Source organism: Lepus europaeus, chromosome 1 (assembly GCF_033115175.1).
Source record: "Lepus europaeus isolate LE1 chromosome 1, mLepTim1.pri, whole genome shotgun sequence".
NCBI classification, from domain to species: Eukaryota; Metazoa; Chordata; class Mammalia; order Lagomorpha; family Leporidae; genus Lepus; species Lepus europaeus.
Genome location: NC_084827.1, coordinates 158812758 through 159101115, shown reverse-complemented (window position 1 = coordinate 159101115; position 288358 = coordinate 158812758). Strand labels below are relative to the sequence as shown.

Here is a 288358-nt window from a genome sequence, read left to right as displayed (position 1 = left end):
GATGTCAGTTTCACTCATATACATGACATTGTTGTGCTCTCTTTGTTAGTTACCACAAATCAGAGAAAATACATGGTATTTGTCTTTTTGGGATTGGCTTATTTCACTAAGCATAATGGTCTCCAATTGCATCCACTTTGTTGCAGATGTCAGTAATTCATTCATTTTTATGGCTTAGAAGTATTCCATCCAGGGGCTGGCGCTGTGGCGCAGTGAGTTAATACCCTGGCCTGAAGCGCCAGCATCCCATATGGATACCGGTTGGAGACCTGGTTGCTCCACTTCTGATCCAGCTCCCTGCTATGGCCTAGGAAAGCAGTAGAAGATGGCCCAAGTCCTTTGGCCCCTGCCCAAGTGGGAGACCCGGAAGAAGCTCCTGGCTCCTGGCCTCAGATTGGTGCAGCTTTGGCCATTGTGGCCAACTGGGGAGTGAACCATCAGATGGAAGACCTCTCTCTCTCTCTCTCTCTCTCTCTCTCTCCCTCTCTCTCTGCCTCTCCTTCTTTCTCTGAGTAACTGTGTAACTCAGACTTTCAAATAAATAAGTAAATCTTTAAAAAAATACAAGAAGTATTCCATCGTGTGTGTGTGTATGTATGTATCTGTGTGTGTGTGTGTGTATAATCCAGTCATCAGTTCAGAGATATCCACATTGATTTTATATTTTAGCTGTCATGAATTGAGCTGTAATAAACATGGGGGTACAAATAACTTTCATAAGCTGATTTCATTTTGTTTGAGTAATTTCCAGGAATGGGATGGCATTATAGATCTATTTTCAGATTTCTGAGGAATCTCCATATTGTGTTCCATAGTGGTTGTAGTAGTTTACATTGCTACCAACATCTTATTAGGGTACTATTTTCTCCACGTCCTTGCCAGCATTTTTTTTTGGGGGGGGATTTTTGGACACTAGCCATTCTATCTGGGGTAAGGTAAAACAGCACTATGATTTTTATGTGCATTTCCCTGATGATTGGTGATCATGAGCATCTTTTCATGTGTCTATTATCCATTTGTATTTCATCCTTCAAAAAATGCCTGTTAATCTAATTGGAGATTCTTTGAAGGTAATCCAACATAACTCTCTTGCACATTTTAGGATCTTTTCTTTTTGAAAGTTTAACTGTAATGTGTTGTGGCAAAAATCTTTTCTAATCATGTCTGTTAGGGCTTCCATATGCTTCCTGTGCTTGGATACCCATATTTTTCTACAAATGAGGGACATTTTCTATTATTTCTCTGAATAAATCTTCTAAGTCATTCTGTCTTTCCATGCCTTCAGAACTTCCTAAGACACATGTATTTGGTTGTTTGATGGTATACCATAAATCTTGAACACTTTTAAATTTTTTCAAATTTTTTATTCTTTTTGTCCAAGATATTTCCAATAGCTCAGATATGCCTTTGTAGGTGTGGAGGAAACATTTGCTAACACGGTTGTAGGCTAGATCTCTCTATAATTCAGAAGAAGAATTTACTGTCCCATGGTTTCACCCATATGATTGTGATGTATGTTAATGCAATAATATACAAAACATATTTTCCTCTAATTTAATTCTGCTTAATGAGATGCTGTCTTTTCTTACCGTCACTCTTTCTCGAATACTCTGTGGAAATTGGTTAAAAAACACTAGCAGCATGGCTTGCTAGTAAACTTTGTCCTTTCTCCACCTCCATGTGTAACTCCTTTTTTGTAAGAAAATACTGCACATCACATGTGCATTTTATTGTGACTATTTCTATGGCTTTCTCAGTTTTTTGTTCACCATCCCATGTGCTACTACCTTGTGTTGTAGAGCAGGACCTGCGTCAAAGCACAGTAACAACATGAGGGTGGGGCCAGGTTCCCAGTTTGGTGCTGCATCAATGTCACAGAACAGTAGTTTCATGCAGTTGAAGGGCAGTTGCCCAGTGCCCTGGTTGATAGCAACTTTCGAATGCTTGAACAGGGAGCAGACAGGGAGGGAAATCGACTCGCCTTCTTTTTTTTTTTTAACTTTTATTTAATAAATATAAATTTCCAAAGTACAGCTTTTGGATTACAGTGGCTTCCCACCTCCCCATAACTTCCCTCACACCTGCAACCCTCCCATCTCCCTCTCCCTCTCCCATTCCATTCACATCAAGATTTATTTTCAATTATCTTTATATACAAAAGATCAATTTAGTATATATTAAGTAAAGATTTCAACAGTTTGCACCCACACAGAAACACAAAGTGTAAAATACTGTTTGGGTACTAGTTATAGCATTAATTCACATAGTACAACACATTAAGGACAGAGATCCTACATGGGGAGTAAGTGCGCAGTGACTCCTGTTGTTGACTTAACAATTGACACTCTTGTTTATGGCATCAGTAATCACCCTAGGCTCTTTTATTTTTATTTTTTTATTGTTTTGCCAGGCAGAGTTAGACAGTGAGAGAGATACAGAGAGAAAGGTCTTCGAGAGAAAGGTCTTCCTTCCGTTGGTTCACTCCCCTAATGGCTGTTACGGCCAGCGCTGCGCCGATCCAAAGCCAGGAGCTGGGTACTTCCTCCTGGTCTCCCATGCGGGTGCAGGGACCCAAGGACTTGGTCCATCCTCTGCTGCCCTCCCAGGCCACAGCAGGGAGCTGGACTGGAAGAGGAGCAACCAGGACTAGTACCCGGCACCCCAACTGGATTAGAACCTGGGGTGTCAGCGCTGCAGGTGGAGGATTAGCCAAGTGAGCCATGGCACCGGCCATCCTAGGCTCTTGTCATGAGTTGCCAAGGCTATGGAAGCCTTTTGAGTTCACCAACTCAGATCTTATTTAGACAAGATCATAGTCAAAGTGGAAGTTCTCTCCTCCCTTCAGAGAAAGGTACCTCCTTCTTTGATGGCCCCGTTCTTTCCACTGGGATCTCACTTGCAGAGATCTTTCATGTAGTTTTTTTTTTTTTTTTTCCCAGAGTGTCTTGGCTATCCATGCCTAAAATACTCTCATGGGCTCTTCCGCCAGATCCAAATGCCTTAAGGGCTGACTCTGCAACTCACCTTCTTACTTTAACCCATCCTGACTGTGTGTCATGAAGCAAGCCCTCAAGCCAGCATCATGATCAGCATCTCACTCTGCTTGCTTTGGTGGTTGGCAGAGAGCACCCAGATTTTGGCACTGGACCAATCTTAAGTGTGTGGATTGTGAACACGGAATTTAAGTGGGAAAATCATGCTTCATATGTTGCTAGGTAGGTATCTTTGTCAACTGGAAGCCATGAGGGATAATTAGAAAAAAAGCTTTAACTCTAAACATTTTTTTTTTTTAAACTGGAAGTTTGTGTTTGCAGCTGATGTAGTCAATATGCCACAATAGCAGCTTTTGGCACTATCTAAATGCTAACATCAGAGCAACAGTCTCGGAGACACCCGATACAGATGGCATCCCACTTAATTCATGGCATTTGTATAAATATCCAAATAATTTCCATATGGTGTAGCTTTGATTAGGATGACAATGAGCCTTGTCAATTGCATTTGGGAGGGAGAGTCTCCCTTTAACTTGGCATCGGAGACAGACCAGAAGCCAGAAAGTGATGACATTGAAGAAAGATTCAGGCCCAGGAGATAGAAACTTAGGTCAAGTTCATTGAGCTTTCTTGAGGGAAGACAGGGGATCCATACGGAGATCAGGATCTTTTTGAGAACCTAAAAAATGACTGTATATCATTGTGTTTCTTCTTGTTAGGATCCTGTTTTTCTGCATACACAGAGATGGAGAAGAGCTAAGAGAGAATGTATATTCTTATTAGAATCCAGGCATCTGGTTTTATTTTCTGTTAATCATCATAAGCCCTGGAGCTTGTGTCTTTTTGCACTTGATGATATCATAAAACATACATAAATTTCTTATGGCATAAATATTTCTCAAATATTAGCATATGCACTAACTTATGGTACTGAGTTTAAAAAATTAAAATCAAGTGATCAAGAGAAACAAAAAAGTTGTCATTATTGCTTTATAATGAGGGTTTCAAACTAGTAATTCAATCATTAACTGGCTCACAATTGTAAAGAAATTGGAAAATATAAAGTGCTACGGAAAAGCTTTAGAAGAAAAACAATGGGGTCAGACAGTACCTTTGAAGTACATCATAAAGGAAGAAAAATGAATGATTATTGTTTGGAATTTTCCTTACAAAAAGGAAGGAATCTGGAAATTCTTTTATTGGGATTTATTTCTTTATTTGAAAGGCAGAGGGACAGGAGAAACGAAGTGGGAGAAACAGAGACAAATCTTCTAAACACTGGTTTGCTTCCCAAATAGCTGCAGCAGCTGGGGCTTGGCCAGGCTGAAGCCAGCAGCCAGGTCTCCCTTGTGGGTGGCAGGGACTCAAGTACTTCAGCCATCATTTGCTGGTTCTCTGGCACATGATGAGGAAGCTGGGTCAGAAGCAAAGCAGCCAGGACTCAAATCAGCAATCTGATATGGGATGCAGGTGTTCTAAGCTGCAATTTTACCTTCTGTACCACAGCACTCATTTATCACATCACTCACTCAAATTCTTATCATCTGAGTATTGCCCCTTCGGTGTAGATCTCTGTCTTCTCCCTTTCTCTGCCTCCAATTCCAGACTTGACTTTCCTGGAACCAATGAACAGTTGCGGATGTCAGCCAGCACCACCATAAAAGGTTCTCAGGTCCTCCCAGGTAGAAAGGCATCTACATGGTTCCATGTCCTAAGGATCAGGACACCTTTTGTACCACATGCTTCTAAGGTAAAAGCATCCAGCTTCCACTGCGTGTTCCTTTGGCCTCAAGGTGTTATTTGCAAATTCCACTTGCCAGGGATTTAGGATTCTTGGCAGATACTCCTGATTAGATTATGAGTTTCATGGGACTTGGTCAGCAGTCACTCAAATTTGACCTTTGGCTATCTGCCCACAATAATCGGGCAAAGGCATAAATTAATATTTCTAATCTGCACCCCAGACTGAATCAGCCCCTATGTAGTAAGTCCCAGGAGTTGTCGTTAAATGACTGCCCTGGTAATTTCTTTGGGAAGACTTTTTAAACTCCCAGAAGAGTAAAATATACATATAACTGCATACTATAACTAATGGACTCAATTTTAAAATATGGCTATTTATTTATTTGAAAGGCAAATTAAGAGATAGGCTGACTAACAGAGAGAAATCTCCCATTCACTAGCTCATTTGTCCAAATGCTCCCAACAGTTAGGGCTGGCCTAGTCTAAAGCCAGGAGCCTAGACTCAATCCAGATCTGCCACACTGGTGGCAGGGACCTAAGCACTTAAACCATCACCAGTGTCCCTCCCCTAACTGGGTGCATTTTAGGCCGAATCTGGAATGGAGGGTGGAGCCAGAACTTGGTCCCAGGCACTGTGATATGGGACACAGAGTCTGGATCCAAACCCAGCTGCTAAGGATCTCTGTACCATCTGTGCTCTTCAGCAAGAACTTCATTTTATAGAATTCAGCACAGCTGCAGATCTTTCTTACTGTGCCTGATGAAGCTTCCACTCTGCAGAATTGCAACTTCACCGTCCCAAGCCATGGGTAAGCCACTGTGCCAAACGTCCACTGCAATTGACCTAATTTTATCATTTTTGTTATGGATGTTTAATTTTTTATTATGAGAGAGAGAGAAAGACAAGAGGAGATAAGAGGAGTGGAGAGGGAAGGGGAGGAGCCGTGAGGGGAAGGGAGGGGAAAAGAGAGTACTTCCCTCTGCTGGTTCACTTCTCAAAAGCCCACAGTCAGTGGGGGCTGCATTCGGGTGAAGTCAAGAGGCAAGAACTCAGCCAGTGCTGTGGCTCACTAGGCTAATCCTCCGCCTGCAGCGCTGGCACCCTGGGTTCTAGCCCCGGTCGGGGCGCCGGATTCTGTCCCGCTTGCTCCTCTTCCAGTCCAGCTCTCTGCTGTGGCCCGGGAGTGCAGTGGAGGATGGCCCAAGTGCTTGGGTCCCTGCACCCACATGGGAGACCAGGAGGAAACACCTGGCTCCTGGCTTCAGATCGGTGCAGTGCTGGCCGTAGCGGCCATTTGGGGGGTGAACCAATGGAAAAGGAAGACCTTTTTTTCTCTCTCTCTCTCTCATTCTCACTCTCACTGTCTAACTCTGCCTGTCAAAGGAGAAAAAAAAAAGAGGCCAGAACTCAATCCAGGTTTCCTACGTGAATGGCAGGGACCCATCTATTTGCATCATCATCACCAGCTCCCAGGATCCACATTATTAGGAAACTGGAACTGGAAGTTGGAGTCAGGACTCTAACTCATGTACTCTGGTACAGGATGTGGGTATCTTAACCACTAAGCCAAATGTACATCCCTGGATTTTTTATAACAGATACTGCATTGCTGATAAAATTTTTGCCTTTAAAAGTTTTCTTGATATAGTTCTCCTTCTACCTCTTCTTAGCAGTAATCATGGTTAGGAATATGAGTATGGTGAGTATTTCCTTAACACATGTTTTATAGTGTATATTAGTGTTTTCATATGTGAATCCTTCCCAATATTTGGTAAGAAATGTATGCATTTTTTCAAATCCTAAATCTTGAGAAAAATACGTTGATATGTATAATTCTTTTGAAGAAATTAAAACTGAATGATTGGCTGGCGCCGTGGCTCACTAGGCTAATCCTCCGCCTGCAGCGCTGGCACCCTGGGTTCTAGTCCCAGTCGGGGCACCGGATTCTGTCCCAATTGCCACTCTTCCAGTCCAGCTCTCTGCTGTGGCCCAGGAGTGCAGTGGAGGATGGCCCAAGTGCTTGGGCCCTGCACCCGTATGGGAGACCAGGAGAAAGCACCTGGCTCCTGGTTTCAGATCGGTGCAGCGCCGGCCAAGGCAGCCATTTGTGGGGGTGAACCGACGGAAGGAAGACCTTTCTCTCTGTCTCTCTCTCTCTCACTGTCTAACTCTGCCTATCAACAAAACAAAATAAAACAAAACAAAAAACAGCCGGATGATCAACACAGATACAATATTGGTTAGAGGAGATCTGTTAATATCAAATGGAAAGCTGAACAGTGACAAGTAGACAGACATTTTGCTGTGACTGTGGATGTATTTTTGTGCTCCTGGTCCTGAGTTGATCTTGCAAATAAAAGAAATACTTAGGGGATACCATTGTATTACAATGGATTAAGCTGCCACTTGCAATGCCAACATCCCCTATGAGGGTGCTGATTCAAATCCTGGGTACTCTGTTTTTTGTCCATCTTCCTGCTAATGGGCATGGGAAGACAGCAGACGATGCCTCAACTAGTTGTTATCCTGCCCCAATGTGATCAGACCAGGAGGGAGTTTCTCACTCTTGGTTTCAGCCTGGCCTAGACTTGGCTGTTGTAAACCAGTGGATGGAAGATCCCTGTCTTTCTCTCCCTCTCCACTGCAGGTATCCTCCTCGCCCTCACCTCCTGTCACTCTGCCTTCTAAATAAATAAGTAAATAAATGATATTTTAAATAAATAAATAAATGAAATTTTTATACATTTATTGCATATCATACTCTAGACCAGTTTTTTTTTATGGCATGCTAAGAAACTGCAACTTTTGAAATAAAAAAAACTCTTGAAATTGGCAATTTTGGAGTAGTGATACAGAAGATTCCAAGATGGATGGATAGGGAAAAGATTTGCTGCATTTGAACAGGGGGAAATAGCAGAAGGAAAGCAGAGGGAGTGAGTCCCAAGGGAGAGTTGGAGAGACGCTTGCAGGGAAAATTTTTCAGAAGGAAGAAGGATGCCATGGACCAGCAAGGAAAGTGATGACACGCAGCAACGAGGAGACGTGGGAAGGAGACACCAGCTTTGGACAGAGAGGTGAGAATAGATTGAGACAGCCTGTGCCATTAGTGATATTGCCTGAGAGAGCTCTGCAGACCACACTGTCTTTGAGTCCCACCTGGAGTCCTAGTGGGGGGCAGAGTACCCATCTAATCCAGAGAAGAAAAGTACATGTGTTTCTTTCTCCTCAACCTCCAACAAGGGCCCCTGGCAACTGGTGGGGAGAAGGCTCCATGTTGACCCTGATAGAGGCCGCAGTGGCTCTTGTCCACACCTGTGACCAAGGGATTTTACCAGAGAGAAAAAGCCATGTTTTGCACTGACTTTGAGTCTGGCTGGGAGGATCGATGGGAGCTGGATACCCATGTAGGGCTGTGAGGTGCCCCCATCTTCTCAACATCTTACAGGCTCCTGGGCTCAAACTGCCAAGGCAAGGCACCCACAGGCAGCCGACTCTAGAAATGCCCCTGCTGTCTCTGTGGAAGGAGCAGGTACATGGGCCAAGTAGATCCTCTGTACCCTGTGATTGTGGGAGCCTTGCATGCTGTGACTATGGAAACTCTGTTAATGTGTGATAGGGATCAGGGTGTAGCTGGGTCTTTAGGTTATCACTGTATCTGGCATCAGAAACTCAGAGTCCTGGATGGCCTAGGGTGGGTCATTGTAGAGGGTTCCTTGCTCATACTGATGACCATACAGATCCTTTGTGCAGTTCATGAGCCAGTGTGGATACAGGTTGTAAACACCCTTTTATAAACACCTTTGCACTTTAACCAATGTCAATATAAAATGAAACTGATTTTTCTGCTTATGAAATATTTATACTCTTCTCAAAAAATTATTTTGTTAGTATTTTTGTGTTACTGTTGCACCTTTATTTTTAAAAAAGTTATTTATGTATTTGAAAACCAGAATTACAGAGAGATGGAGAACAAGAGACACACACAGAGAGAGAGAGAGAGAGAGAGAGAGAGAGGGAGAGAGAGAGAGATCTTTTATCCCCAGATGGCCATAATGGTGAGAGCTGAGCCAGGGCCAAGCCAGCAGCCTCCTCTGGGTATCCCACTTGGATAGCAGGGGCCCTCTGCTTCTTTCCCAGATCATTAGCAGGGAGCTGGATGGGAAGTGGAATATCCAGGAATCAAACTGTTGCCCATATGGGATGCCAGATCGCAGGTGGTGGCTTTACCTTCTATGCCACAACACTGGCCCCTTTAAAAGTTTTCTATTATCAAATATCTGCATCAGGTACACATCATTGCTATGTCATTGAAATGCATTTGTGTCACAATAAATAGGTTAATAAGTTAATAATAATAGTAAACCTTATATTTATTATTGCTGTTTACAAGATATCTCTGAAATTTTGCATAAGCTAATCACCTAAAATTATTCATAACTTACTCTTGTTGTTATTCACTCTTTTTCAAATGCATAAAAATTATGAAAAAACACAAAATAAATTATGATTTCTTAAGAATTTTGATTTCTTGGAATTCCTGAGAGTTTTAATTTCTTGTTCACAAATATTAACATTAATCAAAGTCTAGAATGTAGAAAGAATAGTTGACACTGGTATGATTCTGCTACTCAATTTTCTTACTCAACATTGTCTTCAGGTATAGGTGTAGGGTAGTGAGGGCAAACATTTTTAAAAATCTTATTGTGTGTCAAATTGTTCTAACTATGTGTATTGACTTATTTAATTCCCCCAATAATTCTACAGTGTGGTTTTCCATTATTATTTATTTTTGTGAAGAAATCAAGAGACAAAAGGATTAACTTATCCATTCTCACTCTTTTATACATACTGATCCCTATCGCTCTAGTTCAATTATTTTAACTGCTGTACAATATTTAATCACATGAATTAACCATGAGTATTCTATTCCCCTGTTAATAGATATTGTTTTCCAATTTTCGACTTGAAGAAATGATTCCACAGTGAGCAACTTCATGTAGGTCTCCTGTTAGACATGTAGGTCTACACAACTAGCATTGGTATTTCTGGCTATCTCAAGTCACACCGTTTCCATGATGTGGTCCTGAGTTTTACCAAAATGCTTTCCAAAGATTAAACCAACTGCCCTCTCGTAAACAGTGTTTGGATGTTCCTTCCTCCTGTTTTCTTAACAACAGTTGATATGCACAGGTTTTTTAAAATCTTGACTTGTCTGATGAAATGACACTCTGTTTGTATTATGTTATCCTCATTTAAAAATATAACACTAAGGCTAAAAGAAGTTCAGTTCTTTGTTCAAAATCATAGATCTACCAGAGATTCCTGGAGCAGAAAAGTGAAGTTGGATATTGAAATAAAGTTTTTCCCTTTTGATGATTCTCTTGAAGTTTGACTTTCCAGTTTTATTTGGCAAACTATGAAAAGAGAGTTGCCCCCGCTCCCCAATCTGACTTTCAGAAACTTCCAATCCCAAGTGGACTCTTAAGTTTGCAAAAATTGTATTATTAAAAAACAAAAATGGTGCCACCTCCAAAAAATGGGTTTTACCAACAGAAAATTGCAGCAGTGATAAAAAATAATCTGTCTGATACTTAAGTTTCTCATCAGTAAAAGAAATGAATTTGGACCAGAGACTTTTATCAAATGAAATTTATGTTTGTTTCTTTCCATCTTATAGACAGCTGAACACAGAAATTCTGTTGGAAAGGCGGGGAGGCCTGCTCATGCCACCTCTGTGGTAGCTTCTCAGGGCTCTAAGAGAAAAACCACCAGACAAAATGGTCTTTGAGACTGACTCCCTGTAATAACAGTCAGCAAAAAAAGTACACTTGGGTATCCTCAAAACTGACCCAATGTCGTCAAATAAAAATGTTCCTAACAGAGGCAGGCATTTGGCCTAGCAGTTAAGCCACTTGTTAGGATGCTGTGTGCCACCATGGAGGGCCAGGGTTTAATTCCTGGTTTTGGCTCTTGACTCCAGCTGCTAATATAGACATTGGGAGATAGCAGTGGTGGGCCAAATAACTGGGTTCCTGCCACTCGTGTGGGAGACCTGGATTGAGTTCCTGGCTTCCAGCTTCAGGCATTTGAGGAATGAACCAGTGAATAAGATTCTCTCTCTCTCTCTCAAGTAAATAAATAAGTAAATTTACTCGAAAACATGCTCCCTCAGCATATGATTGCTTTTATACATGACCATGATGTACCATGAGCCAGATTGCATCCTTTAAACACCCGACAGTGTTAAACAAAGCTGATAATGCTGGTATTTGTCCCCACTGCAAATTTTATATTTTTAACAGTAAAATCCTGGAACAAATGTTCTGGATCAACTGACCCATGAGGGATGCATTTTTTCTATATGAGAAATCATACCCAGTATTTTAAGTGTTGGTTACTATTTTTTTTGCTTAAATGTTTGTCACTAAAACAACTAACTCCAAAATGTAGTAGAATTGTAGAAGCATTTTTAGTGCCATATATGCTTTTTGGTTTCTGATTTTTTTTGTGCATACTGTTTTAAATGTCTTCTCTTCTAATGCTTAATTAAGAAGGAAAACTAAAATGGATTCAGTGACGCCAATTAGAATATATTTTCCTTTATTTTGCCAATTTTCTTTCAGCTTACCTCATCTTTTCTTGTGAGAATAAATCAGTTTACATTGCATAGAGAGAGATCTTTTGCATTTTTAATATTTAATTCCCAGGAAAATACTCTTCAATGCAGTAGAAAGCTTATAGTAATTAGTCCCTTGGATTTGATAAACATATTCATGCAATTAAACCCAGCCATCAACACACAGGCACACATTTTATTAACTGGTATCTGAAGTACTATGGAGCAGAAAAAAGTGTATGTGGAAATGATGGAAAAAAATTAATCAGGGATTTAACACTAAGCAACATGATGAATAATTTATTGCCTTTGGATAAAATTATTTATTTATTTATTCACTTATTTATTTTTGAATTCACAAAAGCGTGAAAAATTAAGCCACTTAACTATTCTCCTCTGCTGAGGAAAAGAAAACAACCAAAGCCATTAATAGCATATCACTTTACAAGAATTGGACCTCCACTGGAACTGGTTGCATTTCCTAAAGCAAAGCTTGACAATGTACTCCATGATGGTGGTAAACTCTCATACTAGGCAACTGCAAAAAAGACTGATGCTGTGCGAATCTTCTTGTGTTAATTTAAAAACAAAAGACAGTACAATTATGAGAAAGAATAAGTGAGTTTTTCTAGAAATTTATATATTCTCTAATTGACTATTGACTATTAGAGGTGACTCTAACACAAGATAAACTGCAAATAGGAAAAAAGGGGGAAAAAAAGTGAAGAGACCAATACATTGAATAGGGAGGAGATTTAAAGGATAAAATAAAATTTCACTTCATAAAAGAATAGGAGTAGAGAAAACATTAGCTAAGCTTGAAAACCATAGTTTGAAGAATAGTTTGGAATATGAAGTATCAGAAAACTGTTTGAAAAAATTTTCAACCTATTTTCTTGAATAATTGAAAAAGTTGAATCACTTTATTTCTGCTCTAGGAATTTCCTATGGCTATTAAAGATATTGTTTTATAAAAGAAAAATAACAGTGTAAACATCAAGCAATTGGAGATTAATACAAATATTTTATGACTCAACCATCTGCTAGAATGTACCCATTCAAGTTGTATCTAAGGAGATTCTAAAATTATTTTAAATGATATTTAATGGCATGGGAAATTCGCATCTATAATGCTAGGTAAAAAAGAAACAGGATGCAGCATGGTATAGAAACTATACTCTCAGCTTTAGAAGAAAATGTGTATTGTTATATTGTGTGTCTGGTAAAAGGACAGGAAGTATTAAACCATAATTCTTTTCTAATCAGGAAATATTAATATTATAAAAATGAATGAGTTGTTTTCCTGGATTATTATGTGTTTTTTTTTTTTTGACAGGCAGAGTGGACAGTAGAGGGAGACAGAGAGAAAGGTCTTCCTTTTTGCCGTTGGTTCACCCTCCAATGGCTGCCACGGTAGGCGCGCTGCGGCCAGCGCACCGCGCTGTTCCGAAGCCAGGAGCCAGGTGCTTCTCCTGGTCTCCAAACCGGGTGCAGGGCCCAAGAACTTGGGCCATCCTCCACTGCACTCCTGGGCCACAGCAGAGAGCTGGCCTGGAAGAGGGGCAACCGGGACAGAATCCGGTGCCCCAACCGGGACTAGAACCTGGTGTGCCGGCGCCACAAGGTGGAGGATTAGCCTACTGAGCCGCAGCGCCGGCTTATGTTTTTTCTTTAGTGATAGGATTCCTTACACAACTATTTCTTTCCCTTTTGTTTCTTTTCTTATTTCTTTATCTGGTGATTCAGTGCCTGATAGCTGTGGGATTCTTAGTGATTATTTACTGAACCTCACAGTCAATAGTCACAGTCAACTTCTTATTTAGATGATGGCTTTTTTTGTAGAGCTTCTTGTCCTCTATCATCCAGGAATTTCAAAATGTATTTTTTGTTCATTTTTATCAAGTACTTATGTATATTTTTCACATCCTTTGAGCACTGCAAAGGAGTGATTTTCCCAAGGCCTCTTACTGTGATTGGACCTTCTTTAGTGCTGGAATCCTGGGAAATCATCTCCTTGCACTTTTGAGTGGGTTCCACTATTTCTTGGATCTCATTTCTTTTTCTTGGATCTCAGTTTTTTGTTTGTTTGTTTTGCTAGAAGATAATTTTAAGTGCTGTTCTACAAAAAAGTTTGGGACGGAAAATTTCGAGTCTTCACATGTCTGAACATGTAATTATGTTGTCCATACATTTGCTCAATGGTGGGGTTGGCCATAAAGAAAAGTTCAAATATTTTTTTTCAGATATTTGAAGACATTCATTTATTCTCTTAGAATTCAGCATTGCTGATGTTAATGTTGACATTAATCTCATTCTTCTCATTTTGCTATCAGATATTCACCTTTCTCTAAAATCATTTAGAGCTTTCTTTTTCTCTTTAAAGTTCAGAATTTTTGCCAAGAAATGGCTAAGTGTGAAAACTTTGTCATTCATTGTTCAGTTTGAAAATGTGTGCATTTTAAGGGCCATTTTCTCTTTTCTTGCTTATCTCTTGCCTTTAATTTTCTCTAGATTCTCCTTATGGAATGCCAACAGACAGATGTTGTACCTTCTGGATCTAGCTTCTGTGCACTTTAATTTTCTCTGCTTTGTAATTTTGTCTTTTAGCTTTAAATTCAGAGTGATATATTTTTGTGTTATGGTTCAGATGTCTCACTTGGTCTTTAGCCATATCCATTCTAAGGTTTGATCTTTCCAGTGAATTTTATATTTTGGTAGTTAAATATATAATTTCCAGGAACACTTTCTTTTTCTCAGATGCCTTAAAAAAAGCAACCTGTGTTTATTTTATGGTTATAATATCCTCTCTGTAACTTTGAGGGCTAATTGCAAGTTAGTTAAAATTAGAATATAAAGTTATTTTCAATGGTACATTTTTGTTTTTCCCATCATTATTCTATTTCTCCAGTTTGATCATTCGGTTTCCTGCATGGAAATGTATGACAAGAACAGTAGGTTAATTTTTGCAGATCATTAGCATGTTTGCTCTGGTGTTCAATAAATTGTTTATTCAAAAGACCTCTCCTTTGAATGGGAAGGTGTATAGATTAAAAAATGGCTGCAAATCCTTTGGTACTTCTTCCCTGGAGGTAGGGGTTTGTGTCTCTGTCCCCTGGTTCTGGATGGGTTCTAGCTTCTTTAATAAAATACAAGAAAATGATACAGTCCAGGGTTCTGAGACCAGGCCTACGGAGGTGGGCATCTTGCACTTCCACTTTCCTCATCTCTTAAAACATCACTCCTTGGAATCGAGCTGCCATGCTGAGGGGGAGCCCAAGCGATCCTGTGGAGACACCTGTGTGCAGAGCAGCTAAGGCAACTGGCCCAGGAGCCCTGGCTAACCTCTCAGCCAGATGCCGACACTAACTGGATGGCTACGTGCGTGAACACTAGTCCCAATTGAACTGCGCCACTGATACGGAACTGTGAATATGAGTAAGCTCTCCCCATCTAGACCTACCCAAATGCCTTAATGTAGAGGGAGAATAAATGAAACATTATTTAGTGTAATGCTGCTTATTGCTGTTTTAAGCTGCTACATTTTGGGGTGGTTTGTTACATAACTATTGCAGAGACTGACCATAGCTTCTGTGAGAGTGGGTGAGTTATGTCAGAGGCTACCTTCTGAGGTCTAGGGAGGAGAGTAGCAAAGCAAGATGAAATTCAGGAAGTATTACACTGAGTAAATACAGCCAGACACACACACAAATACACTGTATCCTGCCACCTCTCTGTTTGCAACAGGCAAAAGGCATGTGTAGTGATAGAAATCAGATCAGTGTGGAGTTGCCTAGAGAGGGAGTAGAGGTACAGACTGGGAAAGTTATGTTTTTTATCTAGTTGAGGGTGATGGTTACATAATTATGTGCATATGTCAAAACTCCTCAAACTCTTTCCTTAAAGCAGGTGCATTTTATTGGACATAAATCAATGTAGATTTTAAAAACACACACTTGCTTTTCTCCTACACCAAATGCATTTCAGGTGTCCATGCCGTTCAGACACTTAAAATATATTCAAGTTCCTTCTCTGGGATTGCAGATTCTTTATGATCTAGGAAGCATACCCTCTGTGGCAAGCTCTGGCTCATTCCATGCTGATGCTCACCCATCCCATGCTGACCAGTCTCAGACATGAAGGCTCTTTCCCAGTCTCTCCTCATGGAGGGCTTTCCCACCACGGTTTATTCATTTTAAAATCCTGTCTTTCTTTTAAGGCTATGGTCCAGTAAAAACCCTTTCTGAATTCTACAGTCTAAACTGTCTTTGTGCTCTTGAGTTACCACAATACATTACTCACGCCTTTCTGACAGGATGTATGTAAATGTGCCAAACATTATAATTAAATGTGTCTGTTTTGTCTCCCTCACCAGACCTAAGCTCCTGGATAACAAGGATTTTTCTTGTTCCATGTATAACTCTATCGATTCTTTGCAAAAACTCCCTCCATAAATGTTTGTTGAATTGAATTATCTCAATAATTTCAATTTTAGGCTAGGTCTGTCTGCTGGTTAGATTCTATTCTTCTTTTCTGTAATAATTGCTTTTCCTGACATTACAAATTAGCTGCATTTCCCTCTGATCATGTGACTTCCTTGTCATAAACACACTCATCCATTCCTCTTAAAAGCTTCATATCACTGGCATTCACCTTTTATTCCAGGAACCTTCCTTTCTAAAACCATCTGTCTCTCTGCCATATACTGGGCTGGTTTTTCTCTGGCTGGGCTGGACCGTGGCCACTTTGGGACTTCCTTGCTTCCTGCCATCTGCCACACATGTTAACACAAGAACATTAGCTACCTCTGCCTTGTTCCATTAATTATTCCTTATTCATCTATATCTGTGTTCTAGAAATATGTGGAATTTCTCACCCACAGGCTACCTTGTTTCCTATTCTCTTTGCTGTTATCAGTTCATATTTTAAAACTTTTATTTAGACATATTTTAGTGGCTAAAGAGAGGGTTTAAACACAAGGCTTTGACCTATTATCTTTAGTAGAAAATTCCATTCTAATATTATAAATATTCCATTCTAATATTATAAGTGTTCCAATTTTGCAGAATTATACACATATAATATGTGCTATTATTTTCCTAATTTTTATTTTTATTTTTTTATTTGACAGAGTTATAGACAGTGAGAGAGAGACAGAGTGTAAGGTCTTCTTTCCTTTGGTTCACTCCCCAAATGGCCACCATGGCAGGCACTGCGCCGATCTGTAGCCAGGAGCCAGGTGCTTCCTCCTGGTCTCCCATGCGGGTACAGGGGCCCAAGCACTTGGGCAATCCTCCACTGCCTTCCCGGGCCATAGCAGAGAGCTGGACTGGAAGAGGAGCAACCGGGACTAGAACCCGGTGCCCATATGGGATGCTGGCGCCACAGATGGAGGATTAACCAAGTGAGCCACGGCGCCGGCCCCTATTTTCTTTTTTTTTTTTGTTTTTTTGACAGGCAGAGTGGACAGTGAGAGAGAGAGACAGAGAGAAAGGTCTTCATTTTCCATTGGTTCATCCCCCAATGGCCGCTGTGACCGGTGTGCTGCGGCCGGCGCACCACACTGATCCGAAGCCAGGAGTCAGGTGCTTCTCCTGGTCTCCAAACCGGGTGCAGGGCCCAAGGACTTGGGCCATCCTCCACTGCACTCCCTGGCCACAGCAGAGAGCTGGCCTGGAAGAGGGGCAACCGGGACAGAATCCGGCGCCCCAACCGGGACTAGAACCTGGGGTGCCAGCGCCGCAGGTGGAGGATTAGCCTATTGAGCCGCGGTGTCGGCCCCTATTTTTTTAAAAAGCCACTTCAATCCTTGGGATTCACTTTCTCATCTATTAAATGATTGGACTAGACAACATGAGCTTTAAAATATTTTTTTCAGATTTAAAATTTTTAGTGCATTAGAATTCAAGCAGATTAAGATTTATTTTTCCAATATTTAGTATTATTTATTTGTGCATACCTACAATAAGATGCAAATTACTGGGAAAAATAGGAGTGGATTGCATTGAGTTGACATGATCTAGCAGCAATCCCCATTGGCAGATTATGAATGACATGGTAGGTAGTATGTTTTTTCACAAAGAAACCTGTGACCATTTTGTGCAGAGACCTGATCTTCCTTCATGAAGCCAAAGCAGAGACTAAGAATGTAATAAATCTCTCATAAGCCCTAAACGACCCAACCTGTGTTTGTGACAGCTCTAACATCCATGAGTAGGTTTTAAGAATTATCTTTATCATATAAAAAATGAGGCAATCTTAAAGTTGGTCATTGAAATGCCTTATAAGTAAACAGAATAATGACACATAAGAATCTACCATCCTGAACGTTGTATGTGATGTTATTTATCAGTAACTACGGCAATTACTCATAATTTTCTCCAAATTTCCAAAGGCATGTACCATGGAAACAAGAGTAAGAGGTGCAAAGCTATAGAAATCATGATCATGGCAGAGTAGAACACGGTTTCTCTTCTGGTAGGTTATGTTGCTCTGGAAACTTTATTTGTGCATTTAGAAATGTTATTCATTTTCATTTGATTAATCTAATTAATGAACCATAAACTCCCATAATTCAAGGATTCCAGACTGTTAACATTGGGGATAGTATAATACATTGCAACATGAGGATGGGGAAGAAGATGGGCACTTCAAAAACTTGGTAAAAAATGAAATTAAATGTGAGTTTATTTTGCTGTGAAACATATTTGAAATTCATACACAGTTTTTCATGAAATATATTAATGAAAAAAGCTTTTTTTCTCACCAACAGTTGTTTTTAACACCAAAACAAACTGATACTTTTAATTTCATTTTCTATGAACATTTTAGAGTCAGCTATAGAGGGAAAATGGCCCCTAGTAGAGGGAGGAGGGTAGGAGGCAGGGAAATCTCTGTGTAAACATAGAACTAACTACAGTCAGGCAGCACATCAGGGAATGTGTCAGCTTTGGACTACATGTACAATGGTCGTTCCATAAGATTATAATGGAACTGGAAAATCCCTATTGCCTAGCCAAGATATTGTCATCATAGCATTATAGCACATGCACTCATGTGTTTTTGGTGATGCTGGAGTAAACAAAACTACTGTGTTGCCAGTCTTATAAAAATATAGAGCATATACTTATATACTGTACATAATAATTACATTGACAGTAAACTGATTTATGTGTCTATTACACCATACTTTTAATCACAGTTTTATTTATTCATTCATCTTACAGATTGGGAGGGAGAGAGAGAGAGCAATCCTGTCAGCTAGTTCACTTCTCAAAATCTCACAACAGCTGTTGGGTCTGGGCTTGGATCCAAGAACTCAATCCTAGTCTCTAACAGAGTGACAGGAGACTCATTATTTGAGCTATCACTTTTGCCTCCCAGGATCTGCATTAACAGGAAGCTGGAGTCAGGAACTGGGATCATGGATCAAACCCATGGCACTCTGTTATGGGATGTATATTTTAGCTGGCATCTTAATTGCTAGACTAAATACCTGCCCTGTCATCACTTTAGAGCGTACCCCTTCTACTTAATAAAAATTTTACCTTAAATAGTATGCCATTTCATACCCAGAAGCAGCTTCATACATCTTACATTTATTGCATCTTCTGATTGCATAATTTTCATTTATTTATTTATTTGAAAAAGTTACAGAGATCTCAGAGAATGAGGCAGAGAGACAGAGAGAGAGATCTTCCATTCACTGGTTTACTCCCCAGTCAGGGCTGGGCCAGGCCAAAGCCAGGAACCTAGAACTTCCTCCAGGTCCTTCACACATGTAGCAGGAACCCAAACACTTGGACCATCTTCCACTGCTTTTCCCAGGCCATTAACAAGGAGCTGGATCAGAAGTGGAGCAGCCAGGGGACTTGAATAGGTGTGCATATGGGATGCCAGCATTGTAAGCTGCAGCTTTGGCCACTACACCACAATGCAGGCCCCTGATTGTATCATTTTCTATTGTGCTTTACCATCACCAATGTAATTTTTAATATGTAAGAATGTACTATATAGCACAGGTGTGTGTGTAGTAGGCTACACCATCTAGATTTTTGTAAAAGCACTCTATTATGTTCATACAACAAAATCACATAACGACACAGCTGTAAGAACTTTCCTTTGTGGATAAGCAAGGCATGACAGTATTATTACAATGTAAGGATGAGTGTGAGCTCTTTCTCACCTGCAAAGAAAAGGAGAGATCTGCAAAAATGCTGACATCCCAGTACCTGCTTTTCAGACAATCAAACTGGGGTTTGTGAAGGCTGTGAGAACACTCTGGGAATAGTTGCTTGCTAAGGAAGTGCACTAACTGATGATTAATATTAATGTTCTGATTAGACAGAATCAAGATCACATTCCTCCACCTTTGAATCCCCCCAGGGTGTATTTCAGTTGGCTTTTCATTTACCATAGTGACTCATGTTATCAATTTAATATGAAAAGCAGTCTGCTATAACTCAGGACCCCTGCATAGAAGGAGTAAGAAGAAATGTTTGCCAGTTTCTCTTCTGGAAAGATAATGTTAGAAGACAATGTTTACTTTTCTTTATGAAAATAGCACAAAGAAAAAGCTTAAATATTAACAATGTCTAAAGGAAACCATCCAACACATGCATATATGTAACTTACTGAGTCTATAGAAGTGTTGTGAGACACAAGAATTCTGAAAACTCATTCTTGAATCCAAAGTTTCAGAGAGAATTAAAAATAGCATAGTGGGCATCTGAAGTTCATAACAGATGCTGTTTTGAACCTGGCAAGGTAAAACCAACTGTCATTCTCAATATCATTGCAACCAGAATCCCTTGTTTTTCTCATTATACACATAGCAAATTAACAGTGTATCCCTTAAATAAATCCAGTTCTTAATTTTCCTGTTTTCCGGGAGCTGTAATGGGAAACATGCAGAAAGGCTACTTGCTTGGTTTTTCAAAACCTATCACAGGAAAACATTGCTCAGTTTTCAGATTTTAAAACATACTTTCAAATGTTTCTTTTTAAAACCTTAGCAGTATTGTTCATTGTGTGTTTCCTGGGATACATGGACTTTCTTTGCAAACAAAGACTCACACTTTATGAAGCAGAGGTCTTTACTAGTTCTAACTGAAATAATTTATAAAAACCTGTTTTTTCATGATGATATTCTTGAAGCTGCTGCATTATGGTTTCCCAGGCATGCAATCACCTTCAGCTGCTTCTACATAAATCAAGAGAATTCAGGATCCATTCTCACACGGGTCAACTGAACGGAACTGTGGCAAGGATAACGTATCAGCAGAGGGCCAGTGAGAGCCTGCTCAAGGCTTAGAGATCAATTGCTTTTCAACACAAAATGAAGTGGTTATATATCTAAGCATCTTTTCAGCACTTTCATTCATCCTTTATTTCCACCTTGACTGCACATGGCCTGTTGGGTTTCAGAAGAAGTGATGGCATAATTTCCAAAAGTGGCTTACAAGTCAAGATGTAGGTGACTCAAGGTTTTATGAGAAATCTGGCTTTAAAAGGGATAGAATTATTATGTGGGCCTGCTTCATTTCCAAATTTATCACTGTTAGAGAGCTTACTGTATTAATTTTATGCATGATTGCCTTATTTGTTTCCTATGAGCTACAGCACTAGGCTACTGGAGCAAAATATCATTAGGTCTAGAAAAGGATTGGGTCACTAATGCTTTGTCATCAAGGATCATTGGATACAGATGCTGTGCAATCTTTCATATGTTTATTAGGTGATAAATATCAAATAAAGCATATTGGTGTACAAATGCAGAGGAGTTCATTTGAAATCTATTAGTGAAGTGACATTTCACTTCAAAGCAAGACACAAGTGTGGCAGTGTTTGTTACTAATACACTCCAGGGCACCTATGCTTGTTGGTCTTCCTCTTCTATTTTGATTCAGTGGCATTGGTGGGAAAGATAATATTGGCATGAGTTTGCTTCCTGGGATATTTTCCTATGGGTCTAGACCTAAATGCCTATTTCTTGCTTTGAAGAAAAGAATGGAACAAGATAAGAACTGAGGGGGAGTTGCAGGTGCTTCTGTACATTTTTACCTAACTACACAGTAATTTTAAGGATGGAAATTGTATTTACATGACGTTTTTTATATCTACACACACACACACACACATACACGGAGGGTGAGAAGGGAGGGGGCGGAAGGTGGGAGGAAAAGGATGGGAAGGAGAGGGAAGGGAAGGAGAGGGGTGGGGAGAGGGATCTTCCATCTTCTGGTTCACTCCTCAAATGCTTGCAACAACCAGGGCTGGGTCAGGCTGAAACCGGAAGCCAGGAACTCCATCCAGGTCTTCCATTTCATTGTACTTGGGCCATTATGTGCTGTTTCCAAGGTGCAAACAGCCCACAGAAATGATGTTTGAAGTGAGATGGAAGTAGATGTTAACTAGATAAAGTGAGGGGGTAGTAGAAACAAGTGCTTGAGGGGTGGTACTCCAATCACAATAGAAAGCAGGAAGCAGCAGAGCCTGTTTAGGGAAACTATAGCAGATGATAGACACAGCTGGGGTGTCAAGGCTAGAGGACATGCAAGCACAAAATGAGATGGGAGAAGGTTGAAAGGGAACAGATACTGCAGGGCAACATAAGCAGTGTTAGAGTTTGGATTTTTCTTAAGTTTAGCAGAAGTCACCAATGAGTTTTACACTGAGGAGTCATGGGACTGATCTATGTTCTGAAAAGGCCATTCTGACATCACTGTTTACATAATCCCATCTCTAACAGGGTCCTCCGAAAGTGAGATCATTCAGAATTGCTACTGTGGGATATTCAGTCTTTCCCCTTTCTCTCTAATAACAACTTGTAAAAAGAAGTCAGTTCTTATTGTTGTAATTGTTTTTTTCTGATGTCAACAAAAATCCTAGGTATAAATTCTGTCCTTTTAGTTAACTCTAGGTATATGAGTTATAATTTGCTTCCTTTAAATGTAAAGAATTATTATACTAGTAGTTATATTATTATGCTGTCATGCTACTACTAATGGTTTTAGTTTACTTTCTTCCTCTTGAAAGTCTAATTTGGGGGCTGGCACTATGGCGCAACAGGTTAAAGCCCTGGCCTAAGGCGCCAGCATCCCATATGGGTGCTGATTCTGGTCTTGGCTGCTCCTCTTCTGATCCAGTTCTCTGCTGTGACCTGGGATAGCAGTGGAAGATGACCCAAGTCCTTAGGCCCCTACCCCCACATGGGGGACCCGGAGGAGGCTCCTGGCTCCTGGCTTTGGACTGGCACAGCTCTAGCCATTGCGGCCATCTGGGGAGTGAGTCAGCCAATGGAAGATCGCTCTGTCTCTGCCTCTCTCTGTAACTCTGTCTTTCAAACAGATAAACTAAATTTTAAAAAAAGAAAGTATAATTTGTAGATGTTTTTAGTATTCTGTGCTCTATTCATATCTTAATTTCTACACTTTTTACACTTTGCTATCCTAATCTCTTCCATTGACTCAATTATAATTTTTATTCCCTTATCCAATAAATATTTTTCTTTTTAAAAGGATCTATTTATTTATTTGAAATGTTAAGTTACAGAGAGAGGGGGGAGGGGAGAGAGAGAAAGAGAAAGAGAAAGAGAGAGAGAGAGAGAGAGAGAGAGAGAGAGAGAGAGAAAGAAACTTCCTATTCAATGGTTAACTTCCCAAATGGCCTCAATGGCCAGGGTTGGGCCAGACTGAAGCCAGGAGCCAGGAACTCTATCCAGGTCTCCAACTTGGGTGGCAGGAGCCCAAGTATTTGGTCATCTTCTGCTGCCTTCCCAGGTGCATTAGCTGGATGGGAAGCTGAGCAGATGGAATTGGAACCAGCACTCCAATGTGAGGATGCTGGTACTGCAAGCAGTGTCTTAACATATTGTGCTACAACACTGGCCTCTATCCAACAAACATTTCTTAAATAATTACCCTTAGTAGGTGCCAGATAATGCACTGAGTTTTCTATGGCAAAGAAAACAGACACATATCCTATCTTCCTGTAGTCTGTGGGATGGACCTGGGGGTAAATTACAAAGATCCTGACTTGTTCAATCATTGGTCTTTTGGGCATACCTTGAAGATCAGTACTTGGACTTTATGCAGTGTTTTCCCAGAATGCTTTAGATAAGCATTCCAGATTGCAAATTTTAGGGCTTTCTTGGATGGTGCTCTGTCCACGGTGTGCCCTCTGTCCTATTTACTCCTGCTCAAATTCTTCTACTGGAGACATTTGACAGAAGCATCCTGTACCTCACACCCATCCTCTTCTTTCCATTTCCTGGGCTACCACCCTAGTTATAATTTGCTCCTTTGTTCTTGAACTACTGTCTTGATATCCTAACTGCTTTGGTGAAAATTAATCTGTAGTCATACCCTTCTCCCATCCTTGCTGCATCCTTGGTGGCTGATTCGCTTTCCTAAACTAGTTGGACTATTCTTTCTCTTCTCCAAAATACCTCATGCTGCCTTACTTTTGTGTCTTGTTAATGAGGTTTCCTCCATCTGGAATATTCTCCTGAAATATGTCATCTGTCAAATTTCATCTTTCAAAGCCATCCAAAACGCCACCTACTTCATTAAGCTGTTCTTGAGCTCCCCAAGGATTTGTCCTTACCTCTCTTTTTAGTTTATAAGGAGGCAAATACTGCGAAAAGATGGCTTTGAAACAGATATTCATTTGGTGGATTTTTATTGAACTATCAGGTTAAAAGAAAACACTCTGTCATGGATGGTTTTTTGTTTCTCATGTTTGATCTTGTCACTTAATATCTTATAATCCTATAAACTATAAGCATACCCTCACTTTAATTTTACAAAATGTGTAGAGTACTTGTTTTGTCTAGGTCCTTACCCTCTAATGGATAAAACTGGGAAGTCCTTGAGTCTAAAAATCAGGTGCATGTCAGAAGATATTGTCCTTATGCTGGTTTGGCAGAAGTGCTATTAGCTGGGACCTAGACCTGTGTGCTCTGCATAGCAATGCCATTGTTTTTAGGTACTAGATAAAGTGTGTCTGGGTACAGATGTGGTTGGGGATATAAAAGCAAGCAAGCCCACAATAAAAGCTGCCCTCCGGTGGTGGTTAGTTCACTATGTGCCTTAGCTGACCTTGTGGCAGATGACAGGCAACTGATATTTGTGTCCGTGTTTATGTCTCTGGCCCCTGTATTTACTTTTCTCTGTGTATTTGCTGCCTTAGGAGAAAATAAAAATAAAAACCCACTTTGAACTGTATCCAAATGATCCTTCTCATCCAGGATATATCTGATCAGCAACTTTATTTTTGAGCAATGAAGCTTCACAAAGGTAGCCAGAAGCCTTTGGAGGTCATATCACAGAAAGTATCTCAACTTTACTTCACATCTGTGGTTCTACCAGCCCTCACAGGGTCTTTCCCACATCACAAACTGAAACATCACATTGTTTAGATCAGCAGAGGGAAGGAAATCTAGTCCTATGTCCTCAGTTTGTTTCCTTTTGAGGAACCTTAAGAAATGCATGTATGAAAAATTTATGCATGGGCTTCATTTTTTTTGCACCAAAATAAATCTGTGTTTTAATTCCATGTTCCACGAATTTTTTGAATTACCCTCATAAAAATAGATAACCCCAAGGACTTCCCTGTTCTTTCATGGGAAAAATGATTGTCTTGACTGAGTTCCACCAGGTGAGATTTTTCCTTAACACTCCTGGATCTGCACACCAGCTCTGCCTCCTTCACACAGATGCAGAATGAGTGCATAGGTAGTGGTAGGTCCATCAGGAAAGTTAATTTATTAAAAGTCTGTGCAAAGTGGATTTTATACACTGTGAATAAAACATTAGGACCCTCTTTTGCATGGAGAATTTTTAAGACCCTGGCCTAGACTCTTCAGTTCAGAGTGTGTGAGATTAGTTCCTGCAATGAAATACTAAAAATGTCCAAACTCCTAACATTCCTATGTGAATTAATTCTGATAGAAAATTTTCCCAAATTCAATAGCAACCCTTTCTAAATTATCAATTAAAATATTTTCAACATGCTAGAAGAGAGACTGAGTTATTATTCCTCTCTCTATGGAAAACATCAGCAAATTTTAATCCTATGAAAAGACAGCATATTCTGAGAAAAAAAATGTAGAAACAGAGTGTCAAAGGGGTGTTCTAGTTGATTAATTGATAGAAGTATTATACTGTTTTGTGGTTTATTTTGTTAGTATTAAATTAAAAAAATTTGGTCTGATTTCTCTCATTCCAAAAAGGTATTTACTATTTTACAAATAAGTTTCTTATTTTTTAGCTTTAAAAATTAGCAATTTTGTCACATTCACTTCATATGTAGCCATTATACACTTACACATATATAATATATTTTTGGAAAGTTGAGATATTAATATCACAAAGTGAGGGATTCATGGTAATGATCAGTTATCTAATTTTCTGTTCTTTTTTCTTATATAAGCTCTTGAAATTGCATTGGCTTCAGCACTTCCGAGCCTGCCTTTTCCCTGGCCTTCTGCCCTTTCTATTCTGGACCAGTGAGTGGTGATGACTACTGTCTGCTTTTCTCTTAATGGGCAGTTCTGAGCACAACAATGCTGGTTCTCAAACTTCAACTTGCATCAGAATTATCTGGAGAGTGTGTTCACCTTCTGCCTCCCCCAGAATTTCTGATTAGGTGGGTCCTGGGTGAGACTTGATATGCATTTCTATCAAAGTCCCTGGTGATGCTGGGGCTGCCACTCACAGAACCACTCTTGAGAGCTGATGCTGTAACACAATGGTTATCAACTTTGGACAATAGTAATGCCTGAGGATCTTTAAAAGATACTGAACTTGTTGTTGAGTGTTTTGAGCTCTTTATAAATTCTGAATATTATTTTACATAGTTTGCAAATATACTATCCCATTATGTTGGTTGCCTCTTCACTTTGCTGAGTATTTCTTTTGTCGTATAGAAGCTTTTCAGTTTGATGTAATGCTGGGTCTTAGTCCACCCGTACAAGGATGGACTGGGTCCGAGGAAAGGTAAGTGCGCCGCTCACATGTTCCCCAGCCTCCCGATCCCAGAGACAATCAGACGCAGCGGGGAGCCAAGTCTAGCAAGGACTCATTTACTTCGTGCGAAACAGAACCTTTTATAGCACAAAACTGCAGAGTCATTGGGGCAGGGCTAAGGACCAACCAATCACTTAAACGGTCATTTTCTGGGCGGATTTCTATAGGACTAGCCATATGTCTATACACTTGTTACTAGTTTTGTTACCTCCCCTGATGTTGCACAACCAATTAGTTTTAGTGGTAAACAACTTTGGATTCCGCCCACCTTACTTCCTTTGGGCACCATCCTGTAACTAATTTCCCCACATATTCCCCCTTTTTTGTTTTAGCACGTGGTCCCTGTCTTAGGTTGCCCCCAGCCGTCCTTGCCCTTACCCGTCATTGGTAACCCAGGCAGCTTGGCCATGAGCCCTGTCTTAGGTTGGTACAGGACGCTGGGTGCTTTACCCGTCTTGGGGTGTCACGTGACTTGTAATTATGGGAGCGTGGTTACATGGAGGATGAGGGACACTAGCACGCAGGAATCATTGTTGTGCACCAATACAAGGTGTGAGCCTGTAGCCCTGCGTAACAAAAACATCCCTCCCTTCTGAGGTGCCACCCATTGGCCCAAAGCCTCATTAACAATTTGACATCCATTCCAGATTTTTTCCTGAGTACCTTTTGACTAATCCAATGACCCATCCCCGTAGTCTCACATGCCCATTGAGAGGGGGGTTGGTGCCCCCTTTTTCTTTTAAAGATTGTTCCTTTAGGCCAGCCTCTTGGCCAGGCCGCCGGTGCTAGGCTCCTCGATGTGGAGAAGGAGCCGTAGCACACGCAGATCACATTGTAGGGCATGCTGAAGTCCTGCGTGGGCAGGCTCACCAGCAGCAGTTCCGTGTACAGTCTCACAAAGTCCACTCAAACTGGATGGAGACCTTGGTGACGGAGCTGGCAGGCAACTGAATGAGCGTCTCCAGGAGGTGGGGCTGCAGGCAGTCCTGGCAGGTCGGTCTCCTTGCCCTGGGACGTGATGGGCACGTAGACCATGGCATAGTGTCCAGCAGCAGCATGGGGAAGGCGTGGTATGGGTAGGTGTACAGCAGGGTGCTCAACCCTCTCCCAGCCCGTGCAACAGGAGGGCCGGGAACAGGTATCCTCGGGGCGCGCCTGCTCGCCGCGCTCTGAACTGGTGCCTGCGCAGTCCTGCGATGTACCACCCTCCTCCTCTGGCCAGGTCCAGTGAGTCCTCGGGAGGCTGGGCCAGGCCCCAGCCTCAGGCGGCTGCGGAGCACCCCATACCCGGTGGGAGCGCAGCGGGGCTGCAAGGCGTGTGCTCTCTCGGCGCCCTCGGACCGGGGTCCGGGGCCGGCCCGCGTCCCCGCAGCCTCTCCGCAAGTCGCCCCAGCCTCTCCTCTTCCGGCCCCAGATCTCTCGCTTTGTTCCGCGGTGGAGAGAGGGGCCTGGAGCTGCAGTCCTCCCCTCCCCCCAACATCGGGGCTCCCGCCTGGGCCACCAGCGCCAACGCTTATCGCCTTCATCGTCCTCCCGGTCCGCGCTGCTGCTCGACTCGGTGGGCAGCAGCTGTCGGCCCCGTGCTGAGGCCACTGCTGGCCCGGGGCCGCCCCTGCTGCCGCCGCTCTGGCTCCACTGGTCCCCGCCAGGCTCCATGCGCTGCGTTGGGGGGTGCAGCGCAGTATGCGCACTGCTTCCTCCAGGTGTGAGGGGGCTGTGGTGCCACCCAGCTCCATGGCCAGGCGCGGCTCCTCGCACAGCTCCGATGGCGACCGCGAGGGGTCTGGGCCGGCCAGGTGTGCGGCCAGTGTGCAGCAGCCCTCGGCAAGGTGGGTGAGGCGGCACAACAGGTGCGCCCAGGGGCCTTGGAAGGCGGCAGCCACGTCCCAGGAAGGCAGTGGGGTGATCCTCCCGCAGGGTGTTGCATGGGGGCTCTGCCTGGCCCCAGCTGCCTGGCCCCAGGAGCAGCAGCACCAGCAGAGCGAGCAGCATGGCTGCCGCCATGCCAGCGGCTGCTCCCACATAGATCTCCTCATTTCTCCTCCCTCCTCCCCAGCAACCGCAAGGGTCCGCTTCAGATAGCTCCCTCCGCGGCTCTACATAGAGGGAGGCCGCCTCTGCCCCCAGGAGGTATGGGGGTGGTTTTGGCCCTTCTGGGGCGGATGGGCTAGGCGGGGTGACTTTTACTTTCATTTTTGCTTTTTGATTAAACTTAGCCCGTTCTCTTTCCCCGCCATCTTCCTCTGAGTCTCTGGGCTCTCCCAAGTCCTGTAAGGCCTTTAAGGCCCAGTCCATAATGGACGAAACTGCATTACCCATACTAGGGTTTCACTTACCCTGAGAGACTGCTTGGCCTCGGCCGAAAAGTAACTGCTCGGGCCCCACGTTGGGCGCCAGATGCTGGGTCTTAGTCCACCCGTACAAGGATGGACTGGGTCCGAGGAAAGGTAAGTGTGCCGCTCACATGTTCCCCAGCCTCCCGATCCCAGAGACAATCAGACGCAGCGGGGAGCCAAGTCTAGCAAGGACTCATTTACTTCGTGCGAAACAGAACCTTTTATAGCACAAAACTGCAGAGTCATTGGGGCAGGGCTAAGGACCAACCAATCACTTAAACGGTCATTTTCCGGGGGGATTTCTATAGGACTAGCCATATGTCTATACACTTGTTACTAGTTTTGTTACCTCCCCTGATGTTGCACAACCAATTAGTTTTAGTGGTAAACAACTTTGGATTCCACCCACCTTACTTCCTTTGGGCACCATCCTGTAACTAATTTCCCCACAATGTAATCCATTTGTCAATTTTGATTTTGACTGCCTATATTTCTGAGGTCTTTTCCAAGAGATCTTTTCCTATGCCAATGTCTTGTAGGGTTTCCTCAATGTTCTCTAGTAATTTGATGGTATTGAGTAAAAGATCAAGTCTTTGATCCATTTTGAGTAGATTTTTATGTAAGTTGTAAGGTAGGGTTTTTTTTCCCATATTTCTGCACGTGGAGATCCAGTTTTCCCAGCACCATTTATTGAACATACAGTCCTTGCTCCAGGGATTGATTTTAGCCCCATTGTCAGAGATAAGTTGGTTGTAGTTGTGTGGATTGATTTCTGGAGTTTCTATTCTGTTCCATGTGTCTACACATCTGTTTTTGTGCCAGTGCCAGGCTGTTTTGATTATAAATGCCCTGTACTATGTCATGAAATCGTATTGTGATGCCTCCAGCTTTATTTTTGTTGTTTAAGACTTCTTTAGCTATTTGGGTTCTCTTGTGTTTTCCTATGAATTTTAGCATCATTTTTCTAGGTCTGAGAAGAATGTCATTGTTATTTTGAATCACATTGAATTTGTAAGAAGTGGGCAAAGGAGACTAGAGCTAGGGTAAGATGGCGGAATAGGAAGGGAGCACACTGATAGTCCGGGAAGAGATAGTTTAATAAAAGTGGAGATACTGCAGGTTCAAGGAAGAGTAGGGGAAGAAACAGCAAAGGAAACTCTTCTGGAACTAGTGATTCACAGTGGACCTGCATGGAGAGTGTGGGAACCCAAGTTCGGGACACCAGCAGCAGACTCAACACATCAGCGCTGGAACGCGAGGTGAGCCAAACCTCAATAGCCTGAGACACCAGCAGGCAAGCGGAAAGAGGAGACTAGAGGGAACGAGGCTTGAAACTTCGTGGGGAAAAGTTCACCAGGCTAACTAGAAGAGAGAGAGAAGTGACCGATACGGACACGAGTTTCTCTCTCTCCGCTCACCCCTCAAAGGCGAGCAAGACAAAGAGCAGGCGCCATTTTGGACATACGTCATAAGCAGGGCGACCTCAGGTCTGCACCGGCCCTGAGCCTAGCAGAAAAACCTGACTCTGGGGTGGGTGAAATAACAGGAGATTAGGATCTAACTTGGCAACCCAGTGGGAGACTGCAGGAGAATTGGAGCCCACACCGAGGGCAGCACAGATTCCCTGTGTGGACCTTGGGAAAGAACTTCTGATCTCTGGCTCCTGTGGGTATATGATTCGCCTGCTAACTACCTCCAATTCCGTTCAGCTGTGTGGAATTACTTCCCTTTTGAATCACACACGCACAAAAAAAGATTGAAAGAAAGAGAGATTTACCACAAATAACCTGGGAGTGTCACCTTTGGCACATCCTCAACCCTGAGGAACCAAACAGAACTCTCAGGCCACACTCATCTCAAGCCTCTAAGGCTCCATTGAAAGCTTTAATATAGAGCCATAGTATAACAAGAAAAAACACCACAGTGAAGAAACCAAATATCTCCAACATACCAAACAACAAACGCAAACACTGAGGTAACAAGAACAAGGAAGACACTATGACGCCCCCAAATGAAAAAGACACCCCAATTCAAGATTATGAAGATGATGAGATAGAAGAAATGCAAGAAGCGGATCTCAAAAAATTGATAAGAACATTAAGAAGTTCTCAAAAACAAATTCTTGAACTACAGAAATCCTTAATGGAAAAGATAGAAAATCTCTCTCGTGAAAATGAAATACTAAGGAGGAATCAAAATGAAATGAAACAACTAGTAGAAGAAGAAACTGTGATAGTGACGAGAAATCATAATGAAATGAAGAATTCAATAGATCAAATGACAAACACATTGGAGAGCCTTTAAAACAGAATGGGTGAAGCAGAAGAGAGAATATAAGACTTAGAAGACAGAGAAGAGGAAAGGAAACAGGCAAACCAAAGAAAAGAAGAGGAAATTAGAAATCTAAAAAAAATATTGTCGGGAATCTACAGGATACTATTAAAAAACCTAACATTTGGGTTCTAGGAGTTCCTGAAGGCATGGAGAGGGAGAAAGGATTAGAAGGCCTTTTTAGTGAGATACTAGCAGAAAATTTCCCAGGTTTGGAGAAGGACAGAGACATCCTAGTACAGGAAGCTCATAGAACCCCTAATAATCATGACCTAAAGAGATCCTCACCACAACATGTTGTAATCAAACTCACCACAGTGAAACATAAAGAAAAGATCCTAAAATGTGCAAGAGAGAAACGCCAGATTACTCTCAGAGGATCTCCAATTAGACTCACAGCAGACTTCTCATCAGAAACCCTACAAGCTAGAAGGGAATGGCGAGACATAGCCCAGGTACTAAGAGACAAAAACTGCCAGCCCAGAATATTATATCCTGCAAAGCTCTCATTTGTGAATGAAGGTGAAATTAAGACTTTTTATAGCAAACAGAAATTGAAAGAATTTGTTGCCACTCATCCTGCCCTGCAAAAGATGCTTAAAGATGTGTTACACACAGAAACACAGAAACATGGTCATCAATATGAAAGAAAGTAAAGGAAGGAAACCTCACAGCAAAAGATCACAGGAAGCTCAATTTCTCTTTGACATAGAATTAAAATCTGATTCTGTTAAAGCAATGTGTTAAAGTAATCTATTATGTTCTCTTGATGTCTGTTCAATTCTAATTGTTCAAAAACAGCTGAATTTCTATTAAGAGCTATGGGTTATTTAAATATGTGCTTATTTTCAAAGATTTGAATAATCACCTTGTAACAATGATCAAATTTGGTCCATATTATGTCATGATTTTAAGGAATCTTATTTCAACCAGATATTTAGGATTTTGAGCCTTCTTGGCATTCTTGACAGGCATTCAAAAAAATCAAAGTTTCAAACAATCTGGACTCTAAAATTTCCAGTAAATCTTGGACTTTGGTTTTTCTAGTTTGGGCCCAACTGAAAAAAATTGAAGGACCTATGTCTCTCATCTTATAGAGACACCAACTAATCAGGCTATTTGGATTATATTAGAAGGACTGCCAAGATGTGATGTCGTACCAAACTTTAAGTTTTTATAATGGAAATGCTATTAATACAAATGTTTGAGAATTAAAAAGTCTAATGATCTTGTGTTACTAGACATGATAGTTATCTTAATGAGAAAGCCCCAGAGGCCTAAAGGGTTAAATACTTGTAAAATCCTACAGGTGCTTTCAAAAATACTGTGAAGTAAGCAAGTGCCTCTTGTTGGTTGATGAGTTTATAATTTTAAACATGGCGACTTAAAGTCTTTTGTCACCCACAGTTATATATGATTTCCTGCTCATAAAACTAAAGTGTTGTTGGTTCTGTGTTTAGCTGTCCTCCTATAGGTTCCTATGGACTTTTTCCAGCCACTTCTATTGTATTCAGTACTTTGGGATGGCTCTGTAAACAGATGAAGCTAATAATGTATTAACAGTACCAACTGAGAGAAAGTATGGTTAACTGAGGTTACTAAAAACAAAAAACAGTTCAAATGAATTGGCAATTTACAAAAAGAGTTAAAGATTTTAAAAGCTATTATTAAAATTGCTATATTGGTCTATTATGTTAGGTGATATGTGTGTACATATTGTATGTCCACATGGGAAAATTTTATTAAGAGTTTTATTTTAAATGGCTTATAGATAAGATTGTCCATAAATTTAAGCTGCTAAAATTAATGAAAGATACATTTTAATTTGTGTGACCTGAATCTCTGCATCATATGTTTTATACTTGTTGGTAGAAAGAAACTAAAAACATTTTATATGGTTGTGCTTAAGTTTACTGGTTAAACAAACTATAGCATATTAGATATTTAAGATTTGTTTTCAAATACATGATTCTTAAAATTTATAGAAGGCATTGGACCTTCTGGTAAATGTTTTCTTAAGTTGTTATCTAATGGTTGAAACGGTTTGCTAAGTATTCATGTGATATTGCTATTGTCAGCAAGCGATCTAGGACTTGCTCCCTCATTTCTCTATCCTAAGCTCAACTTGTTCTTTCATTTCTCTATTCTCCTCAAGGTAGGAAACTAATTCTATTATGAAGGAATCTGTAGGACACACAATTTAATCTTTAGACCTTATAAAAGAGATGGCTAACATTTTTCTGTAATAGCATAGCCAAAATAAGAGCTTAAATTATAATCTCATAGCTAGATTTACTTCGCCATCAGCGAAGTATACAGTAAGTAGAAAAAACCTCCCTTTGAGACCAAAGGGAAAAAAAGTTTTAAAGTGAGAATATAATTTTCCTCATGGGCATTGTCTACCTTAGAAAAACTACTACAGAACATGCCTGTGACTATAGACTTGTAGTTCAGGCCACTGAAGGTTAGAGATGAGACTTGGGCACTCCCATGTCTTGCATCCTCTGGTCTGCTTTAACATAAACCAGTAGGAAAAGAAAGCTAGGCATCAGAAGCAATGGGTGGCATGCCTATTAATGGCTGATCTGTACAGTGATCTGCCCTCAAGCAGACCCAACAGGCCAGACTACTGCAGTGGCTTTCAATGTGGTAAGCCTGAGCTTCAGCAGAAGTCAGCTTGTGAAGAGCCCTGGCAGCTCTACCAAGAGTTGGATCACTGGAAATGGACCTGCCCTGGAGTCGAAGGATGCCCAGGTCAGAGCCACAGATCTTCTTGGCTCTAAGCTGAAAAGCCCTTCACTCAGCCCAACTTCCAAAGTGACCACTGCAGCTGAGGCCAAGTAGGGTCAACGACATTGCAGGCAGAACTGTAAATTTCTTGTTAGAGATGCCACCTGCCTTTACCTGGCCAGCTCTCCTCCCAGGCCAGCTAAGTAGTGAAAGTCAACAGAGTGCCTTTCCCTAGGAGGTTCGCACCTCCCTTAGGATATACCCCATGTGAAGAGATAGATAGGTCTGGGCCTCTTAACTTACAAGGCCTAAAGCCCAACAGATTATTATCAAGCCCCTTCTATCAGGTTCTATTTGCCTCTCAATCAGAAAAATTACTTGTAGCTTAGACAGCACCTTTCTTAGCTCCTCTAATAATGACTCTGTCCTTTGTTCTAGACCCTGTCTAGCGCACTTGGCCTCGTTCCTTTGTAATCATAACCTCTACTCTACCTCCAATGTCTCTACTCCCAATCTATGTGTACTGATGGTCCTCTTCCCCACTTAATGCTGTATAATTGTTCAAACCTGGTAAATGCCACTCTTAGGATCATTGGTTACTATCCTCACCCTGTCTTTAATGACCTTGTCTAAATATGATCAGAGTCAGCAAACTTGGAAGGCTTCCATAGCCTTGGCAACTCATGATGAGAGCCCAGGGTGGTTACTGGCGCCATAAACTAGAGTGTCAATTTCTTGGGTCAACAATAGGAGTCGCTGTGCACTTGCTCCTCATGTGGGATCTCTGTCCTTAATGTGCTGTACATTGTGATTTAATGCTATAACTACTCAAACAGTATGTTTCACTTTGTGTTTCTGTGTGGGTGCAAACTGTTGAAATCTTTACTTAATATATACTAAATTGATCTTCTGTATGTAAAGAGAATTGAAAATGAATCTTGATGTGAATGGAAGGGGAGAGGGAGTGGGAGAGGGGAGGGTTGCGGGTGGGAGGGAAGTTATGGGAGGGGGAAGCCATTGTAATCCATAAGCTGTACATTGGAAATTTATATTCATTAAATAAAAGGTAAAAAGAATAAAAAAAAATAAGTGGGCAAATGAATTAAACAGGCATTTTTCAAAAGAAGAAATTCAAATGGGCAACAGACACATGAAAAAATACTCAGGATCACCAGCAATCAGGGAAATGAAATCAAAACCACAATGAGGTTTTTCCTCACCCCAGTTAGAATGGCTTTCATTCAGAAATCAACAAACAATAAATGCTGGTAAGGATCTGGGGGAAGTTACCCTAATCCACTGTTGGTTGGAAACTGGTGCCGCCCTTGTGGAAGACTGTATGGAGATACCTCAGAGGGCTGAAAATAGATCTACCATATGACCCAGCAATCCTACTCCTGGAGATTTACTGAAGGGAAATGAAATCAGCATGTGAGAGAGTTATCTGTGCCCCCATGTTCAGTTCACAATAGTTAAGATATGGAATCAACCCAGATGTCCATCAACTGATGACTGGATAAAGAAATTATGGCATGTATATATACTATGGAGTACTACTTAGTGGTTAAAAAATAAAAGAATGAAATCCTGTCTTTTGCAACAAAATGAATGTGGCTGGAAATCATTATACTTTGTGAAAGAAGCCAGTCTCAAAAATTCAAATACCATATATTTTCCTTGATCTGTAGTAACTAATAGAATACCTAAAATTCAGTGTGTAAGAGTGAAATTGACAGTTTGAGATTCAAGGATTGCTTATAGCCCTTATCTCTACTGTTGAGGAACAGTGGTTTTTTTCTCTCATACTATTTGTTGAACTCTTTACTGACTGTAGGGTTAATCTTATGAGTATAAAGGAAACTGAAAATAGACCTTTGTAAAAATTAAGAGTTAGAATAGGAGAGAGGAGGAAGAAGGGTAGGAGTGAGGGTAGAATGGGAAGAATCACTATGTTCCTAAATATGTGTGTATGAAATGCATGAAATTTGTCTATCTTAAATAAAATTTTTAAAAAGATACTGACTTTAGCTGGAATTTAGCCTGATGATTAAGACTTCTGATTCTTACATCAAAGCCCCTGGGTTCAATACCCAGCTCTGGCTCCTGCTTCTTTCTTCCTTCTAATGCAAACCCTAGGAAGCAGCAGCAATGGGCCAAGTAATTGGGTTTCTGTCCCTTGTATAGGAGACCTGGATTGAATTCCCAGCCCCTGGCTTCGGCCAGTTCTGACTCTGCAGGCATTTGAGTAATGAACCAGTGGTTGGGAGTTTCCTCTCTATTTGTCTCTCTGCCACTCAAAAAAACAAAATGATGCCTGGGGCAATGCCTTATTGTTTCTTCTTATTTTATTACCTGGGCAAGGGATATTTTACACATTCTCCAGCTGTGTCTAATGTGCAACTGAGACTGAGAACCAGTGGTCTAGACTGAGACAGAGAGCCCACTTAGGAAACAGATCCAAGCTATGTCTTTCAATACAACATTTTCAGTAACATGGGTTTCATTTTATATATTGCTAATTGTCTTGGTGTTCTAACAAATTCGGTTGTATTCCAAGGATGATAACATATGGAATTTGTTCATTAATTTGGTAGGTGAAACAATGTTCCATATCATTACACTACCTATGGCTCTTTATATTTTCAAAATAAATGCCAATATGTATTTGAAAAAATCACTCATTTATATTTTGAAGTGGCTTTTTGGATAAAATACAAATGATTAAATGGGAGATATTATGCAAGATCTCAGTGAATTCGCAACCTTAATCTCTGACTAGAATTTGGCTTGTATAGACTACAGATGAGTATGCATATCATATGCATAATTTACCCAATTTTGGAAATCTGAAAGGATTTACCATTTTTTAAATAATAGTTTTGAATGTTAATTTTGTCTTCTAAATTACTTTCATGCTATTTCCCTATTTGCTCAAGCTTAGTAGCTCTAAGAAAAAAGTATTCTAACACCTTTTTAAGGCTCAGTTTATTATTTTTTCTCACTGGAAATGAAATCTCTCACAGTGTTTTTTCTATGCCATAGCTGTTAGTATCATTCACTGAAAACTGAAAAGATTGTGGCATCTCTAGATTTCTCTTTAGCAGGGCCCTAAAACAGCTGACCACTGATCCTCTAGTGAGCAGTGACTTGAGAATCAAAGTAATTTCTTCCTTCAGGTATCTGGGTGCCTCAAGGAGAAGGGAAGTCTTTAACTACTTATTACATCTCTATACTTATTATCATTCCATTTAGAAAAACATGTCACATAGGGCCAAGAGATTCAGTTATGCTGTAGATTCTGCTTAAATGAATACCTGATGAAGCGATAAACCTGTTTTAAAACGAATTTGCTGCTCCCATCAATTCCTTGCAATTTCTGTGCGAGCCTGAAAATGTATCAAAAAATGAAACTTGATAATTTGACCCTGCTAAATGCTGCCAGCAATGTCCCAGGTTGTGCATTTGGTGAGCTCCATATTTACTTAATTCCTGATTTTAAAAGACCCCAAACCTTTCATGGAGGGATGTCTTTTCTATCTTCCAGATAATATATTGAAAAACTGCCTACATATGAAACTTAAATTGCATTGGGTTATTAGTACAAACAGAATTAACTTATATTAAATATGGTGTGACATTGTCTTTGTGATAGGGTATTACAGTGGTTGCAAAATATATCTGATTCCTGAGGCTGACTACCACTGGACAGATACTCCAAGGAGGCCAAGTTTTAAGCAGGGAAGTTCTCCTAATTGGCATTAGACGGGGTACACCTGGTGATACTATCTTCTCTTTCACAGACTTTTGCTCTCCATGAGGTAAGGGAACATATTTTGATCCAAAAGTCATTATCAGGTTTTGAAATTCATGCCTCCCAGAAGCACAACTTTTATCTGAGTGCCTCATTTTACCCTGGTGAGAGATTAATATGCCACACAAGGGCACTGAAACTAATTGTTACAACAAATTAATTAGTTACATGTACAGAAGGAATTATTGCCTTGCATGGGCTAGAAACAGCAGCACCTAGCATTTTTCTTAATGGTTTGTTATAATGGGATGATTATTGTAGCATCTTATTTCTACAGGTGTTCAAAAATTTAAAGCTTTGGTGTGATTCTATCAGTGGTTGGGAATGAGCTAAGCAACCTTTCAATGTCACTCTTGATTTGTTGCTTTCTGATACCCATAGAGCAACTTTCAAATGACAATTATAATTTATCATTATTATGTCTCCATATGAAACTGCAATGTTAGCCTAAAGGTAGTAGAAAATGTTTTTTTTTCTCCCAAGATTTATTTGTTTGTTTATTTGAGAGGTAGAGTTACAGAGAGGGAGAGAGAGAGAGAGAGAGAGAGGTCTTCCATCCACTGGTTCACTCCCCAGATGGCCACAATTGCCGGAGCTGGGCTGATCTGAAGCCAGGAGATAGGAGCTTCTTCCAGGTCTTCCATGTGGGTGCAGGGGCCCAATGACTTGGTCCATCTTCTACTGGTTTCCCAGTCCATAGCACAGAGCTGGATCAGAAGAGGAGCAGCCGGGACTTGAACTGGTGCTCATATGGGATGCCTGTGTTACAGTGCCAGCCCCAGGAAAGGAATCTTTACATGTGTTTTTGTCCAGCTATGATGATGGGTTTGTACTGCTTCTTCATGTTTTAATACTTTACCCACTTGGTGACTGGTAGTAAGGGATGGATGACAGCTTAAGCCTTTAGCAATAGATAACCATTGCTTTTGTTTTCGATTTTCTTTTTGACACCAGCACCTTGATTTTCCTTTGGGGAAGCAGCCTTTGTCTACCCGATTAGTCCAATGTCAGTCCATATGGTTCGGGTGAGGTTTGACCTCTCTCTTTTGCTCTGTGGTGGGGTCATAGATCATGCATAGTAGATGAGAATTGAGTATCCACTTAGAGTAACAGGGGTGGGGAATATCCAGCCTGTGGACCATATAAAGCCCACAAAATCAACTGGTCTGTTAGTATTAGCAGATACTTGTCTTGTTTGTGTGATCTCTTTGAGTCTTAGATATACTAAACTGATCTTCTGTATACAAAGAGAATTGAAAATGAATCTTTACATGAATGGAAGGGGAAAGGGAGCGGGAAAGGGGAGGGTAGCGGGCGGGAGGGAAGTTATGGGAGGGGGGAAGCCATTGTAACCCATAAGCTATACTTTGGAAATTTATATTCATTAAATAAAAGTTTAATTAAAAAAAAAAAAGAAAGAAAAAAAAAATCAACTGGTCTGGCTTTGCCAAGGCAACCTCAGGCAGGACTTGAAGTTCAATAAATCTATAGCATGCTAATTTTAAGTTGATAATTTTTTATGGCCTATGAATGTGTATAAATATCCAAGTGACCCTTGGCAGAAAAAAACATTTCCCACCCTTGCTAGATGAACTAGTTGGTTAAGAGAGGTACATGGGTCTTGGAGTGCTTACTGGAAACTTCAGAAATTTTTATATTTTTCTTCTGATGTTGCTAAACTAGCAGTATATAATTTGAGAGCCCTATTGGATGCTTTATCCTGAAGGAAGTAGACCTGAGAGAGAGAAGGGGTACAGATGCCTGCAGTTTGAGCATCTGGAGCCAGCTGTGCATGAAGTGGACTCTTGGGAGCCAAAAATCACTTATTTTGTTGGATTGAATTGAGGTTCTGTTATTTGTAGCCAAAAGAATCCGCTTTACATGTTTTACTTAGTCATCATTCCTATGACATTAAGAAGAAGGAAACAGCAAATGGAGTTTCCCCAAATTGTATCCATGTATCAGAATCCAGTACATTGTGTTGCTAGTTGATTTCTCTGCACAGTAATCCACATTAATCCTAAAGCCCAAAGTTGCTGAAGCAGGAAGGAGCTAAGTGTCTCTTATCGTAAGAAGGAAAAACTTAGAAATTTGGAACGCTTTCATGAGAAATTGGAAACATTTTCATTCCTTTCTGGGTCCAAGTGTGAAGGCTGCTGTCTCAATTTATAACCACGATTTGATCAAAACAAGAAGCAAGAGAGAGACATAAGCATTTCATTTGTGCAAAGCTTTATGGATTGCTTATTCTGTAGAATTCTCAGTATTTTATGGAGCAAAGAGCTGAAATGGCAGTAAAATATGGTAGATAATGATCATTGAGTTTTAACCTATTTGTCACTATTTTAATTGAAAGCGTATTTAATTAGGTGGAAAGAAATGGTCACATGAGAACAGTGCTTTTAACCTCAGGCTGTGGCATCTTCATGTCTTTTCTCTGAATTTGCCACTTTCTTTCCTTGGTTTGTATTTACTTTTTTGCTGTTCCATTCTGTTACGATTTTATGCACAGTGTTAACTACCTGATTATGGAGGTCTGCAATGACATGAAAGGCTCTGTTGGAATTGGCGTGACGGTGCCTCCAATTGCCTCTTTCCTGGTCTTAGGTTATACATCCTGAGACTCAGAGTAGAAGTCAGGACTTTTGCATAGGCAGTGCCTCTTTTAGATAGGCCTTAGCTGTTCTCTGAGTCAGCAGGCAATGGCCAAAGGCTGGCTCTGTGTAGGGATGAATGAAGCTAATTGGCCCTGATGGGAATCAAATTGTAGGATCTTGGCATTAATAGCATTATCCTCTATCCACCTGAGCAAACTGGATGTGGAGTGACAAATGAGAAGCTGGCAGGTCCTGTCATTATTTTGGCCACAGGCCTCACCAATACAGGTGTCATTTTGTATCTGAAAAGGCAGGACCTGAATTGAAGTTAGTAACCTCATTCTGCCATTCCTCAGACCTAGCCCCTAACTTCTGACCAATTAAATCAGAGTCAAGTTTAGTTGAGGGTGAGCTTAACTGGCTTAAAACCAACATTATTTTCTTCATATACTTTCCATACATATATTCTTTACATGATACATATTTCTTTATTTCATATATTTTAAGTATTGACTACATACTGTAGATTTTATGGATTGAATTGTGTCTCCCTAAATCCCACACTGAAGTCCTAAACCACCAGTACCTCTCAATGTGACCATATTTGGAGATGGGACTGTTTTACAGTTAAAATGAAGTAATTAGGGTGGGTCCCAGTCTAATATGTTGCTGCTGTACTTCTAAGAAGGGAGAGTTTGGACACAGAGATTAAGGTGATTTGATGAGACAGGTACCAGATCACCAGTCATGAGTCAGAGAGAAAGGTCTGGACCAGATCCTTTTTTCAAGCTCACAGAAGGATTTAACCCTGCAGGCACCTAGGTTTTGAAATTCTGCCTTCCATAACTGTGGGACAGTGAGTTCTATTGTTTATGCAACGCAGTGTGAGGTATCTTGTCATGGAAGTCTTAACAAACTAATATAGAAGACCAGTATTTTCTGACATGTGAGTTTGGGTGTTTCGTTTAATCGTCCTCTGTGAGACAGTTATTACATTCTCATTTAAAGCTTAGGAGACTTCTCCATGGACACACAGCTTTGAAACAGAAGAGCTTAGATTATAACCCATGTGTTTGACTCCAAATTTAATGGATTTTCCTTTCTTAAAAACAAATTCAGAAAGCTAAAGGAAATATATTACCTGGACAATATAAGTATTTTGAAGACATACAAACAAAAGTAACATAACCAACACCCATGTACCTGCACTCCAAATTTAACAAAATTATTGCATTTCATTCAGATGTCTTTCTAAGAGAAATGAATCATTATTTTATTTATTTTATGCTTCTGTCTATAGATCATTCCTTTTCCCTCATCTCTAAAGGCAACACCCATCATTAATGTGGTTTATATTCAGTCCATATTTTGGTATTTTTATCATGTATATTCATTTATCCATAATTAATATGATATTTTGTGTGCTCTAAAACAACAAAATGATATTATATTGCACATGTCATTCTGTAAGTTCTTTCCATCTTGCCTTGCTTTCAGACTTATCTGTGGATAGACAGATCCAGCTGTTATACTTTAATTGCTCAATATTATCCTGAGATTTTTATTCTCTATCAAAATGACTTTGTACAAGTTGTGATGTGATAGAAATTATTGAGGTTGTCCTTTGTGAATGAATGCAAAACTGTATTTTAGGCTTATATGATGGTACTTAAAACATTCATATATATATATATATGAATATATATATATGAGTATATATATGTATATATATATATACATATATATACACTATCTTTCAGTTCCATTTTCTATGCACTTTTTGAAGTCCCCTTTTATATCTAGAAATCAGGTTGTTGGGTCAAAGGGGGTACTTCTCTATTTTCACTAAATATTGCTAAATTGACCTTCAAATGAGTTGTGCCAAATTCTAATCCTACTTATTATATGCAACAGTAGGTATTCAATCTATATTGTTGGTGTTGTCTGTCCAAGTTTTTGGTAATCTGATATAACTTTAAAATGTTTATATATAATATGTATACATATACACACATACACATATACCCATGTGCTCATGTATACATGCATATTTTCATGAAGAACTTGTATTGTTTTCATGTTTTGAAATTATATGCTAAAGGTATTATACTTCATATACTCTACTCCAACTTACTTTTTTTACTCTACATATTCATGAGATTTATCTAAGCTGATATCTGGTTGAGTTTATTTTCAATATTATATAATATTCTATGTAAACGTATCCTAAATTGACTATCCATTCTTTTCTTGGTAGACATTCAGGATATTTATGATTCTCTGGTTATGACATTCAGTGTTGATGTACGTATGCTTACATATGTATCCTTGTATACACATTTGTTTAATATGCCATTCTTTGTTCTAAAGTGTTATCACTTTCATGAATCAAAAGCAGGAGTGGTATACAGGTGCTTCAGTTTGTTTCCTTGGCGTATTTTGTTATTTACGCATGAATGATACCTTGGAGTGACAAAGACACTTCCTGCTTTTCATCTTGTCTTTCCTCAAAAATCACTGGATATTCCTGACAGTGTGGTGTAGTGGGTAAGGAGAAAAATTGCAGAAGAATCTGGATTCTTCCATTACTATCTGTATGGTCCTGGGTAAGTTTTTTTTTTTTTTTTTTTTTTTTTTTTTGACAGGCAGAGTGGATAGTGAGAGAGAGACAGAGAGAAAGGTCTTCGTTTTGCCGTTGGTTCACCCTCCAATGGCCGCCGCGGTAGCGCGCTGCTGCCGGCGCACCACGCTGATCCGATGGCAGGAGCCAGGTGCTTCTCCTGGTCTCCCATGGGGTGCAGGGCCCAAGGACTTGGGCCATCCTCCACTGCACTCCCTGGCCACAGCAGAGAGCTGGCCTGGAAGAGGGGCAACCAGGACAGGATCGGTGCCCCGACCGGGACTAGAACCCGGTGTGCCAGCGCCGCAAGGCGGAGGATTAGCCTAGTGAGCCGTGGCGCATGCCCTGGGTAAGTTTTTAATCCCTCTGTTTCTCCATTTTCTCATATATAAAATAGAGGTAATAGTAGTACTTATGTTTTAACTATGGTTAAATAGAAGTATTTGAGAGTTGCATTCGAAATCCTTAGAAAAGTTCCTGACTGACAAAGTACTTTTAAATAACTGAGTTTATTCCATAAGTAAATTTAAATAAGGTATGGAGTTTCCTAAAATGTTTTACTAGAATTTTCATTGGAATTTCATTGACTCTGTAGGTTCATTTTGGGAGATAATTGACATCTCTATGATATTGAATTTTCCTTTGCAGGCAGTCATCCTATTTCTTCATGCATTTAAGCATTCTTTACTAGTAGAATTTTAAATTTTCCTTTATAATATTCATGTGGATCTTTTGTTATAGCTCATAGAAATTGTCTTTTTTAATTTGCCATTATAATAGTAGTGCCTTAAGATTTTCAACTTTTTTTCCAATATAAGGTTTAGAATTAGTTTACATTTCTAACATTTTGAGGGGATTTTGTTAAGAACTTTATTGATTTTATAGGTTGATTTTAGGGAGAACATTTCTCTTTAGAATATTTCCTTCATGGTATATTTGTTCATTCGTTTAGAAAATTTTAGTCTTTTATTGGTGTCATGCAGGACATGTAATATTATGCTTTGGTACCTTATATTTCCGGTTGTTATTATGAATGAAATCATTTATACTTCACTTCGTATTTGTGTGTGATTGTGAATAGGGATGCTATTAATTTTTGCTTCTTGATCCTCTTGCTGAACTCTATTATTTGTTCCTATAGTTTGATCTTCTCTTGGATATTCTAGGTAGACAATCATATCATCTGCAAATAATCACAATTGCCTCTTTCTTTGTATAGCTCACATGCAATTTCTTTTCATCATTCTGATTGGGAACGCAATGGCAATGTTGAACTGTGGGAATGGTAAAAGACACGTGCATAAATTTTTCTTGGATGGTACAACAAAAGTAACAACTAGTGGCAAAGTGAATTCTGAAGTCATATCAGCAAACTCTTTGTTCTCTGTTACACTGAGATCAATTTGTACATATTGCACTTTGAGTAGGTATTTTATATCCGCTAGATTTTATAATGCTATGTATTGTGACTTGAAAATTACTGGGTCACTGATTTATGCAGATTTGCAAAATGATGAATTTATTTGTAGAAATCCAAAAATCATATTCATTAACATACCCACAGTTCTTATTAGAAGTCTTTAAATATTGTAATGATATCAAGCTCATGCTAGTGAATATGTTTTCAAAATTCTGATTTTCTAATTTTCACTTGAATGCATGAATTTTATCATTGACAATAGATATTGTAGTCAGTTGTTTTCCTTGAAGTGACAGACTTACTACATTTATTTTTGAGAAAAATGTATGCCCAAACCCAAACATTGATAGCTATATTTTGTCTATCAGTCATTCTTTCATAAAGATGATGTTCCATGGAAAAAGTGATAGTTCATGTTATTAATTCAAACAACGGAACAATAGCTTTTCCTCAAGACATTTTGAGTACTTCTGTGGGCATTAGAATGTGCTGTATTTGCAGTTCCCATTTTGTCACACTGAATAATAGAAAGACATGTGTATTCCAGGGATGAGATTCAGCAAAATTAATAACAAAACTTTATCAAGATAATTCTTAAGCAAACTGCCTTTTGTGTGTGGGGTGGAGGTGGCGTGTCTTGTTCTACAAGTACGCAGAACTGTGTAACTCTGGGCGTGTGAGAACTCAGTTGAACTAAGCTCTAGCATGGTGTCTAAACATGTTAAGGCTGCATCCCTACGGTGACCCCTGTCACCCTTAAAGTGCTTGCTTGAGAAAGCCTCAAGCTGCCAGAAAAGTTTAATATTTGTTCTAGCCAACACACACCCAGAGGCATGTTCCTGACCTAGCTTTCTTGGAGCTAAAATGGGCTCATATTGTACAGAGGTAGCTCTTAAAACTCACAAGAGTCTATCTCAAGGGCCTGAGAGCCATTCCTTTGAAATGTAGTCATCAGAAAGGATGAAGCCTCTGTCTCCCAGTATGTGTGGGAGGAAAGGACCCTAATTTAGATAACTGGCAGTCAGCAGACACAACTGCCTAATCACCTTAATACAGACCAACCCTGCGTATTTTTTCACTGAACCTAGTGAAAGCCAGTACTCCTCCCTCCCCTTTCTCCCTTTAAAACACCTAAATTACCTCTGCCCAGATGCAAGTAGAGCACAACTGTTTCACCTGTAGGGTTGGTGCTGTAGCGCAACAGGTTAAGCCAAGGACTACAGTGCCTGGTATCATATATGGGTGCTAGTTCAAGTCCCGGCTGCTCTCTTCCCATCCAGCTCCCTGCTAATGTTCCTGAAGAAAGCAGCGGAAATTGACCCCCTGTACTTGGGCCCCTGCACCCACATGGGAGACCTGGAAGTAGCTCCTGACTCCTAGCTTTGACTGGCTCAGCCACAGCTGTTGCGGCCTTTTGGGGACTGATGTCCAGATATGTTTATCTTTAACAAATGGCAATATCAAAGACAGTCGATCTCAATACAGTCAGTGTAATTGCCTGTTTGCTTAAAAAGTTATTTATCACTTATTTGAGAAGGAGAGAGAGAGAAGGAAGAGAGAAAGAGAGAGAGAATACTCCTACCTGCTGCCTCACTCCCGAAATATCTACAAGGTGCTTATTCCAGAGCTGAGCACCAATAACTTGATCTGAGTCTCCCACAAGAATGGGATCCATCTACCTGAGCCATCACGCCTGTCTTCCAGAGTATGCATTCTCAAGAAGCCGAGACTGGGAATGAAGGAAGCTGGGACTCCAGGCACTCTAATATGGAATGTGGATGTCCCAAAACTACAGTTTAACCACTAGACACTAGGCCAAATGTCCACTCCAATTGTTACTTGTATAATATTAATGCAAATGTCAATTTAATGAAAATGAGAAATAACATCCTGATATTATTAAAACAACTTTGATTTCATATAACTTTTCTCGTTCTTTTGTCTTTTTTTTTTTTTTTTTTGGACAGGCAGAGTGGACAGTGAGAGAGAGAGAGAGAGAAAGGTCTTCCTTTCCGTTGGTTCACCCCTCAATGGCTGCTGCGGCCGGTGCACTGCAGCCGGTGCAGCTGATCTGAAGCTATGAGCTAGGTGCTTCCTCCTGGTATCCCATGCAGGTGCAGGGCCCAAGCACTTGGGCCATCCTCCACTGCACTCCTGGGCCACAGCAGGGAGCTGGACTGGAAGAGGAGCAACCAGGACAGAATCCGGTACTCCGACCGGTACTAGAACCCGGTGTGCCGGCGCTGCAGGCGGAGGATTAGCCTATTGAGCCGCAGCGCTGGCCTCGTTCTTTTATTTGTACTTTTAGTAATATTTTAAATGTTTATTTCATAAGTAATATTGAATTGAGAAATGTTTCATTTTATGGAATTTAATTAGATATGTCTGTTAGGATGTTATTGCAAAAATTAAGAGAAAAAAGAAAGGAGGGAGAGAGAGGGAGGAATAGAAGTATCACTAAGTCCTTAAAATTATATCTATGAAATATATGAAATCTGTTCTCTTTATATAAATAAAAAATTTATTTTGGGGCAGAAGGTAGTTTAATATCATTTTCACCATTATTATTATTATAACTCACCTTTTACTTTTATGTTTCATTTCTTTATTTCTCTGTGCTTCATTCTGGGTGAATACTTTCATATCTGCCTTCAAGTTAATTAATTCTTACCTTGGCTACATCCAGTGAATAATTTTTAGTATATATTGGAAGTTTTCTCTCAATAGCTAACTTTTAATTTTAATTTATTTTTTGCTCTTTCTACTCATTCTTGATTCATACATGACTGCTTCAGTTTTTTCATTTTTGTTTCTATTTTATGCATGTTACTCATTTCTTTGAGAATACAAAACAATAGTATTTCTATACTTTATACTCACTTTAAATGTTTTTTTTTTCTCTGAACTTTGTTGTTTTACATATAAGTGAAATTTCAGTTTGCAAGGCTATCTTGATTGACAATTCCTCATGTGGCTTTCTGTGCTCATTCTTCCCTGTTCACAGTCTTACAGATGTGCTTTCTCTCATGTAGAGTCAGCTTTCCTCATGAGGGCTCTGTGCTTTTTTCCAGTGGTGATACTAGAGAAGAGACAGACCAGCTAGGTTCCCACCTGAATGGCTCTCTCTCCTCCCTTACGCTCTCCCCTCCCCACAAGGATATTCCATCACACAAACCATAGTCCTGGGAATTTGTACTGGAACTGTATTTAATTACAAATTCTCCAAGGAGCAGTTTTAGAATCTAGTCGTCTGGTGGTTGTATCCTCCACTTGACTCTATTGGTTTCAATTATCTGTCTAGGCCTTGTGCATATTTATGTATATTTTTAGAAGTTCATACTTTTACATTTTTGAAAGATTCAAATTATCAGTACTATGTGTGTGTGTCATGGAGAATGTTGCAGTATTAATCCAAGGCAGCATCTTGAACTGAAGCCTTTAGGCTACTTCCTTAGGAAGTTCTATTAAATAAACACATTAGCCTAAATGACAATACAATAGAGACAAAGATACTGAATTAATTAGTAGAATGTTTAAAATAGAGACAATTATGCATAGTGAATTTTCTGCCGTACTTTCCACAATGTCTTGCATTCAATATCCATTAAACCCCTGGCATTTGCAGATTTAATATTTGTGGTTTTGAATTTTCACAAGTTATTTCCAGCAGGCCATAAAATTCTGCTGCTCCCAGCTTGTGCATTTCAATATGACTGTGACTTTTCTTCTTTATCAAGTGATCTTTATTGTATATCATGTGCTCACAACTGATTTTTTTTTTTTAGTATGTGTATAAAATTAAGTGAAGTAAGAATTTTGGTTTAACAAAAATTTTCAAAGTGGTAAACTTTGTGATTTGGTTATGGAGAGGAAGCAGGTGACTTATGGTTTTGAAGAAACTCAAGGTCTTTGATATATGTTCTCAAATATTGAATTTAAAGATATTTCAAGGGCTCAGGAAGTATTCCTCATAAATATCAAAAGTCCACTCTAAATATCTGTTGTCATGAAATAATTACAGTCGATCTTACAAGCAGCCTATGTGATATGATTTGAGTAACAGTAGACTCTAGTTTATCTATAGTGCCTGATATTTTATCATGATAGATCATTATTTTCTGCTAAGTATTGGCCTCTTCCTGAAATCATATCTTAACATTTATTTTCATCTGTTACTGTGAAGGAAGTAAGCACATAATCATCTACATTTTAGGCTAATGATTATCAGATTCATTCACCCAACAATTATTGAACATGTTTTAAAAAGTTTTTATGTATTTATTTTCTTTTTATTTGAGAGGCAGAGAGAGAGAGAGAGAGAGAGAGAGAGAGAATCTTCTATGTGGTTGGTTCACTCCCCAAAAGCCTGCAGCAAGAAGTTTGGCTAGGTCCAGCCACATGGGTGGTAGGGACCCAAACACTCAGGCCTCCCAGCCTGTGCATTGGCAGGAAGCTGGATCAGAGGCATAGGAACCAGGGTTTGAACCGTGCACTCTGATACGGAATGTGAGTGTCCTAAGCAGCAACCTCAACTCCTGAGCCAGATGTCTGCCCTGAACATCTTTCATGCGCCAGAGACTCTTCTAGTCATTATGGATGAAACAAGGAGAAAAAAATAAGTACTTTTCTTTTGGGGACTCATAGTCTGGAAAATGGATAGAATGAAACATGGAAGCAAATAATAACAAGCGCCATTAAAATGAATACATATGCTATCCTAATATGGTTTACAGAAGGGGATGGTGAAGGACTCTACGAGAAATAAAGACAATCTTCAGAAAGGAGTGTTACACTTAAGATTTGTGAAGGACTGGTAGCAACTTGCTGAAGTGAGAAGGACACCTCTTAGGCCACTGGGGCATTCTGAAAATGCAAAGTCCAGGTCTGGAAGGCGGAAAGATGAGAAGAGGAATCGGGCTCCAGGAAGAGGACAGGGATGTGAAAGACAAAGTTCATTTCATAAGAAGATTCCTTTCTTCCATGGCACTAGGCCTTAGTCTGAGTAATGCCTCAGTGAATTTTGGTTTGTTTTTTTGTCTTCTATAAGATGGCTGGGATACACTGAAGATAATGCCTTATCTAACTTGTAGAAGGTACTTCATTTCTAGACAAGTTCCACTTGTACACTTGTACAAATCATTTAACCTCTAAGAGCTTCAGTTTCCTCAATAAGATAATGTAATAAAAATAGCTATTCTGTCGCAACAGTGAGCTCTGAGACTACAAAATTAATTAGCACATATGAAAATACATTGAGATTGAAAAATATAATACAAATATAAAATTAAGTGTGAAGTATTATCCAGTAAGTTATTGGGTCAGACTAGTGAAGGGATCACCAGGGATTATATGTCCGTAACGAGTAGGTGCGAGGGACATGAGCTAGTAAAATGGTATAGAAGAATTCTTTCTCTAATGATATTTTCTGACGTGTGAGCTGCTTCCAGAATGAGCTCTTACCTACCATACACTTGTTCATCTCAACCATGGTCCTATTTCTAATCTGCCATTTTGCAGATGGGAGCATGACTGTAGGTGGAGTTACTCAAATCCATCTCTAACAATCTAACAATTAAATAATTTAAGGGGATGACACTTGGCCAAGGGGATCAGGGGCATCACCTTTGTACACAGATACATTACCTTAGCCATGAAGAAAAGTTATTTAAGCCATTACTTCTTTAGGAGGTGCTTGCTAACTCAGCAGAAAACTGGGATCCACATCTCCCAGTGTATTGCTGTCTTTTCTACTTCGGGTAAAACAGTATTTCCACTTTTGTTTCTTGTGCATGATACAAAATTAGCTAAAGACTAATAAACTAAATAAGTAACCTTGAATTTTGTGAAAGTTAAGGAAAATTTAAGGCCAAGAGTTATACATCTGTAGCTGAATTAATCCCAGTGTAGCCCTTCTGCTCTCAGATTCCAGGCATGCCAATAAAATACCAGAAGACATGCAACACAATGAAAATTGGTTCTTTGGGTATCATAGCATTTTGACTTAGAAGGGTTTTAACCTTGGCCTCATGCTTCCTGGGGGGCTTGTCGTTGGTGCTGTTTAAGTGCTGGAAATTTCAAGCAGCATACAGAATTTTTCATCAGAGAAAAATTAAAAATGAAACCTTCAAAGTCCTATTGAATCTAGATATCTTCTATATGCATTAAATTGAACGTAATGGACTGAGAAATGAGCATTTCAGCAAGTATAGGTAAGAATTATTCGTGGGAGAACAAATTTCTTAAGTGCACTTCAGCTGTATGTACACACATATACATAATGTACATATGTAACACTAAAATGTTCTGTTGAATTTTTCTATGATAGCTGTGCATCAGTTTTCATACAAGCCACTTAAATCTTGCTCATAATTAATCCATCATTAGCTCTTGGTTTTGCTTCTGTAAAACATAGGTGGACAAGATTCAATGAGTATTTTTGATTACAGAGAACACTGAGTAAGATTATAGCAATGCAGAGAACATAGACACCTGTATGGATATAATACTTATCGTCCTGTGATCATCCTCACAACTTGCCTTCATTTAGCTTGTTTCTATGTGTTCTTGATGTTCTCCCAGTTTTTCTGTGATCTTATATGCTTCACGGTTTAAGTTATCATCTGTGTTCTTTTTTTTTTTTTGACAGGCAGAGTTACAGACAGTGAAAGAGAGAGAGAGACAGAGAGAAAGGTCTTCTTTTCCATTGATTCACCCCCCCCCCCCAAATGGCCACTATGGCTGGCACTGCGCCGATCTGAAGCCAGGAGCCAGGTGCTTCCTCCTGGTCTCCCATGTGGGTGCAGGGCCCAAGGACCTGGGCCATCTTCCACTGCACTCCCGGGACACAGCAGAGAGCTGGACTGTAAGAGGAGCAACTGGGACAGAATCCGGCGCCCCAACCGGTACTAGAACCCGGGGTGCTGGCGCCACAGGTGGAGGATTAGCCAAGTGAGCTGTGGCGCTGGCAACATCTGTGTTCTTAATATACCTCCATCTGTATCCCTGTCTTGAAGTTGACCTTGAACTTCAAACTGATATCCAATGTACTGCTGTAGAGAGATACTTAATTATGTCATTGTGACCTGCAACTCGAAGTTCAATTTATCTTATTCTCATAAACCCAAATCTATTACTCTCCTGTACTTCAGATCTCATTTAAGCTACACAAATCCTCCTCCTCAACTTTTTTATCCCATAAGTCCCAAATTCCTCATAATATTATTATCTAATTTTAGCTCAGATGGATTCACTTTGTTTTATCCTCCATGAATAACGCTCTAGTATAAGATCTCAGTAACTCTTGTTTGGGGTTCCACTAACCATCTTATCTTATTCTTAATTTATCATCACTTTGTCTAGATGGATTTTCCTGGTATAGCTAGAATCAGAATCGTCTCCTAAGTACATGTTTGACTGAATTTCCCCTAAACACCCTCAGTGATTTCCTAATGACCACAGACTGAAGTTTAACTTTCAACAGTGCTCACTAGTTCCTTGTTGACTTGTCCTACACCTTTCCAGTGGCTCCACCTCTCAGTCTGAGTGCATCTTTGCCCCAGAAAGTCTTCTTTGAATTCCAATTTGAAATAAATGTTCTTTCATGCCCCATCAAAGCCTATGCAAACTTCTGTGTATCAAAATTTTATTGACAGTTTTGTTTCTCCTTCACTAGACTATGAGGTTTTTGAAGGAAAGACTAGTTTGTACTCATCTTTTATATCTTCAGCATCAAGTTCAACACCCTCCATGTAGCAGATGATTAAAGATGCTCATTAAATTGTTTTGGGGATCAATTAACACAATATTTACACATAAGATTTCCTTTCCTTTGGCTATGGTTTTGGATAATTGGATGAAATACTGAAAAAAACTTTGAAAGAATTGTTAACTGAGATATTTTCCGTATTGTCGATAGGCTGGACACATTTTAAGAGCAAATGTTGGCTGGCGCCGTGGCTTAACAGGCTAATCCTCCGCCTTGCGGCGCCAGCACACCGGGTTCTAGTCCCAGTTGGGGCGCCGGATTCTGTCCCGGTTGCCCCTCTTCCAGGCCAGCTCTCTGCTGTGGCCAGGGAGTGCAGTGGAGGATGGCCCAAGTGCTTGTGCCCTGCACCCCATGGGAGACCAGGAGAAGCACCTGGCTCCTGGCTTCGGATCAGCGAGATGCGCCGGCCGCAGCGGCCATTGGAGGGTGAACCAATGGCAAAAAGGAAGACCTTTGTCTCTTTCTCTCACTATCCACTCTGCCTGTCAAAGAAAAAAAAAAAGAAAAAAAAAAGAGCAAATGTTGGCCAGTGCCGTGGCTCAATAGGCTTATCTTCTGCCTTGCGGTGCCGGCACACCGGGTTGTAGTCCTGGTCAGGGTGCCAGATTCTGTCCCGGTTGCAGCTCTTCAAGGCCAGCTATCTGCTATGGCCCGGGAGTGCAGTGGAGGATGGCCCAAGTCCTCGGGCCCTGCACCCGCATGGGAGACCAGGAGAAGCACCTAGCTCCTGGCTTCGGATCAGCGCAATGCACCGGCCGCAGTGTGCCGGCCGTGTCGGGCATTGGAGGGTGAACTAACAGCAAAAAGAAGACCTTTCTCTCTCTCTCTTTCTCTCTCACTATCCACTCTGCCTGTCCAAAAAAAAAAAAAAAAAAAGAGCAAATGTTGGGGCCCGCGCTGTGGCATAGTGGAATGGGGCCGCCTCCTGTAGTGCCGGCATCCTATATGGCCACCAGTCGAGTCCCAGCTGCTCTGCTTCCAATCCAGCTCTCTGCTGTGGCCTGGGAAAGCAGTGGAAGATAGCCCAAGTCCTTGGACCCCCGCACCTGTGTGGGAGACCTGGAAGAAGCTCCTGGCTCCTGGTTTCGGATAGGCACAGCTCCATCCATTGCAGCCAATTGGGGAGTGAACCAGCAGATGGAAGATCTCTCTCTCTCTCTCTCTCTCTGCCTCTCTCTCTCTCTGCCTCTGCTTGTCTCTCTGTGTAATTCTGACTTTCAAATAAATAAATAAATCTTTTTTAAAAAAGCAAATGTTATATTTACAAAAAGAGTTCTAAAGGATAGACATCAAGGTTTCAGTTTCGTTTGTTAAGATACTGGCTACAAATGCTGTTAATTGATTGTTTTTTCAGAATTATGTTTGTTGCTATTATATTTAATAGTATATAAATGCAATTATGCATAGATTATTGCTAATAATTAACAACCTTCTGATTAAGTTATTCAATCTTTGAGACCTGTTCTAGTTTTGGAACCCTTCCACTTCCAAAGAAATCTCAGAATTAAAAATGTTTCAACTTTATTAGAGCTGCCAGATCGGACTGTCATTTGATCATGTTGGCCATTTGTAATTGCAGACACTGGAACAATAGGTGGCTATCTGCATCACTTGTGAGGGAAGCTCAAGTACTTTGCAGTAACATGCTCTGTTGGTCATTTTCGTCAGTTTGCTCACATTTTAGGAATCTTAAAAGAGTCCGAAGTCTAATCTCCTGAAGAAACAACAGTAGGTTTACAGAAAAACAAGCACAAATACACACAATGTCTTGACTATCTTTTCTCTCCGCCAAGTTCCTCATTCTACGTGGGTCCAGTGGGTGTGAAGAAAACATGCGCAAATCTTCGTAAAATGTTTTGACAGGCTCTGTTGATCCATTTGCCTGAGATAGGGTATCATGGTTCTTTCTAATCAAATGTGTTTGATTTATTGGTCTTGTATTCAGTTTGGACTTTCAGCACCAAAATGCTGAACAGCTGGACTTCTAATCTAAGAAAACTATACTGCACATATTACTAGAAACGAGAGGGAAATGCCATGTTTATTTTTATTTTTATTTTTTTACAGGCAGAGTGGATAGTGAGAGAGAGAGAGAGAGAGAGACGGAGAGAAAGGTCTTCCTTTTTGCCATTGGTTCACCCTCCAATGGCCGCCGCGGCCGACGCGCTGTGGCCGGCGCATCGCGCTGATCCAAAGCCAGGAGCCAGGTGCTTCTCCTGGTCTCCCATGCGGGTGCGGGTGCAGGGCCCATGCACTTGGGCCATCCTCCACTGCACTCCCTGGCCACAGCAGGGAGCTGGCCTGGAAGAGGGGCAACCGGGATAGAATCCGGCGCTGCAAGGTGGAGGATTAGCCTGTTGAGCCACGGCGCCATCCGGGAAATGCCATGTTTATAAACAAATAGACTTATTTGACACTTGAGATTTATTTTTTCTTTGTTTAGAGAAGCTTACATATTCTTTCTGAAATAAGAACACCAAGAAGAGGGAAATGCATCAAAATATCAGGAGATGAGATTTTGTATTTTTAAGATGACTGGAATATTTGTTTACTTATTTTATTTTTCCATTCACTCAAGAAATATTAGTTGAATATCTTCTGCGTGCCAGGCACACTACTAAGCATCTTATCAACTTCATAGGTAAAGAAGACAACCCTTTTATTTTGTAAGAACAATTACTGATGGAGTCATGAGTTTTCTAAAAACAGAAAACCAAAGGGTAATGGTGAAATACAAGGAGGTGGACTCAATTTGGGCGTGAGCCTGGCATTCCTTAAAAAAGGATCCAAGAAATAACGGGGCACAAAAAAGAGAGCCAGAGGAAGGAGTGGAGGGTAGGTGGGCCAGGGAGTTCCAGGCACAGAATACAGAGCAGCAGTTCCTGCCAGGATGGGCTGTTCTCCCAGGAGATGCTTTGGCACTTCCTTTGTTCTCCAGTGACCTCACCATGGATGTCAGGATTCTTTGTTTTTCTATTTCAGATCTGACCTTTCTGAGTTCACTTGTCAGGATGCCTTACTTCTCTCTAGATTGGTGAAAGACTTCAGTGAAGAGTGAAAGGATAAAGTGATAAATGACAAATTCAGCAGAAGTAATGAAATACCACAGTGAAGGACAAGCCCCGTTTTCAAAAATAGAAACCTAACTTCACCTCCACTTAACATTTACCATTTACCTCTGCTTATCAGCAGCTCACAATATAAGATTTTAGTAAATTTCCAAATTAATATTTATTATTAGATCCCTAGAAGAGAAAAAATTGAAAGTTTATAGATTTCCTATCATTTTTGTAATGGTTAATCATTGGCTGATATTTCCATTTTTTAAAAAAAATATTAATTACACTTCACCCAGGAAATAAAGGGAAGTAAGTTGGTCAATGAAATTTTCCATTAAGAAAAAGGAATTGGAAAAATCCCACAAAAAAGAGTTGAGTGAAAGATACATATTGTATGATTCTACTTATACAGAATTTTGAAATAGGCAAAAATAAGTTGAGCAGTTAAATCTTCAGCCACTGTTTATAGGGTTATCCTCAGTAGTGCAAATGGCACTGACTGGGAAAGGGCACATGAAGACTTTTGGTAGCCTATGATATACCCCATTATGTATCCTATGTGCAAATGTACTTACAATATGTGTACTTTCCTACAGATATAGTATAATTCAATAAAATGTGAAAAAGGTACACTCATTCCCATCTTCCTTGTGGTACTATTCACAATATCCAAGATGTGGAAACAACCTAAATGTCCATTGACAGATGGATGAAGGAAATACAGTATACAAATATAGTGGAATATTATTCAAGCCTTGTAAAAGAAGGAAATTCTGCAGTAAGTGATGACATAGATGAACCTGGAGGGCATTATTCTAGGTGAAATAAGCTAGTCATACAAAGATAAATGTGTTACTCTATTACATATAGTAGCTAAAATAGGAAAATTCATAAAGCCAAAGGTTGCCAGTGTCTTCAGGGAAATGGGGCATTAACTAAGCTACAGATACAGAGTTTCAGTCATACAAATGAATAATTTCTTAGGATTCTCTGTACAACATTTTACCTATAGTCTGTACTGTACACTTAAAAGTGTATTAAAAGGGTAGGTCTCATGTTAAATATTCTTACCACCATAAAGTTAAACAAGATCAAATAACACAAGACAAACAAATATTCACTTAGATTGAACCCTTTATATAAATGAGGAAAGTATTTGGCTTGCAATCCCCATTTTGGTGATAAGTATAGAGGCATTAAGAAATGGATCTTTGCAATGACCCAGTTTATTTGACCCAGTTCAACAGACATAAATCAAGCCTCAAAGCCAACTACTCGAGTAGGATTTTTCAGACCAACCTCAGGTCTGATGATGCTAAGTATGCAATTTCTCAAATTAACCAGTGTTAAAAATCTGTGTTTCTTTATATGGCTGATAAGAGAGTTGGAGAGCATGTCTCTAGTTGTATTTCAATGCAAACTTGGTGCATTTACAGTATATCTTTTTATTTTTCTGGAGGACAACTAAAGAAAATGGTATGGTACTATATACCTAACTTACACGCTGTAGATTTATAAATATTGGACTATAAATTGTATGGTAAGCAAAAAATGTTTTGTTGAGTTGATAGCAATAGGAATATGAGTTTGATGACTAGCTTTCCATTTTCTCAAGTGCAAATCAATGGGATGGAATATGGAATTATCCATGCATGTTCTAGTTTTACTTCTACATGTACAAAGCAAGGAAATGTATAAAATTTCATACTATACTGGTGTTGTGACATATCAGAATTCTGCACACCTGTCTCATTTTTAAAGTGAATTTATGCTTTTGCAGATACATCACTTTCCATCTTTGCTGCTTTAAGCCTTGCTTCCCTGGCCATTGGAGGACAGTTGATTTCAGGAATCATAAAAAAATGAAGACCCCCTGGTTGGCTCTGCTCTCTTTTTTGAGTGACGTTGGTGACTTTCACACTACCATGTATCTTTAGAGTATGCCCTGGAAAGTGCTCAATAACTCCTGAACTAGAAGGTGCAGGTGAGTATATAAAGAAAACATAGGCAATTAAATTTAATATTCCTGAGAGGAGGAAACTTGTTAGGTGAGAAAATGGCAATTGAGTGTTGAGAACCTCATGAAACTTTGTGGGGTTCCCCCGGGGAACTGCAAATTGTACCCAGACCAACCAACAGGACACAAGTACATGTTATATAAAGAAGCAAAATGGTCTGGAGACAATTCCCTTTGAGCTGCATATGAGTACCTTCTGCATATCTGAATACCCAAGGAAGCTGTTCTCAGTTCATCTCATGGGAGTGGTACCCTACAGGTCCATATCAGATAGTGAACAGAGCAAATAAATAGATCAAAAGCCTTTTCAAGCAGAAATGCTTGTCTAATTGCAAAAAGGGAAGTCCCAAACAAATGCAAAGAAAAAAACCCAAACAGATACATATGTTAATATTTTATACATTTAATAAGAAATATTTTTATCTTTTTGTACATGTATTTCATTGTCACTGCAGTGATATTAGGTCCTACAGCAACTTGATTTTTATTCCCCTCAGCAACTCTCCTTCACTCGGGTTCTGAAATTGATGGACTACATGAGCCACAAATGATTAGGGATGGGAAATTAAATCTATGAGCAAGCAGAACTTATGAAATGCTTCACAGCGAGGCAAAGGTGAGTTAAGAATTACCCTAGGCTAAATAAGCCCATAACTGATAGGTACAAGAGAAGAGTGTATTAGGTAGATGAAGGCAAAGTAAGTATTTGATCTTAATGACAGTTATCAGTCTACCATAATATTTATAGCTTATTACATTTCTATAGATATATAGACCTAGGCTATTTACATATCAATACAAATATACATGCATAAGCACCTTAGACATTTTTATGTTTGTAATTTACAAATCATATGTCTTATATTTATATATTCATTAACCTCAGAATCCATCTATAAGATGTCACCTAGCATCCTCTAAATATTTTTTCATAAAATCGTAACAAAGGAAACGTCTTGACAATGGATTTCAAGACTAGTCCTGTGAGTTTACAGTGTGTGCTCATCCTCATATTGTCATTTCCATAAATTTAGAAATGTCATCAAAGACACATATCTTGCAAGTTTACTTCCATTTTAACAGGGGCCCCAAGCTTCCACTACATAGTTTAGCTTGGTGCCAAGTAGTGGTTTATTAGCTGAGGCCAACAATGCAAATACCATTAATGAATGGCATTACCCAAATTCCTGCAGAGATGCAAGAAAAATTTTCTTAATGAAACGCAGTACACTAGGTTCTTGAAGTGGGGAGAGGAGAAGGAATTCCACTGATCAGTAAATAGACTAAAGAATAGAAGGAATTCTGCCATTAATACAAAAGATTCCTTCACAATATGGAGGTGACCTATCTTTGCTGTTTTTCATTTGCTCAAAGCCTCTGGTTTTGTGCCAGGTATGTATTATTTGTTGCTTTTATTATCTACAAAGTAGGGCAGTTCTGTGGTCTGACATGTATCAGCAGAAACTTCACACTGTAAACTGCAATCAGAGCATTGATCACTTTCCTCATTGTTTACCTGGTCTGTTTCTCCTTGAAATTCAGGTAAAAAATTCCATCTCCCAGAAAGCACTCAGAGGTCTGGGATGGTGCACTGCCTTTTGCTTATGTTCCTAGAGCACTTGTTCATCCCTAGACCACAACACTTCCCTCTCTGTTATTGCCAACTCACTATGTACTTTTCTCCATCAGACTCTTGGCTTCTTCAGAGAAAGGGAAAAGAATACAACATTCTGTTTAACCATAGTATTTAGATTCCTACTTGGAAAGTTACTTGTTTATTGAAGGATTCAATAAACCCTTGAATTAATATGACAGAACACTGGATGGCAAGGATCAGGTTGGCCACAACACAACATGGAAAAATCTCATGACACTTAAGCAATGATTTTATTAACATAATGCATTTTAAAAAGTTGAATCTATTTTTTTCTAACAAAAAAGTAATTTATGGTATTTTTCTCAGAGTTCCTGCTCCAGAACATTTGCATGATGAACTTGTAGCAGACGAATATTGGAAGAGCCATAGTGAACATTTGTGTGATAATTGAAGATTCTGTAGAGAATGGTGACTTCTTAAATGGATATGAAGTAGGTGGTTGAGGGGAACTATTGCCTGAAAGCAAAATAACCTGCATGTGTGGATACCTCTCCCTTGAGATGGTAGCTACTGGAAGCCAGAGACAGACTTTCAACAAGATTAAAGAGATGCTATTAATTGCTATCGATCACAGGTCAACAAATTAAATTGCATCTGCAACTGCGTCTCTGAAAGGTTTAAATGAGAAATGCAGTTAATGGGTCTGGCTGACCCAATGTTGTGATTAATTAAAGAGGGAATGCAACCGAAAAACAAATAAAGACAAAGAAAAATATAAGGGGAGGTGGATGGGCACCCTTGGAAATCTCAAATGGAAAGGCTTTTCCAGGCCCTAACTTGACATTGAACCCTAGATATTCTGCAGAAAGAAAAATAGAGAAGTCTACAGTGGACAGTGAAATAATCTTTCTGGATTTTCAGAATCCTGGTGGATAAATGATATCAAAAGGGAATTAACATTTTATATACTGACAGGACAAGTGTAGTGAGATATTGGAAATTTACTAGTTTGTTTCACAATATGCAAATTCTGTATCACTAAGGTGTGAAATTAATATTTTCCACAACCCAGTAAAAGAATTTTGCAACACTTGGTCTTCCAAACTTTGTTCCATTTCAAGAATACTAAGAAAAAAATGAACAGTGATAAGCTTTGGCTATTATTGAAACCAAAATGGAAATAATGTTGGCAAATAGAAACAGGATGGGTTGCCCTGGAGATAAGCATGTCTGTGGTTGATGCTGCATACCTGATATATTTACAGCATCTTCAGCATAATATCCTAAATTGAGAGTATGTGCCATCCCCAGATAGAGCGTAGGTTTCAAATTTTTGACCATTGTCACCAGCAGCTATGCCCTCTCATCACCAGAGTTAGAAATGTGGCTGGCTGATTTCACTGTCAAATCCCCATTTGATCCTCTATGAAGTGCTGTTGTCTCAGCTGTTCTGTGTGTCTCACCCACATCATCTCACAGTCTCATTATTTTTTTCAGGACTTTTCTGATTATCTCCCTATAGTGTCTCTGCCTCTCTCTCCCCAGACCCCAGTGTATCCTTTGTTCTACCAGAATTGTTTCCAAGATACAAATATGGCTGCTCCCCCCACCCTTTTACATGATGTTTATTAATCTGCCATATTCATAAAACCAGTTTTTCTTAGCATGATCTTCCATGTCTTAATAATCAGGTTTCCTTTCCAGACTCATCTCCAATCATATGTCTTACATTGAAATCACATCGGATTTCTTGTCATACTTCAAAATATAATTCATTTTTCCTGTTCTACAATATTATTCTTCTAAATATCTTTCCAACTTGTATCCAAGATCCAAACACAACATCATATTCCCCATATCTCTCTTCTGATACTACTAGTCCTAGTAATGATAGCTAATATGTAATTATAAGTATAGTATGTTCTTACATGTCAGCCTCATTATAAGCTATTTTGTGAGCATTGTTGTGCTTAATAATTATAAGCCTATGATATAAAAGCCAATTCTGCCTCTAACTAATCATGGGATCCTGAGAAAACCATAAAACTTTTCTGAACCTCAGTGTTCCAGTCTGCAAAATGGGATTGACAGTCAATAATTTCATAGTGCTTATGAGAATAGTTGAATCAATGAATACAAGTCTTCGTCTCATATAAAGTTGCCAGTAGAGTGTCTGATATACACAAGGGGCTCAGGAAATGGTAGCTGAGGTTTATATCGAAATCCAACCCCAACACTACCCACCCCATGTAGCTATTCATTTGTAAGACTTAAAATATCAATGTTAAATCTAGAAGTATAGGTTTTTGGAAGTACCCCTACTCAGATCCACTTTCTAACACAATATGGGGATTATTTAAACTGGAGTTTGGGATTCATGTATTAGAAATTCAAGATTTTCAAAAATTAAAAAGAAAATTATCATATGTTTACCACAACTTAAAATATTTGAAATATAAAACAAATTTTGAATTCTTAACATTGGATAAAAGAAATTAATTCAACTCAGTCCATTTAACTCTTTCATTATGAAAGGCACCATGACATTAGCTGTGAATTATTCATCTAAGGAACAATATGCCTTTTAGGTATCTGAGCATAAGGTTGAACAGGTTGAACCAAGTGTTCATGATGTACATTACACATGGAGGCTCATTGATACAGATGTCACCCTAATGTAATGTATAAATCAATTATGAATGTGGCAAGAAAGCGAGCATGAGGTTTTGATTCAAAGATCATTTTTTTTTAAATTTTTGACAGGCAGAGTGGACAGTGAGAGAGAGAGAGACAGAGAGAAAGGTCTTCCTTTGCCATTGGTTCACCCTCCAATGGCCGCCGCGGCCGGCGCGCTGCGGCCAGTGCACTGCACTGATCCGAAGGCAGGAGCCAGGTGCTTCTCCTGGTCTCCCATGGGGTGCAGGGCCCAAGCACCTGGGCCATCCTCCACTGCACTCCTGGGCCATAGCAGAGAGCTGGCCTGGAAGAGGGGCAACCGGGACAAGAATCCGGCACCCTGACCAGGACTAGAGCCTGGTGTGCTGGCGCCGCAAGGCAGAGGATTAGCCTGTTGAGCCACGGCGCCGGCCAAAGATCATATTTCATCTTTCAAAATTTGAGAATGTCTGTCTTTAAAAGAAGATATTCTCAGTGTAAAATTAAAAAAACAAACAAACAAACAAACAAACATAGGACCACATCTTACTCATAGCTTTCTCCTCTCTGCTCTGATATGCCTTCTCCCTGAAATTTGAATCTAAATTAAACTGTAAGAAATCCTTCACACTGAATGCATATAGGAAGAAGAGAATTGGTGAATGAGAAGTTGAAGCAAGAAAATTCTAATCTTGTGTTAAGAAAATGTTGGTAGACTAGGTAGAGGTGTGTATTCATCATGTGTGTGTGTGAGGAGGCCATGCTGTGTTTTTTTTTTTTTTTTTTCTTTTCTACTTGGTTTTCTTCTTTCTCCAACAATGCAGAAGATGATGGTAGGGTATAAAATACTGCTTAGTACTAAGCGATATGTTTATCTCAAGTAGAAAAGCCCTGAGCTCCAGCAATGGTTCTTGCTCTGGGGCTGTTTGCTGCCTTCTGGAGGTCATTTGGTAGAAAGTTTCATTCCCAATTGCATCTCTGCTCTGAGTCTAGGAGGGTGTTTAGCATGGAGCTTCAAAAGAATAGTGATCCCAATCTAAACCCGCAAGTAGCAAGAACAAACCCAGGAATTTCTGAGAGTTCACGGCTGTCAGTTGGAGGATTTGAATCCTTGCTTAGAACTCAGAGACTATCACAACCAAATTCAATGTTAATGACAGTTTGGATCATGAGAACACCCCTGTACCTCATCTTTACAAAAGCAAAGATGTTTGACTATGGATTGGATAATTGATGATACCAAGGAGTCACTAATTTTATTAGGTTTGATATGGTTTTGTAAGAAGTTTCACTTTTTAAAGAGATGATCACAATTTCAGTTCACAATTGATCACACTGATAGGTCTAAGAGTCAAAGGGATCACACAAACAAGACTAGTGTCTGCTAATACTAACTGATAAAATCAAAAAGGGAGAGAAGGATCCAACATGGGAAGTGGGAGACACAGCAGACTCATAGAATGGCAGATGTCCTAAAGAGCACTCTGGCCTCAGAATCAGCCCTTAAGGCATTCGGATCTGGCTGAAGAGCCTATGAGAGTATTTTAGGCATGGAAAGCCAAGACACTATGGAAAAAAAAAAAAAAGAAGAAGAAGACCTAAATGAAAGATCTCTGTGAGTGAGATCCCAGTGGAAAGAATGGGGCCATCAAAGTAGGAGGTACCTTTCTCTGAAGGGAGGAGAGAACTTCCACTTTGACTATGACCCTGTCAGAATCAGATTGAAGTTGGCTAACCCTAAAGGCTTCCATAGCCTCGACAATTCATGACTAGAGCCTAGGGAGATTACTGATGCCATGAACATGTTAAATCAACATCAAGAGTCACTGTGTACTTACGTCCCATGTGGGATCTGTCCTTAATGGGTTGTCCAATGTGAAGTAATGCTACAACTAGTACTGAAACAGTATTTTTACACTTTGTGTTTCTGTGTGGGTGCAAACTGATGAAATCTTTACTTAGTATATACTGAATCAATCTCCTGTATATAAAGATAATTGAAAATGAAAAAAAAAAAACACTTGGTGTTAAATTGGAAATTACATAGAAAATCAATTTTTTAAAAAAAAAATCATGTAGGATCGATCTCTGTCATTAATGTGCTGTACATTGTGATTTAATGCTATAACTAGTACTCCAACAGTATTTTTCACTTTGTGTTGCTATGTGAGGGCAAACTGTTGAAATCTTTATATATACTCAACTGATTTTCTGTATAAAAAGAGAATTGAAAATGAATCTTGATGTGAATGGAAGGGGAGAGAGAGCGGGAAAGGGAAGGGTTGCGGGTGGGAGGGGAGTTATAAAAAAAAAAGATAATCACTCTGGCTTGCTGGGGTGAAATAATGTGATTCTTAATATTTGCTTTAAAAGACTGAGGGAGAAAAGAATAAAATGAAATATTATGCGAAGTCTCTATTACTGATGAATCTGGATAATGGTTGAATGGAGGTCTCTTACTATTTTGATCAATTTTTGTGTATGTTTGAAAACTTTTACAATGAAAAATTCCTGCTACCCTGTAACACTGGGAAAAACATTTAACCTCTTTATTTTTTGTTTTCTCAGGGACAGAGCAGAGGCAGTACAATTTGCTCTTTCATAGATGTGTGTGATGGATTGAATAAGATATTATGGGTTCAGGGCCAAGCACAGAATAACCACTGAACAATTGTAGATTACCACCCATGTTGTAAATGGATTTGAGCTTAGGAAGATTTCTCCTATTTCTTACCCTGTCATCGCTAATTCATTTGAGCCTCCTATGCTCTGATCCCAGGGTTATCTGCCTTGTATTATGACAGAAAGTGTGGGTGCTGGGCTCAGTGGTTAAGATACTGCAGGGGATACCTGCTTCCCATTCCGGAGTGCCTGTTTGCAGTCCTGGCTCCTCCACTTCTGGTACAGCTTCCTGGTAATGCATACCCTACACTCAAGTAATGGAGTCTCTGCCACCCATGTGAGACATCTGGATTGAGTTCCTGATGCCTGGCTTTAGTGTTGCTCAAGCTTGGCTGTTGCAAGCATTTGAAGAGTAAATCAGCAGATGGAAATCTCTCTTTTCTCTGTGTTACTGACTCTGTTACTGCTTTGCAAATAAAACATTTTTAAAAATTTTTAAAAATAAAAGAAAATGCACAGAGGCTGATTCTAAAGCTAAGAATTCATTCTAATTGAACATACTCTAAAGACACATGTACTTTCTTGTGATAGACATCACGGAGAATTAGTCATTAAATAATCCAGGTAGGGAAAAAGAAGACATTGGGGAAGGAAAATATACCACAAACAATGTTTGCTGGTTAACACACTTTATATTTAACAAAATAATTTTTTAATAATATATTCTTTTACACATCAAATATTGTGGCTAGAATCCCCTTTATACAGTTTAGCGTTTAGTTTTTTTGTTTCTCACTAGTTTTCAGGCACACCATTTTTCAAAGATTTTAGAAACTGATTTTTTTTAAACAGGCATCAGCTGACAAACAGGATGTTGATCCCTTATTTAAACATGGCTGTGATTAAAGCCGAGAACCAAAGGCGGCAGAGAAGCAGTGGTACAGAGGTGACAGTGCGGCTGCACACAAAGCCTTCCAAAGAAAAGAAAAGAAGAAAAGACAGATGAAACCAGACCTCTGCTGTTCAGAGCTTGGAAAGGATTTCTCAGTGACCTGGCTAGAAGGAAGTTGTAAAATGCTTACGGATTTATGAGAAATTCTATCACAGTATAGGTTCATCTCTCCCTAAAGGGGGAAAAATGTCAGTGCTACAAAGTCTTAAAGGAAACAGCTTGTAGTGAAACTCTGAGAAAAACAAAATCCAGTAAAAATCCCTCTCTCTAGCTGGTAACAGAGACCACGGAGCAGCCCACTTTCTGTGCTCTCTCTGAAGAGAGCTTTTTGATGGATGTTGTACTCCATTCTAGTAACTTCTTGCTGTGACTATCACTGCGCCAAGACTTTGAAGCGAAATCCCCGTACCTTGGCTTCCCAGTTGCACTTTTCTTTCTGTTTTCTAAAAAGGACATAGTCACTCCTCAATAATAGATAAGGTACAATGCTACATGGCTCTATTAATGATGTTTTTTGAGTTTCAAACCTTATTCCTGTCATTTATTATTATTATTATTTCTTTCCAAGTGTGTGGATTTTTGAAGCTGGCAACAGGCGACCTCAGGGCAATGAAAGCTCTATAATATGTCTCTGTCTAGACACAGGCTGAGGTGTGGAATGCCTTTACTTTTGAGTGCAGGCATAAATCATGCAGAATTGTTCATGAATGATTCATGACTGTCTATATGATGTATCCATGGTGGCAACTGAAAGGCACCAACCTTGCGGCAAATTGGTGTTCTAAGGGAAGGCGGCTCGGTGTTCTTCCTTGGGATGGCGCCGGCGTGGCTATTTGTATCATAACACAAGCACAGTGTGCGTAAAAGTGTCAGGTCCAACTCATCAGCACATTAATTTTGGAAATGACAACTCTTTCTTGATGACAGGAGCGGCTTGGGGGAAGAGAGGCTGACAATTTTAAATGAAAAACCAGTTGACAAGATTAAAGAAATACAAATCCTGGGGTGTTCTTGTGACATTAGGAGAATCACTCTCCATGGAGGAGGCTAACCCCTCAGGGCATCTGTTTGTGCATGTCCCAAGGGGCTCACAGGCGCACCAAAGCCACAGGTGCAGCCACAGCTTGCCCAGAATGTCCCCCTGGAAGAAAACACTCTATACTGATGATTCCAGGTGACTGGTTCTCAATCAAGTGAAATTTTGCCCTCATTCCCACCCCTTGGGCATCCTTGGCAGTATCTGGAGACATTTGGTTGTCACACCTAGGGTACTGCTACTGGCACCTAGTGGATAGAGACCAACGATGCTTATAAACATCTTTAAATTGTTCAGGACAGCCCTCACTTAATTAGTATCTGTCCCTAAATGTCACTAACATTGAGACACCTGCTTTCGAAGATGCCACTCCACAGGAGTCACAGCGAGACCCAGGTTAGGGGTGGGACAGAAAAAGAAAGAACATGGATGATGAAGACAACCTTCAAGTTTCCTCAAGGACCCTATCAGATCTGCACTGGGATTTTTAGGACAGGGAGTGGAATAAGCGACTGACTATGCCATGTGGTTTCAGAATTGCTCATTTTGCACTTGAATCCAGGTGGCATCAGATACCCTGTGTGTTTTATTTGTTTCTGTTAACTATACTAGCAGCATTTCAGGGCAGCCTTGAGACACTTCAAAGGTTCATTTAATTGTTCAGTATCTAATATATACATTTAAAAAATGTTCAACAAATGGAACTGTATTGTGCAAGACTGTTTCTACCCTAATCTTTAATTTAAATCAGCACTTGAGGTGGAGAGAATGTCCTGAATCTGTATTTTAGACATAGGGCTGAGCGGTTGTTACCAGAACATGGCAAACACAGTCTGAATCATAGAAAGCTGCCAGTGTATACTACTGGCTTTCAGTCAAATATGAACTCAAAAGCTGTAAGTGTTCAGGAGCAGATTCACAGTAGGGCTACTCACCCTGGTTCTGGTTTTCATATTGCCCAGTGACAGAGTGGTTTTACCGTGTGTTCAGTTACAAATCAAACTCAAATTCATTGTCATGAAAAACTTTGGTGATTAATGCTCCAATCTGAAAAAAAACCAAATCATGTTTCTCTCTTTGGATTTTTTAGTCAAATTCATTGTGTTCTTTGCCTATTTGTTTTTGATTGGCAGTTTCAAGATTTTGTACATGAAATGTGTGGTTTGTAAGACTCATTACACGAGCCCCCACTTAATGGACAAGGTACCAGTTCCCCGCCTGCCCATCCTTCTGTTCTCAGCCTAGAAGGCATGATTCATTCCAGGGGAGCAATTGGTTGGATGATCTTGTGTCTTCCTGGTCAGGAGAGCCTTCCCCATGACATTCTTTTACCAAACCTTTTTAGACACAACTTGAAATTTTTCTGTGCATTCAAATCTAGCCTCTTAAACTCTAAAGGTGAGGAAAAAAAAGACCACAAGAGAAAAATGCCATGTGGGTTGTACAGAGGAGTGAAAATGGAGCAAATCAGGACACAGTGAGCTGGCAGGCCAGAGGCATCACCAGGGAAGGAGCCTGTGCAAGGCTATTTCTTTCTTTTTGTCCCAGAAATCCAGTCGTCAAGTCACCATCAAGCATTGGTTATTACAAAAGCTGTTTAGATAGCTATGTACTATATATATTTTGTATAGCAAGAGAAAAAGAGAGAAATTTCCTCTTAGTAAAATATTCACTTTTGTCAACCCTAAAAGGTTTTGCTGGTGACCCTGTTGTAGCTGGCAGGAGTTTGTTTTGTTTTGTGTTAAACATGTGCAGTGTAGAAGCCACAGCATCTTCTCCTAAGAATTCGCCATTGACTGGGAATTGTCCTACACAGTCTGCTTGCCTTGGCATTCACGTTTTGAACACTGAGCAGGCTTCCACCAGTCCCCGTTGTGACAGTGACAGATGTTACATTCGTCCACTTTGACTTCAATGCCAGCTGGAATTATTGTAGTTCCGGCAAAGCAGTTTGGACCTGGAACACACACATACATTGATTATTTGATTAAATCTGGAAGATCATTTTCTTCCTCCCTGTTCCCCCAAGAAATCCAACCACGAAGCCATAAAGGAGTTTGCTGAATTGTTCTAACAACTTATCAAGGAATTTTTTAGCACCCCCTGTATATTCAATCTTTCACCCTAGTATTTTTTGCATCAGCTCATTTTCCTCATATGTATCTCATTCATTCCCGACAAAGAAACAATACTCAAAAAGTCTTAGCGCCTGATTACTCAGTGTATATGGTTTTCTAATTAAGGTTCTATGGATTAAACTCTATTTGTTCTATCCTCTGGGATGTGGAGGCAGCCAAAGTGTCCCCTGATGTATGATCTAACTGTCTCTCTTCTCCTGGCAGGTATGAGACAATGAAGTTGCCCACTCTCCAGTTTCAGCACCTCCTGGAGCTCAGTTCCTGGAATTCCCAGCTTGTTTCTTGATAACAATGAATAATTCATGGCCAGATGATTTATTCATGTCCCAAACAAGCTTTGCTAGAGGTTCATTTGATTTTTATCAATGGAGTTCCTTTAATCTACTGGCTTTTTTTTTTTTTAAAGAATGGCCCAAATGGTTGGCTTTTGAGGGTCAGCAGGAATTTTATTTATTTTGCTTTTCCAGGTTCAAAAACCTTCACTGCAAATGTCACCTGCTCACTGTAGATACGTGTTTTTAAAATTCAGCAATCTCGATTTTTCACTTTTTCCCTATCTTCCCCCCTTTCTCTTACTTTCCTTTAATTAACTAATTAATTTTCTGGTATTCTTGTTTCTTTTAACTCTCTAAAGATGGGAGTATCAATATTCAGTGTTAGTTGATATTCCCAAATTCAAATGCAATAAAATTTCTTCCAAAGTTGTATTTGGTTATAGTGGAGTGGTACAACTTGCTATTTTTTTTTTTAAACAACTTGACGTAAGTCTCTGAAGCACATGTTTGGCTAAAGACAGGAAGGGCTGGTGCCGCGGCTCAATAGGCTAATCCTCTGCCTGCGGTTCTAGTCCCGGTCGGGGCGCCAGATTCTGTCCCGTTTGTTCCCCTTCCAGGCCAGCTCTCTGCTATGGCCCGGGAATGCAGTGGAGGATGGCCCAGGTACTTGGGCCCTGCACCTGCATGGGAGACCAGGAGAAGCACCTGGCTCCTGGCTTCCGATCAGCGCAATGTGCCGGCCGCAGTGCGCCAGCTGCGGCAGCCATTGGAGGGTGAACCAATGGCAAAAGGAAGACCTTTCTCTCTGTCTCTCTCTCTCTCACTGTCCACTCTGCCTGTCAAAAAAAAAAAAAAAAAAAAGAGAGAGAGAGAGAGAGAGAGAGGAAGGATTGAATTGTGTCTACTAGTGAATTATGACTCCAGCATTACTGGCCATTCATCATAGCCACTACAGAATAACAGTAATATTCATGAGTTCCTGGGCCCTACTTTCACTTTCTTACCACTGTATAAGCATATACAGGGCTGTTTTTACCATGAAATAAATGAAATCAGAGGTTATTTGTAGTTCTTCAAAATTGGAGGTTTGTTTCTATAAAAATCATAACTATTGAATTATAAATGTATATTTATCAACATAAAACTGTTTAATATACTCTAGCTTCAATTGCCCATTTGTTAATGGTCTCAAACCTCAATGGTGCATATATTTGCTAATGGTATTCGTGTTTCTATGCATTTCCTTCACTCTGTAACACAAAGATCTGGCAAACATGCCTGAGCATGGGAAATCATCAAGAGCAGCAGGGATATAACAGGTCAGCTCTAACAAGTAAACAGTTGGTGAAGTATCTGCCTTTATGCCGAGGGTGCTTCTTGTTTAGATGCCATGATTATAAGCCCCTGTCCATCAAAATGATTGATTAGGAACATAATATCGTTTTCATAAGTCTTGGAATTTAAGTCATTGGTAAATCTGACTTTGGGAATAGTCCTATATGGGAAAATTCAGTGCCAGACCATGAATCTGTTTTGAACCCAGAACTGCGGTATCTTCAGGTAATTTAGCAAGGAAGATTTTCCAGAATGTGGCTGGTTCTCCCATGGATGTTGTCAGATCTCTCTCAGCCCAGCCAGTTCTATGCCAGACAAGGTCTTGCCAGGGCCAACGTAGTTTCAGAAATTGAATTAGACATGATGACCACCTGTTCGCCTGGAAGTAGCCCAGGGAAGTAATGGTCTGTCTCTCCACCTCCCTGCTCTTAACCCAGTCTATTCACTCCAATTATGTACTTTGAATTTTTCCACATGGGGAAAGAAAAAAAGCATTTTTTTCTTAACAGTGGTTTCAAAAGAAACAAGTCCCTAAAGCAGGCACAATACTATCCAAAGAGTTTTGCCAGCTTCTTTAGAGGATTTGGAAATTGATAGAAGAATCTGGACTCTGTGTGTGTGTGCGTGTGCACACCTGTGCCTGCACCTGCGTGTGCCTGTGCATGTTGGCAGGGGTGGGATGTGATGGATGCTCCTGGTTCACGGGAAGTTGGTTCATCTCAATGGCATAATGAGAGGAAAAGGAAGGGAGGGATCTCTGAGATTTTGTCCAGGTCACTAGGTATGCCCTGAAGGGACATCTTACTTAAGCTTTGGTTTCCCTATCTGCTCCTTCCTGCATATGTCGATATTGCACTGTGATCAGTAGTATTTGATTAACCTCTCAATATAATTTCTTTTTTTTTTTTTTTCTTGACAGGCAGAGTTAGACAGTGAGAGAGACAGAGACAGAGAGAAAGGTCTTCCTTCCATTGGTTAAGCCCCCAAATGGCCGCTGCGGCCAGCGCACCATGCCGATCTGAAGCCAGGAGCCAGGTGCTTCCTCCTAGTCTCCTAAGCGGGTGCAGGGGCCCAAGCACTTGGGCCATCCTCCACTGCCCTGGGCTACAGCAGAGAGCTGGACTGGAAGAGGAGCAATCGGGACTAGAACCTGGTGCCACAGGCGGAAGATTAACCAAGTCAGCCATGGCGCAGGCCCCTCTATATCATTTCTTAAGAGCCACTTGGGATTTGCAGCACTCTCAGTTTAAGAAATATTTATTATATTTATTGACAGAATGCAAAGAAAGATTCTTGGCATGTGCTAAAACTGACTAGTGGCACTGTACATAGCATAGTAAGTAATAGTCTACCTGATGGCCAAAGATATTTTATATAATTAAAAATTCTTTTTGGGTCTCATTAACTTTAGTACTACAGTGATTTTATTGGGGCCCTCTGAGAATGTCAGGTGTAACTACAGCAAGCCTTGGTTTTCTGTTAGTAGTCTTATCTGCCTGAAAGTAATTTAGATAATTGTCAAGCAGAATGGTTGGCACTATTTAAAACATGTTCTGATGTTAGCTCTTTCTCTTTAATAGTGGCAACAAGAAATGCTAATTTGCTTTAAGCATGTGAGTGTCCTCCATGAGTTCCCTACATAGGAAATCTATCCTTACTTCTATCTACCATCTTCCTTTTATCTGAGGGATGCTTTCCTTTAGTCTTGGTGCATGTTAAGGAATGAGTTGCTCAGAGGAGTGAATTCAATGGTAAAGCAACATATTTTAATGCAGAGGAGTTGGAGAGGTTCCAGAAGGGAGCAATGAAAATGATTAAACTGAAGGCTGCAAATAGGACCTCTGAGAAAAGGTTAAAGGGATTGGAATTATTTAATCTACAAAGAGAAGATAGAGGAATAATTCAATAACTCTCTGAGAATGAAGGCTTATTGAGTGAAGAATGGTGAGCAACTGTTCTCTCTTTCTTCTGGGGCTGAGAGTAAGAGGAAATGGAGACACATTGATCTGCAATGAATTGAAAATACACACACACACACATCACACATTCCTCAGAGAACTGAGAGTTGAATGTGGCAGTTGCTAACAATGTGATGAGATTTTCTCTCTTAGAGAGCTTTAAGAATTAAAAAAAATACAAATTATAAAAATAAATAAAATTATAAAAATAATTAAATAGGGAATTTGGGAAATACAAAAAAAGAAAAAATGGTAAAATTTTGATCAAGGTGGAAATTGAATGATGGGAAAATAGCAGTTCTTTTTACTGTTATGCTTACCTTATAGATGCTCAATTTTTTTCCACAATAAAAAGCTTTTTTTAAAAAGAATATGGGGGGTATTACCTGTCAAATATTGTTTAAATCACCAGGTCCTTGAAGATAGGAGGTAATATTTGTAATTTCTTATGTCTAGAAAATATTAAGGACTCAGTATAGGGTTTTTAAAGATTTATTTGAAAGGCAGGCTCACACACACACACACACACACGGGATGGGGGGGGATCTTCTATCCACTGGTTCACTCCCCAAATGTCTGCTACTGGCTGAAGACAGGAGACTGGAACTCCATACAAGACTCCCACATAGATAGCAGGGGCCCGAGTATTGGGGTCATCTCCCACTGCTTTCTCAAGTGCATTTGCATGGAGTCATTTCTTGAGCACTTAGTTCATACCAGGGATTTGTCTCATTCAATTTTGCAATAAACCTCACAAGATGCACAGGCTTACTCATAGGACACAGAGCCTCATCAGCAGAAAATAATTTTCCAAAGTTCAAATACTCAGGTGGTGGAATCAATTGGATGCCCCCTACAAGATGCTTCTAATTGCCCAGGAAAGGAGGCATGTGTCTAGCTGCACCAAGATCTTGAGCTTCTGAACAGAATGTAGAAGTCCAGTGGCTTTGAGCATTGAGGATGCATAGTACAGTGAGAAATTTGATGGGGCTAGAAAGAACAGAGACAGCTTTTCCAGAGATCTCTGGAAAAATATGGACTATTCACCCAGTTTTATAGTTTTATATGTACTATTCACCTCATTTCCAAGAAACACAATTTATTTACAAATTAAAGGGAACTTCCCATGGAGAAGACGATAGGCGGCGATGCTTTCCTTTTGGCAGCTGGGAACTTCTCCCTGATACCAGCTGTAGACCAGTCAAGCAGCAGAATCAAAGTGGCCCATAACTCAGGAGACCTGCTTTACATTGCAGCTCTACGACTGACTCTCTGACTTTAGGCAAGCACTCTGTAACCCCAATAACAAAGGGGACCCGACTGGTCTGTTCTCAAGAGGAGTCATATTCTTGAAAACACAGTAAAATTGGAAATAAAATTCTTTATGGGCAGTTGGATCTAAGGGGGAAGAGCAAAGGGGAGAATGATGTTTCATACACTGTTCCCTGTGTGCTTGATTTTGAATGATTCCTACTTCGGGAAAAAAGTTTGAATGCCAGTTTTTATTTTATACATGTGGAAAATAAGTGTGCAGAGAGCCTTAGGAAAACATATATGTTTCATGGAAAAATGTTGCCATGTACAAGGATACTTCAAAATATTTGTGGAAAATTGAATCAAAAGATAGGTCGGCCGGCATTGTGGTGTAGCAGATAAAGTCGCCGCCTGCAGTGCAGGCATCCCAGTATGGGTACCCATTCAAGACCCGGCCACTCCACTTCCAATCCAGTTCTCTCCTATGGCCTGGGAAAGCAGTGGAAGATGGCCCAAGTTCTTGGGACCTTGCACCCACGTGGGAGACCTGGCTCCTGGCTTCAAATTGGTGCAGCTCTGGCTGTGGCGGCCAATTGCCAGAGGATGGAAGACACCTCTTTCTCTTTCTCTTTCTCTTTCTCTTTCTCTTTCTCTTTCTCTTTCTCTCTTTCTCTTTCTCTTTCTCTTTCTCTTTCTCTTTCTCTTTCTCTTTCTCTTCTTCCACCTCTATCTCTCTGTAACTCTGCCTTTCAAATAAATAAATCTATTTTTTAAAAAGAATAGGTCTATTGTACTGCAAATTTTTTTGAAACTCATGCATAGATTACTCATAATACACAAATTCTGTGAATTTTTTGAAGACCCCTTGTATGCACAGATTTCAAAAATTTTTGCACCAAAGTTATCTTTGAATTTCATTTTTTCACTAAGTTTTTGAAATTCACTCATACAGTATTTCATGTAGAAACTGGTTCCAGACCCTCCTCAGATAGCAAAATCTGTGGATGCTCAGATCTCTGATATAGAATGGTTCAGTATCTCATATAACCTATGCAAGTCCTCCTATCTACTTTGAACCAACCCTAAATTATTTATAATATTTAATACAAAGTAAATACTAAATAGTTATTATGCTCTCTTGTTTAGGGAATATAGCAAGAATAAAATGTTTGTATGTGCTTTATACAGATGCTGTTATTTTCAAATAGTTTTGACCTGTGGTTGATTGCAACCACAGCTGCAGAACCATAGGCCAACTGTTGAGCAAGAAATACATGCTCTGAAGGAAAGGAACCCAGCTGTGGAAGGTGGTAATATGGACCCTGACTTAGTTTATGAAAAGTTTCAGGATGTATGTTGAGGGGCCTGGGTGTTTTGGGAGAAATAAAAATGGTCAGTGGGGTTCAAGTGGTGAGTATAGCATGTGGTAAGGTTAGTGAAGTGGCCTGGAAAACAAGTTGGAGAAATGGTGTGCTGGAGCCTCATATTTGCTTGTGAGAAAAAAAATTGATGATTATACAAGAATTTTATAATCTTGTTGACATTACCTCGGTGGCTTAAAATTGGCCATGGCAGGTGTATATAGGTCACTCCAAATCAGGGCTCTAACCAGTCCCCAATGTTCACCCCCAACCCAATTGTTGAATATTTTTGAACACATCACTAGTGAAGTGCTCCAAATCTTAGTTGTTATTTGCCATATTAAAGAATTTGTCCTTACTCCAAATGCAATGAAGAACCATTGAGGTATTGTAAAGACACTGATTCTACACACAGTAGTATTGCTATGTGATGGGTACACAGAATACCCAAGGATTCCATAAATAATGTCTTTGATGGATGTAGAACTTCTGTGATTGCAGACAAAGACTAGTACCCTCATAGGCCCTGGCACTGTGTAATTATAATTAAAGTACATTTATTTCTCTTTTTCTTTGAGGCACTAAAAGCGTCTGCTAAAATGCTGAGGTAGTATTAAATTAGTGTCAGTAATTAACATATTGATTTGAATTAATTGATCAGGTTATACCCTATGGAAAGTCAAGGCCCCAGGAAATGTGCAATTGGATCTGGGAGAAGGAGAGGGATAATGAGGATGGATGTGGTTTCTAAGAGGAAGCTTAGTTGGGATCTTTTAGGGGGCTGGGGTAATGTGCAACTTAATTGAGATACTGGGCTGTTAAGGTAAGAGAAGGATATTGTCAGTCAAGTAAAACAATCAACCCTGGGTAATTCAAGCAGAAAAGGCACTTATTAAAGGAAGATGTATCCAGAGAATATCCAGAATAGCTAAGAGAACCAAGAATAGGGGTTGCTCAATCAAAAGTGAAGGCCAAAATCATGTGACAGCCCTGACCCAATGAAGACACTTTGGACTTAGACAGAGCCGCTTGTCCCATCAATATCACCTGTGTAGACCTCCGGATATTGGTACTAGAACCCCTGGCACAGCTTCCACTCAAACCAGGCTAACCAGAATGGAAACTATGTGGTCATATTCTTCTTGAAGTGACTAGCTTATCATTCAAAGTCTGCAGATGGGTGGAGTCCAGTCAAGTGCCTGCCCATGAGCTGCAAGGATGGCTGGAAGTGGAATTTCTTGCATTTGAAATGTGTCTAGTGGAGAGAGAGAGAGAGAGATTTCTTCATCCATAGGGGATTTTCCCAATCATGGGAAAGAGGTAACTGCTCATTTGTGATACTAAGAGGGATAGGGAAAGGGGTCAAGAGCACAGATTTCATTTATTTCAAATACTTTTCTGGAACTAACTGCTAATATAGTTTGGCAGTCTAGGAGTTAATAATGTAAATATTCATTCAGAACAAGACTGCTCAAAAGCCCTAGTGATACAGCAAGTAGTAAGATAGTTTGTTTTCATGGAACAGATGTTCTAATGAGATGAATCAGCCACAAAGCACAAAAACAACCTAACAGGATCATTTCAAGTCATTCCATGCTATGAACAAGATAAGCAAGAAAACAGTCAATTGCCTAGACCCAGAGTGGGGAAATACTTAAGAGTTTATAGAACATGTTCATGAATGTTTTCTTATTCATATCCGTAGTCACACTGTAAAGTGATAACATGAATCCCATTTCACAAATGAGGAAAGAGAAGTTCAGAGACACCAAGGGACTCAGTAAAGGGCAGAGAAGTCAACTCTGGGAGAGTTTAAAGTTCAACCCCACATTACTCCAGGTTGACTTCTTTGCTGGAGGGGAGGAGTTCTTCATGTATGCTACTACCTACTCCAGATATTGGAAGTAGTCATATATTCTTCTATCCTTGCCCTCCTGGCTTTCTATTGTAGGAAGCACAGACAACAATCCAGATCCAGTTGACAACATTCAGCTTTCTGAAACTTCTGCAAGTCTTTTTAAGAGCTTTTCACACATGACTAGTTTTCTCCTCACGTGAGCTATTATTTTCTTTGTTTACAAATGAGACAATGAGACATTAAGTGACTTTCTCAAAGTCACATGGCTAATGAGTGATTAGCTAAGATGCCCAGTAGTTGTTCCATGTTCTACCCTACATGTCAACCTTCCAGTGCATAGAAACTGCTTATTGTTTCCTCTAAGTTTTGACAGCACACAGAATGATGATGTTGCTGCAGCAGAAGGAAAAGTCTAGGATATTTAAATTCCTGTTTCATGTGTCCTTGTAGGTAAAGGACTGAATGGGTGAACGAATGAATTGGATGGGGAAGGTCTAGCTACAAGATCTTCATGTTGGGGCAGAGAAATGGCTCCTCAGGCAGCTTTCCTTAACCTCCTCTCAGGACCTGCAAGGCAGGATTTGCTCCTGTGAAGTGTGTGTGGCTGCAGGGCCACTTGATTCTAGTGATCAGCTTGGAAGGCAGCCAGGTTGGCACAGAGATCCCTCAGTGGATGTCAGGCCCTGTAGCTCATTCACCCACGTTCTCTTTAAAGCCAAGCCTCCTGCTTCCCAGAGCCACGGAAAACAGCGCTGCTCATGGCCACTTTAGACACTTCACGATTTTATATTGGTGTGGTGTCTCTGAAAATCCTCCTTCTGACAACAACTTCATATTGCTAAATAGTCCTCTTTTGAGTATTGCAATTTCTGGCCTTGATTTGAAAATTTATTACTGACACTTGGTGTCTTTTGGAAATTGGTTGTAAATGATCTTCCTGCTGCATAAATTACGCAGATTCCTGTTGTGCAAAGCCATAAACATCCTATATTTATTTGGCAGAGCATCTAAATCACTGGTTTCAGCAAATAGTAGGTTTGTAGGCCTCAGTTTGTGGCTGAATTGGATTGCATTATTCCCTTCCTCTTAACTAATTTAAATTCTCTGCTCCATGAAGTCTGATTCATGGGTATTGCACCATGAAAAAGCAAATAGGATTTCTGATCATGTGTACTCATTTTCAACTCATAAAATCTTAGAAAAAATGTTTTCAAACAATCAGTAATTAGAGCTGATTGCAGGTGACATTGAGCTGAGTGCCTTGAACCTTCCTGGTCACACGTTTTGATGGCCTCCTTAGGCTTGGACAGAGAACAATGATGAGATCCTAGTTGCCGGAGGGAGCCTCCAGATTAGAGAACAGAATGCCTCTCTACCTGTTTTTAGCCACTCATTTCTATGTTACTTTTGAACTCTTTTTATTAAATCTCAAAACAAAAAGCTTCCTCAGAGTCAGGTGGCAAGATTCAGGAAGGATTGTTTTCTCTGAGGCTGCCCTAAAGGTACCTGTTAATCATTTTATTTGAAAATTCAATATTGCTGAACTCCCACACAGATTTCAGTCTGAGAACTCCAGAGAGTTTTCCGGCCCTTAAGTATATAAGATTTATAGCCTAGTGTTCCAATTAAGTAAAATGCAAGGGCTGGGGCAGAAGAGAGGAAGGACGTGGTCAAGCCACACAATAAATGTAAAGGTTGGCTGCTCTTTTTCTAATTTCAGGAAAATCAGCAGGCTCTGAGAATATGGCATCATTCAGGGTCTCTGTTAGTTGGGCCATGTCTTTGCAGTTGCACCTTCAGAATGATGTTGGTCAGAAAATGGCTGGCTTTGCCAAAGCTGAAAATCATCTGCTTGCTTTTTGCTTTGAATACTGGAATAATCTGAATCAAATTTTCCAAGGTGAATCAAAATTAATTCACCTTGTTAGAGCTTTTATTAATATTTATTTGATAGGGGGACAGAGAGAAAGTGAGGGCTCCTCTCTGCTGGTTTAACCCCTAAATGCTGTCAACAACCAGGATTGGGCTGGACCAAAGTCAGGACCAGGTCTCCATGATTGGCAGGAACTCAATTACTTGACCAATCACCGCAGCCTCCCAGGGTCAGCACTGGTGGGAAGCTGGAGTCAGAAACCAGAACCAGCACTGGAACGCAGGCCCTCTGGTGTGGAATGGGAGGCTTTTAGCCATGCCTGCTCCAGTCAGATCTCTCAGTGGTTTTCACATCACTTTCATGTTTGATTTTAGGAATCTTAAAGACAGGTAGAGATGAGTTAGAGCTAACACTGAGGTCCACAGAGACTGACCTAGGGTAAAGAGATGAGGACTGTGGATTCATACTCTGTTTCAGTCCTGTTCCCAGCTTTGGCTGTGGGAATTCAATATTTTCAGCCATGAAGGGGGAATAATAAAATAATGAGAATTTACTGTATGGGGGTGTGGAAAGAGCAAATGAATTGACATATATAAAGCACTTAGAACACTTCCTGTCGCATACTAACCTCAAGAAATGTTACTGGTTGGTATTGACCATTCTAATTGTTATTACCTGAATTACAATCTGTACTACTTTGGACGGGATACAAATGCCAGGTCCTTTGGATTGTAAACTTATGTTATTTATTTTTTTTAAAAAAATATTTTAACTTCAAATTAATCTCGTTAATGTCAACTGATCCTGCTTTGCAAATTGAAGGAGCATCTAGCAGTCGAACCTTACCTATGAGGGACTGCCTTAGGCACATTCACAGTTTACAAGGAAGTCAGAGAGAAAAGGGAACACCTGAACAGAGAGAGTGCTGGGGAAGGCTAATGGGAGGTATACTAGTGGTACCATTTGACTGAGGGGAGATTCGTTAGGAAGATTTTGTAAAATGTTTTCTGAGACTGCTAATGGTTGTGTTTTTGTTTGTTAGAAAGAAATGGCCTACCTGTGGGGAAAGAACATCCCAATTAAGGTCTAACAAAGAAGTTGAATGCTAAATAAAATGAAGAGTAGGCAGATATTCATATATATCTATCCAGTGTTTCTGTATCTATTTATATACAGAATGTATTTATTGCTGCTTTCTTTCATAGTCCTTAAAAGAAATAGGATAAAATGTGAATGTCTGCCAATAACAGAAATACTGAATACATTATGGTACCTCACTCCATGAATTCTTCACTCATTGAAATGAATGAATTACAACCTCCAGCTGATTTCCAGGGGTTTTCATGTGTTTTTGAATAAGAAAGCGATTATGCAGAGAAGTTAGTATATTCCAATCACATTTTAATAAAACAGATGTAGATAAACAATCTGCTGTGTGTATGTTTGTATAGGATTACATGAGGATGGAAGAAAAATAAAGCAGCACGAATGCTATGTTGTGAACAGATTATCTACCTAGGGAAAGTGGTTGCTAATGAGGAAGGAGATGAGAAGGATAAGAGGGCAAAGAGAAAAAACAAGGGAAAAATTGAACTAAAATGAGGCATCATGCCATTCTATTTAGCTCCAAGCATAAAAATAAAGAAGTAAATTCTGGTATTGACATGCATTTTAAAATCATTGTGTACATTTGATGATGTTGTGGTTCCTTTCCCCCTTAAAATCTGTTTTTAAATGGGTAGTGTTTCTGGCAATCGACCACAGCTTAGAACTGAAGAAGCGTGGTGAAAGTAGTTCCTCGGAAGGGGCAGGCGAGGCACGGCTGCAGTTCCCAAGTGCTGCGGTTTCCATGACTCCTTGGGAGCTCCTAGCAAAACGTGACTACAGACTACTTAAAAGTGGCTACTCCAAAGCAAGCTGTGCTGTATGTCTGAACAGTACACATCCAATTCAAAGATTCGGTATGTCTTTGAACATGAGAAAATGAATATAAAATAATTCACTGATACATTTTATACTATTTTGAATATATTGGTTTAACTAAAATATATTATTGAAATTAATTTTATCTCTATTTTTAGTTTTCTAATGTAGCTAATATTAACATTTAAAATTATACATGTGGCCCACATAATATTTCTATTGGACAATACTGGCTTGAGGAATTATGAAAGCATGAGATGACAGATAGCCAAGAGGAAGCTAATTTAATTATATTAGCAAAAAGAAATGCTGGATGTTGTGGAAGAAATAAAGGGGTATTCAAAGTGTGGGCTCCAGACCAACTGTAGAAGCACCCCTGGAAATATCTTTGAAATGCAAATTGTGTGGCCCCATTAGAAACTGTGGGTTTGGGGCCCAGCAATCTATGGTTTCACAAGTATTCCAGGTGTTTCTAATGCAAGCTAAAATTGTTTTAAAAGATTTATTGTGTTTAATTGAAAAGCAGAGTGATGGGGGGAGAAGAATAAGGGGGGTGGAGAGAAAGAGATCTTCCATCCTCTTGTTCACTTCCTGAATGATGGCAATGGCTGGAATTGGTGCATCCAGATCTCCCATATGATACACAAGTACACAACTACTCAGACCATCTCCTACGGCCTTCCCAGGTGCATTAGCAGGGAGCTAGATAGGAAGCAGAGCGGCCAGGATTCAACCTGATGCTTCCATGTGTGATGCCTGCCTCATAAGCCCGCTGGGCCACAACCCCGGCCCCAAGTTAAGATTTGAGAACCACTGCTTTCAGATATAGCAGAGTTTAGACAAAAACCATAATTTTGGAAGCCATAATACAGTTAGTCTGAGTTTGGGAAGAGGGCTCAAAATAGATGGAGCTTATACAAAAGGCAATGACTTCAACATGTTATAAGAACACAGGCTTTTAGTAAGGGGTCATTTCTGAGGAGAAATTCTGAGCAAGTAAATGGTGGTTAAATGGTTCAATTACTTTCAAGTTTCAGCATCAGCCCCTGAGCTGTCATTATTGTGTTTCTTTGATAAGTGTGATTTTTAGCCACATGACAGCTCAAGAATCAAGGAGTCATGTGTGACACTTGGAATTTGGAACCATTTTCGATGCTTTAATGACCTCACTTTCAAAAAAAAAAAAAAAAAGAAACCAAGTTATTACTGGAAAGAAAATAGTATATATTTATCTTTGGGGATAGAAATAGGTTAGAAAAGATTGTGTTATTCAGCTTCACCTAACTTTCATATAAAAATAAAATGTCTTTAAGCTACAAAGCTTCTACTTATCACAAACAATTTAGCAAACCTACTTTTATTTTCTTAAAGGAATATGCTTGAGTGGACATACTAGCATTCTAGTCCTGTCCTAACTGGGAGAGAAGATGGGATGGGACAGGGCTTTGCTTGTCCATGAAGCAGGCATCAACACAGACACACACATACACCCACACCTTGGTTCATGATGAAGATGAAGCAGAAAACATGAGGCCAGTGTTAAGGTGCAGTAGGTCAAACTGTTGCCTGTGACTCCAGCAACTCATATCAGAACACTGGTCGGATCCTGGTTGCTCCATTTCTAACCCAGGTCCCTGCTATTGCATCTGGGATGGCAAGGGAAGGTGGACCAAGTGCCATCCATGTAGGAGAACCAGATGGAGTTCCAGGCTCTTGGCTTCAGCCTGGCCTAGCTCCGGCCATGGCGGTCCTTTTTGAGGTTGAATCGGTAGATGGAAGATTTCTTTCTCTCTCTCTCCACATAGTCTCTCTGTCACTGTGCTTTTCAAACAAATTAAAAAATCTCTAAAAAAAAAAAAGGAAAACTTCCTCTCTGTATATTCTAAGACACAAAATGTCTTATAACTTAATTACAAAAGTGGTAAGTTATTTTATTATTGGAACACAAGACCAAAGATGCTCTGTTGGCAATCTCAGTTTTTTTTTTTTTTTTCTTTGACAGGTAGAGTTAGTGCAAGAGAGAGGCAGAGAGAAAGGTCTTCCTTTCATTGATTTACTCCCCAAATGGCTGCTACAGCCGGCGCTGTGCAGATCCGAAGCCAGGAGCCAGGTGCTTCTTCCTGGTCTCCCATGCGGGTGCAGGGCCCAAGCACTTGGGCCATCCTCCACTGCCTTCCCGGGCCATAGCAGAGAGCTGGACTGGAAGAGGAGCAACTGGGACTAGAACCCAGCCCCCATATGGGATGCCGGTGCCTCAGACAGAGGATTAACCAAGTGAGCCATGGTGCAGGCTCGCAATGTCAGTTTTTATAGTAATACATTATTAGACATGCCATGGATATGTTAAGCAATGAAGTGACATTTTCTTTCCTACATAAATAACAATGCCTCTAAATAGCTAATAACTGAAATAAAAATGTTGACAAGATTAGTATAGAGACTACAAACTATAAAATAAAGCTAGTTAATTTAGTTTTTTGAAGGATAATAAGCTGATCATTTAAAATTCCACAAGCAAATAGTAACTGCCTATCATGTACAAGCCATATTTCTTTCCTGTATGGACACAGTAAAATAGATGTTGAAAATGAAATAATAATTGCATAACATTTATAAAAATACTTGAATGTAATACTGAGAGGATTTATCTTAATCTAGAAGTTAGAGACAGGTGCCTTGAGGAAGTGATGGGTGATAACAGGAAGAGGTGGGGGCATCAAGAGTCATGTATGAAAAACTTCTAAGTGCAATGAAGGCTTAGGACATGGAGAATCTATTACAGAACTGCAGAATACAGATGGTGGTTGAGGGGAAATAAAAAGGGAGAGATAGGAAATATAAAGGAAGAGGTAGGAGCTAGTTTTTTTTTTCCTTTTTTAACTGAAAGACCTAGTAGTGGGGGAGAGGGGTCAGAGGAAGATAGAGATAGATAGAGAGGTGCTCTATTTGCTGGTTCACTAGCCAAATGCCCACAACAGCTGGGGCTGAGTCAGACCAAAGCCAGGAGTCAGGAACTCCATCTGTGTCTTACATGGGTGGCAGGAACTCAAGTATTTTGATCACCAGCTACTGCCCTTCCAGATGCATTAGCAGGAAGCTACATTGGAAGCAGAGAAGCCAGGCTTGGAACTGGAACTTGGATATGATGTGGACATCCCAATCTGTGGCTTATTCACTGTGCCTCAATGTCTTCCCAGTCCTTGGTGCTCTAAAACTTAAAGTTGGAGTTTTAGATTGCATCTTAAGGACAATTGAACCATGACCTGACCAGACTTAATTTTTAAATAGGTAACACTGGCTTCTTCATGGATAATGAGTTGAAATAGAGATGAAGGTGGCTCATTTAAAGTAGACCAACTTACTAAACTCTTCCATCAGTAAAAAGAATGGTACACCAGACTAGAATGGTGGCCAGACTATGGAAATGGGGAGAAATGAGTGTGTGCAATATTTAGAAGCTGAGTCTATCATGTTGGTGGTACACTCAGCATGTGGAATAAAGTAGCTGTCTCTTAAGTTCCTGATTTAAGTAGTACATGGAACACTGGTGAAGGTAGGAATTGAGGGGAAACTGAGTAATGTTAGTGTTAGAAGTTTTGAATTGTTGTCCATGTGAGTATTCTAGGCAGAGATGAATAGGGGGAAGAGAACTGACTAAACTAGCTTAGAGAGCTAGGAGTCTCTAGCAAATGAATGGGGAATGGGGGCCGGCACCACGGCTCACTTGGTTAATCCTCTGCCTGCAGCGCTGGCATCCCATTTGGGCAGTGGGTTCCAGCCCTGGTTGCTCCTCTTCCAGTCCAGCTCTCTACTGTGGCCCGGGAAGGCAGTGGAGGATGGCCCAAGTGCTTGGGCCCCAGTACCTGCATGGGAGACCAGGAGGAAGCATCTGGCTCCTGGCTTTGGGTCGGCATAGTTCTGGATGTAGTGGCCATTTCGGGGGTGAGCCTATGGAAGGAAGACCTTTCTCTGTCTCTCTCTCTCTCTCTCTCTCTGTCTAACTCTGTCAAATAAATTAAAAAAAAAAATTCTTAAAAAAACCAAAAACGAATGTGGAATGAAGACAGAGGAGTGAAGTGGTCCTGGAGCATTTGGTTTGGGGAAGGACCTAGGACAGCATTATTATTTAAGGGACAGACAAAAGAGAAGAGCCAGCTAAGATGACCAAAAAAAGGACCTCTAGACAAAGGAGAAAGCAATAGGAACATGTGGCATCAGAGAAGCAAACCAAGGGAGTGTTTCTGGTATTGGTAGGAAGAGTGACAGTGTCTCTTGCAGCTGTGATGGCTCTCACATAAGGGATGAGACAGATTCACTGATAATTTTGACAAGAGTGACTTAGGAAGAGCAGCAAAAGCAAAGGCCAGGTGAGAGAAGGTTGAGGAATGGGTGGAAGATAGGATATAGAAACAAAGAACAAAATCAGTGGCTGTAAGGGGCAGTGTTGAGGATGGTGGGGAGGTAGGAGGGAGGAAGGGATGGAGGGAGGGAGAGAGAGAGAGGGAGAGAGGGAGATGAATGTGTCTAAATGCTGGTGGAAATGAACAAGTGGTGGATACTGCATATAAAAGAGAAAGGAGGAGGGTAATTGATAGACAGGAGTGCCCGAGAAAGCAAAAGCACATGGGATTCTGTATTCTTACATGGGGAGTAGGTGCCCTCTTCCAAAGTTAGTAGACAAAAAGTTCCCATTTGATGTTTTCTGTTTTCTTAGGGAAATAGGAAGGGCACTGATCTGCTCAGAGTGAAGAGAGATGAGGACAGGAAGGATGAGGCAGTTACTAGGGGGAATAAAAAGGCCAGCTGTTGAGCCCACTGATGGTCCAAATGAGGAACAGGACTATGATTTATAGGGTTGCTAATTTGGTTTCTGGAGCACTATCTCCCAGCAGAGCTCAGCAATATTGTGGAAGAGTGCCCTGGGTAGACAGTGGTCATTCAACAGTCACGTGACCTCAGTTAAGACCTTTATTTTCTCCATGCTCCCTCCCTGTTGCCTGTTTCCTCATCAGTGAACTGGGAACAATAGAAGTCCTCTTCTGTCTTGGATTTTGCAATTACTAAATGAGTTAATATGTCTAAAGTGCTGAGAAAAGTTAGCATCATGTGCGCCCTACAAGCACTAGATATTAGCCTGGTTTCAGATTATAGCTGCAAAGGAATGGATGATAGTAAGAAGAGAGTGGTTGAAACTGTAGGCAAGGGAATTAAACCAGAGAAGAAAGGAAATGAAGATACCGATTTTGGAAGTCACTAAAGTGTTTGGTGTTTATGGGAAGTCCTCTTGCTGTGAATTTCTGGCCTGTACTCATTTTGCTGACAGAATCAGAGCACTGATGGAAAGTGAATAACATTAGCTGAACTCTGTTACCACAGCTGTACTGTTTTTTGATTGTGGTACCCAAAGTGTAAGAAATTTATGTTAAAATGATATTGTGGTATTTTTTAAATTTTTATTTTTTGGGAGCTTTAGCTTAAGTAGTTTATGAGCGTGATGCTTCGTGTTCTTGGACTTCTGTGAAATGGGGAAGTTCTTAAAAAGAGAAAAAATAATTGAGGCCAGCATTGTAGCACAGTGAGTTAAGCCCCCACCTGCAACACTAGCATCCAAAATGACGCTGGTTCAGGACCTAGATGCTCTGCTTTTGGTACAGCTCCCTGCTAATGTGTCTGAGAAAACAGCAGAGGATGACCCAAGTGCTTGGATCCCTGCCACCCACGTAGAAGACATGAGTGAAGTTCCTGGCTCCAGTTGGAGTACCTGGCCTGGCCCAGCTCTGGCCATTGAAGCCCTTTGGGGAGTGAACCAGCACAGGAATATTCTCTCTCTCTCTCTCTGTAAGTTTACTTTTCAAATAAATAAATAAATAAATCTTTTTAAAAACTGTCAACAAGATGTTTTTAAAAAGAGAAAAAATTATAAGAAGCAATATTAAGGGAGTTCCCTCAAGATAAGGCCATTTTGTTTAAAGGCTATAAATTTGCCAACTGTTTATGTTCTTTTCCTTGAGGTCCACAATGCAATTTAAACTAGAAAAACAATCAGTTTGGCCAAGCGTGAATTGCTGCAAAATAAACAATCTCCAAAATGGAACTCTAAAAGGAACTCTTCATTGCTGATGTGCTGAGACAGTGCATGGTGCTGTCTTGTCTCAGAGAATACATTTTGTGTGGACGTTTGGATCATGAATTGGGACCCTTGACTTTTATCGTAAACATACATGGACTTTAGACAATAACATTTACTTCCAGGTGGAAAATGACTGAGGTTTTGCAGGGTAAGAATATTGCTGAAGAGCCCCTTGAACCCTCTGAAAATAAGAAAACAGCTTCATGCATTAATGAGCAAATAAATAAACAAAGTCCAATTATAGACTAGGAGCTGTCCCCTGGGGGTCTAGGAATCTTGCTTTTTTATTCGTATAAATTATTTTTCCTTGAATTTAGGGGGAAGGGTGGGAGAAGAGAGATCATAATTATCCATCATGGGTGGAAAAATTGGCATTCTCATCTCAAAGAAATCCCTATGTCTGCTGCTTTCCAGAAACTACCATTTGGTATATGTCAACTATTATTTAACTATTTACTTAACAGTTTAACACTTATTATTTAATAGTTTATTTAACATTTATTGAAGGCTTTCTGTGTCAGAGATAGAAAAATACAGAGATACAATGATAAAAAGACACACTTCCAGCTCTTAATAGGCTTATACTGTAGCCGACAGTTGGGGCAAGTGCAGTGTTGGAAACAGAATGTGGTTGGAGAACGTAGAGGGTACCTAATCAAAACTGAAGAAAGGGAAGGCTTCCTGGAAGAAAAAAAAAAAAAAACAGTGAGCAGGGCATTGTGGGCAAACAGGAACTATTGTGGTGAAATATCAATGTTGCAGCTGTGGGTGAGGAAGGATAGGCCAACCTGAGTTGGTGCCATGGGCAAAGACAGGGTTATGGTCTGTTGGAGGGAGAAATATGAGCAATTCTATATAGGTAGATCATAGCGTCCCAGGCTGGGAGACAAGGAAATGCGCAAGCCAGATTTTGCAGTCCTTGTAAGGTGTACCGAGTAGAATGGCTCTTATTGTTGAAGCCAGTGAAGGTTTTTATAATCATACATATGCTTTAGCCAGATCATTTCTGCTGCCCCATGGGGTGAGGTTGGAAGACAGCAAGAGCAGTGGTTACTGGGAAGAAATGGGGAAAGCCATTTCTGCAGGAGGAATGCAGAGGTGGGACAAGGTGGGGGAGATATTAAAAGGTGTAGAATTGATAGAAGGTAACTATGTAAGTGATAGGGAAGAAGGAAATAAAAATAATGTCCATTTTTCTTGCTTAGGTATAGGATAGCAGGTGGTACCTTTTACTAAAAAAAGAAATAGGAAGAGGGAAGTTTTGGGAAAGATTCTGCATTCAGTTCTAGACATGTGAATTTTAAGTGTCTTTGGCCTCTAACAAATGGAAAGCTTCAACTAATTGAAATAAAGACAGATCTGAAGAGACATAATTGATCTTGAAGTATCAGCTTTGAAGTCTTCAGGATACTGATGTTGACTGAACACATAAAAGTGAATTGTTAAGATTGTTAAGTGAAAAGGGAATAAAGAAAGGAAGATGACTATGAATGGAACCCAAGGAATTATCAGTTAAGTTCTGAGTAAAGGATAGAACTCTGAAGGGGATTGTGGATGAATGGTTGTGGAAATGGTAGTAAGAGTGTATAACGGTGGTAGAAATCAATGGAAAAGAGGTTTTAATAAGGGACCAAACACTGCTGAGATGTGAATAGAATAAAGTTTGAAAGTACCCATTGAGTATAGAATTCAGAAGGTTCTGGGTGGCATTGACAAAAGCAATTCCAATGTCATTGTAGGGAAGAAATTGGGTTTCACTGGCTTTAAAAGTGATGTATTGGGGAAAAAGTGTTGACTACACATTAAGAAGGGTTGTTTGGAAGAGAAGGTAAGATGTAGGGCAAAACAGAGAGAGAGGAGGAAATTATTGGGTTGAAATTTATTTACTTAGTCAACTTCTGAATGCATACATTTTTTAAAGGAAGGGACATGGATGCATCTATATGCTTACAGGAAAGAACCAGGAGAGAATGAATGATTGCAGGTTTGGGAGAAGAGAGCGTTCTGGGTGTTCAAATGGAAAATTAATCCTAGGACTTGCTATTCACAGTAAAGTGCGATGACCTCAGGACCAGCAGCAGTGACATCACCAGAGAGCTTGTTAGAAATGAGCAATCTCTGGGGGTGAGGAGGGGGGCATTGTGGGCTGGACCATCTGTGGTGCAGTGGGTTAAGCTGTCCAGGCTTCTGGGCTCAGCCTGGCATGATACTGCCTGGTGGGGTCATTTGGGAGTGAATCAAAGATGGAAGATCTCTCTCTCTCTCTCTCTCTCTCTCTTTCCACCTTCCCCCTACCCATTACTCTGCCTTTTAAATAAATAAATTAATGAATAAATAAATAAATAAATCTTTGAGAGAAAGAGCCATCTCGGGTCCCACCATAGACTTACAAACAAGAATTTGCCTTTTAAAAAAGAAAATTCTCCTAAAATAGGAGGTAATTTGATGACACATGTTTTTTGATGTTGGTCCAGAAGGGAATTGGGACGATACCATCTCATCTTGCTATGAAGGAATGAAGTGGTCTACTGAGAGTGAGGGGAAGTGAGTGCCTCTGGCAGGCAGAGGCAGCTTCTGAGGTTTGAGTTGGTAGATCTGAAAGCTTGATTGAGAGAAACGCTGTCATTTATTGTGGTACAAAAGGGAATGTTTGTGTGGATGTCTCCAACTGAGAAGGCAGACAGGTAGATTGATGTAGGTTTGGAATTTTGCTAGGTAAGTGGGAGTCAGCAAGAAAGAGGATGAATTAATGAACCAGAGTATCTAGGTTGAAAAGGGAAATCAATAAAGATGAATAGGAACAAATAGACTGAAGTAAACGGGGGTCAATCTCAGTCATTAAAAGAAATGAGAAACACTACACTGCCAACAACAATGGATGCTTTTCCAAAAAGAGTTATCACCCCTTTATAAACAGACTTTTTTTGAATTTTATAAATAACCCATTTACAGAATTCAATATTCTCTCTCCTCCCCAGCTTCCTATTTTAAAGTCTGATACTGCTCCATGCACTGAAATGGCCCACCAAGATAAAGTCTACCTAACTAACTCTACTACAACGTTGAGATCCATACAATGGGAATAAAATGGGAATAAAAAAGACTTGCAAAAGCTGGCAGAGGCCTTTCAAGATAGCAATGGTGATCCTTCCAATCATGACTGTCCTTTTATTTTCTTTAAACCACTTGCAAAATTGATGTGGAAATATATTGTGAATGCTACACTGATTCTGTCTCCTAAGATGTTCTTTCTTGAACTTTTGAACTTCAGAGTACTTTGCTCCCCTTATGACACTATTAATAATTTTTTCTTAAAAAAAAAAACTAAACTGCTTCATCTTAGATTGTAAAATCTTTTTAAAAAAGATTTATTTATTTTATTTGAAAGAGTTATAGAGAGGCTGAGACAGAGAGAGAGAGAGAGAGAGAGAGAGAGAGAGAGAGAGAGAGTCTTCCATCCACTGGTTCAGAGAGAGAGAGAGAGAGAGAGAGAGTCTTCCATCCACTGGTTCACTGCCCAAATGGCTGCAACAGCTGGAGTTGTGCTAACCTGGGTCTCCCATGTGGGTACAGAGTTGTAAGGTTTGGAAATAGAGTACAAGGCCCCAAAAGAGATAATATCAGAGAGAGTGCTAGTGAAAGATTATGAAGGACTTTTTATACCAAAATTAGATTTATGATTTTTAACCTCTAGGTCACAGGGAGGCACTGACATGTTTGACTTAGGAAAGTGACATATTAACATTTTGAACATTCTCTCTGTCCAGAGTATGAAGGACTGACCAAGATATGCAACATCAGAGCAAAGGATATGAGTCACAAAGCTATTGTTATTGTCTAAGTAAGAGACAAGAATCTGAAAGGCAAAACTTTAGCAGGACAGATAAATCTTCATTTAAAATATATAGGACTTAAATAACATTGGATGTAGAGAATGAGGCAGGGGAAGATGCCTATAGTCATGATTTCTGGATAGGGAGATAGATGATACCATTCTCTGAGACGGATGATAAAAGAAACAGTTCAGGGAAGAGGAAAGGGATGGTGAGGGTGAGGGATGGAAGTGATGAGTTCAATTTTAGACTCTTTAAAGTATTTTACTTCTGGTAATAAACGTTGGATGAATACATTAGAAAAGAGAAGAATGTGAGAATGTGTGGTGAACTGCAAGGAAGAGCCAAGGTTGAAATGGAAACATATTATTAAGAATATTTACATTTATTTCTCCCAAGTGGAATTTATAAATCATTGCTATGACCAAGTCTGTTGTGGGGAAGTAAAACATCTGGTTGAGATTCCACTGACCTTTAGATATACCCAGATTTTCATATGATGCTCATTTTCATTCCAAATGGCACAGCACAGCCCTAGGGATTGTACTTTCTGAAGCACTTGAGCAATAAAGAGAATTTGTGCAGCACTTGCATTTTACATGGATGTTTTCAAGCCAACTTTGTTCTAAACACTGAATGAGGCACTTTTTAAACACTTGCATATCTGGGTCTGTCTCTTCTTTGCATCAGAAAATGTGTAGTGATCCTGAAAGAGGTTAGGCAGTAAGGTCTTTAATCTGGATCAGTGTTTTTCTCTGAGCCTTAGTAGAGGTATCAAACAGGGTAAGAAAGGGCATCAAGAGTACTATTTTTAGAATCAAGAAATGCATTCTGTAATTCTATCCAAATCTTATAACATAAATATATGTTAAGCCAGCTTCTTACTATACCATTTGCAGTAGAATAACTTCATGTTGTTTTTTTAAATTTTTTTAAGATTTATTTTATTTATTTGAAAGAGAGTTACAGAAAGAGGTAGAGACAGAGAGAGAGGTCTTTCATCTGTTGGTTTACTCCCTAGACGGCTGCAACAGCTGGAGCTGCGCTGATCCAAAGCCAGGAGACAGGAGCTTCCTCCAGGTCTCCCACATGGGTGCAGGGGCCCAAGGACTTAGGCCATCTTCTACTACTATCTGAGGCCGTAGCAGAGAGCTGAATTGGAAGAGGAACAGCCAGGACTAGAATCGGCGCCCATATGGGATGCTGATGCTTCAGGCCAGCGCTTTAACCCGCTGTGCCACAGCGCTGGCCCTTCATGTTGTTTTAATTGCTTCTTTTCATCTTTGATTCTCTGATGGTTTAAAGGGAGAAATAATGTACTAAATAGGAAAGTACTTCAAAAAGTTTATGAAAAATGGAATTAAAAGGTAAGTTTATTTGGTCCAAAATTTTTTGAAATCCATGCCTATGAGGGTTCCTCAGAATGTTCATGGAAGGCACTTATTATGAGAAAAGCTATGCATGCATATAAAATTTATTCTGTACTATAAGTTTCTTTTAAGTCTATTTTCCATGAGATTTTGGAAGTGCTCTCATAGGTGGAGCTGCTGTACTTGTGTCCTCTTGGGTATAATAGGCTCAATAATAGACTCAATAATGGCCTTCCAAAGATGTCTACAACCTGTGAAAATGTTACTGCACTTGATAAAAGGATCTTTGCAGATGAGAGTAAACTAAAGATTTTGAGATAACGAGGATATCATGAATTATCCAGGTGTGCCTTTATACCAATGTTACCAAGTGTCGATATAAAAAGGAATCAGGAATGCCAGCACTGTGGTGCAGTGGGTTAAAGCCCTAGGCTGCAGCACCGGCATTGCATATAGGCACCGGTTTGAGTCCTGGCTGCCCCACTTCAGATACAGCTCCCAGCTAATGCACCTGAGAAAGAGGAGGATGGCCCAAGTGCTTGGGCGCCTGCACCCATGTGGGAGACTCGAAAGAAGCTCCTGGCTCCTGGCTTTGGATCTGCTCAGCTCCAGCCATTGGGGCCATTTGGGGAGTGAAAGCAGATGGAAGACTTTCTCTCTCTCTCTCTCTCTCTCTCTCTCTCTCTCTCTCTCTCTGTGTGTGTGTGTGTGTGTGTGTATGTGAGTCTACCTCTCTATAACTGTCTTTCAAATAAATAAAAATAAATCTGAAAAAAAGGAATCAGAAAGATCAGAGTCAGTGGTAGGAAATATGAAGTAGGAAGCAAGGGGCTGGAGTGATGAGAGGAAGGGGTCAGGAATCAGGTAATGCAAAGAAAAAGATTCTTCTTTGAGGCTTCCAGAGTGAATGCAGCAACCTCTCCAACTGCTTGATTTTAGATTCTGACCTCTAGAACTGTGCAAGATTAAATTTGTCTTCTTTCAGTGGCTATGCTTGGGGTAATCTGTTACAGAAGCAATAGGAAGATAAAACACTGTCCCTTGAATCAACTTTTAGGTGATGCTAATGAAGGAAGGATCAGTTTATGTGAAAGGTAAAATTTCCCGATAGATTTTAAATGAAGTTCAACAGTGTGTTGATTAATAATGTCGTAATTAGTACTCTTAAAAAGAATTTCTGGAGGTGGAAAGACTTGGTCCAGCCTAAACACAGGTCAAAATAGCTGCCCACCTTAAGCAGGCTAGTATCGTGGTATCCACTTGACAAATTGTCTGTTAACAACTTAGTTTGATTGGACTGGAGTCTTTGTGGTCTGCCCTTAGCTGCTTTATGTATAGTATACTTAAAAAAAAATCAAGGACACTTCAATACTCTCAGGGAGGTACCTCTATCCACTGGATATGGTAGAGTTCCTTGCTCAGATCTGAATTTACAGGCAGCATTTTAGAGTATTTATCCCCTGCAGGGGAAACATGGAAATTTATTTATGAATTGTAAGTCCTGGATAGCACTGTTCATTTTTCAGAAATCAAAAATACATAGTCTCTGCCAACACGCATTTTTAAAAAATGCCCACACAGATACTATTGGCACAAAATAAAATAAATGTGTAAATGTTTTAAACCTGTAAATGCCTTGTGTTGTCAAGCAGCAATGTAGCACCCATAATACAGGAGAGATCTGAGCCACATGGCTCAGCAGAACCGACAAGAGTACTGAGGAGCATGAGTGACTAATTGCTCTGCTGGTACACACTGGCAAAGAGTCCCAGAGAGGAAAACATTCTTGAGTCAAGTGATTTTTGTAGATTTAACAACAGCCCTAGGATTACAACAGCATTGCTTCCAAATTGAAAAGACATTTGAAGAAAGCAGAATTCACATTACTTTGTGTAACTTAGTGTGAAACCTAAGTCAATGAAAGAAGCTGGAAGAAGAAATAAGAACTCATCATACATACAGTTAGAAACAAACTTCCATGTATTTGTGGATTCACTCAACAAGCCCTGCTCAGTGCCTACTGCACCATGCCTGCTGTATACTATGCTTTTGCTGCCTCCTGACAAAATTGTTTGTTTCCAACTATTGGTATGGGAGAAAAGTTGAGCTGCATATTTCTTTGTTTTCCAGTAAATAGGTAAAATAGGTATATAGGGAATATGCTTTTCCTTATTTGATTCACAACTAATCTCTGTAATTTTAGGTGTCTATGATATTGAACTCACCAAGAACATTTCAATTATTGATAATCACCAGGGAAAAAAGCTAAATAGAACTTCAAGGAATTTTGATCTACAGTGATCTTGAATGAGTGCTATTCAGTTGGGTTACTCCCCAGCAACTTTCATGTTATATCAGTCTTTATCACTAATATATATATATATATATATATATACACACACACACACACACACATATATATATATATATATATATATATGTAGTATTTATTTTTAAGAGCACCTTATACAAACAGCAGGAACACAAATGTTCAAAATGACTGTTACATGCAGTAAAAATGTTTGAATGTCTTCCACCCTTGTAGCTCTAGTAAATTTAACTTTGGCCAGATCAGTATAGAAAACTTTTTCCAGCCTACCCCTGCTGTTTTCATTGAAACCTATCTGTTCTGTTTAATATGGACTGGTCCACTCTAATCGCATTTGCTCTGGTTCCAGGATTTAGTCAAGGATTTCAGGAAATTGTAAACTCAAAAGCTTGAGGATGAAACCCCAAGTGTTCTATTATCCTAAAGCTCATTGCTGAATATATGATGCCTTTCAGGAGGGCCTTGTAATCCAGAATAACAAAATGCCACCAGCTAGAGCTGACCATCTTCTTCATAAGGCTCTCCTTGGACTGTGCTCTGTATCCTCTGTATCTCTGTCATGGAATCTGGCAAAGCAGTGATTTACACACATGTCCATGTCTACACTGGGTTTTGAATACCACAAAAGCACTCAGCACACGGCATAGAAGGAAATGATTATAGCACTTATTCCCACAATAATTCTGAGCATATGTTTTGTCTCTGATATTAAAATTAGGATATTATCCTCCTTGGATTTCCCTCTGTGACACTTTGCTTTGGCATAGAATTACTTGAACATGCCAACTCTATCAATCAGAACCCTTCTAATTTGGTCACTTTTATGACTTGTAACATTTTGTGTTCTTGATATTTGCTAAATATGATTTTTTATAGAAACCGGAGCTTCAAATATGTAAACATTGCTATTGAAATAATGTAGCAAAGTTTCTGGCTACCCGAACAATGCACTGCACTGATTTTTCTGCTGTTAAAAATTTGATATTCATAATAATTGTTTGGCCTGCCTATGAATATTACACTTCATTTTTATGAAACTGACAATCTCAGTGAGGACAATTGCCACATGGAAGTGCAATATTATTCCTACTGTGACCATTTCTTGAATTAAGTAGTACTTTTACAGGCTCCCCACTAGACCATTATTGAGAAAGGAAGGAAACCATTACAATTCAGGAAAATATAAGATAAGCTAAGAAAGACAGCAAACAAGATCTAGGGACCATTTGGCTGAAGGAAAATGAACACAATAAACATATGGTAATCAAACTGGAGTTTTACACATTTTGGCAGCTATGCACCAATTGCCACAGTCCCTTTCTACTGCTTATTAAATGGGCCTGACCATTAGAGGAAATGAAAGATTCAGCACCATGAGGAAGCAGAAATTATTCAAGCTTAGCTCGCTACATTATTGTGGGGACGATTAATGTTTGAGAGTTAATTTATGGTTCAATAGCCCCTCTTCTCCAACTTTGTTTATAAAAATCGCCTCTCCTGCTCCATCTCAAACAGGCCAATATGCATGATCTGTGATGTGGCCCCAAATCAATTCCAAAGTTAGTGAGTAGGGTTGGAGGTGAAGGTGACAGGAGGGTGAATATGGAGATGCCTTTAGAAATGGAGTAAATTAATTTTGGTAACCATCCATCAGGGTTTTTTCCCCCTTGTATCAAGTGTGTATCCATTGATGATCATATGATATCATGACTTCTTTTTCTTTAGGCATTTCTCAAGCTGTGTTGTGAGGATCTCTGGGCTATTATGGTTCCTTTTGTGGCTAGATTCTTGGAACATAGTTACAAAGGTTTAGTTACAAAGTTTTTTTTTTAATATAATTTTTTCATTTCCTTGTTAGTGCCATTGAGGAAGTATCTTTAAAACATATTTTCAGTCATCTGAAATTGATGAAAACTTTCTAAACTTGCCACAGATATAAGTTTTTCTCTACAAGAAAACATCTTTGCTTTCCATAGGTCTCTTCCAGTTCTTAAACTTTAGGAAACTCATGGTATGTTTTGAAATATTTTGTAGCATGTAAGATGCCAGGTGCTTTGTTTAGATTTAGGATCATTGTCACAGATAACTTTTACATCTTGAGAAAAACGTACTATTTACAAGGATCATGTGTTACTAGAGTACTTGGTTTAGAAGAATTTATGTGTTAATCCAGAAGACAATAGCCATGTATAATTCTTTATTTTCTGTACCAACTTGTTTAGGGCTGACAGTCAGTGTGTTGGTAGAAACATTACTTAATGATGAGCAATCAATAACAATGGCTTTCAGAGTGAAAGTGTATAGATACAGTATATATCTGTACTCTTAAAGTATCTCACAGGTTTTTTTCTCTTTAACTCACCTAACAAAATTCCTTTGCTGCAAATAATTCAACTTTCTTTCCAGATTGACTTTGGCTATATTACTATGTAATTACTATAGTTGCTATTATCTTTTTTATTTTTGATTCTTCAAAGTTCTACATGTATCAGGTACTCTTCATAATAGTTACCCTGTAATTGCTAGAAGATCATTTGGCAATTTAGATTGGGCTTTTTGGACCCTGTTATCCAATGTAAGAAGCATAAAAGACTGCTGTTTAAGTGGTATTGAATGTGTGATGTATCAGGACAAATGGGATGCAGCATAGAATAATGAGTTGGGGAAAACAGGTTCAAATTTCAGGTGTTTATTTGTTGGTTTGTTTTTACCTACTACCTGTATAACATTGGCCTAGTTACTTAAGTCTTCTGTCCTGTAGTGGTTTGTTTTTAAATGCATAAAGTAGGGATGATAATAATACTCACCTTATAGCATTGTATCATATGTTTTCTCCGATACATGGCAGTTAATATAGAATACAAAAAATGAATAGGAATGATATGGACATCTTGTGATATGATTGTTGTTTTTAGCCCTTGTTTATACTCCTGTGGGACTGTGGTCTTCCTACTTTTTACTTTTTGAATATTATAGCTAGTGGTGAATTAAGCCTGAGACTACAGAAGGGATTGAAATTTATGCTTTGCAAAAACTAAAGAAAAATAATGAAGGAAGCATGGAGGAGGGTTGAGGGAGGCAGGGGTGAGGGAAGTATGCCTATCATCTTAGAAATGTCCCTATGAAATATGTGAAATCTGTTGTCTTTATATTAATAAAAGTTAAAGAAGAAATAATATCTGATCCACAACCCCAGACATTAATGAATTAACCTTTCTTAAACTTCTAAGCAAATTTGCAATGAAAACAGCAGTGTCCCCCATTATAAATATGAAAATGGGAGTTCAGAGAGATTAAGAAACTCATCCAAGGTGAGTTGCAGGTTCTCTGTCCTGTCCACAATTTATTCAATCACTTGTTTGGTTACCAAATTGGACTTGAAACTCTTCACTCCATAATGAGCATGAAGTTCAGTTATCAGGTTCTTAGGCTGGAATGTTGTAGAAAAGACCGAAGTACGGGGCCTAATGAACTTACGTGTCACAGGGGATCTGAAGAGCTATATTGAACCGTTTGGCTTAGCACTTCCAACTTGCTGCTTACCACTGTCCAGTTACTAATTTCCTAGAGGTTTTGCAAAGCAGATCCTTGGCTCTAGCTAAAACAAATGGATCAGCAACTCTAAGGGTACATTCCAGAGGTCTTTAATCTATACCTGCACATAGAACTGCTTGGATTATCCAGAGTGCTAGGGACATGGCGAGGCTGTCCATGCCTGGAGTCACTCTTCTCCACTCTTTTGATAGGCACATGGCAAAGCAATTGAAATTAGAAGACAGGGATTCTAGTTTTTGGTTCTGTGTCTTACTAGGTATATGATATTTCTGGGTCTCAATTCCTTATTTTTAGACTTGGATATCCAAGTAAAATAATAAGTGACAATCCATTCTGATAACTTTCAGAGCACAATGGTATTATTTCCATAGTCATAATATTGGCAAATAATCACACTTCTGGGTGTATCATAAAACTTTATGTTTTCCTTCCGTAACAACAAAGTGAAAGTGAAATAATTTGACAGATCCAGACAAAAACCAAAAGTTCTCAGTGGCCTGTGGGAACCGCTTAACGGTTTAGAATCAGCCAAACTAATTGTGCTTTAAGAAGGCACCCATTCCCTGGTTTATCTAACTAAGCTGAGGGGACTTGCCAACCATCCACACTTTGTTCTCTTAGCCTTTTTGTTGTTTCTATGTTTGTCTTCCTTTCTTTGGTCAGTATGCTCAGCTACAGGATTTTATATATATATATATATATATATATATATATATATATATATATATATAAAGATAGATATAGATATATATGTGTGTGTGTGTGTGTATAATTTATATTTTCAGGGATTAAATACAACCTTTTTTTTCTGGAAAGTGCTCTAGAAAAACAAATACTCTCCATTGATTGTTATATTTGAATCTATCCTCAACCTTGTTCATGAAATGTGAAGGACTTGATGACACTGAGTAGGTCAACTTGACTTTTTAAAATGTTGTGAAATAGAATTAGATTTTCCCTATCATTTATGATATGTTGAATTATGTCCATGTGAAGTTCATGTTATAGATAACATTTACATGGTTAAAACAAATGTATTTAAAGGTAAACACTACCTGGAAAATTGAGAGTCCCGAAAACTGAATTAAATGTTAGCTAGGTTTAAAATTATATTTGAATATATCTGGACGAAAGCGCCCTTATTCAACCTTTGAAACAATTCTGGGAGAGAATGGAATGCCTAAGATTGGAGAGATATTTTAGAACTCAAAATTAAATTCAAATTTTCCTATTGACCTTAAAGAGATGAATTTGCTATACTGTCCCAGAGAAACCTATGTAAACTGAGTGCCATAGTTTTTTGATTTTTAGATTTTTCAGTGGGAAGTATAGAAGTTAGATTTTTCAGGGGGAACTACCAAAATCTTGCAAATGAAAGGCATTAGTGTGATACAATGGCAAACTAACATGGGGTGGGTGTACAATAAAGGCTTTCTGAATGATTCCAATTCGAGTTGGCATATTGAACTGAATTGTACACAAGTTTCAGTAATGGGAAGGTTTACATAGATATGACTTGGATGAAAATTGTACAACCATAAGCTGTAATCACCCTTGGGTTAAATCCATTCCTAGAGTAGGAAAGGCAGGGAGAATATGAAGGTTGAAAGATTGGAAAGGGCATAGGAGAGGCCCACTTGTGGGATAATAAGTTGCAGGCAGCTTGTTTTGAACAGCGCCTGCAGCTATTTTCCCTTGCCCAAAGCATCCCTGTGTGGTGGACACTTGCTAACATAGGAACTCCATCAGCCTTGGTGGCTCTAACACTAGCATCTGCATTTTGCATTAACTGCACATTTCTGAACGATGTCAGGGTCAATCTCAGCCAGGCAGCAGCAGGAGAAGTTTTCAGTCACTTCAACTTTGCTCCAATCTCAGTGTTAGGACCATCAGAGCCTTGTCAGCAACAATGGCTATTCGCTGATGGAGAAAGCGTGGAAGACAGAAAGACAATTGACAATCCTGGTACCAGACAGGCACAACAGCTGGTATCAGGCACATGAAAGGGATTGCAATCCTGGTGGGTTTTGGAGGTTCTTATGTAATCATCCAAGCTGCCTAGATGCTTGGTAGTTTGTGTATAAATTATCAGATGCAAATAAATCCCCAGTGGTCACAAAATTTTACTGCACAGCAACAGGGCAAGCTTAAGAGAATCAGTTAGCAATCTAGTGATGAGAGGCACCTAAAATGAGGGGAACTCATTCAAGCTGGGCAGACTGTCATCGGCACACTGTCCCATAATGAATGCCCTCTTCTACCTTCGCAAAAGTAAAAGAGCTACAGTAGCTCTTCAGCAGTTGAAATTTCCTTCAGGTGGCTATTTATTATTGTTCTGTGTTAGATTCAACACTCTTACCTTAGGGAAAAAAGAGGAATAAATAGTGCTTACTCTTCCTTAGAACTCTAATGCTATCTAAAATTTGCCTAGAAGACACCAGTGCCAATGACTCACATTAAAATTCCCATATTATTAGTCTAAATTCACTCTTTGCTTACCATTAAATGAGTAAGCCAACAAAAAATGCTATGGTTATGTTTTCCCAAGGTGTCAAGTACAGAGTTGAGCTAGGTACATGCTGATTTTCTCAGTCCGAGTGTTGGGCATGGGAAACATGGTTTGGATGGGTTGAATGCCTGTTCAAGGCTCTGGGTATTATGTAGCAGGGCAGGGATTCTCAATGAAAATGGCCCTACCCGTCAGTTCAAGTTCTTCACCATGATGCATGCTGCCATATTTCTCCAAAAACTCTTTCCACGCTCATCTTCCATTTCTTTGACAAATGTTGTTTGTCTAGTTCTATGTCAGGGAGTTTACTATTCAATGAATTAGGCCACATGGGAGCAATGACACAACTCATTGAAATTAGGAGACTTCAAATTCGTGGAAGGACAGATGTTTGAGTTACTCAACCTGATGAGGAGACAGCTAAGTGTCACTTAAAGAAATAAACAAGAGGCAGTCATAAAATATATACATATATTTTTCCTGTTTGGGTGATACCATAACAAAACAAGGGAACTAAAAGGATGGAGAATAAACTACAAGACATGAATGACTTCGGGGGGTGGAAGAACAGAAGAAATAGTTCCATCACAGCCCAGCTTATCATCTCATGATTGTCCTATCATTTTGTGCCCAAGTGTCTCTGAAGTTGGTATATGCAAAATGTCCTGAATTCTACCAGATGAATAGCCAAAATTCTGTGGTCTTACTGCTTTTGAGTGTTTTCATCTAACTCCATGTTTCAAGACCAAAGTCGGGGTGGGGGGCGCCTGGGATGGAAGAAGAAAACTAAGTTTTAGAGGTATTATGAGAGTAAAAGAAAGTGAAATAATTGAGGAAAATCCCTTAGCTGCTTTTCATGTGTTGTTTAAAAAAATCTTTGGTCCAACTCTGTCACTTTTTGGTAAGGGGAGAACATTTGACACTGTAAGGTCACATACTATATTATCATAAAATCCATCCCAATGCCTTCTAATCTTGTTTTTCTTTTTTCTTTTTCTTTTTTTTTCTTTTTTTGACAGGCAGAGTGGACAGTGAGAGAGAGAGAAAGACAGAGAGAAAGGTTTTCCTTTGCCGTTGGTTCACCCTCCAATGGCTGCTGCGGCCAGCGCCCTGTGGCCGGCACACCGCGCTGATCCGATGGCAGGAGCCAGGTGCTTCTCCTGGTCTCCCATGGGGTGCAGGACCCAAGTACCTGGGCCATCCTCCACTGCACTCCCTGGCCACAGCAGAGAGCTGGCCTGGAAGAGGGGCAACCGGGACAGAATCCGGTGCCCCGACCGGGATTAGAACCCAGTGTGCCAGCACCGCAGGTGGAGGATTAGCCTATTTAGCCACGGCGCCGGCTAATCTTGTTTTTCATCATTTTGTTTACAGACTTGAGGCATATTAGGAGAAAGGCTCTCTGCTAGCCAGCACACATTCTCAGGGAGCACTTTATGCGGGGTTCCTGTAAATCAGATAAGATCTTCTTATGTAAATCTTGAGAATATTTTGGTCTGGAAATGAGTTTCCTTTTATACAGATGAAGAAGACTTTGGTTATGTCCTAGAGGGAAAGGCATCGAATCTCTAATTTATGTCCACCACATGCAAGGGAAAACCATCTCAAAGCAAAACGCAGTGTTTCAGTTTTAGACAGTGTTGCACAGTGGTTCAAAGCAGTCACATGGCTGGTGTTCTTGATCTTGCTCCAGGATTTGCTATAGGCAGAACCTTGCATGTATTATCTAATTGCTTGAAATTCAGTGTTCCCAGATGTAAACTTGGGTATATTGTTTGTGAGTTATTAAAAATTAAAGAGATAATGCACACAATGATTCTAGCGAATGCCCAATAAAGATTAAATATTATGTTTGATGGTATAATCTATTGTTTTCTTTATTTTTAAGAAACAAGTTTTCCAATAAAAGGGCTTATATGCTCTCATTAGCAGATGCAGATTCTGTTCAGTAGGCATTGTTCACTATTTTACATGGGCCTCTTACCAAACAGATATCACTTCTAGTGTGATAAAGCACTTGCAGGATTTCTTGGGAAAGAGGAATCAAAAGCGATAGGTTCTAAGTTTTATGTCATTCCTTTGGCTAATTTAGCTGATGTTTTCTAGTTTTTTTATGACTTTACCAATGAGAAACACACACACACACACATACACCTTGCATGTAATATTAAAAATATACTCAAGATCAAAATTAATACTAAGATTTACTTTATAAATTATTTAGAAGTGAAATGTAGCTTGTTCCAGTTAAATTGTGTAATACATTGCATTGTAGGTCATCAATGATGCTATTGAGTTATAATTTACTTTAAGGGAAGATAAGACATTCTGGTTCAGGAAAGTTTGTTTGTGAACATGTTAGCTATAAAAAGTTTACTGAGGGGCTAGTGCTATGGCATAGTGGGTAAAACTGCTGCCCGCAGTGCTGGCATCCCATATGGGCACTGGTTCAAGACCTGGCTGCTCCACTTCCAATGGAGCTTTCTGCTATGGCCTGGGAAAGCAGTAGAAGATGGCCCAAGTGCTTGGACCCCTGTATCCACATGGGAGACCTGGAAGAAGCACCTGTCTCCTGGCCTTGGATCGGCCCAGCTCCAGCCATTGCAGCCAGTTGGGGAGTGAACCAGAGGATGGAAGACCTCTCTCTCTCTCTCTCTCTCTCTCTCTCTCTTTCTTTCTTTCTCTTTGTCTCTGCCTCTCTGTAACTCTGCCTTTTGAATAAATCTTTAAAAAAAGTTTATGGGATCTAGTTACAAATTCCCTATTCAAACAACAGCAAGAGAAAACAATACAAAGTAATATCCTCAGCTCGAATTTATTATGCAAGGTTCGGTTAATTTAATTATTTACTAACAAAGTTTTTGAGTAAGTATAGAAATTGTAGGTCGTCAGTCAGTTTAATGGTTTAGAATATAAATAGTCACCCAGTAACAGAACTAAAGGTCTCTTTCATTCCCATTGATCTTTCTTGCTACTTAGCACAATGAACACACAATGATTTCAGACAGCAGGGACAACCTCATTAGCAGTAAACTAATCAAAGTATTACTTTGTTTTTGCATTTTGAATATGGCAAATTTTGGAATATGAATGAAATTCTAAAAAAAGCTATCACAATAATTTTATCAGATCTCTGCTATTGAACTGAACATGGGTAGGGAATAGTCTTCCTTGATGGCAGTTGAGTTATGCTGTGTTGCTCCTCTGAGTTCATTTACATCTCCTTCAAAACATTATCAAGTGTCTATCATTCTTAATCAAACAGGGTAGTCCCCAAACAAATCAGAGGCAGCGTGGCATCCAAGGAGAGCATCGTCACACTGCCTTTTAAAAATTTAATTGATTACATACTTGCTTAATTTTGTGAGGAGGCATTGCAGCAAGCGCAGTTGGATATGAAGCCAGATATCCATTCATGCAAGGAAGATGTATAGATGCAATTTAAAAGTGCTCAGTTTAGAAACTATCAGAGTTTTTCCCCAGTGGAAGTTTTAATGTGAATTGTGCAAAAAATCTACACAGCTTATTCTTTTCTCTAACAACACTGAGAATTGTGGATTTTGACAGAGGAGACCCTAGATTCAACTACTTAAATACTTCCAGCTCTTAAATAACTTAAAGTTGACAAAATAGGCTTTCAAAACTAAGGTAAGTACATAGTACTTTATAACATTGCTTGAGAGAAGGTAGAAAACATTCCAGTAGAACATTTTTCTTTAAGAAAAATATATATTTTGTACTAAATTATGCTTTCTATATACATTAATTCATACATATGCTAAATTATCCTAGCAATAAACTGTAAGAATCTGTTTGCAATTTTATTCGATTCTTCATTGCAATAGTCACCCAATAAATCTATTTTCTTTAGTCAGAATATTTTTATCTAGAATGGTTCCTCACTTACAGCACTTAAAAACACAGTTACTTAACACATTTTTGTTGAGCATATTAAATCAGAGATTTGTAACACAACATTCATTTGACGTGCATAAAACAGGGCAAGCATCCCACGGATTCTCTACTGATAGAAGGCAAGTGTACTCTTCTGGAGCATGTGGGAGGTTTTCTATGCATGTGTCTAATCATAGTGATAATTTTGTAGAGTGATAACAGCTTCCAGGTTTGTGAGTGAATTAATATCTCTTGAAGAGCCATTCAGCAGTTGTCAATGAATAGTACTCTGCCTCTTATTTTGCCTGTAATGGCCTTGCAGACATTGGAGTGTGTGCTGGCCACATTATCATGTCCTCTCCCAATCCAATTTTAAGCATAACCATCCCTTCTCCTACTATATTCTTATGAAAAATGACATTAAGGAGACTGGAGAAGGATAAAGCTGCCTAGGGGATAAGCATGTACAATCAGATACATATTTACTCACTGTCCAGTTCAAAATCATATCCATGGAAAACCCACCTAAAATGTCCACTATCAATTCATGTGGAAGCAATTTGCTTGTTCTGGGTCACTTTGGCTGGTTTTATGAAATGAGTTAATAGGTTCATAATAAACCCATGCAGAATCTTTTAGGAGACAGCATAAACCAATTTAAAAAGTATGGATGGATTTATTCATCTATTCCATTCATTAAATTTTTTGACAAATTGTAATAGCATATAATTCTGGAGTACATAGTGATGTTATGATATATGTATGAATCGTGGGATGATTGAGTCAAGCTAATTAAAATATCCATCACTTTAAATACTCTTCATTTATTCTTCCTAACATCAAGTTTGTGTCCTTTGACCATCACTCCCTTTTCCTCCCATCCCCAGCCTCTGGTAATCACTATTCCATTCTGTTTCTAAGGGTTCAGTTGTTTTGGATTCCACGTATAGGTGAGAGCATGAATTTTTTTAGTCTGGCTTATTTCACATAGTTGAATTTCCTTCAGGTTCACCCATGTTGCAAATGACACAATTATTTACTATAGCCAGGATGTGGATGGAAGCAACCCAAGTGCCCATCAGTAAATGAATGAATAAATAAAATGTGGTATATTGCATCCATTTTATTGGGTTGTTTGAATTAACAAGCAACATACCAGGTACTAGAGACCCAAAAGCATTAAGGCTCAGATCTGGGGTTGGCACCCTGGCTCACTTGGTTAATCTTCGCCTGCGGTGCTGGCATCCCATATTGGAGCTGGGTTCTAGTTCCGGTTGCTCCTCTTTCAGTCCAGCTCTCTGCTGTGGCCCGGGAAGGCAGTGGAGGATGGTCCAAGTGCTTGGGCCCCTGGACCTGCATTGGAGACCAGGAGGAAGCACCTGGCTCCTGGCTTCAGATCGGCGTAGTTCCGGCTGTAGCAGCCATTTGGGGGGTGAACCAATGGAAGGAAGACCTTTCTTTCTGTCTCTCTCTCTGTCTGTCTAACTCTGCCTGTCAATAAACAAACAAACAAACAAACAACAACAACAAAAAACTCAGATCCTGCATTCCAAGAGCTTGGCGATATTGGACAAGGAGTGAGAGGACAAATAAGTTTAGGCATTACAGGGTACATCTAAGAGGGATACCTAACCTAGATTATAGGAATGATTAATGGGGAAGGACTTGGAAATCTTTTTTTTTGGACAGGCAGAGTTAGACAATGAGAGAGAGACAGAGAAAGGTCTTCCTTCCATTGGTTTACTCCCCAAATGGCCACTACAGCTGTCGCTGCGTGGATCCGAAGCCAGGAGCCAACTGCTTCCTCCTGATCTCCCATGCAGGTGCAGGGCCCAAGCACTTGAGCCATCCTCCACTGCCTTTCTGGGCCACAGCAGAGAGGTGGACTGCAAGAGGAGCAACCGGGACAGAATCCGGTGCCCCAACCACTACTAGAACCTGGGGTGCCGGTGCTGCAGGCGGAGGATTAGCCAAGTGAGCCGCAGCTAGAGCTGGAAATCTTCTAAAAGAATGATCCCTGAGCTTGTAAAAAGATGACTAGAATTCAGTAACGTATGGTGGTGTGTTTGTGCTGAGCTTGTAGTGCGCAGTGGCAAAGACGTTATCATCTGAAGATTGAAGGAAGGAGAGAAAAAAAATGATAGAACTTGAGACCTTCCAGCATTGCAAATTAATCTGTGGTGGTGGAGATGGTGACTGCTCTTGGAAAGAGTGTTAGGGTGTGAACTTGGTAGAAAAAAGCAGGGGTAAGTCACCGAGTCATGCTGCGACACTAGAATTTATGAAGGCATTTGTAGATATTTTAAGCGTGGACTAAAGAAATCTTATATACATTTTACAAAAATTTATTTTAATGACAGTGAAGATGAAATGCTTTTCAGGGATCTAAGAATATAGACCAGCATAAGAACCACGCTAATACTTTTCATCCTAGAGTGAAAGGTAAAGAAAATCATGTCTCTTTTTCAACAAAAAAATAGAGGGTAAACTTTCATTTCCATTTTTTCCCCACAAGTATTAATATTTCAAGACTCAACAGTAGGTAGCCAAAGTACTCTACTTCTCTTGGTGGAATAAGTAGGTGCTGGCCAGGAGCCATTCTTTTAGCTGGTTGAAAAATATATAAACAAAATAGGAAGTTTCCAAAGCCATGAAGTTCACTTTAATTCATTGTGATCATGGAAGATACTGAAAGTTTTACTGGCCCAAGGAGTCAGTGCAAGTCTGCCTAAGGTTTGTTCTCATGCTAAAAGTTTCATGGAATTGAAAGTGCACTACAATTTACATACATGGTTATTGAAAACTGTTAAATGCCAGGTTGAACATGTGGCAGACACTGAATAAAGGTGTTTGATGAAAAAAACATGAAATATTTCATTCAGTAATCCAGAAAGTACTTATTATGCTATGCACTATACTAGCTGCTGGAGTTCAAAAACAGGTCCTTATGGGTCTCACAGGGCATTGTAATAGTTGGATAAGAATAAAGTTAGAAGAGACATAGCTCTTTACCCTGTGTCAGTAAAGAATACAGGAGAATATTTAAATAGGTATGTTTACCAGGGCTGCCCATGGTGAATCTTAAGCTTGGATTGAAAGCCTGATAAACAGAGATAAACAGAGACAAAATGAGAATATTCCCATTCTCTTTCAGAAAGAGTATATTTTATGTGCTTCTATGGTCTGAACCATGTGTCTTCTCTCCATCTTGGTTGTTTCCAGGTATAGAATTGTGTGTGTTTTCATTTCTGCAACTCATGTTTGAATTTCCAACAAACATAATTTTGTTGATTCCTGTTGGAAAGATTCCTAAATATGATACAACTCTATCCAGCCTGAGTCAGGCTGACAGTCCAATGGCCAATGTTTGAAACCGAGATGCCTTATACAATTTTAAGAATCATCCTTCAGTTCATATTTCTAAAACAAAAGTTACTGTCTTATAAGCAATCACAATACTACTCAGATTGTAGTTTCTTAAAGTGGCTAATTCTCTTTGAATGTAATAAACTTGGTATTTCTGGTCAGGAAGTCAAGCTGAACTCATATCTCAATAGGCCAATATGGATTTAAGGGATTCTTGACTGGAAAGTCGGGAGCACTATTTCAGTATGAGAATCTTGGACCAGAGGGGAGAGAGAAATATGGGAAATTTTACAAAAAGAATCTCCAGTATATCTATTACTTTTACAGATTAAATGCCAGAAACTAAAGTTTAATAAAGAACTTGTCTGGTGATATGTTAAAGGTCATTTGAGAAAATGATATAGAAAATAAAGTTTTAATTTAAAAATTATAATGTCCCCAGTCAAGGATATTCCTTTGTTTATTTTGATTTAAAGGAAACTTTATTGTTTAGCTTAAAGAATGTTTGCAGCTTGGGGGAAACAAACCTTGTAAAATCATTTTTGAAATACTGCCTGTATTGCTTTAATGAAAGTTTCCTTTTCTTTATGATTCCATTCTGCCCCTCATTTTTTCACAGTATTTTCATTAGTTGTGAAAGAAACTGAGCTGGTCAGGCAGTCCAGGGACTTAACTTCTTTCCAAAAGCCCACTTCAAAGCAACGAAGGGTTATTTGGAATTTCTGTCTGTTTTCAGACAGACTGTTCCACTGGTTATATGAACACTGCTTGACAAAGGGAAACATTTGCATTAGTCACTGGCATTTGACATTTATAAATTGGCCTTGGCTCTTAGAATCACAGAGTTTCAGAGCTGGAGTTAATACTGGAGGTAACCTCATATAACCTGTTTAAGATGAGAAAAGTCAAGCCCAGAGGGCAGAAGAACAGAAACTTATGTATGGACATTTCTAGCTTATTCTAGTCAGTTTTCCTTTAGGAACATTCCTCTAGGATATCTATGATCTTGCAGAATGTCTTCATTGCACAGCTCCAGGGGGCACCATTCACAATGTGATGTGTAAATGGTACCTCCAAGATTCCTGCAGCCACTCTCATTTGTGCTTTCTCTGTACCTTCCATAAATGCTTTCTCACTAGCGGTGATGCATTTCTTTCTATTCAAATGGAAGATACTCCAAACAGTTCCTATGGCTACCCATATTACAACTTCAGTTGTAAATGTTTTTGTCAAAGAAAACAGAAATACAATGACCTGGAAGCACAAGGAATACAATACTCTTTTAAAGCCTAAATTTTAATTGCAGCATGTGCAATTAAAATGCATAGTGCCCAGAAGTGTGATGGCCTGAGCAATATGAATTGCAGCACGATTGGCACTAGGATGCGACATGACTTCTGGATACAATGAGTGATGTGTTGGCTCTGTGTTGCCCATCTTGGCTGCAGTATTATCAGTACCTCAGACACTTACCACACGTCTCAGAGATACACGGTGTGAATCGGAGGGTCCAATTTGGCCCTACGTATGTCCCTCCTGTGAAACTTTTCTGGGCCCTGGCCCTCGATTCCAGCCACCATTATCTGCAACTGAAGGGAATCAAGCAGCGCTAGGGTTCTGAAGCTAAGACCAAGAAAGAAAAAGAGAGAATTGAAAGAATTTCCATCCATTTTATTGGCAACGAGTCAAGGAAAACAGTTTAGAAATATTTCCTGGAAGAGGGGCTCAGGATGTCACAGTCATTTGGAAGGTTTATGGCTAAACTCTGCCTGCCGTTATCTGTAGATAACCCCAACAATTTAAATTATAGAAGCCACATATAAATAATTCAAAGCAAAGTTATGGGCATTCCCTAAAACCTCCTGCTCCTCACTTGGTTGACTTAACCCAGAAAAAGGTCTGTACTTATTACTAGGCAAATGCCTTAAATCAAAGAATTTCATGTGATTTTACTCCTAGACTGAATTTGCATTTATATGAATAAGAATAACAGTGTGCATTTGAGAGTTGGCTCCTGTCTATTATTTGTTTTTTTCAATTACACTTATTAAATCTCTTGGCTTTTTTTTCTTTTTCTTTTTCCCCTCTATGCCCTGCAAGATAGTCCATTACTTCAGATTGCTTTAAGGATGAATATGGAGGCAGAAAGAATCTCAAGTGGAAGTCATATAACAAGTCAGTGGCAGTGCCCAAGGATAAGATCTGGAAGACCAGCTCTAAGCCAAACTTTTTAATACTGGCAACCTCATGGAGAGGGCAGACCCACTCCTGCTGCAGACTGATTCAATTATTCTGACTTTATCTTTAAATATTATTGGAGTACTTTTTAAAGCTAAAGGGCTTTAATACATATACACACACACGCATATATATATATATACACACACACACACACACACATACTATGTAATTACTGCTCAAAACAATCCCATGGGGTTCATTTGCACTTTATTGTGTTTCTGGGTTATAAAAGAAACTGCAGAGAGGTTAAGTGGTTTGTCAGGTAATTGTGAGCAGAGCTGTGAATTAGATACTGTGATGTAGGCAGAAGTCTGTTCTGCTCACTTGTAGAGGTTGTGAATTCTCCTGGGGTTTGCTCTTTAAAAGGAGTGATAGCTTTGGACATTGTGACAGATATCACAAAGGATTTGTGTTGGGAGAGGGGGTCACAAGGAATCCTTCTGTAGTGCAAGGTCATTGCTCTGGCATCTGTATCCCCACCCAACCTCCTGGGTTAATGGAGTTAACTCAAGGCTGTTCCTATCTGGCCCCAGGTGGTGAAGACTCAGGAGGGAGAAAGTTTTAAGTTTGTGACACCTGAAGTGAGTTCTACCCATTGATCTTCACCCATTCCCCATTTTCAACTGATAGAAACCATCAAATGGACACAGTTGTCGTCAGCTTTTTATGTTAATAAATATATGACTTAAAAACAAACATAAAACAATCACACATAAAAAACTGATACTCTTCTAAAAGCCTGAACATTATTCTATGGAGCTAAAAATTAAGAGACATCAGCCTTTAGTCTTCTCTGCTGATATCAAAAGAGAAAGGCAAATGAATTTAACAGACATTTCAACACAATCACAAAAGTTATATTGAATTGCTGAAAGAAAGCAAGTGGAAAGGCTGCTTATGGAATATGTGGAGTCTGTATTTCTCAGTGTGACTCCAATGAAATGAGTTTTGTTTTAATAGTAAATTTATCAGAAAAACACATTCTTACCTCAGTAATATCCATGTATGCAAAGCAAGGAATCAGATTTTATTGCCAGCTTGTATATCAAGAATCTGAAGTAATAGTGAGATGATATTCTTAGTATTATCGTCACCATTACTATGAGTTTGAACTCTCTACTGTTTCTGCAACATGTGCCATGTGCTGCATAGGCATTTCACAGGAAATCAGAAGTGGGTGATGTCAAATTATGGAGCAAGCTTTGTCAGTCTTTCTTCTAAATTTCCCTATCTTCATAATTACCTTTGCATCATGAGACCTCAAAGTTTATAACCATGCTTTCTAGAGAAACAGTAGAAGTAGCCTTCTTTTTCTTCCCCTAGTCTTACTGAGTCAAGAGAGAAATGCAAGTATTATGCTATTGCTTCTTATAGAGAGAAGTTGAAAAGACTATAGATTATAGAAACATTAAATCATTGCCTGGGTGGAAATGCCATTACACTATAATTGGATATGTTAGTACAATTTTCATTTGCCTCATCCCTTAACAATATGATGCCTCAGGTATTTCTGGCAACCTGAATCCCTGACATTCAAACCTTTTCTGTTTCAATAAGAAAGTAAGAAGATGTTGGTAATTTGCACAGATACTCAGGTTCGTGTGTGGACCCTCCCCAGTCACAAGGGAAATTGCTTTGATTGCAGTGTCCTTTTAACTCTGACTCTGCCTTAATGTGAATCAAGCCAGTTCTTCAGGGAGCCCACTGAAGAAATGACTTTGCTGGACATCTGCCCACTGAAGAGTTCATCCTCCCCAAAAAGCAGAGCACTTTGTTGGAAGTTGATTACCTGCACAATAGACCTAATATTCCAATACAGAGAAAATGCAAAATTGCTTCTTCTATTTTCACATTTTTTTTCCATTGTGCCAGAACAAATTACCTGATCTTCCATACATCTGGAAAAAGCAATGTCATAGTAAGGAAAAAATAACTTGATCCAAAGTGTATTTGTACTTCCAAGTAATAATTATTTGACAGTCGTTAGCAGAAAAATTCATCCTGACTAAAACAATCCACACATAAGCAGACTGTGGTTACATCTTGAAACTCCTATAGATGTTTTCTTGTTAGGGGGGTTCTGCTTCTGCTTGTTCTCTTGCATTACTTGCATTTTTCACATTTTCTGTGATCTCAACACAATTCAAGATTTGTAGAGGTGTTGGTTGGAAGATCCTGGGGGAATAGTCACTTTCCTTTTCATTCTTATTGCGTCTACAGAAAAGTATCAAGATGAATGCCAAAATACAGGAAAGTTCACTTAAGGATGAAAATGGAAATAGCCTATGTTCTAGAAACATTAAAATTCTGTATAGGAGGCCGTATTAAACCACCACCATGGTTGACAGTACTGCACTTTTTCATTTCCAATAGGTAACCTACCATGATTACAAATGCAGCTTACTGGCCGGCGCTGCGGCTCACTAGGCTAATCCTCCGCCTTGCGGCGCCAGCACACCAGGTTCTAGTCCCTGTCGGGGCGCCGGTTCTGTCCCGGCTGCCCCTCTTCCAGGCCAGCTCTCTGCTGTGGCCAGGGAGTGCAGTAGAGGATGGCCCAAGTGCTTGGGCCCTGCACCCCATGGGAGACCAGGATAGGCACCTGGCTCCTACCATCGGATCAGCGCGGTGCGCCGGCCGCAGCGCGCCAACTGCGGCGGCCATTGGAGGGTGAACCAACTGCAAAGGAAGACCTTTCTCTCTGTCTCTCTCTCTCACTGTCCACTCTGCCTGTCAAAAACAAACAAAAAAACAAATGCAGCTTACTAACACACGCACTTAACATGGCTGTTTAAGCAATGGTTTAGAGATTTCAGAGGTCTCCCTTTTATATGGTTAACAGGTTAACGTTGTTTTAGTGGTGAGCATTCCTTACAAGCGTGCATAACCTTGATGGTTCATACATCATTAAGTTGCAATGGAATGGAAACAAATACAACCAAGTATTTGTGACACCAAGTTATTTTCAGAACTTTCACAAGTTATGATAACTTGCTGAAATTTGTTTTTATACTTCATCTCTCGCTTCTCTTTTATTGGATAGCTTCATCTTCAGATTCCCCAAATCTCTTCTGGTGCTCCCTTCTTGATCCTCTTACATACTTGTAAGCCTGTGAGTCAGGAGTGGGCAGCCTTGTCTGCCTGTCTATCTGGCTTCATCAGGGCTACCCATGTGTTATGAATAGATGGCCAGCTGCCATGCTGTTACCTAATATGTACTGTAGACAAATGACTAAATGAGGACCAGCAGTTCATATTGTTAAAAATGTAATCTCCACTATTACTCACAGCTGAACTTAACAGATACCCTTGACCCCCTCTGATGCTAGCATTTATTTTCCCTCTTCGCTGAGTAATTGCTGGTTGTCTTTGTTAACCACATACCACAATGCCGCAGAAATGGCCGCGCTGTCATGCCTTATGTATTTTAGCTAAGGAAAGGTGAACTGTGGGAAGGAAAGAAAGTCTGGCTTTGGCCCCACTTGGCGCAAAATCATTTTCAAAGTACTTTGGAAAGGAAATGGAGGCCTAAGTACAGAGTAATTTCGTTTCTCCCTCATGGTAAGTTATTCTCTGAACTACTGAAAATTCTCACGACTCTGACCTGGTTATTGCTATTTGGGCTGCTATTGCGAGGGCTGAGGGGCCGCCATTTTAAAAGAGGCTTGTGTTTTTAAACTTAGGATGCAATTGAATCCACTGATTTCTGTGGTTCGTTGGAGGCTTCTGGAACTGCCACTCACCTGACAGAAGCTTTGTGAGCTGTGTATGAACTACGTAAGTAAGACCTTAATGGATTATTTGAGATTTTCGTCTACCTGAGACATAAATTAAAGGATATATAGTGACTATCTGACTTTGTCAAATATAGTGATACCCTGTGAAACCCATGCTACAATGAAAATGACTCAGCACTTTGCCTATGAATCAAATTTGTAGGAAAAACTTCATAATTTAGACGTAAAACTGCAATAGGACAAAAGTGGAGCCTGGGATGGCTTTGGTATGAGTGCTTTTGTCTTCTTAAGCTTTTCAAATTGCCTCCATGGTTTCCAACGCCTAAAGTTATAAATCAAAAGCATAGTCTTGTACACAGACAAATGGCTTATAAAAATACCTTAAATGAAGAAACATATTTTGATCATTTAGTTTCTACTGACTTATTTTAAGTTAAAGAATCAGAAAACCCACAAAGCTGGAAACAGCACATAGTAAAGGAAATGTTGCAGTGAAATACTAAAATCGGCATACTGGCTACACCTGCAGTTAGAGTGGCCACTCTCACCTTCTCAGCCCTAGTTTGTGATTTTGGCTAATAAACTTCTCTGAGATTCTCTTTTTTACGTATTTAGCACATAGAGGATGATGGGATATGTTTTGTGATACAACATGTTCACTTCTCCAGGTTGCTGAAGGTCTGTGTTCAGGAAGGGTGGGATGATATGGTGGCAGGAGCGTTAGCTCAGATCTGGCTTCTGGTCTGATTTGTTCACTATCTAACTTGTAGTCTTGGCCAATTTGCTTACTCTCTGTTGACCAGTTTCTCACTTGAACACTGTCAATACTGAACTTTGTTTACATGTATCAGGTTGAGCCCTAAGAAATTTCTGTTTTTGTAAGCTAAAATAGTCACATATTGGTTAATTCATATAGTGGAAGGTAAATAGGACTCTTTGTCTAAAAATTTAGAAAGTGGTACTCGACTGTGAATTTGGTTGCACAGATGAAAATAAAGAGAACAAATTTGATTACAGGATGGTGAGTGGTTGGGAAGAGAAGATTCAGTGTTCCCCAGGCTTCTTTGTTCTGCTTCTCCTCCAGTCTCTGTTAAACTCCTAGGTGGTTTCATGTGCTTCGCTGTTGTAGTTATTGTTTTTTATATCATAAACATGAATTTTGCCAGATGGTTTTGTTCTGCAGTGATCTGTTGTCTGTGGCAAATGGTTCATTTCTGGGCTCTACCTGCTCAGAAAGCTACAAAGTGATGGAAATAAGTAGGATTTCTCCCTCGTGAGAATTTCAAATGATGACCTATTAAGAAAAGTTGAAGGAACTAAAGATTTGCAAACAGAAAAGTTAGGAAGTTATTACAACTTTTCAGAAGCATGAAACTGTTGTGTGTAAGAGATTAGATTTATTTCACTTGCATTTAAGATGTTGAAATAGGAACACTTGGTAGAAGCCATTGTGAGACCTAAGCAGTCTCATCATCTAGGGATTTGTGAAAGCCAGAGTCTTCAAAGAAGGAAGGGCTACCTCAGGAACTCTGAATTCCATATTAACGGAGAGGAAGCACTTGGGAGGGACATTGTGGAAAGGAGTCAAGTGTTAGAAGACAGGTTGGTTCTAAGGATCCTATGTTTTCTTCCAATGTGGAGATTATATGATTTCATGAATTCTTGATCTTTACAGGGTTGTTACAAAATCAGCAAAGGCAGGGAACAGGTCCACTCTTTGAGAACCGTGAAAGACTTTGCAAATGAAGTATTGTGCCTCACTTTTCTGTTAGTAGCATTTGTATATGCAAGACATTACTTTAACATTCGTGGTAACCCTTAAAAGCCTTGCAGTTTATTGTAAATGATAGAAATGAGCTAATATTTATCACAGCTGGGTGGCTAGGACTTAGTATCAACAAGTAACAAATAGCTAAATGCGGATGACATTTCCTTAAAGTTGAACAGACATGGAAGACCTCATTTATGTCAGATAATTTAGTTGAAACAACTTTGACATTAATAGTAATGTATTAGTTAATATTAAATAAAAGCTGGTACTTTAAGGAAAATAAAACTGGTAGTATGATAAAAATGAGGGAGATAAGGGCCACTTCAGAGTGGTCAGGGAGGCTGGTTGAAGAAATGTCATTTACTCTCTCATTCTAGCTCACATGTTAAGATGGAATCAGGTCAGACACAACAAAACAATAAACATTTCAAGCAGAGACAATGACTGGTGTGGGAAGGAGTTGGTTCAAGAACTAGAAAAAAAGGAAGGAAGAGGAGAGTGGTGTGAGATGAGAGGTCAAAGACAGGTCACACCACATGGAACTTGTAGACCAGATTAAGGATTCCTTTCCAGGCACAGTGGGAAGTCACTGGAGAGTTATAAGGAGAGCAGTAAGTTGATTGCCCTTGGTCAATTGGTTTCAATTAGGAAAGAAAGAAATGGAAGAAGGGAGACCAGTAGGAGGAAACAGGAATTTCCAATTCCTTCTAGCTGGGTTTATGATAATGAAGCAGGTCAATATAGAATTCAGACAGGTTTCAGTCACCTGCCAGTCTTGAGATTTTATCCTTATACTGTTTAGAGGACTTTGTTTATGTGGTTTTTCTAGAGAATGCCTCAGACCCTCATTATGTCTTCTATTTTATCTATCACAAAGAATGAAATAATGCCAAAGAATATTGGGAGGTATTGCAAGGAAGATCAAACCATTTTCACTTCAATCTTCAGCATAGTTTCTAACTGGTGATGTATCTCTATATGTCTATATCAAACTCTGAATAAGAAATGAGTATTTTTCTAAGTATGAATTTTCCATATAAACATTTCAATATACATTCAGATATTGTGAGCCAGAATAGTGTACAGTAAGTAAATACCCATAACTTGTTGTATGATATAGTATTTAAAGTATAATATGAAAATCAATATCCTATTATTTATAAACACTTAAACAGAGATAACAGCATGGTAATAATAAACACCAAACTTAGGACAGCACCTACTGAGGGAAGGAAAAAGAAATAGGATCTCAGAGGCATACCAGGAAGCTTTACTTGGGGCTATTTTTCCATCTAAGATAATATGACAATGGCAAATTTGACAGTGGATGATGAGTAAAAAGTTCTTCATTCAAAATAATATGAATAATGTTACTTTTGGTGCTTTCCTATATGTTTGAAATAAGTTTATAAACTTTTGAAGAATATAGGGGGAAAAAAATCATGGCCTACTTTTGAAAATAGTAACTTTTATATCATATCTATCCTTATGCATAATATTCTGAGCTAATCAGGTGATACTTTATTAACAAAATATTATAATTATGAAAATAAAAACCATAGCTGGTAGTCACTTATTTGGTGGACACTGTCCTAAGAGCTTTACATTTAGCCCCAGGCTATTCTAAACACAAACTACTCATTTGGTGGTTGAACCCATCTTGCATTTATAATTATGAAGTCAACTGAAGTACCCTTGGCTCAGAAGTTGTCAGTGAAGAAATGGAAATGAAATCTTTGTGTTTGTTTTTCTAACCTTTGTTTGAGCTGAGATTATATAACTGTCCACAATCTATTGATTTGTTGATCAAATGACCTGCTCTTTTAAACAAACTGTGAAACTGCAGTCTTCCACTTGAAGATACCAGGGCATTAGTGAGAAGAAAGGAGTAACTGAGGCAATGATACAACATCATCAACTTCCTTATTAGGGTGTAATAAAGGACCAGTGTGTCTCACTTAGCACTGAACACAGAGCCTGCTGCATAACAGGGTTTAGTAAACGTTTGTGAAACAAATATGAAGTGGGTTGTATTCAAAATTGGGTTAAATTTTTATTGTCAAAAAATTTCAAGGAGCTCATCTCCTTTTGATCTCTAACAAGACCTAGGCTCCAAAGGAGAAATATTCTCAGAATTTGGCTGAGATCTAAGGTTTTTTGCAGAAGATAGAAACTCTTGAGAAAAGAATTATTAGAACTGGGCCCAGTTATCTTCGGAAAACTGAGCTATTGTTCTTCCAAGTGTTAAAGCGGTATTTTGTGCTTGAGCTTTTGCTATTTAACAACAGAGAATAGTTTGGCTGGATAGGACCAGAAAACTAACAGGTTGGCAAGACACAAGTCAGACAAATTAAAAAAATAAAAGGTGAGTGTTTATAACATGAGTTTTATTGCTCTTAGATAACAAAGTACATATTGTAATAACTTGCTTTTTAAAAAATGCTTAGTATTACAGAGCTTGGTATGGCTCAAAGCAGTTGAATTTTCATTATTTTTCCCCTATAATGAATGAATAATAATTTTTGAAAAGTTAGAAGTGTATAACTATAAAAATTCTTAATTTTCTTTTCCAACTTAGGCTGAAATCATTCCACTATCATACAGCTTAATTGTTAAAGATAAGTCTAAGAAATAACTATTCACAGTAAAGACAGAATATTTGGCAGAATTTAAGTTTTTCTAAATTTTAAATAATTTCATATTAATTTCTCTTTGATATTGCAAATGATTTCTCTTTGCATCTTAGAAAAACATTCCTTTTCCAATGGGGAGCCTACATATTTAAATAAAAAATGGAAAATTTATGAAATTATTATAAATGAGTTGGACATCTTAGAGAAAATGAGTAAAACGCAAAACTTCATCAGATTTCCAGGTGGCTGTGGCTCTTGGAAAACTAGAAATGGAGAATTCAGTGACACTTTTCCTACTATTACAGATGCCTCCGGGGGCTTTGTGCATTGATTCATGTTATGGAGGGTCAACATTTAGCAATGGAGTTGAAGTAAAATTATGTAAGGCCAGAGGGACAGGAAAATAAGGAGTGAGCATTGACATCTTAGCATTAGAAACAGTCAAGAGGCATTATTAGATGATATAATCATTATCAAATGTTATTATCTTACAAAATTCAATAGAAGATGTTCACCTGGTTGCTTTCAACTGAACCTCTGTCAACAAATTTGCATTTTAACAAACTGCTATTTCTGTGTTTAAATGGTGATGTGTTTGAATAGATCGCATACATAAACAATCAACATGTTCTCTGAGCATTAAAGTTAGCTTTGAGATATTTTTACTCATGCAAATATTCTTAATTTCTTCCTTTTTGCTCCGTGTATTATGCTCTACCTATAAATATTTAACTCTTCAAGACATAAAGGCCAAAACAAACATAATTTGAAAAGTATATTCTCCTTCTATAAAACAGTTATTGTAGTCATCTATGTGCAAACATTTTTATGGTTCACAATGATCTTGAGTGTATTTTAAAAAATCTAGCAAAATATTTCTTGCAAGAAAGTTATACTGACTCCTTTGCAAATGTGATAATTTTAGGTGGATATCATAAATTTAAAAGACTATGCATATTTAAAGGCTATCACAAATGCTGCCTAGGTGTGTTATTGAGCTTTCATAGTAGTAGAAGCAAAGTTGTCATTTAGAAACTGAAGAACACATTACATTTAAATCATTGCATTCTGTGTTAAAATCCACTAAATCAATGTTAATACAGAGAAACTGCAGTCATCGCCTTAATGCAGGAAGGGTAAAAGTTGGATTCTGACTTTGCCTACTTCCTAATGTAGCTACTTATACATCAGCAGCATTTCTGACAGCCAGAGCAATATGCGACAAGACAGGGTCAAGTTGACATCTTCTATGCTAGGCGGCATCCCATATGGTATAGTTTCAGAGCTGCAAAGAAGTGACATTCCAGGTAATGATGCCAATGACCACATGGGCAACTAAAAGTCACTGTGGGCCATCCAGAGTATCTCATATTTACCACCTTAAGCTGGTGAATGAATTGCTTTTCTAAGGAAGATGGTATATATTTTTTTAAAATAATTATTTGAAACTCAAAGTTAGAGAGAGAGAGAGTGAGACAGATCTTCCATCCACTGGTTTGTTTCCCAAATGGCCACAATGGCCAGGGCTGGACCAGACCAAAGTCTGGAGCCAGGAGCCTTTTCTGGGTCTTGCACATGAGTGAAGGGACCCAAGTACTTGTGCATCTTCTGCTGCCTTCCCAAACACATCAGCAGGGAGCTCAATTGGAAGTGGAGCAACCAGGACATGATCTGGTTCCATATGGGTTGCCAATGTCTCAAAAAGTGGCTTTACTCACTACACTACAACACTGGCCTCGCTTGGTCAAATTTTGTTGACCTTGTTTTAATAAGGAGCATCTTTATTTGGATAGACTATAAAACTTTCTTCCATTGCTTTTCATTATTTAAAAAATGCTTGTTGGCTGGCGCTGCGGCTCACTAGGCTAATCCTCAGCCTTGCGGCGCCGGCACACCGGGTTCTAGTCCCGGTTGGGGTGCTGGATTCTGTCCCGGTTGCCCCTCTTCCAGGCCAGCTCTCTGCTGTGGCCAGGGAGTGCAGTGGAGGATGGCCCAAGTCTTTGGGCCCTGCACCCCATGGGAGACCAGGATAAGCACCTGGCTCCTACCATCGGATCAGTGCGGTGCGCCGGCCGCAGTGCGCTGGCCGTGGCGGCCATTGGAGGGTGAACCAACGGCAAAAGGAAGACCTTTTCCTCTGTCTCTCTCTCACTGTCCACTCTGCCATTGTTGACACAATGCTATGGAAAATTAGGAGGAAGATGGGGAAAAATCAGTAATTTGGGGGTTAAACTGTGGCTTAAATCTTGGTCCAACTTCTACCTGGTTTTCTCTATTTAGTTGTTTTCTTCTATAGATGAGGTAATAACATTTGGTCAGGGAAGTTAAATGAGATGCTATATGTAAATTAGTATATTTCCTGAAACAAGATAACTTTTGAATAAATAGTACATTTATTATTATTATTATGCCATGATTTGAAAAGATGTGGCTCCAGAATTGATGCAGACATTTAATCTCTAAAGTCATAAATTAATGGTATTAAGAGGGCAGAAAAATTAATCCAATTATTGTAGACCTAGTGAAAGGTAATGAAAGCACTGGGGCATGCATGCTTTTATGAGGTAATGCTCATGAGAGGGCTGGTTATATAAGTCAGTTTCTCTGCTTTCTGGATTGCCATGTGATCTCTCTGTGTGCCCTCTGCCTTGGCATCCTCTGGCCTTACTAAACAGCTGAACCAGAGGGGGACACTTGATCTTGGGCTGTGTACCTCCAAAAACATAAGCCACAATAAGCCTATTTTCTTCATAAGTAGCTTATCTTAGGCATTTCATTGTGGTATATATACTGTTAACATGAAAATGCTGTTGACCTATTATACTTCCACCAGGTGCTAAAATTTTTAATGCTTTTATGTATTGCATTCATATTTTTTGAGATAGTTTTATTTTGTTGATCATATCGCCTACACAACTTTGTAGACTTCATTTTATTTAACTTGATATAACATCAACAAGAGATACTATTTTTCATCTATCAAATTGGCAATGCAGATAAAGGGTAACACAGGATGCTGGTAGGAGTGAGTTATAGGCACTGTCGTACATCACTGGTGAGAGTATCAGTAGGTATAACCTTTCTAGAAAGCAATTTAGGAAATATATTTCAAGAGCATTAGACTCATGGTCAAGGAAGTTCATTGAGGAGTCATTTATAACAAGAGGATAAAAAATCATTACTGTCCACCACGAAGAAACTGCTAAGTAAATTATTCTATATTTTTAAAGGAATATTTACAAATTTTAAAAGAACTTTCAAAGAACAGTAATATGGACAAGTGATCTGACATTACATGTGATTGATACAATGTATGACACAAATGAATTTCGATTTTGTTTTCAACAATGCAAGCATGTATGGAGAAAAGCCTGGGAAAACACCTGCCTACGTGTTAGTAATGATTATCTTTGCTTGTTGAGGTTATAAAACAATATTCACTTAAGTATTTTTTTCCAAGTTTTCTACTTTGAGCACAGGCCTATGGAGACATAAAAGATGACTGTATATACGTGTGTGTGTGTGCACACGCGTGTGTGTGTGTGTGTGAGAGAGAGGGGCAAATATTACATTCTCAATTTTCCCATGCCATAAAATAATCCATGTGTTTTTAAGAAATTTAGTGTTTCCTTATATGGATGAACCACCACATATTTAACTCTTTTGGGTAATGGTTAAGATATGTGGATTATTGAAGTGTTCCTTCTGCATGTAGATAAGTCTTTGCAATTTAGTCCATTTCTCTTTGGTGCAGAGGGATCATTGGGTAATGAAAGTGAATGTTGGGGAGAATGTGTACGTAGATACGTAAACTGGATTTGTAGCTTCAGAGCAAGCTGCGTGACAAGAGGAGGGGAATGGAATGATTACTGAGGACTAGTGGAAGTAAACAACTTGGCATCTCTGGGGATAAAGGGAAAGGCTTTTCTAATTAAGGAACAAATGGAACACATCATATTTTGCTTATCTTAAAAATTTTTTTTTCAGATCTCTTTGCTTGACTAGATCAAGTTTCACTTGTGGTATGATGGTTCCTTGTGTATGAGTGGTGATGTTGCAGCACTGTGTGCATAACTTTGTACTTTTGCTACTAAATTGAAATGTTGCATTTGTCCATGTGGGCTGCATACTCAACCCCCTTGTGCTCTTATCCAGGGCAAGAGTTAGGTCGTATCATCATTATACATCTACTACTTTGTGCATAGAGAATGCTCTGTATGTGTTTTTGGGACTAACAATACAATATGGGAAGTAGAAATTCCAAATGGAAGAATGGGATCTGACCAAGGACAAGTTTTGAGATTCTAGGAACACATATATTCCTGGGTTTCCTCTCTTCCCTTAGTTTCCTATCACACTGATTTTGATTAAAACAGCATGATTTCCAAGTTTGGTTTTTCAAAAGAATGGAAGCTTTCACAAACAATCTGGAAGGCTACTGTTTGCCACAATGTTCACTGTAGTCAAGTCATTTCTCCAGTTAGGGAAGGAGAATTTTTTTTCTGCCTAGGGCCATGCGGATATTTATAACATTGATGGGCCCTACCAAATTGTCAAGTTGAAAATTAGCCTGCTGTGGAATTACTGTATTTTGAGTTCCACCTGCAGTTGCCTTGGCAGTGCCAGGCCAAATGATTTCACAGGCTATATAATCAGACATTCTCCAAACTTGCAAGGTCTTGGGCTAATGTGCTGCTAGTGAGGAACATTGGCCTTGCAGTAAAATCTACTATGTAGTTGTGCAGGCATGTGGCAAATAAGTGGATCCTCTCCTTCATAATTTGAAGCCTTTGTGGAAGTAGGTTATCCAATGTGAAGGTTAACATTTGCATTGCAATTTATAAATTACTAGTGATTTCTTTGAAATTATCTCATTTAATTTGCTGATTGCTAACATTCTTTTGGGGATACAAAGCTTTTCACTGCACAGTTTCAGATAAAGCTTTAAGATGCAGTACTATTGAGACAAGTAATCGCAATAAGAATACTATTGTCAGATCATTTTCTACTGGGAAGAATTTGGAAGTAGAAAAATCCTGGTCTGGAAAAATCCTCCTGGAGAAAGGAGTAAAGGGCCTTAAAAAAGAATTGACATGCCAGTCAGAGATAAGGCTTCATTGTTCACGTTCCTTGTGCTACTTCGGGTTGGTAGAAGGAAATTTAGCTTAGCATCTATCAGCTTTCTCCAAAATTGCAAACTCATTCTTTGGAGCAACTTCTCAAATTCATCCCATTACTTTTGCCAAAGACTTGCATTCTCATCTCATTATCTAGTGTGTGCTTCTTATGAGTCAAATGCTGTTCTAAGGACTTATTTAAATCCTCCAAGAGACTTTGGAGGTGGGCATCTGCACAACAATTAAAATGTCACTTGGGAGGCCCACATTCCATATCCGTGTGTCTGGTTCAGTCTGCTACTCATAGTTCCAGGTTCTTGTCTTCAGTCTGGACCAGCCCTGGCTGTTGTAGGTATTTGTGTAGTGAATCACTATATGGAGAATATCTTTTTCTCTCTCTGCCCTTCAAAAAAATCCTTAAAAAGAGATGTATGATAGATTTATTGTTATATACACATTACAGATGAGGAAATTGAGGCACCGTCACCTAGGTTAAAATAAGCAATGAAATAGGAATTTTAATCCAGCCTGATTCTAGTCTCTTTAAACTGGCACATAGTGCTACTTCTCTCAATTTTCATCTTTATATACTTCCTCATGCGTCTGAATCATCTCTGTTTGCTCTGAATCTTTTAGATAGTACTTTATAAGCATGCCTTTCACAGCATCTTTGAACCAACATTTTTGTCTTGTATTATAGTCATTAGTATACTTTATTCTAGTGTCATTATCTTTTTCAGTTTTTTTTGAAGATTTATTTATTTCATTTAAAAGGTAGAGACAGAGACCTTCTTTCCACTGGCTTACTCCTCAAATGGCTGCAGTGGCCGGAGCTGGGCCAATCTGAAGCCAGGAGCCAGGAGCTTCTTTTGGGTCTCCCACATAGATGCAGTGGCCCAGATACTTGGGTTATCTTCCGTTGCATTACCAGGTGCATTGGCAGGGAGCTGGGTCAGAAGTGGAGAAGCTGGGATTCAAACTGGTGCCTATATGGGATGCCAACAATATAGGCCATGGCTTTACCTACTACCCCATAGCCTCCTTTTGAATTTTTTTGTGTTCATTTGTCTGCTATTTCCCCCATGACAGCTTTTCATAAATTGCTTCCTCTTCCTGAGATCTGCCTTTGCTTCTCTTTTCCTATCTAAACCAGTGCCTCTAAGCACTTGTGCATAATTTAATCATCAGGGGAGCATTAACCAATATTGATGCCTGAGCCTTATCCCTAGAGATGATTTATTTGGTGTGGCTTAAGCATCATGATTTCCCAAAGCTTCCCAAGTGATTCAAATGTGCAGCCAAAATTGAAACCCACTGGCCCGTGCATTTCCTATTCGTGTCTCACTGCAGCATCTCTACTTTCCTCATGAGAGTTCAGTGACCCTATTCCAATCTGTCATAACATCAGGTAGCTCTCTTTTATAGCTCTTACAGCACTGGAATTGGTAGTGCCCATATATAATATGGGAATTTGATAGTCTGGGTTATTGAAAGCCAAATGAAGAGAGTATGTTTAGGAGGAGAGGTTGATTGGCAATGTCATAATGCTAACTCAAGTAGGGTGAGAGCAAACATTTAACCAACGGATGTAATAATAGGGAGGTCACTGATAACCTTGGCAAGATCCCTGGAGGTCATTAGAGTGGTAGAGAAACAAGCCCTGAGCAGAGAAAAAAAAGTAATGATGCTGTAGAGAAGGAATGGCAGCAGGAGTGAGAAAGAAGAGCAAAATTCCTGTGTAGGCAAAAGGGGATGAAGCCTAAAGTTTTTTATCTCACTTGATCCTTGCAGTAACCCCAAGAAGCACATCTTTTCTTTACATGTTATATAAGAGGAAAGTGGTTTAGCATGGACAGTACCATGTACAGGGTCACAAAGCTTATTTGTCAGGGATAGGAGCAAATATAACTACTTGCCTTCAGAACTCTCAACAACCACATTTCATTTCTTCTTGTTGATAAAAAGAAAAAAAAAGCCCTTTCGCTGCAGGTGAGTCAACTCTATGTAGATTTCTTCTTCAGAGTCTTTTTAAAAATTTTAAGAACCTATTTCTCCTATAGCAAAATTTTGCTTAATGTCACCTACACATAATATACATATACTTTAGATATCAATGCATTCTTTAGATTAAAAGAAATAAATCACTTGTCCCTCTAGCTCTGACAAAACTATTGACCTATTAGCTTTTTTTTTTTTTTTTTTTTTTTTTTTTTTTTTGTGAGAGATAGCACTTCCTACTCTACTTCTGCTGACTTTAGATGCCCTGTGTTAGCCCTGATTTGTGGAAACAAGCAATTCTCAAGATACCTTGTGGTCTTGAAGGAGCCTCATAGTTCCTGGCAAACTTTGCTATAAGTGATTGAGAGTTGCTAACTGGATGTTGTGATGTAGGGGATGAGGGTTGGTAGGTAATAGCAGTATTACACCTGATCAATGATGAGTTGACTCTTGGGGCAGTGTGATAAGAAGTGTGGTGTGCTGATAGATAGATGTTTATGCAGGGTGTAGGAGGGAGTTAATTTGCAGCATTTGCCAATTTAAGTGGTATAAATATTCCCATCATGGCTAGCTTCAAATTAACAACATGAAGTCACTGAGTATGAATCAGGAAGTGATGAGAATAATTCACTCTCAGGTGCCTATGGAAACTGTTTCAGACATAACCATCAGGTAAGAAATAATATATTTTCACCTGTTTCTCAGTGGACTTATTTCTAGAGGTGTCAGACACTTCCAGAAGCAGCATAAACAGGTAGAAAGAACATTGCATTTAAATTGCAGGGAAGAGAGATCTGGTTCTGCTTCATTCAGTAATTAACCACATGGCCTTCACCAACTCACTAGTTGTCTTTGGACTGTGATTGGAAAATGAGGCAGTTTGCTCTTTAAAGCTCTAGAGAGTTGGAAGATGCTGTGATGCTGCAGCACATGGGATGCTGGAAGTTAGCTCTCTCCTCCACAGGGGTAGAGAAAATCTCCTTGTAAAACCACGTGCTCTGTTGTGCTTTTGGGCTTCAGATGAAAACGTTTCTTTCCTCAATTGCTCACCCATGCTGTTCTCTATCCCTGTGGTCTTTGAGATTTCTCAAAGAAATCAGTAGGGATGTCAAGAGCTGTTCACGTGTAATATTCCCAATGAGGCTGTCTAAATAATGAAAAGGAGTACACAGTAACATTCTGAGCATAGATAGAGCGGCAAGCCTAACCTTTAATTTTATGAATTTCCTATCTTTTGCTAACCCTTTAACATTACATTAACCAAAGATGGACTGGGCGGGAGTAGGGAGGGACTTAATGCCCTTTATGATATATTTTAACATTTTTATCTTTCTTTGAAAAAATAAATTTGCCACAAGAATTAAAACTGTATTTTATCCCTTTAAACACAGCCCTAGATGATGTATGTAACTGCACTGGCAGCAAGTCAAGTCTGCACAAAGCCCAAATTGAATCTTCCTTCTGACTACAGCTGTGCATGATATTTTATGCAATTTTTTATGCCGGTCATAAACGAGGTATGCCAATTTTGGAATAACTCATTTCCACCAAAATGTGACTGCCAGTTTTCGGACATGTATATGTGTTTACAGAATCCAGACCTGCTTTGGTCATCAGTAGATTGTATGCTGTTGACCCTATAAAAGATTTTCAGGTAAAGTGCCATGGGCACTTGATATTATATATTATAGGACACAGGACTGAAAAAAAAAGTATCATAAATTCCTCTTACTACACTACCTGTTTGGCAAAATGTATCTCCTCGGCAACTGAACATTCTGAATAAGTAATGGGATTTAGTAGTAAAAATAACTCAGTTCATTACTATTCTGTTGTATATCCACATCAATATCTATATCTAGACAAAGATTAAAATGAATGTAATACAAAGCAAATATGCTACAAAAATTTGCTCTAATACTAAAATATATTTTCCTCTGTTACATGAAATGGGGTCATGAAAGTAGAAGAAAAATATTTTCTGGAGTTCAGAAATTGATGCTTTTCTGTTTCTCTAGGTTATGCTTGATATAATACAGATGTTTTCTGTCTATTTCTGGTATTAAAACAAGATTATCTTTAAACAATTTTAGTTGCAAGGCAGGAGAGGGAAACATTAAAATGTTAAGTAAATGATGATGGAAAATAAAACCTTTGATACAAACCTTAATAACTGCCTATCTAAATTAACATGACATTGCATTTAGAGTTATAAAGATGAAGCCATTAGTATGAGTGTCTGTCTATGGGTTGAACCATCAATCAGTTCTCATTCATAAATAGAGTCCAGAGCCAAAGATATTTGCTCCAACAACACCCTACTGTCATCCGTAATGACCACTCTGGCAGCTGGTGTCCCCTCAAGTTGCTAACTGAGCTGAGTATACCACGTGATTTAGCAGAGAGCAGTATGGCTACTAATGATCATAGCGGAGGGCAGATTTCATATAGCCGAGATTTTTGTCTTTTGAACTTTTGAACTACTTGGTAGGGGCTCTACAAATCATTCTCTTGTATTGCTCAATAACCTGTAAGTTCCCCACCCACCCACACTTGAGGATCTTTTATTCCATGAAGAAAAGATATGGGGTTCAATAGGACCAGGAGGAGCAAGGTTTGTTTGATACTGAGTAAGTCTCCTGAAATCATATGTTGAGTATGTGAACAAATGAACGAGTGAATAGCAGATATTGCCAGATTCCATGTCGGACTGTCAAACTTTGAGAAGCAGCAGTAATGAAAATCTTCTCTGCTATCTTATGAATATTTGTACGTAATTTGTTTCCTGAAGATTGAATGTCAGGTTCTGAGGACCTTTCTCCTTTGGGTGTCAACCTAATGAAAAGCAAATCATACTCCGTAATAATGTTCAGAAACATTATTCAAGAGTGTAATTTCATTATCTTAGGCATCATTCAATAATCAAATTACAAACACATGACAAGTGTCTTAGGCATCATTCAATAATCAATTCACCAATACAGGCTTGGATTGCATAATGTTGTTGGTTGTTGATTGGAATGGCTGGCTGACTGAATTTCAAGATAAAGTACAGCTTCAAGGTTGTGGTAAAGGTCTAATGCATGAAATGATTGAGGAGACAGTGCAGGGCCTTCTTGACCTGAAAGGAATCACTTGTCTGACCAAAATAACATTCACTTCACAAATGTTACCATCAATACTAGGCTTGCTCTCAGGTTTCTCTTGATAGTGCAATACTCTTTCATTTAACTGTGCTTGATGATCGACATGCATGCTTCCTTTTTGAATAGGGCTGTGCCGTTTACATGCACTAATCATAGTTGGAATAACCACTACAGTGGACTCTGTAAGTATTTAACCTTGAAGAGTTTCAGTGAATTCTCTAGGTAGTCAGCCTTCAAAATCAGTGATGTTTCTAGAGGAACTTATTAGCATATATTTCACTTAGATACTGTATTTATGTGGTCATTTTATTTATAGCTATAATTTATCATGCCAACCTCTAAACATAAAGTCATAAATGATTCCATGTTTTCCAGTTATATCCACTGTTCGTGGTCTATCCTTGTACAGGGAAACAAATGGACACTTTTGACAGTTTTCAGATTTGAAATTTTTGGATGTGAGATTTAATACATCTACTCTTGAATTTTGCATTTTGACCTTATAGTAACTGGTGTTTGGTTTGTAGAACAAATCCTATTATTCATCAGCTGGTACCTGTCACATTGACAAAAGAAGTTTTGCAAAGTGATAGTGATGATTTTAAAAAGCAAATGGTTCTTTATCACATTCACAATAGTATAGATACCCTGAAGGTACAATGAACATAGCAAATAAAAGACTTACTGGCCTAGTTTTGCTTGGACAGCTAGCAACACAGTTGCTTCGCAGCAAGTTTGTAGAAAGAAAAATTCATTTTAATACCTCTTGTGTGCTTTATCTGAGGTCATAATCACATGAGATCAGATTAAAGGCATAGTCCAGGCATGAGAGACAGATGGTTTATAAATAACATACCTCAAAAAAACACAAATGACAAGGACAAGCATTCATTTCATGACCTATTGAAAACATGACTAAAAATAGTGATTTCATCCAATTCAAGTTGCTTATACTTTCAGTTTATATAATGAGATTTCATGAGATTGTTTACCTCTTGTGGGGAAATGTACTGTGCAGTGTTTCCCAGGTGTGTGTGCTGTGGACTCAGGCTACCATAACAAAATGTCACAGAATGAGTGACTTAAACCACAGACGTTTGTTTCTCTCAGCTCAGGAGGCTGGGAAGTCCAAGATTAAGGTGGTGCTTGATGTGTTTCTGATGAGGCTGCCTTCTCTCTCTGGTTCCCTATGGTAGGATGTAAGGGAGAGACAGATCTTTCTCCTTTCGCTCTCTATATCTGTCTTTGTCTTTTCCTTCTTGTCATATTGGATTAGGGTTCTGTACTTATGATTTCATTTAACCTCAATTATTTCCTAAAAACACTATCTCCAGAAATAATCACATTAAGATGAAGACTTCAACAATAACGTGGTGGGGATACAGGACATTCCATAGAATGTTACAGGTTTTCATTTCCAAGTCACTTAAACAAATATTTATGTACAAATTCGAAGTGTTATGTTGGTGGATAAGAAAATTACTAAGATAGGATTCTTACCCTTAAAGATCTTACAGTAAAGCTGATCTGCTTCTGGCTCTTGAGGGATTTATAATGTAAAAACATTTGAGCCCACTGCATAATCCAGGATAATCCCATTTCAAGGTCCATCCTCTTAATTACGTTTGTAAAGTACCCTTTGCCAGGTAAGGCAGCATGTTCACAGGCTGTGAGAATTAAAATACAGGCTTCCATTCAGGGATGTTGTTGTTATGCCTACCTGTGGGCTGAGGGCAAAGTAATCTAGGATGCATTCATTTATTCAATAAGTATCTTATGAAATGAATAAATGCCAGGCAACACCCTTGATGGACCCATTGTTTAATGGCTAAGGATGTCATTCCAACTGAATGGAAGAGCCTCTAGGCTGCGTCTGTGAGGATCAGTACAAGCCCCAAATTTAAGAGGAACCACTCTTCTTGTGTTTTATCTTAGATTGAAAACTCCTGCTCAGAACTGAGAGAGAAGAACTTTGTTGAACTTAATTTCCAACTTAAAGTCTACTTCTATTTAGGTGAATAAAGAATTATCAGAAACATAAAATATCTTTTCTGCTCTGGAGATGGAGGGGGAGTGAGAGGGAGAGAATATCGTTATATTCTTAAAATTGTATCTATGAACTATATTGAATTTGTTAATTAAAAGTTGAAATTTAAAAAATTTTTAAAAAAGCTGAAAATAAAAGGATACATGAAGGATGTGAGGGAGAAACTGGAAATGATATTGTTTCTTTGGTATGCTTTCTAGAACTAACAGAAAGCAGCTTCAGGGGTAGGCTTTGATGCATCAGTTAAGTTGCTGCTTGGAAACCCCTGTACCATATCCCTGGGTTTGGGTCCTGGCTGTGCTTCAATTGCGACTTCCTGTTAATGTTACCCTGGGAGACAGCAGGTGATGTCTCAAGTACTTGGGTCCCTGCCACCCATGTTAAATACTCAGATTGAGTTGTGAACCATCAATTTCAGCCTCCCCAGACTGGCTGTTGTGGACATCTGGGGAGTGAACAAATGGGTGGATGTTCACTCTCTGCCTCTGTCTCTACCTTTCAAATAAAATGAAAATACATAAAATTAAGAAAGCAGCTCCAAAAAGAGGACTGATAACATGCAAGTGAACTCAATATTTAATGCCCAAGATTAAGTGAATAAAGGGAATGAATTGTAATTTCTAAACATTTCAGTAGCACTACAGAGCACCCAGAAGTACAGACATAACTGATCATCACAGTCTCGGAGAGTCATCTCAGTTTACATCTGGATCCTATTAATAGCTTCTTAGGACTCAATAGGTTCCAGAATGAGTATCAAATGGCATTCTGACTATGAAGAGAGACAAAATAAAATTACAATGATGCGTGAGTTAACAGGATTCAATTTAAAAATATGAGCTATCATAATTGAGCCAAGTGCTTCTTACAACAAAATATTATGAATTTTATAATCTTGTGGTTCTAAATGGGACCTTATTTTAATGTTTTATAATTATATGATGTACATTTTGGCATTGCCTCTAGATATAAAATCATCTACCTTTCATTTTAGTATGACATTCTGATCATACATATTTGTTTCCTTCAAGAAGCCATGCTCAAATTGACAGTAAGATGATTGATTTTAGAAAAACCTATCCAGGCACAATCATGAGGAGAATATGAGAGGAGCCATCATCAACAGGGAAATTTAACACAAAACTGAAAGGAAAGTAAGTGAGCTTTATGCTGGAATGGAGAACGTTATTGTTGAAATTAAGCAATAAAGGGTTACAACCAACTAGAACCATTTTGCTCTACAGAACCTCAAAGCAATTCACTTCCAGGCAACATCAAACAGACCACAGGGCATGGTGAGGAAGAGGGCAACAGAACAGAGTTGTCCTCAAATCAATCGTATTCCTCCTTCTCACGCTCTGTCCCACCCTCCTCATGCAGAGCTGCAATATCCAGAAGTCAGGCATTTACCCTCAAGGCAAATTTGGCATCAAAAATAAATTTTGTTTAAAAATTAGTAAAATCTTTGTTTAACAGAAAAAAGTATCTTGAGAGTATAGGGACTGTGTTGAAAAAGTAGAGACTAGGAGAACTATTATTAATGTCAAGAGCAAAAATATGAAGTATTCTGAAGTAGAAATCTTTCAACCTAATAGCCTTAGCACCTTTTACTCAACTATCTTATATTTATTATGAATGTACTGTCAAAGAACACACATACTTCAGAAAATTCGCTCTCAGTGTAGGTGCATACAGTGTACGTGGGCATTGATCTATAGAAATGCCAATGGGAAAGTGGGAAAATGAGATGAAGAAGGGATAGAGGTCCATTAAAGGTACATTTTCAAGCCTGACTACATCTGGAAGTGAATCCCACCGAAGAACTCTGGCAAACTCTGTGGGAATTTGCCTGAGTGATTCCAGAGAAAGGTAAGGTTCCCTGTTGTCAGCCACTCCCAGGAAATGTAAAAGAAATGTTCGCAAAGGAAAGAGGAAGGAAGAAGTGGGAGAAAGGAGGAAAAGAGGGAAGCAGGAAAGGAAAGAAGAAAGAAAAATAGAAAAGAAAAACCATTGAGATAATAGAACTCTTTCAGAGAATCAATTAGAACTTCCAAAATAAAATTGAGATTAAATTCTCAAATAGATTTAAAAAGACAAAACAGCAAATAAAATCATATTTATGCAATTATTTTAATATTTTCAACTTTTGTAAGATATTCATATGTTTGTAGATAATATTAATCAACTTATGGTAATATCTTTTTCAAAATTTTTTTCATGAATGGATGTGAACTTTAAATAAAAACAGAAAAACTACATTAGTGACAAGAATGGGATACATTATAAAAAGTAAAATGTGAGAAAGATTGCTTGGAAATTAAAACGTGATTTTTAAAACTCCATGAAAGTATTAGAAGAAAAGTTGAGGAATTTTATGAAAAAAAGAAAAATAAAGGCTAAAAATAAAAGAATTCATGATAATATAAACAAATACTAGTTATAAAGGGGAATGTGATTGTAGTCAACTACTTGGTTCTTAGTAAAAAAGATTGTTATTAATCACCTGTAGTTGTATCATTTAGACTCATCCTATGAACAAAGCTTGAAAGACTATAAATCTTATCAACAATGACAAAATAAAATAGAAATTGTGAACATGGGGAATAGGCAGGGAAGAGTGGGGTGAAAGGAAGAGGGGAGATGTTAGTATGTTCATCTTAATGAATGGTGGAACTAGGTATCCTTTTTAACTTTGGGGATAAGAAAGAAAGTAGATCATTTAAAAGTTGAAAAGAGTTGTGATCATTTAAGCCCTAACAGTAATTGTCCTTTTAAATGATGTGAATGTAATATAATATTTTGCTTAAATTACATTAAGAAAAATGTGGCAAAGGGCTGCAAATTTCTTGAAGGTTGTTTGTCAGAAGTAGGGTCCTGGGGCCAGCACTGTGGCACAGTGGGTTAAAGCTTCTGCCTTCAGATAAGCATCCAATATGGGTGCCGGTTTGTTTCCCAAACTGCTCCATTTCCAATCCAGCTCCCCACTAATGCACCTGGGAAAGCAGCAGAGGATGGCCCAAGTGCTTGGGCCCCTGCACACACATGGGAGATCCAGAGAAGCTCCTGGTTCCAGCCCTGGTTGTTGCGGTCATTTGGGGAGTGAATCAGTGGATGGAAGACCTCCCTCTCTCTGTCTCCACCTCTCTGTAACTCTGTCTTTCAAATAAATACAAATAAATCTTAACAAAAAATAAAGAAATAGGGTCCCTGCAATCTAGTGGAAATTGGAAGCTACACAGATTTATGGCAAAATCTGCACAGCTATTCAGTAGAAATCTGCTATCTTTCAAACTCACCAGACACTGATGACATTACACTTATACTTCAAGAGTAAACATTTTTGATAGTGTCATATGCATGGTAAGACACAGTAATTATTTTAGGGTGCCAGAATAGTCCATTGGCACAATATCTGGAATTTGATCCAGAATTAGAAGTCAGGATTACAAAATCAATGCCCTGATTCCATCACTGGTTTCATCACTAACTTGCCAGAGACCTTGGGCAATGCCCTCAAATTTACTGTGGCAGCTTTCTTTCTGTAATCAAAAAAGGATTATTCCTGTTTACAAATATGAAAATCAGAATAATATATGTGGAAAAGACTACTAATATTATTACCTTTGATTTTTTTTTTTTTTTTTTTTTGGACAGGCAGAGTGGATAGTGAGAGAGAGACAGAGAGAAAGGTCTTCCTTTTTGCCGTTGGTTCACCCTCCAATGGCCGCTGCGGCCAGTGCATCTCGCTGATCCGAAGCCAGGAGCCAGGTGCTTCTCCTGGCCTCCCATGCGGGTGCAGGGCCCAAGCACTTGGGCCATCCTCCACTGCCTTCCCGGGCCATAGCAGAGAGCTGGCCTGGAAGAGGGGCAACCGGGATAGAATCCGGCGCCCCGACCGGGACTAGAACCCGGTGTGCTGGCGCCACAAGGCGGAGGATTAGCCTGTTAAGCCACGGCGCCGGCTTTGATTTTTTTTTTTTAAGATTTATTTATTTATTTGCAAGTCAGAGTTACACAGAGGAGAGCCAGAGAGAGAACCAGAGAGAGAGAGAAAGGTCTTCTATCTGACGGTTCACTCCCCAATTGGCCACAATGGCCGGAGCTGTGCCGATCTGAAGCCGGGAGCCAGAAGTTTCTTCCAGGTCTCACATGCAGGTGCAGAGGCCCAAGTACTTGGGCCATCTTCTACTGCTATCCCAGGCCATAGCAGAGAGCTGAATCAGAAGTGGAGCAGCTGGGACTAGAACCAGCGCCCATATGGGATGACGGCACTTCAGGCCAGGGCATTAACCCACTCTGCCACAGCACTGGCTCCTACCATTAATTTTTAAAAATATTTATTATATTTGTTTGAAAAGCAGAGTTATAGGGGCTGGTGCTGTGGTGCAGTGGGTTAATGCCCTGGCCTGAAGTGCCGGCATCCCATATGGGCGCTGGTTCTAGTCCCGGCTGCTCCACTTTTGATGCAGCTCTCTGCTATGACCTGGGATAGCAGTAGGAGATGGCCCAAGTACGTGGGCCACTGCACCCATGTGGGAGACCCGGAAGAAGCTCCTGGCAGATCGGCGCAATTGTGGCCAATTGGGGAGTAAACCAACAGATGGAAGACTCTCTCTCTCTCTCTCTCTCTCTCTCTCTCTCTCTCTGCTTCTCCTCTCTCTGTGTAACTCTGACTCTCAAGTAAAAAATAAATAAATCTTAAAAAAAAAGAAAAGCAGAGTTATAGAGAGAAGGTGAGAGACAGATATCTTCTGTCTACTTGTTCACTCTCCAAATGATTGTAATGTCTGAGACTGAGTCAGGCCCAACTCAGGAACCAGGAACTTCATGTGGTTCTCCATGTGAGTGGCAGGGGCCCAACCAATTGCACCATCTTCTGTTGTTTCCTAGGTGCTTTAGTAGGGAGCTGGATTAGAAGTAGAGTGGCCAGGACTCAAAATGGTGCCTGTGTGTGTGGGATGCTGGCATTGTAGGCAGTGGCTTAACTCATTGCACAAAAACAATGCTGGTGCCTTCCATTTATGACTATGGTCATTCCATATATGTGATTTCTCTGATTCAATAATTACTTGATTTCTGAATTGTTTAACAAATAACCAAGGATTCCAAATGAAGACCACTTTGAAATTAAATGCTCTGATTATGTAGATAATGTCTACTCATTTCCTTTGCTAAACTTGTTGGAGAGTTTCTTTCTTTCTTTCTTTTTTTTTTTTTTTTTGACAGGCAGAGTGGACAGAGAGAGACAGAGAGAAAGGTCTCCTTTGCCGTTGGTTCACCCTCCAATGGCTGCCACGGCCGGCGCGCTGCAGCCGGTGCACCGCGCTGATCCGATGGCAGGAGCCGGGTGCTTCTCCTGGTCTCCCATGGGGTGCAGGGCCCAAGTACTTGGGCCATCCTCCACTGCACTCCCTGGCCACAGCAGAGAGCTGGCCTGGAAGAGGGGCAGGAGAGTTTCTTAATGCTAAAATACCTAGGTTAGAGTCATTAAAGTCTTCAGATTCAGTTTAAATATTGTAAATATTTTAAGTTTCATTTAATTATGGCAGAAGTCCTTATAGAATCATAAATCCTTGTCATTAAAAATCCTTTAGAAATGTTTTGTGTAATACTTGACCATCAATTTAATCAATGCCATATACTGTTGGCATCTAGATTATTTCTAACATTTTTGATATTAAAAATTTGCTAAAATATTTGCTATGGGAGTATATAAGTCCTTTGCTTCAACTTTGAACATTTCCTTAGAAAAAAATTCCTAGAAGCAAAATTATTGAGTCTAAGCAAGTGACAATTTTTTTAAAAAGAGTTATTTATTTGAAAGAGTTACAGAGGAAAAGGGAGAGATCTTCCATCTACCGGTTTACTCCCCAGAGGGCTGCAACATCCAGGGCTGGGCCAGGCAAAGGCAGGAGCCTGTAGCTTATTTCAGGTCTCCCACATGGGTAGCAGAGACCCAAGAACTTTGGCCATCTTCAATTGCTTTTCCCAGGTGCGTTATCAGGAAGCTGGGTTGGAAGTAGAGCAGCAAGGATATGAATCAGCACCCACACAGGATGCCAGCATCGCAGGCAGCCGTTCAACCTTCTACGTCACAAAGCCAGCCCAAATCGGTTCTAAAGCTCTAGATATATGTCACTGAATTGTTTCCAGAAAAATGTATCAACCTAGTCTGAACAGTGATGGATCAGAATATGTATGAATATTTCATATAGTGTCTCTAATTATTGGATATTAAAATTTTAAGAGATGGGTGTTGTCTCAGTGGTTAAGATGCCTGCATCTCATATTAGAGAGGATTCCTGCCTTAGGCTCCTGATTCTAGCTTCCTGCTAATGTTGACCTTGGGAGGTACCAGATGATGAGATGACTCAAATAGTTGGGTTCCTGTCACCCATGTGAGAGACCTGGATAGGGTTCTTGACCAGCCATATCATTAGCTTTGACTCATCTCTGGCTAGTTGTTGGCATGTGGAGAGTGAACCAGTGTTGGGAACTCTGTCTCAGTCTCTCTGTCTCTATTTATGTCTCTCTGCTTCTCAAATAAGTTAAATATATAAAGTTTTAGGAGCTGGTGTTGTGGTATAGTGGGTTAAGCCACTGCCTGTGCAGCAGGCATCTCATATGAGTGCTGCTACTCCATGTCTGCCCCAGTTCCCTGCTAATGTACCTAGGAAGACAGAGGAAGACAACCCAAGTACTTGGGCCCCTATCACCTAAGCGGCGGACCTGGGTGGAATTCCAGCTTCTGGATTTGTCCTGGTCTAGCACTGGCTGTTGCAGCTGTTTGGGGAGTGAACCAGTAGATTTAAGATCGGTTTCTCTCTCTCTCTCTCTCTCTCTCTCTCTAACTCTGCCCTTAATAAATAAATAAAATTAAATCTTAACTTTTAACCCATAAATCATTAAGGATTTTATTTATCTCATGATTTGTATTTCTGTTTACTAAAAAAAATTTGTTTATTTAGCTATTAGAATTATTTGTATCTGATTCTGATCAAGTCCTTTGCCCACCTGAATTTTCACTTTTGTATTATGGCACAGATTTGTAAAGGCTTTTAACAGACTAAAAGTATAAATCTTTGTTTTGTTTTTAAGGTTTATTTATTTACCTGAGAGGCAGATTTACAGAGAGAGAGAGAGGGAGAGATGGAGAGAGAGGTCTTCCATCCATTGGTTCACTCCCCAAATGACCACAATGACTGGAGCTGGGCTAACCTGAAGCCAGGAGCCAGGAGTTTCCTGAGTCTCCCACACTGGTGCAGGGCCCAAGTACCTGGGTCATCTTCTACTCCTTTCCTAGGCCATCAGCATGGAGCTGAATTGGAAGGAGCAACTAGGACTTGAATTGGTGCTCATATGGGATGCTGGCAACACAGGTGGATGCTTAACCTACTAAGCCACGGTGCTGGCCCCAACAATATACATCTTTAGTCTGTCATTCTGCTGCAATTTTTTTTCCAAATAAGTCACTAAATAACCCTTAAAATTAAAGAATGAGGTTTAAATATGTCTATAGAAAATAGCCTTGTGGAAGACTAAAGATGGAAACAAGAGATAATATTTTCCGTATTCTTTATTAAACTATGCTTCATGAGAAGTTGTTAGGATTGATCATGTGTATAATATTTCCATGTATATTGTTAAACAGTGAAGTCAGCTTGCTGGATGTGAAAATAAGTGTATGTCTTCTCAATGATTGTCCCTACAACCCTGACCCCAGCACCCACCCTCCATACCATCTAAGAGATTCTGAAAATGAAGGACATATACCAAAGCTAATATAATAGCTTGGAGATTTGATCATTATAAACGATCTTCTAGAATATGGATGCATGTGGCTTCCTTATCCTTTTATTTTGTCCTTGCTTTCTCATCATTCTTATGCTCTTGCTTTTTTTCCTTTTAATGATTGAGAATGACATTGAATTGAATACAGTGACAGAACATAATCCCCCAAAATGAATAGTTTTATAAGACTGAAAATTCTCTCACTGACACTTTTTTTTGTAACTCACAATGCCAATTAATTTCTTAATTCATTAGCAATGTAACAGAAGAAAAGACTTTGAAAACACAGTGCTTTGTGTAGATGTCTTTTAATTATGGCTAATTAAATACTGTGGAAGGACCTGATTATGCCTTTGAGTATTTCCTAGTCTGGAAAGAAAGAAAGAAAAGGGGAAAAAAAAAAAACAAGGCTTGTAGTCATGAATACTGTGAACAGAAGCTGAATTCAACAACTTCATAAAAAACAAAAACTACAGAAAAGGGAACAAATTATAGAGTAGCACTGGGGGAGTTTTTTCTAAATCTGTGTGCAGATTCTCCATGGAGAATTTTGTATCATTGTTTGTTTTGGTTATTAGGCAGATTCTCAAGTAAACCCAAGTAGAAACTGCATTGCTTTTGAAAATGAAGAGCAGTGCCAGTAGGTAAACAGTTTCAGGACAAACTGACGCAATACTCCCTGAAGTTAGGAACGGATTTTTCCAGATGGCCACTATGCATATGGCTGGGAGTACTGTGGTAGCCAAAATAGGAAATGAGAACACAGCTCTCTCCAATTAAATCAACACTGTCCTTGAGAAAAGAAATCTCACAGAATACGTCCAGGAGATCGGGGTGGACAGGAAATAGCTTTCATGTCCATCAAGACATCTTTAACTAATTATGCTCTTTTTAAGTGTTCAGACCAGTCAAATGTATTTTGGGATTTCAGGCAAGCAAGGCAATGAGATAAATGATGTGCTAGAAATTCACAGTTCAAAATTGGACATGTTTATTCTCTTTCATTCTGGAACATTGGGTGAGTTACTTAATCTCTCTCTGATTGTTTCCTCCTGTGTAAATCGGGAATCTCTTCCCAAGGCTGCCCAACAGGCTTGTTGTGAAGATGAAATAATGAATGTTATGAGGCACTTTGCAATCATGAAGCCCTGGATTATGCTTCCCAGGACTTGGAAAGAATAGCCAATAATGCCAGTTCATGCTGTGGAGCACGTTGTGGTGGCTCCTGGGGAAAACATTACTATTTATAATTAGGTAAGATTTCTAGTTATGTTTAGGCCCTGCCCCATGACAAATGCTTTGATGGTTATTTAATTCATCTTAATTAAAGAATAACTTATTGGCCTGTGTGTAACCAGCTTGGCTGCAAACTGACTTTTGCTAGGCAATCTGATTGAACTTTTTTAATAGATTGAGTTTTCTAAAATATTAGACATACATGCTACAGAAAGGAAATGTTGCATACTCTATCACAAGTGAGCAATCAAATGGATCCTAAATACTTATTCTCAAGCACAGAAGAAGAGGAATCCTTCCCTGCTGGAACTTTGCTTCACCTCAGTTCATAGTTCTAGGGGGCTAGTTCACATAAGTTGTTCCAATAATACCATCTCTTGGCCGGTGCCGTGGCTCAATAGGCTAATCCTCCGCCTGCGGCGCCAGCACAACGGGTTCTAGTCCCGGTTGGGGCGCCAGATTCTGTCCCAGTTGCCCCTCTTCCAGGCCAGCTCTCTGCTATGGCTGGGAGTGCAGTGGAGGATGGCCCAAGTTCCTGGGCCCTGCACCCGCATGGGAGATGAGAAGCACCTGGCTCCTGGCTTCGGATCAGCGTGGTGCACCAGCCGAGGCAGCCATTGGAAAGTGAACCAATGGTAAAGGAAGACCTTTCTCTCTGTCTCTCTGCCTGTCCAAAATAATAATAATAATTATAATAATAATACCATCTCTTATTTTTTCTTTGCCTTGTTTGTCTTTACTTCACTTTTCTTTCAGGTAAATAAACACATCTAAGGTTATTCATATTGAATAACAAAGACCCTTTCTATATTATCATTTGGAAACCTGCATATTTTTGTTTTCTGTTCAGTATTTTAATAATTTACCAAACTAGTCCCATTTGCATAGTTACAATTTGAGAGATGCACTGGATGCTCAGCTGTTTTCAAGGTTATCCTGCTATATCTTGTTTCACCAGTTCACAATTGCTAAATGGTTTTCATGTGGTCAACAAATTGTGCTCCTTGTAGCATAATCTATCCACAAATGGGAGAATTTCAAGGTAGGGACAGGTAGCTGCTCATCACAGAGCCAACAGTTAAGTGTTGGTCATATGCATGTGGTGAGTACAAATCAATCAGTATGGAGAGGATGTAGTGAAAAGCACCATGCTCATACTTTATTTTTCTCAGTGCTGCAGCATAAAGGCAAAATCTTTCATCATTCCTGGTTTTACTTCTTTAGTTTTCCTCTAGTTCAGTTGTAGAATTTCTTAAATTGCTCATTAAAAATGCAGGTTCATGAGATTTGTTTAGTCTTGCTTAATAGAATGCCACTAATATGGCTAAGAGTCTAGATTATAAGAACATTTCTAATTCTAATGCTTTCCAAATTTTGAGAATGATTAGCCAAATAAATCTTGGATCACATTATGACATTTCTGGGATCTCGGCACTTTTGCATTTGTAGGTCCTTTCTTCCATAAGATATATATACAAAAATATGAACATTGTATTTTACTACAGCATTGGTATCAAGATGAATATATTAATACAGTAAAATTTTTTTCTTTAACTTGAAGTTATTTATTTATTATTTAAAGAAGTCAAAACAATCTTGGGCCCCTGGAAGTGTTTTGTGCCTTTGGGGCTATGCCTCCTATCTTTTCTGAGTCAGCCTTGATTGGATCCAGGTCTAGTCAACTTAGAAAATTGGCCATCTACTCCTATGAAAATTTGGATCTCTAAGCATATTGTTTCTCTAAAATATCATGAAGATCCAAGTCAATACTCATGCTGGAGTTAGGGGAGTACCACTTTACATGGAGATAAATTACAGGTTGTTTTTGTGTTTGTACTTAGATGCCTTGCGATGAAGGCAATCAGCCTTCAACTGACCTTAATAACAGCAAATATCAAAGTGAGGAAGACACTGGATCTTTAAGTTGCTTAAGCTTTGCCATAATATTTAGGTGAAATATGCTAACAGACACATACAACCACTACATACAAATAATTATAAATCTATGAAATTGTTGGCTATGGGAATAGCATATATTAGGGCCTGGTGTTGAGATTTTTGTGGAGCATCATATTGGCAGTAAGAGAAAAGAGAAGGAAATCACAGGGTAGTTAAGAAGAAACTTCATTATATGAGGCAGAAATGGGACTCATAAGACCTTCTACAAGTATGAATAAAATGACCTTGTGTTGTACAGAATCAAGGAGGTACTGAGTAATATAAAAAGGTAAGAATGATAATTGTATATCATTATAAAAGATCGGCTATAATTTCAGAGTTTTGACAAATAGCATCGAACTAATAATTATTATTATTTCCAATGACTCTTGCAATTCCCATTAATACAGAAATAATGTTACTTATTGAGAACTTGCCAATGTTTCAAGTTCAGTGGTAATTGCCAGTGAAGCAGAGACTAGAAAAGAAGGAAACGGTATAAAAATATTTATAGTTATAGCAGCATTTCATCATTTTTTTCATTGATTGTACTATAACAAACATGTAAACAATCATGATTTTTATTCATTTGCTCCCCACTCTGCCATCTGGACTGACGTAGCTCCATAGTCCTGCTGATCTTGCTACAGTCTGCAGGTGGGACAACAGGGAGCTGGGCTTAGCTGGAACCCTGGACAGGGAGATTTCTTTTTCTCTATTGTCTTAGAATCCCTCCCACTCTAAGTGCCCTTCCCACATGGCTTCTCCTGCAGGGTAGCTGCACTCTTATATCATGGTTTAGAGCTCCCAAGAGAGCAAACGAAGATTCATTTGGTTCAGGCAGATTCAAGGAGGAAGGTATACATAAGGGCATCACCTCTGGGAGTCATGATTTCCTGGGGTCACCAGTGTAACAGGCACCACCAGAGTTGGGGGTGGGGGAAATCCTTCTTTACAAGACCTCAGATTTCTTTTAAGTAAAGGTGACAGTGAAACAGCTGCTAGAGTGGTTCATCTCATTACTAAATTTGTGAAAAATAGCTAGGCATGCTTGCCTTTTGGGAATGAACAGTTTCTTCCAGAAGTGTCCAGTATTGCCTGTAGGCAGATCTATATAATTTAGGGGGTTTACTATTACTTACCAGTTAATCAAGCTGAAAGCACATTTGACCTTGGTCTCTATAAGACACCAGAATGATACTGCTTCCATCTGCAACTGTGTTGCTTTTATTTCTCAACTCAGGGAAGAGAAATTCTATTTCTAGGTCTCCTCGGGGATTACCACCTGATGAGGTTACAAATTCTGATAAGTGTGAAGATGCAAACAGAGGAAGAGTGAGTGATCAAGAAACTGAGAACGGGATTTTAGAAGGTGGAGAGGATGATATTGGAAAGCAATAGGCTGTGGGGTTTCCATTTGGTTACAGAATGGAAGATGGTCCTTTGGTTATGCCTCTTAATAATGAAACCCATGTGGGACCTTACTTTTAGTGGTCTCACTAATTGAGTATACTCTTCCCCCTTTATTAGCAGAAGTCAGATCTTGTTGAGAATAGCAATCTATCCAGTTAAAAATGCATTCCCTCACCTTTCTTGAAGATCAAGGAGCCATATGACTCAGTACACTAAGCACAGGAAAGTAAAAGTTGTTAGGTGACACCTGTGAGTGCCTAAGAAGTTGGCAGTCAGAGTAGGAAACTGGAAAACAGAATCAGATGGGAGGAACGTATTTGTCTTTCTTTCCTCCTTGGAATATAGATAAATAGTTGGAGCTGCAGTGACCATAAGATAAACCTAAAGATGCAACCCATGTACTTCCAATGATAAAGCATAAGAACAGGACGCTGGAACCTTGAAAATAATTATGGTGTCCCCATCCCAGTCCTGTAATAATCATTCCCTGACTTCCAATTACATAGAGGTGAGAAAATACTGTAATAAGCTCCTATTTTTAATATTTGTGTTACTTTTTGGTTGAACACAATTTTTAACTGACCATTTCATTTGAAGAGGCAAAAAAAAGCTCATAATTGATGTTTTTCCCCCCAAGAATGATGATACAATTTAGGTCAGATATTTATTCAGAACTGTGGGAGGGGAACATGTTACACATTCGTCATATGAGCTATAATTTCCCATCAGAGCAGGGGCACTTTCTTTTACTTCTGCCTGGTGCGTTCTCTCCTGAATGTGGAATCTCTACTCGAACGTCCACAGCTCAGAAAGGCCTTTCACAATCACACTATGTACAATGGTAGCCCTATAATTCTCTATAATCTCATTCTCCTCCCAACTCTTAACATTCTTGGCCTTAACATTAGCTTGTCCATTGTTGTCTCCTCAGTACTTGAAAGTATGTGACAGTTAGTTATTGCTCAATGAATATTTGTTAGGTGGCTGAAAAAATAAGCAGAAGCAAAAAATAATGTGCATTTGATTCTGAAATTTTTCTGAGAAAACAACAAATCAATGCATGTAGAAAAAATTGATTAATAGCTCATTGTAGGTTGAGAATTACACTGCTAAAGTTCTGAGTTGTCCGGTGCCTGTTAAAATAATATGTCTGTTCCAATTGTTCAGTGTAACTGGCAGTGTTTAAGCTAGATGGCAGTTTTTCAAACTTTGCTAATTTCTTCCCTTCAGCTTTATCTGAAAGAAATAGAATGGAGAGACATAAGTCTCCAAAGGCACATGAAGGTGCTCATAAATCACTTTTATGTTGACTTGGTCATGTAGTCTTCAGATTTTCTTGGGCTTATATGACTCATGCCTCCTTAGTAATAAAATAAAAACAAAGCAATGGTTCACATTCTTTAAAATATATTTATCACTAGATTTTTTACACACATACTTGTATCATCCATGAATATGCATATATACATACACATATACATACATATACATAAATACATGCCATTGGATTTTTGTTTATTTATATATGCACACAGGGGCTTCAAACTGGAAAATGGAATTAAAAGATGAAACTTTTACATGAACTTTTGGTAGTACCTTTATATTATGCATGTATATTTTATGCATACATATATGTACATATGTATACATACACCTAACTTGTTTTTCAATGTCATGAGAATATTGAAACATTCTCTCACTCATTTTCATGTACTATGGTATTCATATACCTCATCTACAAAATTTCAAAAGAATGTAATTTGCTTTATTTCAAGCTGGCCAGGCAGAAGTGTTAAGAAAAAGAAATCAGGATTCAAACAGATCTACGGGTAAGCCTTGAGGGATCTCCTACTTGGGTGGGAAATGGGAATCTTTGAACTAGAGGCCTCGGATAGTCCACAATATGTTGTGAAGCCATAGACTGTTCCTTTCCCTCTGGGTGGCACAGAGAAGCAGAGATACCAGGTTTCCAGAGTTTTTCTCTACTTGTGTGCACTGAAGCAGCTGCCCAGGGCCTACGTTTACCGGCACTCCCAAGGCACCAAAGTGGACTTCTAAGTTCTTGCTACAAAAATTTGGGCAGATAATTAATGCCACTACTAGGTCAGGCCCGTAAACAGCTAGGTGATCTGCCATCCTTTTTTTCCCCTGCTTACTGGCTGTATTTTCATGGCCAAGGTGTCCTGGAGAAACAGTATTGAAACAGCCAGAATCTTTGTACATTCAGCTATGTAATGACTGTCTGGAGGAGAGCCTTTTCCCCTACATCTGTCTGTTGGGTCAAGCCATGGAGCTTTCAGATTTTTTTCCTGCAGTAGAACCTGGCACAGTCTTAACCAGTATGCCTCAACTACAGCTCTCATAGAAGTTATGAATTTGCTATCATTATAGAAAGCTAGCTGAGCACAGAAGAGCAGTCCTCAAACTTCAGAATCTCTTGGAGAGTTTATTGTGAATACGAATGCCTAGGTCCTACTTTTGAGATTCTGATTTATTAGGTATGGTGTCTGGAAGCAGAGATTTTAATCACCATGTCAGGGGATATGATGCATGTTCAGAGAAATTCTGATAAGAGTGCATTTGCAGAAATGGCAGCTGGAAGTCTAAGGTTAAAAATGGACAGCAGGTTATAACCAGAGTAATGTATGAGCTAGATGAATTAGAAATCAGCATGGGGAAAATCGTCAAAGAAAATTCTGTCCTGCATCAATAAGTATTAATATTTGGGTACCAGTGACCTACCAAATTTCAAAGCTAGTGATTCACAGGTGAGGTTACAAAACTGGGTAAATTTAAAAAGGAAGCAATTGAATTCAGAGAAGTAGGAGGGAATAATTTCAGTATGAACATTTGCAAACAGAAAGCTCTTATAAACTAGAATAACCCAATTGAAGTAGATCACTTAATGGGAATACTGGTTTTGAGGTCAACACCACTATCAACACCTCTTTGCCTATCACAGATGAACAATATATGGAAAGGCAAGAGCTTAAAATGAGTGGCTTTGGTTCCCCTTTCCAATACACTATTAAATGAATATGTTACAGGCCTAAATCCAAAGACTATTCTTGGATTGGATCTTTTCCAATGTTCTAATTTTAACCAGCTAGGATACTTATTTAACCTTTTGGAATATAGCATTTGCCTTTTAATGGGAAACCTGCATTTCACCATAATGATAAAACAGACTATGCTTTTCTCTCAAAGAAATATTGTCCTCTGGTACTGTATGTATAATTAACACAGTTAAAATAAGAATTGTAGCAATGTGTGAAAGGACTAAAACATACAAACTCATTGTCTTATCCTTAGATGGTGAAAAATACACCCCATTCCTAGTTAAATAGAGGCTATAGCATGAATATTGCTGGATATTATCATCACCAAATTTTTATGGAGAATGAAGTGTCTGATGAGAACAGAATCTGAAAGGAGTAAAGTTATAGAATAGTTGGTAATAAAAGTACAGCTTTTGGAAGATTTAACTGGTCAGCAGCAACTTTAAGCAGTAATGTACAATTGCATAAGATTTCTTTTCAATCTATGGTTCTTTGGAAAATCAGGAGCTCCAGTTAAGAACATCTTTACTCCAAAGAGGATGAGGTAGAGTGGTGAACATGTTCTTAGAAACAGCAAATTAATGAAGGAGTGTATCAATACTCCCAAAGCTGGTGCTTTTGCAAACTGACAAGTCTGGAAGACCAAAGCATAATGGATAGTTGTAAATTAACACACTGCAACACATAGATGTCATGGTTTGGAAAAGGATGCCTAATAACATGAGTGAGTTTAAAGTCAAGTCGTGTAGATGAGGGTGTTTCCTATGCTTGTAGGTATCCTATTATACCTTCCTTGTCAAATGTGAAGGATATTCTACTAAAATATATTTTAACTGACTTTTTAGCTTGTTTGAAGTATTATTTACTATAATTTACATATTTTGAAGGTACCCACAAGGATTTCAGAAATTCATCATGTTTATTTTAAAAAATACTTCCTTATGTTTAAAATGATATAATGAGTATAAATTTTAAAAATTTTTATTTACTCAAGATGAAGACACAATAATACACCCCTTCAACACACACACATGTATACACAGCTCCCATCCACTGGTTCACTCCCCAAATGTCCACAATAGCTAGGGTTGTACCAAGTTCAGATCCAGGAACTGGGAACTCAATCCAGGTTTCTCACATTGGTAGCAGGGACCTAACTACTTGAGCTATCACCACTGTCTCAGGAAGCTGGAGTCAGGAGCTAGAGATGAGTATCTCCAATTTAGAATGTCAGTGTCCTTTTTTTTTCCTTTTAAGATTTTATTCATTTGAGATGTAGAGCTAGAGAGAGAGGTAGAGACAAAGAGAAAGGTCTTCTATCTGCTGGTTCACACACAAATGGCTGCAAGGCCAGAGCTGGGCTGATGGGAAACCAGGAACCAGGAGTTTCTTCTGGGTCTCCCACACAGGTGCAGGGACCCGAGCACTTGGGATATCTTCCACTGCTTTCCCAGGCCATTAGCAGAGACACGAACCGGAAGATGGTGCCCCGGATGGAAGCTTAATCTACCATGCCCCACAGCAATAGCCACAAGGGATTTCAGTGTCTTAACCAGCATCTCAGTCAACCAGGCCAAATGCCTACTCTTCAGTGTCAATAGTTTAGGGTCTTTCCTTCCTTTGGGGAAAAATGGTCATACACAGTTTTCAAGGTGACCAAATACAGAGGTGACTTATTTCATACAACCATCTCATGCAGCAGATGGGAGGAATATATTGGTAGAAATAAATTGGTTGTCATCTTACCAATGAGGAAACTGTTGTGGGACACTGAGTTTCTATGCCAGTGGTTCCCAAAGAAGATCCCCTGGTTCATTATCTTAGCGAGTAGCAGAAAATTAAATCATTCAAGTTAAGTACTGTTTGTCAAGAAGCTGCTCACATTTCAGGCAGAATGGAGAAGAGAAAGCACAATCCTGAAGTTCACACTTTTAGGGAAATAGTAAATACTCACAGATCAGATATCTGGAGTCACAACTACTTTGGCAATGGAAAAGGGCAAACAATGAGTGAAAAGTCAGCAAAGAGGGGTCATTAGAGGGTAATTTAATTTCTGCAACTTTCAGTGACTTGATGGTGAGAGGAGAAACTATTAAGAGTGTTTCTAATCTGGAGACATTCAAAATCAAATATCAAATGTAAATAAAATATAGAATATAGTTTCAATATATAAGTAATAAAATATAAAAAATCAAAAAGCAACATAAACCATAGAGTTCATCATCAACAAAAGTATGAAATAGTTTTTTAATGAAAATTATTGATAAAACCACTTTGAAAGCATCAGCTAAAGACTCTGCTTTGTTGGAAGATAGTTAAGAAACAGTCATGCAAAGAACTTAAGAAATCTAAGAGTTATCCAGGATGAGAACTTCATATCATGAGAAATGAGAGCAGTTGTGCATTTCTCACTTTTGTAGAAAGTTTTCTACTTGAAGTGTGTCCTTGAACAAAAAGAAAACACAAAGATACCAAATTAGAAATTTAAAAAAGTACCTAGTGGTATAAAAAATAGCTATAGCTGGATAACATTTCAGAGATGAATTTTTAAGTTTATTCAAGTCTTGGGGCAGGCAACACCTGTTTGGTAGCAATCAACATTAATTTCTGATTTGACTTTAAGAACTTCTGGGAGAAAAGGCTAAACAAAGCTGGTCTGAAGAGACTTTGAGACTTAGAGAAGAGGTGAGAGATTTTCCTTCAAAATAGGAGAACCTAGCACAAACACATGAGGTTAAGGAAGACCATATAAGAAGAAGGTGAAGGACAAAGTCATTCCTGATCTCTGAGAAACTCCTCAGTGATATATCGAGTGGGGTCCCATTGTTCAATTTGCTGTGAAAATGCTCTTGGCAGTGTGGTTGTAACTTTATCTCTTAAGTCATTCTGGTGGCCTTGTACTTTCTATGGGAAAGCAGCTTTGTTTGCTAAAAAAATTAAAAAAAATATTCCAAATCAAAATAATTGAGAAGTACTAATTTCATATCTGTGAGAATAAATTATATGTTGTTATAACTAGGACTGAATAAATAATTGAAGGCATTGTAGCAAGCAAGAAAGCCATAGATAAACAGTTTGGAGTGTCTCCTGTTCATGTGGGAATGGAGTTATGCCAAGTAAAATGAGAATGGTCTCATATACTGAGGAGTATGCAGTGCATGTACTTAGCACAAAATACTGGAAATATAGCAAAGTAGAGTTGATGTCTTTTCTGATTTTCTGAACATTTGAAAATTAGAAATAGGTTTACAGAATTTGGTTGTATAAATTGTTCTTCAGGATATCAGAAAAAGGTGGTATTAGACTGGAGAATGAGAATGAAAAAAAAAAAATGCAATGAATAGCGTGAGAAATTAGCTCACTCCAGAAGGTAGGGTATTAAATGCCCTTATCTTGATAAAGTGTTTGACTCTGTACAACATGTCCTTAATCAACAGACTCTTAGTCATCTCTGCAATAATCTATAATCTGTGACCCTCTATCCAATGCCTCAGTACCTCAAATGGACAGGTGAGCAAGGCCTGATCTCAGAATACTCTATTTCCTTGTTTTAGGGGCAAACGAAAGACCTAAACTTAACCAGCCTGCCTTGGAAAATTCGCCAGAATTATTCAGGAGACATTCCCCTTTTTTCACTGTTGTTGCTAGATTGATAGGATATAAAACTGTTAGCAGATATGTTTGGGGGGCAGGGGGAAGAGTGGAGTTGGGGAGCCTGAGTAAGAATCAAAAGAATAGAAAGGAAAGTAGAGCCAAATTCTGAAAAAACTGAAAGGATTATTAAGATATTTTTGAACCTCTGGATCTAGCTAGGCCCAACATTATGCCTACCTTCAGATTTTCCAGTTACATGAAACAATAGCTTTTCATCAGATTTTGTTAGCATGGGATTTAAATTTTGTCCTTTGTGCAAATTTGACTGCCTAATCAAAGAGAATATGAGTTGATAGAAATTGGGCTTATTGAACTAGTCATACTTATTCAGTCTCTAATTCTGACATAAAGTCTTCCTTGAGATGTACTTCAGAGAGGATAAGTATTCTATTTGCCTGTTCTGATACCAGCCTCGTATGATCTTTTGTACATGAAATGGTATCACATATATAATCTATTCATATCCTCTAAATCATCTCTACATTACTTGAAATACCTTATATAATGTTGATACTGTGGGTATGGCTTTTATAATACATTGTTTAGGGAATAATGACAAGATAAAGGTCTGTGAATGTTCATGACCTGCACAATTTTAGAAATGTTTTTCAATCTGTAGTTGGGTAAATCTGAGGTGTACCCTGCATTAGCAATATAAGTTACGACAGTTTTTAAAATTGCTATCAATTATTTGTCCCTCTTTCCCTGAAAAAAAGTCCCCTCCCCCTTTCACACAAATTTGTCTAGGGATAATGAAACATAAATGGAAGTACTGAGCTCCCTGTGTAAGCAGAACCTATAAGCACCTGCACGTTGTTCTGCCTTTGTTTTCTTTTCCCCATGCTAAGAAATGTTTTATGTCCCAGATAGGAACTGCTTTTTCAACTTAGAGCCTAGAATAAAAAAAAAATCATAAGAAGAGGGGCTATAATCAGTTCACATCTGACAGGGATTGTGAGCAAGAAGCTTGGACTTGTCTCCAGTCAAGTTTAATATTCTGTTGTTAGCCTGTGAAATACTGAATTTGTTTGTCAAGGCATCAAAACTTAAGAAACATCAATACATTTGGGATACCAAACTGCAATATTAAGAAAAAATGCTGAAATTTAATGATTCATAGGAATAATGCATTTCTCATTTAGCCTCTGATGCACTTAAAATCAATTTACCAAAAAAAAAAATTTTGCACAGTAAATGGACACAGTTATTGCAAAGGCCTCCCCAGTCCAGAGAGTATTACTACATTTTCTTCTTTGGTTGTCATTTCTGGCCCTGGGTTGTTCTCTGTGTGTCTCACATGCAGTAATCTATGCAGACTGGACTGTTCATTTGGTGGGTCTCTTTGCTGCATTGTTGTCCTAAGTGACGGTTCCTCAGCTGCTGCCAACAAATGTCACAAGAGAAGGCACTTGACACAGCAGCACCTCCTTTGTAATAGCCTTTTGTGGTCATGGTTGATGGACTAGAGAGTCCTTTGAACAGCTGCTCCCCATTGTCACCTATCACACTGAGGACTACACATCCCTGATACCAAGTCTACCTCGGGGGATAGTTGTAACATGCCCTCTCACTTCTGAGATGCTTTATGTGGCTCAGCAGGTCACATTGTGCTTTCCAGATACACTGCACACAGAAAACTGCTCTCTGACTTATCCTCTCTTTGATTTGTTCACCACGCTTAATTTTCTTACATCAATCATCATCATGCCTAGTATCCCTCTGATATATTTCTAGGACTCTGCAGTATTTTGAGTTGTATTAGTTTCTCTTTCATATCTTTGCTATAAAAATAGGTCTTAAATGAAAACAAAAGTGCCTTCCTGATTATGTTCCAGATTTCTACAAATTTTAGCTACCTCGTAACTGGGAAGGAACCAGACAGTGAGGTTAGAGTGCAGGAGGAAGAAGGGGAGAAGGCTGTTTATGATGTGCCCATCATAGGAACTGGAAAATAGATGGTATTTTCTCTGCTTTACTGCTGCAGAAATAAAACTCAGGAGGTTAAGTAGCTTGATTAAGGTGATCCAGCTAATACGTAAAAGAACTGGGAAACAAATATATTTCTATGAGTGTTGAATATTCTCTTTCATGTGGTGTCATTTCTTAGAATGAAGTGAAAAAGGCCTTAGGGCATGAAAGGGAAATCTGTAAGTTTAGACAAGTTATTGGTCAATGAAGGGGTTGAGCAATTATTCTCCAAGTATCTTAATAGTCAATGAATCTAAAATGATTGTCCAAAAGTCTACATAGTTCATTCTATTAGACTAAAACAGTGATATTTCTTTAATTTAGTGCCCTTCTCCTACCATATCTCGGCTTTGAGATTCATGCTCTCCTGTTCCCTAGTGGGAAAATTGTCTTCTTCAGTCCATATTTAGCCCCTTTTTTAGGATTTGCCTCCTAAATATTCATAGGACAATGCACCAAACATTACTCCTTTCTTTTGTATTTTTCAACTATCCTTACTTATTGTATCTTTCCTTCTGTACATAAAACACTCAAGACTATCCCCCAACATATCTCCCTAGTCCTTTGCTATATTACTTGTCACATATTTATAGGATAGATAATTGAGATAAAATTCAGATAACAAAAAATTCAGCCATTAGTTATTTTAAAGTATACAATTCAGTGGCTTTTAGTTCATTCACAACTTTATGCAAAACCAATTTTATCACCTTCTGAGGGAATTCCGTACCCATTAAGCAGTGACTGCTAACACCTCCTCTCTCCCCTGAGCCCATGCCAACCACTAGTTGGCAACCACTCTCTGTATAGATTTATCTGTTAGGTTATTAGTTTCCTATGCAATTTCCCCATGTGGAATTCGCTGTTTGACTTATTTTTCTTAGCATAATATTTGCAGTGTTCATCCATGTGGTATCTATAAGCTGGCTTATTGAAACTTGTAGCCTATTCGTATCCCAATTTCTTACTCTTATTTTCTGTACCATGCTTGACTTGACCTCTGTGCAGCAACTGAGTACTTGGCCTCTTCTTCCTGAGAACTGTTCCTTTCTGGATAGCCCATGTATCTGAAGTTCTTTTTTAAAATTATTTATTTTGGAGGTAGAGTTATAGACAGAGGGAGAGATAGAGAGGTCTTCCATCCACTGGTTCACTCCTGAACCAATCTGAAGCCAAGAACTTCTTCTGGGTTTCTCATGTGAGTGCAGGAGCCCAAACATATGGGCCATCTTTCACTGCTTTCCCAGGCCATAAGTAGAGAGCTGGATTGGAAGAAGAGCAACTGGGACATGAACGGATACCCATGTGGGATGCCAGCTTAGCCTGCTATACCTCAGGGCTGGCCCTTCTAAAGTTCTTCTTTGTGGGAAAATTTTTTAAAAAATTTATTTAAGGTATACAAATTCCATGTATTTCCTATACACAGACTTAGAAACATAGTATACTTCCCACCCTATTCTCCCTCCAGCCCACATTCCCACCCTTTCTCCTCATTTATCTTATTCTCTCATTTTTATAATGATCTGCTTTCAGATTACCTTATACTCAAGATTAACCTTACACTAAGAGTTCAACAAATAGTATGTAAAAAAAAAAAAAAAACCCTGTTCCTCAACAGTAGAGACAAGGCTGCATCAATAACCAAATTTCTAAATGTCAATTTCACTCCTATACATGAAACTGATAAAGGATTAATATCCAGTATCTGTAAAGAGCTCAAGAAACTCAACAACAAAACAAATAATCCAGTTAAGAAATGGGAAAAGGACTTGAACAGGCATTTTTCAAAAGAGAATTTAAATGGCAGCAAATACATGAAAAAATGCTCAAGGTCATTAACCATCAGGGAAATTAAAATCAAAACCACAATGAGGTTTTAACTCACCCCAGTTTCAATGGCTCATATACAGAAATCAATAAACAAACAATAAATGCTGGCAAGGTGTGAAGAAAAAGGTACCCTAATCCACTCTTGGTGGGAATGTAGACTAATATAGCCATTATGGAAAATAGTATGGAGATACCTCAGAAAGCTGAAAATATATCTATCCTATGACCCAGCCATCCCACTCTGGGAATGTACCCAAGGGATATGAAATCAGCATCTGAAAGAGTTATCTGTACCTCCATGTTTGTTGCAGCTGAATTCACAATAGCTAAGATAAGGAATCACCCAGATATCCATCAACTGATGACTAGATAAAGAAACTTATAGTATGTATACACTATGGAATACTACTCAGCCATGAAAAAGAATGAAATCTTGCCTTTGGCAACACAATTGATGCGACCAGAAACCATTGTACTTAGAGCAAGACAATTTTTGAAACTTCTTTTAAGGCTCATATTCATCCTTACATGTTGATATTTTTTTACAGGGTCCAATTTGGGGGTTCATTTTCTTTGCCCTTCCTTTTGACCATTTATAGCCTTTCATGGCATCCATTGCCACAAATACTCTAATCAGTTCCAGTAGTACAGTAGTAGTTACTTATTTGATGGTCTGAGCAGTCCTGTTCCAGACTACTACATTCCTGTCACCATCCCCTGCAACTCATGGGCTTCATCTTTTTCTCCCCCATCCATATGGTTTGATGTGACTCCTGGCAGTCAGGCTCCTGTGACAAGTGTCCAGAAGGTAGACATAACCTACATCAGATCAGTCAGAAACCAATCCTAGACATTTTTAGTTAGAACCAAATTAAAATATTTTATTATTCTCATGTGTCTATTCCTAAAACACATGATGCTAGTAGAAACACATGACCTAAGAAAACAAGGAGGATAAAGAAAGTTCTTTCAAGCCCAAGTCTCATTCTGTTGCTGGACTTTGGCTCTATCTTTGCCCTTGGATCCAACTGATCCATACCAAATCTATCATCAGCTCAGAATTTGCTGAGTATGTCCGCTTGCCTCTGCAAAGGCCATACAGCTATTTGTTGCAGACTGGCTAGATGATCTTCATTTCCCTAGGCATAAAGCCACCCCTTACCCCCATATCAATTGAGCAAGAAACAAACTGTTACTGTGTTAAGCCTTTGAGATTGGGGCAGTTTGGTTATAATAGCTGTTAAAAACATTTTCCATGATTGATGTGGTATCTCACAGCCATTTCCAATTCAACATGTTTGAAAATATATAAATAATCTTCCTTCTCTGCAGTTTCCTCTATCTTGCTTAATGGTTCCAAAGTTCATGATGTCAGCAATCTCAGCACCATACTTAACTGCTCCGTTTTCTGCAATCTACATGATTTTCTCATATAGCCTATCACTAACTAAAATTAATTTGACACATTTAAAATCTTTCAACTCTATCCCCTTTTGTCCTCACCATTGTAGATACCTTTGTTCTAGCTCTTGGCATTTCTTGCTGGGTTATTGCAATAGTTTTTCAACTAGATTCTCCACCTAAAAGTAACATCACTTCAAGTCATTCTTTCCTTTTCTGCTGTAATAAGCTTTTCAAACATTTATATTCTCTTTATCTTCTTAAAATCTTTTAGTGAGTCTATAATATAATCTGGGTAAAGATAATGAAATCCCATTTGTGTGCTACTACCACAACCTCCTTCTGAATTAATCAATTAGAATTATTTCTTTGAGGATGTGTGACTAAGTCCTACTACTATGGCCATAACTGATCAGATGAGGGATAGGGGACTGAATCAAAACAGTCTTCTGATTAGCATGTAGTAGTTAATGAGGTAGCCTTGTATTCCAATTCTATCCAACATGTTTTTTCTATATTCACTTGTGACTTAAACTGATCAAATTCTCTATCCCAGCGAGTTTGAGTGATATAAATAGTGTGACCATAATAGAAAACAGACTTACAGTGAATTCTGCTGAGTGAAGGCATTGGTAAGCTAAGACTGTAAAGCAGCAGAAATGGTGATAAGCCAATCCATAAGAAATAGAGGAGGGGCTGGTGCTATGGCATAGCATGTTAATGCCCTGGCCTGATGCACTGCCATCCCATATGGGCGCTGGTTCAAGTCCTGGCTGTTCCGCTTCCTGATCCAGCTTTCTGCTATGGCCTGGCAAAGCAGTAGAAGATGGCCCAAGTTGTTGGGCCCCTGCACCCATGTGGGAGACCTGGAGGAGGCTCCTGGCTCCTAGCTTCAGATCAGCTCAGCTCTGGCTATTGCAGTCATTTGGGGAGTGAATCAGTGTTGGGGTCTTAAGCCTGAGGCTGGCCCCTGACCAACAGGGGCAGTACAAGAACTCCCCAACAAGGTGAACGGGAGAGGTAAGGTCAATGGGTGATGAACACACCACAAGCACCTGTGAGTTCTGTCGAAGCAGGAACTACTTTACTGAGGAAGTGTACAGGCTTATAAAGCTTACAAAAGACATGTGCAGTAGGGGAGCCAATCAGCGAAAAAGTCATGCAGGCATGGGTGGACCATGCACAGGGGCATCTTAAGCAAAGTATAGGGGTCACGCACTGTCCACGTGTCTGGAACTAAAGCGGACCTGTCCCTGCCAGTGGTCTGATCTTATGTAGCTTAACCGCAGCAGCCGCAGACATGCCCCTCGAACATCCTCCAGGCGCCATATTGTAATGGAGGTTTTAGGCAATGCCCAACAAATCAGTAGATGAAAGACCTCTCTCTCTCTCTCTCTCTCTCTGTAACTCTGAATTCCAAATAAATAAAGTAAATTTAAAATAAAAAAGATATTATCATGAAGTTTAGGAAAAAAATAGAGGAAAGGAAAGATTTAGTGAATTTGGAGGTGTGCCATTAGGCACAGGTGAGCCCAAGACCAAAGGGAGTAAAATCTAAGATATGTTGGGTACCTAGAGTAAGAGTAACTGGCATTTTGGAGAAGACAAGTTTCCTAAAGTAGCCAGGATATCAGTAAACCTAGATCTGTTCTTGTGGGCTGATCAAGAATCAACTTTGCCATGAGATCTGACTGTTCAGCTTTTGAAATATTTTCTGTTTCTTCATTCCTCCACTGAACATTATAAAGCCCCATCAACTTGAGTTAAACTGAGAGTTGCTAATTGGTGGTTTGCAAATAGAAGACATCATGATCACAAGACAAGATCAATTGTTCTCTGCTTGTTCCCTGGCTGCCCTCTCAGTACCTCCACTCACACCAGATGCTTTAACAGTGCTAGGCTGTATGGTGCTCCTGAATGTTGTGCTCCAGGCCTCTTGCCTTTTCTTTTTTTAACTTTTATTTAATGAATATAAATTTCCAGTGTACAGCTTATGGATTACAATGGCTTCCCCCTCCCATATCTTCCCTCCCACCCACAACCCTCCCCTCTTCCGATCCCTCTCCCCTCCCTGGTGGGCTTTAGGCCTTGTAAGAGGCCCCGACCTATCTATCTCTTCACATGGGGTATATCCTAAGGGAGGTGTGAACCTCCTGGGGGAAGGCACTCTGTTGACTTTCATTACTTGGCTGGCCTGGGAGGAGAGCTGGCCAGGTAAAGGCAGGTGGCATCTCTAACAAGAAATTTACAGTTCTGCCTTCAATGTTGCTGACCCTACTTGGCCATCCCCTCAGCTGCAGTGGTCACTTTGGAAGTTGGGCTGAGTGAAGGGCTTTTCAGCTTAGAGCCAATAAGATCTGTGGCTCTGACCTGGGCATCCTTCGACTCCAGGGCAGGTCCATTTCCAGTGATCCAACTCTTGGCAGAGCTGCCAGGGCTCTTCACAAGCTGACTTCTGCTGAAGCCCAGGCTTACCACATTGAAAGCCACTGCAGTAGTCTGGCCTGTTGGGTCTCCTTGAGGGCAGATCACTGTACAGATCAACCATTAATAGGCCTGCCACCCATTGCTTCTGATGCCTAGCTTTCTTTTCCTCCTGGTTTGTGTTAAAGCAGACCAGAGGATGCAAGTCAAGGGAGTGCCCGTGTCCCATCTCTAATCTTCGGTGGCCTGAACTACAAGTCTATAGTCACAGGCATGTTCTGTAGTAGTTTTTCTAAGGTAGACAATGCCCATGAGGAAAATTATATTCTCACTTTAAAACTTTCTTTCCCTTTGGTCTGAAAGGGAGGTTTTTTCTACTTACTGTTTACTTCGCTGATGGCGAAGTAAATCTAGCTGTGAGATTATTATTTAAGTTCTTATTTTGGCTATGCTATTGCAGAAAAATGTTAGCCATCTCTTTTATAAGGTCTAAAGATTAAATTGTGCGTCCTACTGATTCCTTCATAATAGAATTAGTTTCCTACCTTGGAGAGAATAGAGAAATGAAAGAACAATTTGGGCTTAGAATAGAGAAATGAGGGAGCAAGTCCTAGATCGCTTGCTGACAATAGCAGTATTACATGAATACTTAGCAAACCGTTTCAACCATTAGATAACAACTTAAGAAAACATTTACCAGAAGGTCCAATGCCTTCTATAAATTTTAAGAATCATGGATTTGAAAACACCTCTTAAATATCTAACATGGTATAGTTTGTTTAACCAGTAAACTTAAGCACAACCATATAAAATGTTTTTAGTTTCTTTCTACCAACAAGTTTAAAACATATGATACACAGATTCAGGTCCCACAAATTAAAATGTATCTTTGATTGATTTTAGCAGCTTAAATTTATGGACAATCTTATCTATAAGCCATTTAAAATAAAACTCTTAATAAAATTTCCCCATGTGGACATACAATATGTACACACATATAACATAGCATAATAGACCAATATAGCAATTTTAATAATAGCTTTTAAAATCTTTAACTCTTTTTGTAGATTGCCAATTGATTTGAATTGCTTTTTGTTTTTAGTAACCTCAGTTAACCATACTTTCTCTCAGTTGGTACTGTGAATACATTATTGGCTTCATCTGTTTACAGAGCCATCCCAAAGTACTGAATACAATAGAAGTGGCTGGAAAAAGTCCATAGGAACCTATAGGAGGACAGCTAAACACAGAACCAACAATGCTTTAGTTTTATGAGCAGCAAATCATATATAACTATGGATGACAAAAGACTTTAAGTCGCCATGTTTAAAATTATAAACTCATCAACCAACAAGAGGCACTTGCTTACTTCACAGTATTTTTGAAAGCACCTGTAGGATTTTACAAGTATTTAACCCTTTAGGCCTCTGGGGCTTTCTCATTAACATAACTATCATGTCTAGTAACACAAGATCATTATAGACTTTTTAATTCTCAAACATTTGTATTAATATCATTTTCCATTATAGAAACTTAAAGTTTGGTACCACATCACATCTTGACAGTACTTCTAATATAATCCAAATAGCATGATTAGTTGGTGTCTCTATAAGATGAGAGACATAGGTCCTTCGCTTTTTTCAGTTGGGCCCAAACTGGAAAAACCAAAGTCCAGGATTTACTGGAAATTTTAGAGTCCAGATTGTTTGAAACTTTTCAAATGTAGCTTCTTATTTCTTTTTTTTTAAGACTTATTTTTATTTATTTATTTGAAAGACAGAGTTACAGAGATAGGTAGAGACAGAGGGAGAGAGAGAGGTCTTTCTTCCACTGGTTCACTCTCCAAATGGCTGCAACAGCTGGAGCTGAGCCGATCTGAAGTCAGGACCAGGTGCCTCTTCTGGGTCTCCCATGTGGGTACAGGGTCCCAGGGACTTGGACAATTTTCCACTGCTTTCCCAGGCCATAGCAGAGAGATGGGTCAGTGCCCATATGGGATGACAATGTGTCTGGCTAGGGCTTTGGCCTGCTGCACCAGTGCTGGCCCCATGGCTCCTTATTTCACAAAAGGGACATTTATCTTTGGATGATTTCTATTCATTCTTAAAAAAAAAAAAAAAAGGTCAGGTAAAAACCTTCATTGGATGCCTTATCTGACACCTTATTCTCTCCAGCATGTTTTGGATGGTATATTGCTCATCTGGGTCTCCATGGCACAGTGGGCATTCTATTGTGTTATTAATTTATCATACTTTGATAATAATCTCTTCCTTTATCTGTGTCCCTCTGTAGACTTGCAACCTCCTAAGGTCAGCAGCCATGTCTTCCTCACTGCTCTACCCCTGGCAACTGGATATAATCTGGCACCCAGCACATGCTCATTGAGTGATGCATTGAGGAACTCCAGCTTTTTAAGCTAAAACTTGCCAATTAGTGAATACCATATCAAAATTCCTTAATGCACTGATTTGCTACAGTAGCCATAATGAAGTGCCACAATTAGGCAGCTTAAACAACAATTTATTTTCTCACAATTATGGAGACTACAATTCTGAGATCAAGGTGTTCCCAGGTTGGTTGATTTCTTTGTGGCCTCTCTCCTTGGCTTGTAGATGGTTCTTTTATTCCCTTGTTTCCATACAGTCTTCCCTCAGGATATGACTGTGTACTCTCTTCTTATAAGTGCTCCAGTTGTTTTAGGCTAAGGTCCACCACAGTAACCTCATTTCATCTTAATTACCTCTTTACAAACTCTAAGATACAACTAGATGCTCAGGTCCTTGTAATGAAGACTTCCAGATATGAGTTTTGGGAGAACACAACTCAGTCATAACACTAAATTACCAAGTATGGTTAGTTATTCCCTTAGGAGCTCTGAGTTTTCCTTTAAGTTAAAGTTAGAAAGCAGATTAAAAGCAAAGTAAGGACAGCTTAAGGCAGACGCAGTGATTGTATTGAGAAGTTACAGCTGACAGTGCAGAAAAAATAAATGAAGTATGTCTGAAAGACTCAGCTAGCTGAGCCCACAGGCAACATTCTTAGTTATTGTCAGGAACTTCTCCAGCCCTTTGGCACATGAGGCTGTAGGGTTCTCAGCCCTGTTCCCCTCATCAGCAGCTAATTTGTACTCACTGATGCAGATATATATGTAATTACCTATGCAGCAAGGCATTGTTCTGAGTGGCTCTATGATGCTACCAATGAACGGCAATTGTCTGCTTGGGGCATGGGAAGAATTAAGAGACGAGGGCAACCTGTTTCAGATAAATTTTTGCCCCCCAGTCTCCTATGATATCCTGCAATAACATGCTATTCCAAATATTAATCCCTCATGTGCAGTGATGCAAGGAGTGGAGGATTCGAGGACTGCAAGCTCTAGCTCCAGCTTTGCCATGGATTCATTGTGTGCATCTCACTAAGCCACTTAACCTTGCTATGGCTCAGGGTCTTCTCCATGAAAAATAATGACATCTGTGACATTCTTCATCAGGTTGTTGTGATAAATAAGCAATTAAAGGCACTGAGTATATGATTACAATTTAATATTGCAATGGCTATCTTCTGCACACAGACACACACATAGACTACACACACATATTACATCACATGGAAAAGGAAAAGACTGCTTCGTGTAATTCTAGATGAAATGGTAAAATACCAAATTGTGGCCAGGATCTATGTTGTGCCTTTAGTAATTTATTTCTGCCAACACAGTCTTCCAGAGTGTATTCTAGACTCATCCGAAAAACTGCAATTTCCCTAGTCTTTATTTGTTTGCAATTCAAATATACATTCGCTTAGAGTGTCAATTTGGGTAGGCCCAAGAGAAGGAAAAATGAAGAAGACATGGATATTGTCTTTATGGATCCCCCAGAGTAGGGAAAAGCTAAGAATATTTACATCTTAGAAGTCAGACAAAGGCAACTTTTTTGGAGAATGAGACAAACTGTGAACCACATTTTCGGAAATAACTAGCACTGATCTAAGAGAGCTTTGCACATCATCTTTCATCTCTGTGGTCAACATATGGGGAAGCTATTTTCATTAGCCTTGTTTTCCAGAGGAGGAAATAGAAATGTAGACAGGTGAGGTAACTTGCCTAAAATCACTTAGTGAATGGATAGCAGAGCCAAATCTCACACTCAGGTTTGTTTTTTCACCACTGTGCACTATTTTTCCAACAACTTATATTTAAGATGCAGACTTCTACAAGTAAGAATTTTTTTCATATCTTAAACAGGCCCTTAATAATTTTCTTTAAAGATTCACTTTATGTGAAAGATTTTTTTTAAAGATTTGCTTTATTTGAAAATTTATCTTTCATCCTCTGGTTCACTTCCCAAATGGCTACATAGGCTAGGGCTAGGCCAGGCTGAAGCCAGGTGCCAGAAGCTTCTTCTGGGTCTCCCACATGGTTATGTATGGGGAACCAAATAATTGGGCCATCTTCTGTGCTTTCCCAGGGAATGAGCAGGGAGCTGTATTTGAAATGAACCAGTATGGAATGCCAGCATCACAGGAGGCAGCTTAGCCCACTGAGCCTCAATGCCAGCCCCGATCAGTTTTGTGATGATATATTTTCATGTTATGAAGATTGAGATGAACCAGGAAAAAGTGTTGTTTAAAAGTTTTTTGGTGTGGAATATATGACATCAAGATTACCCTGATATCAAGAATTTTTGAGAACAGGTAGCTTGTAAAGACCAAATTCAATTATGAAAGTCATAATATAGAAGTTATGGTGCTTCACTTTTACCATGACTTGGAAATCCTTTCAAAGGAGTTTAAAATAAACACGTAAGAAATAAATCAGATTTTTTGAGCTTTAAAAGCTTCATTGATTTCTGCTTGATGCTATAACTTAAAATCGAACCCATGAATTGTCTAATTGAAGCTTAGGCTCTCACTGACTAAGCTACCTCACAGGAGACAATTTTCCATTGTTCTGTTCTAAGAGCACTGCTTCTCTGCTGGCAGGGCAGCTGGCTGGTAAATGTATGCTATTGTTAATAGGGGAAATTGGGAGAGCTGAAACTATAAGTACATGAGGCAATCACAAATGGCTAGAGTTGGAGGCTCTCAGAGAACATCCAGTTCAAAGCCCTTCATTGTAACGTGAGGCACTGCAGGCTGAAGTGATGAGGTGAGATGTCTAGTGTCATGTGGTTGGTGGAAAATTTTTGGGAAGAATTCAGACCACCTGAATCCCACCCTTTCAACTGTATGCTTGTTACACAATGTACCACAACATCCCCATATTCCCTGTCTGCCTAGAATGTGTCCTCCTTCAGCAATAGTCTTTTCAGGTGTAAATCATGAAGATGGAATCAAACTGAATTTAGGTAGGTGGGTCCTATCAGTGAGTTGTATCCCTATAAGAAAACAGAAGCAGCACACTGGCATGTAGGGGAGAAAACTATGTGAAGATGAAAGCAGAGATTGGAGGGACACATCTCCAAGCCAAGGAATGCTAAACATTATTGGAAAACCTCAGAGGTTAGAAAATAGAGGAAGGATTCTTTCCTAGAGCCCCTACTGGGGCGAATGGGGGCAGCAGATGGTGTTTCCAGCCTCCAGAACTGTGAGAGAATAAGTTGCTCTTGTTTTAGGCCATGCTGTGTTTGGTACTAGGCTATGGAAGTTCCTAGGAATTGAACACACATATGATCCCTTCTGCTTAACTATGGCTCATCTTGTGTGCCCCATAACTAGATAATGAACCCAAAGTTCACCACCACCATCAATGGGTTAATAGTCCCATTTTCAAATACGAAGGGCAGCATTTTAATTTATAACCTGAACGATTCTCCCACTTGCACCTGACAAACACACTTACTGTTGTTTTTGTTCCAATTAGCTGTAAGTCACCTTAAATCTCATCACAGGAGGCAGTGATCTATTTAAACTGAATGTAAATGTATTGCTGCTGTATCCAAACAGGGATAGAACATGGAGAAATTACTTCCGAGGTGTTGAAATCAAGAACTGACAAAAAGCATAGCTTGTTAGAGGTCAGAGGAAGATAAATACTCATATGAGCTCTAAATCCACAAATAATTGAAGAATTGACTGGTACATTGCAATTTTCAGAATCTTCCCACCCTCTTCTTTTTTTTTTCTTAGATATATTATTTTGATTGTCACTATGCAAATTGAAGTTGAAAATGTAACAGGAAAAAGTAAAATAGTTCAACTATTAACTAAGATTACTGCAGCAATAGCTGATAGTCCTATTTTGTACTCAATACAAGGCCAGACAGGAAAATGGCAAGTTTGAAAGCTCAGGCTCTGTGACCAGAAATGCTGTTTTAAACTGAAGCTCTTAGGCTTTGTACGCATGACATATAAAGAACCAGTCAATTAGAACTTCACAATGGGAGCCCCTCGTAATGACGATGGCTATGCTAGGAGAGAGGTGGTGCATCAGTTCCAAGCCCCCTGCTTGTGTGCTGCTCCTTGTAATCAAAGGAGGGAGAGGAAGGGGTAGGTGCTCTCCTGTCGGGAGTGGGCTGAGAGTACTTTCAGTGTGAATGGCCTTTTGACACTCCCACCCTCCTTTAGAATGGAGAGATGCTCAGCATCCAGGACAACAGCTCTTAGGGGAAAATAAGGCAAAGAAAAAAAAATCAAACTGGTTGGCTGTCAAGTAGGTTACAATCAATGTTAAATGAACATGTCTTTGACATCTCATTTTATTCCAGTTTGGAACAACATATAGGCATAGCTATTACCTTTTTGTGTAAGATGGTAGGAGCGAGAGAAAGAAAATGTCCTGCAAGATGTTACTGGGGTCCTTGAGGGGACAGTTTGCATGCTCATTATCCACAGGAGGAAGGAGGAGCTGAGTAGAATACGTTAGGAGGAAGCTGGTTTGCTTTACATCTTCTTTTAATCTTCTCTTTAGCTCGTTAGAATTATTAATTACTTTTGTACATGGTATCAAATGCTATTATTGAGGAGCATTAAGGAGGTTGAGGGCCCAAGACCTGCCAACACCTTTGTTAAGGAGATGAATAAATAAACTACCATTTTTTAAATTTTACTTATTCTACTATATTTGGTATGTTCATGTAGATTTAAAAATATCTTGGCCAATGTTTTAATCTATATCTCAGACCCTGATGTTGTCTGTCCTTGTGGAATATATGCTATATAGTAAGAAGTTGGTTTGAAACACATGGCATTTTCTTTCAAACATTTCTACACCTTGTTTATTAAGAACATTTTTAAGTTATTCTAGTACAAGTATCTGAGAAGTGATGTCTTATTCGACTGTGGCAATTAGGATTTCTGTTGTTACTTTTTATTTCCAGTAATCCAATAGAGAATGATTTTCTGAGAAAGTAAACTTGATAGTACCAATGCTATCATATTGCAAATTAGAATGTAAATCAATATTTTCAGTATTTGTAACAGGGTTTATTTAGCATCAGGTTTATAGAGTTTATATAAAACTTAAAAGCCAGCATCTCAAGGCATGTCAGATATCTAACTATTATTTGTTTTGATTCTCAAATGTATCAGTTGTCTATTGCTGCATAACAAACTACCCCCAAGCTTACAGCTTAAATCAGCAATGATTTATTATTTTTCATGGCCCTGTGAATTGACTGGGCGGTTATTGTGTTGGCCTCTCTCAAGCTCACTCATAAGGCTTCAGTCAGCTGGCTGCTCAGATGGTGCCTGAAGGCCTAAAATTAGCCTCATTCACAACTCTGAGATCCCAGCACAAGCTGTCAGCTGGGCCTTTCTCTCTACAGCCTCTCATGATTCAGTTGTCTAGCCTGGACTTCTTACATAATGGTGGGAGTGTTGCATCAGGATGGAAACAGAAGCTGCAAGGACTTCTACAGCTCAGCCTCAGAAGGCTCACACTTGTTTGCATGCATTCTATTTGTCAAAACATTTAATAGTCCCCCACCCATAGATTCAGAGGGGTGGAGAAATAGACTCTGCCTTTATTTAATGGGAATATCAGTGTCACAATTAAAAAAAAAATTGTAGATAGAAGGCATTGGGGTCATATTATGAATTCCTATCATAATTTTATAAGAGAATTCCTTCTTTGGAAATTTGTATCTCTCTCTGCTCCCATTGTCTTCTAACCACTGAGCTTAGTACTTTGTCTTTAAATTATGATAGTACACAAATTGCTTTATCCTCTTGTGGTGGAGACAGCCAGATAGCCTTCAAAATCTATTTTCTCCTTCATTAGAAGTAAATCCCTGACTTTTTAAAATCAGTTTTTTAAATTTTAGTTTAGTATATGGAGCTCTGGCATGAAGACAGCATTTCCAACTTCCAATTCTGCTAATTTTGGTCATGGAATTAATTTCTATTTAATGGATAAGGACAGATGAAGTATGTGTACTCTCAAGGAGCAAACATACCTGTTTTGGTTCCTTTCTTCCTTGCAGGTGTGCAGAGCTAATGATTTGTGATCCTATAACCATTTGGGATCATGTAGTGACTCCAGACATGAAAAAAAATTTCTAGTGGAATAAAAAAGATAGGAGGGCCCTGGGTTCCTGACTCCAAGAAGAGCTACACCAGGCCTTGACTGATTTCTTCTAGACTTCTTGAATGTAAAAGAGATAAATTTCTAAACTGAACACTATTCTTTGGATTTTTCTTATACTTGCCAATGAACTTGCCTGCTAATGTATCTCATTTTATAATTAGAGAGCCATTCTGACTGTGCGGAATCCATCACAAAGTAGTTCTCTATTATTCTTTTATGTATCATGCAGGGATGGGAACTTAATTATCTTCTTCCTTGCATTTAGTCAACCATAACTTTAGAATACATTACTAACACCAATGACTTTGGATTTTTCCAGCATTCTTAATTCAAGTTAGTGATAGCATACTAAATTGGAAATTGGTGGTTTTTAAAAAAATATTCAAACATGGAAACTAACACAAGTTAAATTAGACTGGGTATTCTTACTTTTTTATGTATTTCCAGGTTATAAAATATCAATTTAGGAGAAGTCAATTTTTTGAGAAAGGAGACCCTTTGCCAGGTTTTGTATTTTGATTGCTTCGTTGGGGATAATGCAAAACAAAATGAAAATTCAGTCTTAGAATCCAAAAGACCAACAGTAGAGCATGTTGGTGGTACTAGCTGTTCTGCCTGAATCCTCATATTCCACATTGGAGGACAGATGTGTACTGGTACTATGTCCTAATCCCAAGTGTAATGAAGGGCCCTAAGTGACAGCCTTGATGTGGTTTCCTTCATTTGGGAGGTATAGCTGACTGATGACTAGCTATTCCTGGAAAAGCTAAAGCAGTTTCAGGATTAGAAACTGGCAAATACTGAGGGTGGGCAAATTGCTTGCTGACTCCTTCTGTGGCAGAATTGGACGAGAGCTGCTGCTAGAGATGTTTTTCACGGCAAGAAGGACGTGAGTACTTCTCACTGCACCACTGTGGCCTACGTGATGGCAGGAACCAGTGTGGGGTTATTTTGGGTCCTGCCCAGTAGTGTTCCCTGGAGGGAGAAGAAACTTTGTTCCCATGGAAACAGCAGTTTGGGAGAGTGTGGAGGGGGAAAGAACAAGGCCTCAGGGTGACACTTTTCACCTGTGTTTGCCTTCTGGACTTGAAGTGGGAGAAGGGGAGATCTGATTTTAAATCAGGTTTGGAGTATTGATCAATATCTTGGACTAGACATTATAAGTAATGAGTTGAGACTATGTAACTTAAAGTGTCAAAGACTGAATTTTCAACTAAGAATTGTAATTTTTACCGAGAAGCTTAAATAGGTAAGATTCAAAATGAAAATTGTATTTATTCATAATTGATGATAGCCTTGATCAATCAACTAATTACATGCAGAACAACATCCAAACAAAAATGACATTTTAAAAATGACTGTTTCCCCTCCTAAATGGTTCCTTTAATATTACAACAGCATTATGTAACAATGATTGGAACTCAGAGACATTCAGCCTAATACAGGGATGAAGACAGCCTGCCATGTTCAAATCCTGTCACGTTATACATACTACTTGTGTGATTTTAGTAAGATACTTAATATTTTTAAGGTGTTGTGTCTTCAGCTGTAAAATGCAAATAATCACCATAGCTGCCTTATAAGGCTGTTATGAGGATTAAATGAACTGCCTCACAATCTATTAAGTGTGCTATACATGTTAGCTACTGATTTAGTCATGGTTCTAGACACAACAGTAAAACCTGGCAGAAGTGGCCCCTGTTCAGAGATTGTGGTCACAGTAGCACAGGAGATATCCTTATAAATCTTACATAGGGGAGTGTTTCAACACTATCACCACAGATTTGTCCTAGAGAAACAAGTCCCCATTAGAGTTGAACCAAATATGACCTCAGCCTACTTCTCAAGGTTTTCCTGCAGTGTGAATGCACAGCTAACAGCTTCCAGGAAAGTTAGGGGTAATCGGAGGGAACATTCTGGCTCCTGCCATTGCTTAGGGAGTTCTCCAGCACTGTCATAGGATAGTAGGAATTCAGTCCACAGCTTCATTAGGAAGTGGGATGTTCACGTTTGTAGCATCTTCTGATTAATTGAGACCTATCCCTTTTCACTCTATCTATCTATCTCTGTCTATCTATTCCTGATGTTCAGTTTTCCTGGAGAGGTTGTGTCACATAGCCTTAGCAATGGAAGATAAAATAGCATTGACAACCTTTTGTTTTCTTGTTTTTCCTCTTCAGAGCTTTTGATTTTATCATAGCATAAAAGCCAGTCTCCCTGAATGTAAGTTTCTAAAAGGGGCTTAGACTCTTAAAGGAAGTTAATCAGTGCTCATGGATGTGGAGAAAATGCCTTGGTTCCAGCTACATAATCAATTGCCAGAATAAATATTTGAAGTTCAGCTTTTCTTCTTCTTGAGTTTCCCCACTATTAATAGGTAGATGAAATATCAAAGTAACTCAAAAGGAAAAATAGGGGGAGAGGGAGGGAGGGAGGGAGGGAGGAAGGGGGAGAGAGAGAGGGAGAGAGAGAGAGAGAGAGAGAGAGAAAGAAAGAATGAGAAAAGCAGAGGGGAGAGAGATTTGTCTTTCAAAAGCACTGAATAAATATAATTATGGATGTAACAAGGCCAGCTTCAGGTTTTAATCACTGTTTCCCCACTACCTAATAATTTTCTATTCAGTGCCTGCTGTCAAATAGCTTTTGGGTTGGGTGGCATTAGCTCACCAGGTAACCACAAGTATTCTTTTTAGTTTAAAGCCTGTGGTGCATCAGAGCAAAAGGAGCTGGGAAAATTAGATGAACTATGTTCAAAAAAATTCTTTTCATTAGTATTTGGCATTTGATGCTCTGATCTGTAAACTAATGAGTGTTTATGCAATTACTATGCTATATGGAAACTAGTATTTTGACCAGAATATTAATATGTGGTCCACAAGTCTTACACTGGGTATTAAAACCTAAGCAAGCCAGCAGTTTGAATGTGCATGATTTTGTTATGAATATATATCATGGCAATATTGAGTTACATGATACAATATATGCTTCTGCATATTGACTATGATGTATTTCCTCAAATCTACAAAGACATAAGCTATCAAGCAGAATATTGCTTCCCCAAATACGAGAATTATCACACGAAGAAAGGGAGGGAGGAGAGCTTGGATCTTGGATAATACATAAGAAACTGCAAAACGCTCTTCAGAAAAAAAGAACAAAAAAGAAGAAAAAACAAATAAGAACATATGTATTTAACTGCCTTGTTCTGTTTTCATGCTTTCTGCTGTCACCAATGTTGTGGCAGCTTTGGATGTGAGAAGACAGACTAATTTTCCTTGGCTGAGGGGAGGAGACAAGGGTCAGGACACATATATTCAACTTCTGATTTTGACAATATCAATGTGACCTTGGGGAAGTCACTAAGCTACTTTGCAATCAGTTACTTCTTTTGCAACAGGAGGTCCTGGAAATGTCAGCAATCGTTAGCCTCTTTTGACTTTATGCTGTTGCTTTTTTATGACATGCATTATGTTTCTACATTTTTTCCAGCCAATATTAAAAAATTGGGAGATTTTATTTGAAAACCAGATTTCTGGCTTCTGTTCCAGAACTGGAAAATAATACTGATCTCACATTCTTACATGGCAGCCATTACCACAGTGGGATGGAGCCTCCATTTCATGTGTCACACCCTTCTCCCTGTTTGCCAGTCTCCACCATACTCTCTTCCTTATAATGGGACTGGATGCTAGTTCCCCTTACCTGTGCTTATTGTTGAGTTTCTTATAGTATGGGTATGTTTTTCAGTACCTTCAATTCTCCCAAATATGAGAGAAAAATAGAAGTCTAAGACATCCATGAGTTTTAAAAATAGATGAGAGATATGCTTTTTAAAAAATAATTAGATCATTTCAAATTATTAACAAAGAGTGTTCATGTTGAATGAAACAAACCCTACTTCACTTATTTATGTTACTTGCCCAGCCCACCTAACTTTTGAATTGATCATCCCTGGTCTTTTGGGGGAATAAAATTCTGCAGTTTTATAACTTTATGAAGAAACTTCTCAACAGATGCCTACCTTTTAATGTTTCATTGATGTCCAACAAAGAGAGAAGTACTTTGAGAAGATGCCTGGGTTTAATAGCCAGAAATAGGGCTTTGGCATATGCATTGTAAAGAGTTCAAAAGAAAGGCTCTTGGGGCCAGGGAAGTAGCATACGGAACAGTTGTAAGTGGTCAGCATCAAGTTGAGCCTTGTGAGATCAGTGTGTGCCAGGGATTCCAGTTCTCCAAACGAGATCCCCATTTCCTCCTGGGAAATCCTTTACGTCCACAATGAACCACAGATTTCTCTCCTATTCGGTGCTGATTTTCTGGCAATTATGGAGGCTTGAGCTGATTGGGAAGCTGGGATAAGCAAGCCCAAGATAAACAGCATTTAATATTCTTCTTTGATAATAGCCACAATAAATTGCCAGCATTTACTATGTGCCAGGTGCTATGCGAAGCATGTTACATATGTTATCTCATTTAATCCTCATAATTACTTTGTGAGGGATGTGCTATTTTCTCCAATTCACAAGAGGAGTCCAAGTTGCTGGGAGAACACTGATATGGTCCAAGGTCACACAAGTAGCACTGGAGAACTAGTTCCCCTGGTGCCACACACCCTGCTCAAAAGCACTCTATTTTATTAAACAATAATGGCCTCGATGGTATTGAAAACGATCAGGGAACAACATGAATGCCTTGCTTATGCAACAACAGAAAATATTTTCCCCATCTACAAATATGTATTTTTGTCTTCCTATAATTCATATTTGACAAAATACTTTCATACACTTTTAACTCTCACAACAGACTTGAGAGGCAGGCAGGGCAGGGCTTATTGACTTCACTTTGCAAATGAGAAAACCGAGCTCCAGACAGTGACTTGTTCAAGGTTATCCTGCTAATGGAATTTACACTCAGCCTCTGCTGCCATGTTCACACTATTCTCTACTATGCCTTGCAGCTTCTCTTCTTTTAGGCTAATTTTGACTGGCAGTTTCCTATGTATGAAAGAGAATCTTATAAAGGGTGGGGAAAATGTGCTTTCAATAAAAACAGTAAAATATTTCATCCTTTTCTTGTACTTTCTGGGTTGCAATGCATATAATTAGAAAGGATATGGTGGGAAATTGGGGTGTAGTAATAGAGAATACTTTCATTTTAAGCCTACAGATCCTCCTGTATTTCATGGATAATGTCAGGCTGGCCTGCTATCTTTGAGAAGTATCTGTGATGATTAAGTGTTTTCCTCACAGTATCTGACAACCTGTTTATAATTGATCATCTTAGCTAGATATGTGCTAAGGAGACCAGGGTGATCATTTAGCTTTGCTCAAGTCCATACACAGATTGTTCCTCTTACCTTGAATATGTTTCACAAAGGTTAAAGGAAAAGCCAGAAAAGCAGTTGTGGATATACCTGGGCCAATTTTTCTTTGATACCACTGAACAGTAACACTCAGTTATTGCTTTTCTTCCCAAAGTCAAGGACATCAGAACATTATGCATGAACTAGAAGTATCTATGTGTATGTTTCTACATTAATAATCACTGAGAAGATGGTACAAAATATAACATTTTTCAAACTGTGTTCCCAGAGAGGTTGATAAATGTTTTGAAAAAATAAAAAACAAATGTCCAACCAGTATTTTCCCCTCCGTAACCTTTTTGTTACACATGCTGGTTAGGAAGTTATTATAAAGTTTTGCTGCAACTGAGAGCAGCAAGAACTAATAGAATACAACTGGGCCTTAAATATGGTGTCCTTGGGTCTTTCAGATAGGTAAAACTTGGTATAAGCTACTTGCAGCTAGGTTTTTTTGTCATTTACAACTGTGCTAGTACTTACCAGTGCAATCAGATAAATTAAGGTAGCCAGAACTAGCGTGTGCAGCACATCTATAGCAATAAAACCTAAAGACTCTTGTAAGTTTGCTCTAGAGCTGCAAACTCCCACTCGATTTTGCCCTTTGTTGAAGGAGTAGACACCGACAGTGTTGTATCCAGATGGTCTGCTCATAGAGTACATATTTAGCATGTGCTTTAGTGGAAAGAATATGGGAAATAGTTACAAATACAGGTGCTATAACTTCCCAGCCTTGTGGCCAAAATGATAAGTAAGTGTCTAAGGCTCCAGAAAAGTGCTATTACGAAGATTTAATGAAGTTGCATGTGTATAGTAACTGACAATAAATGTCTGTTTTCCTGATAAACTTGCCTTTTGCAGCTTTACTTTCATTCAACCTATTCATCGTACAGTATATAAAACAATTCTACTTTATCCATTCCTGGCTTGGCTTGATTGACTGCCTCACTCAATTTTAGTCTCCAATGAGTTTCTATGTGTAACATTAGTCTTCCATTGAAATTACACATAGTCACGGATCCATGAGATGCAAAATAAGGGGACTATAGACTCTCGGAGGGACATCTTATGAGCTTTGAAGTTCTTTTCTTCCAACAGGATTCCAGGAGTGCAACACATCTCTAAGCATAGCAACACTGAAAATTCATTTTCATCATGGTGAAAATATTATTGTGATATTCTTGCATACCACAAGAATAGCTGAGAAATTATTGAGATAGTCTTTAAAAATCAATTTAAACTCATTGGTGGGGGTGGAAGAGAAATATGATTTATAATTAGGAGGATATATTTCATTAAAATATGACCTTAATTTAATTTTGAATTAGCTGTAATCTGTCCATGGAATACCTCTATGACTCAATAAGGGGGGCTTCAAACTGAGGTTCTGTTATTGCTGCTTGCGTATTCTTTAAGAAATGAATGCTTTTATTTTCCTCTAGGGAATCTTCAACAGACTTAAGGCATTGCTGTTAAAGTTCCTCAAATAATATTGTGAATCACTAATTTCAAGTCCTAAGAACTAAAGGAAGCAATCCCAGATGCTATCATTTGGAATTAGATTATTCTTTACCAGTGTTGTTTTAAGTGGAAATTATATATGAACTAAGTAGGACTATTAGAGGGTCAAGGGGAAATGAATAAGCATTATCAAGTGATGTGGGAGTGAGGTGAAGGAAAGGAAGAAAGTCAAGGAGATTCTCATATACTTTATAATTCATATATTTTTAATTTATCTGGCTCTAACTTTTAATTCATATTATCATTTTCTTAAAAGCTCTCTATTGTTTCCTTTTTCTTTTGGGGGTTATATATCAGGAAGCAGTGCAAACAGCTATTTTACATGCTAATTCCTGACATTCTATCAATCTTCTTTCTTTATGACTAGATACCACCAAGTAGATATTAAAATGTATCAAATTACATTACATGATATTTTAAATTACATGATATTTACCAAACCCATTAACATGCCAGATCCTAGAGTCCTTTTTAGTAAATGTTGCCATTAGTATTCTAACCACACATTTTTGCTTGTAAGTGTACAAGTATTGAAAAATCAAAAATAACCTTAAGAATCACTTGATTGGCACTCAACACCCAGCAGCATGTAAAAACAAATTAAATCCTATAAAATACTTGCCATAAAAATGTACAAGCGTGAAAACATATCAATCAGCTCCTGCAGAATATCATGCAGAGTTTGCATTTATGTAGAGCTAGGATCTAGTTCTAGCTCTTCTTGTTCCTCCTTTGGAGCATTTTACTTTACTTTCCATCTTTGGGTTTCTTTTCCATCAAGTGAAAAATAAGAGATTTATAACAAATAATTTCCAAGATGCCTTTCAGCTTTAGAGTTTTATTATTCTCTGGTTTCCAGTTTCATATGTAAAGTTATTGGGAAGATAATTTATAAAGTCCATGGTCCACCCCTCTTGTTAGAATTACACCTGTTCTATAATGAGTCCATACCTGTATGCGTATTAACACCATTATGTTCTGCATATGTCAAAAATTTGTCTAAGTATTTATATGTAATATAATTTTATCCTTTGTCCTTTTCACTTTAAAAAGCTAAACCCTTTTTAAGAGGACAAAAGTCTCCTCTGTCTCTAAATTCTTTGGCTGCTTAAGAAATGCTGATACCTGGGGAAAGTTTTGCCCATTTTCATACTTTATTACCATATCATAAAGAAAAATAATCATATCATGAGTATTCATTTGCAGCCAAGATTCTTTCTTAGTCCTCTCTTCAATAGGAATGAAACATTCTTGAAGTTTACATTTTGCTTCACTGTAGCAAATTTTAAATAGCTGAAATAAATGGAAAGTACTTCTTGAAAATTTATTATTTTGTTCTAATGACTTTCATGGTGATATTTTACTTCCTTATACCCTTAAGGGAAAATAGAGACCTTCAGTGCTTTGTAGATTTTCTTTTTCATCTTATATACAGTGCACCCATGATATTTTAAAGAGCTTTTATTGAGGAGAAGCTATGGATCTGAAACAGACCCATTTCTTACAGGAGATTGTGGCTTAAGTGTATGGATTCCTTGGGAGATCATTGATCATTCCTGACTGTTTAATAGAGTTGTGGGATCAATATGTATGGAATGCTATTTTAGGCTTATCACGTTTTGTATGTATTTTATCATTGGTTCAATTCATCAGTAATATATCATTATTTAACGTTTTGTGAAAGTTACAATAATACACATGTTCTAAAATGATTATTCTTGGTGCAGAAAAATATTTAAAATATTAAACTAAGGTCTGAAACTAAGTATATCTAAATGAAAAGAATATTATTTTAAAATATTAAGTAAAAAAGGCTATCTTTAATGAAGTTTGAATTGATATTAATTTTTATGAAGCTTATATTTTCAATATCTTAAGTGGTTTATAAGCTTCTACAATAATAAAGATTCTAAAAAATCCAACAACTTGGAGCCTGCATTATGGTGTAGTGAGTAAAGCTGCTGACTGCAGTGATGGTATCACTCTGCCCTTCTGTAGCTCTGTCTTACAAGTAAATAACTCTTTAAAAAAGAAAAATGCAGCTGTCCTGGAAAAGACTCGGTAGGAAATGCTTCATTTTACAGACCACCAAACACTGCACATAATTGGTGACTTAAGAACAAAGTTGTTGGATTTTTTTTTTAATTATGTGGGGGAGGGAGGGAGGGAGGGAGGGAGGTCAGTCTTCCATCCCATGATTCACTCCCCAGATGGCCACAAGGGCCGGGGCTGAGCTGATCTGAAGCCACAAGCCAGGTGCTTCTTCCAGGTCTCCCAAGTGGGTGCAGGGTTCCAAGGCTTGGGCCATCTTCTTTTTTTTTTTTTTTTAACTTTTATTTAATGAATATAAATTTCCAGTGTACAGCTTATGGATTACAATGGCTTCCCCCTCCCATAACTTCCCTCCCACCCACAACCCTCCCCTCTCCCGCTCCCTCTCCCCTTCCACTCACATCAAGATTCATTTTCAATTCTCTTTATATACAGAAGATCAATTTAGTATAAAGATTTCAACAGTTTGCACCCACATAGAAACACAAAGTGAAACATACTGTTTGAGTACTAGTTATAGCATTAAATCACAATGTACAGCACATTAAGGACAGAGATCCCGCATGAGGAGCAACTGCACAGTGGCTCCTGTTGTTGACCCAACAAATTGACACTCTAGTTTATGGCGCCAGTAACCATCCTAGGCTGTCGTCATGAGTTGCCAAGGCTATGGAAGCCTTCCAAGTTTACTGACTCTGATCATATTTAGACAAGGTCATAAAAGACAGAGTGAGGATAGTAACCAATGATCCTAAGAGTGGCATTTACCAGGTTTGAACAATTATACAGCATTAAGTGGGGAAGAGGACCATCAGTACACACAGGTTGGGAGTAGAGCCATTGGAGGTAGAGTAGAGGTTATGATTACAAAGGAATGAGGCCCAAGTGCACTAGACAGGGCCTAGAACAAAGGACAGAGTCATTACTAGAGGAGCTAAGAAAGGTGCTGTCTAAGCTACAAGTAATTTTTCTGATTGAGAGGCAAATAGAACCTGATAGAAGGGGCTTGATAATAATCTGGTGGGCTTTAGGCCTTGTAAGTTAAGAGGCCCAGACCTATCTATCTCTTCACATGGGGTATATCCTAAGGGAGGTGTGAACCTCCTAGGGGAAGGCACTCTGTTGACTTTCATTACTTGGCTGGCCTGGGAGGAGAGCTGGCCAGGTAAAGGCAGGTGGCATCTCTAACAAGAAATTTACAGTTCTGCCTGCAATGTTGCTGACCCTACTTGACCATACCCTTAGCTGCAGTGGTCACTTTGGAAGTTGGGCTGAGTGAAGGGCTTTTCAGCTTAGAGCCACTAAGATCTGTGGCTCTGACCTGGGCATCCTTCGACTCCAGGGCAGGTCCATTTCCAATGATCCAACTCTTGGCAGAGCTGCCAGGGCTCTTCACAAGCTGACTTCTGCTGAAGCCCAGGCTTACCACATTGAAAGCCACTGCAGTGGACTGGCCTGTTGGGTCTCCTTGAGGGCAGATCACTGTACAGATCAGCCATTAATAGGCCTGCTACCCATTGCTTCTGATGCCTAGCTTTCTTTTCCTCCTGGTTTGTGTTAAAGCAGACCAGAGGATGCAAGTCAAGGGAGTGCCCAAGTCCCATCTCTAATCTTCGGTGGCCTGAACTACAAGTCTATAGTCACAGGCATGTTCTGTAGTAGTTTTTCTAAGGTAGACAATGCCCATGAGGAAAATTATATTCTCACTTTAAAACTTTCTTTCCCTTTGGTCTGAAAGGGAGGTTTTTTCTACTTACTGTATACTTCGCTGATGGCGAAGTGAATCTAGCTATGAGATTATTATTTAAGTTCTTATTTTGGCTATGCTATTACAGAAAAATGTTAGCCATCTCTTTTATAAGGTCTGAAGATTAAATTGTGCGTCCTACAGATTCCTTCATAATAGAATTAGTTTCCTATCTTGGAGAGAATAGAGAAATGAAAGAACAAGTTGGGCTTAGAATAGAGAAATGAGGGAGCAAGTCCTAGATCGCTTGCTGACAATAGCAGTGTTACATTAATACTTAGCAAACCGTTTCAACCACTAGATAACAACTTAAGAAAACATTTACCAGAAGGTCCAATGCCTTCTATAAATTTAAAGAATCATGTATTTGAAAACACCTCTTAAATATCTAACATGGTGTAGTTTGTTTAGCCAGTAAACTTAAGCACAACCATCTAAAATGTTTTTAGTTTCTTTCTACCAGCACGCTTAAAACATATGATACACAGATTCAGGTCACTCAAATTAAAATGTATCTTTGATTGATTTTAGCAGCTTAAATTTATGGACAATCTTATCTATAAGCCATTTAAAATAAAACTCTTAATAAAATTTCCCCATGTGGACATACAATATGTACACACATATAATATAGTATAATAGACCAATATAGCAATTTTAATAATAGCTTTTAAAATCTTTAACTCTTTTTGTAGATTGCCAATTGATTTGAATTGCTTTTTCTTTTTTAGTAACCTCAGTTAACCATACTTTCTCTCAGTTGGTACTGTTAATACATTATTGGCTTCATCTGTTTACAGAGCCATCCCAAAGTACTGAATACAAGTGGCTGGAAAAAGTCCATAGGAACCTATAGGAGGACAGCTACACACAGAACCAACTACGCTTTAGTTTTATGAGCAGCACACCATATATAACTGTGGATGACAAAAGACTTTTGCAGGGTTCCAAGGCTTGGGCCATCTTCTACTGTTTTCCCAGGCCATAGCAGAGAGCTGCATCGGAATTGGAGCAGCCGGGTCTGGGAGCAGCGTCCACATGGGATTGAAGCCCTGCAGGCTTTGCCTGCGAGGCCACAGTGCTGCACCCCCCCTGCACCCCCCACCATTCACTTCTAACTGCAAGTTCTTACTGTCAATATTTGACATGAAACTGAGTGGTAAAATTAACCTCTTTATATTATTTTCATTTTATTATATTTGTTCTTGAAGTATAATTTTTTTTCATGCTGATATATAGCTGACGGGTAGAATTTTTAGAGTTTTTCTAATTTTTAAGTTGGTTAATTTGAAACGTCTTAATGTTCTGAGTTGGAAAGCAAAATTAGAAAATCCATTAAATGTCCTATTTCTATTTTCATAGTAAATAATAACCAAAGCACCATGGAAATCTAAATGTCCTTGGAATCAGAAAAAGGTGGATTTTTAAAGCCAGATCTATAATTTCCTAGGTATTTGACACACCATTTCACATCTTTGACCCTAAATTCCCTCCTTTTGGTAGGTAAAATTTTAAAAATGAAATTAAATAAAATAAATAGTGTTACTAAAATTATTTAAACTAATGTAATGGCTAAGACATAGTAGTTTACTAAATATTGAGTGAGTATCATTTGTAATTGGTGGGGTAATAAATATTATGTCTTAATTTGTTTAGCTATGAATTGTTCAGGAATAGACTAAATGGGGCTAGATTTTTATTAAAAATAAAAATTTTGAAATTAATATATGTACTTGCATTTATGCTAAGGTAGAGTAATAGTGATCAGATATATACTTCTGCCAAAAATCATGAAAAATAAAATTTGTAAAACAGTGTTTTCTAGGACAGTCATTCCTAAGAGATGAGAAACAAATAAGGGGAGTCCTATAATTGCTTTATATTTCTGCTGTGAGAGTTTCTAGGCTGGAGAGCAAGGGTTGGGAAACCTAGGTAGCCTCTCCGAATTCAGGAATCAGGGTTAAGATTTTGGGAAGATGAGAGCTTCTTGAGTTTGTTGGCCAAGGGTGTGGTGAGGAGAGAGCTACTCAGACAGGAACTCCAGAGACCTATTGGAGGTTCTTCTTAAGAGGCGCATGTAAGGAAACTGGTGAGGGCTAGAGAAAGAACCACCAGAGAACTGGGCTGGCAATGGGCCTATTCTCCAGCCAGCCAGATTTGAAAGATTTTTAAAAGAGAATATTGAGTAGAGTACTCAGAACTGTTGCCTCAGTAGGGAGAAACTAAAAAAAAAAAAGAGCCCTAGACTGCAGCTATTTTGTTCCTACTGAGCAAATCTTAAGAGTGAATCATTTCCAAGGGACTTCATCCTTCTAAAGAGTTCAAAAATACAGAAAACCAAAATGTACAGCAGCCAACAACATGAAATTTATAATATCTGATATTCAAAATTACCAAGCATGCAATGAAGCATGAAAAGATGATGCATAATGAGCAGATAAAATAATAAGAATGATCTAGAGTTAACAGGTATTGGAATAAGTGGACAAAAATATTAATACAGAACTGGATTCAACCTATTCAAAAAACTTAGGTATACACAAGGAAATATTTTTTAAAAGCAAGTATAATCTCAAATAGAAGCTCAAAATTATGAATACTCTGGATATCACTTGCAGGTTAGATATTGTGGAAGAAAAGGTTAGTAAGCTTAAAAACATAATAGAAACTCTACAAAATGAAAAACATAGAAAAAAGAATTATGAGCCATGGAGCAATTTTGATCAGCATAGTACATGTATAATTGGGAATTCCAAAGGTGGGGAGACAAATATTTAAAGATATAAGGCTGAAATTTTTTTCCAAATTTGACAGAAATTGTAAAACACCAAGTTAAAAAAGGTTAATGAAGTACAAGCATATCAGACAATAGGAAAACTACAATTAAGATACACATTGAACTTAAGCAGTGATAAAGGAAAAATATTCAAGGCATTGGCAAGAAGAAGATGCACTTTACATTCAGAGGGACAAAGCTGAGGATGATTACAGAGATTTTGTCAGAAAAAAATGCAAGTGACAAGACAGGGCAAAAACATCTTCAGAATACTGAAAGAAAACATAACCACCACCATGACCATCACTATCTATCTATTAAGATTTCAAAGATATTTTCATGGCATAGAATTCTTAAGATTAAATTTTTAAAAATTAACCTCCCAGAAGATTCACCAGCATATTTTTACTGCAATAAATAATAAAAGAATTCAGATTGAAGAACTATTGCTAAATAGAAATATTGATCTACACACAATAGATGGAACACACTGGAAACTTACCCATGGGTGAATACATAGGCTTTTATGGGGGGAAAAAGCCATTGTAATCCATAAACTGTACTTTGGAAAATTATATTTACTAAATAAAAATGTTTATAATAAAAAAATTCTAAAGAGATAATTTACTATTTAATATTAGCATGACTAAGTAATATAATTTATATAACATATATGGAAGTAAAATGTGTGACTGCAATCTTATGAAGCTCAGGAGGATTAACTTTCAGATATACTACTTTAAGTTTCTTATTTCATACATGAAATATATCACATGAAGGTAAAGTGAAATAAGTTAAAAATCATTCTATGAGCCCAAAAAAACTACTAAAATAAATATTTATCACTCATGTAGCCAACAAATGGCAAAATAGGTCATAAAATATTCATTTGATCCAGAAAAAAATGAAGAAAAAGGGAACAGAGACAGAACGGATAGCAGAAATTTTCAAGACAGATTTATATCTTACCATATATTAATAGTTACATTAACTGTAAAGTAGTTCAAATACCTAAATTATAAGGCATATATTATCAGATTGTATTACAAAAGCAAGACCCAACTTAATGCTACATACCAGAAAAGGACTTTATACAAACATAAATAGATAAAGTAGAATGCAGGAATAAGGATATAACATTCTAAAACTAAATGAAAGGAAGCTGGGATGACTACATGAATGTCAAAGCAAAGTAGACTACTGACAAAAGAATATAAAAGCATGAATATCATTTCATAACTAACAAGAGATCCAATATGAATAAGTTAAAATAAATTCTAACTTTAATATGAACATATTTTAAGGCTTTAGAGTATATACAGCTAAAGCTGATGGAATTGCTAGAAGAAATAGAGAAACACAACACTCTATTCAATAATCAATAGAATAAAGCAGATTGAATATCAATAAACACATTCAAAGTTGAACAGCACTGTTAATAAACTTGACCTAGTTGGCACAAGAGCAATAGAATACGTGTTCTTTTCAGGTGCGCAAAGGACATTTATCAGGATTAGAATATATTCCTGGGCATTAAAAAAGCCTTAATAAATAAAAAAATTTGAATGATTAGTATAGCCTTCAATTTTATAGAATCATATGAAATCAGCAATATATATCCCATCTGAGAAATATTCACTTTTAAAACTAACTTACTCTACAGTTCAAAGAAATTAGAAAGTATTTTATATTTAATCAAAATGTTAACATGTCAATATTGGTAGGATGATGCTGAAACAGAATGTTTTTTCAGAACTTAGAGGAAATTCATTGAAACAACTCTATCAGAAAAGAAGGGGGTGGGCATTTGGCCTAATGGTAAAGATGCTGGTTGGGATAGCATAGCCCAAACGTTAGTGCTTGAGTCAGTGTCCTGGCTCTACTCCTAATTCTATCTTCCTACTCCTGCACAACCTGAGAAGCTGCAATACTGGCTCAAGTGCCTGGGTTCCTGCCACCAACATGAGGTGCTCAGATTGAATTCCCAGCTCCTGGCTTCCACCTGGCCCAGCCCCAGTCATTGAAAGTATGTAGTGGAATAAATCAGTGAATAGGAGCTTTCTATATCTTTCTCTTCGTCCCTCTTTCAAATAAACCATTTTTTAAGAATGATAAAAATTTTTCAAATTAATCATGATCTATACTACCTAAAGTAATTGGAAAGAGAAGGGCAAATTGAAGTTAGAGTTAGTAGAAGAAAGGAAATAGAGACCAGAACAGACATTAATAAAATGGAAAACCAAGAATGACAGAAAAGATAAAAAAAGCAAGGTTGATTCTTTGAGAAACTAAAATTGATAAATCCCTAGTAATCATTAGCAGGAAAAAACATACAAGAGAGAAATTACCAATATTAAAAATGAGATAGCTGAAGTAACTTAAGAATTTGAAAACATCAGAAAGATACTAATGGAATATTCTTAATAATGTTATGATAATTAACAACTTAAATGATATAGTTCCTTGAACATACTGACTTCCAAACATGAGGAAATAATTCAGACAGAGTTTTATACCTAGAAAGTAAATTGAATGTGTTTTTCTTAACTTCTATTTAATGAATATAAATTTCTAATGTATAGCTTATGGATTACAATGGCTTCCCCCTGCCATAACTTCCCTCCCATCTCCCGCTCGCTCTCCCCTTACATTCACATCAAGGTTCATTTTCAATTCTCTTTATATACAGAATATATATACAGTAATATATATAGTATATATATATATATATACAGTATATATATAGTATATATATATACTGTATATATATACAGAAGTAATATATATAGTATATATTAAGTAAAGATTTCAACAGTTTGCACCCACATAGAAACACAAAGTGAAACATACTGTTTACTACTAGTTATAGCATTAAATCCCAATGTACAGCACACTAAGGACAGAGATCCCACATGAGGAGCAAGTGCACAGTGACTCCTGTTGTTGACCCAACAAATTGACACTCTAGTTTATGGCGCCAGTAACCACCCTAGGCTGTCGTCATGAGTTGCCAAGGCTATGGAAGCCTTCTAAGTTCACCGACTCTGATCATATTTAGACAAGGTCATAAAAGACAGGGTGAGGATAGTTTTATACCTAGAAAGTAAATTGAATGTGTTTTAAAATCTTCACAGAACAAAACTGCAGTTAAGGAATTATTATAGGACATTGGTGAATTCTAATAAACACTTAAGGAAGAATTAATACCAATTCTACACAAAATTCCTGAAAACTGAAAAAAGGGCATCCTTTTCTAATCCATTCTAGGTGAACCATCAATATCTTGATAAACCTGAAAAAGCATTAGTAAAAAAGAAAATTGTACAGCAATATGCGTCATAAACGTAGATGATACAATTTTAGGAAATATAATTCAAAAATATATAATAAAATATAGTACCTTAAGACCAAATACAATTTTTCCCAAGTATGCAAAGTAGATCTAAAATTTAAAAACTAATATATTGGGGCCGGCACTGTGGTGTACCAGGCTAAGCCTCTGTCTGTAGTCCTGGTATCCCATATGGGTTCTGTTTTGAGTCCTGGCTACTCCACTTCTGATTTAGCTCCCTGCTAATGGTCTGGGAAAGCAGTGGAGGATAGCCCAATTGCTTGGGCTCCTGTAATCCTGTGGGAGACCCTGAAGAAGCTTCTGTCTTCCTATCAGCCCAGTTTATTAACAAATTAAAATAAAAGCACTCATTATCATCTCAATAGTCACAGAAAAAATCTCCAATAGAATCCACCATACAAACCTAATTAAAAAAATACCTCTTAGCAAAGTAAGGATAAAAGAAAACTTTTCAAACTGATAAGAAGCATTTATGAAAAACCTATGGGTAAATTGATATTTAATTGGCAAAGATGGAAAGATTTTCCTCCCAGATCAGAACACTATAGGTTCACACAGTTTGATTACTTCTATTCAGTATTGTGTATTCCAGAAAGTGCAATAAGATAAGAAAAAGAATGAAAGGGCAGCCAAATTGGTACATGTTCACATGTACAAAGTCTAATGGGATCTATTTAGAAAGACTAATAGAATCTACTAAAACTATTGTATCCAATAATTGAGTCAGAAATGTTTAGGGACCCAAGGTCAACATATAAATGCCCAAATTATTTCTATATGTTGGTAGTGCATATTTAAAAAAAATGCATACTCATTGAGAAAGGAGAAAAGTATAATCATCTTAGAACTGTATCAATGAAATAAATGAACTCAATTTCAGTTCACAGTTGATCATACTGATACGTCTAAGAGTCAAAGGGATCACACAAACAAGACTAGTGTCTGCTAATACTAACTGATAGAATCAAAAAGGGAGAGAACGATCCAGCATGGGAAGCAGGATACACAGCAGACTCATAGAATGGCACATGTCCTAAAGAGCACTCTGGCCTCTGAATCAGCCCTTAAGGCATTCGGATCTGGCTGAAGAGCTCATGCAAGTATTTTAGGCATGGAAAGCCAAGACACTCCAGGAAAAAAAAAAAAACACCTAAATGAAAAATCTCTGTGAGTGAGATCCCAGTGGAAAGAATGGGCCATCAAAGAAGGAGGTACCTTTCTCTGAAGGGAGGAGAGAACTTCCACTTTGACCTTGTCTAAATAAGATTGAAGTTGGTGAACCCTAAAGGCTTCCATAGCCTTGGCAACTCATGACGACAGCCTAGGGAGATTACTGATGCCATAAACAAGAGTGTCAAATTGTTAAGTCAACAACAGGAGCCATTGTGCACTTACTCCTCATGTAGGATCTCTGTCCTTAATGTGTTGTCCAATGTGAATTAATGCTATAACTAGTACTAAACAGTATGTTTCACTTTTCGTTTCTATGTGGGGGCAAACTGATGAAATCTTTACTTAATATATACTAAATTGATATTCTGTACATAAAGATAATTTAAAAATTTAAAATGAATCTTGATGTGAAATGGATTGGGAGAGGGAGCGGGAGATAGGAGGGGTGGAAAGGAAATTATGAGGGGGGGAAGCCATTGTAATCCATAAACTGTACTTTGGAAATTTATATTTACTAAATAAAAAAAATAAATACAAAAAAGGAGAAATTACAATGGATATCACAGAAATAAGACAATTCATCAGAATTACTACAAACAGCTGTATGCCAACAAATTGGGAAATCTAGAAGAAATGGATAGATTTGTGGAAAGTGTACAAAAGTTATTATGAAAATATAGAATACCTAATAGTCCAATAACCAAGGTGCAGATTGATTCAGTAATAAAGACCTTCCCCCAAAAAAGCCCAACAGCAGATGGCTTCACAGCTGAGTTCCACTAAGCTGTTAAAGAAAAACTAATTCTAATTCTTCTCAAACTATTCAAAACAGTTGAAACAGAGGGAATCCTCCCAAATTTATTCCTTAAGGCCAGCATAACCTTAATTCCAAAACCAAAAAAAAGATAAAACAAACAGAACTATAGACCAATATCCCCCATGAACATGGATGCAAAAATTCTCAACAAAATACTAGCTAATAGAATCCAATGACACATCAGAAATATCATTCACCTGGACCAAGTGGGATTTATCGCTGGTATGCAGTGATGGTTCAAAATTTGCAAATCAATAAATGTGATACATGATATTAAATTGAAGAACAAAATCATATTGTTATCTCAATAGATGCAGAGAGAGAATTTGATAAAATACAACATCCTTTCATTATGAAAACCTTAAGCAAATTGAATATAGAAGGAACATTCCTCAAGACAATCAAGACAATATATGACAAACCCACACGAAGCATCATATTGAATGGAAAACTACTAGAAGCATTTTCACTAAGGGCTAGAACCAGCCAAGTATGCCCACTTTCATCATTACTTTTTTTTTTATTTTTGACAGGCAGAGTGGACAGTGAGAGAGAGACAGAGAGAAAGGTCTTCCTTTTGGCTGTTGGTTCACCCTCCAATGGCCACCGCGGTAGGTGCGCTGCAGCTGGCGCACCGCGCTGTTCTGTTGGCAGGAGCCAGGTGCTTATCCTGGTCTCCCATGGGGTTCAGGGCCCAAGCACTTGGGCCATCCTCCACTGCACTCCCTGGCCACAGCAGAGAGCTGGCCTGGAAGAGGGGCAACCGGGACAGGATTGGTGCCCTGACCAGGACTAGAACCCGGTGTGCTGGCGCCGCAAGGCGGAGGATTAGCCTACTGAGCCACGGCGCCGGCCCTCATCATTACTTTTCAATATAGTCCTGGAAGTTTTAGCCAGAGCCACTAGACAAGAAAAGAAATCAAATGGGTACAGATGATAAAAGAGTAGTTTAAATTATTCCTGTTTGAAGGGGAAGTGAAAAGATTCCACTAAGATATTATTGAAACTCTTAAGAGCATTTGGTAAATTTGCAGGATACAAAATCAACACACAAAAATCAAAAAGCTTTGTAAAACAAACTATGCTTTGAATGGGACAAATCTTACAAATTCTTTTTCATGCCTCTCTGTAACTCTGCCTTTCAAATAAAGAAATAAATCTTAAAAAAAGATCTGTTCCATTCACAATCAGTACAAAAAAATCTAAATACCTTAGGATAAATATAACCAAGGATGTGCAAAAGCTGTATAATGAAAATTACAAAACATTAATAAAGAAACACATAAAAATTGGAAAATCATTCCTGTTCATGATTTGGAATAATTAATGTCATCAAAATGTCCACACTACTTGGAGCAATTCAATGAAATCCCTATCAAGATACCACAGAGACTCTCAGATCTTGAAATAAACATTCCTAAAATTCATATGGAATTACAAGAGAACCTGAATAGTTAAAGCAATCCTAAACAATAAAACTAAAGCTGGAGGCATCTCAATACTAGACTTCAAGACATATTATAGGGTAGCTATAATCATAACAGTAGGATACTGGCACAAGAGTAGACATGCGGACAAATTTAACAGAATATAAACCCCAGAAATTAATCCGTACATCTATAACCAGCTAATCCTTGACAAATGAGCTAAAATCACTCCCTGGTGTAAGTACATTCTCTTCAACAGATAATGCTGGCAAAATTGTATCTCTGCATGCATAAGTATGAAAGAAGATCACTACCTATACCTTATATACAAAAATCAACTCACAATGAATCAGCGATATAAATCTAAGACTTGAAACCATCAAAGTACTAGAGGGAAACATAGGGGAAACTCGCTTGGCAAGACATGAAAGACTTAGCATAGGAAAGAATTCCTAGATAATACCCCAAAAGCAAAAGCTAAGAGGCTTCTGCACAATAAAGGAAACACTCAACAAAGTAAAGAGGCAACCAGCAGACTAGGAGAAAATATTTGCAAATTATGCATCTGATAAAGTTTTAACACCCAGAATATATAAGGATCTCAAGAAGCTCAACATCATCAAAACAAGCAATCCAGTGAAGAAATGGGCTAAAGGTATGAACAGGAATTTAAGCATGAAATACAAATGGCTAACACACACATGTGAAAAGACCAGGATCACTGGCTATCAGGGAGAGATAAAAAAAAATGACAATGGGGTTTCACCTCATCCAAGTTAGAATGGCTCTTATCCAAAAATCAAAGAATAACATGCTGGTGAGGATCTGGGAAAAGTGGTACCCTAATACACTTTTGGAGGGAATGTAAATTACTACAACCATTATGGATGGCAGTATGGAGATCCTCAGATATCTGAAAACAGACCTACCATATGACCCAGCCATTGCACTCCTAGAATTTACCCAGATGAAATAATACATGAAAGAGTTGTCTGCATCACCATATTTTAGCAGCTCAACTCACAATAGCTAAGATATCGAATCAACCCAGATGTCCATCAACTGATGACTGGATTAAGAATTTGTGTTGTTTATACACAACAGAATACAACCTCAGCCTTGAAAAATAATGAAATCCTATCTTTTGTTAAAAAAATGCAGTTGGAGACCATTATGCTTAGTGTAATAAACCAGTCCCAAAAAGGCAAATATTATATATTTTCCCTGATTTGTGGTAACTTAGAGTACAGAAAAACATTGTATATGAGTGACATAGACAGTCTCAGATTTGATTTTTGTTTATGGCCCTTGTTCATACTCCTTAGGAACAGTGTTTTTTTTTTTTTTCTAATTATTACTTGTTAAAATCTTTATTTAGGGCGCCGGCGCTGTGGCTCACTTGGTTAATCCTCCACCTGTGGTGCTGGCATCCCATATGGGGGCTGGGTTCTAGTCCCGGTTGCTCCTCTTCCAGTCCAGCTCTCTGCTGTGGCCCAGGAGGACATTGGAAGATGGCCCAGGTGCTTGGGCCCCTGCACCCGCATGGGAGACCAGGAGGAAGCACCTGGCTCCTTGTTTCAGATCAGCACAGCGCCGGCCATAGTGGCCATTTTGGGGGTGAACCAACAGAAGGAAGACCTTTCTCTCTGTCTCTCTAACTCTACCTGTCAAAAAAAACATTTAGTAGGTTGTGTTAAACTTTTAATTATGAAGTAAATTAAAAGTTTGCCACCATAAAAATTAAAAGAAAAATTAGGATGGAAGTAGGTTGAAGAGTAAGAATGAGAAGAGAAGATGGGGGTGGGAAATATAATTATGCTCTTAAAAATGTATATATGAAATGCATGAAATTTGTTCCCTTTAAATTAATAAATGCAATTTTAAAAAAAGAATAGCTAAAACAACTTCAGTTGGATAGGGATTTCAGAAAAAACAGAAATGTGTAATGAAATGTACATTATTCATGATAATAAAATGTACATTTAATTATAAATAAATGTAATAGTTCATACATGAAAAACTAATTTAAAAATGTAATTCACTGGAGAAAGAATTGTCTTCTCAAAAAATGGTGCTACAACAACTGGATATTCCTACTTTTTGAAAAGGAAAAAATTTAACTTATTCTATGCATTATATTCACACAATACTCAAAATGGATCACAGGTATAAATATAAAACCTAAAGCTAAAACATTTAAGATTAAATCATAGAAAAATACTTTTGACCTATGGTTAAATCAAAATTTCTTGCTTACAGTAAAAGTATAATTCAGAAAAGAAAACATTGATAAATTGGACTACATCATAATAAAAAAAAACTCTGCTCTTCAAAGGACATTGTTATTAAATGAGGTGAAAAGACACACCACAGACAGGTGGAAAATAGCTGCAAAACACATATGCAATAAAGGACTTGTCTCTAGATATATAGAGAACTCTGTAAACTTAGTAATAAGAAAACAACTCAAAAAATGAGCTAATGATTTGAACAGATAGCTCACCAAAAAGATATACAGATGGAAAATCAGCATATGAAAAGATTATAATCATTAACAGTCATTTTGGAAATGCAATTTAACACCGAAATGCAACATAAATATATTTTAACCAAAATAACTAAAATTAAGCAGGACAGTTGATCCCAAAGCCTGGTGTGGAGGAACTGGCCATCTCAAATATTTTGATGGAGATTTGAAGTGGTATAGCTACTTTGAAATAGTTTAACATTTAAAAAACAAGTTAAATATACACCTACCATATGATTCAGCATTCTACCTTTAGGTATTTTCAGAACCCACCCCCCCAAAAAAAAAAATCAAGTCTATGCACATACAAAAACTTATGTAAGAATATTTATAGTAGCTTTATAATTGTTCAATCTAGAAACAATCCAATTACCTATCAAGTAAATAAAGTATATGGTGATATGAGTTATATAAACTATTGATACTCCTACAACACCAATAATAGTAAAATGTTGAGTGCAAGAGTAACAAAAGAGTGTAGATATCAAATGATCCATTTATACAAAGTGATAGGAATTGCAAATTGATGTATAATTGCCAGTCTGAAGTGGGATGGGGCAAAGAGAGACTGGAGAGTGGTATTATAAAAGGTTTTGAGAATTGTTTTGGGAATGTCATATCTTGATTATGGTAATGGTTTCTCAGGTACATATATATCAACACACTAGTTGTATATTTTAAATTTGTACAGTCTAATTTATGTCACCTTATGTCAACAAAGCTCTTTTGAAATGTCCTTAAATACAACTATGATATATAAAATGTCAACAGTTATTGTGTCTTAAATCCAGAAAGAATCCACTTGGAATAATCACTTCTTTACCATACATCAGTGAAGAAAACCCCCTTGAATGAGGGATGGAGTAGCAGTGATTATGCTCATCTCTCATGCCTTTCTTTCATGTTTGTGCTTTCTGTAGTGACTTTTGCTGCCTTTAAAAAAATCAGTTGAATTTAACTTTCAATTATCACAGCTTTGTTCTGAAGAAATACCATGACCATTGAAAACAACCATTCCTGACAGCCTAACCTGAATACCTTTCTCTAGGCTCTGGGGTTTCCAAGATCCTCTCCAGGACAACTCCAGGGCGTTTTGTGGTCTTAGTTTTTCTGTACAGCTTTGATTTGCCTCTTGTCCTAATACAACTTTGTCTTGAGTAGTTATTGGATGGTAATTATTTCAACTTTTGCTTTTCTCCTCTACACTTATCCTTCATTTGAAAGAGAACATACTTCCTAATAAAGACATGAAAGCAAGTGTATGGTTCTCAAACTTGGAACATCACACAATACCTAGAGGGCATCTGAAGATGCAGAGTGCTATTCCCTCCTCTGGAATTTCTCATTCAGTAGATCTGAGATGGGTTCATAAATCTGAATTCTGACCAGCCCACAGATACTTCTGATGCTGCTGAGCTGGAGCTACACGTTGCAAATTACTGGTTAAGAACACGAGCTTTGAAGTTTTATAGAACAGGGTTCAAATCTCAACCACATATCCAAGTGCAACTTACTGACTTCAGCTAAGTTTTGATGCCCTCCACCCAGCAACTTATTAATTACAGCTGTTGCCTCTTTACAGGATTGTTGTAAAGGTTAAATATAGTGATGCCTACAAAGGACCTATTACACATAAAAGGTTAATTTATGTGAACTAGAGTTACTCTTGCAGTGGTTGGATTAATGATCACCATTAAACCAGTTATTTAGAAGGCACTTCAAAAGAGCAACTGTTTCTCTCAGCATGTGCCATTGGCTGACACCACTTGCATTCCAGCCTCCCAGAATTCACTGTCCCTGACTCATCCTGCAGGCACCTAGCCAGGTGTTGCTTCCCTGGCCAGTACTTTCCTGCTGTCTCCCTGTCATGCAGGATGTGTTGTGCTCCACATTCAAACTAATTGGGCCTATATTTTATCACTTAGTCATCTGAGAAGCTCAAGAATGCTCGACATTGAGGAAATATGTTACTGAGTTGATGTCTTAAGTACCTCATGTCCTAGTTATTTCCCTCAAATGTGTAGTGACATTAATTATGAAAATTGTGGAAATGAAGGAGATAAGGATGAGAATATTTATGATGTGAGTGTGTAAGTGTTTGAAGGAGCACCATTCTGTGGGATTGAGTAGGATTCCAGTTCTCAGATGGCTGATGGTTCACTCAGCCCTGAAACACGAGTACTGCTGTTAGCAGGAATTAATCCAGAATCCAATTAAATTTTCACCTGCAGGAATTCTGGCTTGCAAAGCCCACGTCTTTACCTCCCTGCAGCTTTCCTCCTGTGTTGCTCTTCACTCTCATCTTTCTCCATTCTCAAAGAAATCCTCAAATCAAGGAAATCCTCAATCAAGCCAGAAAAAACATAGACATCGAGCACCCAATACCTTAAGCATATGATATCAGTCCCTAGCACACTGTGTCTTGCCCCTATTTTAAATTCTGACACAGAAAGCTAGAGCTAGGAGGTTTTCAAGATTTGGATACAACACTGCTGACTATTTTGTTATTTAACAACCTTGGAAAGTAACTGAGCTTAGTCTTCCAGAAGACAGGTGTGTTGCTTTATAGACCTTTCTGCAAAAACACATAAAAGTAATGGGTGAAAGAAAGGACTCAGGGTTGGCTGGGTATCTCCCCGGATGAGCAGGAGCAGTTACGATTGCTCTGGGCTGTCGCCTTACACAAATGAAGCACCAGTAAGCAAGACAAGCATGCTTGCAGGAACTTCCTATTTCTCTTTTCTCAGTTGAGGGGCATCCAACCATAAATAGTTTCAAGAAAAGGTTTAACATTTGTGATGGATTGATTTGAAGCAGCTCAGAGTAACATTTAAATATCAGAGGTCTTACAGTAAGGGCTTCCTGCCTGAGCCAGGGCAATCCTTGGAGGTTTCCCAATCAGCTAATGCCAGAGGAGGTATTGGTTAGCACCTTTTCTTTGTCCTTGTTTTATGACATGTTTTGATGCATTTCCCAGTCGCATAATTTGATTTTTAGAATTAAACATTATTCCCCATAATGAGAGCTTCTCCCTCTATCCTGATATCAAGGCACGTTTTCTGAATGTGTGTCTTCACATTCAGTCAGTTTTACCAATTTTCAAACCACAGATTTGGTTAATGCTTATGGCTATGTGAACACTTTCTTCTTTTAAATAAAAAGCTCAATTGGCCTCTTATGCAGCATTATCTGAGAAAAACTGAAAAGCTGTTCAACTCATCAAAATGGTGCTCCTGATAGCCTACTGCAGTAAGTACCCAAATGCTCACACACATTCTTAAGCACTCTCGTACGAATGATCCTTTAACTTCTAATGTTTTCATAATTGATGTCTGTACAAATCTGAGAGAAATCGCTGGGACATGCAGTATTAAAACTACCATCTCGGCAACATTTTTTTGTGAGCATTCTTGAGCTGGCCCACAGAAGAGACATCTGGCTGGTGCCTGTAGGATGAGTTGTGTAATGGAATTCTGGAAGGCTGGAATAGAAGGGGCATCAGCTAATGGCAATGCTGAAGGAAACAGTGCCCTTTTTTAAGATGTTTTCTTAATGACTGTTCTAATGAAAATTAATCTAATTAATACAAAGAATAAACATAGCTCTCATTTATTAAGTGCTTTTATTTTCTAGATGGTTTTTAGGCAATAACATACTTAAACTTTACAGTTAAATAAAATGTTAGTAAGAATAATACTGGGGGGGGGCACATTTGGCATAGAGTTTAAAATATTGCTTTGAATGCCCATACCCCATATAGAGAATGGGTTTGAGTCCTGGCTCTGCTGCTGATTCCAGGTTTCTGCTAATATACAGCATGGGAGGCAGTGGTGATGTCTCAAGCACTCCTGCCACCCAGATGGGAGACCTAGATTGAATTTCTGGCTCCTGGCTTTGGCCTGGCCCAGCACTAGCTTTCGAAAGCATTTTGAGAGATAACCAGCGGAGGAGAGCTCGCTCACTCATGCTTTCTTTCTGCTCTTCCCCATCCTTTTCTCTCTCATCCTCTTGCTCCTCTCTTTCAATTGAATAGGATAAAATGAAAAGAGGAATCACAGTTGCTAGTTATGACATTAGGTAAGCACTAAAAGGGAACACTCATTACAGGAAGTCTGTTCTCAACAAACAGAAGCTTTACATGCCTATGATGAGATGATGAAACTGGAAAACTTCAAGCTGCAATCAGTTTTCTCTGGCAATCAGCCTTTGTCTTTAGATCTCCTTGCTATGTGATCCATCAGTTATTGCATGCTGACCAATCTTTGTGGTAAACTAAATAAAAATTAGCTAGGAAAGATATCTCTCAAGAATAAACTTCTTCGTCTCCACACAATGCATCTGAGGATCTTCACATGAAAGCTTATTGTATGAAATGGAAGGAAAATATACTAAAGTAGGATCTTTTTGCTTTTTACCTGTTGAACTCTCGATCTGGTGGAGAATTAAGCCCTTGACTGTAATGTACATTAAAACTATGTTATCTCAAAAACTAGCACAAGGAGGTAGGGAGGGAAAATCTATTCTTAGAATTGTATCTGTGAACTATATTGAATCTGTTAAAAAATGAAAAAATGTAATGCAAAAAAGATAAATTCATCTCAAATAGTAACTTAATTCCAAGAATCGGATTCTTTTTTAACTGTAGCCCTTCTGAAAGTATAGCATGGGCATTTTTTGTTCACTTAAAATATGTATGTGCATCTACAACATGTTGTGGGCAATGGGAATACAACAGTGACCCGAACAGACAGAAATCCTTGGTCTCATGGAGTGTATGCTTGTGGGAGGAGAGAGAAGTAGTTAAATAAGTAAAACATATACTTATGTATGTGGTAATAGGTGTGGTGAAGGACAACAGAGCAGTGGAAGGGAAGCCAAAGTATTGATTGATGGCTCGTAGACAAATATTGGGATCAGAGTCTGGGGGTTGAGGGGTCTCCTGGTCATCTGGTGGAGTCTGAGGTAAATGAGTAGAAAGGCATCATGAGATTAATCCTAATAGTCTCAAGCCAGATGTGAGATAAGTATGGCTGTGACTGTGGGAAAGGGGAGGTTACAATCTTTTCAGAGGTACCCAGAGTTCTGAGGTCCCTTCTTTTCTAAAAGCTTGGGGCTGTGGAGGCCCAAGAAGGTTTGATCTTATTTGTAAGAAGGGAAGTGTTGGAATGTGTGCTCAAAAGATATGCCCATTAGAGACTCTTGCTCCCAGTGTCTTGCCTGTGACTTCCAAGGAAGATCTAGGGATAACATGCTAAGGGCCTTCTAGGCCCATCTTGCCTGAGTGTTTTGAAGGCATTTATAAACTCATTTAATGACAAGCAGTACATTACAGCTTTGTTTTTGTTTTTGTCTGATAGCACAAGGTTTAGGCTAAATAGTGGTGGAGAATGATGGTGTGGTGATGGGATGCAGCTTGCTCTGGGACTCCACTAGTTCGAATAGCCTGGGGCCCCTACATGGCAAAGCTGAAGTGAAGTGAGGGAGAGCTCTAATGTGTCTACAACAGAAAGGTTTATAAGAAGCAAGACTTTCTGCTTTAAATTGTGTCTTCTGCATAAGCAGTAACCACTTGGTCTCTGGGTGCCTTTGAGTGAATGTTTGGGCTGTGGAAGGGAGAGGTAGGAGTCATTCCAGATGGGCGGCTCACCACTCGTGAGACTGCACAGTACCCTCAGTGAGACTCTCCCAGAGCCAGTGCTGTGAGCTTCCCTAGGAAGATGGGTTTATTTCTAGGCGTTCCTGAATCTTTGCAAGGCTAAATATCTTAACTTCCCCGTCAGACTCTAACCTTTAGTTACTTCTGAAAGTATTTCACAGTCACCCATTTTCTACCATGCATAGTTCTTGGAAGTGATCTATTAGAAATTAGTCTGTAATTATAAAAGACAGCAATATGGTATTTAAAAAAAAAACATAATTAGAAAGAGACCACGGGCCAACACTGTGGCATAAAGGGTTAAGCCTCCGCCTGTAGTGCTGGCATCCCATGTGGGCACCTGTTCAAGTCCTAGCTACTCCACTTCCAATCCAGCTCCCTGCTAGCGCCCCTGGGAAAGCTGTGGAGGATAGCCTAAGTGCTTGGTCCTCTGCAATGGGGGGTGGTGGTGGTGGTGGTGGTGATGGGCATTTAACAATATGCCCAGCTATCATTTGTAAGGCAGTTTAGCTTCAAGATTTTGTGAATGTTTAGATGTAAGACAATGAATCTATGTGTATTCGAATGTCTTTCAAATAGTGAATAGTAAAGAACTAAGTGGCTCTCACAGTGAGTGCAACTTCCTAATCCATCTGCTGTAAAGGGAGAGGGTGTGTGCTTTCAGGGAAGACTGGTCTCATTGTTACAAATGCTTAAGTGGGGAAAAAGGAACTTCCTAAACATTTCACCTATGTTAAGGGAGAAAAAGAGAAAAAGTTCAAATTTTTGCACTTGTTGGCTTTTCTCTCTACATTTTCTAAAAGAACAGGCAGCCCTGATAATTATGAAATAAATGTGATTAGTAGGAGATGAACGTGATATTAATTTTCATTAAGTCAACATTATAAAATAATGTCTTTGAAATCTAATTTGCTGATGGATTAAAAGGGAATCTTGTTGGTCTAGGAGTACATAAATAACAATATTTCCTTTTTTGAGTTTTTTATTTTAGCTTTATGAAAGAAATAGGAAGTTATTCTTTGTGGCTTATTAAAATTGTTATTTGTAGTTCCTCTCTTTTGATTTCTACTTTGTTAGAGATGGAGTTCTGACCTTCAGTTATGGAGTCAATGAAACACAGACTTTGAAACTGCCTTTCATAGGGCATGCTTTCATCATGAACTGCTCTAGGGGCTCTGTAGCCAATGGATGTATCATGTTGCCAGCACATTTTTCATCTTCAGTGTGTGTGTTTTATGTTTGTGTTATGCTTTTTACTAATTCTGTACCTAAGATGAAATGAGAAGATATTAAGTTGAAAGATTTGCATGCAATTAAGCCTGATTTTTCAAAATAGTTCCAGAAAATGTAAATGGATATACTTCAGTGACTATTTTAGCAATTTCCCTAATAGATGCATAAAATGGGCAATGAAGCTTTCCAAATGCTTTCAAAAGAATCTCATAGCTAAAGGAGTTAAAAAGTCAAGTGCTACAAATTATTAGTCTAATTAATTTATAGAGTGCCAATTATAGTAAGAGACCAATGCAGTTATAATAAGTGACATGTTGATCATTTAATTATTAAATTATAAATGTAGTAAGATACTTTTACATTAACTTGGTCATGAATTTTTCTATATTTTATGTTAGTCATTTTTAATCATAAGAAAAATAAAGGTTTGTTATAGGAAATTTAGGAAACATGGCTAGCAAAAAGAAGGAAGTAAAAATTATGTGTTAACCTATCATCTGGAGTTCAGTACTAGTAACATTTTGAAGTATTTTATTCCAATCTGTTCTCTATACATATGTTTTATTTTTAATCAAAATAAGCTTATAATATCTATTGCCTCTGAAAAAACAAGTTTAATAATATATCATGAACATACATGGCTTTGTGGGGATGTCTTTAATTTATTTCTATAGTATTATTTGCAGTTTTTAAGGTAATCCATGTAAGGTACTGTCAGATTTTTAAACAACCACTTTATTTTTGAATTTGTAGGTTTTAAATTTTTAAAACTTTTGCTATTATAAAACAACTGTAATAAACATCTCTACATACACACTTTTATATTCTTATCTGTTTATTTCTACTTGATTGGTTTCTAGAATGTCATTGCACTCTACAGACTCACTGATCTGCAGTAAGGATATCATTTATATTCTCGTTAGCAGTATGAGAGAATACCTTTTGCATTTCGCCTTTCCAAAATCACATACTGTGTTATTTTGATATATTAACAAACTTAAAGATAAAATTAAGTTACTTACCTGGCCTGTCAATTTTTCCTTTTAGAAGTTCTTCATTTACTTTTAAGTTTGGGAAGACCTTTCCTATGTTTTGAATAAACCGATGATTACATTATTTTTAAAATTTCTTTGTTTTTTTAAATTTAATTATTTAACAGAAATTAATTTTCATAGAATGGATAAGGTAGAAGTGTAATTTCATCTTTTAAAAAAGATGAATTTTCTAATACATTTCTACAGTAATATATATTTTTCATCAAATATTCGGATGTTGTCTTAATTATATAGATGCATGCTTTATTGTGCTTAGCTTTATTGCACTTCACAGATATTGTGTTTTTGCAAATTGTGGGTTCCTTTTAATCCTGCATCAAGCAATTCTTTAAGTGCCATGTTTCTAACAGCATGTGCCCATTTTACATCTCTGTGTCATATTTTGATTATCTTGTAATATGTTTAACTTTTTCATTATTACAATATATTATAGTGAACCAGAGATCAGTGATCTTTGATGTTACTATTCTAATTGTTTTGAGGCTGCACAAACAGCCCCTATGTAAGACAACAAATTTAATCAATTTTATGTGTCCAGTAGCTCAATTTCTGGCCATTCCTCTTTTTCTCTCCCTCAATTCAGGCCTTCATATCCCATAAGACACAACAACATTGAATTTAAGCCAGTTAGTAACTCTATAAGGGCCTCTCAGTGATCAAGGGGAAGGAAGACTCAAGTGTCTCTCGCATTATACCCAAAGCTAGAAATGATTAAATTTAATGAGGCAGGCATGTGGAAGCCCACATAGGCAGAAAGTGAGGGCTCTTCACCCAAACGGCCAAGTTGTGAATGCACAGAGAAAGCTCTTAAAGGAAATTAAAAGTACTATCCCAAGGAACGTACCAAGGACAAGAAAACACAACAGCCTTTGGTTTTGTGCTGATATGAACAAAATTTTAGTTGTCTGGATAATTAAACTAGGAATACAAAATTCCCTTAATGCAAAGCTTAATCCAAGGAGAGGTGAGGCAGCTGCAGAAGAATTTGAAGCCAGCAAGGTTGATTCAACAGGTTTGAGGACGGAAGTCACCTCTACGACATAGAAGCACAAGGTGAAGCCGTACGTGCTGATGTGCAAGCTGCAGCAAGTAATCCTCAAAACCTAGCTGAGATCACTGAGGAAGGTGGCCACCCTGAACACAATGTAGCGGGAACACCTTATATTGGAAGAAGGTGCCAAAGAAGGACTTCCATGGGTAGAGAAGAGAATTCAATGTCAGGCTTTTAATCTTCAAAGACCAATTTGACTCTCTTGTGTGAGAGGCTAAACAGCTGGTAAGCTGAAGTTGAAGCCAATGCTCATTTCACATTCTGAAAGTCCCAGGACCTTTAATATTTTAGTAGATAAATACTAAATCTACCTGTGCTCTAGAAATGGAACAACAAAGTCTGGATGGCAGTATATCTGTTTACAATATAGTTTCCTGAACATCGTAAGCCCACTGTTGAAAACATTTGTATATATTGGGAAACCAAAATTTCATATAATCTCTTTATTTTAATATTCATTTCATTGTGGTAGTCTGGAACCAAACCTACAATATCTCTGAGGTATGCCTGTATGTTCCTGAGTTGCTTTTTTTGACTTTCTGTTCAATTCTGTTTGTGTTTGCTTCTATTCCCATATTCCATTTTTTAAAAAAATATACTATATATTAGAGTAATATAGCTAGTAGGTAGACTTCTCCAACACTACCAAATGAGTCCTTTTCATGTATTTAAATAAGAATATAGACTTTGGGCAAGTGTTGCGGTATAGCAGGTAAAGCCACTGACTGTAATGCCGGCATCCCATCTGAGCACTGGCTTGTGTCTCAGCTGCTCCCCTTTCCTTCCTGATCCACCAGCAATATGAAGGAGTGCCTATTTCCCACAGTATTACCAACAAATTGGATTATTGCACGCTAGGATTTTGCCAATTTACTAAGTAAAAAAAAAAGTATCAGTTTCCATTGCATTTTCATCCTCATAAATGAATAGGAGAAAAGTGTCATGTTTAAAGATCATTATTACTTCATTTTCAGTAAAATGTTTTTTAAAGTTATTTGCTAATTTTTGAAGAGAATCAAGGTTTTTTTTTTCTTATCACTTCCTAAGAGTTTTTTGTTTGTTAGTTTTTGTTTTGGGCATCCTTTCTCATACTTTGTCAGGCAACTTTAGTGTTTACTTAATAAGTATGATTCTGACCTTTTGGGCTGAGGTACATGTATTTTATCAAATGAAAATTATCCATACAGTCTTATTCAGAGGTTTTTGTCACTAGTATTTGCTGATTTACAATTACTGTTCTTAAGTTTAAATAAAAATAATATGCTCTCTTTTCTCTATTTAGCCATAGATAAATTATACTAACACATTGTCTAACATTGAACTATCTTTACAAACTCATAGTAAATCCCACTTGGCCAGGAGGTACAATTATTTTAAACTGCTCTTTTCTGTTTGTTTACAAAATTCACAATCTCTGAAAACCCTGTTTCTTTGTGAAAATTCAGTTGAGTAAGGCTAGAACTGAGATGGTATCAAACTCTTGTCTATTCAGTCTCTTCATACACTTTGTTGTAGAAAGGTTCATGTAGTGACAAAGGCTGCCTTAGACCCCATGTAATGTAACATCTTAAACAATATATGAACTCCATTCCCTCAGCACAATCTATAACCCCAAGCTTGTAGACAGAGGAATTTGTAGCTGTATTCACATTAATAATCACAAGAATTGTCTCTCTTTAGCTGCATTTTATATTTGGTAATCTTTACTTGATGTCAATGCACCTCATAAAAAAAGTTTATTGTCTCTCTTCTCTGGAAGACTTCAGTAGCATTAGAATTATCTGTTATTTAAAGGGTTGATGGTATCTTTTAAATTGTGAAAATATAATAAATTTGAGAAAATTCATTCACTAAAGAGACCCATGAAACAAAAAGTCAAAGTTTCCTGCTTCTACAACTTCTTCTTTCCACTCCTTACTTTCTCTTCTGTTCGTTCGATCACCAGAAAGGCTTAAGGTATAGTCTTCCAGAACTTTCACTATGCTACATCTGAAAATAACAAAAATGGTTTTAAAACAATCTAATTTGATTATTAGTGACACTGAATAATTTCTAGATTTTAAAACATACTTTGTTTGTGAACTACCTCCTCACAAACTTTTCTGTTGTTTTTATTACCAGCTTGTAAATGCTTAAAATATTGAAGATCTTTGTCTTTTTTTCTCCTCCCTTCACCCTCTCACATCTCCCTAAAAGTAATCAATGAATCATAGTAATATTCTATTGTGCTCCTTCTCTATATACCTATAAATTTAATATTTACTGCTTATAATTGTACTTCATTTATAAAGAAAAATATTTGAAGTATATTTCACTTACCAGGAATATATTATATATGTGTTACTGTATCATATGGAAAATAGGGTAAACTGTACAGTTCTTGCTCATTTTATAGGGCAGCAAAAATTGTCAGTAGGGACTTGAAATGCTGTAATATATTTTATTACCTCGTTGAAGGACTTTTTTGCTTTCTCCCAACTTTTCTCTCTTAAAATGTGATGAAAATTTTGTTCATGACTGTGGGACAAAGTACAAAAGGTGAAATTACTGACTTCAAGTGACAAGAAAAGTTAAAAAGAAAATTCCTTCTGAAATTGTTCTAACATTTTCTCAACTCTTTTGAAACACTTTTCTCTGTATCTTTGCCAGTGTGAGGTGTTATAATCTCAAGTTATTATTGATACAAAATTGAATTTTCGTTGTTTTAATTTCTATCTCCCTGGTTCCTTTTGAAGATAAGATAATTTTTCCAAAATTTACTATAAGATGTTTGATTTCCTTCTTATGCGAATTTCCTTTATGTACTGTTTTCCCGTTACCTTCACCATAGAATTATTTTTCTTTTATTTATTACAAGGAATCTGCATGTTAAGAATAGAAACAAGTTACTCCATGTTCTGTTGGAAGCTAGTAGATATCTTTAAGTTCCTTTCTCTTTCATGTTTGTGCTTGGCTCTTCCCCTTTGTTGTTATTTTCCTATTTGCCCTTGTGACAAGTCAATTTCTTGCCTTATTTCTATCACTACCAAATTAGAAAACAGTAAGGGATCAGAAACAATATTTCAATGGTATTTCCAGCAATTTCAGTTTAGTTAAGAAGATATTAAAACTCCTTATTTAATTTGCATGAAGGATTTTGCGGGAATGTCCCATCTAATCTAATTTTCTTGAGGTAGCTTTTTTCTCAGAGCCATGAATAATGAGTGACTCTACATTCCAGTGAAAACAAAGAACTCACTTATATGCTAGTTGATGAAATGTTAAAAAAAAAAAGGCATTTAAACAGAGTCTCCTAAAATATTCCAATATCTGGCTACATATTTTTAATCCAGATGTTTGACATTATAAATTTATATTGGATATGGGTTTCAATTCATATTTTACGGATTTCTGAATGAATTGACCAAATGTTAGCATGTATGTACCACTGACAAATGGAATAACTTTATAGAATGAAATATAATCTGTCAAGGCTTAATGTCTAGAATAAATAAATAACTCAAACAATTTGAGCACATAAAAACAAATAGGCCGAGTAAAACAATGGGTAAAAGATCTAAATAGACATTTTTCAAAGGAATACATACAGATGGCCAACAGATACATGAAAAAATGTTGAGTATCACTTATCCTTAGGAAATATAAATCAAAACCATAATGAGATGTCCCCTTGCTCCAGTTAGAATGGCTACTATAAAAAGACAAAAGATAGCACAAGCTTGTGAGGAGGTAGAAAAAAAAAAAAAAAAGAGAACGCTTGTACACTGTTGGTAGGAAAGAAAATTAATACAACCATTGCGGAAAAAAGTAAGAAATTTCCTCATGCAACGAAAATTAGGGCTCCACATGAACTAGCAGTCCCACTACAGGGTATAATTGAAAAATAAACCAGTGTGTTGAAGAGACATGTGTACTCCCTTGTGTATTGCAGCACTATTCATAATAGTACTATCCACCCAGAATGGAAACAAAATAAGTGTTCATCAACTGATGAATGGATAAAAAAGTGCATTTACACAATGGAATGCTTTTCAGCCATAAAATGATGCAATCCTGTCATTTGTGACAGCACGGATGGAATTGTAGGTCATTATGTGAAGTGGAATAAACCAAGCACAGAAAGAAAAGTACTACATGATCTCATTCATATGTGGTATCTAAAACAGTTGAACTCATAGAAATTGAAAGCAGAATGGTTTCTAGAATCAGGGGAGAATGAAGGACAATGGTAAGAAAGTACTAAGTTAGGTAAAAGAAGTTCTGTTGTACTGCATAGTAGGGTGACTATAGATGGTAGTAATGTACAGTTTATCTTTCTAAAGGAGAGAAAGGATTTTGAATGTTTTCACTATAAAGAAATAATGCTCAAGGGTATAGAAATATTTACTCCAATTTGAACATTATACAAGTATTGCAATTTTTAGCTTTCAGTTAAAAAGTAAAAAATAAAGGAATAAATAAAAGTGAAATGAGTAATGAGTGGCTACAAAGAAAGATGTTAAAATTAATATTACTTCTCTAAAAAGGATAAAGTATTACATTGTACATCTAGAGTCAGGACAAGAGCTGATCAGGTCACTGTTTCTTACAGTGTCCATTTCACTTCAACAGGTTTCCCCTTTTAAGTAAATACAATAAATACTATGTAAGTAGGTACATGGTACTAGTCAAATGTATGACCAGTTCAAATAGTTGAAGTATTTGTATGATACTCTAAACTGGAGCATTTTCTTTAAGCAGATGCTGGCTGTGCCAATTTAATTTTTTCATATTATAAAAACAATAAAGAATTCTCATTATTTCGCATTGAAAGGGCTGGGACTGAAAGGTAGAAACACAATCACAGGGAAAGATAGTATGGAAATGTTATATTTTTCAGGAAGTCATTTGGATTACTAGCTCTTCAGATGTAATGAGAAGGGAGAAACAAATGCTTAATAATATGTTTAACAACTAGGAATCCCTATACCAATCCCTTTAATTCTACCCCAATAAAACATTACCTTCATCTTTTTTCCTCCTGGTTAATTTGTTAATATGTACTGAGCTAATCATTCAGATCTTTGTTTAACATTTTTATTTTACTTGGATTATATCAATAGTCTTCATGGTACTGAACTAACTTTAATGAGAATGGAGTATATTTTATAGTTTGGCTATATTCATAGCTAAGCACTGGAATTCTTGCTTGAGGTTATCATTGAGACCTGAATATTTTAAGTTTTTTTTTTCCTTTACATAATAGAAAATTTCTGAGTATATATGTCCTTAAATTATTAATGCAAATTATATTACCAAGAATCCAGAAATGCTACAGCTGTTTATCATTTTATAATATCAAAATACTTGTTTCTAAAGATAATTATATATATTCATTGGTAAATTAATATTTTCTGAGAAAACTAAATTTTATGCTTCCTTGTTTGCTCTTAGGTAATCTCAAAATAAGGATTTTAATATTAACTGAATGTTGAGTTTTAAGATTAGATGTGGTAGATTCTATCACCTTAAGCTTTTCTTTTATATCTATAATGTGTTTTGCTTTTGTAAGTTCTAATTTTAAGGAGGCAGAAAATCAATCTTGGTATGCAAAATGGAAATATTTTACAGTCAAAGTGATCAGCATTTATGAAAACTGATAATTATTTTCCTGTGAAAATTATCAATATTCATGAAGATTTAAGAAAATATGAAACAATGTTATTAGACTGTTTACAAATTAAAATCCATTGCCACTCTCTTTCATCCATAAGGCCTGTTCTTAACTTGTTTTCTAAGACTAAGAAAATAATAACATTTTTAAAAAGTAGTTTTCACTATAATGTGCAAATTTTTTTGCATGTATGTGAAGACACAGACTAACCCTGTATTGGAAATTTAAGATACTATTCTGGTTATATTCCCTTAAAATCAACACTTATTTTCCCTTCAGTTCTGTAAATGAAGAGAGCACAGGAGCTGTGGCACTCAGCCTATGTTCAGGATAAAATTATCAGGGCCACTGGTGATCATGAGACTCCAGTGCCCTTTGTGTGCTCTCTCTTGACAGTGTTTACACTTTGTTGTTGTTATTGTTTGGCACAAGTGATTAATTAGTGACATTTAACTATACAAAAAGGTAACAGCTCAGTGTTATACTATAATGCAAGTTAGTCTTTCTATTTTAAATTCAGATTAATTTCCCTTCAAAAACAATCTAAGCTTGTTTAGAAATAGCAAGATGAAACAGAAGTGGTTATTTTTAGTGCTTCATGGAGGAAAAAATTCAGAAAACTTGATTATACCTTGTGCACCCAACATCTGTTTATCAAGTATACTAATGGATTACTAATTAATTGAAAAATTAAAGTTCATTCTTTACACAATTTGTAGAAAGAGGCTTTCATTTGAAGACAAATTTCTCTATCAAGACATGTGATAGAAACAGGCTAATCTTGGGTGACATCAAATTAAGTGTGACTAGTTGGTAGTGGCTGATTTAACATTTGATGTAGATATTAATTCTGGATATATGACAGGCTTTGGTGTAGGCTAACTAGGTTGATGTGGTGCATGCCTGCATACAAAATATATACTAAATATATGGTCTTGGAAGTTTAATTTTGTAAATATGCTGGGTTCTATCTAGACAAGAGCCTTAAACTATAAACATAATTTTGTTTACACGTGAGATAAAGTTAACCAGAGCCACTTAAGGAAAGATCCTCAAGGAGCTATTTAGATAGTAGCTTATAGAAAAACAAAACACCAAAAAAAATTCAGTCAGACTTGTCAATCCTACTTGTAGAGATTGATTAGGTAGTTGAGGTTTTCTTCCTTTTATCCTTGGAGAAAATGAAAACAACAGGTCATCTTCCATTTTAGACTAAGCATCCTTATACTTTATTACAGTTAGATCTCCCTGGAGCCTTCTCTTCTCCAGGACAAATTATGCTAACTCCTTCAGTCTGTCCTCATAGGTCCTATTTTTCAGCCATTAAGTCACCACATTGTTCTTTCCTGTACCTTTCATGGCTTTTTCAAAATTCTCTTAAAAATACAAAGTCTTATATTTGATGCTTTTGCATATATTACATATGTTAGAGCCTCATTGGGATCATTATTTCTACCTTCTGAGAGATGGTTACTATGACAAGTAGTTAGATTAGGGGAATGAGAAGAAAAAGAGAAGCCAGGTGAACAATTTAATAGTACAATAGTACAATCTATGACTGGGGAAATGTTTGAAGGCTTCTTGATAAATCCATTGGGAACATACCAAAACACACACAAAAAATAAATGTAATCATAGCTACTTTTGTTTTTAAATAATTTCATACTTTTTTGCTTATTACCTTTCTGTGAAAGAAAAGATTTGTAGATGAGCTAACAAAATTCCAAATTCAAAGAAAATAATATATAATAGAGGAAAATGAATACTACCAACACCCAAAAGGCAAAGGGATTCAGCATTAGAGTGAAGATTACTTAACTAAGGGCTAGAAATAGTTTTTCAAGCAGATAGTAAGTCCAGGAGGGAGGAATTTGTGAAGTGTTACCTAGTGGAGACTTACTGTCTTCTTTCCGTAGTGCATGACGCCTGGGAAGAGTGTACTATTGGTGTTGCTGGTTTGCTGAACTGGAGTCATGGCATTGCATTTTCTTTTATATAGCAAACAGTTGATTTTGGGTGATTAGGATATTTAGTGATTCCAATCTCTCTATTCCACAAGGGACAAAAAGGAATCCATAATCTCATAAATATGCCAAACTCTCCTCTATAGCAACTACTGCAAGAGCAAGGCTTGCTAGGTTATAAAACTTAGGGTAAAATCCCTAAGATTTTTAGTTTTCTGTGTTGAATCTAAGTGTACTGATAATTAGATTGATATTTCTTTCATAACTTAACTTTAAACCTCAAGTCTTATCTATCCCAAAAGCAAAATACCTGGCATTTACCCTACTCTGTACCCTGGCTTATGTACTATGAAATGGGGTGAACTACCGAACTGCTTTATAAACTCCATAGGAGAGAAATATAATTACAAAAAATGTCACTATTTTCTTTTTGATATCCTCCTTATAAGTCAACAATAAATAATAGGGATCCACAACAAAGCTTACAGGAGCTTTAATTCCCCAGTTGGAAGGCTGCAAAATTTGCCCATCACTGATTTATTTTCACTTGAACATGGGATAAAGCTATAAATTGGCCATATCCATATTGAGAAGTCAAGGGTAGATTTTAGAGGGCTCTTGCATTGAATGGTGTACAGGGGGGAAATATTCGTATTTTGTACTAACCCCTCTTTGAAAGCTAATGCAATGTGGTCTTACCATTTTTGCAGACAGGACAACATTGTTCTGGTTCATAGACTGGGTTGACACACTCAGGAACTGCGCAGTCTGCTACAACACAGTGAACTTCATTGCTGGGCTCACAGCGACACCATTCACATGGAGAGGGCTAGGAACAAATCTAAAATTAGCCCCTTTTCTCCTATAACTTAATGCTTGCACATTCATATGCTGTCAGAAGATAAAACATCAGTGTTTAAAGTGGCTTTCCTGTATTAACTCCATTTACCATGTGCATGATTCTTCTCCTCCAATTGAAGGTGACCTAGACATCCAAGCCAAGGTGGCTGTGATGTGCAGCTCAAGTTGCCATCTAAAACTAAAACACTCATCTATGGCCTTCCCTATGTCTTTGTTTCCTACTTTCCAGAGAAATGTTTGCACAACTCATATGTCTTCCTGGTTTGGTTCCCAGATGCTCTGTCTACCTCTGGTAAACAGAAATGACACTGGAACATATGAAATATTTTTTTTCCATTTGTCATTTTTTTTTCTTCCTGAGAAATAGGAGAATTACTGAGGATGTTGAAATGATAAGAAGACACCTTTACCCTTTTATGAACTCTTTTTCAAGCTACCCTAGACTGTAAATGGCATTTTTTCCAATGTGAATTTTAGAGGAAATTGCATTTGAGATCCAAACATCCAGGTATTACATCTTGAAAGATTTAGTGAATACCTTTCATCTTGCCTGCTTGCTTTTATGAATGAACTAAAATTGATCGACCTAAAAAGCCACTATTCACTTTAAGAGTCCAAGACCCTAAAATTGGAATTGAGAAGTGATTAATTAAGAGGGGAAAAAAAGTAGGAAACATTTTTTTTTTTTTGTCTTCACAGTACTTACCGACCAACAAGGAGTTTTTTTTTTTTTTCTTTCTTTCCTAGAAACTGCTTATATCACAAGTAATCCAAAGCAATGGCTACTCTGACTTTCTCATCCTTTGTAATTCATGGCTCTAGTTTCTTATAAAAGTAATGTTTAGAATTATGTAATGAAAACTTGGAGCTTTTTGAAGTCCTAAGATGTCCATATTTCTCCAATCAAACCATTTGTTCTTAGTAACCTCTGACTCTGACCTGATGCCACAGTTCCTCACCAGCAACTGTGTTAATTAAAACTCTCTTGTTGTTTCTATGGCTACTGTCCATCATCCCTGTCTGCTGCTGTTTTTCCTGGAGCTGACACTTTGGATAACACCAGTAGTTCTTAACTCAGGCAGCTTGTTGGGGTGAGCATCATTCAACTGTTTAATTATTTAAAAAAAAAATCATTTGATCTTTGCTTTCTGCATAAAGAAAACCTAAATTAAATATTTTACTTTCATATTTAGTGAGAATAAGGTGATTAGACATAGATTATGTGGTCAAGTATTGCTATTTCTTAGCATGATCAATAAGTTCATTGATGGATACAGTTAGGCTCTTGTCTTGAGGTGTACTGTATTTAAGCATTTCAGCTGGATCTATTGCATTAGCCCAAGGGCTGGGATTATACTGAAATTCATTACTGAATATTCTCAGTAAATTAGGAAAAAGCTTGATCTTACATAAAATTTTAATTAAGAAAACAGAAGTATAAACCAGGGCTGTTTGCAAACTCCATTGTGATATCGAAGGCTCCTGAGCCAATTTGTCAGAGCGCGACCCTTTCCTTGGTTCAATTGCAAGGAAGTATTTTCACATAGCTTCCTAAGGATAGCAAGCATATTGTCAGTGTGACAGAAAAAGGGAGCCACTAATAATACAGTCTCCTCCACATATCACCCTTTCTTTCACAGTGAATATTTGTTCTTGCTAGTTCCCTTATTGCTGAAAGAAGAACTGGTCTGTGTAACTTTAATGGACTGGCTCTGGGAATCAAAATTCTTGGAAAGAGCCTGTATTTTCAATGCAAAATGTTTACTTCTAAGTCACTGTGGTTTTTAAGAGAGAATTGAAAAATTAGTTTACCAACACAGCCTGATGAAGAACACCATTCAAATTTAAACAGTGTTTCTGAACATTGCTAGTTACTAGGTGTCATGCTGAGCAATTTACCTATATTAATTTACTTACTTCTTATAATAACCCTATGAAAGCAGATTCGTTTTTATCCTCATCCCATAGAGGAGACAGATGGAAAGAAAGTCAATAGCTTTTCCAGGTCCTCAGGGAGTAAGTGGCAGAGTCAGAATTTGAATCCAGGCAGTCTGCTATACCACGTCACCACTAGATAGGAAGTATCACTATCCTGTGTACCCGCATCTGAGTAGTTGACTTCCAAATACCTTGTACCCTTCTCCATGTGGCTCACATACACAGCAATGGACATTAGTAACTGTGTAATTGATTTATACAGCATAGGTACTTCCTGCTAAAAATAATTTCACTAACTTGGGTGTTTAGTACATAAAAGATTATCATGGAAATTCTGTTGCTTTTTTTTTTTATTTGCTGCAAACTTGTTAGGAAATTATACCAGGTCAAAATTAGATTGTTGTGTGACTTGTATGCCTGGGGACTGTGGCGTCCTTAAGTCCTGGAGCCTGGCATCTATACTTAGAAGTGACATGGAGAAGCATAAATAGTGGTTCAGGTAAAGATAGAAACTGGTTAGGGGGTGTATACGTGTGTACAAGTCAGCATCGAGGTGCTAACAAATACTCTGGGGAGAAACTAAGGCAACAAAACTTAGCAATAAAAGTATAGTTTTGGAAGGGGCTTTGATAATGAAAAAACATAATTAGAAAAATAAAAAATTTCCCTAACCTTCGGTAACTTCCAATCCTGCCTTGCATTTGATTTTTATTCATGTGCTGTGGTCCATCCCATCCTAACCCAGAATCTTTTGTAGTAACCATGCTAGTTCCTATTTTATGTTCATTAAATTTTTTATAAAATATTCTTTATCTCAGTCCATTTCTTCATATCTCAAGCTTTCATGGGACCCTCTTCTTCTGAACCCTCAAATTTAATCCATCAATTTCATGCTGAGGTCCCTTTGAGTCCCTGCCAGCCTTCTCGGGCCTCTTTCCTTTCATGCTCTCACCCAAGTTTGACACCACTGTTATTCTCCTTCTCAACTTGACTTTCTTGATTGCCTTGGACTTCTCCTGTTTTTTGGAAAAAATATCATTGATACAGTGATCACTTACTAGGAGTGAGCAGTGAGCTATTTTGACATTAAGTTCAGACTTCAGAAAACCTCCCCCTCCCTACCCCTTACAGTGTCAAACTCTGAAAGGTTTGGCTCTTTGCATAAATCTTTATGTCTTAAGCACTGAGTCAGTTACAAACTTCCTCTTATTGGATTCTTCAATGTGAAAAATATAGATTAAATTTGAAAACGTCCTCATAAAACCAAAGATTAAAGAGTAAAGCTATCCTCAGAGGAACAAAAAAAGCTGAAACAAGCACTTGGAAAAGTTATTATTACTAGCTTGCCTTAGAAGAACATGTGAAATACTGTGTAGTACATGGCTTTTGTCATCTAGAGATTTCATAGGTAAGATGACTAAATGACAACATCCTAAATTTTATACAGAAAGAAACCTTTTTCTAAGAAATCTCACAGAACATTTTTGGTATGCAATTTTTCAAAAATAAAGTATCATTCACTATAATTTTTCATAAGCTTTAAATGGAATTAGGGTTAGGGCTCAAATTTATTTGATTTCTTTAATATTCATTTATTTATTAGGAAAAAAAGAGAGAGATTCCATTTGCTGTTTCACTCTTCCAATGACCACAACAGACAGGTCTGGGTTGGATTGAAGCCAGGAGCCAGAACCTTCATCCAGGTCTCTCCCACACGGGTGCCAGGGGTTCAAGTACTTGGGTCATCACCCATGGCTTTCCCAGGCACATTAGCAAGAAGCTCAGTTGGAAGTGGAGTAGCCAGGCCTCAAATTGGCAATCTGATATGGGATACTGGTATTGCAAGCTGTAATTTAACCCACTGAGCTAAAACACCATCCCCTATTTGTTAATGTATATATTAGATGGTCTGAGTATTGTATTTCTGTTATAAATATACTATACCTGCAGGTTAGTAGTTGTGTTTTTGAATCTCTAATGTTAAACTCCATTTAAGCAGGACTGTGCATTTTATCTGTAATTCTACCACTGATTGTATACCTTGTTTGGCAAATATAAATCATGTCCCAGCTCCACTAATCCACAAAGGGGCAATGGGGTAACCTGCTGTAAACATTCGTGTGTGTGTGTGTGTGTATGTATATGAGGGCACTTCGAAAACTTGTGGAAATTAAAATTCTTTTTTGGAACTAGAGATCATTATACTAAGTAAAATAAGCCAGACCTGAAAAGAAATTTCACACTAACTATTTTTTTTTGGTAGTTAATATATAGGGAGAGTATAAAAAATTCTATTTTGTTATGATTTTGAAATTCACATATATATTTATTGTTATTTATTATATCATATATAACATATTTTATATGTAAATTAAAGGAGCAAAACAAGATCATTTAAAATATTTGCCTAGGTGACTAACATTCAGAATTCCCTCATCAGTATTAGGAAGGAAACATGGCAACACATCTGCTTTAAAAATGGTTAGCTTCCAATTACCTTGATCCTGAAATCCCAAAGTCAATGTAGTTTTTGAGAATTCTTAGAGAATTTGAGGGAAGGTACAAGAATCTCAGAAATAGTGGAATGCTGGTACTATTTTTGTTATTGTTGGGAAAGTAGCCTGAGAATTCAGAATGTAGATTAATGGAATGATGGAATAATTGTGGAAAATTTACCAAGTATGTTTTTTTGTGAGAATTTGGAAGTTAACAGGGTCATCAATAAGAGCTAATATACAATTATTAGAATAATAACTGGGGCAGGCATTTGGCATCCCAAGCAGTGGTTAAGGTGCTATTTATGATACCCACACCCCATATGGAAGTGCTTTAATTTGAGTCTTAGCTGTGGTTCTGGATTTCAGTTTCTTGCTGATATCCACTTCTTGAGGTAGCAAGTAATGACTTCAGTAGTTGGGTCCCTGCCACCCACATGGAATTCCTAGATGGGATTCCAGGTTCCTAGTTTAGCTTTGTCTGGCCCTGTCTATTATGGGAATTTGGGGAATGAACCAGTGAATAGGAAATCTGTCTGCTTTCAAATAAGATAAACAAAATTAAAAGAGAGAGAGAGAACATGATATTACAGAATTGCTGCGTAGAGTTTCTCGTATGTTTATAGTAAGTGCACATTTATTTTGAATTCTGGATACACTGAGACTTACTTGAGGAAGGCCAAGGCATTTGGTCTAGCTGACAATATCCCAAGTTGTCAATAGCATGTGGTTGCTGTACCTGGCATTGATTGTAAAATGCCCAGAAGGAAATCATCACTATCTGAAGGCTTGTTGTACCTCACAGTGACAAGAAACATGGCAGTGTTCAAACAAATATACATTTCTGTTTTAATTTGATGAGTTTAAGATATTCTTGCAGGTGGGAGGGTGGTTATGGGGGGAAAAAGCCACTGTAATCCAAAAGTTATACTATGGAAATTTATATTAAATAAATGTTAAAAAATAAAAAAAATAGGAAAATTAGAAAAAAAACATTTTGTTTGGGTGGCTGTGCCATTTTCATTAAAACAGTCTACAACCATAGTATGGTGATTTCACTCCCAGATGCTCTATTTACTTGCTGCGAATCTTGGCGAAATGATGTAAACTTTCTGTGCCTTACTTCCTTAATCTACACAGTGAAAGCAGCAATAGCAGCAAACATTACAGAGTTATTATGAGGTACATAAAGATAGGTAAGAAATATTATTATTCAGTCACATAATTAGCCACTGATGGCTTTCTGGGAAAAAATTCAAAAAGTAAAGTTGAATGCACAAGACGGGGAAGGGTGGGGAGTATCACTATGTTTCTAAATCTATATATATGTATGAAATACATGAAACCTGTATACCTTAAATAAAATTTTTAAAAAGTGATATTTAGATTATTTCTTCTCTTCAGAGTGGAATCTAGTTGTAGAGGTGGTTGAAACAAAGTTGTTTAGGGCTTGGTTTGGTGAGAGAATTTTTGATCAGATGGGATTAATATGTCAGGAACACGATGAAGAGAGGTCGGCATTGTGGCAGAGTGAGTTAAGATGCCTCCAGAAACACTGGCATCCTGGCTGCTCCACTTCTGACCCTACCCCCTGCTAACAGGCCAGGGAAAGCAGTGGAAGATGGCCTAAGTGCTTGGGTCCCTGCGACTCATGGGGGAGACCTGAAAGATCTGGGCACCCGGCTTTGGCCTGGCCCAGTCCCAGCTATGTGGTCATTTGGGGAATGAATCAGAGGATGGAAGATCTCTTTCTCTCGGTGCCTCTCCTCCTCTCTCCATAACTCTGCCTTTCAAATAATTTTTTTAAAAAATAAATCTTAAAAAAAAAAATAAAAGATGCCGGTTAGAATTTTTCCCTATTGGAGTGCCTGGTTCCAGCTCCTGATTTCAGCTGCCTGATGGTGCATGCAGAGGAGGTGGGGGTGGGAAGAGGGGTGGCAGGTGATGGCTTAGGTGAGTGGGCCCCTTCCATCCACTTGGGAAACCCAGGCTGACTTCCAGCTTCCTGTCTGTGCCTTCTTGGTACAACCGCAGCTCATGTGGGCTTTTTGGGGTATGGGCCAGTGTTTTGGAGCCTTTCTCGATTTCTCTGTCTGCTTACTTCTCTTTGTGTCTGTTTCTCTTTTTCACTCTGCCTTGCAAATGAAAAACAAAACAAAACAAAACAAAACAAGTTTTTAAAAGGTTCCACTTCTCAATGTTCTTAAAAAAATCTTTACTTAGTATATACTAAGCTGAACTTCTGCATATAAAGATAACTGAAAATGAATTGTGATGAAGAATGGGATGGAAGAGGGAGTGGGAGATGGGATGGTTGTGGGTGGGAGGGAGGTTATGGGGGGTAAAAGCCACTATAATTCAAAAGTTGTACTTTGGAAATTTATATTTATTAAGTAAAACTGGAAAAATAAGAAAAAGAGTAGTTATGAATGATTAAACCGATTAGAGGTCAATGAGGAAAAAAAAAAAGAAATGAAAGTAACAAATATCTCTTTTGCTGTAGTTTGATCATGCAGGTGTCAACTTGAATGACGTCTTTCCAAGCAGGCCTTCCCTGGCAACCTGGGTAATCCAGTCCCTCTGTACTATACCTCCCATTCAGAGCTCTCATCACTTCTTGAGATTATCTGAATGATCTCTTTCCACTTTTATTTGTTCCCATATGCCATCCTCATAGATTCTAAACTGATTATATATTGTGTATTCCTGCATCCTCAGCGCCTAGAAGGTATTTTAACACTGAACAGTACTTGATAAATATTTGTTAACTGAAGTGCATAATCATTTACGCATTACCTGTTTTCTTATTGGTTAAACCATATATATGGGCAACTTCATCTGTGTTCCTCATTTATAAAAAATATTCCAAATCAATTAAGTGCATGCATCTTATTTGAATATTATAAGGAGTACTTTGGGAGGAAGGTTTTTGAGTATGAGTGATGATCTAAATATTTGGTTAAGGCAATGAAAATATACTCACTCTCTAAAAGTAGTCTTAAATTCATGATATTCATCATGTGGACCACTGAAAAGACTTTCAAGCACTGTCTTGACCAGATTATCTAGCAGTAGGATATTATAGATTTTATTTCACCAGTGAACACTGTGTCAAGTAAATTTAGAGATAGGGGAATTTATAAAGTGTCTGAGGAAAAACTAGCTTTGTTTTATGATTTGCATAAAGTTTAATGGTTGTTAATTAAAACACACTGATTTTAGTTTATCATAATTTTTTTCAGGGAAAGGCCTTAATAATAAACAATTCTACTTTCTTAAAGCTAGAGTACAAAGCCCAAGAAAATACATCCTGAGTATTCTGAGAAACAAAACTTGACTCCTAGATTCCTTTCTGAGAAGTTGTTGAAAGCTGAAGGGACATAGATGGCTAGGATATATTCTAACTGCTATTTGAGCATTCTTATCATATCAATGGCTTTCCTTCTAACCAAGTGAAATTCGACTCTGGATGACATAGGTTGCTCCATTTTTTGATTATGGGAAAAAATTATCAAAGAAAATATACCTCACTTTACTCTGCCCCCAAAAAAGTTAATTAAACCACATTTAAAATCTGGTCTCCACAAAGGGAAAATACTGCTTTAAGAAGCACACTTCTTTTAGAGATAATTTATGGCATACATTTTATCACTTTATGGAACAAATCTCATTACTTTCAAACTGTATAAAAAATTTGGAGGACTCTATTTCAAAGTTGCTGATGCCTGTCAGGAATCTCACTGTTCACTTCATTAAAATATACATTAAATTAGAAAGTGCAAAAGTATTTAGCATCCACTGCCACTGCTGTAGCCAGTAATTTGCATGCAGGAGATATCAGCTAATAATCAACAGATCCAATGGGTTTTAACCAAAATTCACAACCATTTGAAAGATGACCTATAACATTACTGATTAAAATGCTCCTCAGAGATCTTGGTCTAATGGGATTGTGATGACCTCTTCAGCATTCTGCCCTATTGATTGTAGAATGTTTAGAACACTGGGGTTGTAAGTCTTATCAAATTGTGGACATACAGCTAGAACTACTTAAGAATCTTAATATTGCTGAAGCAAACTTTAAAAAAAAAAACACAAAACTCAAAACCTGATGCCTGGATTTTTCTTTATGATCACCTCAGATGGTCAGCAAATGTGTATATTGACATCACTTTAGATTCAGGTGGAGTTACTATTTAGATATAGTCTGGAATATTCTTTTTAGTGTGTTTGTCAACAAAATATTTCATATTTGTTGAAAACAAGGGTCATTATAAAGAGTGTACTTAGCTTTGCCCATGTAGGTCTCATATATGAGGTAGGTCATAAACTATAATTCTGAAATATCAAATTTTCAAAATGATGTATTTATTCAGCATATTTATTGAATGTATATGATATAGAAGTTAGATTATAGAAGGTGTATCAACCACATGTCCATCCTGTGTCAATAAATGGGATTCTAGAAGTTAAGAGATCTATAAAAATGTTTATTTTATTTTTTAAACTTTTTTTTTAATAAAAGTAACTGGTACCACTATAATGAAGGACTGAATTATTATAGTTAATATTTTCATTTTTATTCAGACTTAACTGAAGTAAAAGAAAATACAAGAAGATTGGGAAACAGTTATAGTACAAATCCTAAAATTATTATCAAATGCAAAATTGTTCACTCATTTTTGAAAACTCATTATCGTTACAACAGAGAATGACATATTAATAGCTTTTTTTTTCTAAAGATACTTTTTCTTGAAAAAACTTTGAAAAATTTTTTGGCATATGTTTTAAGGGCAATCAATCTACAATCAAATACTGCCTGTTCTGATAAGCTGATGATGTATAGAATTGATTTCTGAATATTGTCAAGGAGTTTCACGGCAGTAAAACACAGCTTTTTTGAAATGTAAGGAATGGCATCCAGGAAAATAAAAGAGAGATAAGGAGAACATGAGAAAAAATATATTTAAGTTGTAATCTCAGATTTATCACTTATCAGGAAAATAAACAGTATATATTTAAGAGGAAAAACAAGATTATTTTTGCTGCCTGTACTATCTTCAAAGGAGAGCCCAAAGGAATTGGCAAAAGCTATATAGGATTCATGGTGTAGCAAAGGTTTCAATCAAGGACCACAATCACCCTTGCGAAATAGCCTAGAAAAGCAGATGCTTTTAGTCTTTTGCTGATGAGCTGGATTGAAAGTCAGCTCTGTACGTAAAAGTTCCTTGACAATGGAAATGAATATTTTCAGCAGAACCCATGATTCTCCACGCAGTATAGAAAAGTGAGCAAATGTACAACTTCAAAACTTCCTATTGACCTTGGATATCAGAGAAACATCCAGTCATCTAACATTTCATGTTGTTTCAATGCAATTAGCATTAAAGCAAGGACAGGTGCAGTTTTGGGGGGATACATCACCATGAGAATTATAGCCCAGAAGAATCATATAAGAGACCTGACCAGTCTTACTCTACAGAAAACAGTGAAAGGAATTGGTGACAGAAAGGAGAGGGATCATATCTCATGGTGCTATTACTGCAGAGAAGACACTGAATTCAGGGACTTTGGGGGTCTAATATCAGCCTGGGACAACCAAACTTATTTGTGTAGGCAGAATCAATCAGATTGTTACTTAAAAACTCATTCTTTGCCACTTTCTCAGTATTTCTCTGGGCAAAATTTTTCTATCATTTGAGATCTTTTCATTTTCTGCTTGCTGGTAACATTGTACTTTATCATATTATGAAGAGAGAGTAATGAAAAATTAATAATATTAAGGGCTTTATACATGTTATATTAAATATATTTCTACCTCTAAGCCCAAACAATCATTTCCTACTGGTTTATGTAGTACATTATTTGATGCCTAGTTCATCTTTTATGTCCTTCCACAAATACATACTGAGGTAGATATGAGCAATAAAATGAAAGCATACTTCAATTAAAATTTTTTTGATTAAGCTCTTGATAAATCTGTACTTTAGTGCATAATTTTGGGACAAGGTACAGCAACACAGTGACAATTTTGTAACCATGCATAAAAGATGTTAGTGCTATCTCTTAGTGGAATTTGGCTGAATGATGATGTGGACTGAGTTTTCTGTTGCATGGAGTTAATAATATTAATAAGTCTCTATTCTTACTGGATGGTTATGAGACTAAAAGGGAATACTGTAACCTATGTGGCACTGGTTACATGACTGTACTCATCATAGTTTTCAACTTGACCCTTATATTCTACCTTCCACCCCACCACTTTGTCTATTGGCAATAGCTGTGTATTTCTCAAAGGAGCACATTACTCATAATTAATTTTATTAAATTATAGCATAATTATTATGAATTATCTGAAATATTGAATTTGTGAAGAATATTTCTTCCTGAATTTTGAAATTAATCCGTATTACACCCCTAAAATGTAGTAACATTGTAGCAACTGTATGAAAATTGTGGTTAGATTCAAAATTACAATGTAATACTTTATCCATTTTAGTAATTTTTTTGTCCTAGTACTATTGGTTGAACTCTGTAATTAACACACAATTATTCTTAGGTGTTTCAATTTTAACTGAAAAGTGATCCCTGTTAAATATAAGAGTGGGAAAAAGAGAGGGAGGAGATTACAATTTGGGACATGCTCAATAGGACTTGCCCCAAATGGTGGAGTTAGAATTGTGCCAGGGGATTCCAATACAATCCCATCAAGGTGGCATGTACCAATGCCATCTCACTAGTCCAAGTGATCAACTTCAGTTCACAATTGATCACACTGATAGGTCTAAGAGTCAAAGGGATCACACAAACAAGACTAGTGTCTGCTAATACTAACTGATAGTATCAAAAAGGGAGAGAAGGATCCATCATGGGAAGTGGGATACACAGCAGACTTATAGAATGGCAGATGTCCTAAATAGCACTCTGGCCTCAGAATCAGCCCTTAAGGCATTTGGATCTGGCTGAAGAGCCCATGAGAGTATTGTAGGCATGGAAAGCCAAAAAACTCTGGCAAAAAAAAAAAAAATACCCTAAATGAAAGGTCTCTGTGAGTGAGATCCCAGTGGAAAGAATGGGGCCATCAAAGAAGGAGGTACCTTTCTCTGAAGGGAGGAGGGAACTTCCACTTTGACTATGACCCTGTTGGAATAAGATCAAAGTTGGCGAACCCTAAAGGCTTCCATAACCTTGGCAACTCATGACTAGAGCCTAGGGAGATTACTGACGCCATAAACAAGAGTGTCAATTTGTGAAGTCAACAACAGGAGTCACTGTGTACTTATGTCTCATGTGGGATCTGTCCTTAATGTGTTGTCCACTGTGAAATAATGCTATAACTAGTACTGAAACAGTATTTTACACTTTGTGGTTAGGTGTGGGTGCAAACTGATGAAATTCTTACTTAGTATATACTGAATCGATCTTCTGTATATAAAGATAATTGAAAAGGAAAAAAAAACTTGGTTTTAAATTAGAAATTGTATAGAAAATTAATTTTTAAAAAATATCATGTAGGATCTCTGTCCTTAATGTGCTGTACATTGTGATTTAATGCTATAACTAGTACTCAAACAGTATTTTTCACTTATGTGTTGCTATGTGGGTGCAAACTTGAAATCTTTACTTAATATATACTAAACTGATCTTCTGTATATAAAGAGAATTGAAAATGAATCTTGATGTGAATGGAAGGGGAGAGGGAGCGGGAAAGGGGAGGGTTGCAGGTGCGAAGGAAGTTATGGGGGAGGGGAGCCATTGTAATCCATAAGCTGTACTTTGGAAATTTATATTCATTAAATAAAAGTTTAAAAAACTTACACTATACAGCATTTTTAGTTAATTAGATTCTTATTTACAGAAATGACACTTCAATCTTTAATCAGATTCTTTTCAAAAAGATTTTTAATAGGGTAACTTTAGCTATGAGTTTCTGTAGTCAGTTTAAGTGTTCCATGTGAATGTCCGAAGTCTCATTAATAAAAGGAAAATTCTCAGTGATTGTCTTCTTTCTCCCTAATGAAGCTTTCTAAATCTCAGCAGTCAAAGGTTGGAGAAAAATTAAAGTTAGAATGAACCATTTTATTTTTTTCCTGTCATATTCAGAAGATAGCAATTTGGCCAACATGCATCAAAAAAAGGTGAAGTTTCAGGGAGGCAGGGCTGTTGATTCAGTATAAAGAAAAATTATTTTATTAGGTAACTATGGCAAATTTATACAAAGATAATAATAACAGTCTTTGCATTAATAGGACTATAAAAATCATTCAGAAAATCTGAGTTTTTCTTTTAAAATTTGTATTTCACTCTGTAGAATAAAAAAAGAAGAATCCTTAAATTGTAAAACTTGTCCCAGCCAATTCTCACTACAACCAGAATGTTGTTTGTGTTTTTTAAATGGCTAGGCAAACCTTAAATGTGTACTATATTTTGGAAATGGGAGTTTTTAAAGTAAAAGCAGCTGAGTCCTCTTAAGTGGGGGGGCGGGGAAAGAATTGTCCTTACATTATCAATGCACTACATTTCTCTGGAACAGGTATGGCAGTAATCATGGAGATTTATAATTTCACATGTATTTGACAAATAGGTAATAGATTCATTTAAATTTAAAAAAAGCATCTCTGCCACATTACTTGTATAATGTCTATAGCAAACTCATCAAAACTTATAAGTAATGAACAGCACTGGAGTTTAGGTCAGAAACCCTTCCTAGATTTCTCTGGTTTGATAATTCCCTTAATATGACAAGAACAAAATCTCACTTATAAAATGGAAATGACAATACCTTAGAATTAAGTAATTCAATGAGGGAATGGATGTGCAAAATATCTCATAAATCTGTCAACTACTATTCATATTTGTTTCAGACACAGATCTGGTTTTGCCATTTCCCCCATCAAAGCCTCATATTGCTGCCTGCTCAGTCAAGCTTTGATCCAAGCTCCTTTCTGAACACTGTGAACTGGCCTCTTTATACCTTGTCACTCTGCCCATTTGGGCTGACTCACCTTTCTCTGAACAAGTTTGCCTTGACAACTTTGTCTAAGATATTTGCAATGCATTGAAATCCCCAACCCTAGGGTTTCACTTTGGCCCTGCAGGTTGAATTACTGCTCTTTCTACATGAGTTACAGGAGCAGTCCTCTCCTGGCAACTGCACTCTGTGTTCTCTTGGATAGACCACACTGAGGGTCAGCTTTATGTCTTCTATATTTGGTATGCCCCAGAAGACCTACAGTTTTCCACATGTAAGAGATATTTACTTAATGGAGTCTCTACATTGTGTAAGCTGACTTAAGGAGATATAATAATGGAATGATTACTGAAATGAGTGGACTGTATATGTATTTTCCCTTATTAATGTAACATTAAATATACCTACTATATTATATTAGGTTAAATCTACCTTTTTGATCATATTATCAAGAGAGCAAATGAGGTATAGAAAGATGCTAATTTTATAATCTTTGTCTATTTCATTTGATAATTTTCTGTATGTGAAAAGTTATTAAACAGTAATGCAAAGTGCACAGCTGTATCTTTGGAGTCAAGTATGCAAAAAGGTGACTGAATATGAGTGTTGTTAAGTACACATTCCACGTTTAAAATAGGCAAATCTCTGAATCTTTTCAAAGTTACATATTTGAAAACACATACCTGATACCACCCACAGGTGGAATGGGATCTACATCTAGTTCTACTAAAGAACTAGACAAGCTAAGGCAAATATATTTTTACTATTAATTGTCAATAAGACTCTAATGAAGGAATTATGCTATGCTGAATCATTAAAAATTTTAAACTTGTTTCAGTTAATTCATGTGAATTCTAAGTTGTTAATAGACATTCTGAGGAAAAAAGTGTTCTATTGGCATATAAATTTGTGAAATCCTGGGTTAAGTACAGGTTGGTGGTAATAGTAGTAAAACTGTCAGGTGGCTTTTATGAATCACTTACTGTGTGCCACCCAGTGACTCCTACTGTCACTGTGTCTGTATAGAAGCCGTGTACACTGAGATATAAAGAGTGGATATAATGTGTGTCTAGGCCACTTGCTTGGCAAGTAGTAGAGCCTTCTTTAAAATCTAATTTTCACCATACTGTTTAGTTCTTTGTTGTTGAACTATACATACTGATTCTAAAACCTCTGAAACATGCTCAAACCCTACTCTTCCAAGGGAGGTTAAAGGATGTATCATCTTTTTTTTTTTTTTTTTTTTTTGATAGGCTGAGTGAGAGAGAGAGACAGAGAGAAAGGTGTTCCTTTATCGTTGGTTTACCCTCCAATGACCGCTACAGCCGGTGCACCGCACTGATCCAAAGCCAGGAGCCAGGTGCTTCTCCTGGTTTACCATGCGGGTGCAGGGCCCAAGCACTTGGGCCATCCTCCACTGCACTCCTGGGCCACAGCAGAGAGCTGGACTGGAAGAGGGGCAACTGGGACAGAATCTGGCACCCCTACTGGGACTAGAACCCGGTGTGCCAGCACTGCAGGTGGAGGATTAGCCTATTGAGCCATGGTGCCGGCCAGGCTGTATCATCTTTCAAACTACTTGACCATGAAAAAAATGGGAAATCTTTACTACGAATCTCATGAGCTACTAGCAGCCTCTAGAACTCAGCCCGGAAAAGGCTACTTTATGGCAGTGATTCTCCACATTGACACACATTGAAAAATATAAATTCAAATAATTTAAATCAGAATTAAAGTGGGAAAGGTCAGAGTGTGAATTTTACATTTCTTCCTTTAAGTGATACTGATTGATCAGTTTAAGGATCTTCTTTTATTCTAATGCCATAGAACTAGAAATTTTTGCCCATCCTATCCAATTTGCAATTTTGAACACTCCATTCCTGCCATCTAGTGAGAGGTGAAAGTTTGCTGAATGAAAAAAATTAAAAAAACACAAGTTTGAGCTCCTAAAATCACCCAAATAGGTATGTGACAACAGCTAATTTAGTTTCCTTTTCACTTGCTAGTATAAGGTAGTCTCAGTGAAAACAAATATTTCGGCCTGTATTATTTTACTTAAATACAGAATTATTCATTTTTAGATCAAGGACTTCTTATGTATTAGAACCTTTGCAGACTTAGGCTTGTTTCACAAATCATATTCAATATGCTTTAAAGACTTTACATTAACAAATAGTTGTTAATCTAGATTTTATTTCAGCCTGTATTATTTCACTTAAATACAGAATTATTCATTTTTAGACCGAGGACTTCTTTTGTATTAGAACCTTTGCAAATTTATGCTTGTTTCACAAGTCATATTCAATATGCTTTAAAGACTAGTTTTAGATGTGCCAATATTTTATTGTTCTCACCTACTTGTAACTCTGAGTTGTCATGGTAATAGGTCATAATAGGTCATTAAAAGGTCACATTTATATAGAAAATTGGATAGAATAAATCTTTGCACCCAACCTATTTGTTGCAAAAGAAGATGTGAATGAGCTGATATTTTCCTATGGCACACAAAGCTAGTAAGATATAGAAAAAAAGCCCCCTTAAAAATGATGTATAAATATTGCTTTTTCAAATATTGATTTATGTTATTATAGTGTTAACACCATGCTTTGTTAATCTTTATTATCCCTAAAATAAACAAGATAGACAAAATCATTAAAAGTTTTTTTTTCTATGGAACCCAAAAGGCTTCCATAGCCTTGGCAACTCATGACTAGAGCCTAGGGAGATTACTGACGCCATAAACAAGAGTGTCAATTTGTGAAGTCAACAACAGGAGTCACTGTGTACTTATGTCTCATGTGAGATCTGTCCTTAAAGGGTTGTCCAATGTGAAGTGATGCTATAACTAGTACTGAAACAGTATTTTTACACTTTGTGTGTCTGTGTGGGTGCAAACTGATAAAATTCTTACTTAGTATATACTGAATCCATCTTCTGTATATAAAGATAATTGAAAATGAAAAAAAAAACTTGGTTTTAAATTGGAAATTGCATAGAAAATTAATTTTCAAAAAATATGTAGGATCTCTGTCCTTAATGTGCTATACATTGTGATTTAATGCTATAACTAGTACTCAAATAGTATTTTTCACTTTGTGTTGCTATGTGGGTGCAAACTTGAAATCTTTACTTAATATATACTAAACTGATCTTCTGTATATTTGAAAATGAATCTTGATGTGAATGGAAGGGGAGAGGGAACAGGAAAGGGGAGGGTTGCGGGTGGGAGGGAAGTTATGGGGGGGGGGAAGCCATTGTAATCCATAAGCTGTACTTTGGAAATTTATATTCATTAAATAAAAGTTTAAAAAAATTTAAAAAAAAAAAACAGAAAAAAAAAGTTTTTTTCTAGATTGAAATTCTATGGTCAGCTCTTAAAAGTAGAAAGTACCTAGTCTATAAAAACACAATGAGTACTTTTTATAAATGGAATTTGTATAGATCTACATAAACTCTGATTCTAGAAATAAATGCCAAGGCAAAAAGTAACAGTTATAGTGACAGGTGAACAAGAATGATTTACAAATTCCAACCAAGTAACTTTTTATTAAAAAAAAGTGTTTAGTATTTATAATTATTATTTATCAACTGATATGCATTACTATAATTTTCAAAATACACTGTTATTTATAAGACATATGTGATGGCATTATTGTATCAATTCCCTCTCTGTATACATAATTCAAATTATATCAAATTTTGTTCATGATACATACAATGGCATAATGGGGATAAAATTATCAGTCGTGTTCAGTGCACTATTGTACATTTTAGACAACTTTAGCCATAGAATAATGTCATATGAAAACTTTTGCAGGAGATGAGTGATTTTCCTTGTCACTATAGTGTCACTAGTACTTTATTCGCTTTTTCCATGATGTCATTAAATCCTTGCAAAGATGGTTTATTGTGATGTGCTATGCAGCAGGCAGGAGGCAGGGACATCAACAATGGAGGTGTGTTAAATTGAAATTACTGATGCTAATCAGTAGTGATAATAAAAGTCTAAAGAACAGGCTCTAAAGTAAGCTAGTCTCCAATTAATAATGGCTATCATTTGAGAAAGTAAACCCACGGATCACTTCAAATCTCCTCCTATTTATCTGTCCCAGGCTCTTCCTTGAAAGCTTGACAAAACACAACTAAAAAAAAAATATTGATAAGTTTTTCTTGTGCTGTATTTCATAAAACACACTGATGCATAAATCAAGCTGTAGAAAATGAAACAAAATAAAAATATGGTCTGGGTGATTAAGAAGGAGTAAAACAAAGGCTTCACCTAATCTAAAAGCAAGATTTTCTGAAAGTAAGAACATGCCCACTCTCACCAATTTAACACACACATCAAGGCATGCATGGACAATTTAAATCTAGATTTTATAGACAAATTTACTGAATTTATCAGAAAACATTTAGACTTGAGATATGAAATAAGATACAGGACACAGGAAAAATTATGCTTGTAAAAACACACCATTGACCAATTCTACATTTTGATGAGTAAAGGCAAGGATAAATAGGCCAATTTCTAATACATTCAAAGCTTGTACAGTTGTAATTGAAATCAGAAAGGAACGATTCCACGTCACTCTTCACTTTCCTCTTTTTTGCATTATTGGTGTATCAGTAAGGAATGGGCACCAATGTTTACAAACTGCTGACGGCTGACCTAAAGTCCAAGATATTCACTAACACTGACATGCTCTGCAGATCTCAGACATGGCTGCAATTCAAACAATGATCTTCCTCTGTGCACAGGGCACAGAAGCCCAGTCACAAATCTCTATAGTCATACGTAATCACACAGTTATCACTAGTAATAGTAACACCTTCCTGTAAGAGGAACAGCACTGTTCATTGACGGGTGAGGATGACAAACTACTCCTACGTACAAAAAAAAAAAAAACAAAAAAAAAAAAAAACAAAAAAACAAAAAACAAAAAACAAACCCAAAAGGCCAATTGACTATCAATTCTCTGAATATTTTAAGCAAGAGAGCAATTCTGACAGCAAATGGGTTATTTCACCCCTTCATGGATCAACTTGAAGCTATCTATTCTTATATTTCTAATACCTTGTTTTAGAAAGTGTTAAAAATATGGAAGGGTGGTACTCCATAGTCAATGGAGTTTTTGGAAAGATAAATCGCTTTAAGAAATGAATCCCCTTTTTAGATTTAATATACATCTGAATTTTTTTAAAAAGTACAAATGAGTACAAATTAATGAGAAATAGTGCAAAGAACTTCATAAATTTGTTTTAATAAAACTGACTTCTAATCTCTGAAATTGATCAGAGATTATAGAAGTTGGGTTGAGTGTCCTTAGTTATCTATGATGGCTGGAATCCACTTGGAGCTCAGTTGAGTCTACTGTGGCTTATCCGAGGCTGAGCTTCAGATAAGCCACAGTAGACTCAATCTGTTTTGCTGTAGCAACTTGAAATCAGAAGCCATTGTTTAACCCACTCAAAGGCCTTTTCAGCATTGAAAATCCTCACATGCTCTGCACACAGGGACTGTTTTGCAGGGGCACCAGTAATGGAATTAATCTTATTAGCTTCTCAAGACAGACCGTAATTATCTGTTTCACGAAATTATAATGTTTTCTTTGGCTAGTGCCTTAAAAATGTCCCTGGCGACTCCACTACCTATTAGTTGAGAACTTGTAACCTCTCTCCTGGATAAAATTCTTTAAAAATTTCCCAACATGTGTTCGCAAAATCCCCACATCCTCTGTTTATAAAATAATATTCATGCCTCTGGATAGATACTTTCTGGACTCCTTTGTTGGTTCAACATCTGATTCCTGTGCCTTTCATAGAAACCGGTGCAATGACAGATGGGTGAATGGGTAGGGTGCAGAGAATTGTATTTTGCTGGATCTTGCCTATCAGTCCCCGCCACTGAAATTTCTCAGCAGCCTCTGTTTTTTTTCTCCTGTTCATTCATAAATTTGGTCCTCAGTTCCTAGAACATGTTGCCTTCCATTCTTTCTTCATATTAAGAAACAGGTAGGGGCTGGCACCGTGGCCTAGTGGATTAAGCTGCAGCCTGCAATGCCAGCATTTCATATAGGTGCTGTTTGGGGTCCTGGCTGCTGCACTTCTGATTCAGCTCCCTGCTAATGTGCCTGGGAGACCAGCAGAAGATGGCGCAAGTCCCTAGACTCCTGCTCTCACATGGGCGACTCAGAAGAGGCTCTTGATTCCTGGCTTCGGCCTGGCCTAGCTCCGGCTGGCCATTGTGGCCATTTGGGAAGTGAACCAGCGAATGGAAGATCTCTCTCTCTCTCGCTTTCCCTGAATCTCCTTCTCTCTCTGTGGCCCTGCATTTCAAATTAATAGATACATCTTAAAACAGAAACAACTAGACAACAAAATAATCTCTCAAATTTAAATTAAAAAATCTTTCCAAGTCAAATATTTTTACATATTTCATGTTAAAATGCTGTGCAAACATGGCCAGGTGTAGATGAAAGAGAGTTGGAAAATGTATCTCCCTGTGAATATACCCATTAAAGAGCTTGTCAAATCTAAATCTTAAAAAAAAAAAAAATCTAAATCTAAGCTGGCATCAACATTTTTACGGGTGTAATTATTTGGCAAAATATCCCAAGTGTTTAATTTTCTTTCCTATTTGCTTCTTTCCTTGTGTTTTAAATGCTAAATACAATACTCAGGGCAAAGATAAAGCAGCTTACCACAACATGAAAACATTTTTTTTTTTTTGGTAAAGCTACAACAAACACACAAAATGCAATGTAGGAAAATACTCAGGCTGGCAACCAGTGACTTAGTCAACCATTGTTGGCTCATAGTGGGAAGCACAAAGGTCAGTGCCAGCAGGGAAGGGCAAATCTTAGTTACATCCAAATCCTGAATAGGGACAATGGGTTTTGACTGCAGAAACTCACTTTAAGAAAAAACAGGTTATGCAAAAGATGAAGTAAGATCTCTTTCAGCTGCATGTAGCATAACCTTCAGAGCATGACCTAAAACTGAATTAGTACAAGTTTTAAAGTATAAGAAAATTTCCAAAAAGGCTAATTTTAGCAGAGTCACAATGATAAAACTACTGAGTAAAATAAGAAATTATTTCTGCCTTTGGAAAACAGCATGAGATGGTTATGCACGGAGCCACATTTCCAATCAAGTTGCTTTCTTTGGTAAGAAATGCTATTTTAATTTATTATTTACATACTTTCTTAAACAGTAGGTTCCAGTATTATTCTGCCTGGGTACAAATAAATGAAAGATGAGAGAACCTACTATATGGTGATCTTTATCTTTACACAGTATTGCTAGAACACTGGAGAACAGAAGTACTACGCAAACAGGCTCACCATCAGAAAGCAATGTCTGTCATCTTCAGTCACCAAAGAGCAGTCTATCTGAAATGTGAGTGCTTCTTTAAATAATTAAAATGAAAAGATCAACACAGAAACAGAAACCAAGGCATTTTAAAGTAACTCTAATGAACATCTTAATTCCATAGGTCTAGCTATCATTTGACCCATTATGCCACATAAGAACAAGTACCTGTTACATGACTTGCAAAGTGCTGGAGTTTGGAATAGAGGAATAAGAAAAACACCATTCCTAACCTCAGAGGGTTTACTGTCAAGTGAGAGACAGGTGGATTCACATTACATGTGTTGTTGCAGAATGTCATAGAGGCAGTGGAGGTGGTGAAATGCTTAGATTCTGTAGCCAGGCTTCCTCAGGTTGAATCCCCCTTGTTTACTTTTGCAGCTACATGATCTTGGGCAGCTTACTTTACTTTCTGTTGCTTTAGTTTTCCTTTCTGTAAAACATTGCTAATGAGATTATGTTTCTCAGTGCTAGTATGAAATACAATGTGTTACAATACATATAAGATTTTGTCAATGTCTGACGGTGATTACTGTTGCTGTTATGGTGCACACAGCATGTCGGGAGAGCTTACAGAAGAAGAGCAGGGTCCAGACTGGACCCTGCACAGCGGTAGGACAGACATAGATTTTCTTGTTGGGTTGAGATCTAAATGGAGTCTTAAAGTGGTCTACCAGGAAATACACAGGATACCAATGTTGTAAAATTTTTCTATACTATGGGATAGCATGTGTTAACACACAGGCAAGGGAAGTCCCCAAGAGTTTGAGGTCTCTGAATAGGTCAATGAATAGAATCTGTACTAGACTAATGAATTTAGATTTTATTTTGGCAACTGTCCTGACTGCCTTTGTCCTTATGTGTGTCAGTCATCTCATCCTTTGTTTCTTTGAAATAGTCTCTCCTGCAATTAATTTCTTTTCACCTCCATATAACTCTGTATCTGGACACAAAGTAATTTTGTTTTTCAAAATCACATTTAACTAGGCCATCTCTCTGCACAACCTGCATTTTATTTCCTATTATTCTTCAGACTAAATCTAAATATTTTAGACCAGTATTTCAGTTCCTCTCATATATTGTCCATCAAGATTTCCAAATTTACCTTTTATTATTAATAGGATAGCATTTTAATCAGACCTAACTTTAGTTAATCCAGTCTCCTGCTTCTCAGATTCAATTTATACTAATACCTGATTTTGCTCCAGTAATTTCCTCTTTGCAATTTTAACATCCACAGATTAATTTCAGTTACTTCCTTAAGAACAGGCCATACATTGACCATCCTGAGAAAAAAAAGTCTTGCTTGAACAAGCCTCATGCCATGTTGATAAGCTTTGGTACCACAATCCTTTGGGAATTATATTAAAACTTCTTTATCATATACTTTAAGTATGCATGATTTTTATAGCCTTTTCCACATAGATCATATGTTCCTTATGAGCAGAGATTCTCTTTCTAGATATCTTTCTTTCCAATGTTAGTACAACTGCAATATCATATATAGAAAATAGTCTGATAAATTCTCATTGGATGAGTATGTTAGTGTAAAGAACATTTCATAATACAGCCTCCTTAATAACAAGATTATTATATGAAAGTTCCATATAGTTTTAGAAATTAATTACTTGTTTTTTTGTCAGCCAAGTTGGAAGAGACTCAAGTTAACAGTTAACATATCCCAAAGATAGTAGAACATTTAAGAAAGTATTAGAATAATTTCATTTGAATGCCTTCTAGTGTTGAGTTTCCATTATAAAGTATAGACAAAGCCACAGGTAATTCAGAACTTAGAATAAATCCCTGGATATTAGAGTTTAGAAGGAGGAGACTAACCATTTATTCAATACCTATTATGTACCAGTCATCAGAAGGCTAGTAACTTCACATAGATTATATCTCATTAAATATTTCCAACATTCTCTTCCCAAGAAAATAATTATTGATAGATATTTTGTTATCAAGACATTATGGCTAAAAAATTTAAGTATCCCTTCCCAAATTTTATTTCCAAGTGTTGAATTTTGGGATTTCAATCCAAGTATATCTGACCCTAGCGCTTACATGTATTGAGAGGTTGCATTAAGTTTATTGTTAGAATGGTAACATTTAGAAATAAGTTAAATACTTGACAATTTTGGACAAATAAGTTAAGGTTCTTGGACAGAGTTACTCATTCTTATAATTTTGTGCTACATATCTCTAGAACTCCTTATGGCTAAATTCTTATGAAAAAGTGGTCCTATTTTTAAAAAACACACATTTTTTTAAATGTCATGGCACATAAAATCAGTGCAAAATCTGTCTACCTCAGTGCGTTATGCATAGGGAAGCAAACAATAGATGTTAGATTTCGTTGAGATATAATTAGAAGTGGTATAGAAATTATCAACATTCTTAATATATCTTTGCATTTGGATATAGTAACATTTTGTTTTTTAGTGAAATAAATATAATAGAAGGAAATCATATTATTTAGTGGTGAGTTGACTTTGTTCAGATAATCAGTCTCTTCAGTTCTTTATTCAATAGTGATTACCAAATTATATAAATTTTAGAAACTTTGTGTACTTTTTGCTTGGACTAGGTTATGAGATGGTGTGCCTACACTATACTTTTGCATTCTACTCTAGAATTATATGCATTTTAGAAAAGGGTGACATGATTCTAGACATGGCTCTATAAATCGTGATATATTGGGTACTTATTATTTTCATTGGGCTAAAAATAATAACAGCTAATGTTAATTTATATACAATATTTTAGACCACATAAAGCCATTAATAAATGATAGTACCATACTCTTTACTATTATTTAATGTCAAAATGACTATCAAACTTTTTACTCCTCAGTATTATACAAAAAGTATTACGCGGCGAGAGAGAAAAATCTAGAAAAATATTTATGTCTAAGTTAGTTGCAGACATAATTATAATTGAAATTTAGCTTATATTCCAGTGAATCTAGTTAAAATAATTGGATATTCCTGGGTAAATTAGATCTAGTTTCAACCCATAACCTGGAGTGGATTGAATGTAATGAAATGCCAATGCACCAAATACTCTATTAATGATCATTTAAAACTTTTTTTCATATATATACTTCTGGTACTATATGATTGTTGTAAAAAGAAAAGTTAGGCCAATGCTAATAACTGAACATTCTTCTCTCAAAAAAAAAAAATGCTGAAAACTAGTTGTATCTTCTCTTGCCTATTAAAGTCCCAAGCACCTTTATCAAAGAGCTTGGTTAGAGTAAATGAGAACCTTTTATGTCAGGCCATCAGTATTCCAGACACTATAAACCACAAACTGCCATAACATTTTAAAAGGATATCTTTTATGTATTAATTCATATCCTCAGGATTTATATCTGGTTTGTAGAACATCCCAATTAAAACTAGCCATTGGAGAAAGGAGAATCCAAAAGGAGGTAAAAACTGAACTCCAAAAGATAAACTAAGAAGTAGCATGTAGGCTGAAAAAATTACATTCTTTACTACTTTTTACAATGGACTGTGGTAAAATTTGGTTCACTATGGAGTCCTTTAACTCAAACAAATAGAAAAAAACTAAACAGAGAACAGAATGGAGATTTTGCTCTACAAATAGACTCAATGCATTTTCTTAATATGAAGATCATAGTTCAGAATTATGTCTTATCACATTTTCACATACTAAACAAATAATTATATAGTTAAGTAGTTTCAAATACAGGCTAAAAAGACAAAAATATCTAAAAATCTAAAAAAAGTTAATATACAAAGAGCATACCAATAAAATTGTTTTCCTCAGGAAATATTTTATAATAGCACCCAAGAAATATTCTAAAGGCAAAAAATAAGACATTAAATATCCCGAAATACTTGTGAAGAAAATAATTTTTGTGAAATTCTACAAATACTGATCAACAAACCAGTTGTCTATTTGTAGATCATGATGCTACTTCTGCAAACTGGGATCACATTTTTGTTTCAAAGGAAAATTTTAAAATACAATTTCTCAGTTTTGATTTTACAATGGCAATCTACTAAGCATGTTATCAATAAATATGGAGGGTAACTCATACCTTAAATTCCTCCAAGATTTTGTAATTTTTCCCATGATATTCACAAAAGTTTTTCACTTCTTTGCATTCAGGACAGCATCCGTTATGTTCCACTTTAGTACACTTAGGATGAATTTTAGGGCATTCTGGCTGGTCGCAAACGGGTCCATCCAGAGCACAGACACAGGGACAGTTGGAATGCCCTGGGAAAAATCGTTCTCCCAACTTATACACAAAGCCGCTGTCATCCACACACCCTTTCCCTCGATAGTCATCAAAGATCAGATTGTCATTGCTGGAGATCTGGTCACCTTCATCAGCAGGATAGTCTTCATGACTGATGGCAGCAGAAGTGACCAAACCAGGGATAACCAATAGCAGTATGCAAGCTTCATGTACATGAAGAGCCATCCCCCTCCTCAAAGACTTCTGGCTGTGCTCCTAATAGTAAATATACTCAGCTCCTTCCATGAGAATACAAGAGGGGTAGGCTGAAAATAAATAATTAAAAATAATAATTTGAACATATATAGAGAGAATATATATTCATTTAAGTCCATGCTCTTAAACTGTATGGGGTCAATTTGGAAGATACTAAGATCTCAAATAGATTAAGTTCATGGAGCTATCCATATTTTATCATGAAGTTTGGATAGTTGATCTCTGGTAATACATACGTCAAAAGTTATCCTTTATAAAGTTATTGGATATAGGAAACTTTAGTTTGAATTTACCTACTAAATTTCAAAGATCTGACATTTTGTAAATTGTGAGAAGTGGTCTTACTGAGCCTCAGAGGTGATTACAAGTAGTTACTTACAAATAGCTCAATAAAATGTAAACTCATATCTTCTGTTTTTCTTTGAGTTGGACTAGACAGTAATACAATGTATATATGTTATAATCATCTGCATCACAATTGAAGAGGTTAGTGCAAAAGTCTAATTACAAAAGAAGGGAAATAAACCAATAGTTGAATGAAAATTATAATTGAGATGGAGCTGGTCTAAAGGCTTTCTTATTTGGTTATGTCCATAATTAGAGAACAGTGGTCTCAAGATGGAGTTACTTGTTTCAGTGATTGTAGATTTTAACTTTGGAGCATAGCTAATCATAGAAACAGCATTTAATTATTCCACAGCGAGTAAGAAAGAAAATTTAAAATAATAGTACAAAGGAAATCATATAGATTTGTTAAAAAATTTATTTTTATTATGGCCCACATTATAATTTTACTGAGGAAGTAAGCTCCTAGTGGGCAGGAAAGATATACCCATGAATTTATTTTAACAATGACTTGACTCTAGCATTCATATAATGCTTGAATTACTTTCATATAATATAAATGTCATTCATATGGTCTTGAAAGTATAACTTTCGAAATACCAGTAATATTTGCATTTAGAAAATTTGCACAAATATGCTTATTTAAACTCTTTGATCTTTCTTAAATAATAATTAGGCATTAATATTCATAGAAAATATTATTTATTACTTTGACATTGACCATTGTAAGCTTAGTATTGGTGGTTGGTGTGAAGTGTTGGTAGGAAGCTATTATTTAAATGTTCAGAGTAACTAAATCACACAAAGGCTTGGGGAAACTGACTTTAGAGAATACTAGATGAGGCAAAGTATTGTCAAGTAATTTATTTGTCTATTTAAATACTATTGGCTCTAAGCCAATATCACTAAAATGGTATATGGGACATTTTCTGATCATTTATAAATGTCATTCATGGGTTTATTTTCAGATTACATTTATAACAAGGATAAACCATTTCTTTTCAGTCTTACATACACAGATGAAAAGTTTATATAGATGAATATGACATTAGGAAACTTCATAAACTACTATATCTGCATTTTAAGCTAGATATGCAAATTATAGTAATAGTAAAATGGAAGGTAGTATATTCATGCTTTATTTTCAGAGAAAATATTAGAATTCTCCTAGTACTCTCTGATACTAGAATTCATTTTGAGTAGGTAATGATAAAGGAGATGGATTTCTTTTAAAATATGTCAAAAATAATGAGTCATGGTAGAACAAGAAAATGCAAACCTATAATTCTACTTGAGAAGCTGGAAGCTCCTTTTGACAAAGCATTTTTTTTCTCTGAAATTACTACAGAAGCCACAAAATAAGCTTCCGAGGAAAAAAGCACAACTATATTCTACTAATTAAATCAAGTATTTATACATCTCTCACATTTTTGGAAAGTTTATCTTGGAAGAAAAGGGAACTACTATGCTTCCTTATAATATTCCAGCAGTGTCTATCAGTGCATGCAAGATAAGCCACATGAAATACACATATAATTTTGCTTCTAAAGGACATGGGCAGAAAATGATCTTGTTGTAAGCTACAGGTAGGAATTAATATGACAGGTTATTGTAAATGTATATTTAAAGGTTAAAAAAGGGGTGGAATATCCACTTTGCATGAGCATTAAACATGCTTTTACTCTATGAAATCCATTTTAAAATCTGCATGATGAAAATAAGACTTTCTTTTTAAAATAACAAAGTTCTTAGGCTATTGTTTTTTAAAAGCCTTCATAATTGATCTGCTCTAGTGCATTTTAAGACAGTATTCAAAAAAAGAAACATTCAATAAATCAGATAAAATGTTTATCTGGATATTTTTAATAAGAAAGCAAACACTGCTAAACAGGAATTACTTTCTAGCTAAACTTTCCCCCCTCCCCATATTGATACGTATGATTTAAAATGACTGCATCTGTTTCTCTGAGAATACAAACATAACTCATGTCATAAGATACACTTACCTAATCACTCTGGAGGTTAATGATGATGTTGGGGGTCACAGACCGATATGAACTAAAAGGTCAGGTATGTTTTAGGAAAGCTGCTCCTCTTTAATCACCCAAAGAATACATGTTCAGGCATGAATTAAATGCAATCCATTCTCTTTACCTCCCATTTCAAAACACAGTCAAGAAGCAGCCTCCCGCCCTTCCAGAGAAAACACAGCAGGCACACATAAGAAATATGCTTTGGACCTGTCTTCAGAATTCAAAGCAAGAAGCACGCTGGTCTTGTAGAAATCCAGACTCCAGTAGCAGAATCATGTTGAACTTATTTTTAGCATTTTCTTAGATCCTTCTATGAAATTTCCCGGCTGATTACGCCTCCTCCACACATGAGTTCACTTACACAGTGTTTGCTACGGCAGTAGAGGTGATTTGGCTAGGCTCTGAGGATCTCAAACAGCAACAGCATGCTGTAGCTTAAAGCCTGCTCCGCTGGCAATACCATCAGCATCATCCAGAAGATGTTGCTTGAATCCCCTCTTACACACCAAAAAAGCGCTAACTGTGGACGTGTAGGAAAGGAGCAACTTTAGCTGGGTTTCTGCATCAGTGAGAGCAGTTTGCAGACTGCTGATTTGGAGCTCTTTTTGCCGGCAGCCGGGAATTCCTCAGCACCACGGACAGCGCCAACAACTGGCTTCTGAGCCCAGCTCCGTCGAAATCCCCAAGCTGCTTCTTTAGACCTGGAGAGTGTTCTCTAAGCAGTCGCACTTTACACAGTGGACGCGTGCATTAGGATGGGGAAAGGCTTTCTATGTGCAAGATACTTATTTGCATTGAAATTACAATCGGAGACTTTAAAAAAATTGTAATTAAACCTAACACATTTTTGGATTGGTTGCAGAGATGAAAGTTCTGGGAGAGACTGGCATTTAGATTTAAGCCATCTGCAGCTCCTGATCATTATTAATACATAAAGCATAATCATTGTAAAAAAATCTGTGAAAATGTATGCTCGTCCATTCTATCTGACTTCTTTGGTTGCAGACTTTCCCAGAGCTACAAGATTAAACTTCAAATCTTCCTGCAGCTTGGGTTTGATTAACAACAACGAAAGAAAAAGTAGCTGGGTTTTCCTGCAGTTTGTTCTCTAATATTAAAAATCAATCTCCTGTAATTCGTCTAGTCTGTCATTAGGCGTCATTGTAAAGCTGTTTCTCCCAAACCCTTGGCAAAGATGCTCTGTGTGTAAATTCTTATCAAAATAAGAGAGGAAAAAAATAAAAGACACAAAGGAGCAGAAAGTTTTTTTTCTTTATTGGTAACAGTATGACTATTGAAATATATGTCCAAAGCGTGTTTTAAAAGATCATGTAAATGTTATCTGCTGGCATATTTAACCAGTTAATTACTGGTTTGAGACTTACGAGAGGAGAGGCATTTTCAAGCTTCAAAGGGAATGCCCTCCGCAGTGGGACATGCTGACGTTCAGGACCAAGCTCTAACTGTGCCGTCAGAGCCTCCGGAAAATAGAATCTCCCCATCGTTGGAAAATGCGACCGTGTGCACCTCGCTCTCGTGGCCCATCAATTTGTGAATCTGCCCAGATTTAAGATCTAGCAGATGGATAACTCCATTGTTGCTCGCCTGAGCTAAAACTCGACCTGAGGGTATGGGGGGAGGGAAAGAATGAAAATCAAAACATCAAAGTTTATTTCAAGCAGTTTAATTGCAATGGAACATTCAAATTGGTTTCAATTGTGATTCAACAGATTTTATGTTGGATGTCAGTTATCAAATATCTAACAGCTATAGAAAATAATTTGAGTCAAAATTAAGATGATCAGATTATGAAATTATATATTGGAGAAATAAAATCTAAAATTTTGCATGTTGTATATGTAGAGGTCATTAAAAGTCCTGATAATTTTTTAATATCTGTGATTAAATCATTTTAAGAAGAAGATATTTAAATAAGCAAGACAACCTTCTTTTTCAAATAAGTTACATATTAAAAATTTTAGAAAGTGTAGGTCTCAAAATTTATCTCTGTCAAAAATATGATCTATATTGATATCTATTTTACATTAGTTTAACATTTGTATTTGACTTTAAATTTTGTTATAGTTATGCTAAATCATTACTTAAAAGATGATAATTTACATTTATCCCTTAAAATTATGATACTTATGAACAAAATATTTTCTTTGTTTGAAGTTAAAAATAAATTCCTCCATTTCAAAGTAACTCAAACTTAAAATTGAAAATTCTGCTCAACTAAATATTTATTATATAAGATAGTCATAACACAGCATAGGGTATTCTCACAATTTTTATACCATTCCATATATTTTTAGTGAATCATTTCTCAAAATGAAAAACAAATCAGTAATATAATTTTAATTAATATTTTGAATAAATAATCCAGTAGCAACTATCAAGGAACTTAATGCTGGTAAAAGCTATAAAATATGTTTATATAAGCTCAGTACTTTGGGAAAATAAGAATTACTATGGTACTCTCCACAGCATTATCTAATCACATGTAAAAGGCGTATTACCATTCCAGTCATTATATTTAATGTTTATTAAACCCAGCATGGTAGACACTATATTTAGTGGTTGATATAGATAATCCTATGCAGTTCTCATAATAATTTAATTATAAATAAATAATGGTAACTCCATTCTGAAAGAGAAGGTTGAAAGGCTAATAAACTTGTTCCAATGACTCCCCAGGTTTGAGAGAGTTAGTTCATTACAACCACCTCAAATCCACAGCCTGGACTTTTGGTCATCATGTTTCCATAAGTAGCATAGCATTATTACCAAGGATGACTTCCTGGTATATTTTAGATAAGTGAAAACTTATTTGTGAAAACAGGATTTGTTTATTTCATAATAAGAATTCTAGAACAACATCACTGAAAACACGGAGAAATATTTAATCACATTACATTGCAAATTATCATGGACATCTCTAATACAGACAAAAGTTATAAAAGTGAAGCTAATCATGATAGATATGACCCTATTTGCAAACCTTTATAACTACTTGGCTTCTTCATCTAGAACAAAGCCTGACACAGCAAAGATTTTTAGGATGGATTAGAGTGTCCAAAACAGAAGATGTGAATATTTATTATAAACCCTCTTCTACTAGTCTTTGCTGACAGAGGCATTACGTAGGGTTTTCACTTCCTACTCTATTTATAAGCAATTGCTGTTTGTGACATTCCTCAGAATCAAACATATTTTCTTTTAGTCTTATACAATAGCTTGAAGAGGAGTAAGTATTGTTTTCTATTTCCAAAATTAAACAGAACTAAACAGAATGAAAGCCAATCAAGAAAAAGGAAAGGAATTAGCTTTACACCATTATCTCTTGTTGGAGCCAAACCTGTAAAAAGCACCATTGGAAATGTTTAAGAGCGCTCTTAGTAATTTCTGAAAACTTTTTTCAATAAAATTGAGAAAAATGATAACATTGAAATCTAAGGATACAATTATATAATTCAGAGGCACAGTGCCTCAGGTGTTTCAAGAATTTGTCTTTGCTAGAACTGTCTTGAGTCAGCAAGTTTATGTTGAGGTTTTTCAGATTTACTTGAACTCATTTTCAGAAGATGGTGTAAGGCTGTATATGTAGATCATACTAATTCCTGAAATTTATAATCATGTTCATCTTTAAAGTATATTAAATTATTACATAGCGTATAATGTATAATGAAATCAGTTTTGCTGGGAGTAAGGATGCTGAACTCTTTCATCATTAAGAGATTTTCAAAATTATTTACTAGACATTCAATTGCTACATTAATACCTAGCTGGTGAGAGACAGGTGGCACACTCAGAAAAAAAAATCATTTATTACTGGTAGCATCCCTAAAATGTGGGGTATTTGTGGAGATGTGCATGGGTATATTTCCAAATACCCTGGTGATTGGCAGTGGAAAACAAACCACAATACAAATCAATAGTCTTCTGTCAGGGTCCTATTGATAAGTTTAGGAGGAAGAGGAGATTCATTTGTACCAGAACTGAGTCAACAGAATGAAAATATAATATGAATAACATTTTATATAATGCCATAATTTATGTGAAACTTATACTAAAAATGTTCATATTAAACATCCCTCTTTAAAATGTGAAATAACAAAAATAAACTATATTTCTTGTATTAGTATTTTGTTAAAATGTTATAAACCAAAATACTACCAAAACAATTATCCTGTAACTTGAAATTTCTGAACAAATTAATTAGTTGAGATGTTGTTTCTTATATTTCAACAAAAACAATATAAAATTATGAATGAACCTATTCCACAAACATCATATATTAAAATATGTGATTAAAAACACAAAGGATCATAGTTTACCAAAAATGATTAAAAATAAAAGTAGCCAAAATTGACCCATAAATGTATTTTTATAAAATATACTTAAATGTTTACATAAACATTTAGGTATATAATTATTTATATACTTATTTATTTAAATAACATTTAAATAATATATAATTATTCATAGTAATATAAACATTTAAGTATGTAATTATAAGTATATAAACATTTAAGTATATAAAATGATTTGCTTTTCTTCTACAAACATTCAAGTTATTGTGATGCTCAAACATTTTATAGAATGGGAAGAAAAACTATAGTCTGAGGATAAGATTGATTTAATTTTGCTGTTTTCTATAAACAACCCAGTATTCACAGTGAGTGATTATAAATATCTCTCCTTTTATGTCTCTAAGATGTAATCAATACTTATTTTTATTTACCAAGACTTTGATACATTTACTTATAGAGTAAATCAATATCATTTTTGTTGACCTATAAGTTCAATGATGAATACATATGTCAATATTCATTGTACTCTATTTGATAAACTTGACAATTTCTTTTGATTTAAAAACTTAATTTCTCTTAACCTCAAACTATTGTTCTCTTAAATGAGTCAATAAATATTTATAACAATGGGCCTCTCAAATTTTACTTCTAAATACAGTTATGATTCTCTAAAACAATATAGCTTTTTTACCCTTTATTTTAAAAAGCAATCTTTGCAGGATAGGATAGTAGCAATAATACATTTAGCAGCAGTCTCATTTGGCATTGGTATAAAACTTTAAATATCTGAGTATATTTATTAATTAAGTATAATTAGCAACAGAATCCCTTGAAAAGGCTTAGAAAATTAACTCAGGAAAACCAAGTGGTAAATTTTCTGTGTAATCACTTTGCATAAAGTAACATTAATTGGAAACTCAATCTCATGCTAATAAAATATATAATGTATTAAATTTTAGATATATACATATGTGAACATTTCAATATGATTTTGAAAGTATACACTTAGAATTGCTAAAGAGTTACCTTAATCTTTTGAACTCTTACCTCCTCGCCTAGACAAATCATCCTTTATGCCAGGAGTTTCATATTATTACAATAAATTTTACAACCACAGAACTTGAGTAGTCAATGCTTAATATGTGTTCATTGCATGAAGAGATACGGTGTATTATAAATAGAAGTGCAAAGACCCTTGTGAAGATTTTAACGGAAAAATATATGAGCCCATTTCTTTTTCCTTCAGGTCTACTAGAGGGAGCTAATAGTAGTCATATTTATTGAGTGTCTAGAGGTCCACATTGTACCTCATATGTTCTTCACCTAACCCTGGGAAGTACATAGTTTCTCCTTTTAGCAAATGAAGAATGAGGTTTTGAGGGGGTCCAGCTGGGATGTGGATGGAAATTTTCATTGTTCAAAAATATTTCATATACTGGCTTTGGAGTTTCTCTCATAAAATAAGACTCGGGTAAATGTGACACATTGCGTCGTTTCTGTGTCACTAAATTCCTTAGGCAAATAAGCTCTTAACACTCATGTTAATCTCATAATTGTTATATTCATTGTTGACCTTCCATTTTTGGAGTATCTGACACTAGAACATCCACATTCTTCCAGGTGTCACTCTTTGTATATATTCACTAATCCTTAAATACATAGATTCTAATGTGTACATTTGATACACTAAAGACTGTACCTAGTTACCTGATAATTAAAAAAAAAACTCATTTTATATCCCTTCCCATGTCTCCAGCCAAATTTTTTTTCCTGGTTATCACATTTCTATCATGAGCTTGCTTTGCTTTCCAAACTCCAAACTATAGTAACATTCATTTCTAGCTTCTCCCTTTCCAACCTAGACCCAAGTTCTAGGCATTCTTTACCAATTTTCTATAATCCTCCCTTTTGTTTCTGTTCTACCTATAATATTAAAATTTTTATTTTTTAGAAGTCAGGACCACTGAATTCAAAGTGATATTTATGGTACAATTTCATATTTAAATCTACCTGTATTTTTGCTACCTGTATAATTGCTAAGGAATAAATCTTTAAGATTTATTTACTTGGAAGTCAAGGAAGTCAAGAGATGGAGAGGCAGAGAGGCAGAGAGGCAGAGAGAGAGAGAGAGCTGGGCTGATCTGAAGCCAGGAGCTTCTTCCAGGTCTCCCACATGGGTGCAGGGGCCCAAGGACTTGGGCCATCTTTCATTGCTTTCCCAGGCCATAGCAGAGAGCTGGGTCGGAAGTGGAGCAGCCAGTACTTGAACCGGCGGCCATATGGGATGCTGGCACTGTGTGTGGCAACTTTACCCACTACGCCATAGCGCTGGCCCCAGAAATAAAAAATACAGAGAATAACTGCAGAAAGGAGCAGCAGCAAGAACAAGAGGAAGGTCTTTTGGGACTCTGGCATTCTTGGGTAGTGTTTTGTTTTGTTTTAGATCTAACCATCTTCGTTTACAAATGAAACAGTGTGGTGAAGTGACTGCTCCAAGGTAAAAAAAAAAAAAAAAAAAAGCGCTCATGGTATTTCGCAACACATGGCTGAAGTTCTGTTTTTGGCTCCTAATTGGCCCTCTTTCCACCAGTTCCTTTGGACACGGAATGATGTCCAAGTATCTCCGTGTGGCTTTTGAGACTTCTATACTTCAAAGCCAATCTGCATGTACTTACTCAAGTGCACAATTACAGGAACCCTCTGCTCTCCACCAATTTGCCACATTTATTTAATATATTTTTTCATTTCCCTGCCTTGCCTTTGCCTTATTGCTTCCGTTACATTCCGGTGGAATACTGCCATCAGTTGTCTCCATGATCCCTGACCATATCTACGCAACAGAAGTCAACATATCTATTAAATCCGGTTCAAAATGATTCTCTTCACCAAGCTGCCCCAAGGATTCCCTAGATCTTACTCCTTTGAGCATTTGTTTCATTTTACTCATATCATTCATGTGGTAACATGATGCCTTAAATTACAGTTAGCTATATATATTGTCATATATTCTTAACTTTGTAATTATCCAGGGACAGGGGTTCGTGCCATGTATTTTTGTATTCTCTTCAGTATAGCAAATAGGCTATTTTGTAGATAACAATAACAGTTTTCACAACTATCATTCTTGGTACTTATTATTTGCCAAACACCATTTAAGTCCTTTACATTATTCCATTTTATTCTTACCACAACCCTCGGATAGATATAAATCTATGTTATCCATTATAGCAGCCATGACTCACTTGTGGCTATTGAAAATTAGAAATATAGCTATTTTAAGTTGAAATGTGCTGCCAGTATAAAATGATCACAAGATTCCAAAGACTTATTATAAAAAATGTATAAAATATCTAATAATTTTTAGATTGACTATATTTTTAAATGATACTATTTGGGTAAATTATATTCAGAATATATTTTAATGCATATAATAACATTTGTATATTCACTTGTTTTTGAAAATGTGGATACCATATTTAAAATTATAAATGTTTGATCCCCTTTGAATTTTTATTGGAAAGTACTAACATATACCTTACTTTATAAAGGTGGAAAATGAGGATTAGAGAAATAATAGCAGATTGTTCAAAGCCACCCAACTTGTAAGTGGTAGAACATGGCTTTGAGTACCATATAACTCCTGACCACATGTTCTTTTGCTAGGTGTTATGCCCTAATACCTCCAGATGAGTTTTTTATTGATTGCTTGGTGTTGCCTCCCCCACTGTGATTATGTGAAAAGGCAGATGGGTTAAAAGACAGTAAGGTTAGTCCGGGTCAGAATGAAGAAAGAGAAATCTCTTTAAGATGGTGCAAAATGCTTGCTTCTTCCCAAAGGCTACCTTTAGGGAGATGGAAAAGCCGAATCCTGAGTTTCCAGTTTTAACATAAGAACAGCAAGGAAGTAGTGATTCTACACTTGTGAGTTTTGGTGTATCATGAGAATATAAAGATTGCTTCTCAGCCTTTTGGGTAAGATCCAGTGGAGAGGAGAAAGGAGAAGTTACCAGTTGCACTTTCTGATGGCTTTTTGTTTTATGATGACCAAGCTGGACAGGATAGAAAGGATTACAAAACTGGCCTTTTGATGGGTTTTGTCCCACCCTCTGATTCTTAGCTGCTGTTCTCCAACCACACCCCTAATCCCCTCTGCCAAATTGAGCTTAAAAGACTCTACCACTCACAGTTTCTTGGGGTTGCCTTTCTTGTAGTCCCCTTTCCTGGCTGTTTTGGTAGATCTTGCTTTGCTTTGCCTTGTATGAGAATTTTTCTTCCATGTGAGTCAAGAACCGAGGTTGTCCTTCTTTGCTGCCATTTTACTTGTAATAATTATATTGTCCTTACTAAAATGCAACGTGATTCAGAATGAACATTCTTTGGGTGTCCAGCTCCAGTTTCCAGCTAAATCTATGCTTATTCCTAGAAGTACTTTAAAGTAAAATGAAGGTAGAGATTTTGGGCCTCAGTTCCAATTCATACTCCTTGAAATACCTAGTGAAAATTACTGAGCTGCATGAGGCTTTTTAATAAAGCCAAGTTTTGACTAAATACTTGTTCAGCAACACTTCCTGTGGCATTGTGTTCACTGGTCAAAATGATGTCATTTGGTAAAAGAACAGGCAGAAAAGGAAAATAGGTGAAATCGGTTATTAAATTTACTAAATCATGTTGACAGGAATCTTTGATATTTTGTTATTGGAGGAATAATTTACATTAGGGAATGTATCAGGAAGTAACGGCATGGTAGCTTGGAGGACTCTTTAATTAATATAATAAAATTTCCCCAGTGAGCCAAGGGTTATCAGGTACTGACAGCCAATCCAATTGTTAATACACACATTGGTTGGCTTGAAGATGAACAGAGTCCTTTTTAGTGAGACAGATTAAATGCCATGTCTATTGAAACTTCAAATTTCTTTTTGCTTAGAAAATTAACTTAGAAAATACATTTTTCTGCTTACTCTGAGTATACACTGAACACATATTAATAAAATGTTACATAACTAAGATTGAACATGTCACAAAAATATAATTCTTTGGTGATATGAGTCATTATTTGATTAATACGATGAACTTACTTTTCTATTACTTACACCATGACAAATAGTGTTATTCTATATAAAATTCATGTGTCTGTGTGAATGGAGTTTTGGTTTAAGAAACAGAAGCAAAATCAAAACTTTTAACCTTATTATAAATAACAAAAATGTGAATAAAATACTTCATTATATTCCTCATTAAAATACCTTCAGCAATTCCTTATGATTATTCATGCTTTGATTAAATTTTGAGCAGTATGTCCCCCCCAAAGAAACAAAGCCCATTTTATATTTTGTTCAAATTAGTTTCATATACAGATCATAAGAAATTTGTTTATCACAAATATACAGGCATAGGGACTAAGAAAATTTTGTGCCATATATTAAATAACATATCAGAGAGGGGAAGAGAGACTTTGATCAATAAGGAAATGATTTTTATACACATCAGAACCAATTTGAAGCAATTCTCTCGATCAATATAGATAGGCAGAAATGCTTCTCAGCATTTATTACCTGTGGAGAGCATTATTGATTAATTGTATTGATTTTTAGAATGCATGTGGAGAGGCATCTGTTGTTTCTTTAAAAGATGCCTCAAAATGAAAAGTATCAAGAAACCACTTAAGTTTTGAAGATTTGCATTAATGGCTCAACCTGGATCATTACTCAGAATTTCAAAAACAACATGGAAAGAGATATGAAATGTGATTTAGTTTATTTTTTCACCCTCCTGCCGATCAATACATTTTAGGGAAAAAAAAGTTACTTGGGAATTTAACTTGCCTAAACACTAGTTACAATTTAAAAACTTTTCCAGTATTTTTTCCTATAAATAGTCTTGCTAAAGGAGCCTAACTTTTGTAATTCTTCTTCTTCTTTTTTTTTTTTTTGACAGGCAGAGTGGACAGTGAGAGAGAGAGACAGAGAGAAAGGTCTTCCTTTGCCGTTGGTTCACCCTCTAATGGCCGCCGCGGTAGCGCGCTGCGGCCGGCGCACCGCGCTGTTCCGATGGCAGGAGCCAGGTGCTTCTCCTGGTCTCCCATGGGGTGCAGAGCCCAAACACTTGGGCCATCCTCCACTGCACTCCCTGGCCACAGCAGAGAGCTGGCCTGGAAGAGGGGCAACCGGGACAGGATCGGTGCCCCGACTGGGACTAGAACCCGGTGTGCCGGCGCCGCAAGGCGGAGGATTAGCCTGTTGAGCCACGGCGCCGGCCTGTAATTCTTCTTGAACAAAGATTATTTTGCAACAGTGAAAATATAGACTAAAATATTTTAAAATGCAATTTAAATTTCTCTTGGTAAAAGCTCATGTCATTAAAATGATAGCAAAGGAGAAAAGTTTCAATAGGGAAAGTTTCAATATCTTGTTTTGACTAATCAAATAGATACCAGGGTATTTCAAATTGAGGAGAAATGGAGTTAAATGTTAAGTTTGGTGTAAATTTTTTTGAAATCTGTGCATGTTTTTCACTATGGATTTTCAATAAATCTTTTGAAGATCTCTTGTATATACAATTTCAAAGATTGTTTTGCATCAAATAAGTATCAATGAATTCCATTCTTCCATAAAACTTTGGAGGTATCCCCACATTTTTACCTCACTTGGAATATATAATATGGTTAATAGAGACAACAAACTGGGTAGTTGAGGATAAAGCCTACCACTGCTGAAACTTGGTTTGAAATACTATTACTTAAGCAAGTTAATGCTCTGCTATGTTTGCCCTAAACAGTTTAAATTAATACAATAATCATTTTTGTCTTTTATATGAAAGCCTTAGAAGGGAAGGTCTTTGATGCTTCAGAAAATCCAAAAATCAAAGTCTTCCTTGTTACAGACAGAATTTTTGGCCTTACCATGTGTACCTTTTAAAATATTTTCCCCCAGGAGAACATGAAGGAACTCTTCTTGAACAGGTGTTTCCCTATATGAGTTGTCTTCTTAAATTGAGAAAATACCTTGGGAGATGCACCTAAAGTCCCCCAAATGTTCTAATTATTGAATCAGTTTAGAAGATCACCAGCCACCTGCTCTCACTAAGAACTCCTTGTAGACCTGTTTCATAGCTAGGTCTTCACCCATGTAGCTGATGGGTGTTGAGATAATTTTATTCAGGCAGCCCATGCACCTGGAGCTTTGCAAGCAAACATTTTAGAAAAGCTTTTGCTGATCTAAGAGGAAACCCAAATTTTGGTTCAGTTCTGAGGATCAGATAAGTTATGGCAAAGTATAGCTGAGAGCAAGTTATATACAATTATACATTTATTCTTCCTCATGGACCCTGAACAGGGCAAGGTCAAAGGATTATATTTTTATTCCCAAAATTTAATATAAATTTACATCATACATCTGTTGTATTATGAAATTCTTACAACTACAGGCTAAGTAGACATTTCCATTGTAGAGAGGAAGGCATTGCATCAGAGTGAGGCCAAACAGCTTCTTCATGGTAAACAGTCAGTGTTAGGACTAGAATGTCCACGAAGATTGTCTATTAAAGCTTTGCTACAGCCTAGAGGCAAATGAAAGCCATTAAACCAGAAAGCTAAGCTTATTTGGTTTCTACATGAAGAGCTAAATGAATCTGTGTTAATTTATAATTCTGAGAAGGCATTTAGACTTCATGAAGGTCTAAAGTAACACTCTGGTACACTGTGTTCTGATGACCCGGCTGTGTACCTCAAGGAAAGCAACATGTGAGTAGTTTGTTTTTGATTATGTCTCTCTCTATCACACTTTCTCACTCTTAACCTCTTAAGCTGGCATTCTACTTGGATGAAATGAGTTTTTGATGAAGCTAGTGAACAATTTGAGACCAAAGACACTGATGACATGATTTAGATATACAGATGAGGCATGAAAAAATCAAGAATAACATTGTGATTATTGGAAAAAAATAGTTTGTCCTGTCTGGATACATGGAATTTTAGAACATTTTCATTTGCCAGTGAAAGCAGCTCAACTCAATGTGGCAGAGGAAAAACTAGTTTTAAAAATATAACACAGAAATACAAGTTGACTGATTCCCAAAGTGGCTGGATCATGAGGTTGGAATATTATAAAGATGTCCTCACATTGCCTCGCAGGTATGCTTTCTGCAGTGTAAATTAACTTTCAGGTAGGTTATCTTCACTTGGTGTTCCCAGCAAGACCTAGGCTCAAAGTTTCCCAAATCCAAGGTTCTTGGAAAGAATGCCTCTGTTTCCCATCCCTTTCATATTGCACAAAAATTATCCCTAATTGGATAACTTGGACTATGTATTTACTTCTGAGGCAAATATTATGGCTTGCAGATGGAAGACAGTAGTTTACCAGGTCAGAGTTGGTCACCTGCCACAATTGAGCATGCATACACACACACACACACACCTAAATGGAATTCAAAATGATGTTATTGAGTCAGGTATTTGACATAACAGCAAAGTCACGTCCAATATTAGAGTGCCTGAGTCAAAGCTGCTCCACCTTTCTGCTATGGTACACCCTGGGAGACAGCAGATGATGGCTGAAGTACTTGGATTCTTGGGTCTAGTTCTGTCTCCCAGGTTTGGCCTGCCCCAGACCTGGCTGTTGTGACCAGTAGTTAGAAGATCTTTCTGTTCCTCTCCATCTGTTTCTTTGCATTTCATATAAAATAGAAATTAAAAAAATATATTAGACATGATTACCTGGAGTGAACAAAAATTCCACTTTGGATAGTCATTCCAGATGTGCAATTCAGAGCAAATGTTTGCAGTAGAGGTGAAAACAATCCACATTCTAGGCTTTATCCTCTGTGTTTCTGTGTGACAATCCATCCTGTCTCATCCCCTTGCCTCCTAAAAGACTGCCATGTATGAAACTGTTCCTGACTTTATCAAGAAATCAGCGTAATGACTTTGTTAAACAGACTGCCAATGTTTGGGATCCATTGATCACAGAGGGGCTATAGCATACAAAGAATCATGAGAAGCAACTATCAGGAAGGTGAAAAGTGGGAGCAGGAAGAGTTCAAATCCCTATGTGACAAGCGATCTATGTTGTAAATTGGAAAAAATATCTGTTTTCTTCTGCATTAACTAATTACTATGATTATTAATATCTGAGTGGTATTCATACATTAGATTATGCTGTCAAAAGAAACACCATCCCAGTAAATTACATTGAATTTCATTTACTAAATTAAACAATAAAATTACTGTAATCTCTCGTATTAGAAGCACATTATAATTGTATAAGGCTATCCTAATATCTAATATTTTTAAGAAAAGAAACTTAAAACTAATTTTCAAAGCTTTTCTAGCTAAGCTGATATATTTTAAGTTTTAGTGACAGTCTTATACACATTCAAAAAATCTTAATTTAGTTCTGAATATAAAAAAGTGTTCTGAATATAAAAATTATTTTCAACTTTTTCTAAAATAAAAGGATCATTTTAAAAAACAAAATACATACAAATAGAAAGACATTATCTGGAGAAACTGCTATTTTTATTGTAGTCAATATTTAAACCTAAAAACATGTTCTTTTGTAGAAACCCAGAATCTTAAGAATAAAACAAATAGAAATGAGGAGAGAAGATCAATGAAACAAAACCAACAAAATGTTTTAATTGTTCAGCCTGGATGATGCATATATGAGGTTTATTATGATTTTTTTCTACTTTTATGTATATTCAGAAAATAATAAAAATAAAAGTATAAGAATATTGATCACATAATATGATTAGAATTATTAAATTATTAGCATTGTAGTTCTAAGTAGATGTCTTTTTTTTAAGATTTATTTTTATTTATTTGAAAGACAGAGTTACAGAGAGAGGTAGAGACAGAGAGAGAGGTCTTCCATCCACTGGTTCACTCCCCAGATGGCCACAACGGCCGGAGCTGCACCGATCCAAAGCCAGGAGCTTCCTCTGGGTCTCCCACGTGGCTGCAGGGGCCCAAGGATTTGGGCCATCTTCCACTGCTTTTCCAGGCCATAGCAGAGAGCTGGATTGGAAGTGGAGCAGCCCAAACTAGAACCAGTGCCCATTTGGAATGCTGGCGCTTCAGACCAGGGCTTTAACCCACTGTGCCACAGTTTGGGGCCCCAATAGATGTCATTTTTTATACTTGGAACTAAAGATGTTTTTTATCAGAGAAATAAAAAGTATTCCAGAACTAGATATATAAATAATATGTCTAAGCAGTACTGTTAATACTTATGATGATAACTAAAGATATTAGATATGATAATGTGTTAGAAAAACAAATTGCTGGCCGCAGCACGCCAGCCGCGACGGCCATTGGAGGGTGAACCAAGGGCAAAAAGGAAGACCTTTCTCTCTGTCTCTCTCACTGTCCACTCTGCCTGTCAAAAAATAAAAAATAAATAAATAAAAGAAAAACAAATTGAAAGATTTCCTTAAAATTAAAGATTTCTACTCTCCAATAGACACCATAAAAATATTGAAAAGACAAGTTACAGTCTGGGAGAGGTATCTAAAGAACCCTTAAAACTCAACAATAAGAAAACAAATAACCTGATTGAAAAATGGGTCAACACTTTGATAAACTCCTCACCAATGCAGATACACAAATGGCTAATAAAAACATATAAAAAGATGCTCCACATCATACATCATCAGGAAAATGCAAATTAAAACAATGAGATATCACTATACCCTGATCACAATGTCCAAAATTCTAGAAAATACAGACCACAGCAAAGGCCGGTGAGGATGTGCAGTGATGTGAGTAGGAGCAATACAAGAATACAAAATGGAGTGACCTCTTTAGAAGACAGTGTGGTGGTTTCGTAGAAAAGGAAACATGCTGTAACTGTGATGACTAGAAAATGGTGCCACTTGATATTTCCCCAAAGGAGCTGAAAACTTATGTCCCCACAAAAACCAGCTCAAAGATGTTTAGAAACCAAAGTGCCCTTCATTAGCTGAATGGATAAACTGTAGTATATCCAAACAACAGAATGTTATTTAGTGCTTAAAAAAATGAGTTACGATGAAAAAAGATGACATCACTTAGAAGCATATTACTAAGTGAAAGAAGCCCATCATAAAAGGCTATGTAGTATATGATTTCAATGATGTGGTATTCCGAAAATGCAAAACTTTGGCTCTGGTAAAAAATTAGTGGTTGCCAAGGGATGGTGGAGTGGGAAGAACGAATAGTAAGAGCACAGAGGATTTTTTGAGCACTTACAGCACTGTAAAAAACTGTAATACTGGATATATGTCATTATGCTCAAGCCCATAGACTACACAACACCAAGAAGGAACCCCAATGGGAACTTTGGATGATAATGTTGTATCAAGGTGGGTTCATCCATTGTAATATAATGAACCAGTATGGTGTGGGAGATAATGCCTATGTGGAACAAGAAGTGGGAAATTTCAATACCCTACTCTCTGTGAATCTAAAACTGCTCTAAAATAATGATGTTTTTAAAATAAAAACTTGAGCCCAAGGTGAGATTAATAACTCAGTTTCAATTATATTAAAAAAGAAAAACACAAAGTGCTACAATAAAGGTTCTTAGATGTCTTCTTAGAGTCACTCTGTTATAGAATTCTGAGTCAGAGTTTAAAAACGTTAAGTTCTTCTGTAAGATATGAACTATGTCATATGATTTTAAATAAATTATACAATTTGTAGACTGGTATGGAGGGTAGTTATTTCCTCAAAGACTTAACATTATCAAGGTATTCTGCTAATGAAAAAACTGCTCAAACAGCTAGATTTCTGAAATTATTATTTTATAATTCCAACTCAGAATGAATGAATATGAAAGAATGAACTTGCTAACACTCTGAATTGAACAATGGTTTTGCCCAATATATGGATTATTGTTCCACCATATGCTTCACATTTCCGGGAGATGGATTCCATTTTTTAATAAATATGTTATTTGAATTTTCTATATTGAGTCTCTTCAAATAAGCACAATATAAACCTTTAAATTTTTCTAGAGCAAATCTAAAACTTTAATATGTTTCTTTTTCTATAAGTTAATGGCTTCTGTCTTTTGCATGTACGCAATTTTTGTTGATTTCTCATGAGTTTTGTAAAGTTCGAGAGGTGTAAAATGTTTAGTTTTAATTAAATGCAAACATTACTCAAATATATATATAGGGTCATGTTTAATCTTTCTACATATAATCTATATATATTTTGACTTAAATGATACTGATACACATGACCACTTATTTTACTAGGTGATTATTTTGCTATTTTGGTAAAAAAAACCTATAAAATATTTTATTCTCACACATGTAAAGGTTAAACTTATGTATTAATATTTAATCTAACCAGTATTTTAGGTTTTTATATTTACTATTCAATGAGTTGGTCAAAGAGAAGATATAACTTTATAAACACAATTCAAGATATTGTTAAACCAAGTCACCCCACCTGGTGATAGAAAGGAGATGACAATATAGATCCAAAGTGTGTATATTTCTCTCAGGAGCTTCCAGTGAAAGAGCAGGGCATAATTGGAGAAAAACTACATATAACAGCCAACCAACAAGGTTAAATTATCTGTATATTATCTAATTTCAAGAAGAGAGGTTTGAAAACTATCCACACAAGAATTTAAATTTTAATTTTTAAAAATTTATTTGTGAGAGATGGAGGAATCTCATCCACTGGTTTACTTCCAGATGCCTGCAACAGCTGGCACTGTGTCAGGCTCAGGTTGAGACATGGGAATTCAATCCAGGTCTCCCTTGATGGTGGAAGGGATCTAATCACTTGACCAACACACTGATGTTTCCCACAGTGTATACCACCAACATTAAGCTGGAATGGAAGTGGTTTCAGTACTCAAACCCAGATTCTTTTATATGAGATGCAGGTGCACCAAGTGGCATCTTAACCCCAGACTAAATGTACCCCCACATATTTAATTTTTTAAAAAAATTTAATTTTTATTGAGAAAATATGACATTGTTTATGCAACCAGAAATTCCTATTATTCTGTAATGAGAAATAAATTCTGCTCTAATTACTCTTCTATCACATAGGCCAGAAGTATCTAAGTCTTTTTAGTTGTTTCTTTTGAATTTACAATATTATATTTCATTGCTATTTCTTAAAGTACTGAGAATTTAAGACATTTTCTATAAAGTTTCTATTAAGAAAGAATATTATATTCATATGTAATTACACTTCTCATCTCTTCACCTTTCCTACTAGCTTAGATCATAAATCTAGGTTCAATATTAACAAATCTAGTAGTTACATTATTTTATTTAAAAAAATTAATTAATTTTATATGTAATTTCCAATTTAACACCAAGGTTCTTTTTTTCATTTTCAATTATCTTTATATACAGATGATTGCTTCAGTATATACTAAGTAAAGATTTCATCAGTTTGCACCCACACCTAACCACAAAGTGTAAAATACTGTTTCAGTACTAGTTATAGCATTACTTCACATTGGACAACACATTAAGGACAGATCCCACATGGGGCGTAAGTACACAATGACTCTTGATGTTGATTTAACAATTTAACACTCTTGTTTATGGCGTCAGTAATCTCCCTAGGCTCTAGTCATGAGTTGCCAAGGCTATGGAAGCCTTTAGGGTACGCCAACTTCGATCTTATTCCGACAGGGTCATAGTCAAAGTGGAAGTTCTCTCCTCCCTTCAGAGAGAGGTACCTCCTACCTTGATGGCCCCGTTATTTCACTGGGATCACACTCGCTGAGATCCTTCATTTAGGTCGTCGTCGTCTTCTTTTTTTTTTCCAGAGTGTCTTGGCTTTCCATGCCTAAAATACTCTCATGGGCTCTTCAGCCAGATCCAAATGCCTTAAGGGCTGATTCTGAGGCCAGAGTGCTATTTAGGACACCTGCCATTCTATGTGTCTGCTGTGTCTCCCCCTTCCCATGTTGGATCCTTCTCTCCCTTTTTTGGTTTTATCAGTTAGTATTAGCAGACATTAGTCTTGTTTGTGTGATCCCTTTGACTGTTAGATCTATCAGTGTGATCAATTGTGAACTGAAAAGTAGTTACATTATAATGACTAATGCACATAAGGTTCACTGCTCTGTTATACACACCTTTTTGTACAAACTTATTCTCAGGTTTCTATTTTCTTCAAGGTCAAAAGTAAGTTTTTTTTTTTTTTTTTTTGGATTCTTGTTTCCTAGAAACTAGACATCCAAATCAATAGCTTGGTTGCATAGGAAAGATCTAGGAAATGGAATTGAATAGGCAAAAAAAAAATTGAAATCCATGAGTAATAATTCCACTACTCACTTTCTCCACAAACATTTTAAGGGTTTCTCATAAAGAGAGGAAATTCTGAAGCTGGGAGGCCAGCTGACATTTTCTTCATACATTTTAGTACTCGTACATTACATTTTAGTACTCGTAGATATTTTGTGGGGTAGGTACTTACTCAGTTTCTCCAGCAAGGAATATTGTGATTTCCTCACTGGTGGCCTGTGTTCTAGGCACAAGAGGAGGTGAAAAATGGAGAGAATCCTGCTGGTCAGAATTCTTGTTCTATATTTTCATTTGTGATTTGTGTTCCTGAATCCAGAGTCCCCTATCATTCAGTTTTTCTGAATAAACCTCTATTCTTTTCATGTTTTGTAGGGTTAGTTCCCTGTTTGGCAGGGTTGTAGAGAAGATCTAGGATTTAAATGGCTTTTAGTACCAATGTTAGAAGCATGTCTTGTCCTTAAATTTTTGTAGCAGGTGACACAAATTTAATATTCTTAGGGAGCTAATTCATATTAAAATTCTTCTCTTCAGGCATTGAGATCCCTGCTCGTTCTACTTTCCTAAGCCACTTATCCCCAGCCCAGATCTGTTTCCCACTGACATTTTGAGTGCACTGTGGTATCTTTTCCATTCTTGTTGCCCTTTTATTTTATTCCCATTTTCTTCACTACTGCATTGTATTGGACTTTCAGCAACTAGTCTACCTTATTAAACCTATTTTTATTTTAATATTTTATTATTTTATTTCGTTATTTGAAAGGCAGAGTTACAGAGAGGCAGAGGCAGAAAGAGTGAGAGAGAGAGAGAAAAAGAGAGAGAGAGAGAGAGAGAAGTCTTCCATCCGCTGGTTTTACTTCCCAAATGGCTGTAATGGCCAGAGCAGGGCAAATCCGAAGCCAGGAGTAAGGAGATTCTTCCGAAATTTCTGTGTGGGTACAGAGGCCCAAGGACCTGGGCCATCTTCCACTGCATTCCCAGAAGATAGCAGAGAGCTGGATTGGAAGTGGAACAGCTGGGACTCGAACCGGCGTCCATATGGGATGCCGGCACTGCAAGTGGTGGCTTTACTCACTATGCCAAAATGCAGGCCCCTCTATTTTTCAACTTCTTAAATTTTAGAGAAAAGAAGTAATGCAAAATTTCCCATTTATATACAATAAATCAGGTAATTTGAATTTTAAGAATATACTTTGAAATTATTTTGTAAGGTCATAAAATGAATTTTGAATGAAAAATCTGAAAACTGAAATATTTTTAGTTTTCCTTCATTGATCTTCATTCTAAATAGGCATTTCCGTGTATTAATCAACTTGTTCCTCAAAATCATCCTGATGATATCTCAACTCTATAGAAGAGGAAACAGAAGCTTCAGAGCTTATGGAAACTGTCTTAAATCATGCAGTCAGAAAGTAGCAGGGCCAAATGGTATGATTTCAAAGACTGCTTTAAACCATATGTAAATACCCTGTTTAAACTCATGTCTGGGCTTTATGATGTCTGGTATAACAGTCTTTCATAGCCTTCACAGCTCCCAAAATATCCCAAATCACAGATATCTGATCAAGTGTCCTCTCCAGCTGTTTAATAACTTAACTCAGGAATATTTTTTCTCTGAACTTGTTTTATGCCTCCCTTCTCATGAATTAACTTCCTTTTTTGCCTGTTAGCTTCATACATGGACTTGTCTTTTGCTGAGCCTTCTATAGATTCGCAACTCAATTTTGGACCATATGTTTGACTCTAATCTGACTCTCCATTGGAATTATGCTTCCGGTAAATTTCCCATTGGTTCCACATGGTCCACGCAGTTGGACATTCATACTGTGACCAACACTCCCCTTTGCAACCAATGCTGTGTTTCCTGATCGCCACCTGTCTCTCCTACTTCATCAGGGAGAGAGATGACAATGCAGAACTGTCATTCTAATTGAGTGGTACTGGATTGTAACTGCCCCTTCAACTTATATACTTTTAATGAAATTTAATTCAGTATTTGGAATATTATTGTTTTAACCAATTTATGTTCAAAATGAGCTTGAGATAAAATGGGAGCTGGGTGGTATAGAAGAATAGTCACTTGTTTGGCTACCCAGGAAGCCAAGTTTAATTTTAGCTTTGAGAGAATTTGAAATCATTATAATTAGATGAGTATTAAGCCCACAAGTGGAAAGGACTCTTCTATTTTTTAAGCATACCCCTTCATTTAGTATCAGTTCACAACTGGCAGCTCATTCTCCCAAATGCTCTACCCCAGTACATGCATACAGAATTAGACTATAACATTTCTGGAGCAGCTCAAATAACCAAGAGTGAGGTCATTGCTGAAGGTGGGGTATAGACATAGCCACTAAGTTGAATACCTACGGAAATTTAAAAAAGCATAACATTTATATGTATTAATGGAGAAAAGTTGTATCATTTCATATACTTTATTTGTGGCACATAATAATGAGATAGTGAGTCTAAAATAATTACAAGTTACCCTGTACATACTGCTGGACTTCAATACAAATGTTGTGTAATGTCCACTTTGATATTGGTCTCCAAGGTTAATTCCAAGTGCACTACAGAAAAAGACAATCATTTCAGAGTCCCTTCAAAATTCTTTGTAAGTCCCACTTTAGTCCAGACTAATGACCTGACAAAATAATGTCAGTGATATGATTGTCTGAGTTAACTTTAAGAACAGATGACCCAAGATACTGGCAGTTTAGTCTCCTGCCTCCACAAACAAATAAGAGGTGTTTTGCGAGATGTAGAAAGCACAGATTTGAAAAAAAAAATAGGTTTTGGAATTTCCGGGGGGGAATGAAAGCAAGGACCTTTCTCTTAACATAAGCATGTTGTTGTCAACAGCAGCATCTCTAAGGCCATTCTCTCACCTAGAGATTTCTATTACTGTCCTCTCTGAGGTTTGCCATACCTACCACCATTTCACTACAAACACCCCACTGTAAAATCTGTCATAGAGGCCAGTTGATTTCCAACATCTTCTGAAATGTGCAGCTCTTGAAAACCAGCCTGTCAGAATGCCTAAAAGAAAGGCATTTGCTCTCATGCTTGGAGCTCACTCTGGGCCTGCCATCCCATACACAGTAATCAGCCCTCAAGTACTATGAAATCATGCATTTTGGAACCATAGGGTTCCCTACTGGAAAATGCTATTAGAATAAATTCATCATGCAACTTAGGGTGCACAAATTTTGATAAAGCTAGCTATTTTGTCAGTTTTTGTGATGCGACTCTGTTTCTATTTCCTTTTATGATAAGTTGTTTTGAAATGTGTATTTTCCTCTGCCACAATCAAGTAATACCTGCATGGAAGCCTAGAGAAATATTTTTTTGGTTTAACTTATCTTGATTATATTCAATTTTTGTGGGTGATCTATGTCTTTGCATTCATCTTAAGTTTGTCTTCTCAAAAGAGCAATATTCCCCTTGGTTTCAAAATGTGATTGATTTAAGTAATTCTGAGGTGGTATGTTGGGTAGTCTTTTATTTACCGGAGGAGGCTTTCCCGGCACCCCATTGGTAGGTCATTGAACTTTTATGTTCTCTCTTCTTCTCTACCTCTCTTGTGGCATGTGTTTATGAGAGGCCTGGGGAGCGGTCTATTAATACAGGCAATGTTCTCAGAGAAGAATGTGGCTTATTTTGCAACAAATATAATACAACTTCAAAACCAGTATATGTGGTATATTCATGTAGCCACCTTGCGAGACTGTGGGCTTATCCCAAGTACTTCCCCAAGAAATTCCTTTACATGCACAAGCTTTTATTCCACACTCAAAGTTTATTAAAAAGTAGCACATAAATCATGGTACTAAATACAAGTGTCTAAAATAAAATGATATTCACTCACACATACACCTGCCTACTTTACTTACCCCTAATTGAACGTCCACTTGATGTAGCTTATTTTAATTATTTTGTTTGTATATAACATATTATGCCTTTCTTTATATCAGAGAATGTGAAGATTACATATGATATATATCATATAAAAGACTAAGATGAAATATATATATATTATTATTATATCTTATTCTTTTCTTGCATACTGGCAACTTTACCATGAAATTCATGAACCCTGAAATTTAGGGCCCATATTTTACATGGAACTCAGGAAGGGAGAGCTTAGCAACTTTCTATTTTTAACTTTTTCTCTTCGTTAGGGTTCCTGACATTTCACCTAACAGGCTCCACCCAACCTGCATCTATTCCAGAGTTTAGATATCTTTCTCTATTAGTAGATCCAGGAATATGTATAGTCTATACATTCTAATATCCCCCCAGATGTGTATTTTTCCAACAGAAAAAAATAGCAAATATATAAAGAAATACATACAAGGGTAATGACAACATTTTAAGACATTGAAAATAAATAAAAATGTTTTATCATCACTAGGGGAAAAGTTAAAAAAAAATACGTTCTGGCTGTACTATATGGAACATAGCATGAGCTTTTCATTTTCTTTTTTTTTTTATTTTTTTATTTTTTAATTTTTGACAGGCAGAGTGGACAGTAGAGGGAGACAGAGAGAAAGGTCTTCCTTTTTGCCATTGTTTCACCCTCCAATGGCCGCCGCGGTAGGCGCGCTGCAGCTGGTGCACCGTGCTGTTCTGATGGCAGGAGCCAGGTGCTTCTCCTGGTCTCCCATGGGGTGCAGGGCCCAAGCACTTGGGCCATCCTCCACTGCACTCCCTGGCCACAGCAGAGAGCTGGCCTGGAAGAGGGGCAACTGGGACAGGATCGGTGCCCCGACCGGGACTAGAACCTGGTGTGCCGGCGCCGCAAGGCGGAGGATTAGCCTGTTAAGCCACGGTGCCGGCCCTGAGCTTTTCATTTTCTAAGGAGGGGCAAATTGTTGGTTCTGAGGACGGATTTGACTTTTTGAAATGGCCAAAATGTACTCAGAGTCTGGTAGGAAATTTAGGAGTGATTGGAATGGCATTACCTTTGGTTAAAAATGACAGTGTTGCTATAAATCATGGGATCCTGTTGCTTGGATAACTCTCTCCTTAAATAGGCATAGATTGAGGCTGAGCGCTGCCTAAGGTTCCTGGTAGAAAAACAGGGCAATGCTTTCACAAGTGGAAATACTATGCACATGAGAATCCTAGTTTAATGCCAGGTATCACAAACTCACATATTTTTAAAAATAAGCAAGATAAAATGGAATCATATTATGTATATGATAGCATAAAAGCATGAGAGAGAGATGAAATTCCTAAGACTGTCAGACAATGGTTTCTTCGCAAAGAATATGACATTTGAGCCAAATTGTAATTAAATGCAATTGAAGAGGAAAAAAAGAGTGAATAGAGAGCATTCTGTGTAGAAGGAAGTAGCATCTAAAAATATGTATTTAGGACTCTTAATTTGTTGGCAGAAATTAAATTCACTGGGTTAGTGGTGCAGGGTACCTGTATGTGTCTTGAAGAATCAGATATAAAAGTTAGGCAGCTATGAAAAGGTGAATAGCCTCCCCTGTTTCATATTCTTTTACAGTGTCCTTATTTACATTTTTTCAATTGTCCCTATTGGAACAAACTTTTTCTACTGGGTAAACCTTTCTTTCCATGTGCAGCTGACTATCTTTTTTTCTCTTCGAACTGTTTTACAAAAGACATATACAATATATGAGGCAAATTTTGAAATATTAAGTGAAGATGAAGATCATGTCCCAGTTAAAAATAAGAGGGGGGATATGAAATGGATGAGGTAGTCTATAACTGTAAAGCAGTATAGTTCTGCATACAGTCCTACAGACTTATCTCTAAGGGTACAGCCTAAGAACTTGTCATGGGACTCCAAACCCAAAAAAACCAGTGGTATAAATGCCATATTAAATGTTAAAATGATCATATTAAATGTTAAAATCAATGTATACATAGGTTTAAGTATAAGTGATCATATAAATAACATCAAGTTCCTGGTAATAATAATAGAGTTAAAAAGGAAGGAAAGTCCAATATGGGAAGCAGTCCACACAGCAGAGTCCTAGAATGACATTTGCAGTAAATAACACTCTGACCTCAGAATCAACCCTTAAGGCTTCCTAGTTGGGCTGAAAGGACTGAGAGCATTTCAGACATGGAAGGCCAAGACTCTGTGGCAAAAATATATCCTACATAGAGGATCTCTGTGAGACTTCAGTGAAAGAAAGGGTCATCAAAGAAAGATATACTCTTCTCTGAAGGGAGAACATCCACTTTGCTTATGGCCGTGTCCAAATACTGATGGAGTCTGTGGCTTCATAGCCTTGGCAGCCCATGGCAAGAGCTTCAGGTGATCACTGACATCATAAATAAGAGTGTTAATTGTTAATGGAACAACAGAAGTCACTGTGCACTTACTTCCCATGTAGGACCTCCATCCCTAATGAGTTGTATTCATGAAAATCAACTGCAAATTTTGTTCCAAACTGTACACTATATGTTGTGTGTGTATGTGGGCACAAACTGTTGAAATCTATGCTTAATATGGAGTTGGTCTTCCGTATATAAAATCAAACTAAAAATGAACCATAATGAAGAAGGATAGGGAGAGAGAGGTGGGATGGGAGTTGGGGGGAAGGGTGCATATGGGGGAAAGAACTACTATATTCCTAAAGTTGTATCTATGAAAAAATACATTCTTTAAATAAAAACTTAAAAGAAAATGAAGATCATGAAAAGAAAACACACAAATGGCGACCAGCAAATTCAAAACAATGATTTCATTATCGAACTTCAAATATGTGTACTGGCTAGTAGCTGATTCAGAAAATAAATTTAGAGTTTTAATAAAAAGGGACTATAATTCTAAAGATGAAAACACTCTTCTGAGTCTATATAAAGTCAGAGTGCCTTCTTGGCAGTTTATTCAGCTCTCTCTACCTCAGTTTCTTCATATGTAAGAGATGTTGTGTGTTTTAAGTGAGATTTACATAATGTTGACTGTATACTGGGAACTGATTCAAATACTTTACATGTATCAAATCAAATCATTTAATCCCTGAATAAGCTCTGAGGCAGGAATTGTTATCTTCTGTCCCATTACACAGATGAGGCACCGAGAAGTTAAGTAAGTCTTCCAAGACTTTATGACTAGTGAATGATAGAGTCAGACTCTGAAGCTAGGTGGTCAGGTGGCCTGCGGCTAAAGCTGTGCTCTGAACCTCCAGCTGCATGGTCTGCCAGAAAGAATGAAAGCTGGGAAATAGTGCCTGGTGCATTATGAGCACCTAATATCTATTGACTCTTAGTGTCATGACAGAGGACAGAGAACAGTCAGTACTATTTGACAGTAAACATAATAATGGATTTTTGTGGTTTTCTCTTGCTGTCAGTGCTAGAAGTCTAGCATTAAAATAGAACTCAACATCAGCAGATCTGCAAAGGGCAAAACTCTGTTCCTAGAACAATGGTGTTAGGAATTCAAATTGGACCCATTTGTAGAATTAAGAACACAGAGAAGAATGACTTGATGATACGTGCTTTAGTTACTCTTTCCTAAAAATGGCTTCCTTTAGTTAGTTTTCTACATTGTTGATTAAAGAAGCAGCCATATGCTTTGGAAACCAGATCAACAGATGGTATATTTGACGACCTATTGCATAAATTGAGGAAATGAAAAAGTTTTCCTGCCTGGAGAACATGTTCTTACTTACCTTCTGCCTAGAGAGGGATGTAGAGTGTTTATCAGAAGGTTGTCCAAGATACTTAAGATGTTCTTGTATATTATAAGTGGTTTGGGAAGGAGGAAGTAGATATACTGGTTGTGAGGGGAAAATACTAGTACAATGTTTCTGCTTTGTATGAAATATGTCAGCACTGAGAAACCCAGCACAGTTTCCTGAAAGATCACACTGGAGACAGAGAGGCATAGCTGATACTTCATATATTTTTTAAAGATTGATTTATTTATTTAAAAGTCAGAGTTACACAGAGGGAGAAGGAGAGAGAGAAAGAGGTCTTCCATCTGCTGTTTGACTCCCCAGTTGGCCGCAACGGCCGGAGCTGTGCTGATCTGAGGCCAGGAGCCAGGAGCTTGCTCCAGGTCTCCCACATGGGTGCAGGGGCCCAAGAACTTGGGCCATCTTCTACTGCTTTCCCAGGCCACAGCAGAGAGCTGGATCAGAAGTGAGGCAGATGGGTCTCAAACCGGCTCCCATATGGGATGCCATCATTGCAGGCGGCAGCTTTACCTGCTACACCACAGCGCAGCCACCCTCATATTAATTGTCTAACTTCCTTAATCTGCAGATCTGTAGATATAAAAGGAGTGCTAATGGGTACCAATATTATTTAACTGAAAAGGATAATTATGTATATAAAATGAAGGTTTTTGGAAAGCTAGTTAAAAATTATGCCAAATGTAGTCCAACTTCCATAACTTTGGAAAGAGCCAGTCACAAAGACATGGCAACTCAAACATTTCCTGTGTTGGAGATCAAGGAGAAGCAATGCCATTTTATTTTAATATGTTTTCAATTGGTTTACTCGCTAAAGAATTTCTGTTTCTGATTTTAAAGTGAATGCTCTGATATCTTGGGCAATTTAATAGCTCATATTCAAAGTAATGCTATCTTAGGAGTTCTGACTCTCGTGTCTTTAATAGGCATTAATCACTTGGAGTATGGAAGTATCTATCAGTGATCACAGGCTAATGAATAAACTTAATTTTTTTAAATCAACAGAGATGTATAGAGAGAATTCTAGGTACATTAATTGTCACAACATCCTCCATTTGGCCTTTGTAAACAACCGTCCACATAACAGCCAGAGTAAGTTTTAAGAAATCTAAATCTGATCACATCACTATAGATTTTTTGATGGCTTGCCATTTGTCTTATATTTTACATAATCTCCATTCCATTTAATTTTCACTCCACTTCCTCACTCCATTCCCACCCCCCAGCCTACGCAAGTTAGATTTCACTCTAGCTGAGGAGTCCTGTCCTCCAAGAATCTCCTTACCCTCATTAAGTGAGTTTCCCTCAAATTCTAGTCAGGGTCTCTCATTTTAGGTGCTTCCTTTGATCTCTTGAAGTATGCCTAGTATCTCTCACTATATGCCTTCTTTACATTTTGAGAACCTCTTTCCATCACCATGCAGCCTGTAATTACTTAAATAATTATAATAATCTTTCACAATGCTTTTCTTCTTTATGGACTATAGTTCAAAGAAGGTTAAAACATGTCTGTTTTATGCACCTCTCTATGTGAAGGAACAAGTACAGTGTTGTACTGAATAAGATGTTTTTGGACTGAATAGAGATATATATTATGGGATAGGAGAATGGGGAATGCTTAAGCAGGATGGTGGATTTAAGCAGTAAAGTAGGGTGAGCAATGACGCAGGGATGTGGTTAGGCATGCCAAGCCTTTGGCTTTGTGACACCAGTGCTCCACCATACAGTGGTCTTGCTTAAAGAGGCAGAAACCAACCAAGTTAATTTCATGGAACCTCCTCTACTCCATGATTTTCTGTATCTGGCACATCCTTTCATGACTCTCAGAGGAAAAATCCTAGACTCTGGCTGCATATTGAACAATGTTTTGGAGACACAAAGGGACATGAAGATAATGCTCCTTACTTAGAAAAAGCAGTTAGGAGTCAAACTTGAAACTTTAAGTGAGCATACATCAATGTCATGTGCTTGATGGATACTCAGTAACTGGAGTCACTGATGCAGAGAAAGGATGGTGCCATCTCTAAGTCTCTCTACCACTATTATCTTTTTTAAGTGCATTCTCCTCCATGACCAGGTATAAGTCCGAAGGCTTTTACCTGCAATCACAGAATTTACTGCACACAGACTGCCTGCCATGAGTTATAAGGTACTTTTTAAACTAATGTTGAGTCACTGGAGGACGGCTCACAAAACCTAAGGTTAGATCATGAAAAATATAGGTTCTATTTTACAACAAATATGTTTTGGTTTGGAGATATTGAGCATTTCTTCCCAGTGAAGTTATGCTAACAAAAAGCCATTTGGCTGGGATGACCTATGCTTCCTTACACATTTGCGATGGAATTAGCTCTTCGTCAAACAGAAGGCAGGTTAGAGTCATTCCTTATTCATCAGATTTGTTTGTGGATTTGAACTTTCTGGTCATTGGCACCACGTGGGTGAGTCAAAAATATTTTAATTATTTCTTATTCACCACACAACATTGACTCTAATTAGAGGAGGGATATTCAAGGATTCTGTTGCTAAAAATCTTGGCTAACAAATCACTGTGATATTTACTTTTCTTTTCCAAATCTACAGGGAAATAAATTTATGGATCACTTAACCTTTTGCCCAAGGAACAAATCCAAGTCAGTTCTGAATTAATATTTCTCTGTGGATGCAAAGTGAAGTCTGATTTTCAAAGCAAAGCCGGGAGTTAAGGCAACACTCCAGATAACAGAAGCAGAACTGCTTGTCCTTACCTGAATTAAATGGTGTTTCAGTCCTTGGCATATGTATAGGCATCTAGTAATGTTTTTGTGTCGTTGTGCCTTGCTTTGTTTAGCTTGTATTGGGTAACAGATTACCTATTACTTTGATGTGTGTTCTCTGAGGCCAGAAAAATTTAGTTACTGATGTTCTCTTGAGATGCCAGACAATGATGCTCCTCCTCACCTGGAGACCTAAATCTGGCTTCACCCACTTACTCCGGCTACACTCCGCATTGGAAGTTGTGGGGACTGCATCAACACTTTTGTAGATGGTTTGATTCCTACATTGCATTCCCAAGTTTGCCAAATATGCTGTGAAACTGATGTTCCAGCTCCCTGTTCAAATAATGAAATGTCTTGTGCATTCTAAAAAGGTTTTACTAAAAAAATTAAAAAAAATATTGACAGGAGAAAGGCAACTGGCTTCAGAAATTATACCTCCTCAAATCTCACACTCTATGCAGAGAAAGCTTGCCCACATGGAAAGGCATCATTGTTCTTTCACACATGGGGTAACTTCATCAAAAGGAAAGCACTTCTGGACTTTGAAAAGGATCTCATTTGATGCAGGAATTGTTGGAAATTTAACTGTCATGGATGTCCTTAAAAGCAACTGAGATCTTAAAACAATTTAGAAAATACACATGCTTTGAATTGCCCTTTAAGCCCACCCTCAGTCTTCTTCAGAACATATGATAATCAATACTTGGAAAGGTACTATTTCTTAGAATTGTTTTTATTAAGCATAACCATTTTATTGTGTCATTCTGCTTCCCTTTGCAAAAAAAAAAAAGAGACAGAATTTTACACATTAGTAGTACTAAGAATTCTCTTAGGATTTGGAGGAAAAGTAGAGTGATTATCCATACCCAATAGGTTCAATAGTAAATGAGAAGCCTTTTCCCCTTATTTACTAAAATTGTTTTAATAAATTCTCCTCCGGAGAGCAAGAACCAATTACTCTAATGTAGAAGTGGAAGCAATAATTGACTTCACTTTGTGGAAAACATTCACTGGAAATGGTGATGCAAAGAATAGTAACCAAGTTCACCCCCTTGCTGTTGCCTGACGTATGCTGGGGCGGGTACCAGTTCTATTTGGTATCATTTCATAACTGTTATGTTCTATGCCTCTTGAGAGCCTCTGATCCATCTCATATGGAATATACTCTCTGTTTTAACTTCTCTGTATACTGATTTGTCTCTAAATTAGAAATAAATTAAACAATGAATATGCCAGTAAATTATATCTGGAAACTGACTCAAACAGGGTCTTTATGTGTTTTATTAGAAAACAGAAGAACCTTGGGTCCCATTCTGTTGCTCACTTTCTGCATATTAAAACTCTCACTCATTGTTAACAGTTCTTGAACAATAAAGCAGAGGCAATCACATAAGACTACATAAAATGTAATTTCAGTAGAGTTCGATAGAAATGTTTCTGAAAATTGTTTTGGGCATTTTCTTGAAGATTTCCAGTAACTAGAAATGTTTTTTTTTTTTTTTCATACACTAACATTTTGCAAGGCCTGAAAATTCATGTGATGCTTATTGGGTAAAAAGACCTTTAGTTTCTACCCCATAAACACCAATAGTGGAATCTATAGGATTTTAGAGGTCAGCACTTTAGGTTTGTTATGACTTGTTTAAGGGAAAATGCTCCATAAATGTTGTTGAATAGTGACACAAATCTAGCTCCTTTCACCATTAGCTCACCATCTTGCTCTATCCTTGCCTTCCTATTTACTGACAAAATCTATCTTTATGAAGTTGTTTATTATTTCATTAAATCCTCCATATAACTCTAATGACTCGCTGTTCCGGCAATGTGCTTGGAAATAGAGATGCAGTGTCCAGAAGATGCAGTCTCTGTCCTGGTGGGACATGGAGCTCAGCCTCTTCATGCTCATAGTCTGGGACTGTTTCCTGGATCCTGGGCTATCCTGCGGTGTAGGCACAGACTGGGGACGATTGTGTGCTGTATATGAAAAGATTCCAAGAAGCAGACTGATAGTGAAGGGTAGTTCTTCTCTGTCATTGATATTAGTTCTCTGCAAATGCTTAAGACTCCAGTGGAAAGTGGATGTGTCTCCCTGACAAGCATTATTTCCCTAAGCAATCCTTATGATGATCAACATTATTGTGGTCAGATTTCCCCTACAGTTAATTTGGGGTGGAGCAAACCTAAGGGGATCACTGTGTCACCCATTCCAGCTTTCTTCTGCAACTAATATAGAGGAACCTTTCCTCACCTCCATCTCCAGTTCAAGCAAATCTGAAGAAGACATAATGTTCCTCAGCTTTCCCAGCCTCCCTGTGGCACTTCAGGACCACTCCTGGGGCAAACCTTAGATTTCAGGAATAGTGTTAGGAGAGGGCAGTTTTTATAGGTCACCTCCATGCAGATATCCAGCTCTTTCAGTAACTGCTAGGCATATAAAAGGAGGAACACATACTATCCTAAAATTAATAACAGCTCTGCTATTTATAGGCTTTGCAACTCAAAGGTCCCCTTCTACAAAACTGGTATAATTTTGCTTTGCTGCAGAATTGGTTGGGTAGGAAATTCTTCAGAAGAACCATAACAGATACCTGTTACACAGATTTCAACTACAGAAGGCGGCAGTAACATGTGTACAGAAATATACTGTTGGTCTTCAAAGAAAATGCACCAGTTTTAGGGGTTATTCACAAGAGGCTATCTGCTGTCAATCCAATCCAGAGTTCAGCAACCTGCAGCAGGTAGGCCAGACGGTGGTGTGATGAGCCAAGGTGCTGGGCACATTGCCATTCCCCAGGTGGAAAAAAGTCCGGACTAACTGCCAGTCTCAGCCTGGCAGAATGAGTTGTGAGTTTTTGCTAACTGCTGCTGCTCTTTCTATTATACAACTGTCCTTTTAGAGCAAGCGGATACATTGCCAAGTAAAAGCTGGAGTTTGTTTCCTAAACCTGGGCTGAGGGCACAGTGTCCCTGGTACTTGTTTTACCACTTTCATCCCTACAGTCTTCTAAGCACAGGATTTTGTGAGGTGCTTTGTGATGCATTGCTATGATCCTAGCTGACATACATTCTCCTCTTTTCCTTTTCCAAAAGAATATTGAATTTGTTCAAGCCTCTGCCCTGTCATAGGTAGCTCCTGCAGGAAGTTCCAGGTAGGGACCCAGATTAGCACAAGTCTACCAAGGTAGATAATGTGAGAAGCCAGTTTCTTTTCATTCTAAAAGTGAACAAGGAATAATTTAAATCTGATTCCTGCTGGCAACCTTCCCAAATCTATAAGGAAACTAATCTGAGGATGAAGTACATAGACTGGAGATGCAGAGCAGAGATATAGAACAAAATTAAGTGGCATCACTGATGATAAAACTGAGTTGTCCCATATCAGACTTCCTAATGTATAAGCAATGCACTTTCATACTGTTTTATGTTTACAACAGTTAGAGTTGAGTTTCTTGCTATTTGAAGTAAAAAATTATCCCTAACTGATATACTTGCCATAATTGTTTCCTATTGCTATTGTAATACAAACTTTGTGGTTTAAAACACATGTATTATGTTACAGATCTGGAAATCAACAGTCTCACATAAATCAGCATGGCTGTATGCTATCAGGAGATTATAGAAGAACTTGTTTTTTATGTGTTTTCTAGCTCCCACGGGCTGCCTGCATTCCTGCTTTTGTGCTGGTAACCACTCCTACCTAACTTGCATCATCACGCCTCATCTTTGCTGGCTCTGTTCCTCCTGCTTTTTTTGCCATGCCTCTTGTGATTATATTAAGCATAGCTGGACCTTCTATGTAATGCCACATCTCAGAAGCTCAAATTTAATCACAACTGCAAAAACATTTCCTATATAAGGCAACATATTCTCAAATTTGGGCAATTAGGACATAGATATCTTTTAAATCATTATTCTGCTTCTACACAAGATTGACAGTCACATGACTACATTTCTAAGGGAGATCCTGATGATCTGCTACTAATAAGCACTACTAATATCAAGTCCTACTTTTTTTTTTAAATTAGTCATTGATTCATGTCATTTACTCAACATTTTGTAGAAAACTAAATGATGGGCACTATAATGAAGATCTCAGTTACAAAGATGACTGAATCCTTTTCCTTCTTCATAAAGGGAAAACAGGTAGTCAAGAGATCTTACTTAAGGATGTTCAGTGGTGTCATGGAATCTTACAGGAACACAGAGAAGAACATTCACTTTACTGGGTGAGGCTGTTTTGTGGTAATAGAGTCTTTCTAATCACATATATGGAAGATGCGCTCATTAATATAGATGATTATTAAGAAAGAAAAACTAATGAATTTTGAATTTGATCCCTTTATTTTTAACTATTTATTTTTAGACTTCTATAGTGTGGTTTTCTTAGATGCAGCAAGCATAGTTTTAGGCAATGTCTAGAAATGCAGGAAATGTGACATGTGGTCCAAATGACTTTGCACATTATATTTAAAAGTTGATTCACTTTATAATCCATTTACTTAACCAAAGCTTACTAAGTTGCCAAGTTGTTACCATAGTGGGCTGCATTCCAGAGGCAATAAAAAGGTTATTGAGATGTCATGATCCATCGTACAGATATTCAAATAAGAAAAATACATCTAATATATTATAAAATATCAAATTTTGCCATGAATTGTCCATTGCCAACTCCAATTTTGCCTTTAGCCTTTATTCCATTTTCTTTCATTATTTTTATTCTTTCATCTTTGTTTTATCTAAAAACTTTAAAAACACCAAAAAGCATAAGAAAGCACAAAAAATCAGCCATTATCCAACTGCTTTAATATAGAATATTTTATGGAATCTAAGGTGCATAGATTGTAACATAGTGTATAACATAGTGAAATCTCCCCTTTTCATTTCTTCCAAACCAGAGATAATCACTGTTCTTTGTTCAATATCAACATTTTATAAAAAGATTTATTTACCAGAAGTGTGGAGAGTCAGAGATAGAGAAACAGAAAGACATCTTCTATCCACTGGGTCACTACTCCAATGACTAGAGCAGCTGGGCTGGACCAGGTTGAAGCCAGGAGCCCGAATCTCCATCCAGGTTTCCCACATGGTGGCAGAGACTCAAGAACTTGGTTGTCATCTGTTTCCTTCCCAGGTGTATTAGCAGAAAACTGCATAGAAACTGGAGGAACTGGGAATCAAACTAGCAGTTTGATATTGAAGGCAGGCATCCCAAGTGGTAGCCCAACCCATGGCACCACAATGCTCAAATGAAAAAAAAAAAGAGGTATTATGTATGGTTCCTAATGTTCTATAGCTAGTAATATAAATGTCTAATCTGTAGATGCACTAGTAGACAGCAAACAGCAAAGCATAGGCGGTATGCTCTTTGCTTCACTAATTTACCACCACTTAACCACATATATCCAGAACATTTCAGGCATGGTGGTTGAGAACAGTGTTTTATTTTGTGTGCAACATGTGAGTGCATGTACTTTTGTGCATGTGTGTATTGGGAGGATTTGTAAGGGTGTAAGGTGTCTGGCAGGCATTCATCAACTGGCTAAGAGGCTACAGTAAAGGAAAATAAACCAGAATAGAATAGAAAAATTCTTGGCTCTACTTTGTAAACTGTTTTTTTTTTTTTTGTAACTCTTCCCTAGTAAGTTTCTTAAAAACCAAAATAGCTCATTTAGAGATACTTCAAGTTTTATGTTTTCAACAGTTTTACATATTTGCTTGGACAACCAAATTACTATGCATGCTAGAGAATAATTCCAATTAAATTTTTGTTTGAAAATTGGTTGTGAGGTCTGGAAAGATCAACAGTGCTAGAGAAAGGAAGTGATTGAGGTGTCTGTCTTGCCCTATTGTTAAACATTCAAGTGACTGAAGGTTAGTTCCCTGGCTATTTGAAAACCAGAATTCCTGCTCTGTTTTCTCTCATGTGTACTCAGACACATTTTTAAATGTATAGTAAATGCCACATTTATATGGCAGGTATTTTTGAAACTTAAATATCAAAAAGCATTGTGTATCTTTCCACAAGGCAATAGCACTTAGGTGACACTTGGCAGTTGAGAATTTCATGCTGACCCTGTCTCCATGTTCCAGAAAGCACATGCAAATGAATGAATAAATAAATGAATGAATAAATAAAAGACACAGTGCCCTCTCTAAGGAAAGAACTTAGATTATTGAGTGCTGAGTAAGAACCACTCATTGAGCTAAATGATTTTTGTTTGTGGTGCTTTATTTAATCAAATGAGGTATGCATTTACTTCGATGTGACTTTGGTGCAGAAATCAAATGTTCTATTTCATATAATGATTAGCTGAGTAAATTACTGTAGTGCAGCTTTGTTTGGGATCCATGATTACTCAACACATTTGCTTTTGGGCTGCAGGTGCAGCTCGCATCTCCAATATTTTGTACATTTTGAGAAATTTACAGTTCCTGATGTTCTGCTTGGATCCATTCTATTTGATAAAAGAGTTTATGATAACAAATATTTTAGAAAAACAAGTTTGTCAAGCAACAGGAGCTAGAGGAATCAGCTTTTAAGGGATTTAAATGTGAACAGATTTTTTGAAAACTATCTGCTGAATATCCAGAGATGTTAGGATTCTGATGCTGGTAGTCCCTGAAATTTCTTGTCCTGTTTAATGTATAATAAAAAGTATTTCATTGTAAATATTAATTTTAATGTCTGCCAAATATATTTTGGATGCTGTTGCTTACTTAGGAATTTGATCTGAAGAAAATCATTCTGGATATTTTTAGAGTCATTCCCAGATTCCTTTGCTGGTGTGCTGCTGCCAAGCAGACACTTTTGGAGTTCATCTGAAACAATTAGCATAAAGACAGTGCTTACAAGATTCCCACCAGAGAAAATCCTAATCCTTTAGAAATATGGTTAAGATAGCTTCATTGCTAATCTGACCACAACCTGTTTCTTGAGCCCAGTTTCCAGTCACGCTCCTCCCTTTGCATTGCTGTTTTAGCCTGGTATCCTACTGCCTTCTGACATTGCTTGTTTTTGGCTCCCACTACACTGACAAGCCCAAGGGCAAAAACCTTGTCTGTTTTACTTGCCTCCATATCCCTGCAACATCGTTCAGTTTTGTGCATAGTGGTTACTCAAAGGCCTGTTGCTAAATGAAGAATTTCACATTCTGTCAATTACAATGATTTACGAAACAACTGCCATGAGAAAGTAAAAACTGAGATTCTTTTCTTTCCACTCATCACTGGCGGGAGATAAAAAAAAAAAAGTGTGCAGCAAAGGTAGTAAATCCCTCATTTTCTCCAGCTTCCCTTTTTCATGAAAGAAGGCTTTTCCCTTCTAGTCTGCAATCACATTAGTGAAGTAGTCTCTTTTCTTTTCCATTGAACTCCTAGGATGTTGGAATTAGGACAGGAGGGCCATTGTCCTGTTGCAGGGGTGTGTTTCCCAATGATTCCCCTGCCCATTATTCTATATGTGCATCATTAACAGTTGAGCATTCCAAGTCACTAACTACATGTGTAAGAATTTAAGATATTTCTCTTTTGCAAGTTAATAATTTATTAGCTTTAACCTCTGAGAAATACACGAGATTTGATATTGTTCTGAAAGGAGGATCAGCATTGTCAAGTTAAACCATAAAATGTATAGCTCCTGTAATCAGTTTTACTGCTTTATAGCCATGTCCCATGTAATCAATGGCAGCATCAAAGAGAAAGGTAATCCTATATTTTTGCTTTGGCATATAGTACTTCTCTTCTTCATAACATTTGTTAATCATGAGAATTGATATATATATATATTTTTTTTAACAGGCAGAGTGGATAGTGAGAGAGAGAGACAGAGAGAAAGGTCTTCCTTTTGCCGTTGGTTCACCCTCCAATGGCCGCCGCGGTAGGCGCGCTACGGCCAGCTGATCCGATGGCAGGAGCCTGGTGCTTCTCCTGGTCTCCCATGGGGTGCAGGGCCCAAGCACTTGGGCCATCCTCCACTGCACTCCCGGCCACAGCAGAGAGCTGGCCTGGAAGAGGGGCAACTGGGACAGAATCCGGCGCCCCGACCGGGACTAGAACCCGGTGTGCTGGCGGCACAAGGCGGAGGATTAGCCTAGTGAGCCACGGTGCCAGTCGAGAAAGTGATATTTTTAAAGATGTTATAAAATTCACTAAATGTATTCCTCAGTAGTATTAGTTCATTCTGAAAGCATTTTTTTCCTGAGCTATTATTTCTCTTTATTAAGCAAATGCCAGTCTGGTGGTGTATTTAACTTTGCTAGGGTTTCATAAATATAAAAAATACAATTTTACTACATTCTTTGATATAACCTCTGATTTTCTCATAGACTTGGAGCTATCTGAAATAGTCATCATGATTTTCCTTTCTTGTTGAGTATTGCTTTGTCATTCCAGAACATTAGTAAATGTAGGTAGCACTATTTGCTGGTACATATACTTAAATGAAATTTTTATTTCTTTTTTTTAAAGATTTATTTATTTATTTGAAAGTCAGAGTTACAAGTTACACTGAGAGAGGAGAGGCAGAGAGAGAAAGAGAGAGCTAGAGAGTCTTCCATCCACTGGTTCACTTCCCAGTTGGCTGCAACTGCTGGAGCTGTGCCGATCCAAAGCCAGGAGCCAGGAGCTTCTTCCAGGTCTCCTGCACAGGTGTAGGGACCCAAGGACTTGGACCATCTTCCACTGCTTTCCCGGGCCACAGCAGAGAGCTGGATTGAAAGTGGAGCAGCCAAGACTTGAACTGGTGCCCATATGGGATGCCAGCACTTCAGGCCAGGGCGTTAACCTGCTGCGCCACAGTGCTGGCTCCAGAAGTTTTTATTTCTGACTTAAAAAGGATGGGTGACAGAATCTCATGGCATTTACTTTTGAGGGGGAGGGAGTGAACAGTAACAGAGAAAGCACTGAGGTTTTATGTTACATGTTGGCAAAAAACATATAACCCATTTTCCCTACTCCTTTTACTTAAGACTTGTGATGTCATAAAACCATATACAGAGAAGAATGACATATTCGTTTGTCCTAAATTGCAACTTTTTTTTGGGGGGGTCAAGTCTGTGAAATCCATATAACCTACTTGAGATATTTGGATCAATAACACAGAGACTGTGCCTATATGCTGACCTTGACATCTACCTTGTATCCTCAAAAAAAAAAAATGGCATGTTTTTCTTAAAATAATTCTCAGAGATAATGTTTTATATAATGTTAAACAGGAGACTTATTTTTTTCACTTATTTCTTGCAAGCTTTTATTTTATCCTGACTATATATGCAGTTTGATTGTTTCATTTGCTTTAGGCCGGGAAGTCTGATCTTGTTTAATTTAGAAGCTTAAATGATAGGAACAAGCTTTTTGCATTGCTATGATGTGTCAAGAAAGCTGAGATCACTATGTGTCCTGTTTGATCATGGTAAAGAGACAGATCACACAACAGATTGTTTATATTACTTCTATTATAGAGACACAGTATAAAACAGCATGGAATTCAGGTCCCCAACCAACTTTGTGTGTGATTCTGAAACTGAGAACCCAGTTGGTGAAGGATCACTAATATCTGATTGCTGTATGAATTTTCTACAAAGTATTATCAGTTTCACTCGAAATAAGGGAAATCCAGTAAGAGAGTCCGATGGGACCAAGATATATCTCAAAGTTAAGAGAAGACAAGGGAAGTTCTAGTAATAAACTACACAGTGCGTTCATATATTCACACAACACAAGAGAACTTCAAAAGTTTAGAGGAAAAATGAAATTAAGAGACAGCTTATTTTACTGCAAAAAGTTTTGAAATATATGTACTGCTTTATCATAATATTTTACAATTTTTGAACATTCCTTTTGTGTGTGTGTGTGTGTATATATATATATATATATATATATATATACTATTGTCTGTAATTCATAATTCACACATTGTTACCTTATGTGAATTTATTTTCCTGGCACAGAACAGGTACTAATGTGTGCACGTGCTTATTATAAAAAACTGGGCAGGCTGTTCTTACCTAGGAACAATAGGATTTCCCTTGGAGTACTTACGTTATAGCAATGTCATTGAAGAATGTCCCTAAGTGTCATCCCACACTTGGGAGGTCTTCAATCAGACATAATGAATTACTCCAGTGAAAAGCCTACTGTAGTCTGTGAACCAAGTATTGACTGCACTAAAGTGAAAGCCCCTTCCAATCTCTAAAGTGATTTTGAACAACCCATGGTAGACGGGGACTAAAAGCTAGGAAGTGTGACATTCAGCTACACATAGAGTTGAGACTGTCCAGGAGCTTAAGGTTAGCATATAAAATTTGATTGAAGTATGACATCATTAGATCACTCCCTCAACATGATTCTATTATTACACATTGTGCTATTAAGTGCCCATATGATATGCAGCAAGTTAGACATTCCAAAAAAAAAAAAAAACTGAATTCTTACATAAATACATCTTGAACTGAATTTTTATGTCTTTTGATCAACATCTCCCTATTTCTTTCACACTCTAACCCCTGATAACTACCATTTGATTTTCTGTTCCCTTGAGTTTGACTTTCTTAGGTGCATTATATAAGTGAGATGACACTAGAGTTAACAATACTATATTTTGGGGGCAAAGTTGGGGCATAACAGGTAAAGTGGCCGCCTGCAGTGCCAGCATCCCATATGGGCTCAGGCTCATGTCCCAGCTGTTCTACTTCCCAAACAGCTCCCTGCTAATGGCCTGGGAAAAACAGCAGAAGATGGCCTCAGCCCCTGCTGCCCATGTGGGAGACCTGAGAGAAGGTCCTGGATTCTGCCTGGCCCAGCCCTGGCTATTGTGGCTATCTGGGGAGTGAACCAGCAGATGGAAGATCTCTGTCTCTCAGTCTCTCTCTGTAACTTTTTCAAACAAATAAATGAACTTTAAAAAAATGTATACTTGAAGCCTGCGAAGACAGTACATCTTAATTATTCTCACAAAAGCAAAAAAAAAAAAAAAAAAAAAACAAAAACAACAACAGAAAAAGATAATAAGATGAGGTGACAGGCATGTAAACTAACTTCATTGTGGTTATTATTCCTTATACCTTAGTGAAGATAGGGTGATTATCAATATATGGATGATTATTGCTGAAGTGCTGTAAAGTGCAATACAGAAAAGTGAGATAAATGCCATAGACTGAATCCAAAACATGGATAAGAGTGGCCAGAGTAAATCAGCTTACAAATTCTGTTGTGATTTTTTTTTGATACAATTTACTGAGGAATGGGCCGAATTGTACCATTTCTTTACACAATGTCAGTTCAGTGTTGAGAGATTTTTGGTGGAATTGCAGAGGGGAAACTTACAAAGATGGGTAAACAGAATGAATCTGGGAACTAGGAGCATTAAAAACAACATAGGAAGATGTTATTAACAAGTAGGCTCTGGGCAATTATACCAAGAGCTGCAGAGATGAAGACCAAATAAAAACTTAGGGCTTACAAAATTGTCAAATTATTTTTGACCTTTGATAACAGTTTTGATACCAAAATGTGGATAGAAATTTATATTTTCATTTTTAGCAGATTAATTTTTTAACAGATTAATTGGAATTTGGGCATGATCCTGAGATGAGGGATTACTAATACCAGAAAATAAATCCTTGATAAAATGCCATCTTAGAGAAGGCAAAGGCAAAAGAAGATACTATAACTATTAGTGGTAGAGAGCATGGTTTTGATATGTTACTTCTTGCCACACAATAATATGGGTGAATACTGAAGCCCCCCCACCCCCCAGCAACACCTTTTCTGTGATTTAATTTTCAATGGTTTCAGTTACCAGCAGTCATGGAAAATTCCAGAAATAAATAATTCCTCTTTTAAATTGCGCACCATTGTGAGTTTGGCGATGAAATCTTATACCACAGTACTCCATCCTGGCCAGGACACAAATTATCCCTTTGCCTAGCATACCCAACTCATCCTGCCACATGTTAGTCACTTAGTAATTTTGATGATCAGATTGACTCTCATAATATCTCTGTGATATTTGTCCTCAAGTAAGAAAGTCAATAACAGCCCAACACTATGTCACAATACCTATACAATTCACCTCACTTCATCTCATCACATAGTCATTGTATCAGTTCTGTCATCACAAGAAGAAGGTTGAGTATGATACAATAGATATTTTGGGAGTGATACCTCAATTATATAAGTTTTATTATATGTTATTGTAATTGCTCTATTTATCAGTTTTTTCTAATATATTGTCTAAATTTAATTTTTCCAATTTAACATTTTTTGAGATAATGTATTTTTAATTTATGTTACAGTCAAAGGCTTAATGGCTTTAAATAAAGAGTTCAACAAATAAAAATTCATAGCTATGGAGGTAGAGAAAGAAACATAGTATAAAGGGTTTCCTACTATGCACAGTTTCAGGCATTCACCGGGGTCTTAGAGCATACTCTCTGTGGATAAAGAGAAAGTACTGTATTTAGATAAACTTGGAAGAAAAACTGAAGGAATCTACAACCTCATAATTTATATTCTCTTCATTAGAGGAAAGAGGAAATGAGTATATTATTTGTTGAGAATTACAAAGCAGTTATGGGAATGTATGTCTTGGAAATAAGTGAAATTTATTTTTGTGGAGAATGAAAAGACGTGGTCAATGAACAATATTGAGATCAAGCTGAAAAGTAAATAAGTCATAGACCTTATCTGTGGAGATGGAGAGAGAAGGAAGCAAAATCATCATATTTAAATGTCTGCTATAAGCCAGGGGTTTTTCATAGTGTGTCTTTCATAAAAATGCCTGTAATATAAAAGGCAAAGTTATCTTTATTTTACAAATAAGAAAAGTGAAACTCTCAACTTCACAATTACTAGCAGCCAATTGGCAAAAACTTACAGATGTTAGTTCATAAAACTACTCACTGAGTTCACAAAACTCATGGAAGTTAGAAGGTTCTGGTCCACACCTGGAGACTCCACACCTATCCTTTTTATGCATGTACAGTATTCACATTAGCTTGTCCTCAGGTTGACATAAGGTTGAAGACTGACAAGAGGTTTGCCTCAGGTGAAACAATGGGACTGAGTCCAGGCAATGGTACACAGAATAACCTGATCATTGTGCTACGTTGTGGAAAGTGAGAAGTAAATGCAAAAAGAAGATGCATTACATGGGTATTGTGAAATTCTGGTGGAGATTTTGGATGAAAAACAGATTAAGGGGCACAGAGATAATGGAAATTTGAAAGAATAAAATATTATAGGCAGAGATGGAAATTTCAGAATTTATATTCTAAGAGGTATAAGAGTTTAAGATAATACTAAAAGTTGATGGTATGGTCATATGAATTGGTTTGTATAGTGACTTGATTTAGGTCATTGGATTATTAGGATCCAAGACTATGAGTTTAATTATTTAGAAGGATTATCTTTGAAATTTCCTCAGGGTGATGGTAACAATGAAGAGAGAGTAAATTATGAAGTAGGTACTGAAAATAGGGGAGAAGTACACAATGGTGGTTTATTGATAATAAGCTGGTAGGAGTAGAAGATTTGCATCAAAGAAGGGTAGAATCCTTTAGCTAGTTTCAGATGAGTGTTGTGGGATAGTATCAGTAGCACAAAAATGATATAAATTTCTTGTCACTATCTTCAGATAGAGGAAAGAAAAGTAAACAGCCTTTAGTTTTTTATGCCAACACATTTTTATTGCCTGATATTAAATATGAACTGTAGGACTCTTGATTAAATCTGAAGAAGAAAATAATAATGTAATTCAACTTTTTCTACTTTATTTATATCACATAACAAGGATTTTAAATGAAATAGTATTTTTCATACCCAAAATATAATCATATATATTTCAGTTAAATGGCATGAACAGTAGTCAAATACAGACTTCTGAGTCAGTTTAGTGACATCCTGGAATTATATTAATTTGAAAATTCCCTGTTGGACATCATAATGAGAAAACAAAACATTTCAATTAAAGGGATCGTCAAAGTATCCACAAGATATTGAGGAAAACGTTCAGACATTTCTTGACCTTAGATTAGTATATCAGAGAGAGTATAAGTATTATAATAGAAACATTTGATAGGACTAGAAAGTGAATATGAAGCTTGGGGTAGGAAGCAGAATGGAAGGTGTTTGAAGGTGTGAGTAGAGAAGAATATGGGATATGTAACCAGATGTGGCAATTTAAGAAAGATAAATGTAGCTTTTAAGGTGAAGAAAAAAGTTGTTTCAAAAATATGTTGATGACAAGGGAGTGATAAAGATAATTTTCATGGCATACTTATGTAACTAAAGCGGATGCTTAGAATTCTTTACAGAAAGAGTTATGATAGGAAAAATTCAGTACTGAGATCCTTATCTTTAGAAAAAGAGCATTTTTCTATCCACCATATTCACACAAAGCTTTCAAAGCTTCTAAACATGTATTTACATCATCCTGGTCTTTGAGGTAAAGGTCAGAGAATAAAGTGGAAATTGTTGAAATAGTGAGGGAATGACATTTTCTGTGGGAAGAGAAGAAAACTGATAGACTGAAAACACTGAGAATAGCTACTCAGTAGCAGAATTTTTTGAAGAACAAAACTGGAGCTACTTGATACAACCAGATTATAATCAGAAGACAATGTATGATATTGGAATAGATGTTGGGGAAAAAGGGAAACAAGAGAGTGGAGTTGGATCATATCTTTTTTTTTTTCCTATACAACAAAAACAAAAGGCTGTTGAGAGTAAAGAATTATTTTATTTTCATGCCTTAGAGCTTACTCCATGTTAAGAAGCTTTTTTGAGTTCAAGAGGTTCCATTTCCTATTCTTAAAGAACTGCTATTTCCAATCATGCTCTGTAGTTGCCTTTTCTTCATCTGTTTACTAAAAGAGAATTTCAAGTACTAAAATGTCAATAATCTACAGGCCAGTCAAATTCAATGTAGTTTCTTTAATAACACTTAACTATCTGTTCCCAACTCCCTACACAAGTATGTGTGATTTCACATGTATATGAAAGATAATGAAACCAGGCTTTTACAGAAATTGGATCAATATAAGTGCAACTAATTATGAGTTGTGATGGTAGATGTGAAATTTACTGGCCTCAAGAATTGTTTAAGCAATCTTCTCCTTTTTTAAAAAAAGCTTTTATTTAATGAATGTATTATTCATAGGTACAACTTTAGGAATATAGTGATTCTTTTTCCCCATACCTGCCCTCTTACGCCCACTCCCGTCCCACCTCCTACTCCTTCTCCCATCCCATTCTTCATTATGGTTCTTTTTTAGTTTAACTTTACATACAGAGGACCAACTCTGTGCTAAGTAAATATTTCAACAGTTTGAACCCACACACCACATACAACATGTAAAGTACAGTTTGAGAACAAGGTTTGCAGTTAATTTTGATAGTACGACTCATTAAGGCCAGAGGTTCTACATGGGGAGTAAGTGTGCAGTGACTTCTGTTCATTTAAAAATTAATGCTATTATTTATGATGTCAGTGATCACCCGAAGCTCTTGTCATGAGCTGCCAAGGCTATGGAAGACTTGAGTCCACAGACTCCATCAGTATTTAGACAGGACAATAAGCAAAGTGGAAGAACTCTCCTCCCTTTAGAGAAAAGTGCATCCTTCTTTGAAGGCCCCTTCTTTCCACTGGGGTCTCACTCACAGAGATCCTTCATGTAAGATATTTTTTGCCACAGTGTCTTGGCTTTCCGTGCCTGAAATGCTCTCACAGGCATTTCAGCCAGACAAGAAAACTTAACGGTTGATTCTGAGGTCAGAGTGTTACAGCGAATGTCATTCTAGGAGTCTGCTGTGTGGACTTAAGTAAGCTTCTCTTAAAAGAGTAAAGCCAAAGTGACCACTGCAGCTGAGGGGATGGTCAAGCAGGGTCAGCAACATTGCAGGCAGAACTGTAAATTTCTTGTTAGAGATGCCCCCTGCCTTTACCTGGCCAGCTCTCCTCCCAGGCCAGTCAAGTAATGAAAGTCAACAGAGTGCCTTCCCCTAGGAGGTTCACACCTCCCTTAGGATATACCCCATGTGAAGAGATAGATAGGCCTGGGCCTCTGAATTTACAAGGCCTAAAACCCACCAGATTATTATCAAGCCCCTTCTATCAGGTTCTATTTGCCTCTAAATCAGAAAACTTAATTGTAGCTTAGACAGCACCTTTCTTAGCTCCTCTAATAATGACTCTGTCCTTTGTTCTAGGCCCTGTCTAGTGCACTTGGGCCTCATTCCTTTGTAATCATAACTTCTACTCTACCTCCAATGGCTCTACTCCCAACCTGTGTGTACTGATGGTCCTCTTCCCCACTTAATGCTATATAATTGTTCAAACCTGGTAAATGCCACTCTTAGGATCATTGGTTACTATCCTCACCCTGTCTTTTATGACCTTGTCTAAATATGATCAGAGTCGGCAAACTTGGAAGGCTTCCATAGCCTTGGCAACTCATGACAACAGCCTAGGATGGTTACTGGCACCATAAACTAGAGTGTCAATTTGTTGGGTCAACAACAGGAGCCACTGTGCACTTGCTCCTCATGTGGGATCTCTGTCCTTAATGTGCTGTACATTGTGATTTAATGCTATAACTAGTACTCCAACAGTATGTTTCACTTTGTGTTTCTATGTGGGTGCAAACTGTTGAAATCTTTATACTAAATTGATCTTCTGTATAAAAAAAAAGAGTAAAGCCAGTTTTAAATTTATATATATATATGTATATATATATATATATATATATATATGATTATATACCTTTTTTGTACAAAAGTATTAAGAAGTCATAGGTTAAATACCCTATACATCATTTTAAGGGTGTAAGAATTTTGTCTCTGCCAACTTTTCAATCCCATCTCCCATGGCAGAAATGCTTCTCTCTAGATAGACAAAAGAAGTCCTTTGAGGGAGGCAAAGAGCAATAAAAGGCAGCTCCCTCCCTCCCAACCACCTCTTTTTCCTTGGGGACAAGAATTTAAGATTTTCAATCAGAAAAGAGAGTCATTACAATAGACTTTGGAATATAACATACTAGGAAGGACTGCTTAGGGGCAGCATTCATGCTAACAAATGGGCTCTATTTTTTTCAACCATATTAAGCTATTAAGGTAACATACATAGCCTATGTTACAGAAGATGATGGAGTTTAAGCAGTTTGCATTTAATTCTATTTATTATCGTTTTTTGTGTATTCACTTTTCCCTTGGTGTTCTAATCATTTCAATCTGATGACCAGAAACTCAATGAAAAAGCAATCAAATCCTACTTTGGTTGATTTTATGGCAACTCAAATATATTCAATATGTATATGATACAATGCACATGTCTTAATTTAAATAAAAATCCCATGAGTTGGAAATTAGAAGATCACTTATTAAAAATACACACATAGGCCGGCGCCGCGGTTCACTAGGCTAATCCTCTGCCTTGCGGCGCCGGCACACCGGGTTCTAGTCCTGGTCAGGGCACCGATCCTGTCCTGGTTGCCCGTCTTCCAGGCCAGCTCTCTGCTGTGGCCAGGGAGTGCAGTGGAGGATGGCCCAAGTGCTTGGGCCCTGCACCCCATAGGAGACCAGGAGAAGCACCTGGCTCCTGCCATCGGATCAGCGCGGTGCGCCGGTCGCAGCACGCCTACCGCGGCAGCCATTGGAGGGTGAACCAACGGCAAAGGAAGACCTTTCTCTCTGTCTCTCTCTCTCTCTCTCACTGTCCACTCTGCCTGTCAAAAATAAATAAATAAAAATAAAAAAATAAAAATACACACATAATTATATATAAAGGAGAATATTTGTATGTATTTTAACATTTCATACCATGTTGAGTAATTTTTCTCCTAGGAAATTCATAAACATTTCCTGTCTCAGTGATACTTTGCAAATGTAGGTCAAACAGAAACTATCACTCTACTGTGGGAAGGCTATATACCTACTATGTGACTATATGCACAACTCAGTCACACACAGGAAATACAGTTCATGGGTCTTATAAAGACACTAGGCAAACAAAGTTGTTCAGATGATCAACCTCTCATATTGCTCATAGGTATGCATTTATGGAATTCCTTTTTTATTTTTAGTTGTAAGGACAACTTTATTGGTGCTTTATCAAGGCTACTTAAAATATGATAATAGAGTACATCAGACTGTCACTTTTAGAGAGAAACAGACCTTGAAGAGAGTGAAGAACTAGTTTTAATATGACAGACTAATAAGGATGTCATCTCTCCCTACAACCCTGCTTTTCAATGTCATTTTTCACAGCAGGGATAATTAATATATTTCAAAAGATATAAAATAAAGGAAATGAGCACCAGTAACCTTCATATTTTTAATGGAAATACTCTGAAAAATCATTTTAATCAATTTGGGGAAACTAAATTTTTTCCCCATTTACTCAATTCTTAGCACTACCCCTTATGATAGGTGAAATAGTGATGCGTAAATATTCTTCTATTTAAAATTCAAAAGGTTACGTTTCTTATGTCTTGTTTTAATTTTGCTATTCGCTATATTGGTAGTGGTGCTTTATGTTTCAAGTTTTACACCACATTTGGAAGGCAACTCCCAATCAGTCAAATGGCAGTCATTTCTTGAAGACTGCTGTTAGCAGAGGAGTCAGGTTTTGAATATCTTACCAAGTGACAGTTCCCTAAGTCACTTAATAGGAAAAGGAAAGCAATCCTGATATGAAGAGTTTAAGTAAGTGCTGATATTCAAGTTTAAATTCATATTTGCTCTTCAAGCTCACTATGTCCAAAATTGAACTCATAATCTTTTCCTACAAACTCATGCTTTCTCTTGTATTCCCTATCTCTTGTTAAAAGCAGGAGCATTCCTTCTGTCACTCAGGCTTGAAACCTCAGTTATCTTCTCTCTTTTCCTTTAGCAGCCGCATTTCTTAGTCCTTTGCATGGAGCCTTTACAATGTATCTCCCTACCATCCTGTTTTGTTTTTTTTTTCCATTTCCCTTTTACACACTCTTTCTTTCTGGACTGTAGCAATATCTTTCTAATAGCTTCTGCAGCCTACATTCCATTTCATATGACAAACTGACATCAGAATAATCTTCCTAAAGTTATAACTTTGTATAAGGTATTCCTCTTTGCTAACAAACTATATATAGTTCATCTTGGCCAAGAAGGGGGAAATAGAAAAGAAATACATTTGTCTTGCATTCAAGGTACCCCACAATCTTCTCTGATCTATAGTGTTAGCCTTATTTGCCATGAGTCTTTTCTCCAAGCACCTCTATATTTTAGCTGAGTTAGCTTCTCTAGGCACACTTAGAGAATACTCTACTTTTGGTTTTCTCAGAGTGTAGTTCTCACGATACTAGAATTGAATCTGTTTCTAAAGCAGCCCTATTCAAACACTGTCTCTTCTGTGAGGCTCTTAGTAACCTTACAGCCATCCAAATATCCAATCATGGAATGATGCATCTAAGCATTGTAATGATACCCAGAATAAATAGTACAGATGCCTATCCTAAAGAAGTTCAATGTCTAATGGGAAAATATGAAGACAAATAGTACCATCAATATAATATTAATGGTATATGTCTCTTACCTATTGATAATAAAGTTATTAGCAAAGTGTTATAGGAACACAGATGAATAGGAACCTCTTTGTCAGGGAAGAAAGAAAGGAGATTTCACACAAAGGAAGCAATATCCAGAGGCAGTGATTAGTTAATTCATTCAACAAATATTTATCAAGAATCTATGTAAGAAAATTATATTTCACAGAGATACTATAGAAGGATGGAGGCAGGGTAGCAGGACAAGTTAAGATGGCATGTACTAATGCCATCTCACTAGTCCAAGTGATCAATTTCAGTTCACATTCGATGGCTCTGATAGGGCTAAGAATCAAAGGGGTCACACAAACAAGACTAGTGTCTGCTAATACTAACTGATAGAATCAAAAAGGGAGAGAACGATCCATCATGGGAAGCGGGATACACAGCAGACTTATAGAATGGCAGATGTCCTAAATAGCACTCTGGTCTCAGAATCAGCCCTTAAGGCATTTGGATCTGGCTGAAGAGCCCATGAGAGTATTTTAGGCATGGAAAGCCAAGACACTCTGGGAAAAACAAACAAACAAACAAACAACAACAACAACAACAAAAAAAACACTTAAATGAAAGATCTCTGCGAGTGAGATCCCAGTGGAAAGAACGGTGCCATCAAAGAAGGAGGTACCTTTCTCTGAAGGGAGGAGAGAACTTCCACTTTGACTATGACCCTGTTGGAATAGATCGAAGTCGGTGAACCCAAAAGGCTTCCATAGCCTTGGCAACTCATGACTAGAGCCTAGGGAGATTACTGACGCCATAAACAAGAGTGTCAAATTGTTAAGTCCACAACAGGAGTCACTGTGTACTTCCTTCTCATGTGGGATCTGTCCTTAATGTGTTGTCCAATGTGAAGTAATGCTATAACTAGTACTGAAACAGTATTTTACACTTTGTGTTTCTGTGTGGGTGCAAACTGATGAAATCTTTATTTAATATATACTGAAGCGATCATCTGTATATAAAGATAATTGAAAATGAATCTTGATGTGAATGGAATGGGAGAGGGAGCAGGAGATGGGAGGGGTGTGAGTGGGAGGGAAATTATGTGGGGGAAGCCATTGTAATCCATAAACTGTACTTTGGAAATTTATATTTACTAATTAAAAACATACCTGTTTTGTGTTAGGGAAGATAATGGTGATTCATTAGTGAAGTAAGGGTATGAAGGTGCATGCATCCAATAAGTCTGTTTCTTGATTATAAGGGATGATGGGCCCATTAATAAAATTTAAGTATATAAAATAAGCAATTCATTTGGGTTATTTTTCAATCTAATGAGTTATTAAATTTTTGTTTATTTGTGAGGTAGACAAACAGCCAGAGAAAGCATACCCATCTGTTTGTTTACTCCTCAAATGCCCCAAACAGGTAGGGCTGGCCCAGGCTGAAGTCAGGAACCCTGAACTAAATCTAGGCCTCCCAGCATGGATGATAGGGACCCAACTTCTTAAGTCATCACCTGTTTCTACATTAGCAGGAAGCTGGAATTGGTAGCCACAGCTGGGAATGAACCCAAGTACTCCTATAGGGCACATGAGTTCGTAGTAGCATTTTAACCATTAGGCTAAAAACTGGCTTGAACTTACCAAGTTCCTGTTACATGCCAAATGTCTATGTGGTAACTGTATGACATATCAATATTTAAATAGCATTTGAGGGTATGGGGATGTATTAAAATTTGTACATTGAGACTTTAAAGGAGATATCTCAAAGTAAGAGAAAAATATTACTTAAAGAAACAGGGAAATGGTCAGCCATTAAGAAGCTCCTTTAGTTTTGGTCTTTGAGAGTACAATTTTAAAAGGGTGATGGTAGAAGCTGTGAATCAAGTTGTGAAAGAGAACTGAGAAACTACAGGTAGTAAATAGAGATTTGTAACTCAATGTTCTTTAGAAGCATGGAGAAAGTAAAATGCAGACACATTCAAGAGAAGAGTTGTTTGTGAAGAGGGCAAAAATATGGGAAAGGTGGTAAATTGAAGAAACAGAGTAATGTAAATGTGGAGATTGATGCTACAGAAGAGAGAGCTGGACCTGATGCAACAGAGAGGGGAAATGGGTGGGAGCAGGGGTCTAGAAAATCTGAAAGAGAAATAAGGATGGATTGAACTGTAAGTTTTGAGATGAAAATGAGGGAAAGGGTGAGAAGTGGATGATTCCAAATGCATGTGTCGTACATTTGTGAATGGTTCCTACTTGTGTTGCCATGTCATTTTTGCATTTTTTGTTAATTATTCCTCACAGTGTACTCTAAGTCATACATATTTCTATTTGCATATTATTTTAACTTACCAATAAAACCATAAGATGTTTAAGATCAGGTACTATGTTTTGTTTTCTTGTGTTTCCTCGGTGCTTGCTAAATTGCAATTTGGGGGAAACTGACTTAAGTTATTTCTTGTAGCTAGTTCATTAAGCAGTGATTGTTCAATATATATTCATTACAGAATCCTTTATTAACTACCACAGTGAAGGAAAAGCAGTAGGTACAGCACTAAGTCCTGAGGCTAAAGAAGCAGTGGTATGGTGTGAGGGGTCTCTGCATTAAGAAAAAACGAGAAAAAATTGGTTCTATACCAAACAAAAGAAGTTGGATAAAGATTCTGTATTCCTCTTTTTTATTATTCAATTTATTGAAGTTATTTTTATTAATGCTATTCAGTTTATATTTTTATTTGTATGTATCTCATAAATACAACATTGGGTACATGGTAATTCTTTCCACTACACCCGCCTCCCACCCACTCCCCCCTTTCCTCCTCCCTCTCCTGTTTAGCCCAAGAAAGAAAAAGAAACAGAAAGAAAAAAAAAAGAAAGAATGCAATAAAAAAAAACTAAGAGAACTGTTCCTGAATAGTCTAGACACGGCTGTTCTTTGTTATTGTTGCTGAAAGCTGCTTTTGCTTTTTTTCCCCCCTTACCCTTTTCCCTTCCTTCCTCCTACTTTGTTCCTTTTAGAAACTTAATTGTCTTTAAAGAACCCAAGGAAGGTACAACTCTTGTGAGCTCTTAGAAGTAAATTCAACTTATGAGACATAGTATTACCCTCCATTTAATACACTTAGAAGGAAATGATTCTTGAGAAAGACTTACGATACAACTCTTTGGGGACAGAAGGTTCTGCATGGGAAGTCTGCACAGTGACTCTTGTTTATTTAACATATAACACTCTTATGTAAGACATCAGTGATTACCCAAGGCTCTTGGCATGAGCTGCCTTGGCTATGGAAGCCTTTTGGATTCACTGGCCTTTGTCAAAGTTCTCTCCTCCCTTCAGAAAAAAGTGCATTCTTTGGTGTCCATTTCTTTCCACTGGGGTCTCAGCCACGGAGGTCCTTTATGTAGGACTTTTTTTTTTCCATGCCTGAAATGCTCTTCTTGGGTTTTCCAGCCAGATTGGAATGTCTTTAGGGCTGAGTCTGAGGTCAGAGTTTTACTTAAAGCTACTGTCATGCTATGAGTCCACTGTATGGACTGCTTCCCATGGTGTAGCCTTCACTCCTTTTTAAGTCTATGGTTTCCAAACACTTAGTCCTATTTATATGATCACTTTAACACTTGATCCTATCTATATGGTCACTTTACCACTTATTCTTATCCATTTGATCTTTATAACACTTAAGCTGCTATTTTTATCAGCTAGCTTAAGGGATTTTGGGGTCTATGGCTAGTTACTAAGCTATGCCCTTAAAAGTAAGTTCATAGGAATGTATGTAGGAGTATACTGCTTTGCAGTTGCAATCTTCATACATTTTCCAATTACAACTTTAGGATCTTGGTAATTCTTCCCACTGTGCATGTCCTCCCACCCACACTCCCACCCCCCTTCCTCTTTCCTTTCTTATTCTCTTATTCTTTACTAAGATCCGTTTACATTTACCTTTATACATATATGATTAACTCTATGTTATGTATTTGCTAAAGAAATTTTCAGAGAGAATTAAGGCTGGATGAAGGAGTGACTGAAGTCTCACAGTTGGAATTAAAATTCACATAAAATGTGACTTTCTAATAGAGTAAGTTAGCAACAGATGCAAGCACAAGAGTGTTTGTGTATATATGTCCATGTTGTAGCCTAGGTTTTCCCTATGATAACTACAGTTCTAAGTGGTATAACAGCATCCCAGCTCAATTTAGGCAGTAATAAGCTTTCAGAAAATCAAGCAAGCCGATATCAAAGCTGAGGGGTTTTATCTTATGATCAATACTAAATTGTTAGCAGCTTCTGACTAGTACAGAGCAAAAGATAATTTTAAATTGTAACAATGATACTACATTGAAGTTGCTCCATCCATTTTGAAAAGTTTTGGCCTTAGTAGGCTAATTTAAGTACCTAACTGCTTGGTGATGGACTTTAAATATAAATTGATTTGCATTTACTGCAGAATGTCCTATAATAAACAATCAAAATGTTTCATAACAATGTTGCTTTTGTGAAAATATTAGAGCTACCAAAATTATTCAAATTACCTTGGAATTTGTTTATAAAGATGACTTTAGTGGAAATTTATAGAGCATGTAGACTTGTTAATGTGTCTGCTATGGTTAAAAAGACATGTCAACATCCTAGAGTAAGTTTAACTTTTGTGATTTTCTGTTTGTAGCTGTTGAAGAGTGAAACATACTCAAATATCTAAAATGTTTATTTTTCTTGCAGAAAGAATATGCTAATATGCTTTAAATCTATTGCAATATCAACTAATGTTGATTTTTTTAAAAATTTATTTGACAGGTATAGTTACAGACAGCAAGAGAGAGAGAGACAGAGAGAAAGGTCTTCCTTCCATTGGTTCACTCCCCAAATGGCTGTCAGTGCTGGAACTACGCCGATCTGAAGCCAGGAGCCAGGCGCTTCCTCCTGGTTTTCCATGTGGGTGCAGGGGCCCAAGCACCTGGGCCATCATCCACTGCCCTCCCAGGCCACAGCAATGAGCTGAACTGGAAGAGGAGCAACCTGGACTAGAAACCGGTGCCCATATAGGATGCAGCTGCCACAGGCGTAGGATTAACCAAGTAAACCATGGTGCCAGCCAACTAATGTTGATTTTTAAAGATGCATAAGCACCAGTCATTTAGCTGGGAGCACTATTAAGGGGAAACTACCCTTGCTCCAAACATTACAACTGGTCTCATCATACAAGTAATTTTCCTTTTTGCCTTGTCCTGGGAACTGACACAGAAGTGGTGACTTGCAGTTAACCTAACAACAGGGTAAAATTGCTTACCAAGTTTTGCTCAACAAGTTGACTTGAAACAAAAACTTCCTGCTTATTTTAGAGTAGAGCACCAGAGACCAATCTACATTTTGAAGGTGCTCATTAGCCAGACAATTGTAGACTAAATGCCTTCTCTCAGAGGGACTTTAAACAAGTCAGAGTTCATTAATAAGGAATCCTTGGTGGCCAAACAAGTCTCCTGCAGATTATGCAGACCAAGCCTTCCTCATATCATTCTGGTTTTAATAACTTCTCTGAATTAGCACAAATTGACACTACATGTTCCTTAATATATTTAATTATTTAATGATATATAGGACATCTGGATACATTCTTGAATTTTCTTGAAATTTTTTTTTTAATTTAACTTAGCTGTTATGTTCCTCTGATATTTCATCTATTAAAAATGTAAATAGGACCCTGGAGCAACCAATTTGAAAGTTGATAGTTCGTATGCAATTGATGTGGAAATATAGGATAGGCATGGCCATGAGAATTAAATGCTCTTTGAAAAGCCAATGTGTTAGATAATTTTTTCCAGTTGTTAAAAATATTCTCCATGGGGCCAGCGCTGTGGCTCAATAGGCTAATCCTCTGCCTGTGGTACCGGCACACGGGGTTCTAGTCCCAGTCGGGGTGCTGGATTCTGTCCCGGTTGCCCCTCTTCCAGGCCAGCTCTCTGCTGTGGCCCGGGAGTGCAGTGGAGGATGGCCCAGGTCCTTGGGCCCTGCACCCGCATGGGAGACCAGGAGAAGCACCTGGCTCCTAGCTTCAGATCAGCGTGGTGCACCTGCCGCAGTGCGCTGGCCCCAGCGGCCATTGGGGAGTGAACCAACGGAAAAAGGAAGACCTTTCTGTTTCTCTCTCACTGTCCACTCTGCCTGTCAAAAAAAAAAAAAATACATATATATTCCCCATGGTACTCTAAAATTGTAATAACTCTTTAGCCTCCCTGAAAATGATTTTAAGAGAGTAGTCTATTTGTTGTATGTAGGAGGTCATATAGTCTTCAGTCAGACCTTAATTTAAAGCACTCATGCACCACTCACTATTTGAACTTAGAAAATTAATCTAAAATCCCTGAGATTATTTCTTCATCTTTAAGATGTGGTTAGAAATGATACTTACCATCCTGGTTGTTGTGAAATTGCATAATTCTTTGTATCAAAAATAGTAAATTCATACATGTAAATTCTCACACTATTATGACTGTTAAATATAAAATTGGAATAGTAAAAATAAGTCATACATAGTATCTAATACAGGCATATAATCCATTTTCCATAATTTATCCTTGTTTCCCCTTTCTACCAGTGCAAAACTGAAAAAATTTTGGTCATTGTTTGTAAAAAAAAAAAAAAAAAAAAAAAAAAAAAAAAAAAGCAAATTGTTATTGATGGATTCCTTATTATAAAGTCATAAATTCTTAATTCAGTGGGCAAAAATCATTGTAGTACTGTGAAAGAACAATGTATACAAAAAGTGGAAACTGAAAATATCTTACATAGAATCAATATATCTTACAAGCTAGAAGTACAAGGAGTCTTCAAAATATTCATGGAAATGTGTATTATAAAAACCTCTGAATGAATTTCAAACATTTTTGTACCAAATGTAAATTTATATTTAATTCCAGTTTCTATGAGGTTTTTGAATTATCCTAATATGGTCTTCTTGCTGTTTTTATTCTAACCAGTCCCTAACTCCCATCTATTATTAGAATCCTTTTGTATCTCTTTTTTTTTTTATTTATTTTTTTTTATTTTTTTTTAACTTTTATTTAATGAATATAAATTTCCAGTGTACAGCTTATGGATTACAATGGCTTCCCCCCCCCATAACTTCCTTCCCACCCGCAACCCTACCCCCTC

General features: G+C 37.7%; 2 protein-coding genes across 2 annotated transcripts in view; both read right to left on the bottom strand.

The window, feature by feature from the left end:
- Nucleotides 1–67735: 67735 nt before the first annotated feature.
- VWC2L (von Willebrand factor C domain containing 2 like) lies at nucleotides 67736–230268 on the bottom strand. The gene is made up of 3 exons (XM_062201840.1): nucleotides 229879–230268; nucleotides 204873–205002; nucleotides 67736–67884 (listed from the first exon to the last, which is right to left on the bottom strand). Exons 1-3 carry the CDS (start codon nucleotides 230266–230268, stop codon nucleotides 67736–67738), a joined length of 669 nt encoding a protein of 222 aa, XP_062057824.1.
- Nucleotides 230269–234122: 3854 nt separating this feature from the next.
- Nucleotides 234123–288358, bottom strand: part of SPAG16 (sperm associated antigen 16) — a 1194746-nt gene continuing 1140510 nt past the window's right edge. The window contains exon 16 of the mRNA XM_062201827.1: nucleotides 234123–234298. Within this exon, the coding sequence (XP_062057811.1) occupies nucleotides 234123–234298 (176 nt within the window). The remainder of the gene's footprint in view (nucleotides 234299–288358) is intronic.

What these genes read in the sequence shown, in the direction of transcription:
- VWC2L (XM_062201840.1), bottom strand. Translation starts at nt 230,268, where the DNA reads ATGGCTCTTCATGTACATGAAGCTTGCATACTGCTATTGGTTATCCCT. An exon ending in AAATCTTGGAGGAATTTAAG is followed by an intron (nt 205,003 to 229,878) that starts GTATGAGTTACC and finishes ATTTGTTCCTAG; the next exon opens with CCCTCTCCATGTGAATGGTG. An exon ending in TTGTCCTGTCTGCAAAAATG is followed by an intron (nt 67,885 to 204,872) that starts GTAAGACCACAT and finishes TGTGTGTTCCAG; the next exon opens with GTCCAAACTGCTTTGCCGGA.